This window comes from Vidua chalybeata, chromosome 4 (assembly GCF_026979565.1).
Source record: "Vidua chalybeata isolate OUT-0048 chromosome 4, bVidCha1 merged haplotype, whole genome shotgun sequence".
Taxonomy (NCBI): Eukaryota; Metazoa; Chordata; class Aves; order Passeriformes; family Viduidae; genus Vidua; species Vidua chalybeata.
Genome location: NC_071533.1, coordinates 24,018,078 through 24,306,435, shown reverse-complemented (window position 1 = coordinate 24,306,435; position 288,358 = coordinate 24,018,078). Strand labels below are relative to the sequence as shown.

At 38.9% G+C, this 288,358-nt stretch overlaps 8 protein-coding genes across 18 annotated transcripts; 6 read left to right on the top strand and 2 right to left on the bottom strand.

Moving 5' to 3' along the window:
* Window positions 1-36,370: 36,370 nt before the first annotated feature.
* Window positions 36,371-43,605, top strand: LOC128786920 (radial spoke head protein 4 homolog A-like). The gene is made up of 6 exons (XM_053940657.1): window positions 36,371-37,055; window positions 37,523-37,757; window positions 39,399-40,151; window positions 41,334-41,469; window positions 42,278-42,395; window positions 43,008-43,605. Exons 1-6 carry the CDS (start codon window positions 36,823-36,825, stop codon window positions 43,225-43,227), a joined length of 1,695 nt encoding a protein of 564 aa, XP_053796632.1. The 5' UTR covers window positions 36,371-36,822; the 3' UTR covers window positions 43,228-43,605.
* A 917-nt stretch (window positions 43,606-44,522) lies between these two features.
* On the top strand, window positions 44,523-80,292 carry CENPE (centromere protein E). Its single transcript, XM_053941501.1, has 42 exons — window positions 44,523-44,616; window positions 44,827-44,918; window positions 45,772-45,861; window positions 45,940-46,058; window positions 47,120-47,239; window positions 48,164-48,245; window positions 48,445-48,512; window positions 48,594-48,665; window positions 49,717-49,768; window positions 50,583-50,670; window positions 50,851-50,977; window positions 51,625-51,744; window positions 52,805-52,963; window positions 53,312-53,456; window positions 54,450-54,544; window positions 54,859-54,915; window positions 54,996-55,163; window positions 57,119-57,193; window positions 57,443-57,565; window positions 57,921-58,055; window positions 58,659-58,836; window positions 59,296-59,450; window positions 60,910-61,224; window positions 62,027-62,338; window positions 62,486-62,644; window positions 63,131-63,340; window positions 63,877-64,164; window positions 64,267-64,425; window positions 65,195-65,437; window positions 66,632-66,874; window positions 67,744-67,944; window positions 68,027-68,173; window positions 70,664-70,876; window positions 72,066-72,257; window positions 72,780-72,989; window positions 74,062-74,283; window positions 74,915-75,118; window positions 75,704-75,816; window positions 76,312-76,409; window positions 76,972-77,131; window positions 77,547-77,809; window positions 78,606-80,292. Exons 1-42 carry the CDS (start codon window positions 44,561-44,563, stop codon window positions 78,701-78,703), a joined length of 6,426 nt encoding a protein of 2,141 aa, XP_053797476.1. The 5' UTR covers window positions 44,523-44,560; the 3' UTR covers window positions 78,704-80,292.
* Window positions 80,293-81,512: 1,220 nt separating this feature from the next.
* Window positions 81,513-95,643, top strand: BDH2 (3-hydroxybutyrate dehydrogenase 2). 2 transcript variants are annotated; one of them, XM_053941823.1, is made up of 10 exons: window positions 81,513-81,620; window positions 83,021-83,101; window positions 84,623-84,701; window positions 88,147-88,243; window positions 88,760-88,868; window positions 90,023-90,083; window positions 90,749-90,862; window positions 91,382-91,440; window positions 92,142-92,234; window positions 93,526-95,643. In XM_053941823.1, the coding sequence occupies exons 2-10, from the start codon at window positions 83,030-83,032 to the stop codon at window positions 93,577-93,579; spliced, it is 738 nt and encodes a 245-aa protein (XP_053797798.1). In that variant the 5' UTR covers window positions 81,513-81,620; window positions 83,021-83,029; the 3' UTR covers window positions 93,580-95,643. The 2 variants fall into 2 exon arrangements, with proteins under 2 accessions (XP_053797798.1, XP_053797799.1); XM_053941824.1 differs by lacking the exons at window positions 81,513-81,620; window positions 83,021-83,101 and adding an exon at window positions 83,325-83,389.
* An 887-nt stretch (window positions 95,644-96,530) lies between these two features.
* Window positions 96,531-117,755, top strand: SLC9B2 (solute carrier family 9 member B2). 3 transcript variants are annotated; one of them, XM_053940653.1, is made up of 14 exons: window positions 96,531-96,685; window positions 97,360-97,416; window positions 99,119-99,178; window positions 99,275-99,374; window positions 100,513-100,687; window positions 101,998-102,168; window positions 104,826-104,968; window positions 106,731-106,858; window positions 107,760-107,935; window positions 108,457-108,563; window positions 109,709-109,858; window positions 112,193-112,301; window positions 112,469-112,605; window positions 113,589-117,755. In XM_053940653.1, the coding sequence occupies exons 4-14, from the start codon at window positions 99,282-99,284 to the stop codon at window positions 113,826-113,828; spliced, it is 1,629 nt and encodes a 542-aa protein (XP_053796628.1). In that variant the 5' UTR covers window positions 96,531-96,685; window positions 97,360-97,416; window positions 99,119-99,178; window positions 99,275-99,281; the 3' UTR covers window positions 113,829-117,755. The 3 variants fall into 3 exon arrangements, with proteins under 3 accessions (XP_053796628.1, XP_053796627.1, XP_053796629.1); XM_053940652.1 differs by lacking the exon at window positions 99,119-99,178; XM_053940654.1 differs by lacking the exons at window positions 97,360-97,416; window positions 99,119-99,178 and having other exon boundaries at window positions 96,651-96,685.
* A 2,232-nt stretch (window positions 117,756-119,987) lies between these two features.
* Window positions 119,988-127,539, bottom strand: CISD2 (CDGSH iron sulfur domain 2). Its single transcript, XM_053940655.1, has 3 exons — window positions 127,388-127,539; window positions 121,396-121,607; window positions 119,988-120,391 (listed from the first exon to the last, which is right to left on the bottom strand). Exons 1-3 carry the CDS (start codon window positions 127,488-127,490, stop codon window positions 120,302-120,304), a joined length of 405 nt encoding a protein of 134 aa, XP_053796630.1. The 5' UTR covers window positions 127,491-127,539; the 3' UTR covers window positions 119,988-120,301.
* A 13,256-nt stretch (window positions 127,540-140,795) lies between these two features.
* On the top strand, window positions 140,796-163,639 carry UBE2D3 (ubiquitin conjugating enzyme E2 D3). Its single transcript, XM_053940370.1, has 7 exons — window positions 140,796-141,452; window positions 155,501-155,564; window positions 155,647-155,678; window positions 158,117-158,194; window positions 159,034-159,139; window positions 160,485-160,578; window positions 162,144-163,639. Exons 1-7 carry the CDS (start codon window positions 141,429-141,431, stop codon window positions 162,187-162,189), a joined length of 444 nt encoding a protein of 147 aa, XP_053796345.1. The 5' UTR covers window positions 140,796-141,428; the 3' UTR covers window positions 162,190-163,639.
* A 12,269-nt stretch (window positions 163,640-175,908) lies between these two features.
* On the top strand, window positions 175,909-221,377 carry MANBA (mannosidase beta). 3 transcript variants are annotated; one of them, XM_053940940.1, is made up of 17 exons: window positions 175,909-176,226; window positions 184,771-184,865; window positions 185,341-185,446; window positions 187,412-187,582; window positions 190,226-190,349; window positions 192,747-192,922; window positions 195,547-195,657; window positions 200,614-200,765; window positions 201,869-201,986; window positions 204,114-204,200; window positions 204,701-204,868; window positions 206,834-207,052; window positions 208,352-208,516; window positions 210,228-210,372; window positions 216,651-216,793; window positions 218,515-218,772; window positions 220,940-221,377. In XM_053940940.1, the coding sequence occupies exons 1-17, from the start codon at window positions 176,044-176,046 to the stop codon at window positions 221,162-221,164; spliced, it is 2,646 nt and encodes an 881-aa protein (XP_053796915.1). In that variant the 5' UTR covers window positions 175,909-176,043; the 3' UTR covers window positions 221,165-221,377. The 3 variants fall into 3 exon arrangements, with proteins under 3 accessions (XP_053796915.1, XP_053796916.1, XP_053796917.1); XM_053940941.1 differs by lacking the exon at window positions 204,114-204,200; XM_053940942.1 differs by lacking the exon at window positions 218,515-218,772.
* Window positions 221,378-225,857: 4,480 nt separating this feature from the next.
* NFKB1 (nuclear factor kappa B subunit 1) lies at window positions 225,858-284,565 on the bottom strand. 6 transcript variants are annotated; one of them, XM_053940938.1, is made up of 24 exons: window positions 284,473-284,565; window positions 273,080-273,132; window positions 271,889-271,973; window positions 264,609-264,649; window positions 262,127-262,225; window positions 254,939-255,087; window positions 253,277-253,440; window positions 252,331-252,489; window positions 250,630-250,734; window positions 248,689-248,780; window positions 247,958-248,096; window positions 245,399-245,521; window positions 244,396-244,482; window positions 243,332-243,529; window positions 239,798-239,939; window positions 236,566-236,680; window positions 234,368-234,569; window positions 232,517-232,686; window positions 231,610-231,712; window positions 230,575-230,705; window positions 229,674-229,740; window positions 229,180-229,352; window positions 228,868-229,045; window positions 225,858-227,229 (listed from the first exon to the last, which is right to left on the bottom strand). In XM_053940938.1, the coding sequence occupies exons 2-24, from the start codon at window positions 273,122-273,124 to the stop codon at window positions 227,042-227,044; spliced, it is 2,955 nt and encodes a 984-aa protein (XP_053796913.1). In that variant the 5' UTR covers window positions 273,125-273,132; window positions 284,473-284,565; the 3' UTR covers window positions 225,858-227,041. The 6 variants fall into 6 exon arrangements, with proteins under 6 accessions (XP_053796913.1, XP_053796914.1, XP_053796910.1 ...); XM_053940939.1 differs by having other exon boundaries at window positions 243,332-243,526; XM_053940935.1 differs by having other exon boundaries at window positions 264,609-264,646; window positions 284,473-284,530.
* Between the last annotated feature and the right edge of the window lie 3,793 nt (window positions 284,566-288,358).

Here is a 288,358-nt window from a genome sequence, read left to right as displayed (position 1 = left end):
GTCTCTAAGCTATAGAAATCATTACATGCATATTTTTAAAGCTTAGTATCTTCCTCTACCAACACACCAGAAAAGCTTTTACTGGAAATGGGGAATGGAGCGGGGGGGGGGGGGGCAAAGGTAATTCCTTTCAACTTGCTTTCCCATAAATGTTAAGAGAGCTTTTTTTAATCTTTATTTCCCACCACCAGATAATCTATGGCCTTTTACTATCAAAGTACAAACATGTCTGTACCATTCTAATATGAAAAAAGCAATAGTTCTTTTTATATATCAAACTGTGTACCTGAGGAAGGCACTGGGTAAATATGGCACTGCAAACTGTGAAAGGGCATGGGTATGTCTCATGATATCTCTACGATTAAATAAGTTCTTATTTTATAATCCTAATATATAAGCACTATACTTCTCTTATATTAGTAATATAATACTAAGTTCTTATGGAGTAAGACCCACTGTGCTGTGTATCTCTCACACTGCTTCAGTGTGCTTAGAATTAAAATGTAACACAAAGAATGTGTAACAATGACTGGCAGATGAGAAAACATTTGCTAATAATAATAGTCAACTTGATTAGGAAAGGCTCTCAAAATGTCTCCTGGTTCTCTCAATGGAAAAGTAAAATGCCTCGCTTTCCTGGCAAGGTTAACATTGAATTCACAAGATGGTCTGAGAGAGTATTTGGGAACAAATACAGTCTTCTCTTCAACTGCATGCAACAAAGTTAATTAAATCACACAAGGTTCATTCTGATATAACTGAGAAAAATTGACTCATATTTTCATTGTAACATTTCATTTGTATTCATTCAGGTAGAAAGAAAAAAAACCAAACCATTACTTTTCTTAGCTTTGCACCTAACACATCCATTCACGCAAAAATTGAGAACTTGTGTAAAATTATAGAGCTATAAATTACAAGATTTGTTGAAACCATAGAATATGCTGAGTTGCAAGAGACCCACTAGGTTTATCAAAGTCCAACTCCTAGTCCTGCACAGGACAGCCCCAAGAATCACACTAGGTGCCTGAGAGCATTAGCCACACACTTCTTGAACTCTGTCAGGCTTAATGCTGGAACTACTTCCCTGGGAATCCCAATGCCTAAACACCGTCTGGTGAAAACCTTTCCCTAATATCTAAGCATTTGGCTTTCTGGGTTGCAAGTTCACACTGCTGGGTCAGGTCCATCCTGTCTCCCACCAGCACCCTAAGTCCTTCTCGGCAGGGCTGCTCTGATCTGTTCATCCCCAGCCTGTGCTGGTACCAGGGTTGTACAAACCCAGCTGCAGCCCCTCACACTTGGTGTTGCTAAATCATATCAGATTCCCATTGACTCGCTTCTTAAGCTTGCCCAGGTCCCTCTGGATGGCATCCAATCCTTCAGGTGTGGCAACAGCACCACTCAGCCTGGTGTCATCTGCAATTTTGCTAAAGCTGCACTGAACCCCTTCACCTATTTCACTAATGAAAATGTGAAATAACCCTGGTCATAATATAGACCCCTGAGGGACATCACTTGTCACTGATGTCCATTGGAACTCAGAGCCATTGATCACTATCCTCTGGATGTGACCATCCAACCACTTTTGGATTCATCTGACAGTCCACCTCTCCAATTTAGAGAGAAGGATGTTGTGGGGAACCACGTCATGTTTATGGAAATCTAGATAAATGAAATCTGTAGCCTCTCCTTGTCTGCTGACATAGCCACTCAGTCATAGAGGACCACTATGCTCATCAGCAGGACCCTCATGGAAGTGGAAGAAAAAAAAGGGCTTCCAGTATCCAAACATTAAAGAGACCTTAGGTATTTCCACTAACCTATTCAAGTTATTTAATTTACTGAATGCAAGATGAAAAGCCTTTCCTACTGTACAACAGTGGGTGTTTGTAAAGAAATCTTAGAATTATAAGAAATGTTACAGCCAGAGTGTTCCCAGAACCTCATGACTTTTGAAAGCAAGGTGCACCATGTTGGTGAAATAAAATCCTTACCTGTGGACATGGAGCATATCCAACAGAGGCAGCAGGCTGCAGAGCAGTCTTTGGCTTCTGCTAAAAGAATTTTGTCTTTCTCTCATCCTAAGTCCCTTTGAACTACTAGCTTTTAATGATCTTGTTTACCTCATTGACACAGGGTTTATGATCTGTCTCAAGGGACTTTTCCTCCAAACTACCTAATATTTACCTTTCTGTTCTTAACTAATCCATCATGCATGGAAATCTGGTCTGCACAGCAACACAGCCACAGTCCTAGTCCTTCAAAAGCACAAGTCCTTCTTCCTAACTGCATACAAGCAAGAACTTGTAATAGGCAAAATCACTTAAAAAGACAAAATAATTTTAAAATTTGAATGTATTAAAAAGCAAGATCTACTTTTCTACATATTCTAAAATCTATTAATAGGGGTTATTCTACAATTGGTCTACATTATTCTGAGTTCAGGATGTCACTGCTATTATTAAGAAAACACAGGGCTTCTCAAAGTACCAGTGGTACCACACCTGACAGGGGAGGGCATTTCAGTAAGTTGAGTGATGTGGACTTAATACAGCTGAACAGAATTTCCCACCACTAGATGGAACTCATTAGCTCCTCCTCAATTGAGAAACCAAAGGCTGAAACAAAGGGTCTAAAACAATACACAGTTTCTCTTCTGCATTTGAGTCATTTAGTTCACACCAAGGTCTTTTCATACTACAGAAGAACATCTTTCTCTGAAGTACTGAGAAATTCTGGTTCCTGACAAAGTCAAAGGAGATGCTTTTAAAGTAGTTCAGCATCATGCCAAAGACACTTGACACTGCACATACTCAGTCTTATAATGCTGTAAGTTGTGACATTATGAAGTGGAGATGAAAAAGAGCATGCTTAAGATCAATGTATTTTTTGCAAATATGAGGCAAATGCCCAGAAAACAACCTCTTAGCTCAATGACACCTATAGACTCAAAAGTCACAACTTAGTTGCTTTAGCATCTGTGAAACAGGTTTCAGGTGCATGTGTCAGAAAATGGAATTCAGAGAACTGGTTGTCCCTTATTCTTATCCACACAATTGTTACTCTGCAAATGTATCTAAACAGAAATGGGCCTGACTTAGAGGTTTTTCTAATATGTATTAAAGTTTAAGGAATAGTGTAGCAGCCACAGGGCCTGCAAGGCCTCCCTGGCAGTCACTTGCCTAAGATAAGAAATGCCTAGTCTTGATGACTGGACCAAGAGACCCCTCTTCTGCCTCGGACCCTCATCATCTCTCTGTAAGACCATAGGTCATATTCACTTCGACCCTTATTATTGGACTGTTTCCCAAAATCCACATACTCTATATAAACCCCTGCCTCTGCCAGTTCAGCAGAAGAGCTGTCACTGTCATCCTTCACAGAGGCTGCCAATAAAGACACATCTGTGGAACCTCACACAGCTCTTCTCCTCTCTCTCCCTGTGTCTGCCCAGGACACTTAGCAAGCAAAGAGCTGAAATCACAAAGGAGCTGAATTCACCAACGAGCTGATCTCACGTAAGAGCTGAGCTGCTTGCTAAGGTTGCCTGCAGCTGGGAGCCTGCCTGGACAGGTTGTGCTTAGCGGGACTTCGCTATCGGGACACCTACGGAACCCAGACTGTAATAGAATAGCTTGCCTGAATGACTCTCATAAGTGGAACATTCTGTTCCAGGGGAAGAAAAAAACTTCCACAATAAACCTCCACAACATGCGATAAAAGCTCCAACAGCACAGTAAGAAGCAAAGAGAAACTACTAATGTAATGCTACAAATTGATGTAAATATATGTGTGTGTTAAATTATGTGGAACATAAGCTTGATGCAAACCATAGGGAATAAAGGGTGGAGATTTTATTGGGCCTGAATATGATGGAGCTACTTTTCCCCACAGCTGCCCTCAGAGCGCTATGATTTGAATTCATGGCTAGGAAGGTGTTGATAACATACCAGTGTGTAGGTACAAATTATGGAAACCACTATATCACTCAAGACAAGGCAGAAAGCTCTCTTAATACAAACATGAAACTTGTAAGCTCAACAGTGTGATGCACATTCTCTGAGCAACTCAGGGACTGAAATGGATGAATCACAGGCACAGAGGAAAAAAGCTAACAAAAGTATCACTGAAAATTATTCTTGGGTAGGTATCTTACAAAATGCATACACCCTGTCATTACAAGAACAAAAAGTACAGCAATCACTCACTTCCCTTGTGTACCAAGAATTATTTGTTGACACCTTGTATGTCTGGGACATACTACTCTTTCTAACAAGGATCACAAAAGCACATATTCAGCCTCAGCTATTCCCTTGCTATTGCTTGTGTTCGCCATTGAGGCTGGGGCATCATTTCACAACTAAACAAAAGCCAAAGTTAGCGTTATAGAATATTATGTAGAAGAAAACCCTACAATTGTAATGCAACTGAAAGAACATGAAAAAACCACAGGGATCAAATCACAAAGCAGCTTAGAGAAGAAGAAAATATCTCCAAGGAATCAGAGACTTAGATTTTGTCATGTATTTAAGAGAGCTTCAACTCAACTACTAGCTAAATGTGTGTGGCTGCGTAGGTATTTGGGCACACAGCTGGGTTCCCTGAGACACAAACAAGTAGCTCAATACCTCACTAGAGTATTATTGTCCTTCTTCCCATTGCAACCAATATGTTTTCACCTTGGTAAATCTGGGACAGAATTTAAGAACAAATTCTAAAAGTCAATCCATTTTCCCCTTCGGAACTGATAAAACTTAAAAAATCTTTAATTAAGATGACCCACCTCAGGCATATGCAGAAGTTACATAGGCCTCCAACTAGAAACTTCAAAGGCACCCATTAAAAGTTTTGCTAAAAATTTTCTTTTAGCAAATAAAGTACTTTCTCATAATATTTCATTAAAGTAGTACAGGGAACATCAGGCCTCGTAGGTGTGCATTACTTCCACAGACATCTGTAAGTTTAAGCATGTAAGATGACAGACCAAGAAATCTGACACCACAACATTGGTAGGTGAGATGGAGTGTTACAAACCACTCTTGTCACCAACTTGTTCACCCTCTGCTCTTCATCAGTCCCTCTGCAAAATTATTACTCTGTGGGAAAGAACATATTGTCATGTTCCACAGGAACAAGAAGTACTGTAGTGTCATCTTCAATGCATTAAAGATGACCACTACTGGTTTTCTACCACAGAAATGTGTCTAAATTTTTCATCTGATAGCTTTTGTAGGGAAAAAAAAAGGTATTTTTACAACATGTTTTACAATACTTTTCCTACCATCCTTTAAAGAATTAGAATTAACAGAATAAACTTAATTTTTCTGTCATATGACACTTCTTAGGAAAGCACAGATCTTCCTTGGCTTTTGCAGTTGGTCTATTTCATAGTACCTCATTTATACAGACATTCACAGGGGTTTACAGCATTAGTCCTTTCTTAAAAAAATGAAATTCAGTTTTCAGTAATCTATTATTTTCTCCTTCATTCATGAACAACTTCTAGTTTTCTTCTTGTTTTTTAATTCCCCTTTTCTCCTCATATGTTTGTAAAGATCCTTGCTCTCTCTAGTTTCTTTGTCCAATACTAAATTACTGTGTTTATGTTGGCTTGTACCAAGTAAAAGGAAGGTTGAGAATAATGGAGCAGGAAGTATTTTGTGCACTGATCTTCTGGGGCTTGACCTTCTGCTAGGGCACAAGTCATAGCAGAGTCTCTAAAATGCACAGGAATGGGTGACAAACTCCATTGCAGTAACACAGCAGTGCTCCTTAAGCCGTGAGCCAAACACTGATGCCCTCCCCATCCTCATGCACTTATACTTTGTGGTGCATTCAGTTTTGCAGTGCTGTCAGTACAGAGTCTCATAGAAAAATCTGCTGTTACACAGAATCTTTTGGGGGAAATGAAGCTAACTCTTACCCTTAAATGTTTAAGAGCTTTTGTAGAATAGAACATAAGTCAGAATGTCCTGCAAACATATTATACCCATTATTTAATTTTATTTCTAACAAACCTCTAGGTTTAATTTCATTTTCTATATAAAATGCACACACATGTAATTGGTGGTTTTCTAAAGGTAAAGAATGAAGCTTCTGCAAATTCTGAAATAAATTGTATGCATACTGATGAGGGGGTTTTACAGTCAAACATGTAACACATTATTAGATTTGTCACCAAGCTATCCTCATTATTTTGCAACAGATGAAACAGACAGTAGTTAGATTTGACAGTGGTTTACTCACTGTGATGTCTTTAATTTTTAATGTGATAGATTTCAAACTCTCATTGATTGTTGCCAAAATATCATTCAGAAGTCAGTACTGAACTTGAAAGTGTGTTGTGCTGCTCAGTTACTACCACTGGAAAATATCCCATCTTTAGATATTTACCTTAACATCAGCTCAACACAAATTGTAGCAACAGAAAGCTTTGCTTGAATCCCTAATCTCATTAATTCATTGGCTAATAATGCTACAGCAAACACCACTATTGTAAAAAGCAGTAACAAAACCAGCAGTGTCCAGGACAGTCATCCTATTGTGATAAAGAAACAGACTAAAACTGAGCAATGCAGAGGCACAACTGTATCAAGCAGAGTGTGAAGCAGAAGAGTACACACCATCAAGATTCTAAAAGAAAATGGGAACACCCTTGAGAGCAAGAACTCTAGCTGAACTGTCCTTTCCCATCAGTAGTAAAAATTCCCATTTTTACTAGCACTATTTGCTTTTCACCTTGCCAGCAGAGTGCCTGTTTTCAGAGAGTCAGTAGAGTAAAAAGAGACTGAATTTATCTTCACTATAAACTAGACAGTAAAATAAGACATTTGGTGCCCAAAGGCTGATTCAGATGATCTCAGCAGGTCTCTCATATGGCTCTCATCAATGGTGTGAACTTGCTCACTTCTTTTAAAAACCCTCCACTATCTACAATACTGAAGTCTACCCCATACTCACACCTGAGTATCATAAAAACACATTGACAAAGCTTACACAGTACCTGAGCTATATATAAAATGGTATCTGTACAGCAATTTCAATTAAAACCATATAGGAAGAATGCCACTTCTTGCTGTGGGAACTGAAATATTCCAAATGGGGAAAACACAATTAAGGTTTGTTGCCTGTTTTTCATACCTAAGAGAGAAAGAGTAGATGTTTTTAGTTTGCTAATCTTTCAGGTTTTGAGAGGGATTGTGTATCACTTATCAAGTTGACCTAGACACATGAGAAAAAAGATGGTCAGGAAAAAGAATAGTTAAAGAAAATAGTTGAAGAAAACAACCTGTAAGAGACAAGAAGGAATGGTGTGTACAGAAGGCAATTTTTTCTAAGGCAGATTTCTAAGAGCCATCACTCTCTTGTTTTCCACTAGTGTTATAAGTTGTACCTATTTTAACTTACTTAGGTAACTGCACTATGACTGTCAAGAAATTACACTAATATAATGTGGGGTTTCTTTAATGTTTTTGTCATTATGCACCTTTGTTTCATGTGAACCAAAACAGACAAGAAAAGTGCTTTGAGTGTAACAAGAAAATTATTCCTTTCAAGTGAATTCAGGGTGTGTATATGTGAAGGAGAGCAGGAATTGAGTATGAGGAGAAGACCAATTAATTAAAGACATAATAAGTCTGTAAAGAAGATAGAAGGACAGGTCCTCAGTAGATACTGGGGCTAATTCTACTAATTCCACTGCTAAGCCAAATCATTGCTGCAAAACAAGTAGCTCACTTCATAGGCAGTAATAAAGACTTCAAGACAGCTTTGGTCAGACACGCTATAAAGGGAAAAAAATTGCACAGGTAAGGAATCTTACCCTCAACAAGGATCTGTCTCTATTTGCTCTTTTAGAAGCCAGGAAAACTATTCTTGTTGAAACACACACTTCTGCTGAGTCAGGTGTTAAAGCACACCTTAATGTTACTCAATAGGATAAGAAAAGTGAAGTGCTATATATCACAAACTGAAACTGTGCTTTATGCCCAGTCTTTCGTCTTTCCTGTGCCAATAAACAGCTTTGTGCTTAGTTATATATGCAACAAATGCACTTAGGATATCTTTCCACATGAAAATCATTGAAGAACTGCATTGAGAAACAGATAAATACACACAAATATAGTAAGTACTAGAGAAATCCTAGAAAAATCAGCTACCTGCAGATTTCCAGACTACATTCCAATACTGAGACAATATCAGAAGCCATTTTGGAGCAGAAATGAAAGAAGAAAGTCGGAATTTCTGATCGGGTGTCAATGTTTTCTATGAATTAACTGTCTGCCTCTCTGTAATAGAAATGCAATTAGTTTATAATAAAAAGAAAAAAAGAAAGCTATTCATGTCTCATTGTTACTGGGGGGGAAGTGAGGATATAAATGATCTTTCTAGCAACTGCAACAAATTCAACGTAGTCTACAGAGGATTTTTTAAATCTGTTTAAGGTTAATGAAGATATTACGACCTTCTCCTTGCCTGAATACACAGTCCAGTTTGCAAGAGGGGATTAATTTTTTTCCCAAACAGATTGTTAACAAGAATCTATTTACTCTTCCATACGCTCTTCTATAGCTTTCAGCTATTAGAAGAAATGAAGAGTATTTGTCAAATAATTAATTTAAAACCGTCAACTTATACTACCAAAAATCAGAAAAACAACCATTAGCTAGTCCACAAAAATCTGAACATTAGAAAGTCCTAAACAGAGGCAAAACACTAAACTGTTTTGCATTTTTTCTCCCCCTGAATTCACTTTTTTTGCTTAAATTTAAAGTGGATCTTGACCCAGCAAAAATGAAGATGATTCTTTCTCCACTGACTTTTTGTCAAAACCACTAACCAACCAAAAACATATTTGGAAGTTTAATTTCATAAAGTTTATTTTGCTATTCTAATTATATCAAGAAGACTTATATTGCATTACCTGAAAAAAAAAAAAAAACCAGGGCAGCTGACTGGCATAATTTATATGACACATTCAATACCAATAATGATTCTTTTACAAAACAAGTTTCTCATATTTCAAGTACTATCTCTCATGCTTTTGGAATTTTACTCCATTCCCCCCCATACGTTAGAGATTCCATACCACTGTTCTAAAAGATCAGATTTTCCATCAGTTTCAACTTCTTGTTGATTCAAACATTCTGTTAGTGGTAAACAGACTGGTAGAATAATAATAAGGAGTTCAAAGTATCACTGTGATAGTAGGAAAAGGTGTAAGGCTGATGTGAGAGCAGTATCTTGGCAGTTTTGACTCTGAATATAGAGCAGATGCATGAAACAAGACCCAGAATAAATAGTGACTGCAGTCACAACAGAGCAGAAATTCTGTAAAATCCTAACTAGATTGAAGAGGGAGAAAATACCATGACTTAGAAAAAAGGAGGAGCTGAGTCCTACTGAATGCATAGCATTCAAGATAAGAGAGGCTGTGAGGACAAAAAGGAATTTCTATTCAATTCTCAGCTTGAACAATTTCAGCAAACAATTCAACATTTTTGTGAAAAAGTATTTCCCTGTCTCCCCAGAGAATGTGTGTGCATGTGCCTAACCACATCTCCACATCTTCACACAGTGGACAGTAATGATTCCTGGCTCCCATTTCACACTTGTGATACAGAATACTCTTGTATGCTGATTAAAGGTGATCCAAATGAATAAGATGCAGTGCAAGATATCCTTAAAGATCTAGATAACATGTTTTCCAAAGAAATGGAAAGAAAAGTTTTCAAATACTGCCACAGGAGTGACTGACAAACTTTTCTAGAAAGTAATTTTACTACCAAATAAAAATACTTGAGAAGAGTTACAAGAAACCTACACAACAGTAACAAGAAACCTACACAACAGTAGTAGCTACAGGACAGGAAATAAAAATGGTAACTCCCAACCAAGAAATTACTTGTGTCATTCACACCATATGGCTTGCACTTAAGCATCCATATTGCCAGAAAAAAAAAAGGGGGGTTCTGTCTAGAGATACTATAGTTGCTGGCAGGAAGATTCGTGAAGGTATCTTCCAAAACAGCAATACTAGAGAACTGATCGGAATGGAATAGAATAAAAAAATGTAAAAACACCCCCATAATCAATTGAGCAGGATATATTTCCAAAGAGAAGACTGAATCATTGCCAAAAGATTAGTTCCATTAATGAGGAGGTGAGGGAACAGAGATAAGAATAAAAGCCACAGAGCAGCAAACACAGGGTTAAGACAGTTCAAATAGCTCTGGTGCCCAAGGTCAAATTAATAGTTACCAAGTCACTGTTCCTGTCAACCTGGGATAGCCACTGTCTGAATCTTCTCATAGTTACATTCTAAGTTCCATTAAATCCCAAGGATTTTCCTTCTCCAGATTTTTCTCCAGGTAAAAAAATCACATCTTTCAGACATGAGAGACAGAACAAGTAATCTTTCATACCAAAATCTGGTGTTTGCCATAGCCATTCAATTGAGTGCAGTTTTTTCCTGTATGCTTATTAAAAATGTCCCCTCTCTATACATGTTTTGTATCAATTTAAACATGGATTTCTACTTCAGAGGTTACTTGCCTCTTGTTCACTTCGGTAGGCTTTTATGCACTAACCACCAAAAAAGAAGACTACGAAAAGAATTCTGGTTTGTCAGTCCACTATGTGAGTAGTAACCACTGCTGTGAGTGTCATTCTGAAGAAAAGTATGTCATAGCTGAAGGAAAGTAGAAACTGAGTAAGAACAGAATACATTAAAGAAAAAATAAATCAGGAATTAATTTATATATGCAAAACCCAGAAAACAGATTTCAACTCTAAACCAAAATCTGAATTATTTCTATGTTGACAAACTTTCACTACTGAATCTTAGGTATTTAAATGGCAACTCAATACAACATAACTTCAACCACAGCTTGTTGCTGTTGAGATTGAATAGCAGCATAAGGAATATCACACAGCTTGAGTTTCCAAGGATTTTTCCAGGTGACTAGTGACAATTTGTCAATCTTTTTGATACGTAGCCTTTCATACGTTTCATGTAGTGCATTTGAGAAAAATTAGATGACTAAGGTTCACATGGTTTAAAAACCTAGAGTTATAGGAGCAACAGGTCTACACTGAAACAGTATTTTTGTTTCAGTTTTCATACATGCATTCATCTAATAAATTTTGCAAATGTTCATTACATAGCTCAAAGAAATTCCTCCTTACTCTCCAAGTGTTTCAAGGCTTCACTTGTGACAAACATTACTTGGCTAGCTTCGCATAGAACAGCAAGTTTTCCTGCATGATCATATTTTCCAGGATTTTAGTTGCCTTGTTGCACAGATGGACCTTTTTAACAGCACAATGTTACAGTTTGCCCAAACTTTTAATTATTCTGGTACTGTTAATTGAATTATTGAATCCCCAGGCATTCCACAAAGCCAGGCTCCATTTTCACCCACCCTATTCTATCAAACTTTTAAACAATCTCTTTTATCTGGATTACTTTCTTCCATTTTGCCATTTCCTCTCTCATCTTACTTTACCCTCATATCACTGTAATTTCTCACCCAATCATCAGTACTGGTAATACCACTGTCATTTATAAACATTACAGGAATAAAAATTACTCCTCAGTCTCCCACTGAGACTGCTGCTTGTTTTCCATTGTTAACTACCTTATATTAAAAAAAAAATCTTATGAGGATGACAGTCATGATTAGGCCTTACCATATGAAGGAGTTGTTTAGAACTTTATCACAACTTGATTTTACATTTTATACTCAATTGAAATGGATAATTAGCTCATCATGCAGGGAAACATGGTCAGCACTGTTCAAGGGAAGTAAATGCCAGGAAAGCAAACCTCAGCTGTCATCACAAACCATGAAACCTAACATTATACATTATGCTTCTCACTCTTCTAGTGCAGATTCCTTTTGTATACTATTATCCTATTTCTACATTAAATAACTTCTGCACTAATTGTCAGATAGAATATCATGCTGCTTGTGTCTTAAAACTAAAGTTCACACAGAGGCACACATCTCAAAGGAATATTAAGTAAGCTTGCTGATGATACTAAATTGGGAGGGACTGTTGACTGTCTCATGGGAGGAGAGGCCCTGCAGAGAGACCTTGATAAATCAGAGAGATGGACAATCAGCAAGTGTATGAAGCTTAAAAAGAGCAAATGTCAGATTCTGCACATGGGACAGGGCAACCGTGGTGGTGTGTATAGACTGAGGAACAAGAGGCTGGAGAGCAGTGCCACAGAAAGGGACCTGGCAGTCCTGGCTGATGGCAAGCTGAACATGAGTCATTGTGTCCTGGCAGCCAGGAGGGCCAAGCATGTCCTGGGGGGATCAGGCACAGCATCGACAGCAGGGCAAGGAAGGGGACTGTCCCTTCCTGCTCTGCACTGGAGCAGCCTAACCAAAACTGGGTTATGCGCTCCCATAAACAAGTTATGGGCTCCACAACATAAAAAAAGATACTAAATTATTAGAGAGCCTACAAAGAAGGGCCACAAGGAGGGTGAGAGGTCTGGAGGGGAAGCCATATGAGAAGCAGCTGAAGTCACTTGGCTTGTTCAGCCTAGAGAAAACTGATGTCTGCCCCTCTGTCTTCCCCCTCAATCTCTTCAGTCTTGTGACCAGTGACAGGATCTGAGGGAACAGCCTGAAGCTGTGCCCAGGGAGTTTTAGGTTACATATCAGGAAAAGGTCCTTCACCCAGCGGGTGGTTGGGGACTGGAACAGGCTCCCCAGGGAAGTAGGCACAGAACAGCCTGTCCAAGTTCAAGATGCATTTGGACAATGCTCTCAAGCACATAGTGTGACTCTTGAGGTGTCCCTGTGCAGGACCAGGGTTTGGACTCGATGATCCTCATGGGTCCCTTCCAATACTGCATAGTCTGTGTTTCTATGGTAAGTTGCACTGGAGTCATTGTCCACTTTCTTTTCCAAAGCAATGTTCATGCTAATTTTATATGCAAAAACTATGTTCTGACTTTTCTGTAAGAAAAAAAATCAATTGAAGAGAATGGTCTCTCCAGTAAGTAATATGCAATTAGCTCAAACACAGCCAATATCTCAGTTAAAAGATTGTAGTAATATACGTCAGATATTGCTTGATTGCATTTCATTAGAACATTGCATTTCATTAAAACATTACTTCCACTGTGGTATTTACTTATACTCAATATGTAGAAATAAACATAGGCCAAGCTGCTAGAATGTATCATTGACAGAATGATTGTTTCAATCTTTAGTTTAGTTCACAGACCCCAGAGCTTCAGGCTAGAAGTTCCTTCTCATTACACCTCTGTGCTCATAACAATTCAGAAAACATTTACCCCTACATTTCCACAGGAAATATTAGTTTACACTACATGAACAAAATTTGTAGCAAGGAAGTTTATTACCATAGATTCAGACAGGAATTAGAAAACTGTCTTGCAACATTTCCCACAAAATAATATTCTGCAATGCAGAAGAGAACTGCTCTTTGACTTTAGTTACTAGTCCACGGGGTTAAGTTGCTACCTGCTTTTTCTATTGGCCTGTCCACAAAGCACAGTCTACAGACAGTAAAGAAAATATTCCTCTTCCTTCAAATAAAGTCACACAAAGCTTTCAGCTATACAGTTCGTGTGCAGCAGCAGCCAAGCAGGCTTCAGAAGCTTTTCTGGTAACCATTTGGATAGTCTTTGAGGTAGTGTGATGGACATGTTGGCAATCCAGAAATTGATGCATTTGTGCTTTCTCTTTACACACAGCTTTACATGTATTGACATCAGTTACCCATTCTAGGAAATGCAGGGTAAGAGCACTGCAATGAATCTATCATCTGTCAGGTATTTTTTCACACTGGCAAGCAACTGACAACACTTCATATAAACCCAGGTTTATTGTATAAAGTCCACTGGCCACTGAAGAAAAACTTGAACTGCAATTTAATTTTTTCCTATACTTTCAAATTGGACTCTTGACTACTCATCTTCAGTTGCTGCTTCATATCATGGTTAGTTTTCAGCAGTTTTCCTCCTAGTATTTTGTGAGAAACAGAGGGAGTTTGCAACACTAAGTGCTGAAGAAGCAGCAAACCTAAGGCCAGACCCTGTGCTTTGTCTGTGGGATAATATGAAAGATCTTCAGCAAAAGGATTTGAAAAGTGACCATCAGCCTACTACACAAAGGCAGGGATGGACAGGGCTTCATTCCAAGAAATAGGACTTATGGAAAACAACCTATCCTTTTATCTCACCAACAAATAATCAGAGATTAAAGGGAAGTGGCAAAAAAAGGATTAATTCTTCTTTTTCTTACTTAATCTCCTTCAGTCTACTGACCGGCTTCTGTATATTCTTCATTAAGAACCTGGATCTACTCCAGGTTAAAAGAGACTAAAGGCATATGAAGTGAATACAAATCAGATAATTTCATTCAGAACTAACCAAGGCAAGAGACAAAAAGCCTTAGAAGTTCTGATTATTACAAACAGCTTCAGTTTTCAATGATTTAGTGGATTTGATATCAAGGCAGGCTATGACGGACCCAGAAGCTAATGGGACTTTGAGAAAGAAAGAAGTGAATCCATCGGCTAGGTGGGACACAAGTCCAAGTTTTAGACTTCTTACAACTTTTTTGCCTTTGAACAAGTAATTTTAGATTTTACCCAGGATTCACTGCAATATTTAAAAGCAAGAATTCAAACAAACTTGAAATGCTTAAAAGGACTAAAGAAAGCTGAGACTTCCCAGCCAGTGTAAAAAATGACAGCATTCTATCTGCTATCTGTGAACAGAGGAGGACTGAATTTGTCTACTGTGTAATTCAAATGTCAACTTAAGGTTTTTCCAGTACCACATGGCTTGGTGCAATCTGTTTAGAGTACTGTTACTCTTATCTTGTGGTTAGGTATCAGAAATTAATGACTGAGAAGTAAAAGACTCTGAATCTTATTCCATGTTCCCAACTGTACTAAGAAAGGCCCTCATCCGTAATTATTATAGGGAATATATATGTCTATATCCCTGTACATTTTTATAAAATAAATTATTTCTTTAAAAAAAAAGCAACAAAGTAAGCATTTCAGGGAAGAAGAGAAGTGACAGATGCTACATATAAAATCATTAACTTTTCCCGTCAAAGATCTAAAATTCTAAATTCATATACATGCAGTTTGGGAAATGACAGCATTCAACAGAATACATCTATTTAACCTCTTTAAATTAATGTTACATATGCAAGATTGCTGGAGCTCTTTGGAGAAATAGCCAACCAAAGACCAAAGTGTGCCTTTAAGACTCCGGAGATCTTGTTATAATTCTCTCTTTAGTCAGAGGCTCTCTGTAAACAGATTCGTAAAATTATTTAGATAATCCAAATTAATGGAATAAAGACATTTAAAAGCATCTCAGCTTCAGTGCCTCATTTCTTCAGCGCTCTGTCATCTAAGCATTCTCCTATTTCACCAGTGCTTGGAGGGAATAATTATATCAGAGAGTGAAAAGTGTTCATATCTTTGTGAATGCATTATTTTTATGTATAATAATAAGAACAGGCATTACATGTAGTTTGGACTCTTACACATGTTCCAATGCAGAGGAAATAGCAATAAGAGCCTTACTATGAAACCATGTGAGTATCACAAAATGGTTCTCTATTAAAGAATTCCCAGTGCCAGATGCTGCTCCTGCCATTATTTATGCACAGCCATAACTCCAAGAACATAGGCAGTCCATTGACTGATTTGTGACTCCAACAAGTGTTTCCACAATCAAACCCAAACTATTTGATGACAGGCAACAAGTGGATTACCACCCAGACAGGGAAAAATAATTTCTGAATAATTTCTGAGCTGAAGCACATTAATATAATCACCTTTAAAACATTTTCATTTTGATTTCCCAAGAGACTACAAAGTAACTAGGCACCCAGGTTTTGATTTAACAGGATTCTATTAACTAGCAGTCTCCAGAATTCTCTATCATAGAATCTAATTATCCAAAATACTGCTAATTGTGATTCTTATGCTATGCTAGTCAGAGAAAATTCTAATTAATTCGTATTGCCCTGGAACTTGTCTGCACACAAACAAAGGAAGAAAGATGTCATGTGGCACCAATGAGTATGAAAGGAGAACTACAGCACCCCCAGCTGTTCATCCACAGAGAAGCTCTGCTCCTCAGGACAATGCTGCATGGAGACTTGTCCTCTGACACTTTGACACCAATAACACCTTTATCCTCCATAACTGATGTTCAGATGTCAAAGCCTAACAAATCTCATAATGAGGAAAGAGGCTAGGAGTTCCACTAAAACACTCTTTACTGCTATTTATACTCAACAAGAATGATGCAATCCCTAATTTTCAGAGCAAGCTTTTTCAGTAAAGCATTTTAAAGCATTTAAAGCATTTTAAAACTAACATATTTTCGCACCATATAAACTGTGGTGTGTCAATTTTGGTAACTTTTTTAATGCATAGATGTTTTAGCACTTGTCACAGGGAATTGTAATATTGTATTGGTTCAGAGACAACTCAAGAAATTCTGTAACACGTAGTTATCTAGTAGCATCTATGCACAGATGCTTACTTCATGTTAGTTTATGTCATCAGGCACAAGGTTTTGAATTTAAGCCAATTCAACTGGTCTTCTCACAGCTTTTCATCACCGACCCCATACTCCTCACTTTATCTACCTTTTCAAAATGCAGTTTACACAAAGCTGTAACTCAGCTTATCACATTCAGGCATTTCCTTGCTTTCTTTCCTGTCTTTCAAGTCAGGATTTTATCCTAATCAATTAAAAATACATTATTTTCTCTTTTTTTCTTGTGAACACAACAGAACTACCCTAAAAAGACCTCCAGACTCCCATCTTCAAGTGTGATACTTTTAAAATACAAGCTCACTCAACTTCCAAGATGAAACCAGTTTGTATATATTATTACCCATTGAATATTTTTCATTTACATTATTCATACTGCTGCTCCTTTTCATGTAGACCATTAGTCTGTTTTTATAGTCTTTACTTCTCAAGTTACCTTTGTTCAGTTAAAAAAAGTTACTGAGCTATAAGGAACTAGGGATGGAGAATCATCATACATCTGAGTGTACTACTTCAAGGGTGCATTTTGGTAAAAAATAAGAGAAAAATTAAATGTAAATAGCTTACTTTAGAGCTGTTAAGTGCCTTGACAACACAAACACACCAGGCCTTCATTTTCCTGTTTTCCCTCTCCCTGTATGGCAATTTTAATCTACAGAACCACATAAATGTGCAGTGTGGTCACTGCAGTGGCTGCACGGGTCAGCACAGAGGACCCCAGACGTGACTTCAGGACCCTCAGATGATTCAGAACAAATGTCCCTGGAGTTCATTCTCATGGCTTCTGCTGCACCATTAGCTACAGCTCAGTGAATCCAGTCTCTCCTTTACTGGGACATCAATTAAGCACAATTCTGTGCTTACCCAAACCTTGCTGGGACTGACATTTGTTCTTTTACCCACCTCAAACACAGGACTGAGATCTTTGAGTGCCTGTGCTAACAGGCCCCCAGATTCCTTAGCAGCATGCTTAAGTCAAGGAAAACATTGCCATATGCAGACCACAGAAATCTAGGACACTCAGCAGAGGAAGTGTAGTTAGGAATGGAGCTCTAGATCTCAGAAAGAAATTTAGAGTGTGGAAAACTCTGCAGCTGACTTAGGATCTGTCAATAAAAGACTAGCAAGTCATGGAGAGACCATTCTCTTTTCAACCTCAAGTTTAAAAAAAAAAATCTGTGCATTTAAGTAGCAACAACTTAAACATTTCTATGTTTTAATATGTTAAAATAGTTATACCCAAAAGCATCAAATGTATAGTATCTTGATAAGACAGCAAGTTTACCACATGAAAAATATTCACAGTAATTTTTTCAAAGAATATACTTGAGAGCATTAAAAATTAAATATGCTTACAGATTAAAAGTATCAGAAATCAAAACAGAGTAGAAAGGTTATAAGACTAGCAAAAATTAAGTTCTACCAAGTACAGCCAGTAGAACCTCATTACTTATTTCACAGTTTTACCAGATTTTTGAGCTTTCTAGTAGGGAAACAGAAACCACTATCAGATCTGGACATCTCAGCTCCTTGTTTAGTTCAGAACTGATTTCTACTACTTGTAATTATTCCATCCATGTACATTTTCTGGAAACACTGAGTTCTCAATATGCTTCCCCCTCTTCCAGGCAGGTGTAAAACTGTGAGCTTCAGTAATCAGTTACATGTAATGACCTTGCTGCATTTTAAATTTACTCCTTGCAATTAACCCTAATAAACCTTGCCTTCTAGTAAGATCAAACCATGGTCAGCTCCAATTTCTGGCTGTTATCCAACCTCCCCTAAAGTGATCATCCAGAAACATTTAAAATTCCATCCTTGCTCACTAACCAAGTGAGAAATAGGTTATATAAGGCCACAAAAACTTAACTGAAAAGTAATTCAGTACTAACATTGCCAAATAATCACAAAGACCAACACAACACTTCCACCTTGTTTTGTCCATGGACAAATACAAATAAACACACCAAATATACACAATATTAGCTTCCTGCTGGTACACCACAGTCAATAACATACCACTATGCCCAACATTCAACACATACTCTGCAGCAACCAATGGCAAGCTCCACCCAAGTATTTGGCATAATCTGACTGCTGTTGATCAAGCTGAACCGAGACTTAAAAATGTGAGAGAAAAGCCCGTTAGTTTTTAAACACTTAATATTCTTTGCATATTTATTAAAGTCAAGATGTGTTAGGTAGCCATTCAAATATGGAAATGAAATATGCAAAAAAAACCTGAGCAGCAGAGTAAGTGCACTCTGCTTTGACATGCCCCCATCTTAGGAGGCATCTTACTGAGAAATACAGGTTGGGTTTTTTTTTATTTAGCTCAAAACTTGATAAATCTGTAAATAGGTAAATAGGTGATGCAATTCCCATTTCTTGCACAAAGTAAAATTAAATTGAAAAAAAAAATCTAGGCCAAATTCGTGTATTAGCTTTATGTTCATGCTTCAAAGCATAATACAAGCTGACAGTGTTTATCTGTCATACATTTAACGTGTCCAAGGGAGCACAGAAAAATACATTATACTGATTTTTCAAAATGTGTTAAATATCTGCCTAGTCCGAATAACTTAATTCAAATGGCATTTTAACTACTGGAAAACAGTGTTCTGCTCTCCTCTCCCTCTGTACTGCAAGGGACTTCACAAAGACAACATGAAGAAAAAGATTAGTAATTTTCCATTAGTCTGGATCAAAGCTTACTAAATTTTCACAATCTTTTGCTACAAACTCCACAGCGATATCTTTAGAAAGTCAAGAACCAGCAATAAAGTAATCTTCCCAAGTCACTGACAGTCAAACACAACAGCACTGGAGAAACAAAGAAAACAGTAAATCAGACTCTGTGGCTGAGAATAAACACTTGAGTTTAGCACCACTTTAGCACAACTACTGACATCTCTTATTCTTTGCTTTCCATGGCATGCAACATTTTAAAGAACCAGAAACTGAGCCAAGGATAATGACAAAAAGCTGTTGCACCAATCACATTTTGGCAGAAGTTTTTCACAACTTTTCTTATCAACTTAGACCAAATTCTTGGCACTCTTTCTCACAGGCTCTTTTATATTACACTTCTCTGCTTGCCCACTATTATTATAAAGAATCATCACAGCTACAAGCTCCAGTTGAAGGTCTCATTGAGATCTATTTCCTTTACACCACCATGGGACATTAATTCATCAATACCAGGGCTGAGAAAGCAACATGTGATCACCAGTACTAACTGTATCTTGCAACACTTCCACGTTCCAAGGCAAGAGAACACCACTAACATGACTTAGTAACACTTTACCTTGTGTGGAGTCCAAAATCACCCAGCTCTGAGAAAGCAGCAAAGCAACATTTTTTTTTTCTAAGCTACATATATAGAGAAGAAAGTACTAATAAGTTTAAAAGGCTTTAGTCTACAGACCAAAGAAAAAACCAGCACCAAAACTGTTGTGTCTGTATGTGTTCTTTTGATAAAATGCATCTCTGAATTTGAAGATTTGATCAAATATCCTGCCAGCTTTACACAAGATTTGGCAAGTACAGAGCCTGAAAGCTGAGAGCAGATAAAAAATATCAGATAATAAAAATATTATTTTGTATTTTACTCCTCTTCTGAGAAAACTCAGTTTTTATCTTCTTTGCCTGCGAACTACCAAAACCCATGAAGTCTCTTCAGGAGACTACTCTTGAGAAACAATACATTCTTTTTCAGAGTAGTAGAGTACTTTGGTGGTGGGGCAGGGAAGAAACTGGTTGATAGGTGTGTTATTTTGAAATTTTTTATTCCTAAGTTCTAGTCAAAACTAGGTTCCAATTTGCCAGTAATTAGGACATTTAGGATATCTTTTCCTTCCCTTTCCTCCTCCCCAAGACAATATGTGGCTAGTTTTCTTCAAGCTTCCAAGTCCTCAGCCGAGTGGCTATGCTATGCCAAGCAAAAACTGCAGATACACATTTTATGCAACTCAAAAGCAGTAAGGTAACCTATCCTCCCTATTCTGCAGGAAAAAATGAAATACAGTGTATAGTGTATAGTGGCTAACAACTAAAACTTCCCTACAGCATTTCTATCTCAACACAAGAAACAACAAAAAACAACAATCAAGGAGTGACCACGACTCTCGGTAACATAGGAAATATGTTACCATAGGCTTTATTTGGATAGGTAGACTAGCAACCAAGTTTGATTACATTTTTACCTCGTATGTCCTTTTGAAGAATATACAGTTTCACCAAAAAGGCTGGTTTATTTCCAAAAGGGAAGGAAGAAATAAAAGCTACACCAACAAAATGAGGCAGTCACTGGAGAATGACTTCATTGGGTCTAGCATTCTTTATGACCACACTAGTGAAACACCCAAAACCTACATTCATGGTGGCACATTATCCATTCATTGCAGCGCTCTGCTTCAGTGGAGTTATTTCCGTGCTTAAATTTGAGCAAGGGCATGTCTGGCTGTTCTCTCCCAAGCTGACATTCCATGTGCTCTCTGGACAGTTCTGCTCACATTAAGCCAATTGTGCTATGTGCAGCTGTGTGGGTGCAGCTTTCAACAGCCTGTGTACTCCTGAATGTGGGCTGTTAGCTCAGGCTCAGAGCCACACTCATGGAAGGATATTGTTTTGGACAGCTTGAAGGGCACATGGGGTGAGATTGTATCTCCAGGCAAATAACACCATGGACAGAGTATTATGTTAGATTAAGACCAGAGATCTGGCAGATCTAAACTCTAGTTTTCATACATCTAGTCCCAGAGGCAAAACTGTACACACATCTAAAGTTTATAGATGTAAAGCTTTCCATAAAAGTCTTGGAAAGCTACCTGTCACCCCTAGGAGAAAACTCAGGATGGTCTTAACTTCCTTCCTGGAAATACTAATCAATCCTTTGACTATAAATTATATATTTATTAGTTGCAACCTATCAGTTAAAGTTCAGTGCTGCTCTGTGCTATCAGAATTGCAGCCCTACCCTGCATTTACAACAGAGATACACAACCATATGTATCTCATATTCAAGGGGAGCAGCCAGAAGGACGAGCTTATGAGTCCCTGTTTGACTAAACAATCACCATGATCCACCACCACTAAAAAACTGCTTATGTAATTCAGGGCAAATTTGAACTTGGAAGGATCTATTACATCAATTTCTCTAAATTAAGGAGACAATAGAATGCACACAAGTAAAAATGTTGGCATTGGAAAAAAATCAAGAGGTTTAATTTAGCAAAAATTTTTAAATCATACAACAATCAATCAAGATAATTAAGGGCCTAAAAGACTGCATTAGTGAATATCAGGAAAATTTAAGAATTGCTTTCCTTCAGCTGGCATTCTAAGAAATCCACTGTGCTAAAAAACAAAGTCAGGATCCATACTATTAAAAATAACATATGTAAAAAAAAAAGGCTCAGAACTAGAGTGTGCACAGAAAACTTAAGCTATAGGTGTAAAAAAATCACAGCAATCACCTGATGCTGCTAGTGCCATTTCTCAGTGTGACTTTCAGGTCAGTGTCTCACATGTGCAGAGAACTGAGCAAAGCAGTTCAAAATTTTTGTACACAGCCCAACCAGTAACTGTGCTTTCTCCTGCCACTGAAGTCCTCCATGAAGTCTCACAGGGAAAAGTATGAAAGAAAAAAAGATATATTATATATATATATATATTTTTTTTTTAATTATAGGGTGCAGGTGCTTTCTTCTATACTGATCTTCTATCAGTGTTCTTTTATTCTACACCAATTTAGGATCAGAATCAGTTCTTAGCCATGCCAGAGCTGACTATAAGGGAGACATTAAACTCATTGCTGAGATTCGTAGGGACAGATGGGGCCTGACATTTTAAAAGCAAACCAGAAGTTTAGTGCATTCAAGTGCAAAGGCTTCAGGACAAGCTTAGACTTCAGCTTACACCCCAAACACCCATGGAAGACATAGCCAAAGCCTCTTCTCTCCTCCCCAGCAGAATTAGGTCTCTATTATGCTGAGAGACTATAACCAACACAGCTAAGGACAGAACATAATCACATTCATTCAAACTCAAACCAATTGAAAATGTTAGAAGGCAGATATTATCTAACCAGAAGACAGCTGTGGACCAAAGAAAGGAAGACTAGGACAGAATCAAATACATTCTCACATCATAATGGCACAAATAAATAACATCTGGCCACCCACATCTGATTTTTGTGGAAGAAAAACATTTTTCTTCCAAATACTTTCCCCAGAAAGAATAGTGTTCATATCTCTTTTAATGCTTCTTTTATATTCTGTGACAGAATTTGATATTTGTACAGACAAACCAAGGATCCTCAATATTGGATTAAGGGATTATGTGCAGTGGGTTTTGCAACCATTTTTATTTTCTCACTCCTGTCATACCAGAATTTGCCAAGCCGAAGTGGGCTGGAGGCAAGTTCAATTTCCATCTTTACTCAGAGGAGAGATTAAATTTAACTGATGCTGAGAAAGGAAATTCAGTGTGATGAACATAGCAAGACTTGACTTGCAAGCCTGTGAGACAGGATTAGTACCACAAGCAGAGCTACTAAAACACCAGCAGAAGATACAGGGACTTACACTTACAAATGTGATGGGGAAGTAGGAAGGAAATAGAAATTTAATCTTAAAAAAAAAAAAAAAAAAAGCAAGCAAAACCCAAACACTATCAGCCCAGGACTTAAGCACATTAAACTCAATTCTGTATTTCAATACCAAAAAGCATTCTAGTAAAATTTTAGTTTCATGAGAATCCCCTTTAATTTTGAGACAGTTTGGAATACAATTTGAGGTTTGGATTGTGTGGCTAATATGCATCTTTTAACAGAACTGAAATGGAAACCTAAGCGAGTTCCACTAGTGTTTGGAGCTGATTCAAATTTTACAGGATTTATTTATTCCTGGCAATAAGACATTAAATGGCTGCCTCTCTTAGGAAGAACTATTCAAACATTTGCTTATGGCAAACTGGAATAACCTTTCCTACAAACTGAAACTTTCCACCAATGGAAAGAGCAGGCATCTCTTCCCTCAAGGAGATCAATGACCACTTCAAAATTAACCACTGCACAAAAAGGACAATTTCTATTCACACAGTCAATTGAACACCTTATTTTGGAGTTATATATTAGTCCAATTCCATTTTTTTTTTGTAACTTAGTTAGATTCAACTGAGAGCACCACCTTGTCAAGACTGGCAAAAAAAAAAATGTATTGGCCCAGCACAACTATATTCCAAAATTTTCACTATTTCTGCTATTTAAAAAGAGCATGATGTCATCTTAAGAACATAATGTTATCCCTCTTGTCAGAATGAAGGATTAGAATGTATTTTCCAAGACTGAATCAAACATATGGAAAGAAGGGATTTTCTTTTAAAACCCTGCTTTTCCTCAAGAAGGAAAAACACAAAGGTGTTTTGGGATTCTCTTAGCTTTTTTCTTTTTTATGAAAGCAAGCAGATCCTCTAGAGTTAAGGCTTGTTAACTTGAGTAAAAGCTAAGGAATAAAACAGGTCCACAGTTATTTAATTCAATTTTCATTTTGAATCAGTTCAAAACTTTTTAGTTTCAAATTAGGAAAAAATATTATAATAACATAAAATTATACAATATATAACTGTATTTTAATTAAGCTGAACTACTCATAACAACTATGTCAGATATCAGCATATTAATATCAACAAAATAACCCTGTTCATCACAAACTGCACAGAACCATTTCTATTTAAAAGCAGCTCAATTTGATGAAATATCATCCACAATTATGTGTGTGGATTCATGTGTGCTTTAAAGAAGGATGATATCCACAACTAATTTACTAGTTTACTGGTTTAATAATTTCAATAGTATAACTGTACTACTGCATGGGCCACCAGCCCAAAGCAGTGCTTTGTTTTGTCTTTTCATTTATTCATTTTAGCAAATTCACTTCATATGGGAAAAAACAATTAGCAGAGAAGAGTTCAGTTCAGCTGCTCCTTCCAGATGGTTCATGCTAATATCAGCACATTGATACTATCTGCTCTTCACATAAGACTCAAGAATTTGACTTGAAGGTGCTTGAAACATTGACCATCAAATTTTATATTTTATATCAAATATAAAATATCTTCTACAACAGGAGCTGAATATATTAGAGTATCTGTACTCTTAAGTCATATTAAGAGTGTTTCTGGCATAATTACACAACCACACTGCAAGAAAATGCCCCACGCTAACACAGCTGGCCCAGCAGCTGTTGTAAAAATGAATTCCTACCTTCTACAGGTAAGATGTGGGCTGGTGTTCCCATCTGCATGCACATTACCACCAAAAAATACAGCAAATACACCTGTAATCACAAGACAAAACTCCTTAATGACAAAAGGATAAGAGCTCCTTGATTTTACACACAGAGTCATCTGACAAATAATGTTTGTCCTTGCAGCTCCCCAAAAGCTACAAGAGTTTTCCTAACTGCCCTCTATATGAAGTTGAGAAGTACATTCTAAAGAAATGTATCTAACTTCTGTAATTCATCTTGCTGGAAAAGAATAAAATATTTAAGTAGTGAATTCTTTAATTACAAACAGCACCATCAGTCAGATCTTTCCTTATTTTGTCTCACCAGTGTCTCATCAGATGGCATCTAGATTATATGCCATAAATATACAAGTCCCAAGTAATATAAGGAAATCTCTTTCCACTTTTCCCAGGAGGTTGAGTGAACTGTCCACTGGTGAGGTTTTTACAATATAAACATTTGTGACATCAAACCAGACAATGAGCAAATGCTGCCCTAGTGTGTGGTATTTACAAGAGGGTGAAGGACAGAAAACACTCATTTAGTTTCAGATTTGCTTTCAAGTTCTAAAACTCATTCAGTCGCAGCAGAATCAGCCCACACTTAAATCTAGAACTAGAGCTAGTCCTTTTCAAGGCTTCACTCTTTGGGGATTCAAATCTCCCATGTAAATAAAGCATACTATTTGCTAGCCCAGCTACTCCTTCATATTAAGCAAATGGGCAGTGCCAAATTTTAGAGAAACACAAAACAGTGATTACAATGAAGTCAAGGGGGGAACTGTAAGAGCAAACATTCTAATTGGCTAAAAATCTAGACTAAATAAAAACTAAAATAAAGGCTGACATAAAATCCATAACAAGTAAACATTCTCATACATAGCTATTCCCTGTTATATTTACTCCTGTGTATATTAAATGAAGATTGAATACTTCCAAGCAGCTGATTTGTGGGGTTTGAGTTTTAGGAATCAAATTATTTATTTACTATTCATTTGTTAAAATATTTCGCACTCTTTCCCTAAAGGGATTAGCAGAAAAATCTTTCAAGATTTTCCTTTCAAAGGCCCGTCTTCACAGATGAGATGTAAAAGCTCCATTAGGACAATTATTTGATACACAGAAACTAATGAGCTATTATTTAACTTCATCCTAAGTGTCAGAAGCCTAAAGCAAATAGGCTTAATTAAGATGATGTGTGCCCCAAGTCTTCCCGCAGGAAACAGGTGAATCACAGCAGATTCCGTTCACTGCCAGATACATGTACAGAACTATCTGAACACATCTGTCATCAATATATGAATGGCATGACATCTCCTGCTGTTAATTCAGATTGATTACTTGTTAAACACATTTAATTGAGGCAGAAGGGAGCTTAACTGATGTTTACATAAATATATTTAAAATAATGGAGAAAAAGTACTTGTGGCATTTAAAGAGAGATTGGACTGTTTGAACATTAGATCTTATATGTGTTCAGACGCAACACATGAAATAACCATAAGAAAACTAATGTTTCCTTTATCTTTTACTGTTGTGTACCTACTGATTTAACCAATTTCAAGGTTTGAATAATATAAATTAAGACATGGCAGACCCTTTATTGTTTCTGACAAGAAATAGATTATATTCCTTCATCAAGCAATGACTGCTTCTAAACCCCAATACTTCACTCTACGGGCTGTTTACAGAAATAGATGCACTACTAGACAAAATTTATGCTCCTGAAAATACATTACACCTAACTAGAGAAATATTTTCTATAACTTTTGTGTCCTGTGTTGATTGTCCTTCCACTGAATCTCAGAACCAGAAGGGAGCCAGCCAGCTGAAACTGAAAGATTGCAAACATTCAGTGAGAGTCAAACATTCAGCGAGATCTTTTTCAATTTTTGTAATCTCATCACTATTTTGCCTTGATCCCACTGGGCTAGATCATAGGAAACCTACCAGAAAAGTCTCTGCTTCCTCTCTGGTAATTGTTCGTGCAGAAAGCTCTGATTCAGAAAATCCATTTTAGGAAAACAGCTACTGTCACTGCAACCCCAACCTCTTTCAGCAGTGTCATCTCTACAAGTAAAATAACTATTGCCTTCATCTGCTGACTTTTAGGCATAGTGTTTCAATGTCTTCTGGAATATTACTAGTCAAATCTGTTTGCCTTTCCTGAGACTTAATCAACTTGTTGATTAGTAAAATCATCCATTGCTTTGCCACTTTAATCTTACCTGCTCACCTCAAAACACTCTTGATCCTTCACTTTGGAATTAAAATAGGTCAAGAAAGTTGGAAGGGAAAAAGATAGCAAGACAGTATTAAGAATACCACAGATATCACAAGAGAGGTTTTCATCAACCAAAGGGATGCAGTTTTATGGATTGCAATAGAGCTATTCTGATTCCAATCTGTTGAAAATAGCCTTCTAAGTACAATTGTATCTATTCAGAAATTATTATGACTATTTATCTTTCTCTCACTATCTTTGTCCAAAATAAAATGTAAAATTAATTTCAGTTACAAATGGGGCTTATTTAAGTACAGATCTTCAAATAGTGGCACATTTAGTGGGGTTTTTTCGCTAAAAAGTGCCCTTCTCTTTTCTCCATAATTCAGGCAGTAACAATTAAACCAGAATGAAAATAGACAAGCTCTCTGAATTATTTTTCTGTTAACACTGGACCAAAAATCTCAAATGAGGGCAAAAGGTAATTTGCGACCTTACTGCAGGAAGATAGAGGACAGAGAGAGGACAAACTCCATAATACAGTAACAGAGTTCCCCCAGCAGGAAATTATTAAACTTCCATTCCTCTCCCCACACACTCCAGGTGAATAGAGCTCATAGACCCTAAGTTATGAGGTCTCAGACTCACTCAAGGGCAAGTCCACAGTCAGGAAGAGGAGATGAAATGGAAGATGGCAAATGAATTTATAGCAGATGCTTAGAGGAAATGAACAGCCTGTCAGCTGCAGATACACCTAGGTCAAGAGAGGCAGCTTTCAAGAAATGCCTAGGACCACAACTGAAAAGGGGAGAAGGAAAGGCTTGGGAAAGAAATACAACTTCTGGAAAAGATCCAGAATTTCACAAACTACACTGTTTCCCAAAAATAAGATATATGGCAATTTTGCCATTACTTTGTTTGATTCTTATTATATTTGGGTTTCTGTGTTTCTCATAACACAGCCAGAAACCTGTAAAAATGTTAGGATTAAGAGACGTACAATTCAAAGTACTAATACTTCTATTTAGAAGCCTTTTTTCCCACCATTTTTGTTGTACTTCAGTATTAAGCAAATGAGGAGAAAGGCAACATGAACTATACAATTTAAAACTGGACCTGATTTTTTTTTTAAAGCACAATGTCAAGTAATCGGTTTTATTACTGCTTGGTTATCAAAGGTGAACTTTCTGCTCACACAATTATTTCATACATAGAGTGAAAGGCTGATTAAGAACACCTGGCAATAATTGCCCAATTAATAATCATCTAGAGATCAATACCAAATCTATACCTCATTCAAATAAGTTTCAAACTCTGGATTACATATTAAAAGAAGCTTTGAGTCTCCAAAATGTCAGGCTGAAGAAGTGCCTCTTAAAAACAGGTAGAGCATTCACAAACCTGGTAATGAAACCAACTGAATGCTATTTTCATCTCAACAGAAAGAATATTAATACAATGTGTCTTCAGGTGCTGGGTAAGCTAATTCAGCATCATATGGTGCATAATTAAATTTGTTAACTCAGAATTCCTCAGCCATGATATTCTTTTGAATACAAACAACAAAGTGTCTAAACCTATTCACAAAGGTTTTGATGCTTGTCTCAAAGCAGCAGGTAAAGCAGCACCTCACAACACTCAGCAGTATTTATTAATAATTATCTCAATCCAAAGCACCAATTACCATGAGTTGTCAAGAAGCGTGGAAATGCAACACAAGTAGCAGGCATGTTAAGACTGCTGAAAGTTTTCCTTTTACGATTCATTTTCATCTGTAAATATACCACCTTGTAAGTAAGAGGCTTGGTTTTCTTCTTTTAAATTCAAAGCATCATTCTTATTGCTTCATACTTATTTGTGCAAAAAGTTGGCTTTTTTTTTTAAATGCATGAGCTTAGTATGTCCTTCTGTGAAATATCATATATGAAAAAAACATAATGCAGATTCCATTCAGACAAGATTTTTGAGCCATAACTGTCTCTCTGAGATAACTAAGTAACTCTACAAGGCAGTTTGGCTCTCTGAATGAAATCATGGTTACTTCAGGAAGCAACCCATTGCAGGAGTAACAGACAGTGCTTGGACCTAAATTCCTTACAGAGAAGTATAAGCTCTATTGTGAATTATTTTAATGCCTGGACTTTCCATGGACTCTCCATGTTTTCTCCTTACAGTTATGACTGTGTCCTGGAAAACCACTGTTGGCTGTCAGGTATTAGCACTCATTGTTTTCATCTTTTCACTGATGGTACTGGAATCTCATAAGAAATCACTCACACCAGTAGTCCAAGGACATGGTTTTGCTTTATCAAAGATGAAAAGAAAAACTTTCAATATTAAGCTAGGAAAAGGTTAGCAGAAATTTGTAGTGTACCCAAGTCCTCTCAGACAGATCCAATTCCCTTATTTAGATGAGAGGAATGTGGTTGGAGTCCTAGCCTGAAGGGAGCTGAATTCAGGTCTCTCCCCTAGTGAGCTCTACCCAGGCAAACAAAGGATTTATGCATGAGCACCTGTTCATCAGAAAACAAGCCCTGCTCATTTCTTTGGACAGTAAAGGAAAAGGCAGAAAATTGCCTTCTCCTTCAGTAGAAGATCAATAAATTTGGAGTCTGAAACAGATAATTGTGACCCCTTTCTCTCATAAGAAAGGTGCTAAAGCATGAAGAGATGCATAAATTATGGCATACGATGACAGAATTTCCCAATCATTCACTTAAGCAACCTTTGCTCAATGCATGGATTGTAATGTCTTTTTAAATTCCAAACATTTTACCCCATGCATATTAGCTCCAGGCAGCAAAGAGTTCTCAATCTCACTCCAGACAGCTATAAGTGAAATGTCATAGCTCCAAAGTTTTACATACTTAAGGGCACATTTTCTGACACACATTTTCTTACCTGGAAACAATATTTTTTCATATTTTGACAAAGGAATGCAAAAAAAAAAATATGGTTTAATCTGAATGCTTTGAACATTTATTAACACTGACAGCTAAAACTGTTTTCATCAACAAAGCATAGATGGAAACAAGTTTCAAATGCAGGTGAGCAAGATACTGTCTAGAATGGTTCTATAAATATTTTGCAAGAAAAACACAGACTAATATAATCTGTTATACTATCTAAATTCACACTGTATTTTCTATGGAAAACTTATTTATATGTAAAACAGGATGGACAGTCAAGTCATTGCAAAGCTGTTAATGTAAAGTAAGGAGAAACTTCTCTGAGACACTTCATAGGTACTCCTGCTTATTTCCCCTAAATATAGTATTTTGAATGCTGATGCAAATTTTTGCTTTGTTTATCTTGTGCGTTTCATAGAGGAGAAAAAGGACATGATGTCTAAACAACTAACTGAAAATAAAAGCTCTATCCAACATAATAAAAAGGAAAACAAAGAATAAAACAAAAGCAATTTTCAAGTGAGCATGTATGTTACTAGGAGAAGACTGTTTACAGGAAGTTCTGCAAGTCTGGAAAAAAGAAAATGGGAGAAAATTGTCTACAACAATGGATACTGATCATAGACATCAAATTTACAATGAAAGAGTGTTTGAATTTGTAGGAATTATTTCCAGATAAAATGACTGATGCAATGGCATTTCATGAAAGCTCAAGGATAAAGATAGATTTCTCTTTAATGGAAATCAAAGTCAACTTTATAAGCTTACTTCCCCACTACACTTTGAGTATTATTTCCAATTAAGAATGCAATTGCATTATTAAATCAGTGGATACAATTTAAACACACTATTTTGAGTAGACTGCTATCCTCAAACATGTCCATTATTACATATCACAGTGTCAAAACACCGTAATATAGGACAACTTGATTGAGTGTTTGAAAAGCAACACGGCCTGAAAAGTTGATTTTTTTTTTTTTTAAGTCCTATTCAGTAGCATGAATTTCATGACAGGACTGCAATACAAAAATGGATTTTTGAGTAGAATTTCATATTCACGGAGTTTAACATGGCAAGCTTCTCCTGTAAAGAATCAGGTTGAACTTACTTAGCATGACTAATGCTAGGGAAATATTTAAACCTTTTCTATATATCCCTAAGTTCCACAAAACCTCGTAGCCATTTCCAGTTTCTAGGGGAAACAATTCCATCTACACTTCTGACAGTTTTTGGTTTTAGAATATTTGTTTTATAATTATTTGATAAATAGCAAAGAATATACTTCTATCTTCCTCCTAACTATTTGAAAGGGGAAAGTGTCAGGACTGGTTCTCTATTTCCACATGATTTAGAAAGCTTTGATAAAATACTGCTGAATCATTATACCCTGTTTTACACCACTGCTGCAGACTAGAGAGCTTACCATACTAGGGGGAAATGAAAGAATCCATTCTCTACAATGAAAGTGCTGTGACACACACAGCTAGGGAAAACCAAAATAAGGAATGAAACTTTTAATCATCTTTAAGTACTTGCACTTGCTCAGCTTCATGTAAGAATAAAACCTTTACACATAATCAATGTAAATTGAATGCAGTATCTAATAAATATAAAAGATGACTCTCAGAAATACAGCAAAAGTTCCAGATCTGCAAAGTAAAAAGTGACCCTCCCTTCCAGTAATAACAATAAACCATTGCTCCATTTTAACTGTTATTTAATTGACTCTTCACTGAAACAAAATCGCCAAGAATTCCCACAGTGAACAAAACCTCCCCTCCCCTAACCCATGCCCCCCAAAAGGAGAAATTCACATGCACAGCATGTGAAAACAAGCCTGGTAAGGTTTCACAAGCCTTCAACCAGAGGTGGTTATTTGAAGCTAATTCCACCTCACTACTGCTGCACTGGTTTTGCACTGTTGCAACACAATGATCATCAGGATCTATACTGTTCTGGGTGTCTTTCAACATGAGCCACAGGTTCAGCTGATGAGAACAGTGCTGCAACACACAATTATGCATAGTCAGAACCTTTTGAGGGAAGACCCCATCCCACCAAGACATTCAGATTTCTCTGCACACGAGTTAAAAATATGTAGCAGAAGCTGAGCATCCGAAACAGGCCCATTTGAACCCTGTATCACATCTGTAATATGCTAGCAAGAATCACTCTGCCTTTCTTCCCACCCTAGAAAGTGTCACACAACACCAAAATCTGCAGTTGTGATCTAAGAGACTTGTAGGAAATGGACAGCTCTGAGCACCAGCACAAAGCAGTTAAACTCAGCATTTACTTTAAAAACTGCCATACCCTCTTTGCCAGAAAATTCAGCTTTCTCTTCTTAAGGATCAAAAGTACCACCACATTCTGATAGTACTGGCAGATAAGAAATTACACATAAACATCAATGAAAATTATTATAAATTAGAGACAACACCAAGGAAGTACTGATCATGCTGTCCCGTGCAATTTTTAGCCAGTTACACAGTGACATACCAGAAAAATACCATCACCTTCAGTAACAGAAATCATATATACAAAGACATGACATTCCAGAGTCTAAAAAACTATCAGCTTCAATTTCTTGTGCTTCTCCTAACAAAAATCCTCACCATGTTGCTGTAATAACATAGTTTGAACTAAATCTTAGTTTACAAAAAAGCTGAAGAACTCAGATTACTAGTGATAAATTTTTTCCCCCTTTGAAACTTTGCTGGTCCATGCCAACGCTGCTGCCACTGCACCACCACCCATAACTCATGGTGATTTTCTGAACACAGGGAATGTAAAATACAGAATTCACACATCAGGATGCAAAGTCACACTCCACATTAGCCACAGGAACTCTCCACCGTAGGTCAGAATTAAAACCAGTTTGTCTCCCAGCATATATCCTCGCCTACGTCAAAACATGAAAATGAAATGACAAAGGACCTAATCTCACTTTCACAGAAGTCAACAGCAAAGCTCCTGCTGACTTCAATAAGAGCAAAAGCCAGCACTAGAGCTCCAAAAATCATTATTACTTCCTTCAGAGCACCAAATGTATTTCCTATCAGTCCCATGCAGAAGGATGATGGTCTCTCAGCTTTCCAATAATATTGAAAAGCATCTCAGACTGCCAGTGCTAATCTAATGTCTATGACCACCTGAGGAATACAGTTTGACTTCAGCATACAGCCCAAAAAAAATGAAAGAATCAAACTCCCTATGAGAGAAGATGCATGCCTGCAGTAATTACTCAGTGAAAGCTTTGGAACCAACAGAAAAAAGTCCGCCATATTTTAAGGAGAACTTGTGTATCTCTTCCTCTCTGCACCATAAACAGTTAGGATTCAGGGAATAATATTTACTTTTATATATACAAGAACTTTCTTTGATATTTAGCAGGAAATTACTATCAGAAGTGAAATACAAAGAACTTTGACTCGATGGAAAACTATGAAAAAGAGATTAAAAAGTAGTTATGTAGTTAATAGACTTTTAACAAGAATTAACAAAGGTAGCAAGACAAAATCTGTACTTTTCAAGTACCTTTCCTCTTGAAATCATTTGGAAGCAGTCAGAAAAAGCATAAGGATTCAATCCATAAATAAAGTGCAAAGGAAAAGCTATCTTCAGACCTGCAGGAACTAGAGTCTTGACCACAGCATGCAGTTTGAAACCTATGCCATAAGAAATCCAACAAGAACCTACTAATTATGCTCTCCTCTTAAGAGAGCTGCCAGAACACCTGCAACTACTTGATGGAACAAGCTCTGAGCAGAAAGCAACAACAGCTGCTTCCTATTGTATAGGCTGGAATTTAGTTAAATTTGCCTTGCCAGCTACACAGGAGAGACCAGCTTCACCTCATTAGTTACAGGTGCTACTTACTGATCCAGAGATGAAGGCATTCTTCTAGGAAGACACACGTAGGACCTGAATCTGGCTTTCCAATTCAATACTTGTTTGCAAAGAAATCAATAGAGCAGAGAAGGATTATCAGCTGAAAAGTGAAGCTTTCTTCACATTGTCTGTTATTCCTTTCCCAGTACAAAATTCATATGTTCAAAATTCACAAATGAACCTGTATAGAAATGCAACAGCTGTCCAGTTCTATGTGCAACATTTTTGGATCTCCATTTCAAAGCCAGTAACAGGTAGGAGTTTAGTTAAAAAAAAAAAAAAAAAAAAAAAAAAAAACAAACAAACAAACAAAAAAACACTCCTGAAAAGTGGAATTGATTCCACAGGACAAGAAACAATGGCTACCTGGCCACAGCAGAGACAATACAAACCTTCTTTGGAAAGGGAAAGCATGAATACTTTGGTTACTGTTCTGCTAATTAAGCGATGCTCCTGACAATGATCATAGTATGTTTATGCTGCAGCATTGCACATACCCATTTCCTACTTTTCTCTATCAACGAAAGACCATCATAGCATCTTGGTGAAACATCCTTCTGCACTGATGTGTTATTTGTCCTGAGCTCTTGCACATTCCACATGTGTCCTAACTTAACCAACTGCAATATAGGTACCCCCAGTTTTCTTTCTTTGCTGAATAAAATTGAAAAGACAAAGCACTTGCCCTTTCTTGAGCAGCTACTTCACTCAACACACAAGCAGAAAGGTAACTTAGTTCATACAGTTGTAACAGAAGTGAATTACTAAAAAAGTTTTCCCTCCAAACATGAGATACGAAAATCAAATAAAAGGGAACCTGCAAGTAATTTGCAAGTACTGTATCGCCCTCTGCAGTCAATGGATAAGTTCTGCAAAATGAACCTGGGCACATTCCTTGCAAAGATCAATTTAAAAACTTCTACAAGTAGAAACCCAGCAGAACTAACTTTTTTATCATGTCTTACTTGTTGGAATCATAGGAACACAATGCACACACTTTTTAGTTCTTGACATAAATGCTCCACCTGTTACGGATGTGGAAAAGTACGTTCTGCTGCTCCTTCACAATGGGTCAGATTCCTCAATGATACTTCTAGCATTTACTATCTTGGAATGTGACAGAAGTTTGACATAGCTATTACATAACTTTTTTCTGGTTGCTTATCATAAATATCCAAAATAAACCACACTTTTTAAAAGTTACATTAGCTGATCCATCAATGACAGAGAAGTAGATTTTACAGTTCAGGTACTGCACTACTTTATTTAACACAACTTATAACTTTCATAGAGCATTCTGCTGAGATTTTTACAGCACTGTATTGTTTCACCCTGGCTAGATGCCAGGTGCCCCCCAAAGACAATTTTCTATCATTCCCTCTTTTGAACTGGAGAGGGGAGAAAAAACACAACAACACATCAAGATAAGAGCAGGAAGATCATTCATCTATTACTGTCACAGGCAAAACAGACTTGCCTTGGAGAAACAGACCGAATCCTTTACTAATGAAATCAGAGTAGGATAATGGGAAATAGCACCAATTCTTTAAACAATGTAGTGTTTGAATACCGTTGTAAACAAAAGTTAACTCACATTATGGCCACCTGTCTCCTTAATTCTTCACTTTCTTGACCTGCGACAGGATTTGAAGAAACAGCATGAAGCTGAGTCAGGGGAGGTTCAGGTCAGATACCAAGAAAAGGTTTTCCACCCAGAGGGTGGTTGGCCACTGGAACAAGCTCCCCGGGGAAGTGGTCACAGCATTGAATCTGTCTGAGCTCACACAGCATTTGGACAATGCTCTGGGGTACGTGGTGTGACTCTCTGGGTGTCCTGTGCAGGGCCATAAGCTGGACTAAGTGAGCCTCATGGGCCACTTCCAACTCAGTGAACTCTATAATTCTCTTATTAACACTGATTGCACTGAATGACAAACTAAACTTACAACGGCTTTTTCCCCTTGGATCCAGGAATATATTTTTTTTTTCTCTTAAAAGAAAAACCTTTGTACTTTATGAGCAGCATATCACTGCTAAAATGCACATGAAAGCAATTAAGGCAAATTAACAACCTTTCAAAACAAGATTAAACTTTTGAAGACCCACTCTTTTGCTCTCAGCAGATGGCTGAAAGGCTCATACCACAAACATTCAATGGAAAACATTAACAGCATTTCATGGTTTCACAGAACAGGACTAGCTCGGGTTCGAAGGGACATTAGCCATCATCTACTTCTCACCTGATACCACAACCAGGGGCACCATTCACTAGACCATGCTACTCAGAACCCCGCACAGACCCTGCCCAGCCATCACCCTGTAGGTCCCCCTGAAACTAACGAAGAAGGGCTTAAAAGCCCCCTGGAAAGGGGCGTGGCAGCGGGGGCGGGTCACTGGGGCTGCCCTCCCTCTCTCCCCGCGTTCCCCCGGCGACGCCCCGCCCGCCGCCGCCGCCGCCGTTGCTGCTGCGGAGCCGCGCGGTGTCCCCGGGCCGGGCCGGGTCGCACCCCGGGCCCCCAGCGAGCCCCCGCCCCAGGCCGGCCCGCGGGAAGGGCCGGAGCGAGCCCGCCTGTGGTCCGGGCACAGCCCTCACGCTGCTCAGCCGCCCTCTGAGACCCTCCTCAGCCCCAGACGTCGGAACCGGGACCGGCTCCCTGGGAATACCGGGAGGTAAGGCGAGGATCTGAGCAGCCAGGAGGGCTGAGGAAAAGCATCTCTCATCCGTACCGAGCACAGCACCAAAGGGGAGGTGCCGGCCGCTCCGTGCAGCAGGACAAGCGCGGTGTCGGTCACAGAGCCCAGTTCAACACCTCGGCCACCCACGGCCAGCAGCGCAAGCCGCCGAGCAGCTGCAGGTGCCACCACCAAACATCGGCCGGAGACGCGCCGGGACAAGGCTCCCAGGGCACCGGGGGCACGGCACAGCATGGATCAGTCGCCAGGATCAGACCCTTCACAGGAACCACAAAGTGCCTACCCACAAAATGCCTATGAAGGTGGGCATGGCCCTTACCAGCCACACGAACCGGGTTATGGTCTTGACCAGCCCGGATACAGCCCGTATGATGATGAGATTCCCGATCCCCAAGCCCGGATGCTGGCAATCAAGAATGCAAAAGCCTATTTACTGAAGACCAGCACAAAATCTGGCCTGAATTTGTAAGTCTTAAAAAGGATCACAATCAAATAGGGTAGGAAGTATGAGTGGAGAAAAAGGTAAAAGGACAAAGGGAGGTGCATATAGAATGGGATAACGTTATACATGCAATATTTCATCACTGGTGATACTTGCATGTGTCCAACATCTTTCAGAACCGAAATTCCCAATGGAATTTTATAGACCGTTCAAAAATAAGTTGATATGATTGAGAATAAGTTTAAATTCAGATTCAGCTCATAGATAGATGGGGCATATACTAGAAATGGAGGATGGGAATGCTCTTAAGTATAATCAGACTAGTCTTAACTCTAATTTGCCTTAAGGCTCCATGATCCCCTTTCTTCTAAGTATTCCAATGATTTCTCCAAAGATCTGGATGATTAGCCTTTACTTTTTTTTTTACTAAAAGCATAATATTCTAAGACTTTTATATAGTAAGCCAGCAATATTTACATTTATATGACAGATATGATCATTTTGCTAATATACTAACAAAGATCCTGGACGAACAGCCCACAAATACAGTAGACATAATTGAGAATATCAGCAAGGATGTGAAGTGGGAGCAGTTTCGGAAAAAAATGGACACTCTTCGAGATGAACATCTGATCCCTCCAACATTTGAAGCTGCAGAAAAGTATAAAGCTTTGTTTGTCAAGGAAGGTGGAGAAGATGAACATGAAGAACTAGAAGAAGAGATGGTGAGTTATTATTGGAGTGAAACAGGTACCAAATATAACAGGGAAGGGGTGGACGAATGGTGAGAAGGGAAAGGAGAAAGGGAGGAAGATGTGGTCTCTTCTGTAGTGCTGCCTCTCCTGACCATACAAATAATTGCAGTCACAGCACCATGTACCCTCCTCGCAGATTGTCCCATGTCTAGTTCCGAAGGAAAAAACCCATCTGGTTACTTAGTTGAAATTTTTCCCTGTGGTAAATCTAATATCCTGAGCTGTTTTAATCAGGGATGTCCTAGAGGTGATAAACAGAAAGTAAGGTTTATAGCATTTCCCATATGCCAGTTCAGCATGGAATACTGCGTCCAAGTTTATTTTCTTTTTATAAAAGGGATGTTTCTTTACCTAAAGTGACCATAGTTTTTGTTACCAGTTTGACAATAATTGTGCACAACTGCTACTGTAAAAGAGCAGAATGCAGAATTTTGTGATTCTTCCAGTTCCTGGTGTGGTTCCAGTCTGTCCTTCTCCAACTGAAACAAAATATAGTTTTAATGAAGAACTAATACAATTGAAAAGCCACTTCTTAAAACAGGACTTTTTATTATTCCGTTGCTTATGTGCAGAAGCATTTTTACCCAAGAAAAAAATGAGAATTCTTATAATGAGAAATATAAGAATATAAATGAGAATTATAATAGCCAAGGGAAATCATTCAACAAGATATTGCTTTTCATATGAAGTTTACTAGTATATATTCAAATGTATTACCATTGCAGAGTACAAATACCAACCACAGAAGAGATAGTCCTACATGTTTCCCATAGACTGTTATGTATCTTACATTAACAGTATAGGATGCTGAAAATGAAAAAAGGTAGGGTATTTCCGAAAGGAAATCTGAATTTTTCATAATCCTGTCAATCTCGCTTTGATATAAGAAACCTGTCAGATCCAAAGAAATTCCATATGAAATTAGCACTTAATTCTTCCAAATTCCCAACTCTGTCATGTCCAACTTCTAATAACTCTGTCTGTGTTATATGATCACCTGACCCCCATTAAATGAGAGATGGGTGATAAAGCAACTGGAAATACTTAATTATTGACCTAATTCTGCTTCCACTGAAGCCAGATGAAGTCTTACAATGGACTTTGATAAGAACAGAGGGCAATACTTTAAAAACTGCAGGCAGCTGTATGCCAAACAACATTCACCCCAGAGAAATTATGTTGGTCTGGTGCCTAAATATATAAAATCTGTATTATCTACAACACAAGTGTCACTGTTTGCAGGCATCAAGGCCTCTTAGCTTACATGCCCTAGCACTGAATCCCTTGTAGGTCTTGTGTAAGAATGCTGACTTCCCTTATTTTGCAGTAATTACGAGTTTGAATTTTGAAAATCTGTGGTCTAAGAGCTGCTCTTTACCACTAAAGACTTCTTTACCACTAAAAGAAGTCTTCTCTTCTTTACCACTAAAAGACTTCTAATTTTTCTAAATTATAGTAAAAGAAGTAGTGAATGAACGTCTGCGAAGCACTTTGAGATAATAAGTGGCACTACAGGAAAGTGAAGTATAATGTTCAATAGATAACATGTTCAACTTTTAAAATAGATAATTATCCTATTGTTTAGTTCTAATTCTGAATCTTCTTTCCTAGGGAAAGCCCTCTCTACCAAATGTGATGGAAACAGCCTTTTATTTTGAACAGGCTGGAATTGGCCTGAGCAAAGATGAATCCTATTACATATTCCTTGCCCTTAAAAACCTAAATAATGTTCAGCCAATCCAGACCTGTCGCTTCTGGGGCAAAATTTTGGGCCTGGAAATGAACTATATTATAGCTGAAGTACAGTTACGGGAAGGGGAAGAGGAGGAGGAAATAGGTGAGGAAGAAGAGGAAATTATTGCAGAAGGACAGAAAGAGATAGGTCAGGCTGAAGAAGAAGATGAGCAGAAAGAAAAAGAACCTGAACCACCAAAGTCCACCTATAAACCGCCACCTGATATCCCAAAAGAAGCAAATGGGACTGGGACTAATAAATATGTCTACTTTGTCTGTAACGAGCCAGGCAAACCCTGGGTGAAGTTGCCTCCAGTGACACCAGCCCAGATTGTCTGTGCCAGGCAAATCAAGAAGTTCTTCACTGGTCGCTTGGATGCTCCTGTTGTGAGCTTCCCTCCTTTTCCTGGAAATGAGGCCAATTACCTGCGTGCACAGATAGCTCGAATCTCAGCAGGAACCCATGTCTCTCCCACTGGATTTTACCAGTTTCCAGAGGACGAAGAAGAAGAAGAAGAAGAAGGAGCAGATACATATGAAGAAAACCCTGAGTTTGAGCCTCCTCCTGTGGCTGAAATGGTGGAGTCCCTCGCCACGTGGGCACACCACGTCAAGGAAATTCTAAAGCAGGTGTGTGCCAGCATAGCTCACATGGGCCTTGGATGCCACTCACACTGCAGTGCTTGTAGGGTTACAGAATGTGAGTAACACTCCTCACCTACACATGCAAACTATTCACTGGAAATGGTATTGGATTGAAAGATTTTTATATAGGAAATAGGTTTTATATCATGTGTATTATCAAAATATGTTACACATAAAACATGTATTTTTATATGTTATATAATACATAAATATCTTGCATGTATTTACATATACCATCTATTTTATATATATTTATAAATTTAGGAACCCTCTAGGTTTAGTATTTTTTCCAGTGATGTGTTCTTGAGATTGAAACTTGTCTTTAAATAACAGTATGGAGTTAGGCCCTGAGAGATAACAATAATTTCTTGCAATCTTCTGTATTAGGTTTTCTGCTTTGAAATCCTTATTTGACAGAAGTGTTTAAAATTCTCTTTTCTTGAGTAGTATGCTAAAAAGCAGATAGCTTATGGTTGTATGCTGAATGGAACGTAGGTGGTGTTTTCTTGTGGTTAATGTTTTGTTTTATACTTTCTGCTGTGAAACATTCACATGAAAAAAAACTTTAAAACATGTTCTATTAGACTAGTGCTAGGAAGAGGTACTACTAATTTGGTTTTTATTGCTGGATGACTTGATGGCGAGTCAACCAATTCAAGAATGCTAGTGTAAAATAACAGCAAATGATAGGAAATAAGGTTTAAACTTACTACCAGCAAAACAATAGTTGTAAAAAATAAAATTAGTATGCATTAGAAACTTAAGAACATTCTGTTGTGTTCCTCTGACTGGTAGCCAAATAACAATGCAGATTTTAAAAAGAATGAGTAAGTTCATAGTTTGCAGTAACTAGTAATCTAGCAAGGATATAAACTAAACTGGCCAGGCACTGAAGAATACAAAATGACAAAAAGCTGATAACAGAGGTATAAGGTTATTCTCAAACAGTAAGCAGGAATGAGTGAGGGGAGGAATGAGGGGAACATTCTGCCAAGAGGATGTTGGCAATAGTATTTTGTTAACAATATTCCAGTTATGGAATACATATTTTTCTTCTTCCTATCCCTTAACTGTGTATGTCTCTGAGCCAATTGTTTTAACTAGTTTTAACTTGCATTCTTTCAATGATTGTTACATGTATTTATAACTTTTCCACATCAATTATAGGGTCGCTGTGTTTGGACTAATCTTGCTCAAAAATCAGAGGAAAATGAAGAAGATGAAGAGGAGGAAGAGGAGGAGGAAGAAGAGCAACAGGAAGAAAGAGGACAACCCCTTCTTACTCTAATCTCTGAAGATGAAGGTATTCTTAATGGAATATGAAGTTTTTGATAGAGAGTCACTAGGAATGTTGTCATTTAGCAGTAAATATTTGAAGTTATAAAACTCTGACACTTCTTGGAGCAATATACTTTGCCTCTCTAGGGTAAACACGTTCTTTTACAAAATCAATCAAAAGTAAAATGGTTGATAGTATTGACATTAAAACTGAAATCATCAGGTTTACTAGGTAACCATCTTGTTGAGATTAAAAGGAAAAAATAACTTAGACTTATCATGTTATTGCAAGTTCAAAACAGCTTGCTACATGACATACATTCAGCTATTTTTATCTCGTCTTTTTAGGAAAAAAGAAAAATGTGTGTTTATGTGTAAGTAAATAGAATAATTAATATGTACACACATGCACTGATATACATTACTTGTATAAGAATTTAGATCTTTTATCATATCACTGCAGCAAATCATGGGAATAAGGGAGCCTGAATATTAGATTACATCAATATTTGATTATTTTTCTACTCTCCATTGTTTAATCAAGGTGAAATATAGCGATACAATTTATCCGTAAGTGATAAAAAGTCCTTGACAAAAGACCCAGGGGTGAATGCTACTGAATTTTTTCTGTATGTGGGGGGTCTATCAGCATTCCTGTGCTACCACCTGTGGGAAAAAGAGTGCCTACACTTACTGTTTCTGACTTTCTGTCGTGCAACTTAACATAACCCTTGCTTGAATTCTGTGCAAGTCTTGTAGCTCAGTCTTAAGTATTTTGTAGAGGCTTGTCAAGTCCATTTATTCATAGACAGTGTGTGTTTTGTTGTCTCCAGGCATGAAAAACATCCCTGCATGGACGGCTCAGGCTTCTACAAACCTGATTCCGGAATATTCTGTTGCAATCCTGCAGTCTAACCGATGGCCTGGAGCTTATGCCTTTGCATCTGGCAGGTGAGAGTCCACCTGACGTGGTTACAACACTGACTGTATGTGCTACACACAGGTGCCTCTCAAATGCAGGCAGAGTTACTTTATTATTAATTCATTGTCTGAATTCCAGCTATTCCAGAGACTGATGGAGAAGGCCACTTAAATGTGCACAGCAACAGTAAATAGGTATTTAAGACTGAAAACAAATAATCATTGGAAAGGCTGGCATAAAGTTAATGGATGTAAACGCTGAGTTAGCATTTGAGCACAGTCCTTGATTTAAAACACATATTCTTGTGTTTGTGGGACTTTTTACAAAACCAGCCACATTCTGTGGTTCTAATGTTCGTTTGTTTCCACTACACGTGGTTATTACCTCCATGTATATTTCCAGTACGCTGTCATTCCCCTACACTGTACTGCAGTGCAGTGCAGTAACACTTCATCATTTTAAATAGAAGATGCATTAACAACCATTAGGGCAGTTAAAAAGAGGTGCCATGTTTCAAATTCTTCTGCTACAGGATTTCTGCACCACAGACTTCTTGTACAGCAGAGAAAGGATGCCTGACAGTCTGTCTGCTAATATTTTGTCAGGGGGTGAATGTGTGGTCTTTCACTTCTCTTTCTCAGGAAATTTGAGAACATCTATTTTGGCTGGGGTCACAAATACAATCCAGAAAGCCACACTCCTGCACTGCCCCCGCCAGCAGAAGCAGAATTCCCCAGTGAGCCAGGAATCACTGAGACAGTAGACCCCACTGTGGAAGAGGAAATGGCTTTCAAGGCTGCACAGGAAGAAGCCTTAGCTGCAGCTGAGGAAGAGGAAGATGAGGAAGGGGAAGATGATTAAAATACAGAATAAAACAGATGTTTTAAAAGTTTGAACATAAAAAGCATTTTCTTTTTTAGTCATTTTTAGTTGTTTTTTTAGTAAAAAAATTTAGTCTTTTTTTTGCTGACCTCAAATTATTTTTGAGTGTGCCTTCTTTTTTGATTTCTGTAGGCTTTTCTTTGCAGCTGTCTTCCTGTCCTTCCCCACCCCTCAAACCTGTTCACACTGGCACGAAGGCTTTTTGTGTTTGTTTGACTAAGCAAACATAGTCTGCTTCCTAAAATGATGCTGCTTTGAACTAAGAACTACCACCCACAAGATGTTCACACTGTTTTTCTAGCCCTCATTTCAATACATATATACATTTTACTTAAATAAACTTTTTTTAAAATCCCATTAGAGTGTCGCTCTTATGTGTAAAAGCGTACTATTCAGAGTCAATAGGCAGCTTATTGAGGTACTGGGGGCTGAGTGCACGGTAGTGATACCGCTCATCATTGGCACTGGGGGCTGCATCCCCAATCCTGTGTTCAGTTTTGGGTTGCACTTCCAATCCCGGGCTCAGTTTTGGGTTGCACTTCCAATCCCGGGCTCAGTTTTGGGTTGCACTTCCAATCCCGGGCTCAGTTTTGGGTTGCACTTCCAATCCCGTGCTCAGTTTTGGGCCCCTCGCTGCAAGAGACATGGGGATGCTCGAGCGTATCCAGGCAAGGGCAGTGGAGCTGGGGAAGGGTCTGGAGCACTGTGAGGAGCGGCTGAGGGAGCTGGGGGTGTTGAGCCTGGAGGAAAGAAGGCTCGGGGGAGACCTTAACCCTGTATAGAAGTGCCTGACAGCAGGGTGTAGCCGGGTGGGGGTTGGCCTCTTCCACCCCAAGTTACAAGCGACAAGAGGAAACAGCCTCAGGTTGCACCAGGGGAGGTTCACCTGGCATATTAGGAAAAACTCCTTAACGGATAAGGGTTCTCAGCCTTGGAACGCCTGCCCAGGGAAGCGGCGGAGTCCCCATGCCTGCGGGTGTCTCAAAGAGCGGCAGATGCGGCCGTGAGGACAGCGTTTCATTCCCTGGCCGCTGCCAGCTGGGCGCTGCCGGCAGGCGGGGGGGAAGGTGTGGCGGGAGAGCTCGGGGGCTGCTCAGCCGTCTGCTCCTGACCCTGCTTCCCTCGGCCGCCCCCCACACCTCCCCGCCAGCTCGTGCGAGTGGTGCGCTCCACGCACGGCGTGCGTCCCTCGCGAGCCAATAGGGAGCGGCTGCGGGCGCAGTTCAAACTTGGGCGGCGGTTGGGGCGGGTGCTCCCTGCGCTTCCAGTCCCGTGCCTTGTCCCGGTCCCTCTCCTCCTGTCCCGGCCGGGCATGGCGGACGAGGGTGCCGTCACGGTGTGCGTGCGTGTGCGGCCGCTCATCGCCAGGTGAGCCGCCGGGCTGGCGGCCGTGGAGGCTCCCTCCGCACCCCTGGGTGCCGCCGTGCCCCCGCGCCTGGGGCAGGGAGGCGGACGGAGGGAACCAGAGCGAGGGGCTGGCGAGAGCTGGGGAGAGGGAGAGGGGGTCGCGGTAAGGGGCCCGCGTTTTGGGAGCAGAATCCTCGCCCAATAAAGGTAACACAGTGTCTCTTCTTTTAGAGAAAATGCCTCAGGAGATAAAGTGTCCCTGCACTGGAGAAGTGAGAATAATACTGTTTCCGACGTGAGTGGTACCAAAGTATTTAGTTACGGTAAGAATGTGAAAACAATTTCTTAGATGCTTACGTGGAGGTTTGCTACTGTAGTCTTGAACGTGTCGACTGTGGTGAATGCCCTGAGCTTCTTGAAATGTCCCCCCAGCTTCCTAATTGCGAAGGAGTGTCATAGGGGCACACAGGATTTCTGGTGTAGGCAGTACTGGGATGTGCTTTTGAGGTCAGCTTCCTAATGGACGTTACTTTCTCTGTTCTGGTTCATGCCGTAGTGGCTTTGGAACGCATTTTTTTGATCTGAAATCCAGTTGTAAATGGACTAAACAAGGGCTAGTCCAGAGCATTTAGGGAGAAGGGTATGGGAGAACACAGTCCCAAAAGTAACTATTGTGAATGTTGGATCCTCATAACTAAGTAGCTCCCTTTGAGTCTTTTCTTACTGCTTCACTCTACTTGTTAATATGAGCCACTACAAATATTTTCCCAAAATACAGATTCAGTAAAAGCATGCACCAGTCTAGGAGTTTAGCAATGAACCTGTCTTGTCAGGCTTACCATCCTTGTAGTTAAATTAGCCAAAACCTTTTAGGATTAAATGGGATGACTATTTAACTGTGTTCATCATTCTTAGTTTGTTTTTTTTTTTTTTAACTTGTCTATCATCTGTGCATTGTGTCTGTCTTGATTTTGTGTTTAATATTTATTTTAAAACAAAAATTTTAAAGCTTGTATTAGTGGTGCTACAATGATGTTTATATTGGAGTTAACCTGCAGATGATTATCCAAATTTACTGGATTTGGAATCTGCAATACTAAATGACAGCTTGTTTTGACTTGCAATAGAGTGGATTCACATGCGCTTTTTTTTGTTGCTGTTGTTGTTTGTCCTAAGATCGTGTCTTTCACTCAAGTGACAACACTCAGCAGTTGTATGATGGTGTGGCTGTTCCAATTATACAGTCAGCTGTGCGAGGCTATAATGGTAAGCTTTAAAACTGTGTTTAAAAAACTTTTGGAATGTATTTCAGAGATAGTTGGTAAAACTTGACCATCTTTCTAGGCACAATTTTTGCTTATGGACAGACTGCTTCAGGGAAGACTTACACAATGATGGGGAATGAAGATTCCGTGGGCATTATCCCTAAGGCAATTCAACATGTGTTCAAAATTATTTGTGAGGTGAGCAATTCTATTAAATTGAAGTGACTGAAAGGACTAGTAATATTTTTGCTGGTTACATAAAAGTTAATTTTAGTAGCAAGAGGCTTATGAAGGAAATCAATTTATATTGGACTATATGTTGCAGTTATTTTGCCAGCCTGGCAAAGATGAGTATTTCAAACAAAAAGCTAATGGCACTCTAGTAGTTGAAATCAAATCAGAGCAAAACTGAGGAGGGTTCTTAACTTCCTAATATGTTAAACTGATTACAAATAAAAATAGATACTCATTTTTTAATGTGATATATAAGATAATGCAAAGTTGTGTTTATTCTGCCACTTTAAAAATCTAAAAAATTAACAAGTAAAGATTTTTTTTTTAGTGGGAAGAATATGACACTACATGTACTTATCTTAGGCTTACAAAAGAATTGCTAATTGCTCAATATTAATAAAAGTAAGGAGAAAGTGTACATTAAAACAGTGATTTCCAAAACATGATTTGCAGAGTGTTTGCTTCTGCCTTGAGGGTTTCAGGTAGTTGTTACCAGTGAAGTGAAATGGTCACTGCTCCTTTAAGGAGGTGCAGAGTGCCCTTAGAGGGTTTATAGAAGTAAACAAAAGCAAGAAAATTTTCCTTGAGTCCATTGTGCAGCCTTTCCTCACCCCAACATTCTCTGCCAAGGAGGCAGGGGAAGAAGCAGCAGCAGCAAAGTAAATCCAAGCAAGCAAAGAGAGAAGACAAGGTACACAGAGAGGAAAGAGCCTAAGCAGGAAGAAATTGGTTATGGAAATGGCATTTAAGTAGGAGAACTATTGTCATGCTTCTGTTGGACAGTTACCTTAATTTTATAACCTCTTAGAAGTGGTATACCATTAATGCAGCTGGAAGGAGGTGGGATAGAAGAAGAATTATTCTGTATTGTTGGATTGTTAGATATATTGTACAGCAAGGACGAAGGGAAAGAAATCTGTGGAACAATATCCAAACCTTTACTTCCAATTTAAGAATACTTGTATTAAAAGATGTTCATCAGTTAGTCTGGTTTTGTTTGATTTTTTTTTTCCTTTCAACATTAGATTCCAGATAGAGAATTCCTGCTAAGGGTTTCTTACATGGAAATCTACAATGAAACAATTACCGATTTGCTTTGTGATAATAGGAAAAAGAAGCCTCTGGGAATTCGTGAGGATGTTAATGTAAGTGGATGTTATGTATAAGTACTGTATCTGCTTGGATTAAAAGAAGTTGGGAAAAAAATGCCTTCAGAAGCAGCCAGTGGAAAACATTTCTGGAAAAAGTTACAAACTGTGTAGTTGTATCTTCAGCATTAGCAGAAGGACGCTTGATGTAGTTGAATAACAGCAGTGACTTTGGGCTTGCTATTGCTAGTTCATCTTTATAAAAGTAGACTTAATCCTCAAGGTTTCCAGGATGGTATATTTGAACAGCAAAGACTCGAGAATTGTTTAGCTAGTGACACTCTTACAAACATATTGTTAAGCTCCACGTGTTACAATTTCTGACAGATATACAGAGTTACTTTAATATCATCTTCATATCATCTACCAAGTAGATACACTTTGCTTCTACTGTGATCATAGAATAACCATGAGACTAGAACTATTGAGTAAGATGATCACTATAGAAAAAGAAATCTGTATTAACACCATCTTTAGTTTCTTTATATCAAGTTTTGTAGGAAATGATAAAAATTGTTAGTTTGGGTTTTGGTGTGTTTTTTTTCCTTTGGTTCCCTTAAGTGGTCATGGTTTTGGAACATAGGAAGAAGGGAAATTTACCAGCTGTATGACTATGTCCTTATAAGAGTTACTGAGAAATAGACTCCTAAAATCCCTCAGAAAATGCCAAGAAAGATATTTCACATAGTCCTTCTGTTTTTAGGAAACTTTCTAAATCTATTGTTTGATTCTTGTGCCCTTAGGCAATAATTGCCTTTGACAATTTTGGTCAAAGTCTAAACTTTACCCATACCTTGTGTTTAGAGTAAAAAGACATTCAGCTGTTGAATAAATACCATAATAATTGCTGATAATGTTTACTTTATGTACTGAAGTGTGTTTTGGAGTTCAGTAAAATTTATTACTGTGTTTATTTTATAGAGGAATACATATGTAGAAGATCTGATTGAAGAAGTGGTAGTTGCCCCAGAACAAGTTATGGAATGGATCAGAAAAGGAGAAAGTAAGTATTTAGACAATGTCAGCTGATAGCTTTAAAAAGTGTTGGTTAATCAGGTACATTTAGAACCATGGGGTATCCCTTTGGATTTATATTCATAAACCAAAGTTTTTCAGAAAGTCCTAAAATGGTACGTTTTTTTCTGTTTATCTCCAATTTATTAGATTATAAGCAGAAGTATTCTAATAATGTTTTTTGACAGGAAATCGCCATTATGGAGAAACAAAGATGAATGAACACAGCAGCCGTTCTCACACTATCTTCAGAATGGTAAAAGCTGTTTCGCTTTTGGAAGTGGTTTTATTGTTTTAAAAGTAATAAAAACTTCATTGCACTTCATTGCATTTCTAGATCATTGAAAGCAGAGAACGAAGTGACCCTGCAAATGCAAACTGTGATGGAGCAGTCATGGTTTCCCACTTGGTAAATGTCTATTTAATACCTTCTGGGAGTACAGGTTAACTAGAGAATTTGCTGCTACTGCTTGTTTGAGAGACTAATGGTACTGCATAATGACTTACAAGAGTTCTTTGTTGTTAACTCTGACAGATGTTTCTTAAGTATAGAGGGAGACTGCTGTGGCATTATCTAGAGCAGATGTTCCCACAGAGGGAATTGTACATGAGAGTTATTCATGCTGGACTGGGGAGTGTTACGACATTCTAGAAGCATAAGGGACTATGTCAGAGTGCTTCCCTACAATTGTTTCTGACCACTGACAAGTCCAGTGAAATAACTTGTAAAATGGGTAACCTTAAGACTTCCCTTATCCTCAAACTGAGTTGTTGTTTAAAGAACGTATGGCCTACATCTGCAATGGCCAAAATATTCATTTTCTTTCAGAAGTGACCCCTCTTAGCATCTCTTTGCTGCATTACTGTTATATGAAATACCATAAACTGGGGGGAATACCACTGGACATCTCTAGGGAAATGTTAAGGTTTCAGAAGCTTTTTCTACAGCCTACTTGAGGGCTACTTGCTCAGGCAAATCATTATGGGATGCCATAATGTTCAGAGTGAGGCTTTTCCTCTGGTAGTTCATTTCTTTTCCTTATCTCCACAATGATAGGCAAGGAGAGACATACAGCCAGCTTAGGACAGGACACTAGATCATCTTAGCTAGGCTCTTTCCCATGAAAGATTCCTACAGCTGGAATTAATAGTTAACACTTCTGTATTGAGAAACTTTTATCTTTTTGTGACCAAGGGTAAAGGTTGTTGCACTATAAGTTTAAAACGCTATTTGGGATGGAATAATAGAGTTCATACAAACTTACTCCACACCCTTATGTACCTTTGAAAGTATTGGTTGTGTGTAGTAGCTATGCATTAATTCCAGTAATGACAGACCCTTTACTTTTTTTTTAAGCTTAACTTTTAGTGTATTAAATTCTTAACAGAGATTTAGAATTACGAGGGCTTTAAGGAAATTGCCTCAGAACTAACCTGTGAAATATTTCATGCATTTGCAGAACTTGGTAGATCTGGCAGGCAGTGAAAGAGCTAGTCAAACAGGATCTGAAGGTGAGTGTTAAATGAGGCCCCACTGACAATTTCTGTTAATTAACCTCTATGAGAAGCTATGATAGAAAGGAAATTATTTTATTCATGTGCCATTGTGTTATTTATTGTTTATAAATAAGGCCTTTTCCCCTTGGTAGGACAGGATCTACTCAGGAAAATACTGTAAATGCTGTGAAGTGCAAACAATTAAGTAGTAATATGCCTTTTCTAGAATTGCAGGCCCAGCAAGGGTCCTGCACTGAACTAATACAATGGGGATGACTCAGTGAAGATGCACCTGTAATAACAAAATCACAAGAAGCTTTTTAGGGACTAGTGTGTAGAGGTGAAGAATGAATAGATGGCTCAGTCTTCAGTTCAGAGGAAGCTCACCTGTTAACAGTCACAGCATGAAGCTGCACAAAAGTGCATTGATCAGAAAAAAGTGATCTGAGAGGGACACAATAGCCTCTCTTACAAAGAGTGACTAACCTAAAACTTGTATCTAAGGCAGGTTTGTTATATGTGTAAATGTGGGCATTTGCAAAATTTAATCAGAAAGCAAAACTGTAGTTGTTATGGCCTCAGATTCTTACTGCGTAAAGGTGCTAAATGTTTATTTTTCATTACTGTTTTATTTCAACGCATTTTGACTATCATAAAGGATTGGCTACTGCCTGCTGATGGGTCAATAGTGTATTGTGGCACTTAAGGTTTAACTCTTGGACAATCAATCCCTCTGAGCATAACATAGCACAGAAGCTTGACAGGATGAAAATGTATCTTAATATTGTTATAAATTTAAAATAGATACCACACATTTTATTATTACTAGGTGTTCGACTGAAAGAAGGATGCAATATAAATCGGAGCTTGTTCATTCTTGGTCAAGTTATCAAAAAACTTTGTGATGACCCTTCTGGGTAAGCAACTGTTTGTGTACCTGTTATAAGATAAGGCACTGCTAACCTAAGGAATTAAAATCCTTTATTTATAATCTTATGTAGGTAACTGTTTTACACAACCTATTACCTCTAGAAAATGTATTTACCAGCTTTATGCAGAAATCTGACATTTTTTGTTGTTGTTGCCTCTTTTATTAGCTTCATAAATTACAGAGACAGCAAGCTGACTCGAATTCTGCAGAACTCCCTTGGAGGAAATGCTAAAACAGTTATTATTTGTACAATTACTCCTGTTTCTTTTGATGAGACACTCAGCACTCTTCAGGTAAAGCTTCTCACCTCTTCTTCAGCACTAGTCATTGTAGACAGCTTTGAGGGGTGGAAAATGTAATCTGCTGGATCTTTAGTGAGTTGGATCTTCTGAAGGGCTTCTGTAAACTCAGAACTTGAAATATTTTTTGTACACAGCATCTTTTCCCAGTCATCTTGTGCTAGGTTGTCTACCTTGAGCTTTTTGGAAGTTGGAACAAAACTCCTTCTCTCACTTAGCAGACAGGAGATAAGAGTAGTTATCTCATTTGCCTTTTCCAAACATAGAGAAGCCTTTGCTAGCACAAGATGGTAGGGACTGCAAGAATTGAACTGTTAATAAACAGTATGTATTCTTTAGGTAGGATTGTCTCCCTTTTTTGATGAACTTTTGAGCTTTTTATTAAACAAAAAATAACTTGAGATACTCTTACTTAAATGTTCTGCTTCACGTTTTAGGTATTAATATCATGCAAGGAAAACTTCACCTTTTCAAAGCTTAGAATACATTAAAAATAAGCTAATTCAAATATTTGTGTCCTATTATATGCTGCTCTTTATCTAATAAACTCTCCCTTTAATTCTGTTGGGAAATATGGGACAAAATAAGTCTTTTTAGATATTTATTCTTCAACTATTACTCATGAAAGACTGTACTTCCAGTTTGCCAATACAGCCAAAGGAATGAAGAATACACCAAAAGTCAATGAAGTTCTTGATGATGATGCTCTCCTGAAGAGATACCGCAAAGAAATTCTGGATTTGAAAAAGCAGCTGGAGGAAGTATGTAATAAACTCAAATAAATCAATCCTTAGTGCTGATAGCTATTTGGAGACTAGCTGTTTTAAACCAAAAGCAGTTACATTTGGAGGGGTAGGCGAACTCTTTAAAATGATTTCTGACACTTTTATTGAAAGAAGAAAAATTGAATAGGTGATGAATAGTCTAGAGCAACTAATGATAGTCAACGTCTCTGTGTGCAAGCTAAGGCTGAATGAGATAACTGACAGAATTGTGAATTTGTTACACCTAATCAGTATGTTAACATAATTAAGAAATACAAATTTGTGATGCCTATAGCACACTTCAACGGATCAAAAGAAACAACTCGTATAATTAATCTAAGAAGTGATTAAATGTCTATTAAAGATCCCAACTTCATATTATTTCCTCCCTTACTGATGTCTAACTTCAGTTTGAGTTGCAGGAAGTTGCAACTGCATGAATATCACTGGCAAAACTTAGGTCATGTATAGGTGGAAGTTGCATTTAGAAAATGTACAATAATAACTTCTCACCAAACAATGTAGTTTCTGATGTTTTTCCTTCTCTAAAAATCTATGGAACAATCTTGCAAGTCTTGTTAGACCACAGATGATAAAACATAAACACAGGAAAATAACAATGCCACATGTACTGTTCTAGTGCCTTGAATCAAATAATGCACTTTTTTATTGCAAATTATAAATATCCTTAGAGAATTTTCTTAGAAAAAGTTCCTTATTTTTAATGATAATGAATTTGCAACATGAACTTGGGAGTATGTTTCATATCTTCTGTGATTGCAGGTAGTGAATTATATTTGGAAGAATGCCCTTTTTATACCTAGGAAAATCTGAGGCTGTATTGTTTATGGGAGTTTTGACCACTTTTAAATACTAAGTCTGCCATGAAAATGTAGACTAAACTGTCAGTTTCATTCTTAAGGATTAAAGACTTCTATTCCAGACCTAAAGGAGTGTATGTGTGTAGTTGTTTTTAAGTATCAGTGATTGTGTATCTTTTGTAGGAGTGGTTTCTGCTCTTAAGATGTCAGTGTGATTAATATTCTCTTTTTGGAAGGTGTCTTCAAAAACTCAGATTCATGCAATGGAAAAGGACCAACTAGCCCAGCTGTTGGAAGAAAAAAATTCCCTTCAAAAAGTACAGGAAGACAGAATACGAAACTTAACTGAAATGCTGGTGACTTCTGCTTCCTTTGCCTCAAAACAGAGTGTTAAAGTAAGCGCCTTCCAGATCTTACCTGAAAACTCTGAAATACTTTGCAAAGGCAACATTACATGCATAGGTTTATATTGATAGTGAAGAGTAAGTATGATGGGCAATTTTCACTCTTCTTTCATATCTTTTAAGGGCTACCTTTTAAATTAACTTCTGTCAATTCAGTGTTGCCTTGTGGTGAACAGACTGCAGGGACTTTTTTGCTTTCCAACTAATTTTGAGGAAACTGCAAAATCCTGTCTAGTTAACTGGTGATACAGGTACTGATGCAGAACTAGCCTCAGGCAACATTTACTCCCTGCCTAGTAGTTTGATTTTATCGCTTTTTCTGTAAATACTTTTTTAAAGGGCAAGAGAAGAAGAAGAGTTACTTGGGCTCCTGGTAAAATAAACCAAGCAAACGTGAGCTTTTTTGAAGACTTTGAAAATGCAATGCTGACTGAAACAAAAAAAATGAAATTGTCTCTGCCAGCAGTACCAGATGTGGAGGATTGTAAGTAACTAGATGATCTTTGAGGTCCTTTCCAACCCAGACCGTTCTATTTCATTTTCTGTGAAGTTCCCTATAAATAATTTCGCAAGCATTGCATTACATTTCCCAAAGGGAATAAATAGATCCTTTGAGGGCAGAAAATAAAAAACAAATTAACAAGACTCCAAGTGTTGTTCTACACACTTTTCAGTAGAAAAGTGCTTCTACCACCCCAACTTCCCTGGATATTGAGTTTTTAATTCTTTAAACCAAAGGGGAGAGCTGTGAGGTAAATGGCAAGGTCTAAAAACACTTGCCATGCAGCCTGTCCACACCCCCTATTTTTTTGGGAAAGTGTTCTTTAACACAGACTGTCCATTTCAACCCATGTTCTCTCTCCAAAACATGGAGAGGTATGTGTGTGAAATCCCCAAATCCTTAACAAGAATAGGAAGTCGTTACTCAAAAATCAGATTGAGACAGAAATTCAAGGATTCATAAGAGGAGTAAACTGAAAGTTGGAAAATAAATTTTCTAACAAAATTCAACTGAGGACAAAAGGACAATTTAGCAGTATTGTTGCTGAATTACATCCTACATCCTTATTACCTCTCCTGTGAAAAATGTATTTGCTTGTAAGTGGATTGTTCTGGGTTCTTTTTTTTTTCTGTATGGGGGTGGGGTGCTTTTTTTCCCTTAAATCTTGCAGGCTGCTGTTGAGTGGTTCTTTCCTTGACACTCAAACTTTTCCTAGTCTGTAATTAAGTATATATTCTGGATTTGGTGTAGACTTCATTAACTTGTGATAAGATGGCCAACATAAGTATAGGGATTGGACTTCAGTGGTGTTCCCTTTCATAAGAGAAAATCATGAGAGTCAGAAGTCTTACTCAGTGTGGTGTGGTTTTGCCATTGAATGATTATTTCCAATGTGGTGAAATTACTTCGTGAAGAAATTCTTGATGCTCAGTTTAAAATCTACTGGTACTTTCGTTAATACACCTTTCTTTTCAGCTGCCTTAGAGAATTCTGGGTATGACAGCCATTGCCTGATGGTTCCTGATCAAATTTCAGAAGCAGAATGGATTGCTGGCCCTAACATGAATTGGGTAACATCATAATCTGTTTTGACTTTCTGATACTGCGCATATGCATAACATGCTTCTCAGTAAGATCAGCCTTACTCTTCTGTAGAACACCAGTATTCTGTGTCTGCAGAATTATTGAAACTGGTTACAAAGTCTCTTGCCATCTCTGTGAAGCTGTGGTATGGGTCTGTGCTGCTATGGGTTTGTGGCAAATGATAAAGTCAACTTTGGTCTTTAAACAGGATTAGCTGTGTGAAAAGACAAGCAACAAGGAATAGAATACTCCACTTGCTTGGTCTTGTAGATCTGCTAACTGAGAGTGTTCCTTTTTCTAGACTCAGAAAGACTTTGAAGAATCTGTGCAGCTCTGTGAAGCATTAGCACTAGAAAAGGTAGGTCTATTCTGAATTTTCTACAAATAAGGCTGACATTGCAGCAACAGCTTCTAAAGCTTCTTGTGCCACTTCTTCAGGATATTGCTGTAAATGAGGTCAACATCCTGCAAGCTAACTTTGATAATCTAGTGCTGGAAAATGAGCAGTTGAAATCAGAAATAAATGAACTGAAAGAGAGACTGAAGGAAAAAACAGAAATAGATGAATTTGAAGCACTGGAAAAGCAAACACAAAAAGATCATGAGGTAAGGTGCGCTGAAATGGAGAGATATGAATTCTCTATGCTCAAATGCTTTCTGGAGTTTATTCAGTGTACATAGCCTTGAATGTTGATTCATAAACAGATGGTGTTATAAGCTACATTCAGCAATAGAATGAATGAACTCAGGCTTTAAACTGGATGTACTTGGAGTGTAGAGTTCAGACAAATTTTTGGAGAGTTGCATACTGAAGCCTGGTTAAACATGTGTATATGTATCTATATGTTATTTTTATAAATGGGTGATCTGACTTTCACTCTAGACTTCTGTGTGGCAGTTGTTTTGCTGCTTAAATACATTTTAGAACCGTTTTGAAGTTCAAATACGGTTGCTAAACCATATTTCCCATATTTCTTGTGTGAAACATCTTGTCTTACATTCCATTTTGGTAATCCATAGACTACATGAGCATTAACCTTCAACATATTATTTAGCTTAGTCATTAAATTATTTTAAAATAATAGTAAGAATAGTAGTAGTAAAATCAAAGCATTGTATTTTGTGCCAGGAAGTCACAAAAAATGTGAAGTTATCTACTAGACAACTTAGAATATTGGAAATGCTGACGTTCAGTTCACTTCACTCTTTGCATAGTTACTGGAGATGTTTCTTGATAATCCAAATGTTTATGCTCTGATTCTGTAGTCTAAAATACTACTTGTATTAGGTTCTACCTTCCTAAAGGGTGGACTGTGAAACAAGTTATGGCAAAAAGAACCCCAAACAAAACCAGTAATTTGAGGTCTTGAGACATGGATGTATTGTTCCTTTTCTTTCCTGTTACCTTTGCGCTGGACGTTACTTGTGCACATTAATCTGTGTAATATCTTCTGGTCATGACACCAATGTTCAAGTCTGTTACATCCTTTTGCATATTTATTTCAGGTTACAATTTAACAATGTCACTGCTTATTTGCATTGTGTTCCCTACAATGATTTATGAATATTAAAGAAAATGGCTCCATAAAATATTACCATCTAGCTTGTATTTAAGATTCTTTTTAGAAGACCCTTTGTATGCTAGACTGAATGTGCTATCTTCCTTAGCTAATGTTTAACAAATCCTAAGTTACAGTTTTCCCTGCAAAGTTTTTGGGTATCTAATAACAGATGTAATGTCTAAAGTAGCTTCCATTGCAAGAACTGCTTTTTGAAAGATTTGTATTCAGATATCTGAAGACAGTCCATAAAATCTAAGCATTTATTGATACCTATGTAGTAGATTACTTATAGCAATACCGAAAGGTCACATAGTTCACCAAATACATTAGATTAAATATATCAGTTTATACAGGTAAACTACATAGGAATACTCACAGGAGGGTGTTTGTTTTAAAGCTTTTCACTAATATTAAATTTGCAGATTGCATCTTCTTACCTTTGCTTGTGACTATACATAAGTACTTGTAGATGAGTGGTTATTGTAAAACTTTTCTAACAAAGACCAAAAGAAAGAAATTGAAAAAGCTCCTATCTGGTCTTCTACTTGTGACTTCTTTCAGAGAATACCACTGAATGTGTTCATGGCTTGTTTTACTTCCATTTTGGCACCTTCTCATTCCTGTCAGTGAATAGATTAAATCATAAATATCTGCACTGTGTCATAAAAAGCTGCTTAACGTGACTAGAATTTCAAATGTCGTATCTGTTCAATTTCTGCATTAATTGCTTTGATCACATTGCTCTTGCTTGTCAAACTATTGCAGATTAAATTGTACTTGAATCCTTTCTAATTACTGGGGAGCTAAAACAGAGCTTTGCATCTCACGTATCCATTTTGAAAGAATATGTAGCATCTTGCTTTGTAGCTGTTTAAGTAGATGTGTGAGTATAAGAAAACACACAATAGACAGGGCTTGTTTTCATGGTTTGGCAACTAAAACTACTGGTGTGGGTGCTTTCTAACATCCTCTGCAATTTTGCTTTAATTTGCTCCACAGATTCAACTAATGCATGAAATTACCAACTTAAAGAATCTAGTTTCAAATGCTGAAGTGTACAATGAGGAACTTGAGGTGAGCCTCTCCATGAATTTACGGGTAGTAAAACTTGTATGAAATGTGCTTGGTTTGTTTAGCTTGAAATACCATATCTGCTGAGGACAAGCTAGATATCATTATGCTTGGGTTAATCTTAGCAAATATTAGGAGGACATGTCTAAGAACCATGAATGCTTTCTGTGTAGGTTTTGATAAATTCTGACCTTGAAAAACCAAACTGAGCACTCCAATCTTCTTTCCCCCTTTTTCTTCTCCAACATTTAGGCAGAAATAAATTCCAAACTGGAACAGCTGAAAGAGAAAGAGAACAAAATAAATATATTACAGAAGCGTGTGGAAGAACTACAAAAAGCAGGAGTGGCAAAAAAGGAGACATCTTTTGTACAGGTAAACTTGAGTTTTCTACTGGGTTGAGAGATTACTTTGTTTTTCTGAGCTGGATTAAATTTAGGTATAGCCTTGGTATGATGAACATCTGCTTCCCTACAGGTCTTGGGAAATTCTGTTTTACAAAGTTTAAAATTTTGATTACTACATATCATACAGCAGTACTCTGGGAAAGTCAAGCTATGAGAAATGCTGCTGTTTATCCAATCTCTCAAACAACCTGCTACTCTTCCTCTTAAAGTAAACTTACTGAGTTTTCTAAGCCTACACTTACATTTTAACCACATTAAAATGAACACATTTACTTTATTATGGCTCTATCGATTTTTGCTTCTTTGAGAATTGTCTTTTTCAGGGAGATTGTGATAAACTAACTGAAGAAATTCAGCAGCTGAATAAATCCCTCTTAGACAGTGAAGCCATAGCCTTGGATGCCAAAAAGGAATCTGCTTTTCTCAGAAGTGAAAATTTGGAATTGAAGGAGAAGATGGCAAGTACTTGTTGAACTGCATTTATAGCTGTACCAAATGCTGTTAAGGGCCTGTCTGCTTCCAGGCTTGTGAAGAAGGCCATCAGTGTGGAGGAGCACTCATCATTAGCTTTCTCTAACTACTTTAAGTAATACTTTTATACAATTTATGGAAAATATGTCTCCAGGAAAGAGAGAAAAAAGAAAGTAAAGGTTTTTTCCATAGGAGTGGGTGGTTAGTTTTAGGTTTACCAGGTGGGGGAGAGAGAGAGCAAAGAAGCAGTCTTTAGTGTATTATTAGGATGTAACACTTCAGACCTAATTTTACCAGAGAACAAAGGAGAGTAAGAGATGTGGACTCAGAAGTGGGATGGAGCTTACTTTGAGCTTTGGAAGAGTAAAGACAAAATAGTAGCAGCAGTTATGGCCCTGAACTCTAAGGCAGGTTTTGTTAGAGGACTCTGACAGGAATACAATTGTTAAGTTTGCCTTATTCTGCCATATTTACCAATGTCAAAGCTTGTCAGAGTGACAACAGAAACTGTACCAGATGCATTATTTAAATGTCAAGTACGTAGACTTTTATTCTGTGTGTGACTTGCATGTTGTATTGTTTTCCTGAAGAATGAACTTTTAAATAACCACAACCAAATGCAAAAGGATGTTCAGTTATATCAAAGCCAAATAGAAGCGGGAAAAACCAGTTACCGTAAAATGCAAGCTGACTTGCAGAGAGAACTGCAATCTTTATTTCAAGAAAACACAAGACTAACTTCACTGATGGAGGGTAAAGTTCCAAAAGGTACTGTTCCACGTGGTGCCTTTTCCCTGCTCCCTCTCTCCTTCCTTTTCCCTGTAATGGTGGGAGGATGGCAAGACTTTGGCTCTTGTCTTCCTCAATACATGGAAACTGTCAGTATAAAGCAACCAGAGCATCTGGTATTGCTGGCATGGAGTAACTACTTGAGCATTTCCTTGAACATTCTGGAAAATTGCAGCTTACAGAATATTTTCCATTTTGCACAGTCAAGTTAATGAAGATTGTTGGAGATAATCTAAAATAAACTGGATACCAGCCTAAGTGCTGACAGAATTCAGACCTGGATCTTAGTCTTTTAATTGTTGGCAGCAGTAAAATGTACTTTTCTGGAGTTACAACTATATGACATCCAGAATGCAATATAAATCTTCTGCTTAATTTAAAACATGTGGTTTTTTTTTTCTCTTGCACTCGCTTATTAGTCTAAACTTAAATTTCTAGATTTGCTTTCTCATGTGGAGCTGGAAAAAAAGGCAGCTGACTTAAAAGGAGAACTAGAAAATGCTTTGAAAGAGAATGCACTTCTACAGAAACAAGTAAATGAGCTATCAGAATTTCAATCTCTACCAAATACTGTTGAGATGCAAAAGAAAGAGGTAAAAAAAATATATAACCTTTTTTCTTGGTTTTGTATTGTACTCCACTGGTAATGTACTTATGGAGGCCTATTGGATATGAAGCTTTAAAGCCAAAAGTTGTTGTGAGTCAACCTGAGATTTTACCTGAGTTAAGTTTGTTAAATTGTTGCTTCTCAGATATTTAATATTTGTTCCTAGGAATAAGTTTGTTTCATTTAATATGTTTAGTCACTGACTACTATAATTATGCATTATTGTCTAGTCCAACCTTTGCATGTCTATTTGCTGTGGTCACCACTGACAACTGAATGTATAGATATAATGGTGTTTGATCCTGGGCACTATTCTAGAACTGATTATTTTGTGTAATTGAGCAAAGAGAAAATGTCAAGACCTCTTAGCAGAAATTCTGCTTGAGAAGTTAGAGATTTACCTTGCAAATTCTAGAAAACTTGTTAGGAAACTCTTTTATTTCCTAACAGGTAAGGGGTTAGTAAACTAAATACACAGTAAATGTTTTAAAGGGTTTGTTTGCAGACACTTTTTAGCTTTCTTTGTTCTACAAACCACTTGCTACTAAGTATGTGCAGTTAAAATTATTCAGGGCAAGTAATCTACAAACTCATTAACGCTTTGCAAAAAGTTCCAAACCCTCCAAGGGTCTACTTCCACTAATTGACAAAATGTAATTAAATGTTAACAACTTAATCTCTCTGTTGATGCCTTAAGTTTTTTTGCTTCTATATTGTTCAGATTCTGTAGTGCATTAGTGTATAACTCTGAACTCTATATGAAACACTAGTTAGCTTTCTTCACATTTTGGTCAGACTGAACAACCCTTCTGGGCCTGGGAACAAAGGTCACACCATTTGCCCCAGGCCCTGGAAAATATAAACAAAAGTGAATCAGGGCCAGGGGAGAAGCAAACCGGAGGAATGTGACTTTTACCTGAAGCTATAGTTGCACAATTAACCTCTGATATACCAACTGACCAAACTTCTATCTGTCTGAGAAAATTTGTGACTGTTGTCCATCTTGGATGTAGCCTCTGCCAGGCTTTTGCTTTGCCCAAGGTGTATCCTTTGAAGGCCTTTAATAAATACCCACTTTATTCTCTAACTCTGTCTAGCCTCTGTTCTAGGTAGCCAGTCCGAGGGATTGGTATTATGAAGAAAGCATTGATAAATGGAAAAATTCAGTTTAGGATTCCAGTCTTAGCTCAAACATAGGAAGTAGAACGTACTGAAGAACATCTAAAGAGTTAGAAGAGAGATTTTGTGTCTTGGGAATCCTTCTCTTTTAAAGACTCTTTTTTAGAGAGTTCACTCCCAACAGAGCAAAACACAATGTATTGTGTATGTTTGCCTGTACTTTATTTCCTACATCTTCACAGGTAGGAAGATGGTTTTTATTATGTAGTTATGACAAATACTGATTTAGAAACCACTATATATTAATATTGTTTTCCTGTTGGCAGATTCTTGAAAAATGTGACGAGTTACGCTTATTAAAATTGGAAAATGAAAAGCTACTTTCTGAAGTAGCTGACAATGAAATGAGACTTAAACATATGTCTGAAGAAATTGAAAAATCAAAAGACAATCTCACAGATGTACAAGTGAAATGTACAAAGTTTGATGAGGAATATGCAGCACTTAAACAGCTCCATGAAGAAATAGAACAAAAATACATAGCTGCATCAGAAACCAATGAACAAATGAAGCTCCAAATAGAATGCCTATCTAAAGAAGCACAAGAGTCTAAAACAATTTTGGATGAAGTGAAATTAGAGGTCAGTGTCAGCTTGCTCCTTTTTACATATGAGACTTGAGGAATTAATTGAATGTGCTAAAGAAACTGTTTTGGAGAAATCCTCTTAAAGGTGTAAATGACAATATCACTGGCTTCCTCTGGCATGAGTGGGTATTAATTATTCTGTGCCAGGAGTATATTGAAGGATTAGTCAGCTCAAATGGACTCTTTGTGGGCAAAGAAATAGAATTGCTCCAGATTCTTCTGTAATTGATCTTTTAATTCTTCTTTTTGCATTCTTAAGTTATATCTTCATTATATAAGTTTTTTTTCTATCAATGCTGCTCTCACCTACTCTATATATAAAGTCATAGAAACAAAGTTTCCTCATTGGGATTTGGAGACCTTTTAGAACATGAGTTCATTCAAACCAGAGAGAATCGCCACAGAAATTGGCCATTAGAATGGAAAAATAAATATTCAAATTTTTAAAAGAAGTGAAGCATACATATTTTTGACAAAGCTTTGGACACTGCACTGGCTGTCATATTCCAGCTATGGTTTTGGTAATTCCTAAGCCATGCTACAGTTTGATGTGTATGTTTTAGTAAGACTTCTACTGCTAAGGAGCCATCACAGGAAGGTTCCTGTGACATGACATAAACAAATGCTTATTTATTGTGAGGAAGAGTATAAGCAGTGACTTACAGAGAAATAATGACTTTGCTAGCTAGCATCTTTCTTCCTTTTTAAGCTGATAAAAGAATCTGTGAGAACATGTACATATAATGGAGTTCTGCATTACAATGAAAGTGTCTGTCCTTTTTCTTTGCAAACTAAAGCTCTCTAGCAAAATGAAAGAACTGGAAGAGAAAGAAGCAGAGCAAAAACAACTTCTTGAGCTAAGAGAAAATCTTGTTCGGACTCAGCAGAAGTTAAACGAACTGGAACAATTAAAAGAGGAAGAAAGGATTAGTGAAGTGAGAATTGAGGCAAAAGATTTGGAGATGGAGGCAGTCTTGCAGAAGCTTACAGAATGTCAGGAAGAAATAAAAACTCTAACCCAGGAAAGAGATGACCTGAAGCAAAAAGGGGAGTTTCTCCAAGCTGAGACAGAGCAACTCAGAGAGGATATAAAGGACACGGTTTCAATGGTAGGAGAAAGACTTATGAACTATATTAAAATATTTGGGAGAATATAGGAGTGGGAGTTTGTGTGGTCATTTTTAATCAAGGAATGCTTACTAATATTACAAAATACATGTATTTTCTTTATGGATTTTCTCTCTTGTATTCTAAAGAACATCTTGGCACATGAGGATCTGAGAAATACACAAAATTCTCTGAAGGAATCCCAGAAAACTGTCAAGAAGTTGGAAAAAAGTATTTCCGAAAAAGAATCTCAGATTCTGAGTGTTGAAGAAGCACTAGGGAAAACCATTCAAGAACTCCAAATACAGGTAAAACCTTGTGCAATAATTAAAACAAGCACATTAATCTGCTTGTAGTCTCTTCTGCATGTCCTTAAAAACTTTTTAGGCTCCTGATAGCAAGTGGGCAGGAAAAGAGTACTGCCTAATCCAAGTCTTGACCAGCTGTTGCTGTTTCTGTAGAGCTTCAAGATGTATGTACAGTCAAATAAACCTTTGTTTAACTGTGTGCCCTATGGTTGTGGATTTGAGTGGTGGCTTTGGATGGGAAATTAAAGAGGAGATGAGGGTTACTTAAGTGTAGAAATGAGGCTGCTTTATATTTAAAATAGAAATTTCATTATTTATAACAGTCCCAATGAGAAATATAACACATGATTGTCAATGGCAGCTCAGATCCCAACATACTGCAGAAGGCTGTTATAAATACTGTAGAAGAGAGACTCAAACAAAACTTTGGCATTTAATTTTATATTGAATTGATAAAAATGCTGTCTTTGTGTATTTTTTAAATAGATCTCAGAAATGACAGAAGAAATTAAAATCATCACATCAGAGAGAGATCAGCTGGCTGAGGAGAAATCAGGAAGTAACAGCTGTAGAGAAAGTGATCAGCTTCAGGTGCAAAAGGAACAAATTATTTTGCTTACACAAGAGAACCATTCATTGCAGGAGAAGCTGGACAGTTTACTTGTGAAAAAAGAGGAGTTCGGGGCAGGAACTTTGGTAATTATGCTAAAGCTGTAATGGGAAGCTTGCTTACTTAAACTTTTGTTCAGTGAAGTATTTGCAAAACAGGGTGCCGAAAAGGGTCGTGGTACTTGACTGCACCTCATAAAACTCCAAGTTTATTATGGTTTACTTGTGCTAGAGGCCACCCATAGTGTTTATATAAATATATATACACGTCTATTGGGAGAATGTCTATAAATAGAATATTAACTTGATACAGGATAGTTAGGATCTGTTCTGATTTGCACAATAATGTTCTATAATTAAGTAGATGAAGTTAAAAACTGCTCATCTGAAAAGGGTGGTTTGGCTCTTCTAAAAAGCATAGGTAGAACTGACTTTTTTCCTGACACTGAAAGAGACATTGTAAGCAACACTTCTTGTAATTGGATGAGCTGATTACACTTCTGTGTGTGTGTTTCATAGCCGAGCCTCTGATTGTTGTACATAAACAACCTGTCAAAGGTGTCAGATAAGTTTTTCCTAAAGCTGCATCCTGAATGTGTTTATTTGAATCTCTTACAAAATAGATACCACAGGTTCAAGGACAATCTATGGAGCAAGAGTTATTTCTTCTGAGAGAAGAGCTGAGCCAGGCACAACGGAAATTGCATGAAATGGAGGAAGCAAAGGCCAGTGAATACCAAAGGGAATCTGAAAAAATGGAGAGAGCAGATGTTATTCCAAAACCACATGACTCCCAGGAAGCCAGTACCCAAACAGAAAGAGATGATGATGAGGATTTTAAAATGCAACTGGAAAATCTCCATAATGAGACAGACCAGCTAAGAGAAACTCTACAGGAGACAATCAGCAAGGTAATAAAAGTAGTTCTCTTCCCACAGGAGAACAGCTTTAGTAGATTTCTTAGCTTTTGCAAGTGTTGTTCAGGTGTTAATGTACTTTAATTGTGTCCAAAGAACTCTGAGATGCAGGAGGAGTTGAGATGTACTCGTGAATCTCTTGGACAACATCAAGAGAAGATTGTGGAGCTGAAAGGAAGCATTTCAGAGAAAGAAAACCAGCTCTCAAAGGTGCAAGGGGCATTGAAGGAAAAAACTGAGGAACTGCAGCAGAAGGTCAGAAGCAGTTTTGTCAAGAAAATTAAAAGTTCTGCTGAGTTTGGCAGCCCATGTCTACTGCAAACTTCCTTTTCTAGGGCTCAAGTACATCTAATAAGGAAACCCATTATTTATAACTAAATATCTCTTGGTGCTGAATGACTGAATATTATTTATAATCAACAATGTACTTTAACCTCTCCCCAATTTTCCCATAATTTTCATAATTTAATGCTTTTCAACAATGTAATTCTGAAGATCATTGAGCAATATTATGAGAGCTTAGCTCATTCTTTAATTTGTTACACTATTAGGAATTTGTTCTCTACTTCTTGTTTTCAGGTCTGAACACAGAGTGGTTTGTAGGCTTCACTATTAACACTCAGTAATGTCTCCTATCAGCTGTGGATACAGCAACTGAGGCAGGTTTATGGATTTAGAATGTCTTCCATGTTTTTCCACATTTTACTTTTGCCTTCCACTAAGATAGCAGCACTGACATTTGATTGGCTTTTCAGCAAAATTTTGTCTTTTTTGGCTTACAATAGCAGGAAGCCTTTGGGGGTATCTTCCTTAAAACAATCCATTTATAACAACCCATATGTACAGACAGTGCTCCTGAATGATGATCCAACAACACTCTTCAATCCAAACCTCACTGGTGGCTCAAGAACATTTAGGAACTTCTAGTGTTACTGGTTGTGTTTTCTCCAAAGCATCAAATAATTTTTGGTCTTGCAAGAGGTGATTATAAATACCAATACTGGCTTGGATTTGTTCTTTCCAGCTCACTGAAGTCACTGAAAACCTCTCTCGTGTCTCAGCTGAGTATGGCAACCTCCTGGCAGAAAAGCAACAAACTGAAAAGGCAATGAGTGAGCAAGTGTGTCAGCAGCTTGAAAGAATCACTTTACTTAACAAGGAGAAGGATGAGCTTCAGCAAATGGTAGAGACTTGTAAAGAAAGGGAAGAGCACTTGTTACAGGTTCAGAGGCAGTCCGAGATTTTGAAGGACAGCCTAACAAGCAAGGTGAGGACTGTTGGTGTTTAGTCACTGTTATGTATTCTGACATTTTTGTCGCTGGTGTGCCAAACTCTTTCTCCATATAAATCCCAGTTAATTTTTAATTCTCAGAGCATCCTTTTTGTGGCTGTCAAACAAACACGAACATGGGGCAAAGGGTTTTGTCTAATTTTCTTTACTGGTATTTAGTAATAATGTACTCAGCTTGTCTCAGCCTTGTAACCCGTTGGATTGTTCCAGCTTTGGAATGAATGTGAATTTATCTGGTGAGTGCATATTTAATACAAAAATCAGTACTTGAACATGTCTTCCAACTTTTAAAAAGGCACTGTGTAGACAGCATGAACTTAATTGTGTTTTGAACCCTTGGTGCTTTGCACACTCTTGAAGGCGTAAAGGGCACTGAAAGACAAAACGGAGGAACTGCAGCAGAAGGTCAGAAGCAGTTTTGTCAAGAAAATTAAAGATTCTGCTGGGTTTGGCAGCCCATGTCTACTGCAAACTTCCTTTTCTAGGGCTCAAGTACATCTAATAAGGAAACCCATTATTTATAACTAAATATCTCTTGGTGCTGAATGACTGAATATTATTTATAATCAACAATGTACTTTAACCTCTCTCCATTTTCCTAGTCAATTTTTATGCATTCTAATAATGTAAATTGGCTATCTAATTCTGAAGATCCTTGAGCGGCATTAGGAGAGCTTAGCTCCTTCTTTAATTTATTACACTGTTAGAAATTTGTTCTTTGCTTTTAGTTTTCATGACTGAAGCTCGTGTGGCTTGTAGGCTTCATTTTAGCATATTGTGATGTCTCGTATGGATATAGCGACTGAGGCATGTTTATGAATTTAGGATGTCTTGCATGTTTTTCCACATTTTACTTTTGCCTTCCACTGAGACAGAAGCAGTGACATTTGATTGGCTTTTCAGCAAAATTGTCTTTTTTGGCTTACTACAGCAGGAAGCCTTTGGGGGTATCTTCCTTAAAACAATCCATTTATAACAACCCATATGTACAGACAGTGCTCCTGAATGATGATCCAACAACACTCTTCAATCCAAACCTCACTGGTGGCTCAAGAACATTTAGGAACTTCTAGTGTTACTGGTTGTGTTTTCTCCAAAGCATCAAATAATTTTTGGTCTTGCAAGAGGTGATTATAAATACCAATACTGGCTTGGATTTGTTCTTTCCAGCTCACTGAAGTCACTGAAAACCTGACTCGTGTCTCAGCTGAGTATGACAACCTCCTGGCAGAAAAGCAACAAACTGAAAAGGCAATGAGTGAGCAAGTGTGTCAGCAGCTTGAAAGAATCACTTTACTTAACAAGGAGAAGGATGAGCTTCAGCAAATGGTAGAGACTTGTAAAGAAAGGGAAGAACACTTGTTACAGGTTCAGAGGCAGTCCGAGATTTTGAAGGACAGCCTAACAAGCAAGGTGAGGACTGTTGGTGTTTAGTCACTGTTATGTATTCAGATGTTTTATTTCTAATATGCTAAACTTTTTTGCAAACTTTTTGATTATTAATTCTCAGAGCACCATTTCTATGGTTGGTAAACAAACATGAACAAAGGCAAAGAATTTCATCTCAGTTTATTTACTGGTATTTAGTAATGACATTGTCAACCCGCCTTGTAACCCGTTGGATTGGTCCAGCTTTAGAATGAATGTGAGTTTATCATATGTATGCATTTTTAATCAGTACTTTCACTTGTGTTCCAGCTTTTTAAAAAGGCACTGTGTAGATGGCATGAACTTAACTGTGTTTTGAATCCTTGGTTCTTTGCACACTTTCTGAATGCCTGACAATGTTTCAAAGTCTTGCTCTTATTTCTTGTCAACTCATGTTTTCATAGTGTTTGCTTTTGACCTTTTCACCTGTCGGTCTTTTCCTTTGTAGATCAAAGAGTGTAATTGAGGATTGTTTCAGTTTAGCAAATCTTACTCTTCAGTAGAGGGAATATAAATATATTGTCCATTTTTTATGCTCATCTTCTATTTTAATTTTCTGGTGATGTAGGCATAGGTTGTTTGCCTTTTCCTTTGATTCCTCTTGCTTTACAGCAGACCAAAGTTGACTGATATAGACTTTTTTGGGTGTCATGCTATTCCTCTTCCTTGTAACTTTTTTTCTATGTTTTTAGAACACTAAAATTATTTTTAAACTTTTCTTTATACTGGTGAGAATTTTAGTAATTAAAAATTGTGATTTTTGTATTTGACACAACTGATTTGACTACTTTATAGGGTGTATAAAGACCATGACCACCAAATTGTGATTTGTTTTTCTCTGCTGTTCTCTGTAGATTCATCAGTTAACTGAGACCCTAAATAGTGTATCATGTGAGAAGGACCAATTATTAGCTGAAAGAACTAGTCACTCTTTACAACTTAAAGAACAAATCTCATCAGTTAATCATGAAAAAGATGAGCTAGAAAAACTTCTTCAGGTTGTTAAGTCTGAGCGGGACCAGCTCAAGACAGAATTGCAAAGAAATTCTGAGATGGTGAGTGTTGCAATTTGCATACCTGAGTTACTCATAACTTCTGGTCTCGACTAGTACTTAAATATGTGTGTTTTAATTTTAGTGTGTTGAAACAAAGGCAAAACTGGAAGATGCTTTAGAACAACTGAAGCAGAGAAACCTGAACAATATGTCCATTCAGGTAAACCCAGTGGATATTGCAAAGCAGGTGGCTGATGGCAACTTGAAAGAAAAAACCTTGAAAATTAAGGTAAGTGTTTTTCTCTGTTTGTTTTAAGGATGCACATAGGAACTTAATGACACTTGCCATGGAGCATAAGCCTTTTGTGCATTATGTGTAAAGTGGTTTGCATATCTTGCTAAGGTGCTGCATATCATGGGATCAGTTGATTTGCTGTTGTTGTTCAGGGATTGCACATCAATTTAATGTTCCCAGAATATCTCACTTGCTTTCATTACTGTCCAGCCACCCCAATGAAAATAACTAGTCATGTTGGATCATAGAATCATTCAGGTTGGAAAAGACCTCTTAGATTATAGATTTCAACCCTTAAACCAGCACTGCCATGATCACTGCTAAACTGCGTCCCTAAGTGCCAGATGTACACATCTCTGAAGTAACTCCAAGGATGGTGATTCCACCACTTCCCTGGGCAGCCTGTTCCAGTACTGGACAGCCTTTTCAATTGAGAAATTTTTCCTAATAACCGGTCTAAACCTCCCTTAGTGCAACTTATCACATGTTACTGGAGAGAAAAGGCCAACCCCCACCTGGCTACACCCTCCTGTCAGGCAGTTGTAGAGTGGTAAGGTCTTCCTGCAGTCTCCTTTTCTCCAGGCTAAAACACCCGCAGCTCCCTCACCCACTCCTCACAGGACTTGTGCTCCAGATTCTTCCCTAGCTCCATTGCCCTTCTTTGGACATTGCCCAGCACCACAATGTTCTTCTTGTAGTGAGGAGCCCACAACTAAACAGAGGATTTAAGGTGTGGCCTTGCTAGTGCTGATCCCTTTCCTAGTCCAGCTGGCCACACTACTCATGGCACAATCCAGGGTGCCCTTGGCCTTCTTGGCCACTGGGGCATATACTGGCTCATGTTCTGCCAGCTGTTAACCAGTACCCCCAGGTCCTTTCCTGCTGGGAAGCTTTCCAGACACTATTCCCCCAGCCTGTAGGACTGCATGGGGGGTGTTGTGACCTGGCAGTTTCCTTTGTTGAACCTCAAACAGAAGCATTTTGCCACTCTGGTTTTGTAAAATCCCCCCCACATCCTCCCTTCCATTATTCCCCATCAAATACTAAATTGATGTCAAATAAACTATTTTCATTTAAGTGCTTCTGCCCTCAAACGAGGAATTCCTCAGACCATTTGAGTATATTTTCACACAGATATGAGAAGTGCAAGTAACCTGCTGAAAGCCAAAATAAACCAGGATTTATGAATGTGTATTTTTACATATAGGTAAAGCCTTATAAAATAAGGCCTTGTTACCCTTGTAAAATCATGGCTCAGGCCTGCTACTTTGGCTAAGTAGCAGGGAACTATGGGTGAGAGACCCAGCTGGAATAGGGGTACAGAGATGCGAGACATGTGCTGCGTGACTGCCACATGTCCCCATTGTGGTGTATGGTGGTTGGTTGACTTGGGCTTGTTGTGCCTTAAAGCTGTGTAAACTGATAACTGGCTAACTGCTTAAAAAGGCCTGGGTTTTGCAGCAAAGGGCTCTCCTTTGCACTGCCTGGGGACTCTGTTGCTCTGCATTGTCACATCTGGCACCCAAAGAAATAAAATTACAATGAAAAAGTAAACTACAACCAACAGCAAAGCCCTACAAACCCAAAATACCAAATTACAATGCAGAAATAACTACAACTCAACAAAACAACTCCTTACAACCCTCAAACTACAAAGAGCAGAGCTTAAACTCTACTACAACAACATAGAACTTTATTTATGAACCACAAATCAACAGAAAACAAAATACCAGCACAGCTTATAAAGTTAAATCATAATGAAGTTAACATCAGCTGATCCTTTTAAGAGCACTCTCCCCTTCTGACTTCTGTAGTAGATAGGATCTTGTCTGCCTCTTCCCAATGTTCCAGTGTTTTTACTGTGAGGTGAAGAGTTAAGAAAACTGGTGAATCTTTATTCTTTCGAGTAAGAACCAGTGATGATGGGGGTATCTCAGGGTATCATTTTAAAATGCATAACATAGACAATTAAACGTGATTCTGGAGTTGCAGTTTACTGGGTCTTCAAGCCTGTAGCACTACTGAGCTTGCTCACTGCTCGTTCACAGCTTCCTTTTCATGGCATAGTGCTAGGACCCACTTCATGAGCCCTTTCCTTCAAGAAAGGAGAAACAGAGAAACCTGGGAGTCCATTCTGACAGAAGACCAGCTGGAAAACTTGTAAACAGGGAATTTTTTTTTTCCTGCCTGATTTACAAGTCTTGATGTGGCCAGGCAATCTAAACCACAAAGACAATTTGAGCTTGTGAAATGACTTGCTGGAAAACTAAGAAATTATCTCGGTTTGTGCCTCGATTAGTTTTTTTTGTCATATCCCTGTGGCAAGTCAAAACTGAAGTCTTAATCATAACTTTTCCTGTTGTAAAACCAGTACCTACTGTAGGGGTTAGTCCTGGAGTCAGGTAATTTATGTTATGTTTCTGTTTATAGCTAATCACACTTTTCCTTATTGTGAAGGAATTAATTTGTTTCTCTTGCATGTAGGAGCTTCTTGAGAAATTCCCAAGTATGGGGAAGAGATATGAATGTCTCTCTACAGTGTCTCTTAAGCTGAAGAGTGAACTGAACAGTCAGAAAGCACTGATGGCTGTGATACTGCCTCAGCTTCCACTGGAGCAGAGTAAACAAGTCAAAACACTTCAGACTAAAAATGAGGAAATGAACACTCGTCTCCAGAAGTTATTGACCAAATTGAAGGTACCAACTTTTAATGCTGAATATGTGGATGCTTCGTATCACTTGGATTTCGGTTTTAGGTTTTTTTAAATAAGCTCTCAATGGTAACAGCTAGGATTTTACTCTAGCTTTGGGTTTTGAGAATCCATACACTGGAGAAAATAAGTTGATAGTAATTGCTTTACGATCTTAGAAAACTGCAACTACTTTGTTACGTAAATCAAACTTCGTTTTTAACTGTAGTTCAGCTGCTTTGCACAGGATTATTTCATTAATGTTATTCCATTTTAATTGGAAATTGAAATTTCCTTTCTGTACTCTATAAATAATAAATTACTTTCTCTGTGGGGGAAAGAGACATGCAAGATAGCTTGGAGATGCATGCTTACTCTGCAAAACTATCCAGGTAGTTCGATGATTTTACAGCCTTGAAGATCTTCCCCAGTTTGGAATCAGTTTCTCCATTGGACTAAAATTATTAGCAAAAAGGTTAAGAGTAGTTGGGAAGGAATTCCTGTTAACATATGCAGAAGTACAGAGTTTTTTCTGTTTCTTTACTTACCTTGAAAGATTAAGGGCTGAGTTTTTTGGGTTTTTTTTTTTGGTTGGAGCATGGAAACATGCACAGGTCTGGAGAGAGAGGGTGAGGTTCTTGAGAGTCATTGATGTCTACAGATATCCATTAACTTGGAAGCTGAACTAATATTCCAAAGAGCCTCATTTTATAACTTAACACAGCCATTTTAGGTTTAATTTTTTCCACAGATGACTTTTAACTTTCATGGTTAAAGATGTTTAAGATTCAATTAGTGAGCTCTGCTAGCATAAAGTTTTAAATCAGCACAGTGATATTATTCTCATACATCATCTGCACCTTTCACAACTCCAAGAGAAACTAAATATAACAAAGCAAACTTTGTTTTTCAAAGTTTAGATTTGTCGAAGGCTGTCTAGAGCCTTTCAGACTTCTTGGCTTTTTTTGGAGTCTACAAAAATAGCATACTGGAAAAGTGCTGTCTCAGCTAAAGGTTTTACATACCATAACTATAATGCACATGTGAACCTGATTTTCTTAGTCATGTGTTAGTTATCCTGGACATTTAGAGGCTCAGAGAGTAAACAGATTGAATTATAAAATACTGTATTTTGGCTGGATGCAGGATACCATTTTAAAACAGCCTCACTTATACATCCTGTGCTTCTGCAACAGCTTCTGTTCAGCTCTGTTTGCACAAAGAAAAGAGAGTACCACACTACTGTTCACAAGTATGAAATGGAATTGCTTGAGGAAAAGAGAAGACAAGATGACCTACAGTCCCAGATTCAATGTCTCAGGAAGATGAATTCGTCTCAAGAGTTAAACAGCAGTGAAGGGCTGCAGAGTTTGCACTTGGATGCAGAGGTAATATTTGGGAAAAAAATAGACATAAAAACCCAAAATTACAAGGCATGTGGTGGTGGGAATCTGATGGCAGTGGATTTATCTGTTAAAACTTTTCTTAAGGGGGGTGAAGGAATAGAGTTACTTTTTTATGCTGCTAGTCCTATAAGAGAATTTTGCTTTGTAAAGCAGCTGAAAATAAAATTAATAGGTTAGAAAATAGTGGGAATGTTATTTATTGATTTGCCCTTTCCAATACATACCATCCAATACCAAGATGACCTGTTCTAAAACAATGGAATAAACTTTTGCTAATAAGCACTTTTTTTTTTCCCCTTTCCACCTGCCTTAGGAACGTAGATTGTCTTCTTGCTTTCCCAATAGGATGTAATTTTAAGTCTAGCAAAACTCCTTTTATATGATAATTAGATACTAAAACAGATTTTCTGCTATACTGATAGCTGAGAGGACAGAAGGTATATTTAGACATGTGGTAATCAAACCAGTACTGAAATTTTAATTCCCTTTTTTTTTTTTTTTAAGAGCATTCTCAAAGATGTATCAGAAATGGAAAATGAACTTCTCTGCATAGAAGCAGAGTTACAGCAGGAAGAAAGTGCTAGAAAAGAAACAATACAGTTCTGGGAGGCTTGTTCAGGAACTCACTGGGATGCAGAGGAACTGAAAGAAGAACTAAAGAAAGATAATGAAAGACTCTTGCAAATCTTTAAATTCTGGACTCCTAAAGTAAAGGTAAAATTAAATGTTCTAGAATCAGAAATATATTTTGTGTAAGCACTCTGTGAGCAGCTATGATTGAAAACAAAACACAAAAAAGGCTCTTAAATGATCATTCATTCATTATCAGCACTTACTCATACTTTAACTGTAAGATGGAATACTTAAAAGATTTTTAAAGATTTTTTTAAACTTGAAGACTTGCTTTCTAAAATACTTTCTAGGTAATAAATGGGAGGGGGTGTGGGGTTGTTTATTTGGGGTTTTATTAATCTGAATTTTGGAAAATGTTGCTTTTCTTGCCAAAAATTATCAAAACTACTATAGCCATTTTTTAAACTCAGTTGCATTTATATTTACACTTACTGCTTGCCTCTTTTGGACATCTGGACAGCATTTTTCAGGGTTTAGTTCATCATGGTCAGGATTTCACAAGACTACATCTTTCTGATTAAATCTTAAGTTTAGCCTATTTTTAAAGTTTCTTCTGTAGAGTCAACAGTCAATCTTGACATTTGTGGGATTTTGCAGTGTTGGCAAGGTTTTTGGAAGAATTCCCTGACCCTAATATTATGTGGATCAAAACTTTTAACAAACAAAAATCTAGTAAACATTGTAATTTCCAGACAATTGTAAAGTTTTTAATTATCTGACATGTTAAACATCTGGGTTTCTAGAACAGTCCAATGTGTAGATTTAATTTCCTTTAGTCAGTGTATGCATTCTAGTTAGAAAAATCTGTGAATAATTATGGTTTTCTGTGGCTGACTTTCAAGAAGTCTTCCCAATATAGTTCCTTTTGTTTCTCTAATGTTAGAGTTTGAGTTAATGCAGAAATACTGGTAAAACCTGCAATACACTATCATCTTCTCTTGTGTCCCTTCCTGCCTCCCCCTCTTCTGGAAATGAAACTGTTCTTTTGAATGATAATGTTACCATTTCTGACAGCAAGCATTGTCAAATAGGGCACTGAAACAAGAATGTGAAAATAATACAGGCTAGGGTACTTCCTGTTTCTTCACTTGCCATATTTCTAGCAGATTAAAAATTATTTAAAGTTATGCTGTGTGATGCTTCTGATTTTCAGATACTCCTTGAACTTTCTTCAGAGCTAGATGCCAGAACTGCCAATTATAGTAAAAATGCTGATGCTGAATTAAAGCAGAGAAAAGAGAAAAATGAAGAGTTGCTTCAGGATCTAAACACTCTAAAAGAAAAACTGGCCCCTGTTGGCTTTGCCAGTCTGGCATTAGAAGAAGAAAATTATAAGCTTCATAATAAGTTAAAGGCTGCAGAACAAGATAAAAAGGTACCAGTACTTGCTTCTAGGAACTTCTTTGATGATTGGAGTTCTCTCCCTTAAAAAGCAAACTGAAAATAAGGATTGATGGCAACTGTAAATCTATGCCACCACAAAAAGAGTACTCTTTATTTTAGTAGCTCTTTTATTTCCAAAGTGGAATTTTGAGCTCTTGCTTGTAACATGATTATTTCAATGGCCTAATTTCTGTACACAAATAGGTGTTCAGTTTAGAAATCATATGAAAGCTTTTATTTGCTTTTGAAGTATTGACTTTAATAGGGTGATACTCTTGATGCTTCCTGTGAGTATATGATATTCACTATGTCAGATATGAAGATGGAGAAGAATTCTCCATTTAATCACAGGAATTGAGAGCTCATTTTCTTTTTTTTTTTATGCCACAGTTACCCTTCTCCAAAGCACTTTTTCTTTTCTTAGATGTGAGTGTTCTAGACTATTAAAAGATGACACAAAACAGTGACCTGGACATGAAGAGTTGCCATAGAGCCTTGTAGTGTTGGATTTTTTTGTGTGTGTGGTTTGGGTTTTTGCTAAGAATATGACCATGTGCTGTTACTGTTACTGTCTTTTGACATAACTGCTCATAACTAACTGATTGACTGAAATATCTCAATAGGCTATGGAAGTAAAAATTCAGAAGTTAGAAAATGTAATATATGAAGTAGGAGACAGTGTCAAAGAGAAAGATGATAAGATAAGCAAGCTACAAGCACAGATAAGAATAAGAACAGAGACAAGTGAGCTCACTCAACTGCAAGCCAAACTGAATGAGATGGATAATTGCCTCAGGACTGCCTTAACAGAGAAGCAGAGTCTTCAGGTATGAGCAAAATACTTCACTCTTTCTCCTCTGATTAAAGACACAAAGCATGCTTAACAATAGTTGTAGGTGAAACTTAGCTCTCCATAGTCAATGTATTTGTTCTGTATGGCATTCCTAGAGTAAATTCCACTTGCCTGTTTAGCAGGCAGTTTCACATTCTACCAGTGCAACCTTCAGTGGCAACATTTAGAATCCATATTAGGATACTAGAAATGAAATATATCACTTGTATGTGATGCCTTTCTGAAACACTTCAGACATTTTAACACTTTTAAACTGAAGCATGAACTATTTTACTTAGTGTGATATATTTGCACACTACTTTAAAATTCCCAGATTTATGTCTGCTCAGAAGTCAGCAAAACTTGCTAAAATATGGTTGCATGTAATACACCAGAGTAGGATACCAACTGCTTCTATAGTGCTGGTTGGTAATATAAGCCACCTTAGTGAAAAATAACTTCCTGCTCCTGGTCTTGTCCTGCAAAATATAGCAGATCATAGTAAAGATACAAGGCATACAACCCTTAAGTTCATTGCTAAGTAAAACGCCCTTATTTGTACTAAATATTTTATTTTCAGGCAAAATTAGATAAAGGTGCTGAGCTGTACAAAGAAGAAATTGACCATCTCAAAACACAATTGGTAAAATGTGATCTGGAAAGAATGAAACAATCCAACTCCTTTGAAGTGAAGTAAGTTCAAACTTTATCTTCTTACAATTCTCAACTACTTCATTCTTAGTTTCTACTTTGCTTTTTTCCCACATAATAAGAAGTAAGTATTCAGCTTGAGGTGTTGTAAGTTTTTATGGTGATTAGAGAAAGTAAAATCTATATGCACTTGGGCTGCTTACAGAACTTCTTCCCTATACACCCACCAAAATTTCTCAATCAACTGTGTTCAGCCATAAATGAAATAACTGTTCTGACAAAAGAAGGCAAGGGCAAAGCACTAACTGAAAGCACTCTCTACTTCACTAGAGAGAAGGGCTACACCAAAAATAATTAGTCCAACTTCTGGGTGCACTTTATCTAAAATCTAACTGATAACCAGGTTTATGTAGTCTTTCTTGTATAACATGAGTGTGTCTTGTATTTGATAATTCATTGGAATTCAGCTGAAACTGTAACAACGATTAAACTGAGGTTTTCTGATTTTTTTTTTCCCTCCTTTCCTGCCTCACATAGACTTGCTAATTATAAAGCCCTTGCAGAACACCGTGAACAACAGTTAACAAAGCTAAAAGAAGAGCTGAGAAGAGCACACCAAGAGCAAGATATTACTGGTAAATTCAAGATAAATAGAAGGGACTCTTTCATGTTAAACACTGAGTTTTTAGGTTAAATGTTTGAAGACCAGATTGATATGCAGGCCTTGCACTCAAAGGGTATGAGGAGAACTGGGGGCATTGGAAGATGAAATGGAAAGTAGATTACATCAGCTGCATATGAACTGTGTTAGAATCGGAGCAGTTGTGTTTTTCTCCAGCCACGTTTGCCCTTGTGGAGGGATAAGCTGCAGTGGTGGTTACTCATGTTGCCACTTTCTCCTTGACATATGAATATCTAGTTCTAATCAAAGCCATGACATACCTGGAACAATAACTAGTTTGCCTCTAAATGGCCCAGTGAAGAATCTGTCATGTTCCTTAGTATCTCCCTGGCAGTGTGAATACTGGGAGGTTTATTTTGTGTAGAAAAAAGAGTAACTGTTGTAATGGCACTTGTAACCAAGTGAGGTTTCACATATAAGACCACAAGAAGGGTTAGGCTAAAAAATTGGTTTGGTATTGGTTTGGTTTTAAGCACTCTCCAAATAATGCACACACATGTATAAATGTTTTCTAGTGCTGAAAGAAGCAGATCCTCAGCAATCCCAAATACCCCTTACTTGTGGTGGTGGCAGTGGTATTGTGCAGAGCACACAAATACTTGTTCTAAAATCTGAACAAGCCAAGCTACAGAAAGAGAACTTGCAGCTGAAGAAACAAAATGACCTTCTACTGAGGTAAGTGAACAGCTGACTAGCAGCATGCCAAATCATTTGTTGTATTCATGTACATCATTAGTGTTTGTTTCTGGGAGACCTATGGAAAGTGAGTAACCATGAATTTTACTTTTCACATCATAAATTTTTATTTCAAGCTAGTGTTTTATGGCTTATAAAGCCACAAAGGCCTTTTGAACTTTAAATTGCTTGCTTTCTTAAGAATCTTTTAAATGCTGGAAGACAGTCTTGAATTGTATGTTGGAAGGAATTTCAGGTTAAAAAAATCTTCTGAAACCAAGATACAGAGGTATTGTACTGCCTGTCTTTCATACATCATCTGAAAATAAGGAACTGTCTGTTGTTCAGGAATTTTTTCTTAAAGAAACTACTTTTAACTCTTCTTAATTGAATGCTGGGGTTCTTTTCTTTGCAGTGATGAACTTCAGCTGAAAGAGGAACTCAGGAAATGGAAAGAAAGAGCACTAAAATGGAGAGAACGATCCTCAAGAGAAACTACTCGAGACACAATACCAAAGTCTCCTAAGAAGGCAGTGTCATATTTCTTTAAAGAACAAATGCCTTCACCCTGCAAGGAAACTGTTTCTCAGGAAACAGTAACTCAGGACCTACCAAAGCCTCTGTCTCTGACTTGTCCTACAAATTTCTTTGATAATTCCAACTTGGGTGTGCTAACAGGTATGTAACAGTGGGAGTGTCCTATAAGATTTGAAGATGCAAAATGTAAGGAATGGCCTGAGATCTTAAACTTGCATGATAACAGTTTTCCGGAATGGCTTGTCATATAAAAGCTGACAATCTGAGCTGTGAAGCTTCTGTATACTCTACAGAATCGAAATACCAAAATGAATCCTTCACCTGCTGAAGAATATACAAACTTTTTTTTTTCCTTTTCTGCAGTGAAAGTGTTGATGAGTGACTTTTAAAAGTGAGTCAGCAAAATATTGTTATTAGATAGCTGGTGCTCTAAAATGTTTTGCTTTTTAATTTTACATTGGTTTAGCACCAATTTCTGGTAAAACTATATAAAGTTAACTGCTGGTTAACTTTTTTCTGAAGGTTTTCAAGATGGTAGACTTTAGTCTTTGATGTTGCATGTGCTACTCTGCCTGGCTTCAGCTGCAATAATAGCTGTTTTGATGGGAACTTCTGTTCCTCAGCCTCACTTCAGATTTCTTATATCTCGCCTGCTGACTTTTAGTGACCTTCTGTCCTCATTTTCAGAAGGCCCCAGCAGACATGTTGAAGAGTAGCCAGTTTTTGAGGTATTAATAGCAGACTTCCAGAAGGAACATGACTCACTGTTGGCTTTGTGATGGCCAACTTGGTAATAGTACAGCTTTCCTCACAACACAAAGCTCCTCAGAGGGAAGCTTTCATAGCTGATGTACAAATCACTAATCAAGATTAAATCACTGTATTCCTGCTGCTTGTCTAACTGAGAAAGGCTTTCATGTTCTTGTCTTGTGTACAGATACACAACCTGCGGGCACAGAGTCCACAGAAGAACATCTTAAGCACTTGTTTGGGACTTCAGACAGCGATAAAGCCCCTGATTGTAGCACCCAGTAAAGATGCTTTGTCGTAAGCTGCCTTTACAGTCCCTGCAGCCACAATCTGCATACACAAAAGAAAATTACTTCAGGTTAAAAACCGTCAGCTTCTTCCAGTTTTGCTGTCTTGGAGTTTCTACTTCCCGCAACTTGGAAAGCTGAAATATGAGGACAAAGATGGAAAAACAGATGTTGTCCCACAGCCTGCTAATCTGTTGATGTTCTGCTTAGGTGTTTTGATGTGGATTTTTTTGATGGCAAAGAGACGCTAATGTATTTGAAGAAAAAAAATGGAAAAAAGGACTGGATCACAAACTAATCTACTGTGAAACTTCTCAGTTTCAAGCTTTTCATTCTGTCATTCCTAAAACAGCCCTTTTCTAGGGTGTTGATATTTATATCTTCAGAGTGCTGTTGACTTGGCAAGAAATATTCTTTTTGTTTCTTAGCATGTGGTTTTTATACCGTATTTTCTTTAGGCCAACAGAAACTGCATTTTCACCACAATCTTGACTTCTTTGGACACTGCAACCGAAGTTACTGATCTTCTGTTTGTAGAGCACACAATCAAGGGTTCCTCTTAAACTCCTTAAAAGTTTCTGCAGCTCAGCCAATTATGGTACCGTGAGTAACTCTGAATTTTGCATCCTTTTTCAATATACCTGTCTGAAGTTGTGTATTGGATTTTTTTAAAATAGTAAGCAATGGACTTCACATTCTTCTGCTGCTCCCTTCTAGTGAAGGGAAAACAAACTAGATCACTGGGGCAAGATGGACTCTCTTAATAACCTACTTAGCTGTATTGTGAGACCTACATTTTGTATGTTTTATATAAGAAATTTTAACTTCACAATAAAATTTAATGTGTTAAATATGTAAAAATGGTTTTGCTGTTCACTTGTGCTATGACCCAAGGATGCTGACTGCAACATTCAGTGCCTAAATGCTACCAAATTACTATCTTTTATACTGATTTCATCACTTCCATCATTATTATGCTTCTTGTCTCAATCCTTTATAACCTTCTGCAGCAATTACTTGTGCAGAAGTTTACTGTTGTCAGAGTTTTATTTAATTCTTTGAGTTTATCAGAAAATGGTTGAAGTCTAAAACATAGATCCTCTCCTCTGTGCCCTCCACTGCCAACTAAACAGGAGTTGGGCACTCAGAATCTGCAATCAACTCCATTAAGGATGAAATCATCATGAGATGAGAAAGTAATACCTAAGGAAGATAGCTGCATCAAAAGCATCATCCTTATTTTATATTAATAAATCTCTGCGATGCGAGGTCCTGTTTGGGTCACCCAAACAGACAAGCAAATGGGTACAAGTACTGACATGTTCCTGAGCATTCAGCAGTTACTGGAACTGGGGGAGTCACACAAGGATTAGATACCTCATGGATGTACTTCTTAAGCAAAGAACCAACCTCCTATTTACTTTGAATGGTTGAAAACTGCCAACTACTGTACCTACTAAGAAGGTGCAAGGATTTATCTCAATCTCTGGCCTGGAATGTGTTTTGGGAAGCTTTTAAAGGTGTGATGAGCCAAAAATATACAAGTTATAAATACCATTACAGAGTTGATCACTGCAATGTCTTCTTTCTGACCACAGCCATGGATATTTATTTTCTGACAGGAATAAATGCAAAGTGCTGGTGTGTCTGTGGTGGTTTTTTGGTGGCTTTTGGTTTTGGGTTTTTTTTTTTTGTGTGTGTGTGTGTGTGTTTTTTTGTTTTTGTGGTTTTTTTTTTTTGTTTTGCTTTTGTTTGGTTTTTTGTTTGTTGTTTTTTTGTTGTTTTGTGGGTGTTTTTTGTTTGTTTGTTGGTTTTTGTTTTTTATTTTTGTTTTGAGGTTAGTTGGAAGTTTTCTGGGTTTGTTTTGGGTTGTTTTTTTGTTTGGTTTGGTTTGTTACTTTATTTCCCACTATGATGAATGAGATTTCCTTTGGTTACCAGCATTTTGGTGTTCTAATAAATGAATTAGACTGACTTATTTTCTTTCAGAATTGGGAAAGAAGGTGTGTATATACAGATCTACCTCTTCTATCTACAATTTCTATTGGGTTTTTTTGTTAATTATTACTTGCTTGGAACAACTAAGTTTGGTGATTTTTCTGGTGATTGAACTAAAAAAAGCAGAGACTTATTGCAACAGGACTGTGGCTGAATTCGGGTGGCAAAAGTTTATGGGCAGAAGGATAAATGCTTTCAGCAAATTAAGTCATTACAGGTTTTGTTTACTGGGGAGCTGATTTAGAAGGTCTTAAAAACTATCATAGTTTAGCAGAAAGACAGGATAAACTGAACTTTTGTGTATGTGTGTCCCAGTTTATCCACAGAAGTGGCTTTTCTGAGAACTAACTGATGTTTAGGCAGGACCCCAAATCCCTTAATAATACTATCAGGTAGCTTTAAGTCTGGTGTGAACTTCTAGCTAAATTAGTTTGTTCTAGAATTTTTCAGTCTAATGATATTAATTCTGCCTTAGTACATGCATGTTAAACCACAAGAAACAAAAGATATGTTGGTAAATCACCAGTTTTAACAACAACAAAAAATAATCACATAAGTTTTGTCCCAGTTTGGAATTTGATAGTTTATATTGCAAAAAGACATTGTTTGGAAAAACATGTTTGTGGCCTTTTGGTGGGAATCCTACTGATGTCTTGAATTCCCATTGTAAGAGTCAGCTTAATGCTGGTGATACTTTAGTGTCCTTTCTGTGCAGGAGAAAAATCACACTTTTTTTAAAATCCTGAGTTTCACTAGATGGCAGCATCTCAGTGTTTCAACAGGAAATTACGTTAGTCTAGAGAAATTTAGCAGTTGGACTACAAATCCCAAAAAGCATAGTAAAAAAAGAAAAAGCCCATAGAACTTCCTTTTGTACAAGGGTCAGTAAATATAACAAAGCTGTTTGAGATCTCTTGGTGAGTGACTATATTAATATGTATTTGTAAATGTTTCGTAGAAACAGTATGCCAAATGTTCATAAAAGCTGATTGTTGGATTGAAAAATGTATTTATAATGCATTTTGCTTCCTACATGTTAAGGTGATTTGGGGAAGTACTCAAACTGATCCAGGTGGCTTTTGGAAAGAAAAAAATTTTTGCATTATGTTGCTTCAGAATTCGTTGAATGTGTAACCTTCAGGAAAACAGTTTTGCTGCAACTTTTGTCAGGAAAAACATCTAATTTCTGATCAAAATAAAAGAATAATTTACTCAGAAAGTGGGACACTAAATTTGACTCAGTAATCTGAGTCACAGCGTGTATTTGAGCATCTCTAGAGGACAGCATTGGCTGCTAAGATAGGGAGGATTATGGCACCTTTATTTTAATTTCCCCGTGAAGTACTTGCTGTGTTGGATTTATGTGTATATTTAAAGACTTTGTTCTTATGACGCCTTTCTACACCCATATCTACATTGACAAAGTTGCTCGGAAGACTATGAAAATGCAGGAGTTTTGATTATAGGGAACACACTTAAGAAAATCCAGATACTATGCTGTGACTGGAACACAGGGACATCACTTTTTAGGAAGTTCTTTGAGACCTGGAATTTATTTTCACTAGTTTGTTTGCATTTTTGCATATTGTATTTTGTTTATTTTGTTAAATCTAACACAGCACTTGAACAGGGCTGTATTTTGCCTTTTGGCTGCTCCACCCAGACTAAGGTAGCAGCTCCTAGAGATTCCCTACTGCCCCAAGCACACTCAGTGTTCCCTGAGAACAGGGAACAAGAGGCAAGACAGGGAGCTTCATTCCCCCACACTTTCCTTGCTTCACTGGGGCTGGGAGCCTGCTGTGCTGGAAGATTCCTAAGACAACTGAGGGCAGATACCAAAGCCAAGGCATTGTGTGGAATGTACTGCAGTCTAAGACACTGAAAAGTTTGTAGAGAAACAGAAGACAGACCTGCTTTCTGAGAATACCATGGACAGTGGAAATGCTTGATTACAAATTATTTTACTGCTGTTTCATCCTGGCTTTTTTTTTTTTTTCCCCACATTTAAGAAAAAATAATGAATATAATGTGAATAATGAATATAAAAAATATAATGAATCTTAACTTCTGAGCTGAAATGCCTTTTGACTTCTTAAGATCCTTTATGTATAACTAAAAAAAAAAAAAAAAATGGGGCAGCCCTGTCTCTCAGAACCCTGGAAAACTGAGGGTCACATGGCACCCAAACAGGACAATTTTGATGGCAGAAGTACACCCTGGATCATGTCTACTTTTGGGGATATGTTTGCATTTGATTCCTAGGGGTTGATGTTGGCTTACCTTTGTTAAATTTCTGTGCCATCCCATGCCTGCGCAGGTCAGCACCATGGGGCGGCTGGATGGGAAGATCATCCTGTTGTCTGCAGCAGCACAGGGCATTGGCCGGGCAGCTGCTATTGTAAGTTGGAAAATGTTTGTTCTGCTGGGCCTCTGCAAGGTCTCTCATTCTAGCTTGTCCAATGATACCCAGTGATACCTGCACCAAACTAGTTTTTGAATTAATAAACCATAGATGAGGCCAGAACTACCTAGTGAAAAAGTCAGGGAATAATGTAGCCACTATGCTATATCATGCAGGCTTTGTGCTGTTCCAATTTATGAAAATTTTCAACTCTGAGTGAAGATGTTAGACGAGGATAAGAACAAGCTTTGAGGACAGCTGCATCTGCTTTTCTAACAATATATGGTTGGTACTGTCTGTACCTTTTATTCAATATCTCTGTTGCTTTGTTCTGGGAGAAAATAGAGATGATAGAGGGAATATTTCCTGGTCTAAGTCTGGATACTGTGAAGATCCCCTACAGTAAAGCCAAGGTATTTTATCTATATTCAGGATTAACATAACCAAGTTCACATGATACTAACATATTGTTCACAATGAGCAACTGTAGGAAACCCCTTACAAATTTTGTTAGATTACTGTTAAACAGAATTCAATATACATATTAACTTTCCAGTTAGCTTGTAACTTCTTTTGACCAGTTCTTCTGCTACTTCCCTTTTCCATGGCAAATAAAAAATGCAGTTGAGTTATCTCATTATCTCTGTAATGTAATTAACAGCTCAGGAAAAGCTCCTGTAGCATTTTTACCAGACTGGTTAGTTTCTCATGCATGTGGTTGAGAACACAGAAGACTGCTATCTTGGCTCTTACATGAATCACTCAGTCCAAGGAGCAGGTAATCTTCCAGATGGTTTCACTTTGTAAATATCCAACAAGCCATGGAAGGCTGGTATGTTTAATGTCACTACCCTCTTAAACTGCACTTGGGACACGTATTTTGAAGATTAGGGGCTACAGTCCAAGATGTCAGAATACTTTTGACAGACTTTACTTCACTAGCTGTTGATTTATCAGTAATCACAATAAAAAGAAAGAGACTTTTGAGGAGACCATCAAGAATGAAGCAATGTCTCTGGTTAAATATCAAAAGTTATGCTGCTTTTAATATTGTTCTATTCCAATTACTTGGATACAAAGGATTTTATTTTAAAAATCCTGGTTTATGACTTCTGCCTTTACCTGTCAAATTTCATAACTTAAATTTAAAATCGAACAATAGATTTAAATTAAAATTAAATTAGTTAGATTTAAATCTAACAATACAGACAGTTCATTGCTTACTAGTGCAGCTAATAATGGCAATAATAATATCCATTACCTTCATCTGGTTACTGTTCTAATACTTTATTTATGGATTCCTTCCTTTAGGGAAAACACCTTAAATCTGTCTTATCACACAAAGTTACATAATTGCGTGCAACTCGCTGATATGCCCAGAATGAAAACAAAGATCAGCTGCCTTCAGCTTGGCTTGGCTTCGATTTCAAGCCAAAAAGCACCTGAAAAGAAAACAGATTTTATTTCTGGTACAACCTGGAATATCTAAATATAAACTGCTTCTCCTGTGTTCTCCAGGCTTTTGCTAAAGAAGGAGCCAAAGTCATTGCTACAGACATCAATGAATCGAAACTGCAAGAACTGGGGAAATATCCAGGTAAATGGCCCTACAGCAGGCATTAGTTCAGCTCTTACAAGTTTTGTGTAGGCTGTCTGAGGTACATTTTGAGGTTAGGAAAGCTTGGAAAAGACAGAAAAAAAGAAAATATCCAGACTAGTTCTTTCAATGTTTGCATTGCTTTATGCTGCGGTGTGAAATAACAGAGATTTAGCTTGTAAAATATTGCAACATCAGCATATCAGAATATTATTTCAGACGTGCAGAATTGCGACAGTGTGCTATTTTTCCCGGTCCCGGGCAGCTCCGTAGAGCCCAGAATGGGCGCTGCTTCTCGGCAGGGACCGGGGCCACCACGAGAGTCCTGGGCGCTTCGGCCTTCTGCATGCTGGGGTAGGGCTCGTTGATTCTGCTGCCGCGTGAGACGAAGAGGGAAGGAATTGTCTGCTCCGTCCGCGTGGGAGGCTGGAGAGCTTTTACTTGCCGTGGGGAGCTGCGACGAAGAAGCCGCGGCTTGCTCCCCCACGCCCGCGTGAACAAAAATGGCCCGGAACAAAGGAGGGCATAGGGTGTTATAGGGGACGGGCCGATGGAGGCAGAAGCCCCACTCGCCCAATGGGGGCAGGCTATGGGGGAGTGACGTCGACCGGGGTGACTAACGGGACACGACAGGGGTGGACCAGGCTCCGGGACAAATGGGGTTGCGAGAGCGGGGTGACAGACACTGAACTCTCAGGAGTGGACAGGGGGATGGTTATAGGACTGGCATGGTGAGCTCCAATGGTAAGTAACCTGGAGCGGACTACTGCGGGGGGGGGAGGGAACACAGGGGGTGCACGGGGGTACACAGAACCGGTTAACTAACACATATCAGAACCCCTAATCTGAACCCAAACCCGGGATGCAACATCTCCCTGTTTTTCAAAATATAAAAAAGAATGGCTGTTTGGTCTTCTTCGCTGCTCATCTGGTTGCTTCTTCACTCAGCTTCTGATCCGGGTGTTTTCTTCTGCTGCTGCGATGGCTGCCCTTTGCAGATGGAGAGGGCTAGCTGCGATGATGCTTGGGGCTGGTTTTTCCCTGGGTGGTTGGGGATAGGAGAACTGGGACAGCAACTTTATTACAAACATGTGGACTGGGGACACAAACGGACTGGGGTGGCTGGAAGGGTTTTTTCTGTGGCTTTGGGGAAAAAATAATTTTTTAAGAGATGTAAGATTTTTTTTTCTCCTTGTAGCACCTGCGGTTTGATGCTACCCCCCTGATTGGTGGGGTCATCTGCTGCACCCACAGGCACTCTGATGTTTTGAATCACCACCTGCACTACTTGATAAATCACCGCTCCCCTTGAGGTGCTGTGGCCTGACTTATTTTTATCTTCACACGAGGCAGATTCGCATTCCTTTTTCAGTTTTTTGGGAAAGTGAGGTCCCCCTCCCCACTCCCACTGTCCCTGGGGGTGCCCTCCCCAAAAATGGACATTGGATTATAAAATGTCCCTTCTGATCACAGTGGAAGCATTGGCGTTTCAATGGAGGCTGCCTCGGAACAATGTTCTTTGGAGGCACGGCAGCCAAGGCAACCATGTGGCTTCTGGGCTTTTCAGGGATCTTGAGCTGTGTTTCAGCATTCATGGATGTTGTTTCTGGGACAAGCTTGTCTTGGACCTCTGATCCCTCTACATGCCTCTCAACTGCCATCTCGACCCAATCCGTGGAGTCTGCAAAAGGCTCAGAAACCTGCTCCTGTTCCCCCTTCCCCCTGCTTCCCTCCCTCCTGGGTTTCCGGGAGCCATGGGAATGCGGGGGCAGGGATCCCTGCTCCTGCCTCCCTCCTATTGTGTCACAGAAGAAATTGGTATTTGTTTGCTAGAATAGCACCCATTTCAGTTACCTTTTGGGTTCACTACGCTAATTATCAAGGGCATCACTCTGGAAGGCACAAAATACTTTTTTCTCTGATCAGGAGAACATCCCACTGTACAAAAAGGTAGACCTAGTGTCTTGCATTTCTATGGTCCATATTTGGCTTCTTCTTTTAATGCATTCCTACTGTCCTGTAGAATCTATATGTCTTCAGAAATTTAATTCTAGCAACAGTAGGTACACCTATTCTGTTTGTATAAATGTTCGGCCTGAAGGTTGTTTTTGTACTGACACCACAGGAAGATGCTTCAAGGAGCATTTTGCACAGATGTGTTTCTAATCACAGTGGGACATTACATTAAAAAGTATTTTTTCAATATTGAAATAAAAATAAGACTTGGCTAGAGTTTACAGCTGAAAATGCTTTGAACTTGATTTGAGAGAAGTGGATTTAAAGAATTCCTACTAAAGGCTGACAGTAAACTACACAAAACCACAGCTGGCACAGCTTTTAGCATGAATATCAGGCTCTGCCAACTGGAGTTCAAGAAATCCCTTTGTAATTGTTTGGGAACTTGAGGGCTTTTCAGGTTCCTCCTGAGAGTATTTGGGAAAATGTTACATTTTTTTCCTCTGCTAGTATGCTCACAAGGAAAGAAATAATTTTCCACATACTCAGAGCCATTTCCATCCTTTAGACATATGATTAATCAATCTATAATTCGTCAAGACTTGTCACTTCGAGGTCTTTGAATTTTATCCAGGAGTGGTAATTCTAACGTGATGTTAATCATCAGCCTGTAGTCTGATCGAATACACCAATCTCTTCAAAAGTGTCTCTATCATTTAACTAAGGCACATAAAGCCTTTTCATGGGCTTGTTGCTTTGGTTTCAAAAAATCCTAGGGTTTTATCCATTTCAAATCAAATTCTCCTTTGACAACACTTGGCTGCTTTATAGACAGCTTTACAGTGTTTCATGGAATCATATCTGCTGGGTTAGACTTTGGGAGGCCATGTAGTTCCATCTAGTGCTCAAAGTGGCACTGGTTAGAGCAGGTTGCTCAGGGCTGTGTTTAATTAGGTTCTGAACATCCCTAAGGATGGAATTTCCTCTGCAGGACCCTGTTCCAGTGCGATTGTCCTCATGATTTTAATAGTTTATGCAAAATCATTTTTCCTTATTAATTAAATTATATAAAGCTCATTCATAATATCATCAACTACACATGAGAATGTGGCATGTAGTGGCACTGTAAGACACATGTAACTAGTTCCAGGTGTTATTCTACGATAATGAGTATGAAAGTTGATTATGATTATAGGTTCTATAATTGTTCTGTGTAAGAGTATAGTGGAATTAAAATTTATTTGGAATATTTTTATGGTAAATTAAGCTAGCTCATGTGCTTGTGTCATGCTGTATAACAATTAAAAGAGTTGATAATTTTAACTCCCTCCTGAAATTTTAAATAGCATGATATGCTGTCCCAAATGAACCACTGCACTATCTTAATCATTGAGTGAATTGAACTGTAAGTGCTATCTTCAGCACATCAGAAAAATACTCAGCTAATCCTCAATCAAATACATTGAAACAAATGCTGTGTTTTTTCTAGGCATTCAAATACGGGTTCTGGATGTCACCAAAAAGGAGCAGATCGAAAATCTGGCCAGGGAGATTGAAAAGATTGATGTCCTCTGCAACATTGCAGGGTAAGCAGATTCTCTTTGCTACTACTATATTTCCAGTTTTCCCTGTCCTCCAGAACTACTTCTATTACTTCAATGCATTTTATTTGTTATGTTTTAATGAATTTTATACTCTTAATACAGACCTCCATGTGTTTTCATCAAAACTGAACTTTTTTTGCACAGCCACATAACCCAGCTCTGGAACTTATGCTTTGCTCACTCTGTGGGTACCCTGTACTGATGGTTCTGGCCCTTTGTACAATTTGCTAGTGTGATGGTTTGTTAGTGCTTTTTTTTTTTTTTTTTTTTTTTTTTTTTTGTGGTTCTTCTATTGCCATCATTTTGTTGCACATATTGAGTCTGTTTTGTGTCCTTGATGCTTATCAGAAGAAATACACTGCTGATTGCATTCTTCAAAGGAGCTCTTATCCTCCTCTTTTCAAGGTTGGAAAAGTTAATTACTACAAAGCAGTGGTGGAAAAAGGGCCATAGAAATGTAAACCACAGACAGTAATCGACTTCATGCACTCATTCTAGGTTTGTTCATCATGGAACCATTCTGGAGTGTGAGGAGCAAGACTGGGACTTCACAATGAACCTCAATGTTCGCAGCATGTACCTAATGATCAAGACATTCCTTCCAAAGGCAAGGCTTGGCTGCCCATCTCTGCTGCATTGTTTAAAGCACGACAGATCAGAACTGTTGCCACTGTGACAATATACAAAATACAAGCATGCCACTTTGGATAGGGGAGCCCTTAGATTACAGTGATCCTGCTGTAAAACATTCTCTGTATTGCATAATATTTCAAGTAGACAATTTATCTAACAGATATGGTAGAAAAGATTTATTTGGGGAGTTGACCTATGTAAACTAGCTAAAATACTTCACACTTAAAGCAGAGCAGTGAGGGAGCCATTGCAACACAGTGCTAATGTATTATACTACAGCACACAGCTGCACAGTATCACTGCTACAAAGTATTAATAAATCATCTATATTAATATGAATTTTATACAGCTCTGGAGATTATCTTGGGAAAAAATTCAGGGATGCTGATACTAACATGCTGATTAGAGCACAACAGATCAATTAATGTAGCAGCTTGAAGATACTTCTTGGCTTTATAATCACTTGGTTTGGGTCTACAAAAACTTGTGGACTGAATAAAGTGTTTGCATTCCCATAAATGCAAAGGCCAGATTTGAAAACTGTGACCATGACTGGATGACAGCTACTCTTGCCAGTATTGTTCCAGTTCTTTTTGCATGGTTGGTTTGGTTTTAGTTTGTTTGGAGGTGGGTTTTTTCTTAGTTTTCAAAGTTTGGGGTTTTAAGAACTTCAGGTATATCAGATTTTAGGATGCCTAAAAAGGTTGTAACTTAAAGAAAATTGGCTACAATTCATAGATGCTAGAATTCTGTGCTTTAGTCTTCTCCAATACAGGAAAGTTTGAGTGAGATTAGTGAGTTGCTGCATTGGTAGATGGTGTGGGCAGATGTCCATGTGGTGTAACTTACTGTCGTGACAAGAGGGCAATGACTGAGAGGTGGCAACCAAGGGAAAAATCCTATCCTGGCATAGTTTGCAATCCTGACATGGCTCAGGGGAACTGAGTGAGAATTTCAGACTCTGCTTTTACTGCTTTAGTCAATGGCACCTACCCATGCCAATTGAGCTTTGTTGCCCTGTGTATCAAGTGCATGTGGGGCTGTTCTGTGAGTTGCTGTGGGCTGTTTTGCTGAACCTGCAGATGACAAAATAGTCTGCATTTGAGTGATGTAAGTACTCTTTTGCAGATGCTTAAACAGAAATCTGGAAATATTATAAATATGTCTTCTGTGGCATCCAGCATCAAAGGTCAGTGGCTTGCTAGAGTTCATATAAATCTTTAAGGCGATGGATATACAATATAAATATTGTATAAACTTTGAACTTAGAGGACATTCTAAATTCAAAGCTATTTCTAAATCCTGTGGAAGGATCAGTTAGGAAAAAATAAGTGAACACTTTCAACTCAAACATAAATGCAAGGACACAGATGGAAAATTGTAGAAACTCCAAGATCCTTACCTCTGAGTTTTTTCAATGTTTTGTAGCATTCTTTTTACCAGTATTTATTAACTAAAAAGATATTACTTCTAGTGCTGTCTTGGTACATATGTTCTTCAGAGATATAATGAAGAAATGACAATTATGCAAGTGCTGTAACTAGGCTTTCAAAAGAAGCCTGATCATGACTAACAGATGGATTTCTGCTGTTCCTAAATCTTTGCTGCTTGTTACATTTTCTATACTAGTCCCCAGACTTACACTATTGAAAGATTGTGTGCTTTCCTCTGTTGTATACCTGAGTAGAATTCTGGCGTTTTGCATTCCAGCTAGCCTACCCTTATGGAGAGGCTACAGCTGCTACAGGAAATGCTGGAGTCCAGAAGCAGGTGCATATTGAACAATCTTGGCTCTTTCTTTTTTTTCCTTTTTAACTCTGTTTCTGTGCTGCCTTAACATGGACCTTCTGTTAGGAGTTGTGAACAGGTGTGTCTACAGTACTTCAAAGGCAGCAGTTATTGGGCTAACAAAGGCTGTGGCTGCTGATTTCATTGAACAAGGCATCAGATGTAACTGCATATGTCCTGGTAAGTGTTCTTACGTTATCCTGTGATCTAGGAGCAGATGCTAGAAGGCCAGATTGAGTCTGGCTTTTTTAACAAAGAATAGACTTGCAAGTGGTAGCTGAAGTTACCAGCAGTCTACAAGAACAGTGCATGCTTGAAAGGCTTAATATAGCAAAGTTGTTATTCTGTGGCTAACTGGATGTTTAGTCTGATTAACCTAGTATCTGCACATACATACATCATGGAGTATTTGAATGGTTTTTTTCAAAGATGCAGTCTCAGAAGTTAGAAGCAGGCAAGTGCTAGCTAACAGTCTGACCATTGTTTAACCATACAAAAAGTATTGAACCTAACTCTCAAAACTCTTGCCTTCTATGGAAATTTAAAATTCTGTGCTCTATTGGTGGCTTTGCAGTCTTTCTCCTGAGTTATATTACTAAGTTACACATAGGTGTTCAGACATATATATAGAACAAATAAACTTCTGTTGTGATTGCTGATGCAGTTAATTTTTAACACTGAATTTAAAATTTTTCTTAGGAACTGTTGACACACCATCTTTACAGGAAAGAATCCAAGCCCGGCCTAACCCAGAACAGGTGAGAAAGCAATTTATTACCTTGGTCACATGTATATGTGTTTAACTCTCTTTAAAAAAAGAATATATAACTGCACTTCTGCCCATATTCAAGAATAGTTTCAGAGTACTGTGGATAACTTAATGTTGATGTCTCCTTTGAAAGTGTGGTCAGCTTGAACTCGAGACAGAAGCTTTATGGCCAGACCAGAACTGAAGCCTCAGAAGGATAATATGCTCAGTGAATGTAGAGGGGCTCTCATCCATGGAAGCAACTCCAAGTGTTGGTTACAGTATGCAGTGCAAAAGCAGAGGACATTTTCTGTTGTGGCATGTGTCAGCCTCAAGGAAGTGCAAAAACAGTATAGACAGGGCATTCTGGCCTATGCATTTTTCAACGCTATTTGGGATGCTTAACCATCCTTATCATATAATGGCAAGTTCTCATTTGAAGGACATGGGAATATCTACCACCAAAGGAAGAAGGATTTTGTTGGCTTTATTCTGGAACCAGAGATTTAGCTGCTTTCTGAAAGTCATCTAATTTTTTTCAACCTGAAATTCACATCCCTGCTGATGTTGTTTTTCCAGCTTTAATTCCCTACTTAGTGCAGTAAAGGAAGTTATGACTAGAGGCCTGTTTCCAATATTGCTTTGTAGATGTCAATAGGTAAAAATAATTGTGTTTTCATTTTTGGTATACCAATGCTCTTGTATATCCAGGCATTGAAAGACTTTCTAGCCAGACAGAAGACTGGCAGGATGGCTACTGTGGAAGAAGTGGCCCATCTCTTTGTGTACTTGGCCTCTGATGAAGTAAGTATGAACAATAAAATATCCTGTCACAGAATCCCATGCTACTTTGCTGCATCACAGTAGAGAAGGTATTTGTTTCAGGACCATTTACATTCTCTTTGAGCTGGATTATTACAAAAATAAAAACCAAACTATGTTCTTTTACTGAGTTCATCCTGCAATACACACGGTATTCTGAATGTTGACAGTGATTGCAAGGCATTATGTATTTGGTGCCATAGCCTGGTGGTTTCATGTTACCTGAGCAAATTGACTGACCCCAGGTCATCCTGAATGGTGAACAAAATGAGCTTGTCAGCTTTACCAAGCTCACACCATGGCTAGATCGTGTTTTAAGGAGGTAGAATTAGTACAGCTGCTGAAGATTTTAGCTAATGCTCAGGGGGAATCTGCCATCCCAGCATAAGAAAAACAACAGACCTGCTGTGGTTGTTACACACCAGACTCTTGATGAGCACTGCAAACAGCACCAACACTAATGAGCACACACCAACGTTATTTCAGCTGCTATAAATTTACTGAGAGTGAAAACTGGACTGGATTTGTCTGGAAGTGTCCAGCATTCCTAATGTCCATGACAAAATAGTTCAATGGATTTAGTTCAGTATTAATGTTGCTATCTATCAGTAGTCTATCTAATGTTGCTATCTATCAGTATCTGTCAGTTACTATCAGATTATCAGTAATCTATCAGTAGTCTATTAGTATTATGGAAATACAAAAACCAAAATCTTGGTTTTAGTATTTCCATAATGCTAATATTTTTTTCCAGTCTGTTCACAGGGTTTTCAATGGTGTGTAAATAGAATTCCATTTTTCAATAAATTTGGCATGTTTCAGCAGTGACATAGGGAAGAATGTCAACAGCTCCAATGCTTACCCCACTATCCATATAATCTAAGTTTTTTAGTTATGTCCCATTATAATTATTGGCTGACTGGGTCAGATTCTGCTCAGCTGAACAGACCTAATAACATCACAGTGTGAGGTATTTACTCCTTCAGGTAAGATATCTAAAGTCTAGCTTTTGTAAATTTGTACTCTCGGGATGCAGTCTCATCTTAATGCCTCTAGTAATACTTCTGTCACACTTCCTTGAATTAAATAAAAGGCTTCAATTTCTATGTTTGTTTCTATTTAAATAGTATATTACTTACTCAGGTATTTTTATACACTTTTTTTTTGTTTTACAAAAAGAAAGCATATTTTTTAATTCAAAGAAAAAGTATTTCCCTGTAATTAATAGCTGTGAAAAATTACTTGAAATCATTGTTTATTTATGTAATTTCAGTCTGCCTATGTGACTGGTAATGAATTAATCATCGATGGAGGATGGAGCTTGTGATTTACTCTACCTGCAAATGGAAATTCATATTATGATGGGCAAAAAATGAGGATGGTGTTTCTTGAAAAGATTGAGATCATGTATGTGATGTCTTTCCCAACAAATCTGTTATCTCTAGATTGATCTTACTGATTAGCTTTTCCTTAAATAGAGAAACACTAGAGTAAAACATACTTCATGTGGCTTCAATTTATGGCAACTCCAAAAACATGAAAGAACAGCAGTTTAATGTTTAAGATTTAAGGAGGCCAAAAATATTATTCAAGTTGCAAAATCTGAGTTGTGTTTTAAGCAAGATCTGAGTGAAAGGAATTAACTATTATCTTTATTCTCATCTTATGAGGTATTTGAAAATTAAATACTCACAATTAGATTTTCATGTACAGGAACAACTATGCAAGGGCAATATGCTAGCAGGTATAGATGGGGGTATATGTGAGAGGAATATTCTTAAATACAGGGGTGGATCTTCATGAATATACTTGACTTGTAGCACAAAAGCAAAAGGAATTAATTTTACCACTCTAGATAGAGCAAATATATTTGTCTCCAAAATTATGTACTAATATTGGACAAATTCTGTAAAATCTGTTGCTAGGTGCTACACTTTAGTGCTCTGTGCCTTATTCTCAAGTACCAATACAGCTCACACTAAAGCACAAGGCAAAATTTCCCTGAAAAGGACTGTTTCTACAAGAGTAGTGCTGATGTTTTTATTGTGATAGCACATGGTAGCTTTGATTCATGAAATAGAAACCTATTATTGTCAAGTTTCATACTCTGGGAGAAAACATAGGCCCTGACCCAGAAATCTAAGGCAATGAATAACCTGAATTCACAAAGCATTTGTTTTGCTAACATATTGCTTAAAACCAACATGAATTACATGGTCTGACTGCCTATAAATATTGTTACCTTTAACATAGCTCCTTTTATCTAGTTCATAAATGAAGCTCTATGTAATTTAATACAGATCTTCTTATACAATATATACATATATATGTGAGGGAGGAATTAAGGACTAAATACTACTTACTATGATTCATCAATCAAAGCACAGGAAAAATGTACAATATTGTCTGTGTGTTTCTGTAGCAACATAAACTGCCATATTTATAAAATTACTGCTTAAGCTTTTCAGTATCAGCTGAAGCATTAATATAAATTACTTGATTTCAAAGATAATGAAACACATCTAGTTAAAATCTGGCCTCTTATTTTCAAATAATTGCATGTAAATCTAGATTTTACAAATGAGAAAAATATTGTGAACGTTGATTTCATTGGGCTTATTATGGGCTTAACATTTACCTTTAATCATGGTTGGAGCATTCTGACCTTGTGTAGTTTGTTTATGGGGTTTTAGAGAATCTAATGTTTCAATCATGTGACCCTGGCAGCCAAGCAGGATCAAGCTGGGGCACAAATCCAAAGTTATCCAAAATGGCTCCAAAAATGTTCACAGACATAAATTCAATTATTAAAAACTGAGGCTGGCAGGACATTACTTCAATGGTTTCAGAGTTTAATATGAAAGCCAAAGTCCTTCTTTTGTAGTAGATGCAGAAGGCTTACATTGAAAAGAGAAAATTTCACCACTGCAGTCACACAGGGAACATGTACTGTGTATTCTGAAAATATAATTAAGAATCTGAGAGAAAATTCATTATACTTATTGCACATTAACCATCATTACTTAATGTTTCTAAGCTTGCTTAGAAGTGGTTGTAGGTGATTCCAGTATAGGGTTGCTCAGGGTGAAAAGTCGCTGCTGTTGTTGTCAAAGCACTTGTGCAAGAAAATAAGTACCACTTGCCTTTAAATTGCACTAAAGGCACAAAGGGCTTTTTTAGTGGTAGGCCAAAAATCTGGTGGACCAGAAAAGTAAAAATCAGCAGAGCTTGCTGCCTCTTGCCTTATTAGCAGTGCTTTTCATGGAGGTGTTAACAGTTGCAACTCTGAAACTGTTCCAATGTCATGAGGTTTTTCAGCAGACTTGCAGGAATTATTAAAGGAAAATGCTTCTTAATGCTCTTGTGACCTAATTCCCTAGTCTGTTTTTAATGGAACTGGGTAATTCTCTTTGTTTTCCTTCCACACCAGTGATAATATAAAGAGGCTTTTTGACTTTTTAGATTCTAGGTCAAAATTTTCTCTTGTGGGAGAGGGAGGAATAGACTTCCCTGATTCTGAGTCCTTCTGGAAAATTTCATCTGATCAAAAAATGCTTTCATTTTCTTTTGGATTTGTAGTCAGCTTAGTTCTGTGTGATGATACCAGGAGCAAAGTAGCAACATGTGGTATTTGACTTGGCTTTCACATGGACTCAGTGCAGCTTGCAAACTGAGGGTTGAGAAAAAGAGAAGGTCTGAGAGAACATCTCGTTACCTCATGTGCACTTACAAATGAGGTGGATGAACTTGCTTTAAGTCAAAATGCCAGCATGGGAACAACATAAATATGCAAGTTGTGCTTGTTTGGGGTGGTTTTGGAGATTGGTTGGTTGTGGGTTGTTTTTTAATTCTCCTGCTTGCCCCAGTGCATTTTTGTCTGTGTGCACCCAGAGCAGAATGAGCATTAGCTCCTTACCTCTTCCCTTGCACCAAATCTCCACGTCCTCCGGTGCTGTAGTCTGGGTTGAAGGATTGCGTGTAGCTTCCCCATGCGTCTTCCCACAGCCATGGGAAAGGCAGCACAGAAAGCCTTTTTCGTGTGTACCGGATGCAGTGAATCTCATGGGGGACTGGCTACGAAAGAGACAAAAATCTTCTTCCTGGGTGCCCTGACGGGTATCCAGAGCCTTGGATGGGCTCAGGTCTGGTCCATGGCTCCCACCACCCTGACAGCTCGGACCATGGCCCGTCTCCTGCTGCCTTTCCTGCGGGGACCCATTCAGCAAGGCCTGCGGGAGCCCTCGGCGGCATCCCCAGCTGCAGCTGCTGGCCTGGCGAAGCTGTGGCTGTGGAGGAGGGCCTGTTGCGCCAACAGCAGCAGCAGCGGGGGAGGAGGAGCCGGAGCCCTCAGCGGGCTGGCCCCGCTCGGGGCCGCGCCGGCGAGAGGCTGCGCGGGGAGCGGGTCCCCGGCTGTGGGCCCCGCCGTGCCGCAGGTGAGTTTGGTGCCCCTCTGGTCTCGCTGCACCCCATCCCCTGCAGCAGGAGGGGTGACCGGGGGTGGGAACGGAGAGCGGGCTTGGCAGGCTGGAGGCTGCTCCCGGGTTTACTTGCCGCCTTTTTGTGGATAATGATGGTTTGGGTGTTTTAATCGTTGTTTATTCTGAGTGCCAGTTGCTGCGGTAGTGTTTGCGGTATTTCGTTTGCATGGCTTTCTGTACCTTCTGTGTGCAAGGCAGAACGCTGACAGTCACCGAGGCAGCAGAGCTCATGCCATAGGCATGCACGTGCTGTCCCTGTCAGTCAGCTCTCCCTTACTACCCATTCAAAAACAACTGAAACGAGAGGATCTAATGCAAACCTTTCTGCTTTCAAAACGAGAAAAGTGTATTTTACAGGGAGGTACTAAAATAGGTCTGTTACTGGCTGGTTTCCATGGGATAAGCCTTAACCCCGAGGTATAAATTCCTCTCAATGATTTCTCAATCACTGATTTTTGTTGGTATAGAAGGTGAAATTGAAAAACCAAAACCCCCCTCCCCCCCAAAAAAAAACCCAAAACCTGTGAATTTCCAAAAGACATAAGTATACTAACATAACATATACTAACATAACTAACATTTAATACATAAGTATACTAACTATTCGCTTTGGTCCCGTTGATCCAAAGGACAGTTCTTGGAAGTAGGTTCTTGATCCTGCCAACAGAGTGAAGACCACAAACCAGGTAAGGACAGCGCTGTTAGATTCCTTATTCACTCCCCAAAACCGTTCCTGTTAAACAGAACATTCAATATCTCTGCTTAGTCCATCTTGCCTGTCCCACACGCTGCTGTGAGCATCACTTTCAGGAGCTGAAGCTGTGGCAAGGTGGACTTGACATTCTCAGAAGTATTAATTAGTTAATTAACTCTTAGAAGTATTAATTCATTTTGTGTCAACAGCTACATGACTGATCTGGGATGTTGCCTGTGCAAAGCTGGATGGAGAACAATATCCTTCTGTCCTTCGCTTGCACACAAACCAAGTGCAAAATTAAGTACATAAATCCACCCTGGGAAACTGGTCAGTGAAGGGAAGGAGGGAGGCACTGGTAGGTTGCTGATACTTTCTGTTCCAGTTAGGAGGATTGGCATTTGTGGATTCCCAGTCCCTATGAAAGGATGAAAAAAAACCAAATCAAAAGTACCACTGATGTCATTAAAAAACCCCTAAAACCACAACTATTTTGGTTCTGCAAGTACTAATTAAAAATACAGAAAAGTACTGAAAATTGAGTAAGCAAACACTTGACCTTGAAATAGGAAAGGGGGAAAAGTTAAAACTATTAACTTATAACACACTGAAAGTGTTTGCCTATAGCTCTATATTCTTCTGTGCCTTGGTCATGCCTCAGGCCAGTTTCATATCAGAACAGCTCAAACAAAACTTCGTAGGTATTAGAATGGCTCTTGTCTTTATGGTATCAGCCCTTCCCAAATATCAAATATTTCATTTTAAACTCGAGGCTTGATAATGGTGAGAATCAGCTCTGACTTACTTCCAACCATCTAGTGAGGAAAGAATTTCTTGGCTCAGAAGTTCTGGCTTAACTTCACTGGTGTTTTATATGGCCAGAGCAGTGTAAAAGACTTGAAAGAAATTTAGCTGATGGAGAATATATGCCAACTTTTACTGTAAGAGAGAACACTATCAAGCCTTGTCTCCAGATATATGCCTGCCCCCCCTTGATGGCTCTCACTTGTGAAACTACAGTAAATATGTGCACCAAAAAATATCTGACATAAAAAACAGTACACTGCCATATCTCTTGTTAGAATCTATGGGACAAGTAGCGGACCAGTTAGAGTTGAGCAAACACAATGATAACTATCCACAAATTACTTGGATCTTACATCCCAGTCTGAGAAGTACATCCATGGGATATAATCAGTAAAAAAAGAGCCATGTTTAATCAGGCTGCAAGCAGTGAAAAGTCCTGATCTTTATTCAAACAGGCATTTTCACTTTCTTAGATACTCAGTCAATGCATTTGTAACTAGTAGCATCTAATAGAAACACATTGTTAAAATTCCTCTGAAAATCAACCTGGATCAGTCAGGTTTAAGTTAGGGGGAAAGTGTCCCCTCCTGAAGTTTTAGAAACTATAGTTGTTCTAACTTCATGAAATGGTCACTCGCACTGACATGTACACAGGATCTGTGACACTTTCAGAACTTATGGTCATGCTGAGTGGTGCTGACAGCAAATAACCTTTATTACGTACTGAAAGGAGGCATAAATAAAGATTACAGCCGTAGTTTTAAGAAGGAATGAAGAGGTTAGCACAGATAATTGTGATTCTAAAACTCAGATTTTTTTTTTTCTTTGGTGGTTGAATTTCTAGGGTTAATACTGTTCTTCGGTTAGTTTTTGTCTCTTATTCTTAGGTACAGAGGGACACAAAAACCATTAAACCTGAAATTGGGCTGAGAGGATTTTTCCACAAGGTCTGTGGGGAAAAGACATCACTGAGAAGTCATCCATTTGGAAAACATTGTTTATTTGCTTCTCCTTAACTTTTCCACCTTTATTTCTTTCTTTAGGCTTGCAATGATGGTAAGGGAAGATGTAAATGAGAGTGAAGATTCTGAACAATCAGTATGTGAGAGAAATGGCATGATTCCCATGCATGAGCAAAGTGAGGTAATTAACTAGGATCCCAAAGTATCATTCTAGTAAGACAGAACCCTCCTTTTCCTTCTTTCCTTTTTTAAGAATAAAATTCTTAATGTAAAAGGCACTTAAAAGTAAGCATATAATATTGAGTGTATCTCATATAGATGTTTATATGGCACATTCTTATGCACATGGTGATCACAGAATCATGGGGTAAACAAGTAACTCAATGCTGAAAGCTCATGAGATTTGTGTTCCATTTATGACTCTGAGTAAGGAATATATATATATAGAGAGAGGGAAGAGACAGAAAAATAATCAGAAATGTGGAACTATTACTGGAGAAGGGCCAAACCACATTATAAGCAGAATTCCATGTCTACAATATGACAATATGCTGACATGAATAATCATACAGGAAGGCAGATGATTAACTTGTCCAAAATAATGCTAAAATTAAGTGAGACATATCCAAAAATGGTCAAAAAGTGCTTTGGTTATGAATATGGATAAGTAGATGTACCAGTATAAGAGAACAGCTTCAAGGGAATGACTCCCAGTTAGAGTATTTCTCCATCTCTACTTTGACTTACCAGCTTGAGCCTTCCAGCAATGGATCATGTGAGTAAAGCCAGCTGTGCTGCTTCTTTCATCTTTGTTTTGTTATTTTGGTTCAAGGCTTTGCAACAGTAGTTATTTAGGAGTTATATTTAAAGTACCATCTCACTGGAATTATGGTAATTCTATTGTGAAATCCAGTCTGGATTATCAAATCAAATTGTAGAAAATATTAATAAATGTTTAGTTATGTACACAAAACAAGCTGAGCCTGGCCTGCTATTGTTTCTTCATCAAATATGCAAATATTGTTACTGCACAGGTGCTGTATCTATCGAGACAGGAGCCCTGTCAGGTGCAGATAAAAAGGCAAATGTCCTGCAATTTCTCACATGCAGTTCTTGGTACCATGCAAAAAAACAAACACAGGGCCAAAAGTGCCAAAAATTACATCAAAGCTGGGCATTCTTATAGTGGTTGTTCAGTTAATGTGGTCACCTGTAGCCAGGGGGGATCCAGTGCATCTCAGCTGACTTCAGGTGTTGCACACTACTTCAAATACATACAGTGCCACTTCTGAGGGAGTCTCCTTGTTTGCCTTCGGCAGGGACCAACAGCAGGTGCCAAAGGTACTGATGGGAATGCACAGACAGAAGAAACTGCTCTCTTGAACCACTGCACTCAGCAACCTCCAACAGCAGGGTCTTCAATTCCTGCAAGGACATGGAGGCAAATATTTGCTTGTCCTCCTCAGGGTTTACTGGCCCAAACAGTGACAAATGGTAGGTAAGAGAGACAGAGTTTAATTAAAATGAGAAGTACTTGTTTCTCTGAATGGGATGATATCTGTCCACTGTTCTTGAAAATAATGAATGGAAATAACTGTGTTTTACTTATCACACCATTACTTATCATGTTTGAACGTTTTAGCCAGAGGAGAAAAAAAAAATGAAACAAAGGTTTGAATGTACAGTTTTTGTTTCTCCAGTCTCATATGTTTACTATGGTAGGTATGTTTTTGTGCCACAAACTATTTTTATCAGAAGAAAGACCTCCTAATTTTTGTCTTGATATTTTGTCCTTAGTACCACAGGCTTGCAAAGCCAAGAGTCCTCACTACAAGGCAAACTGATCTATTTTGTTTAGAATTTGTCCTAAACTGAAAGCTCCCAAAAGAAATGCCTGACTAGCCAATTATTTAATAATTTTCCTAACAAAAGACATTTCATGTGTCTTTGATTGCTTCCACAGCCACTTGGAATTCTTAGGCTTTTATGTTTGGAAATCTAATGGTCTTCTTTTGCCACCTGTCACCCTCAAGTAAGATTAAGAAAACTCCAATCCGAAAATGCAGGACATTTATTCAACACATTTTTTTCTTCTTCTTCAGTCTTCTGTTTTATATGTATGCATGCCTGTTCTCATTGGGCAACTGTTGGAACAGATTTGTGAACTTTGAAAGAGCATAATGTTTTCACATATTTCATAAAATTTTCACACACTGTTCTCATAATATTTTTCAGGATTTTTTTCCCCTCTGTATTATCCTGCTTTGGCTGTATCAATGGAAGTATTTGTCCAGAGACATGACACTCTTCACAACTTTTTTCCCAGGGATAACAATGTACTGCACAAACACATTCAGCCAAAAAATTATGCTTCAATTCTTTTAAAAATTAGACTGGAGCTGCATTCATCAGTTCAAAGATATGCCAGGCTGTCCAACAGTGGGTTTTACTGTGGTTCTGAAGTAGCTGAAGATAAAATATAAGAAATACAAGATAAATTAGTGAAAGTCTTTGCTTTAAGCTAGGAACCTGTGAAGTGCTTTTCACAGCAGACCAAGGCTCACTAAATTTATTTTGATATTTAATGATGTTCCTGTTACCAATTTTAAAGTATTTTAGCATCTATAAAATGAGAACGATAGTTAGGGACCATCAAAGATTAACTGATTAATTTTTAAGGTAAGTAATTTCATTTCTAAAAGTCATAGCTAACTTTTTTCTTCAATAGCAAAACAAATGTGATCCAACAGCGAAGTTGTTGCTGAGAGATGATTAAATATTAATTATTTTTTGTTTTGTTCCAGTTGCATTTGTGGTCCTGGTTTGGGCTGTGGTTTGGTCCATAACTGGGGCTGAGTGTCTCCCAGGTGGAAATCTCTTTGGAATTCTGTTTCTTTATTTCTTTGCTGTCATTGGAGGTAAAATTTTTGGATTCATTAAAATACGAACACTACCCCCTCTCCCTGCTCTTCTGGGTAAGATATCCTTCCTTCTTTTCTTCCTGCATATTTTGTGTTGTTTAAACGATCAAGTAGTATCTGTATGGGTAGATGTGTTTGGATTGGGAACAAATAAACTGTGTCACATTCAAAATCTGTAGCTTTTCCAAATTACTTTTTCTGGTCCGCTCTGAAAAGGTGCAGCCAGACTGGCTCAGGTGAAATTAACTAAGGCTCTCTTCTTAATTCTTTGTGGGTCAGAGAACTGTTTGCCTACAGACTCAAAGTTTATTGTCCTTCTGTCACAGTTACTTAAAATTTGGGTTTGATAATACCAAACAGGAATCTTAATCCAGACATCATTTTACAGTAGAATAGTAATCTCTTTGAAAAATTACTGCTGAGCTGTTTCTTTAGTACCTCACACAACGAAAATGTTTTCCACAGAAAAAGTTACAGCAATTCCCTACTACTGGTAGGCCAAAGGATTTCTTTCTTCTCCTTCCTGTATCTCAAGATAATTAAAACCTGAGAAAATAAATTCACAACAAGGAATAATTCTTCTGCAGAGAGATATTCTGATTCAATCATGACTTTTTTTTCACATCAGCATTCTATTTTATCTTTGCATAGAAATGCAAAATAAAAATGGGAGATGAAAATAATGTTAATTCTGACATCTTTAAAATCTTTTCCGGTTTCTTTCCTAGAGGAGGTTTTATACTTGCTTAGATGAATACAGTATTTTGAAATGCTGTGATGTCAGTGAAGCTGGAAATGAAGCTCCAGGTTCTTCTCACCAGCTGAATGCTGTCCCCTTGCTATGTTGAGTGCAGGAATGAGTAAAGCTGCTGACAGACAGTAAAACTCCTCGGCGGGGTGGGCCTGCAGTGGCCAGGTGTGACTGTAGCCTGCACAGCTGATGTTGTGCCTCACACAGGAGCTCCATACATGGCTCTGTCCAGACAGCGTGTGTGCGCTCTTGTGCTGCTTAATTTCACCAGAGGAAAAAAATTCAAATGAGAGGGAGGGAGGTTTTGCATATGGCATGCATGCCTGCAGTATGAACATGGAATGTCACATGCAGGGAGTCTGCCCTTTCTAAGTAAACACCCCTCTTAAACAAATAAAAGTATTTCTAACCATTTGGGTTCTGCTTGTTTGGGAGTTTTTAATTACATCTGTATCTAAAAGTTATGAGTTGAACATGAAACTGCTTGTCAGACAGGTAGTACTGGACAACTGAAACTTCAGCATGACAGCACATGTCTCTTGAGTTGTTTAGGACAGAGTTCATTGTTCTGATCCCCGGTCTTTGAGAAAAGCTGGAGAAATCTATGACTCAGAAGACAAGACAGACAATGTCTGTGAATGTTCTGTTTTTACATTAAAAATACAAACCTTGTGCTCTTACATGCCTATGACCCACTTTTGGTAGGTCCAGTAGAGTGTAAGGTGGCTGGCTGAGCACTTAAGCACCTCATTGTGAGCCTCCCTCTCAGGAAAAAAGGAGTGAAATTGGTACTAAAACAACTGCATAACATATTTTAGGTTAGAGAGGTTTCTGCAGCAGGAAACATGGAGCAAATCAGTTAAGAGATCCTTTGAGGTGGAGATTTTTTGCTTTAAATAGATTCCCAGATCAGGGTACCTCCAAATGTTGCAAAGAGCATGTGATCACAGTGCCAGCCTCATATAATTGTCATGAGTTCCCACAAATTATGACATTGTTTTTCTGAGAGGTGGTGGAAAGGACAATGTCTGAAAGTTTAGAGTGTCCTGTGACAAATCAAGTTCACAGTCAAGGCTCAAACTGTGCTGGGACCAACCTGAGCACAGTAATTTGTTTACTTTTTGTCTTTTTTTAGTTTCCTGTTTCTAAACATGACTAATATAAAATTAGGCCACAAAAATGTATCTTTGAGTCATCGGGACTCACAATGAATCCTCTGTAGATCTGTATTTAAAGTCAACTTTTCCACTACTTTTCCATATCTTTCAAGAGCTATGGCTTCAATAGCTTTGCAGGAAGTCTCTGCTTGGACAGTTTTACTAATATTTGTAAAATGTTGTGTCTTGCAAGTAGCTCAAATAGAGGATAAAACAAATTCTGATTTCCCTTCCCTTTTTGTCCTCTCTTTGTGTAAGAGTCTCATTGCCAGAGCACTTGAAAATGTTTAAGTTAGTCCATGATGAGCTGGTTTAGATTATATTTGTTAATGATTGCAGCATTATGGTTCCTGTGACACCTGCATTTCTTACACCTAAGAGGATTTTTAACAATTCCCAACTTCTAAGATAAATACACAATATTATATGTATTTTTGTATTTAAACAAGCTAACAAGAAAAAAAACTCTAAGAATGCAAGAGGCGTCTTTGCTTATGGTATGACCTGCACCTGGTAAACAAAGCTGAGTTCTTTTGGCTCAGACTAAAGCTGTGTATCAGCATCCTGCTGATTTATTTATTGGTGTCCTGCTGTGTTCTGAGGCCACTTTCACTGCTTTAAATGTGTTTATCTCTTCTTATGCCTCAGGCCCATTGTTAAAACATGGCTAATAATTCGGAATACAAATTGTTTCTTTTTCTCTCATAAAAACATGATATGGTGTCTAGTTTTAAAAGTGCTCTGCAAGCTTTTCTTGTACAATAAAAATTCATTTGACAGGAGCTTATTTGTTTTGACTTAAGGGATGCTACTTGCTGGTTTCCTAATCAGAAATACCCCATTCATCAGTGACTTTGTCCAGATAAACCTACGCTGGTCTGCAGCACTGAGGAATATTGCTCTTTCCATTATCTTGACCCGAGCAGGACTCGGCCTGGATCCAAAGGTATGGCACCAGCCATTTGTGTGTGGTACACTATATGATAGGAATCCAAAAAAAAAAGAGTAATTGGTTCCATTAAGAATATTGAACTGCTCAGTCTTGCAGCATCTGCAAATTAGATCATTACAGAAAGCATAATTTCTGTTGTATAATTATATGTATGTTAATATTGGCAGCTGGATTTGTACAGCAGGCAAGCAATCAAAAAAAAAAGTGAAAAAAATTATTTTATGATTATGTTAATTTCCTGAATTTTGTGAGTGGAACATATTGAGGATGTGTGCACTGTCATGGTCTGTCAGGAAGAGTTTACACTCCCTGACAAACCCCCTATTCGTTTATACTGAAAATTTGAAGCAATGCAAGGGATCCTCAGTCCTTGAAAGAGAATGTTTTTGTGTGGCCGGAAATCCAAAAATCCCAACCAATCAAAAAAGTGTAAACCCTGTGTGACTTCTTTTAACTTTTTTTTTGAATCATTGCCATTTTAATGCAAATATGTTAATTGCAAAGATGAATCCTGCTGCACTACTGAAACAATTATTCTCATCACAATGAAGCCTGTAGCAGTCCTGTGAACATAAAATAGTCTCTGCACCCTAAGAAACATTATACTTCATAAATTGATAAAGGCAAGGTTTTACTTATTCAAAATGAGCTGGCTGAATTAAAGCTGTACCATACTGACCCCTCCCCGTTGAAGGAACCACTCAAAGTTTATATAAAACTTAGGTAAAGTATGGGTAGTTTAGAACATCTAAATTCATTTCTCTTAACCAAGGAAAACTACAGAGTTGCCAATGCTACAGTTATTTAGGAAAATAAGGTTTTGTCAATATTGAAAAATACCTGTTTTCCTATATTATCATCATCTTATTTTCCAAACTTTGAGGCTTGTAGGAGCATGAACTGTGTGTTGTTGACACAGTTGGATGCCCAGTTCTGTGAGACTGCACTTCTTTCTATTCACAACAACTTTTTTTTGCTGAGGGAACTTAATTTTTGACTCCTTTTTCTTCCATGTGGTAAGAAAACTGTCACTTGGACTCTGTGTGTGGTAATGCTTTGATGCTGTTACAGTTGTTCCTCATGTAATTGAAACTCTGAAGACAAAGAAGTCAGTTTCTCTTCTCAGTCCTGATTACACTGGGATAAACTGGACTGGTAAAAAGTGGAATTCACTGATTTTTATTTCTTTTTTTTTTTTTTCATGTCAAAATTAGGGACCTGTCCTAGCAGGCTCATACTTGTGACTAAATATTAAAGACAGCTCTTAGAAGCAAATTGTGCAATTATGCCAATTTAGAAAAATTTTTTAAATGTTGCTGAGCCAAAAGGAGCTTAATCTCTGAATATCAAGTGAGAGACAGATGAAAGGTGCTTGGCTCCTTGTGTCAAGTCGACATAGTTCTGCAACTTTTCATGATTTGTTCGTAGATTTTGGGGCAATTTTGGGAGGTGCTCATGCAACTTCTGGGATTACAGTAAAATCTTTTGTGTATGGAGCAAATGACAAGAAGCCAAACAGAATTTTGTCTTACTCCTTCCCGTGACATTCAGGAACCTTATCAAACCTAGATTCACTGCCACACTTGAAATTTTATATCCAAATCTGGCTGGGCTTGAGTTTATCTCTAGTTTAGGCCATGTCATGTCCTAACGTGCAGCTCAGACAGGATTCTTTAACAAGCCGTATCATATTGTAAATGTTTTTCCTCTCTGTGAAGCCAAGGGTACTGACACTATTGTGCCTGTATGATTGCAGGCTCTTAAGAAGCTCAAAGCTGTCTGTTTACGGCTTGCTTTCGGACCGTGCCTCTCAGAAACAGGCACAGCTGCTGTCCTTGCCTACTTGTTCCTGCATTTGCCATGGCAATGGGGATTTATATTAGGGTAATGTACTGCCTTTTCTCCTGTAAGATAAAAGTGCTAGTTTCCAGGCTGCAGCTCAATGATCCAACTGTGGTTGGTTCTCTGTGCCAAGCAGAGATCTCAGTTCAGTGCCATTTGGGAAGCTGTGCTCAGCCCCTCTGGTCTTCTGCCTACCTTTTATGTCTGGCTCTGTGACCTATATAAAGGTCATATTTTCAGGCTGCGGAGGAGTACTTGCATCATTACTCCGCTGTGTTTGTGACCTGAGCACTTGAAGAAAGAAGGATGGTGCAATACTTTTGAGTCTTGAACCACAACAAAGGAGGCTTTTAGGGACAGAAAATTATACCACAGTTTGGAGAATCTTCATACTGGAATTCAGAACTTCCACACAGAGAGATGCACATAGGACAGCCTTCCTGTCACAAATCAAGGATAAGGATATGGCATAGTACATTCTAGAGTAACATCCTTGAAGAGAAGACCTTTTCCCTCTAGTCCTTTTATCTAAATTGGTGGAGTTGGGCCGGACCCATACACTAGAACAAGATGGGTGAGCTCCTTCTCTGACATATAGTGAATTTTATGAGAAGGAACTGGGCTACTGCGTCATAAGCATGTCTAGACCAGGTTTCCAGATGGGACAATCAAGGCGTCTATCAGGGAGCGTCACTGGCCTGCAGCGTAGACTCCAGATTTAGTCTGTGGAGCCCTTTACTTTCAATGTTACTGAGTTGGGCAGAAAGTGAGAGCTGAGTGCAGATGTGCATAGAAATATCTCTGCTTGTAATTAGAGGGGAAAGGTCAGGAAAATGCTTTACATAAAGGTATACTTACTTCAAAAGAATTAAGGTCAGAACGTTTTGAAGTTTTTTTTAGTTCAGTGCTTTCTTTTTGAGATGCTGAACGTATGTGTTGTCAGTTTTGTTCTAGGTGCAGTCTCCCCTGCTGTGGTGGTTCCCTCCATGCTGATTTTACAAGCTGGGGGATATGGGGTGGAGAAAGGTGTCCCAACTTTGCTAATGGCAGCTGGCAGCATCGATGACATTCTGGCTATCACAGGCTTCAACACTTGCCTTGGGATGGCTTTCTCTTCTGGTATGCTGGTTAATCTGTACATGATGAAATGCAGAACAGTGATATTTTGGAGAATGTGTGGTCTGTTATGGCTGACTGCTTTGTAACTTAATGGCATCTTGTTATAAAAATCATGTATAGCCTTAAATACTGAGATGGAAATTACCCATGTTCAAAAGTTAGTGTAACATTGTCAGCTCTGAGTTGTGGGTCACAATAACTTTCAGAGAACATGTTTCCCTGACTGCTCCCTTAGCTGCCAAGTCTGGGCCCTGCGTGGCCAACATAATGCTTGGAAATTTCACTGGGTTTGGCAATGTTCTTACAGTGGCTCTTTCTCTGACTTCTCTTGCATACTTTCTTGGCATGAGCTTTCAGAGAAAGGAAGTTGCACCATCCAGTTCCTTCAGGCCCATAGGTTCCCTCCTGAACTCCATTGCTCCAAGTAATTTAAGGCAGACACTGTCCTGGAATCACCCTCATAGGTCTAGAGCATGGTTTGAGTGAAGGCTTACTGAATGTGTTTTCCTTTTGCGAAATAGGTTCCACTCTCTACAATGTGCTCCGCGGAGTGCTGGAGGTCGCTGTTGGCATAGCAGCTGGGGGAATTCTGGGAATGTTTATTCGATATTTCCCAAGCCATGATCAGGTAAAAACCTAGTTAAAAAAAAAGTTACAATCAAGTGATTCTTTTCTAAGGGATTATTTACTTTAGTTATTAATTTCCAAGCTTCCTGTGAAGCTGGCTTTGTGGAAAGCTCTTTACGGTGGTAGCAGCTTCCAGATTGCTAACCTATCAAGTGAGGATGTGTTTTAAAGGTGATTACTTATTTACTGCACCAATAATAATGTATGATCTCATAGTCCTTCCTGATGGAAGTTTGGAATCCAGCTCACCATCCTGCTCTCATTGAAGGTCATAGAAATGGAGGAAGGGTCTGATACCCATTTCAGACAGCTAAATAATAATTTATTAAATTGATACAGGACACATTTACTTCTTTAAGATGTATCCAGTAGGCTAAGATTAAAAATTAATAAAGCAGATGTATTAGAGGTTTTAAGTGATTGATCATATCATTAGTATTAATTATAAGGTGTTACTTTCCATAAAAATTAAATTTATAGAAAGTGGTAGATGAATTTTCTATCAAGGGGTAATTAAATGAATAGAAAATTGTGAAAGAATGTAAATACGCTCTGGACTACCAAAGTCAGTATTCAGAGCATCTATTGCCCTCAGTGGCATCAAATTTTCTTATTAAATAATGTAAGAAGTGTGATACAAGAGCTAAACAATTCGATAGAAATGAGGAGCAATGGTGGGTAATTGTCTGCTGCGAGACTGAATGAAATAAAACTAGATTATTCCTGGCAAATGTTTGACTTGTCATTAAAAACATCTGGTGGCAAAGATTTCACCTTTCCTTGGATAAACTGTTGTAATACTTGACTACACAGGTAGAAAATCGTCCTACCTCAGAGTTGAGGCAGAGCTGCTAGAACAGAGCATCATGTTCCTTGTGATAAAAATAGCCTAGTGGCAATAAGAATTTGAATGGGTAGAGGAAAAAAAACATACATTTTTAAAATTTGTATTCTTAGGAATTAATGTGTGAAAAAAATCCTCAATCCAGCTGAGCAGTTCATGTCTCAATTGGAAGCTTTGATTCCTTCAAAATTATTAATTTTTAGTTTTCAAGTTCTTGTTTTCAAAATTAACAAGAGTGTAACTTTTTTCCCCCATTTCTGAAAGAAATTCACTTTTTTGTTTGTCTATTTCCTTCCCTGCAGGCATCTTTGGCATGGAAGAGATCATATTTTATACTTGGACTGTCCATGTTCGCTGTTTTTGGCAGCATCTACTTTGGCTTCCCTGGATCAGGAGGGCTTTGCACATTAGTCTTAGCTTTTATTGCAGGTGTGGGATGGTCTGATGAAAAGGTGAATGTTTACATAAGAAGCATATCTTATCCAGAGTCTGGTGAATGTACAGCCTGACAGGAGCTCAAATTTCTGTCGGAAGTGGTATTGGTATATTTGTGAAGCATTATAGGGTGAACAGATTTAAAACAAACAAGCAAAATAAAACCTCACCAAACCAAGCAGCACGTTCCAAATTTGTTTTGGAAGTCTTTCGTTTTTCCCAGGCCAGAAAGTATGTATGTCAGTAGAGCAATATGTATGCCAGTACAGATTGAAAATTGAGAAATGCTCAGCTTTTCTTAGACATCTTAAAGCATATGAAGGAGATTTAGTTGTGAAGGCATTTGACAGTAGCAATCCAAAGCTTCAATTCCCAGCTCTGTGAGTGTCTGTACACGGTCACTTTATGGTGAAGTTTACAAATGGGTGTCCAAGATGCAGTTGTGGACATGGCCTGAATACCCTGAGGGTTTGTTCCTGTGGTTTGGAGGGGGTGAAATGAAAAGCAGTGATTAACTATCCTCTCTCATCTTTCCCAAATCCTAGCCAGTGTAATTAGGATAACTTAGAGAGCGAGGTGCACACAATAAATGATGATGTAAGGCCATACAAAAACCATACAAAAGACTGCTTTTTAGTCACTTTCTCCTAGGTACTAGCAAACTTCATCTTATTGCTGCTGCCCCACTGCCTTTCTGTACCTTGCTATGTCTGACTGCCTCTTTTGCTTGATACTATCTACATTTAATGTTTTGAGGGCATCTTTCTCTCCACAGCTACAGCTTTGTGACATTCAGTAGAAAAGGGGAAGAAAAAGGAAAGGGGGTTAGATATATTACAGTCCATGTTATTATCCCCATCTTGACCCTGACTTGACAAAGATACCAAGGTTTGTTATAACAATGAAAAGAAACTAAGATTGTCCAATTTTAAAGGATGAAAAACTCTTCTTGGGACTTAACTAGTTAAGGACATTAAGCTGTCTACTGAAAAGCTTTTAAACCATTTCAGGAGGAAGGACCTTAAAAGAGTATATGCAATCTATAAAGGCTTGGTTTAAATTCTTTTGATCTGTGAATGAAGCTTCATGGCCTTAAGTATATTGATGTCAAATGCCTTAGCTCTTCTTTTTCTCAGCTAGAGATAGAGGTGTCTGTGTACTCAATATGTTACCAAGGTTTTTCTGCTGAGCTTCTTAAAGTCCACTGCCTCCCACTGTGCCATCCATGGTGGAAGGCACTTGACAAACACTGTCCACAGAGAACAATGAACATGGAACCTGTTCCTGGAACAGGTCAGGGTGGGCAGTAAATAGGCTGAAATCCATAAAGAGGGGATTTTGGGGGGCTTTTTTTTTTTTTAATTTTTATTTTATTTTGCCAGAACTGAAAAGGGTGGAAATAACAAGGAGAAATGAAGCAAAAAAGGTTTATATATATATATGTATATTTCCACCTCATTTTCTTCAAGGTTACAGAAGTTTTTGTGTTACTGTAACCTACCATTCCAGAAGAGCAAGACATGTTGCAGGATCAGTCCCAAAGAGAATACCAAGGATGGGACATGTCTAGGCCCTGGATTGATTATTAAGTGATAGAGCGCTGCACTTACATTTTCCACATACTCCTGCCTGAAAGTTCATTTGCTATCGTAGAACCCACTTAATTAAAAGTGCTATTTGATATGCTGTGTGTACCTTGTCATGTAAGTGGAAGATTCCTGTTTACCCTGGCAGCAGTTGTTTTAGGAAAATTGTGTAAAGCTCAAACATGAGGAGAAAAGATGGTTTTGCCTTTATACACTATATTGCAGTGGAAAGTTCAGCACTTGTTCTTGCTATGATTTCAGACTTGCTGAGATTGACTTTGCTTCTGCTGACATGGAGAGAGTCCTCTGAGTGAGTGCAGCACAGAGTTAGGTCATGACTGAAACTTGGGAGAGTCTGATTCTGCTCAGCTACAAATGGAAGAACGTGTTTAGTCATGCAGTTCCCAAAGGCTCAGAAACTTCATGGCAAAGCTGTTGAAATGACATCTTTTTAAATACTGAAAATCAACAATGCTTTATTTTCCTTCTCTTGTCTGCAAGCTGCTCTGTTACTGTTCAAACACCAGTGCTTTTTATTTCTCCTCTCAAGACATCAAGCATTTATTTATTAGGACAGCTAGACTCAGTCTGACCTTCAAAAGGTGTGCAACTGATTTTGAATGTTTTAGTATTTGGTCAAAGAAAGAGGAGCAATTCTGGACAATCTTTATGAAACATTTTCACTTTGTCCTATGATTATTTAACTGTTGTGTCTGCTTGGCCATCTTTTTGTGAATTTACAGATTAGTTTTGCTTTTATTGCAGAGGGAAATTGAAAAAATTGTGGCAGTTGCATGGAATATCTTTCAACCTTTTCTTTTTGGTTTAATTGGAGCAGAAGTATCCATTACATCTCTTAGGCCTGAAACTGTTGGTAAGATCATTGACAGATTTTCCAGCTTTCATTACTGGCTTTGAAAGAATCTCTATAAAGAAATCTAAAACAAAGCAGACTATGGCTGACCCCCCCCCCAAAAAAAAAAAAAAAAAAACCAGAAGCACCTATGTACAAAAGTACTGAGAAGTGTTTGTCTGTTGCAGGGCTCTGTGTTGCTATATTAGGCATTGCCCTAGTTGTGCGAATCATAGCAACATTCCTGATGGTGTCTTTTGCTGGGTTTAATTTCAAGGAAAAGTTATTTGTCTCACTGGCATGGATTCCCAAAGCCACTGTCCAGGTAAACAATCCAACACCACTTTCATTCCAGGCTAAATCTATTTTCTTTAGCAAAGCTCTCTGTAACTAGCATAGCAGTAAGCAGGGAAAGGTTCAGGCTCAGTGACAGCTGAATGTAGAATATTGACTGTTCATACTCTAAAACACTCTTAACTGCTTGAAAAGTGTCTGGAGAACTTTATATGTGCATGTGTTTTGCTTGCATTCTAGGTTTACTCTTTATAATGACACTGAATTGTACATATACCATAGGAAATTTAACTATTTCTCAGCCATTGCTGATTATTGTGCCTTCATATACAGATTCTGAGACCTCTCAAAGGTAAAAGCATTTCCCTCTTACACATGAAGTGTCTGCAAGGACAGTCACATCAGAACTCAGAATGGGTTTCAGTTTGTGATTATTTTGGTAAGGAGTAGTCTGAGAACCATATTAATAGAGATGGCTCAGGTTGGCTACATTCCTCCTGCTCCTTTATTTCAGTGATTGTCAAGTCATTTAGACTTTGCCTCAATAGCATGATTACTTGCAAACAAAAGTTAATAATCAAAACAGGCAAGGCTTATTATATGATCCGTGAATTAAATTTTCAGAAGCTGCCACTAGTTGACTATTGTCAGGATACATTCTCCAAGTGTGGCATTTTCACAACTGCAATACACAATACACTGGCCAGTTTCATTAATCACATGTTCTCCATAAATGTGGATAAAATGGCAGCTAAACAATGTTCTTCACAGGAGGAAACCACACAGATAAACTCATTAGGTAAGGAAATTCCAAGCATAGTCAAGTGAAAATTATTCTCATAGGTGTAATATAATGTTTACTTTGCTATGTACAGCCTAGAAACAAATGGGTTGAATGTACTAAAAATGTCAAATTTATGTGAAATGTTGACAAATGATAGGTTCCCTTTTTTTCCTCATTCAATGCTAAAGATTACTTCTTGCTCCATCTCAGCAATGTTTTCTTCCCTGCAGGCTGCAATAGGTTCTCTTGCCCTGGATACAGCAAGACAACATCAAGATGAACAACTGGAAAAGTATGGAATGGATGTACTGACAGTAGCTTTCTTGGCTATCTTGATCACTGCTCCAGTTGGAGCCCTGGTTATCGGCTTGGCAGGACCCAGACTTCTGCAAAAGGCTCAGACAAATAACAAGGAGGATGAGGAAGGTGCAGAGGTTGGAGAAGAGGCAGAGGCCTGTGAACCTTCATAAGACAGACAACTACAGTAGTCTGGTCCTTCAACTGTGACACTTCTATTGAGTAAACACAGCATGTCTAATCTTGCTGGAGGAACCTAAAACTATCAGTCACCCCTGCTGTTTTTAAAGTAGCCCTGGTGGAGTTCTATAAAATATTTCTATGTTAAGCTGGTACCTTGAGATGAAATAGCTGAACATAAAGTGAATAAGATGACCTGGCAGTGAGTCACTGAGAAGTTAGCAGTCAAGAGTTACTTGAAATGTGTGGGTGGTGAGGCCAGGGAGAGGGTCAGAATTGTTGAGGCATGGAGTGGAGTCATGAGGTAGAATATAAGCAAAAAAAATGGAGACTAATGTGAATAACTTCTTGATGGTTGAAACTGGGCTGTGAGATGACACAGTTCTACAACTCAAAGAAAGCAACTTCAAGTAAGAGATTGCTGACACATAGTGAACAAGTCCTGCCAACAATTGGTTGATGATTGGTGATTGGTTGGTGATTCCCTCTCCTTCCTCATTTGTGTTCCTAAACTTGCCTTTCCCTATTGCTGTTCTTCCTCACAGCTGAGCCACTCCTTTGTGCCTTCAAGGACTTTCAGTTCTGGTTGTACAGCAAGTGGTACTTACATGCTCAAAGAGACAGTTGGGGCCATCATAGACTGGTAATAAAGATGTTGGTGCCAGCAGAAAAAAGGACGGAGCCTGAAAATGGGATGAGGGTTGTGGGATGGCTGTAAGGACTGGGGAAGAGTTGTATGGGATTGGGATGGCTGCTTCTTCACCTGTGTACCTCAGCCTTCACACAATATGATGTCAAGGCAGAGATGCTGTCCTACAGCCAGGAGTAACCTCTGTTGATCCAAATCCTGCTCTTGCCTTTTAGGTTTGGTAACAGTTGACAGATAACAGCAAATCTCTCTGCCTCCAAGTAAGTTGTTGGTAACTCCATTCTGAGGCACAGGGTCAGTACAGCATCCATCAGAAACTGGAAGTTACTTTGTTATTTTTCGGAGGGGCTACGAGATTGTGCCTGTAACTGAGGTGGACAACACTCTCCTGCAGATTTCTACACTACAGTTCACTGAACTCATTTTACAGGATACTGTGTAGAATACATTTGATGGTGTCTAGATTTTGGCATTAGTAAGAATAATTTCTATTTTAAGTTTTAAATTTTTAATATGCAAAACAAAAAATGTACAAAAATACTTTTAACTACTTAAATACTCTTGATGTTGACACTATACTGTTAGCAGAGTCATATGTCATACAGATGAGCTGTATATGCATGCATTTGTATAAGCCTTACTTGCTAAGCAAAAAGAAAGTTTCCTGAGAAATACTTACATTTCATAGCCTGCAGTTCCAGCACAGTGATAAAAATACCAGGAAGTTCTTCGGTAAGTTCCCTTAGCAGTTGTCAAGTACATTATATTTCTCTAGCTATGCAGACTGCTGTTCTCTCTGCTTCCTTGGGAATGTACTATCTTCAGTTCAAGTTTGTCTCCTGACCTGAAAGGAAGATGCTTTCAAAGTGCATCTGATGGGTTTGAAGCTGGAGCAAGGGTTAAGGGTGCTGTGCTTGGTCATTATTGTGACATACCTGGCCTTCTGTGCCTGTTCTGCCTACTTCACGTGCACTCCTGGTGTCCCCCTGGCTCGGTCCTGTTCAGTATCTTTACTGATGATCTGGATAAGGGGATTGAGTGCACCCCCAGTAAATACATGGACAACACCAACTTGGGTGGCATTGTTGATCTGCTGGAGGGCAGGAAGTCTCTGCAGGGGATCTGGACTGGCTGGATCAATGGGCTGAGACCAACGGAATGAGGTTCAACAAGGCCGAGTGCTGAGTCCTGCCCTTGGGTCACGGCAGCCCCAGGCAATGCCACAAGCAGGGGGCAGTGGCTGGGAAGCTGTCCAATGGAAAAGGACCTGGGGGTTCTGGTGACAGCAGCTGAACATGAGCCAGCTACCTGTGCCCAGGTAGCCAAGAAGGCCAAGGGCATTCTGGCCTGTATCAGCAACGGTGTGGCCATCGGGACCGGGGCGGTGATTGTCCCCCTGTACTTGGCACTGTGAGGCCGCAGCTCAAGAGCTGTGTCCAGTTCTGGGTCCCTCACTGCAAGAAGGGCATTGAGGGGCTGGAGCGTGTCCAGAGAAGGGCAACGGAGCTGGGGAGGGGACTGGAGCACAAGTCCTGTGAGGAGTGGCTGAGGGAGCTGGGGGTGTTCAGCCTGGAGAAGAGGCAGCTCAGAGGGCACCTTACTGCTTACAGCTCTCTGAGAGGAGGGTGTAGCCAGGGGGGGTTGGCCTCTTCTTATACGCGACCAGTGACAGGATGAGAGGACAGTCTTAAGCTTTACCAGGGGAGTTTTAAGTTTGACATAAGGAGGAATTTCTTCAGAGAAAGGGTTGTTAAACAGTAGAGTGGACTGCCCAGGAAGGTGGTGGCATCGTCTTCCCTGGAAGTGTTTAAGCAAAGACTGGACATGGCACTGAGAGCCATGGTCTGGTTGACATGGTGGTCGTAGGTTGGATTCAATGATCTCAGAGGTCTTTTCCAACCTCATTTGATTCTATGATTTTGTGAAATGCATGTAGTTTTAATAGGTTAAGTATTTGGAAATTGTCATGTTGGTAAAGCTAACTGACAAAATGAGGAAATATAGTGTTCAGTTCATCAGTGACTGTCTATAAAAATATAGTTCTACTTGAGTAAAACTTACAGGAGTTCACTTTTTTGTAAAGCTTTGTAAAAAGTAGAATCCTCCCACAGGGATCACTATGCCAAATTTGGAATGTGTTCAATAACAGAAGTGTGTGTGTGTTATAAGGATTACAACCCTTTAAATTTGGACACAACCTTAAGTATAAAAGCAAACCTCTGATGAAGAGCTCTCGTTTGTGATAGCCTCTAATACTTCCTCCCCAGCAAAACAGCATCTCATAAATGGGATTTACCTGTTTCTTTAACCTCAGTGTGCTCTCTGTTATACATTAGATCACTTCCACAATTCTAAGTGCCTGAATAAGCTATACCAACTAAAACTTGTCATCTTTTTTAAGTGAGATTGAATAGATTTTTCTTTCCCTGACATTTTATGTCAGTATTTCTCAGGAGAGCCCTTTCCCCCAGCTTTTATTAAATCTTCAGAAAGTATCAGGTTGGAGCTATTCATAGACCTGCAGATCTAAAATCAAAAGCTTTAATGCTTTATAATGTTCCTTCTCCTTATCTTCCAGAAAGAAAGAAAACACTTGCATCTTTTCATTAAATGATGTATCAGGACTAAGAACTTAAGAGCCTAGGTTTTTTTAGTAAGTATTGTGACAGTTTCAGCTGCTTTTGAATAGCAACTAACTTTGAGAGATTTCAGTTTTTATCAGAGTATGGGTGAAGCATGACATTAAAGACCACCTCCCTTTTAACAAAATGCCTTGAAAATCATTACTGAATAAGGCATAAATTCAAGCTAATTAAATCATTATGCCATGGTATTCTCTTATTTGCAGGAAATAAGAGCACAATGTGCAGTAACTGATAACCAAAATCCCGTTGCCATGCAGACATAATCACAGGCATAGTGTGGGGGAACTTGGAGCGTGCTGTTTCAGAAGGTTCACAAGAACCTCTGCAGCAGAAAGGTCTGAAAGCAGAAAGTGTTCCCAGCAGCCAGCATCCAGCAGTTACAGCAGGCAGCATATGGGAAAAGACAGAAATGGTCTTATTTGCAAGCAGGGAGTCAAACAGGCCTGGGGATGTGATGATGATGTGATTATAATCACTGCTTACTCTCTCTTTTCAGCCAAACTGAGTGTTTTATGGAATTCAAACTCAAGTCTAAAATTAACTGTGAAAGAATCATGTAATACAGCCGCAAAATGGATGATAGTTTCTGCATCTTGCTTTTTAAATAAAGAGTGCAAGAGATGAAATTTTTGGTCAATTGCACTTCAATTACATTTACTTTGTCTAGTAGTTGTCTCAAGTCAGACACCTTTCTCTAAACCTTTTTTACAAGTTTATTTGTAGTCTATTACAACCATGTTCAAATTAATTATGAAAAGAAAGGAAAACATTGCTGTTCTTGTAAATAGGTGTCACAATAGGCTGATTTCAGTTTCCCCATATTTTCCACCAAGACTGAAGACCTGATTCTATGCTCTCTGTTCTGGTCTTTATTGGTATTTAGGGCAAATTTGTTCTTGTGTATGCAGCTTCCCAATTAGATTAGAAAAGTCAGGTAATTGGTTCAACTTCTCAGTTGCTGGTGAGATACAGAGCTGTACAAGCACTTCAGCTTTTATCATCTATCTATCTATCTATCTATCTATCTATCTATCTATCTCTGTAGACTTCAGATAGAACAGATTAGGAAATTCTTTGAGATTTTCTATAGAAAGTTCTGTGGACATGAGACAGTATTACCATGACAGATTTTGAAATGCAAGGAAATGATGATTTATCTTGCTTGTGATTCTCATTATATTATTAACTTGTGGAAATTACTGAAATGTCCTTTCAACAAAAGAACTGTGATTTCCTCTTGCAACACTACAAATTTGTTCCATGCCCTTACAGATATAAGCACAAACAAAAAAGTGTCCCTGTTTATCTTATAGCCATGTCTGTAGATTGCTGTTAAACTATCTGATCTAAAAGCAAGTAGGGAGAAAAAAAAATAATTACTTAATCAAGCTGTGTTAAAGATGGAGTGAAGAGGTTAAACCTTATACTGTTCTTCTCTTCAAAGAGCTTTTTGGGAGAAACAAAACCGTGTTGCTGCATTACTCACTTTAACAAGGTTTGTCTTAATTTAACAGGTTTGGTTATGATTTCAGAGGAAACCAAACTCTTTGAATACAGACGTATTCTGATAAAAGCTGGAAGCACATACAGGCCTGTGTCTAATAAGTCTGCTACAGTAGACTGTGGTTTTTAAACCCTGAAAAAAAAATGTCAAAGACAGGGCTTTACATTTCACAGGAATTTCTTCACCAAACCCAAGAACTGGGGATTGGTATTCTATATACATCTGTAAGTGAAAACAGTATAAGACACTTCCCTTTATATATTTTTCTCTGTTATAAATGCTTCTTTCCTAATACATTTATGGTTTGCTCATCCATTAAGGTAAGACCACCATGAAGCATTTAAACAATAAACATTATACCAGGGCTCTGTTACACACTTTGTAAAAGCAGGCATTTTACACACAGTCACATCCTAATCTGCCATCTTTTGCTGCAAGGCAAGAGCTTTTGGAACTTAGAACTACAACTGTCACAAATGGACGAGGAATGATCAACCTTAACTGCTGCTGCTGCAAGAACCCTTATGTGAGAACATCTTTGTGGCTCACTTTCTGTTTCAGCACTGTGGTGATCAGCTTTGGCAACAGCTCTGGGGCTTCCCACCTAACAATGGGTCAAATTAAATGCTGTTAAGGAATGGGTGAGATCTCTCATGGTACCATTGTATAAAACTGTAGCATGGACCAAATTTTTATTTTTAAACGGATGGATACACTATTTCATGGGAGAATTAAGCACTTTAGAATAATTAATTAGAAATCTAGCAGTTAGGTAAGTAGTAATTATCTGCATCTGAATTTAAGCCTCAGCACAGCAACGTTCTGACTTGCCTAAATAATATTCTGAATGGGTAACAAGCCAAGAGAACAGCTCAGCTCTGCATCCTCAGTTCTGTCTCTTAACCCATTCATCCCTTGAAAATTCCCACTGCAAAAAGTAGTGACTGTAGTGCAAGGGAACTTGCAGGAGGCAAATTTGTGCTTCCTTACCATCAACACAGGGCCCAAAATATAGGGGTAATGATGGTGGGTGACCTGCTCAGTAGTTTGGTTTATATATATGGCCTGGAACTGTGCCAGCAGTCTACCTGGGATGCTGTGTGGAAGTTTCCAGCAGTGTGGGGTTTGTCTGAGCTGAGCTGTTTTGTGTAGGACCAACAAACTGCCCATTTAGGACCACGCAGGCCAGACCTTCAGCTTGCATGACTTAACACTGATCTGCTGCCTGAAGATACATTCACAACGGAGGAAGCTGGTATCTTTTTCTCCCCCACTTAAGTACGCTTAAATTTGTTGCTGAAAAGCAAAGTAAAACATGATTTCTCACCAGAACAAACTCAAGAGAAAAATGCACTTGAAGTAGTGACAGTTTTATAATTGTATGTTCATACAAAAAAGGCTTAGTTGTAGAAAGTCAATTTATTCTTGAAATAAACGACTTATTTACAGAGCTAGGTACTTTACAGTTTTACAAAGCAGACAAAATTCTTCTCAGCATAAGGTACCGAAACAGTGACAAATTCATCACTGCCTAAATGCAGTTTATTCCAAAAGGAAATCTACGGCAATCATGAAACTAAATCATACCAATCACATAACAAAACGCTGTCCCTTGCAACTACAACAGTATAAAACTTTTTATCAGTCAGGACCTAGATTACGCATCTGCTATACTTCTTTCTTCTTGAGTATTAGTGGACCTACATTATCTCCTGTTAATTCATTGTGCTTGTTGTGGGAGCCATCACAGACAGGGAACTGAAAAAAAAAAAAAAAAAACCCAAACACAAGGAATTAGCATAATTCTGTACAGCAGTTGCATGGTGATTTCTGTATTTCTTCCTACGTCCTGAGAGCTGTGGTAATGTTGCTAGTTCCTGCTGTGATGTTACACGTCAAACTCCCTGTCTCCTATCAGACACAGGATACTAAGGAAACCAAACACAGTTAATGGATAACTAAGTTTGTGAGATCCTAAAATAGCTGTTCTTAGACACAAAGTCAGTGACAAAGCCTTTTCCATGAAAGAACAGCAAACAGCCATCACAGCTACAAATGGATTTACTGTGCAACTAGTAAGAGTGCTCTTAATAGATTTAGTCATTTGCAACCAAAAAGTACTTTTTTAAGAAAAGCTGAAGTACTTTGCTGAAGTGATTAGTCCAAAATGAGGATAGCTGAGTTAAGCTTCTTCAGTTCAGGGCTTTTCTGTTTTTATTAAAAAAGGAAAGCATTTGGTCCAGGGAGAACAAAACCAGAGTCTGGTCACGACATTCAAAACTGAATCAGGAAACGAAAACTGAGGCAAGATGAAATACACTCATTTACATCTAGTTGATTTGGGGGATATGGAATATCCCAACCAGTCATCTCACTGCTCTGGACCAGATGGGAATCACCAACACAGCCTTATTTTCATTCTAATATGAACAACTTTCTAAGCATTGTTTTTTGCAAAATAAGAGTGGTTATCTCTTAATTAGTTGCAATGTATTTCCAAATAGTAAAACAGGTTTGCTTGGTTTTATTCTACGCACATGTGGTCACTCCCTAAACATTTCTAGAAAAACCCTACTGTGTTTCTTTCAAGTTTCTACAGTTGCATTCTTCATGTAGACAGGTTTGTGTCATTCTACAAAGTTCAAGAGCATGTTCCAATTCCAGACAAAGGCAACAGCTAAACACAGAGCAATCCACTACCAAAGCACTGCTAAAAAGATACAAGTTTCAATCACTAATCCTACAGTAGCACGATGTCTTACCGTCTTTGAACGCCAACACCTGCAGTAAGCTTTAGTGAGGCACAGATCTTCAATGTTTATCTCATTCACTACTTTGGGATTTTCCTTCTGGATCTTGAGGTTAATCAAGCTATCCTTCTGCTGTTTCTTCTTGGGGAGGAAGGGACGAACTGCAAGGTAACCGAGCAAGGCCAGCACGCCCAGGAAAGGCAGTAACCGCAGCCATTCTGAAACTAAAGATAAAGTGGGATTTAGGGTGGCTTCTGACACCACTCCAGGATGGTGCAGCATCGGCTACTTTCACATGGCTTAGGCTGAGGGTATGAAATGGGGCTGCTCAGTCAGCAGGGCCCTCAGGGCAAACAAGATTCCATTGGTGAGTCTCAAGGAAAAAAAGGAAGACGTAGATTAAGTCCCAGGATTTACTCCAGCCAAAGTAAAAAACTGACTCCTAGAATTTAATCTGAAATTGAATTTTCTCACTCTAGAAGATGATTCAATGGCAGATAATAAATACAAAACAAATGGAAGATTTACTGAAATGGGCAACCCTAAAGCACTGGCAAAACCTTCAGAATCTTTTTGGTTTTATTTTTCAGACCTGTGTTTGCTCAGGGATCTACAACCAGTTTCTACAACAAGAAGAAAGAATGACACCTAAGATCAGTAGGGCAAGTCACAGAAAATTACTTTTTACAAAGGTAAGGAACTTCTTTCAAGTACAGGTAAAAAACAGAAGTATCCACTGCACATCTGGCTGCCCTACTACATCATTATAAATATTCTAGGCATACTGGTGACAGAAGACATACTAGACTTTTTAAGAAATACATCAATAATTGGTATTTATATATAATAAAATTTAAATATATATATAAAATATATATGTATTTATACATAAAATGTATAAGGTGGATCCACTTTTCCAGCAAACATGCTGTGACAATACTCTAGTGCAATTTAAATACTGTGGTACACTAAAGGTTGAGAGCATTTTTCTAAATTTCTGAAGAATATATTAAATCTAAACACTCATACAAAAGAGAGTTTAAAAATATTTTAGAAGAGAAAGAAAAAAGTATAACGAGCTGGAGCACAAATAACTGCACAAGCACCTTTTAGACAAGACACTAAACAACTTACTCTTCTAAATTATTTAGGATCAGAATATAGTAAGATTTTGTTCTACAATTTGTTTGTTGAAATTAAGATGTACAAGAAAGAAAACACAACAGAGCAGGCTATGTCTGCCAGGTGGGTTGTAGCCCTGAAAAAATACATTATTCTGTATAGCTTTTATTTGTACTAGTAAAACACATGGTTATGCTAATACTTCTCCAGTTAGAAGCCAGTGGGTTTTTCTTAAGGATTTAAGTTCTCTGGAACCAGACCATGTAATGAAAATAATTTGTGGGATTAATTTTTTGTTCTTTGTTGCCCTTGATGTGACAGCCACATTTAGTGCATTTATCTGGAAATGCATCACAGCTGCATAAATGCTCAAGGCACTGCAAGAAGTCTCAGCAGTAATTTCCCAACTGCACCTGCAGCAGTTCCTACAAATCACAATTCACCACATTCACGAAGACTCACTGCTATACATTAATCGCTGGTGCTCTTTCTTTAGTTCTTCCAACAAGCTCTAAGCCCTAAATAATAATTAACACTGAGATACTTAAATGTTTTCAGCTACAAAGAATTCTGAGTTCCTGGACAGCAGTGCCTGTTCGCCTTTTCTAGCATTACTTTTTCAGAACACTCCATCAATTCCATCAGGAATCCAAATACACTTTCTGACCTTACCTGAAGGACTGACTTGGAATGTATTTCAAAAGAGAGGAAAAATATTTGGTCACTGAAAAAAATTTCCAAACTTTGTATTTAACCTGACTGTTGACAAAAATGTGGATCTCTACAAAGCTACTGCTCTGAACTCCAAGACAGAACAGACATTCCAAGAGGCACACCAGGACCAGGGCATCTATCAGGTGTGTGGTGAATATAACTGGGCTAAAATTGACACACAAAAAGGACACATCTCACACTCATACAGCATAAAAATCAGAACAGTAGTCACGTCTATGAATGGCTCACAGCCAGTTGGGTTCATACAACTGAAAGAGGAATGTGATAGCTGTAACCTCTGAGAAAGGAAATTAGAAATAAACATTAATAGGATGTACAAGGCTGTTATTTAGGATGGTTATTATTTAATATTTGTACCAAGATAACTGCTGATAAATAGTTTTGTCCTCACTAGCCAGTAAATTCTGTGCTTAATTCTAATCTGGGAGTCTCTGGAAAGGCCCCAGTTACATTCATGTGTACACTAATCATAACCTGGCTTGTTATTGCCAAAAGACTGCCTGAAGCTCCTGTGTTTAAACTGAAAAATCAATGTGATCGTGTTCTAAGGCATGAGATACAAGACACTGTCAGAGATCTTTAGGGTGGGTGAGCAGGGTTGGGAAAAACCCTTCATCCACACTAATGCAGTGATGCCTTCCTACAATTGTAGACTGCTCTGGTTTTGAAGCCACGCATACCTTTCTGAAGCAGATGTAGGGCAATTCACAAGACTTTATTTTCACAGCTGACAACTCAGAATTCAGCCATTACACTGATTCTGGAGATTCTTTATCAGTTCTGTTGCATGGGGAGAGGCAGATTTTGCTGACAGAAATGAAGAGTAGTGTATGGAACAGGTCAGTCTTCAGACTTGTGTTAGATAGAAACTAATCCCAGAGATAAGTCCTGGAAAATATCAGAAACCAGAGAATTCCAAGAAGCTGAGGCAATGGATATTTTCAAGGAGAGGTGATCTTAATTTTTAGTCCAACAGTAACATGTCCAAAAACAAAAGAAATACATATACTATGAACAAAGGTACAGACCAGCCACTGAGAAGAAAAGCAAAGCAGGTATTCCCTGCTTGTCTTCCATCAACTACTCCTGTGGTATCTTTGACTTATGTTTCAGCTACCTTTTGTGGAAATAACCCTATGCAGACCCAAAAGCAGCTTCTTACAGTAACAGCCCAACTGCAAAATTTTAACAATTATTAACTACCAGTCAAAAGGAATATTGGAACTGTGCTTGTATATTCTCTAAACTGATGACATTCTTAAGGCAAATTTGAAGTACTTACTAATTACATTCTCTTCAGAACTAATAAGCAGATCCATCCTGGTTTTGGTTGTTTGCCATTTTGAGGTGAATGTCTATGCCATTTTAATGACACCTTCCAGGAAAAAAAGCAATGCTGGCATGAGACAATACTGCTCATTTCACTGAACTTGAGAATGGAAGACTAAAGAAGCAATGACAAGAGACTGAAAGAGGCTTCTGAGCAGTACGGTGTGATAATTTAGTTATCCGCTTTCAAACCCAAGGTCAAACATTCTTTCCTTCCTCCCTCACTGCTTTTACCTTCAGGAGGTATGCACTGGATGTTAACAGTCTTTCTCTTCAAACAAGCAGTTTTTCATCGTGGTTTTGTAAGGTCACACCAGAAAACAAATGTCCAGATCTTTAACCAGCACACTATACAACATCCTATAAAAAAGTCAAGGTGCTCCATATACTTTTGTTCTGTTGTTTCTACGACTGGTGCACTACAGGAATTGCAGTTGCATCTGCCTGCAAGCTAATGAGAGTTTACAGAAGCAATGAAAGAGTTAAGAAAAGACTGCACTGTTCCAAATCTGGATTCTGGCCTGCATTTGCAAACAAGGTCTATGTTGCCCAGTGTTTCATAGTGCTGGTCCCTGATTAAGTTCAATAGATGCCACCAAAGGGCAAATATTAATGCAGTTTAAAAATGTTTTTAGACCAGTGTTACTTCTCACTTTCAAAAAGGAGCGAAGTCTGCCATTTGCCAAAGAATATACTTTGTAATTTGTAATAGCAGCAAACACAAAAGGTCACATTAATTTTCTCTATTGTCTAATAGTCTTTCCCTAATGACAACTCAATGCAAAATAATCTCAGGACTGGCAATCCCCTGCTCTTAGAGGATTGTAACTTTAGGACAGGACAAAGACCACAACAACACAGATGAGGCAGCACTTGCTCAAGCAATCATTTTCTCAAATGAAACTTAAGACTGACAGCAGTTCTGCGTGCAAGTAAGCACACAACTCTTCAACGACCCATGACGTTTCAATGACTTTCAATAACCTTTACACCCTAAGAGATGATAATTTTTTAATTTAGGTGCCTAGGATGCAGTGTCCTACAATAGCCTTCTCAAAAGTCTCACTGTGTTGCATTTACTCTATGCCTAACTTGAAGCACTTATACAGTTTTGCTTTTTTCCCCTCCATTTTAATTCATATTCACCCTGGGTAGATGATGTATAAACATGGTGGCAGATACCAGTCTAGCTTACTATTGAAAAAAAAAAAAGTAAAAATGTAAAACTGTTCTCTCTATAGCCATGTATTTTTAAATATACCTTTGCCTCCCATTTTCAGACTCCATCCAAAAAATCCCTAAGAACTAGAGGTGGTGGATTTTTCAGTTATGCTCATTAAATCCTATCAGTTCTCAAAAGCAGTTTCTGACTCAGCTGCTTCTTTTGTTTGAACTTTTGTTTAATATTTTGGGGACTGACATTTCACATGTTTGGTCTACACTTAAGAAATCAGTTATTTGCTTCTTGACCTCTCTCCAAATTCAAGGAAGTACCTGGAAGTCAATGGGGTAAACAATGTGACAACAAAGCAGTTCTCCCACGCTTATGACACTATTTAAAAAACCCTGATTTTGGTCTACAGGCCAAACCTTTCAGAGGTTTTCAGAATAAATCATATTACTACTATGCATTATGAGTACAGAAACTGCACAAATAAAATCCTGTTACAGAAAGACATGGTTAGACAAGTGAAGCAGTAAGACACTAAAATATTACTAAGCTTTACAAATTTTAAGTCAAGTTGTGGTAACAAAGGCAATTGACTTCATCAGTAAACTGCCAAATACTAGAAACAGGAGAAGCTGCATTGTTCTGTAGTTTTTATCCTCCCCTCCCAACTTTGTAGCAGCTGAATTTCTCTATTTGGTAAACATAATTAACAGCTTTTTCACATGAGAGAGTACTTGTGGAAGAAGAATAGTTAATTTAAAAGAGATTTGCTTGTTCCTGAGGAAGATAATGAGACCTGCAGTTCACAAGCAGCATAAACATGCTGGAAAAAAAGGACTGCTCAAAGCCAGCTTTAAATAAACTGTGCCTGTTCTAAATTTAACCATTTTCCGACACTATTATAGTCGTGGTGTTAGTGCTGCAAGATATAAGTTTGATTCTGCACTTTGATAACTCTGATACTTCTACTTTCTGTGGAGTGTTCTTTCCTTCTTGTCACCGAACTAATCCTGTCACTTGACACTGCCTGAGGGCCCGCCTGTGGGCTCCCAGGGCCTCGGTGTGCAAAGCACTCAGCACCCATACAAGTCGCCACTACTCACTTTTCTTTCTCGTCCACTCTGTCACAGGGCTACAATCAATGAACTGGTGTTTCTACTCCCTCACGCAGAAAATATTTACAAAAATTACTAAATTAAAAAACTACCCTAACTTTATCTTCGTGGCAGGTTCCCAGAAAAAGATTTTTTTTTTTAAATTTAAAAAAAAACTTTTAACTCGGTACAGATGCTGTCTTTGACCTGTGAAGAAGACGAAGAGGCCGTGCTTTAGGCCTCCGGCTAAATCCCAGTCCATCTCGGCGCACGGCCTCTGGCTCACCGGCGTTGGCTCCCAGAGGAATTTCAGACGCGCACATTTTACTCTGTCCCTGCACTTCATCCTGACAGCTCCCCCTGCCCCGCATGGCCCCTACACCTCCTGTCGGGTCATCCTCCTGCTGCAACACTTCCAAGGTTTGGGGTGCCCCGGTCTGCGACGAGGCCGGCAGACAGCGAGCGATGCCTGGAGCGAGGGATGAGAGCCGGATCCCGGGCAGGACCGACCGCGCCGCCGGGGCGGGAAGGGGGTCCCGCTCCCCCCGCCTACCTGTGAGGCGGATGAAGCCGCCGACGCTCTCGGGCAGCGGCAAGCGCTTGAGGTACGCGGGCAGCTGGACCTTGACGATGCGGGCCAGAGTCTCCAGCACCATCGCCAGCCTCTCCCGCCGTCCCCCCGCGCGCCGACCCGGGATGCGCCCGCCGCGCACGCGCCGAGGGGTGGGGCCGCGCACGCGCCCGGGCAGGCGGGCCCGTGCCTCCCGCGCGCCTCCCGGGCCGCGCTTCCCGCCGCTGCCGCGAGGGGGCGCTGCCCCCGGCGCGGGGGGCCGGGAGCGCTCCGGCCGCCAGGGGGCGCGCGGGCGGGGAAGGGAAGGGAAGGGAAGGGAAGGGAAGGGAAGGGAAGGGAAGGGAAGGGAAGGGAAGGGAAGGGAAGGGAAGGGAAGGGAAGGGAAGGGAAGGGAAGGGAAGGGAAGGGAAGGGACAGCTGAGTACATAAGGGACTATTTAATAAAATGTGGTTTATGCTTTACAGGTTTTATGTAATTACCTGTCATCATCCTGCTGCATTCAAGTTGCATTCCATGTTGATGGTCTTATAAATATTGAAGTAAAAAGATTGAAAGTTTTTCTTCATATGAATGAGGCTGGATAATGTGAGTGCTGAGAGGTTTAAAGTTATAGGGAGAGGCCCATCTGCCTTGTGTTTGGCAATAATTTGCACAGAACAAGACCTATCACGTTTGTTTGTGTGCTTGTTTGTTTGTTTGTTTTCACTTTATTTTATTGTTATGTCTAGGAGACTGGTAATCTTTTGGCATAGAAAATCCTCCCTGTATAGGCAGATGAAAAAGCGGGAAACATGTAGCCGTTCTGGGTCAGTTTAGACAATGTATCCAGACCTGGAGATTCTAATGTCAATCCCTTGGTCATGACACCACCATTTGGTTCAAGGTGCTTTGCTATCTTAAGTGAATCTATCAAGTGCTAGTAGTATATAGCACAGAGCATGAGCAGGAAAGCTGAAGTAGCACAATCCTACAAGACCTCTCTCCTTCCTTATATGATCCTGATTGAAGCACAGTTCTCTCTCCTCCCTCAGCATACTGAAATCCCACCATATCTACCCAAATCAACTGTGTACTTTTCCTGCTGGAAAATACTGGAAGCTAAGTTTAGGATAAATCCAATTTATTTGTGCTTCTGGCCTATTACTTTTCTACCTGTGGCCCTACATTAACATTTCCTGACGGATCATCATCTTTAGCTAGTGGGAATATTCCTCTGATCTCAGAGTATCCAAGTTCCCTACCTCACCTAAATTTATTCATGTAATGACTGTGTCTGATGTCCTAAGATGATTCCTTCTTGTCTAGGCAGATGCCAGCTATTAGACAAGATAATGAAAGAGTAAAACACTTGGTTATTCCTGTAGAAATTGTACATCAGATGTCGTGATGTGACCTCCTTTGTGAGACTTTCCAAGGGAAGAATACATAAGGTAAATACTCCAGCACTAAATCAAACAACTTCACACTGAAGTTGAAAACCTCTGTCCTACCCTCCTCCTCCCCAGATTCTTCTGCTCTTCCAGCCTTCTCTGGATGCTGGGAGCACAGGTGACATCTGGGGGAAGCTTCCAAGCCCTGCTGTGCTGCCTTTGATCAGTGCTGCATTCAGCACACTGCAAGTCCATCTGCACATGTTGCAGAGAGAAGTTGCTCTCCCTGTGCCCTTCCTGTTGTGTAGGGATCAGCTGACATGAGTCACGGATGGGTTTGGTATATCAAAGTCTGAAAGTCACAGATTATGGCAAACCTATAAAGAAAATGAAACCTGAATGAGATCTTTAACCAAAGCAGAAGCAAAATGTGGTCTTTAGAAACCCAGTTTGAACCAGAGCACAGGAGATGCATGTTCACCCTGCACTTTGGCTGTAGACTTCCTGTTTGCTTTAAGGTGGGAAATGTAAGCTTTAGGCTTGCTCAGTCCTGCAGGAGAGAACGGGGTTTTACACAGTAATCCATCTTTAGGCACCACATTATGGGTTTAGAACTTAGTCAACATCAGGAGGTTTAGCAGGCAGGTGTGACATCTTCCCTCTGTTACACATTTAACACCCTATGTGGACATTCTTATTCCAGAGGAAGATTGCTTCTTCAGGATTTTATCAGCATATTTTTCAACTCAAATATCAATATTTGCAAACAAGTTTGGTATCTGGAAAATTTTCTCACTTTTTTTTTGTGGGGAGAGTAACATGCAACAATTCGTTCTTGTATAATTAGTTTAGTCTGTGAGCTGTTAAAAAGTAGAGACTGCCTCTGCTTGTGTGTTTCATGCTAAATTTGACCACTGAAACTCTGGTATTGGGAGGATATGTAGAAGTTGCTGTAATAAAAGAGCAGCACAAAAAGCCCAAGCACAGATATTTGAACAGAACCTAGGTCACCTGTGTGGAAAGATGAATATTGCTTTCAGCACTAGGTATCCTATATCACTGGGATTTTTCATCTAGCAAGAACATTACAGATAAAATGGAGCATGGAGGCCACATGAAGAGATTTCCATCCTTAGGGCTAGCTCAGGTCTTTGACATGGAATTCCCCAAACATTGCCCAAATGAGAACCAGCCCATGCTTTGATAAGAATGGTAGAAAAGTTAATGGTGCAGATGATGTTTGGCAGAATTTGTTCTTGTCACTACAACATATCTGCACTGGTCCCACTCACAGCAGAAATAAGAGCTGCCTTCAGCATCCACAAGCTGGTTGGTCCTGGTCCAGCAGACTGAGAATAGATGAAAAGAATCTGTTTGTGTACCTCCTTATATTACCCTTTGAAAATTGCTCCGTTTCCCTCTGCCCTTAATTCAGCTGTCAAATGAGATAATATTTACTCTCATCACGTGAGATTTGTAAAGGAGAAGAACATTTATAAATTACATTTATTTTATTTTACCAAGTACACAACAGTAAGGATAAAGGATAAAAGATTAAAGATTCTGAGGCAGCAGATACACAATTCTTACATCAGTAAAACAAGCCTAAGTAGCACAGTAATTTGCTCAGTACTCTTTCATGGTAATGAGCTTTTCTATCAAGAGGATGTCTGGTGTTGTTTCTACCATTTTCCTGGAATTGGTATTGCCATTTTCCAAACTGACCACCCGGAATAATGTCTGCAGCAGGCTAAAAGTACTACTGCCAACTAAAAGGGCTGCCTTCTGTGATCAGCAAACACAAGTCTCCTGTCTAGGAGGAAGCTAGATCTCTCCCTTTGTATTTGAATAATTTCACAATGGGGTGTGATTAGCTGCTGTTCCTGCTGTATGCAAAGATCTCTCTCTCTTCCACTTCTCCAAAAGCAAGCAAAATCATTACTCCCCAAAAGAGCTGTAGGAACTGTGATTCACTTCATGCAATATCCTCCATCAGCTAGTTATGCAGCACTGTCAACATCCAACTATTAAATAACTGAATCTCAAACACTAAGCAGACTAGCTTAAAACTGGATATAAGGCCACATAGATAGTTCCTTTCCTGTATTTTATGCATAACAACATTGTAAGCAAGTTGCAAATTGCACTGCACACAGGCTAGGTTTTTATTTCATATTTTTACATCCAGAGGTTTAGCTGCCCAGAGAAGAAAGCTGAAAGTGTTGTGCTTTCACTTGACTCTGAGACCTGGCACTTTAAGTGTCTTCTGATGGTGTTTATTGAAAATGGTTAGCTGTCCATGGTGGGCAAAGTGTTTGAGAGAAAAATAAGTTAAGGAAACAAATCACATTTATAACAAAATCAGTGGGGTAATCATGTGATAGCATAATGTTTATATTATAAAATTACTACTAAATGACCAGTCATTACTTTTTAATCTAGCTAATGTCCAGGAATTTTACAATGTGACCATTATGTTTTGAAAGGAGGTGCTATCATAATTGCCAAAGTAACTGCAGTGTCCCACTAACAGCATGCATTATTGTTGAAGTTTAAAAATCCCTGCAGCTTAGAATGGCACTTATTGTTGGAGATTGTAGGGAATTAATTTTGAAGAGAATGAAAACAAGAATGTAAAGAAAAATTGCAAGATTTCTAAGAATTGCATCAGGTTCCAACATGGCAACTTCGTACATGAGAGAATAGAAGACACTGCTTTTATTTATTCGAGAAAAATGCCATTCTTTGATCTCTGAGCCATGGGTTTAACACTTTAATTCCTTTCTCTGATTGCTACTGCTGGGGAATGGGAAATGTTACCCATGAGTTGGGTATAAAACAAAGTTGAATAAATCTCCAGCTCAAGAAAAAATAAGTGTATTCAGTGTTAATTTCCCAGATATCCCCAGCCAAAGTTCAGTTACTTTCTACTTACATTGTATGGGTTCTTCTGAGCTGGAGCTGTCTTTTTATGAAAGAAAAAGACCAGGTTGTCACTGGTAGTGGTTTCTACAGCTACTCTAACAGCTGCAGAAATAGCACAAGATGAAACTAAGAATATCCACTCTGTTACCCTGTGTTGAAATTGCATTTATTTAAAGCACAGAAAGCAACAAGTTGTATGACATGAAACTGTTGTATAAAACATCAGTCAGGTAACACTAACAATGCACAAGAAAGTGGATAGTAAATTTAATATTGCAATGAGTTTTAAATTTTGACCCATTACACAAATCACCCAGTTTTTCCATCCACACTAGGTAGCTGATCCAGTACGTACTGCTCATGAGGATCCAGAATGATCTGATTGCTGGTCACATACAGACTTGCATACATTTGGAACTTCATTGGCTTCCAGGGAGCTGCTATTTCACAAGTTTTACTCAAATCAGAACAAGTATCTTTAGGATTCGCTAATACGTTCATAAGAGACCAGATATGTTATTGATTTGTAGCAAGTTCTGCCTGGTTTGTTGCAATAAACCAGACTGCAAAATCCCTGATTGTCCCCTGGGAGGAAGCTGCAGTGATGAAAAACAGATACATCCTCCCCTTCACTAAAGGACCTACAGAGGACACAGCTGACATAATCTGGGAAGTACACACTGTTAAATGAACAGATGTGAAGTAAAACCACTATCAAAACACTACAAGCTGTGCTCATGATGGGAATTCTGGGGACAAGAAGCTACATATATATATATATATATATATATATATATATATGTCAGTATATTCTCAGCAGCAGACCACTCACCTTTCCTTTTTAAACTGCATTGATGAGTGAAGACTGTCTATTCTTCACCAGATACTTGAGGATATATTTTTTCCCTTAGTACTTTACTCCCTTGGCATAAGAGCTGTCACTGAAAGATATTTTCTTCATTTTGGAAGGCAAAGGTGAGAATGCCACAAGACTAATTCCTGTGACGCAATGTGCATTCTTTGGTAGCGGCTAATTATAGCACAGAAAAACTACCAGCTTCCCTGCCGAGGACAGAGTAGATGATCTCTGCTGTGGGACTGCACTCTGCTCTTGGGTTCTTCCTGTGTCACAATGCCCAGTGACACTGCAGTGAAATGGCAGTTTGCCATCCCTTCTCAGACAGCTGTGCAACAACAGCACTGAGGAGATTTCTGAGCCTGGCTACCCTTTTCAAGGTTAGTCAGGTCTGGCACTGACAGTAACCCATACTCATTCCCTGTCATCTCACAGGAATAAAGAGGAGCAAAAGAAAAACTTCAACCCCAAAACACCATGCCTCTTTAGTTTAGACAGGCGTATGTCCAACAGATGGAGATGAAAGCCAGAAAAAAGTAGCTATCTTGATGCCAAGGCAATGACATGGAATAGTATTACAGCTGGTAAATAAGATTAATACAGCCTCATTTGTGCCTATCTTACTAATGCTTTTTCTTTTCTATTTTTTTTCCAGACGTTCCCCATCCTCTGGACCATAATTCAGTTATAGCACAGTGCACTTCTAGACCTACACAGCTGGCTATTCCCTAGATCTTTAAGTTACTTCATTTACTTTTAAAGATATTGCCAGAAATTTATATAAATTCTGTATTCCAGCCCAGTGCACAGTGTTGTAATGTCTGCAAATATTTTTTAATAAAATGGTTTCTCTGTTGATTCAAAGGGGAAAAAAGTAACTAACACAAAATGTAGGATATAAACATATCACCCCCAAATTTACAGAACTTACTTTACAGGAAATGTAATCCTAATGACTGTGAATGGTACATGATAATTGAGAAGCATTCATGTTGAACAACATGCTAGGAGAGTGCTTTTGGAAACTGGGAAAAGATCCTAGAAACCCTTTTTATTAGAACAGCAAGTCTTTTACTGAATGCTAATTTTGTGGTAGTGTCTATAGTTAATAAATTAAAACACTTGAGAATGTTTTAAACTGATTTCCCAAGAGGAATTAAATTATTTTTGTTTAGGTTTTATTTACTTTTGTGTGAGTTATTTTGACAGTTTCAGGGACAGAAATGTTTTGATTATTCAGGAAACAAGTATAGTAGAAACCACTGATGCACATAGTCCCTCAAATTGCCTGTCCAACACGATTTGATACTGTCAAATATCCTGAATGATGAATGGGTAAGGGTATTATTTAGTCTCCAAGTACCTGAGTCCTCCATTTCTATTGTAGCAGTGCTTTTCTTATATGGGAGCTAAATGGAGATCATAAAAACATTTAAGATAAGCCAACAAGTAATCAGGAAGGAAATTATATTTTTTGCTGTTATTTTGAATTTAAACTGCTATGACTGAGAAAATTAGTATCTTGGATTCCACTACCAACTCCTTAAGTGAGTATTTTTCAGGGTTTTTGTTTTTTTTTTTTTTTACAAGATGATATCCCATTTTCCAAAGCAAAACAAACCAAAACATTTGCAGTCCTCATTGTCTTTATAAAAACAGATTCACATTTATTGCTTGGAAAAGTGACAAATCCATGCAGTGTTTCTTGAAAAACTGAAAAGCGTGCTTGACCTTGAAGAATAGAAGTCAGCAGAAGTACAGAAGCCAGGTTGCCTTTGCTTTATGATTTGTAACATTTTCAGCAACTTGCCAACACCTGGCCATATTTCATTACTACCATGTCTGTCACAACCTACCTTCTCGGATATACTGCCCTGGTCCATCCTCCTAATGGTAATGATGAAATAACTGGCTAATTTCAGTATTGGTTACTTAGAGTCATCAACAATATTTGCCAAATTACAATAAGACAGCAAACAAGAATAGTATGCCATCCTTCTAAGAGATATATTTGGATGTAATTACCTGGATATTTGAGGTCTAAGTAAGCTCTTGGATACCTTGTGGTTAACTGGAACATACCAAAGAAAAGATCAGGCAAATCTTTAAAGATGAGATTGCTCAAAAGGACAGAAAGAAAGTAAAGTGACTCCTCATTGCAATGATAGTTGCCTAGTTAAATCCCTTGTCTAAAATAAACAGCATATACTCCTGACAGTTCAAAGACAAACAAACCAAACAACCAAATAAAAAAACTGAAGTATTTATGTGGACTTTCTTATTTTCTTAAATCATTAAATTAAGTCAATACACCATCAAACAATTAAAACACAGCACTCTACAAGACACTGTAATAATTTCCCCAGAGAAACAGCATTTTTCTGTATAAAACACAATGGGAGGGAAAAAAAGAGAGAGAAAGAATGTTCAAGGAAAAAAAACCTCTAAATGAAGAGTGACAGCAAGTCAACCTGCTGCCTCTGCTGAAGTGTAAGGTCTATTCAGCTACAAATATGTGAACAATTCACTAGCAGAACTGCCTCAGAAGAAGGAGGCATGGCCAGGAGAAATAGTTTGCTGCAGGCCATTTGTGACATCAGTGGTACTAGGGCTCCTAGCTCAGCAAGGGTCTCTGCCCCAGGTCTTCTGGAAACACTGGCTGGTCTCTGCAGGGAAACCTACTGAGATAAAAGGTTGTTTATACTTCAGTGTATGAAGTACACCATCAGTGTCCTGATTAGCTTAGGCTAGCTAATTCCCTGTACCTCTAGTCAAACAGTGAAAATTGTACTTTACAGGTAGCTGGGCAGGTGAATGGAAGCCTGCACTTCAATCAACACAGCCTGCTGTGACCCCTGAACAGTCGTGCCCATGTTGGGGAGCCTGTGAAACACCTGAACTGGCCTGTTTGAGTAATTACCTTTAAGCATTAACATTTTTTCTGAACCAGCAACTTTTAAAGCCTGTTAGGTACACTGCTCAAATCCTTTCTTAAACCCAAACACTCCTCAAAGGTTGTGGTTTGCTTAGTACATTTGCATCCTGGAACAAGCACTGGAGTGGCAACCGAATTAGGATGGTCCAAATCTGGCTAGTAATCAATTACATCAAAGTAATAAAAATAGACATATCTTGAAAGCGCTCCAGAGAATCCTTTGATGTCTCCTTTAGTAAACACAATAGGTCAAATTACCTACTGCTGAAAACTGCTGTTAAGAGCTTGGTCATTTTCAGTAACAGAATAGCCCGTACAGACTTAGCTTGCAGTCTGAAGGCAGCCTGAGGGGACAAAAAACAGGTATAACAAGGAAAAGCAACTACCTCCAAAGGGATAGAGTAAAGTAGGTCACCATTAAACACCTTTTTGACAAGGTCTCCAACTGATGTATCCTGGCCTCCTGAAATTGATAAAATTCCTGAGTTGCTCCACAGAGGGGTTTTGCCCACTGAATTCAGCCTGTGTTACCTTGTTTTAGCAACAGTGGATAACTGCTTAGCCCTTCACACCCCTCCTATTTTGCCATGTATGTTTATATTATCAATGTTTATTCAGGCATGTAAAGAATTCATACAAAAGAAGGAAACAGAGGTAGTTAGAAACTGCATGACAACAAAAAATTTCAGTTTTCAAATTTTGCATCATAATTACACCACGCATATGCTCATCTGACTTTCATGCTTCAATATCCATAGAGCTGAATCAGCACAGAAAAATGAACATTCTTGTTGACAAAAACTGCTGGTGACTTGACAGGGATATATTTTTCATCTAGATCAAATGGTAGTTTTACTGGGAAAAAAAAAAAAAAAAAAAGAGGGATACTCTGTATGCATACTAATAAATAACCTGTAGTGGTTTTCAGAGATTCTGTTGCTTAGGTCTGTGAAAAAAGCATAAAGAATTTTATGTTGTCATATGTTTATTCTTGTAAAATAGCTCTTATTTTCTGGAAGGATTTCAAGAGAAGAGAAAAATCTTTAACTGAAAGAAAACGATGTTGTTGCTATGAAGATAAAAAAGTGCCAAACAACGAAGTGCTATACAAAATCCTGAACACCAGAAGATTTTGTGGGGGACTTCTGTCTATTTATCTTGGTGTAAGTTACTGAAGTGTTCTCTGCTCTTGTGAATCCCACGTGACTGTGCAAACCAGGTTTTCACTGGGAGTCATATGTAGACTAAACTCTAGGCTTTCCAACTCCCTACACAAAGCTGCAACAACTTAAAATGGATTGATGCAGGGACTCAGCATTTTGCTCCATGACCTAGAACTGAGATGAAAAGCACTTCTATTCAAAGGAAATGTGGATTAGCTTGGGAATTGTTTAAGTGAAAATGTCAGAGAAGCTGTTGAAGAAACAATGGGAGATGAAGAACTGGCCAAGTTGGAATATCAAGAAAGTTACCTTTTATCTGGTATTTCTTAAAAACTAACTGCGGCCTAACACACTGACCTTGGGCTTTACTCCAGATGTGAAAGGGGGTTGCCTACCTCTTTTTCCTAGCAGAAGGAGACATAATGGTCACAGATGCATCAGCCAGGAAACTAAGCATGCACTGCTAAGTCTGTAACTGTGACCTAGTCATCCTCATGGAAGGGGAGAAGCCCCCAGCTACACAGAAAGGTCTGCTGATATTTGGAATTTGAAACAGATCAAGTGGAACCCAACGGCATCCCCAAACCTATTTTTTCCACTGTCTTGTAACGGCACTTGGCAAATTCAGCCTTTTTTTTTTTTTTTTTGTTGGTCTGTTAAAAAAAAAAGGCCAATGGAACAATCTTATTTTATGAGCTTTCTCCTGTGATCTTATTCTTTGTGGTACCCACTGAATCAAAAGGGTCCTGAATAGGGTGAGTTTTGCTCAGATTAAAGAAGGATTTGGCTGCAAGCTTGATTTACAATAATTAAAGGAAAAACAAGTTGGACAGGATGCTGAAGAGAAAATTGAGGCCTGGTAATACATGCAAACAGGGAGAAGCTGTTGTTGTTGTTGTTCATCTTAGTGCTTTGTTTTCCAGCAGCAAGAGCTGAAGTGTTCCAAACGGGAACTAATAGTAATCTACTGGATGGATTAGATGGATATCTTGCTTTTGTTGAAGTATTTTTTTTTCTCTCTTAAAATGGAAAATCTTTTTGGAAAACATTTCCATCTTGTTTCCCCCTTTCCTCTCAGATATATGAAGCATCCTGTATGGAATGCTGCTTGGTGTCCAGGATGCTTGGTTGCTCCACCTGTTTTGAAGGCAGGTAGAATAGCATGCTCCAAATATAAAACTGGCTGGTCTTGGGCAAGCAGAAGTGAAAAACCAGCACTGATGTACAAGTAAGCTATGTTAACTTTTAAACTAAAAGGCTGGGCTGCTTTTCCCTCAAGTCCCGAGGGGCAGTGCTGTAACAGCCAAACCAGGCAACCTCCATTCATGGCTGGACCATCCATTCCTCTGTTGGACCATCAGAAAGCAGCTGAAATGGACTGGTGAATTCAGTCTTTGGAGGCTGTTGATCACTTGGCCACACAGGGCTCTGGAACACCATACTTGAAAAAACAAAATTTAAAGACAGGTTCAAGAGAGCTGGTCTGCTCTCAATATTTTTGTGCAAACTGTTTATTACCAGGCCACATCTACTGAGGTATTTTGCATAATAAACCTCTAAAAGTCTAACCCGACTCCACTACTGTGGAGGATTAGACATGGTAATACTTCTCTACAGCCACTTCTGAGGATTAGCTTCAAAAATCAAATTAAAATGAAGCAAACACAAATAGTTCCACAATAAGTTGCAACACCCTTATTCAGTAACCATCATCTGCACCTCTTGCATTTTATATTACCATATGAGGAATCTATGCAAAAGAATATACATGCTGTGTGTGGTAAAGGTGAAAAACTCTGCATGGGCACATCAACATATTAAGGTTTTGAGGCCTTGCTTGCCCACATGAAGTAGAAAAACCATTTGGTTTTATTTATTTCCAAATACTGAGGAGAAAATACATGATTTTTATCTCACAATTTGAGGAAAAGGAGGTGAGTGGAAAGTATAATGTTCTCCAAGCAGAACTGTGTGCTGTGACTTGCAGAACTGGTCACAGAACTGTCTTGTTTTTCATTCCTACACAAGCCATAATTTTTTATTTTTCTTAAAGGGGCAGATTTGTTTTTTAAAAATGACCAGCAAGTGCGATGAAGTGTTTGCCTAAACAAGTATACTAAACTAAAACTTGCAAATCTGTTTCTGAGCAATGGCTATAAACAAGAGCTATGCAATAAATTTGAAATTCTCTTTGGGGGTCAAAGACTAATAGACATATTGAATTTAACACGTAACAAAACTTGATTTACCAGATTAACAATTCCAGTTGTCTTAAATTAGCAGGGGAAATTACACGCTGTCAACAGTATGTTTGTGCTGTTCTTAATTTCTTTCATTATACAGAAAATATGAATCACAAGTCTGATCAAAAAAGTTAATATAAAGTCATATTAGAGGTCATTAATCTCAAATAATAATTACAAAATGTAAAACTGGAATGCTGCCAAGTATCTAAATCCCCTGAGATGACAAACCATAATGAAGCTCAGAAAGTTTGTGAGCAATTTACAAGGCAGAGCATCATGTCTTGGGTACAAAGATAGACACGCTGGTGATTTGGAGCAGTTTTAATAGCATCCGAAATCCAAACCTGGAACAGCAAGGTGTTCTTCAGCAATATTCTTGACTAAGATGACAAGAATGAAAATCAAATAGTTTGTAATTACACTTCCTGAACATGATGTTCGGGACAACTAAAAGAATATGCAGAAAATGAAGACTACATAAGGAAGTTGCTAGGATTGGTTTAGGAGATCATAGCAAGATAACTGGACTTTACAAGTACAAGGCATTGTTTACTCTTTCACTTGTAAATATCAGTGTTAAAAAACTATGTCAGTCCTACGACTGTGCTATTTTTAAAAAGTAATAAAAAAACCCCACTGCTCTCCTAATTCACTGCTTCCTATTGTCAAGCTTCATACTGAAAATGTTGTTACACAGTAAGCTTTTCTGAATATTCTGCCTTCTCCAGACCAGTAATAATTAATATCCTAGACAGCAAGCCAGCTAACACTATGGCACTATAACGAACATAAATGGAGTCCAGTGCAATTATGTGGACATCCCCCCTGGATAGCAAATGCCATGTTTGTCACTCTTATACATCCCATCATTACAGCATAAGGGTAGTCAGGCAATCTTTCTCTTCTTGTTTCATGGAAATGGAGTAGGAGTCCTTCTCCTTCCTCATGTAGAGAACGATGTAAAAACCTGCACCATTTATTACTGTGAAAAAAAAAACCACCTGGCTGAGAGTGATCTGTTGGCACATGCTGCACAGAATAAAAAGCCTCCAAGGAGCTGGAAGTGCCACAGATGGTATCACTGTAAATAAAATAATTATTTCTCATTCTCTAGAACTACCTAAAAGGTGGTCATGAGGTGGGGCTCAGTCTCTTCCAGATTGCCTGCTGTGAGGGGACTAGAGGAAATGCATTAAGGTGAGACAGGGTAGTTTCAAATTAGATATTAAAATAATTTTTTCAATGTTTAGGTAGTAAAGCATTGGAATAGGTTGCCCGGGAAGGTGGTAGAGTCACCATTCTTGGAGATGCTTAAGAGGTGTCTGTAACTGCTGCTGGGTGCTATGGTTTAGGGGTAATGCCACGTGATAATTGGACTTTATGATTTTAAAGGTCACTTCCAATTTTGATGATTATATGATTCTCTTTGACGTCTGGCCCTTGGACTGACAATCCATGTCACCGTATCTTCCCTTTGGTGATATTTTTTCCCCTGTACTGAGACACTTGGTTTGGTACCCTCGTGTGTGCTGATACGCCACTAAAAGGAAGCGTCCAGGCCCGTTACCCCCAGACCAGGCCTGCGCTCTTACTGGGCAAGAGCAGAGCTTTAGCTTCGTCACTCGCACCGCGACGAACGCTGCAAACCCCATCGCTTTGAGTCTCCCTCCTTGCTCAGGCGCTCCCGGGACGGCCGTGCCCGTGGGACCGCCGGTTCTTCCCAGGCTCCAGGCCGCCCGAATCCCGCTCCAGCGACTCGGGCGCGGGGCGGGCGGTGACCCCTCCGCGGCGCTGACAGACAGCTGACGCGCGGAGGAACACAGCGCCGCCGCGTCAGCGGGCGGACCTAGATCCGGCCGCTGCCGCCATTTCGCGGGGAGGCGGGCGGGGCGGGACTCGCCGTCAGCGGTGCTCGGCCGCCACCGAGCCCCGGGGTCCGCCGAGCTCCGGAGCCGCCGCAACCCCCAGGAGCCGCGGGCAGGAAGAGCCGCACAGCGGTCCCGAGGCAGCGGCGCCCGCGGGCAGCCCCAGAACCTTCCTTCCCCTGCCCCGCCCGTTCGCCCTTGGCCCCGCCCCTCGGCCCCGCCCCCGGGAGCCGTTGGCGGCGGCGTGCCGGGCCCGGCCCCGCCTCCCTCCCTCCCGCGGCGTCCGGGCCTGGCCAGCGGCGGCAGCGCGGGGCTCTCTCGCCCTTCCTCTCTCGCTCTTCCCTGGGCGGGCGACGCCTCTCGGCTCTCCCCGCACTTCGCACCCTCTCCCGGCCGTGACGGGCGGCGGCGGGCGGAGCGCTCCCCCGGCAGCCTCACGGCCCCGCTGCCCGCAGGCAGGCAGGACTTCGGGCGGCCGGCCGGGCGGGCGCCCCCCCGGCTGTTTCCGGAGGAAGGAGAAGAGCAGCTGCCCCCTCCCCCCTCTCCGCCTTCCTCCCCGTTCTCCTCCTCCTCCTCCTTCTCCTCCTCCTCCCTCCCGGCCCCCCGAGCGGAGCGCGGAGTCACCGCGGCGCGTAGACGGGCCCGGCACTCGCACGCACACAATGGCGCTGAAACGCATCAACAAGGTGAGTGAGCACCGCGGCTCCTCCTCCGCCGCCGTCCCCCCCCCCCCCCCCCCCTTCACCGCTTCGCCCTTCTTTTTATTGTTATTTTTTGGGTGTTTTTTTCTTTCCATTCCCCCATCGCTTTCCTCCCCCCCTCGCCCCTGGAGGAGACGGGGTGGGGGGGAGAGGCGGAGGCTGAAGAGGCCGGGAAGCGGCGGCTCCTTCCGGCGGGGCCGCGGCCCGGCTGGGGCTGCGAGGCTGCTCTCTCCGGGCCTGAGCTCGGCCCCGGCCCCTTCCTGAGGGCGGGGGCCGGGGAGGTCGGAGAGAGGCAGCTCCCGGGGCCGCTCGGATGTCAGCGCAGCCCGGGGTCGCTGCCGCTGCCCTTCCGCCGAAGCCGGCCCGGATGGTGCTGGCCCGTGTGTGCCGAGGGGTTTCGGCGCGATGGAGGCGCTGCCCGGGGCAGCAGCTGGGCCTCTCGGCCGGGTTCTCCCCTCTGCTGTGCAACTTCTCTCCCGCATTGTAAGATGGCGGCGGGTCCGCCTGGCCCGGGCGCTTTCCGGGATCCCTCGCGTTCCGCAATAACGCGGCACGGACACACGGAGCAGCCACCGCCGCGCTGCCCTCGCCCCGCAGTCGCCCCTCTCCGCCGCCCCGGGGCCCTCCGGACACCCGGGAGTCCATCGCCAGTCCGGGAATCGCTTCCCCCCGCGCCGGCCGGGAGCGCGCTGCGCGCCGCCGCCTCCCCCCCGTTGCACAATCGGAGCCGGGTGGAGCAACTTCGCGGCGGCTAACTCGGAAAAAATGCCGAGGTGATGAAAGTTTGTTGGTTTGGTTTTCTTTTTTTTTTTTTTTTTTCTTTTTGTGATGGCGGTTGTTTTTTTATTAAATCTCTCCCAGGGTAAGAAGGCTCCCGGCATGAAGTTGCTCCTAAGTAGGTTTAGGTTTAGTCGGCAGGTTTGAGAATTGCTGGGATGTAATGGCAAAACGCGCTGGGAGCGCAGCTGCGGAACCGGGAAGTCGCTGTTGGTCTGTGCTCCTTCTTACGCGAGCTACGTGGAGCATTTACGTGTTTCAGGAGCTCAGAGGAGTTTCTTGGTCATCTCATAGCCTGCCAAGATGGCAGAACGTCAGTGTGTCCTGAAATCGGTGAATTTCAGTGCACAAAACACCTTTTGTAGACAGTGTGTAAACTTCATGACGCCTGTTAGTCTCGCTTTAACTTCACTCAGTGCTTGTGGTTATATTTTAGACAAAACAAGCGTTTTTTGTAATGTTTTTAGTGAATGGATAGTACTGTTATCCTCGAAAATTTTACATCCATTCTGGGTAGCTAGCTGAATGGATTGTCTTTGAATTATGGCTGTGCTCTGGCAAGAATTTTTAAAAAATTCCTTTTGAATCTGCCATCAAAACTTGTTCCCTGTATTATGGATGATATCACTTGAGTTGAAACACAGCTAGGATACTCCCTGGTATGCTTTGTCATCAGCTCATGCTTATGAAACACGTTCAGGCGCTGCAGGTAAGAATTTATTGTCAAATGTAAACAAAGACAAACCCCCACTTATGTAGTAATCTGGTGGTCAAAACCTGGAAACGATTCAGCGTGACTCTTGAGCCAATAAGTCATCTCTGACTTCAGCGTTTTGGCCTGTTGTGTACACTCTTGTCTTGTATTGGTCCTTACTCTCTATTGCGCTGTGTAGTAGCAAGGTTCTTACTTTGTCCAGTGCAGGAATTTAGGATTGGGAAGATAGCTGAGTTAGGGTTTTTTCTTTTTGCCTTCCTTTTTTGGGTCTGTGTGTGTCTGCTTGGGTTTTTGTATCAGTTTAATCACACCACACTACAAGATAGACTTCTAAATTCACATGGAGTTTGTAGTTTTGATTTTTGTATTTGCAAACCTGGAAGATGAACTTCATTTGTGGAATGAAGCCATTCTTTGTGTGTTGCTTTCTTTCCTCTACTGGTTTCCAGTAGAAATGTTTGCAGGGGCTGATGCTGACATAAAAAAAAAACCAGCAGGGTCAGTTCTGTAACAAAATGGTTGTGAAGTAATTTTAATCCTGTCAACCAGTAAAGCCCAGAGAGAATGGCATTGTCAGTGATAAGCTGGGATTCCCTGTCTTCCAATTGTAAAATCACAGATCAGACCTTGCTTCCTTGTAGTATGTCTTTAGCAGTAGATGAGAACGGGCTAAAGAGAAACCAGGACCTCAGAACATTGTAATCACCATAGCTGATTTAGTTTGTGCTATTACTTGTCAGGACTAGAATTTGTTGTCTCCTGCAGCAGATGACATCCTGAATGTACTAGTGAAGATATTTTCAGTCAGTTTGGTTGACTCCCCCTTTGTGGACTTGATGTATCAAGCAAAATAACATTTTTCATTATATTTAGTAAACTAGACTTGAGACTCTGTTAGAGAGTGTGTGTGTATCTTTAATTTGAAGTCTGTTATTCAGAATGCAACCAAGTTATGTCTTTCATGACATAACTGGCAAATTCTACTTCTGATTTGAAAATGAAAGTAAATGAGTATTTATGTGTTGGGTTGTCTACTTCTGGAACACCCTGTGTAAAGCACTCCCCAGACTGAAGTAGTTGTCAGGTACACAGCCAATCCCAGAAAGATTATTGTTATGCTGGAGTTTGTCGAGGCATCAGTGCCATCTGCTCTGGGGGCAGCTTGTGTTCAGTTGGCAAAACTCTGTCCTTGATATGGCTTGCTTTGCAGTTGTTTTATGATAACAAGCAAGTTCTTTTCCCATAAAATTGAGTGTTTTCTTTCCTGAGGATGAAATTTCCGTCGTCGTCGTCCTCCCCCCCCACCCCCAAACTAGAATTATCGAGAAATTCGTGTTGATTTATGAGCATGTATCTAAATGCTTGGTGGATGCTGTGGCACATTGTCTTGGTCTGAAGTGTCAATGGTGCCAGCTAAAAACACATCCTGTTGTAATTGCTACAGCATGCTGGAGCTTCCGCTTCAAATGGTGATGATGATCCGGTAGCAGGGAAGCATTTATGTAGGAGTAGGGAATCAGTAATGCATAAAATTTGGGAAACTTGGAAATGTTGCATCGTTGGTACACATCCATTTTATCACTGTGTGTAAGTGGCCTAAGTGATCTTGATAGGCTAAAAATAGAATTAATACAGGAGATGTATGCATGAAATGTCTCATCTGTGTAATCCTTAAGAAAGCTTGTGCCTGCTGTGTTTTATGGCCATTTGATTAAGCATAGCACAAGCCAGCATCATTATATTGGAATAATTTATTAGAAAATCTTAAGTGGAGTTGGCATCCTGGAAGCTAAAGGCTGAAGGTGGCAAAACCATTTATTGCAACTTAAGTACAGATAGAAGGCTTCCATTGACACTGGTGGAGTGGAGACTGAATTAACTATTTTCCTCAGGCTATAGCCTCCAGCACAGTTCCTATATGTATAATTAATTGTAACTTTAACCCCTCTTCTACAGATGCCCATAGTAAGAAATGCTGCTAACCCTGGAAATACAGTATTTTTCAGAGATGAGGTGTAATGTGCATCAGTGAGGCCTGCATGGAAATCTGCATTAGTTTAACCAAAGTCAAAGAGTTGGAAAGCCTGCTTATTACGTTATTTTTAAACTGCTACTTTTTTCTTTTGAACTTCGTTTGAATTAAAAAAAAATCTATAATAAAGCTGGTTGGAATTAAGTTTTCTTCTCTGGATGAAACCCACAACACTTTTGTGGGCAGTCTTGGATTTTGTTTACTGGGCTTTCTCAAAGTTGGAAGTTACATGATTGAACTCATGCTTTGAATGAATGTCTAGAAATAAGTCTGGATTTGTGTGTTTAGGGGCTCAGAAAGTTAAGATTAGCTAGCTAATGAAATTCAGTTGATGTAAGCTTAGTTGAAATGCTTTAAACCTTTGAAAATGCTCTCTCTAGGTATTGAATTACCTTTTTTCACTTAATTTCACTAAACTGTTGTGAATATCCAGGGCTAGAACTAAGGCCCTGCCTTGGGTGGGTAATTCAGCACAACTATCGCACTCGGTGGTAAGAAGGTCACATTGAGCCAGAAGGCAGTGGTTGGTTTTTAAATCATGATGCTGCACTAATGGAGTTTGGGAGGCCCTAGTATTGAAGAACTTAAATGTCTTTTTAAAGTCAGAATAAAATATTTAGCATTAGATGAAAGCTGTCATCACTTAAATTCTGTTTAAAATTTTGCTGATCCAAAAAGAAGTGACAATTCTACTATGAAATTAATATCATTAAAATGGAAATAATGTTTCTTAATTGGGTAGGTTTGGTACTCTGTATTGAAGACCAGCATTTATTAATAAAGTATTGGATGTGTTTTAAGAACTGGTCATTTTTTTATGAGAGAGGAAAACCTTCCTTAGCTAGAAAGTTTGGACTGCGATAACTTAAAGATTTCTCTTCTTAATTGAACACGGTACTTGTGAAACAAGTTCCTGTTCAGCATAGAACTTTAAATGTGTGCATTGGAGTGGGAAGAGAATGGGGGATTGTTATCTGACTTAAGTGATCTACAGAACTTCAGAGATCAATATTCCATTAGATGGGTATTTCTTGCATACTTCAGAAAGAGTCCTCCAGTATATCAAGGATTTAGGTGGGATAATGTATACAGAGTAGAAAGAGTGGCCAGCTCTTACAGTCATTCCAGCTTTTAGAGTTCTGGTTTTGAAAGTAAGTCTGTGCCTTTGCTGTTATTGCTAGTGTGGGTTTCTTCTACAGAAGGCCTGATGTGGAACTCCCAGTCTGTAACCAGTTCTGAGGCTTTTCTCTGAGCTCAAAATTAATGGTAAGGGAGTGGAGAAGGATGGAAACAGCTGTAAGCAGCAGCTGTTGGGCACTGAGCAGTGAACTGCCTCTTGCCAAAGGCATCTTTCTGTTCCTTGTGGAGCCCAGTTCCAGCCTAGTGTGATCTCCTACCTGTGGATGTGTTCTCTGCATCCACTTGGTTGAACTGTTGGAGGAGAGAGAGGATGGAGGTTCTTAACCTTCTCTGAGATGTCAAGTGACAGGTGGTAAGGTGGAGTGGGAAAGGGTTGAACTTTTGTGTCATTCAGATTAGGGCATTGATACGTCATCCCTGATAAATTTTTATGTTGCAAATGTGAAGGTTTTGCCACTTTAACTGTCTGCCCTGTGCTCTTGTGTAGGTCTCTCCTCTATGCATCAGAGCTGGCAGATGGGAACTTGTGGTCTGCACTTCAGCATTAGGTCTGATCTCTCAGAATAAGCTGACTTCTGTTGATGGTTTTAGGCTAAGATGCTATAGCTTACATTAGAAGGGCTGAGTTACAGGCATTCTTTCCTGTGATTGATTCAATGTAATAACCTGACAGTAGAATGTGCAGAAAAAAGATGAAGAAATGAAAGCAGCGCTGTGAATGTGTGTTTTTATATATATATAACTGCAGTCAGTAGTGCATTTTTAAATGTGGTTGCTTTTTGCCAAGTTGGTCTTAAAGTTTTAAATTGTGTAGAGTTGCACATGCTTGACAAAGTTTTGTAAACTTTGGAATATAAATTTAATATGTTAAACTCTAAATGAAAAATGCAGGAGATTAAAAAAATCAACAAAACCAGTTTCTCTTCACTGGTCTTCTAATAGGGCACAGATCTGATTAAATTTGGTAGTCTTGTCGGGGAAGCTTTGCAAAAAAAATTAGTTAAAATTACATTCACAAGTTTAAATTGATGTTTATGCCTTTAGCAACTCTTTGTAAAACACTTGGATGTAGACAAGGTTTAATACTGGAAAATAGAGCATTGCAGGATTCAGGACTGAAAGCTAAATAGATGGGGGGATTTTTACCATCAGTAAACTTCAGTATTAAATTTTTGTGTAAAGGAAGCCTTTGTTCTGAACATCATCCCTTTGAGACGTGTGATACAATAGATATCTTCCAGATCCCTTGCAGTTTTTTCCACTGTAATTGTGATGGGTTTTTATTATGGTCTTAAAACAAGATGAGAGGATTGTGGACTGCTTTGCAAATGTTACGGCCCAGTAGAAAAAGGTGACCAACATTTAAACCTCTCCACAAGCATCTGGACACCAGAGTCTGAAGCTGAAGTGCTTTAGGGCTTTCTGATGGGGAAGGCAAGAAGATTGTATTAAATATTCAGTTAACTTTATAGTGAGCTTTCTCTGTAACCTAGAGTTAGGTTGGCCAGGTGTTCATCACCTCTATGAGCTCTTCTAAATGTCTAATCAATATAAATAAGTGCAATGCTCAAAGGCAGTACTTCTCAACCTTTGTTGGCCTACTTGAGTAGTAATGCCAAAAAATCAGATAAATGCAAAGTTTGTTTTTCCTTTTAGCCTTAGCTGTAACTTCATCTTCCCTTGAATAATATAAGAGGATCTCCTGAATTACTGTTTGTCCCATGAGCAAAACCCCCTTCTATTCCCCTACTACAGGATGCAGTCTGCATAAAGGTGCTTTGAAACTTTTTTTAAAAAAAAACTTCCCTCATTTATTTTTTAAGATCCTTCTGTACATGACTGTTCTCTAGATAGCTGAGGTGGATCTCAGCTGTAAGAGCAGTTGTACTCCAGATAGTTTTGAATTTTGTTCTGATGGTAGTTGGTTTAGTTGTCTTGGTGTGAGTTGATTTTGTGTGTAACTGTACCTAATGCTATAGAGAGGCCCTTAGAACGATTATGAAGGGTAGTTTCAGAAATAGCATAATACAAGAGGGTAATTGTATGCTGTAGGTAAGGCAGTATAGTCAATCCCACATAGTTGTGTCCGTAGAATACATGCCTATGGTATATTGTAATAACTTTCACGTACATCTTTGTATTCATACAAAATATGGACTGGTGGAAGTCAAGACAGTTTTTTAAAAGGAGAGTTGATTTGGAGAGCTGATTTCCAGAGTTTGTTTGGTTAATTAATAAATTAATATATCAAGCTACTGCTAAACAGTGAATTCACCATGCTGATTACAGACATGGTATTGCTTGTTAGAATACTAATTTGATAACTTTTTGTTACACTGTCCTTGTTTTTTTGAGAACATGGAGAATTCTTGCAGCTTTTTAGAAAATGCAGACTGACTGATGTTATGCCCTATTGAGGCCACTTGTCATTTCTACAAAAACTTGTCCTGCACACTGCCAGTCTCCAAAGTTGTTGTTTGTCTAGTCTTGGCAAACTCTGGGACTCTTCTGTCTCATGGAGCGCAGGGTGTACAGGTGCCGCTTCTGGTTATGTGTCAAATGCTGCTCTAAGTTACTGTGCCCTCAACAAACTGAAGGGCAGCATGTTAGGAGGCTCTTGCATAATACCGCCAAATTCCAGCATCTAAGGAATATTAAGCCAGCATTTGTGTGAAAATGTCTAGCACAATGCCTAAATTGCATTTCTGAGAGGTAGGCATCAGGACAGAGTGCCTTACTTAGAGTATAAACTTCTTTCCACCTGCATCAGTTTACATTTGTCTGTACTGAATTTCACCTGTCCCTTTGTTTCCCAGTCATTCTGTTTCATTTAGCAAGGTGCATCTTGGTGTTTCTTGTGTGGCCTTTGTTTATACCAGTTACCCTCTTCTTTGAGGGCTGCATTGTAGTTCTGGGTTACAGAACCAAAGATTACTGTGGTTCTTGCAGGAAAAAACTCTCAAGGGAAAAGGCATGCAAAGTTTCAGTGTCCGATATTCAAAAGCTTGGAAATGGCCAAATTAAAATACCCAACTGTCACTGTATTAGTCAGTAGTTAACCAGTGCTTCACTTCACACTTGCCCCTTCAATGTACTTCAGCCAATGTATACAGTGCTCATCCTACACTGAGCATAGGAGTGTTTTAATAAGCTCTGCTGTTTTCAGGGAATGGTAATTGTTAAAATACCTCAGAATTTGTGTGTGTTAAGCAGTCAGATTTTCTTCATCTTGAGTAAGACAGCTTTTGGGGTTTTGGTTACTTTAGGGGAAACAAACTATACTTTTGAGTTCAAAGCACAACTACAGGTGTGTAGTTGCCACCTTTTTTTAAATTTTTTTTCTGAAAGCCTTTAGGGAGTGACCAGGAAAGCAAAGTCTGTAACTGCTTTCCTTTTCCATTTGGATCTGTCCAACTACTTTGCAAAACATTGGAATAAACGGAGAACCATTTTAGTTGCAGTAACTCTGAAATTTCCCAAAAACTATTGCCTGTATTGTACACCTTCCAGATCTCAGAGCAGATGAGAACAGCTGTAGACAATACTCTCATTCACGAAGGGCTGGTGTACTGAAAGGTAGTTTCTTTGAAGAGATAGTAGGTAGTCACCTGAGTAGTTTATATCACAGTCCAGGTACACTGAGTGATTTAATTACAGTGGCACAGCAGTCTGGCATTTTTTCCTTCCTTGACTGTGAGGCTTAAAACATGAATATTTCAATGTTTATCTTTTATTATACCACGATGGTATTACAGCTAGACACTATACAATCTGTGGAGTGTAGGCTGAAAAATCCAGTACTAAGGACTGAAGGAAAAACCATGAAAAATAGAAGCAGAATAACCAAAAGAGGGAGAATCACAACTGTTACATTGCTAGTTGTGTTTTGGGTTTCTTAAAAACCTTTCTGTGTTCATTGTCCTTGCTGTTTTTTCTGACTGCTTTTCATGTGTTTTCTCTGCATAGTTGCTCTAATGCCCTTTTTTAATCAGAGGAACCTATGTCTTTCTGTATCTTTTCTGCACTGCCATTACACATTGCTTTTATCAATTTATTTTTTACCAAAAGGCCAGCTTGTTTGAAACAGATAATTTTCTGCTGGTTACGTTTTTTGTGTGATGTCTATTATGCCATTGCTTTCTTACTCAGTTTAGAAATCCACATTCAGTGTCCTTACAAACTGCTATTTTCTGCTTTCAGGTGTAATTAATTTCCATGTTGAAACGAATGTTTCAAATGCAGGTGTGTGGGATGAGGCAGTAGTTCTTCACTGCTTGACACTTAATCTTCCAACAGGCTTAAATGTTCTTCCCCTCCCTTTATAGCTGCTTCCAATCCTTCCTTCTTTAAAGCTGTTTTCAGTTGTGAGCTAATGAGTAAGACTAATGCAGTGATAATTTTTGGTTGCCTAGAGTTTGAAATATCCTGTTTAACACATCATTAGACAAGCAGTCAAGTTAATAAATGTTGATTTTTTGATTGGCCTAAGCGTTCTTTTTTCTCTTTGTTCTTTTTTAGTTGGATTGGGGAATTTTTTTTGGGTTGGGGGTAGGTTTTTTTGTATGTGTGCATCGAGGTTTGTTTGGGTTTTTTGTGTTGTGGTTTGTTGATTTTTTTTTTTTTTTTTTTTTTAACTTCTGATTTAACTGCATATCACCTTTCATGTCCTCCAAGTTATCTTCTGGAAATTTAAGGCAAACCCCTCTAAATTAACCCCTCTAGGCTTTCTTGAGTACAAACCAGAAAGCTGCAATATGTAATTTTAACAAATACCTGTGCTATGAACTAATATTAAATATAACTGTGAATTAAGGCCTGTGGAGGACAATCTTCAGTCATTCTGGTTGGAGTCATCTACTGTCACTGTGTTTATGTCAGCTGTTACAATCATTAAAAGTATGGCCTGGCTATTTCCAGCTTAAACTAAAAAAACGTAGTAGTGCCACAGGGACTATGGAATCTGATAAATGGGGAGAGAAAGTTACAGATGCTGCTTTATTTGGTACCTTGCAAGAAGGCAGCTTGGTAGGCACCAGGCTGTCATCTCTTACAGAATTTTCTGGGTCCTGAAAACTTCTGTTTTCTTGTTCATGCATATTTGGATGAGATATCCTTTGTCAGTCTTTAAATTAGTTTCTTCATTCTTTAAATGGCTTCTATAATCTTTTAAGAGGGGAGTTGTTTAAGGGATTTTTTTAGCAACTTTTCTGTCAAGAAAAGAAAGATACTCTGATTTTATTATAGGATCATAGTCCTGCATTCGCATTCACATGTCAAAGTTTTGAATCCTCACTTGAAGTTTAAGCCATATTTTCTGTGTTAGTTACAATTATATTGCTGCAAAACAAGCAGGTTAGTTAGCTTTTTTAGCAGCATTTTTTGCTTGAAAGTACTGGTTTGTGGCTTTTTGTTAGGTTTCTGATAAATATATAGTGAAAGAGAAGGGAGGAGATAAAAAATGGGGCTGTTTCACCAGTAAAACTGAATCTTGCTAAAAATGTAATGTGAAACTGGCAGAGAACAAAGTGCTGAATTTGTGTTAGTGCAGATCTGTCTGTTGCAGTGATGGGTACTGCTGTTTTATTTCTATTGATCTCTGTTTTCCAAAACTCTGTTGCAGAATTGTGCATGTATTGCTCCTTGTCTGTGTTACATTGCTATTGTCCTGTAACAGTAGCATTGGTGCTTAGTCTTTTAACAGTGTTCTAGTCTGTAAAATGCTAAGTGACTAGTCATCCTTGTGGAGAGGTAGGAACTATCACACTTTATATTTGGAAACTGGGACACAGAAACGGTGACATGCTGGAGCTGCACCGGAAACCTCTGGCAGTGAGAGAGACTGCTGGCCACGGTTGTAATTCGAGACTAATCTTTTCCAATAGGTGCATAGCATGATGCTCCTCACCAAATTTGGGTTATTGTTTCTATGTAGTCTTTCACATTTGCTGCTTGGGAGTTTTGTTTTGGGTTTTTCTTTAAAGCTGCCTCTAAAGTGAAAACTGTAACAAGTGATTCCAGGAAAATGTGGGTTCTATTTTGGGGATTTTTAAGAAAATTTGGAAGTTTAATACCTCTCGAGAAAGGGAAAGCACTACTGAAACCATGTTGACAAAAAGAAGCAAAGTTGGAGAAGTAGGTATGGTAGAAGGAATATGAGAAGCAGAAAGCTCTTATATGTAAAAATACTAGATGCAGTACTTATTTATTACAGAATTGTTACTCTTGATTGCTAAGCTGAGAAAGAAAGTACATTTGTATTTATATTGCTGAGTGGGAAGCTTTAAAAAAAAAAGTTCCTTCCATTCCTTAAACGAAGTGCTTCAACTGCACTCCAGATCTCACAGCCCACGTGCCTCTGCTTGTTCAATTTCCAGTTATTCCAGTTTGCCTGTTGTGTTCAGTAGAATTGTAGCTTTCAGAAGGACGTGCTTTTTAAAGTTACTCAGAATTTTCCACTCCCTTATTGTAAAAAGCCCTCCTTTTTGTGTAGATGTGAAATGTCACTCAGAGAGATGAAGTAGGTCTGGTGTTACCGTGAACCAGGGTTTGCTTCATGTTTGCCCAAGTTCTTCCACAGCCCTTCACATGCTGCTGAAGTAAACAGCTTTACTGCAAACTCTTCTGACCATAGTACCCCAGAGAAGCAAACACAAGAGCATATGCCACCTCAGCTTTTTTTCCCCAAATTTAGTGGGTGAATTACTTGCTCTGTGGGTGAAATGCCAACTGGTGTATCATTTGTTCCCAGAATTATCTGTATATTGAACTGCTTTGTTAGCACAGGGTGGTTTTTTTTTTACCGAGGTGTTTTAGACCAGACAAAACTTTAGTCCTTTAGTCATGTTTTGTTCACTGCTACTTTGTTATCTTGAGCAGCTCACGTAGTTAAAAGGAGTATAGACATAAATTTTTAAATTATTGGAGCCTGGAATATTGAATCTCATTTATTTCAGCTTTAAAATCTTCTTTGTATTACCAAAGGGTTTTTTGCACAGATGTATCGCTGGAACTTACTAAATTTAATTTATGTCTTGCATCTGCAATTACTTTTCCTGGTTGAATTATTGATGTTGAATTACCAGTTTTCCTGCTGTGGTAAGGTATCTATTTTTATCTTGAGTACTGAATTCTTGTTTCTCTGAAGATAGTAATACCTTTTGAAGACCTCACTAGTCTAAAGTTCATATCTCTGACAGTCCACTTTATGCTGATCTTTTCTCATCTTTGTCTTCATGCTACTACTCAATTTTATAATTTTCATAAATGGCATGAAGAGCCTTCTCATAGTTCTTAGTCCCTGTGAGAGTTTTAAAAAAACCTTGAGGATCTAAATGTACTTCCACTATTAAATAAATCCACTAATAACTGTACAACTGTATTAAAATAATAACATTTGCGTCTTTCTGCTTATTCTATTTGCTATAGCTTACTTCAAGGGACATGATATCTTTTTTCCTCTCAGATTTTGGAAACGATTGATCATTCTTAGAACTGGAAAATATTTTTGATGAGAAATAAGCCTGATTAACAAAATGTGCTATATTTGTTAAATGGAAAAAAATGCCCTGAAAATTAAAAAAAAACCCTTTCTATCAGAAGTTTCTACTACATTTATTGTTTGCCATTACATGGATAGCATAAATCTAAGTTAACAAATTTTTCTGGATGATAATGAACAACATATGGACCTAAGAAGTGCTATTTAATGGTAGAAATAAGTCTGTCATCAGGCCCCCCAGTAATATCTGGAGAGTGTAGCAAAATGCATTCTAAATGCATGTACTGTGATGATCTGGAAAGAGCTGTTTCCCACACTTCTACAAACAGCAGCAGTGAAATGAGCTGTGCTATTATTAACTTCGTTGTGCCATTGCTTATCAAAGCCGATACGGTTTCATTTTGTAAAACAGTTTGATGCCAGTGCAAAATGGAAATATTATTAACCTGAAAATTCATCAGAATTAACACATGTAAGGAGGGGAAGCCTGGGACTAAATTTTCTTGGTTTTTGGAGGGAAGGGGATTGTTGTGGGCTTTGGGTGATGTGGTTTTGTTGTTTGGTGGGGATGGCTGGTTGTGATTGGGTTTTTTTTAGTGTATAGACTTGCACATGTTCAAGTGGTGTTATTCTTTCTGTGTTTGCAGGAGCTATCATCTCACCAAAGAACAAGGTGTTTTATGTTACAAGAAACATAAGCTGGGGTTTTTTCCTCGTTTTGTGTTGGCTTATAATTAGTAAATTTTTATGGAGTGCAGAATTTTTGAAACTTAAAGGATGTCCATTAGGATCTTCCCAGGCAAGAGTTAGCTGTCTGGTCCAAATATGCATATGTTTCCAGCATAATAGGTATGCCTGGCTTTCTTAAATGTCTGACAAAGTTCCTGGTTGAATGGCTTGTATAGACTTCCAGGAGAAAAAAAAAAAACAACAACTTCTGTGAAACTGTTAATTTGTGAAAGAGGGGCTGAATATTTTGCCTTTTCTCAAGACTTCTAGATACCTTGACAAGTACAGATTTATCTGTAGAAGCTCTTGAAGCCCTTTTTAGAGCCAAGGGAGAGCAGGGGAGAAAGAATGTGATTGTTACATGCTTTAACTGAAAGTGTAAATTTAATTTTAAGACACTGTCCAAACAAGTGACTTGTGGAACATTAAAACAATTTAATGGAGAGCTTCTTTGTTTCCTCACAGCAGTACTGTTACTGCACAAGGAATCCTCCATCTGAAATGTCTGTTTCTGTAATGGGGGAGGGAGAGAACTGTTTCTGCAGTTCAGTAATTTTTAATTTTAAAGGCACAGTCTTGTCTTAAATGCAAAGTTTAAAATAAAAAATGCAGGTATTTTGCCTGATTACAGCACTTTTAAGCCTCTTGAATTTTCTTGTCTGTTTTGATCTTTGTGAGGTACATCCTTGATGCAGGTAGTGGGTAAAGTGAAACCAAGTTTCTGTGGGTTTTTTTCTTGCTGTTCTTAATTCTAATGTCAGATGTTACATACAGAGTGCTTCCTGTTTCATGAAGACTCATCAACAGGTTTCTCTCCTTCCACTTCAGGCTTCTCTAGACTGAATCCTTGTAAATCTCAATCAAGAAGTGATTAGACTTTGCCAGCTTAAGGCTTTGTGTTCTGCTTTTTCCTTCAGCAGGAGTGTTTTCACAGTAGTGACATGTATTTGGAAAGGCATAGTCATTGTAGTCATAGGTGGTTTTGGTGCTCCTTAGTCTGTTACAAACATTTTTGATACTGATATAGTGGTTCATAAGAGTTGTTAATTGCACATTCTTCTGTGTTTGTATATGGAAAAACTGTAAAGAGTTTTGCTAGACATGAAGTGAAAATTATTATTTTTGTTTTTGTTTTCTTAAAGGAACTTAGTGACTTAGCCCGTGATCCTCCAGCACAGTGTTCAGCAGGTCCCGTTGGAGATGACAGTAAGTAACTTTAAGTTTTGTGTTTTGTTCTGACTCAAAGCATTTCATGCCTAGATAATAATGCGGAGTTTTTCTTTTGTAGTGTTTCATTGGCAAGCCACAATTATGGGACCTGTAAGTATTCTAATTCTTGTGATGTAATATTAAATGAGTAGTTCCTACTGAGGAGAATACTCTGGGGTTTTTGGTTTACTTTTGTTAGCTCCCCTTATCTGACTTAAGCTCTAGAGGTCTTCATTACAATAAAGGAAAATGAGGGAGGGGAAAAAGCCCACCAGTTATTTTCTTGTTGCGGTGTTTTTACAAGGATGCATATTTCAGTTGAAATAATCTCTGGAGCAATGTTAGGTATTATTACTAAATATCTTGAAACTTTGTTTGCATTTAATTTTTTCTAAAGTTTTAATCTAGCATGAACTTTTTACTAGGACCTGGTACTACTGTCAGGAATTAGTGGGGATGTTTTTGTGTGGATCTTAGGGAGTCCTTATTTAGTCTGGTGTAATGCTGAGATCTTGAATACTTGAAAGAATAGAAGAGGGAATAATCACTGAAATGGGAGGTTTCAGTTATGACTGGAGAAAAAAAGGTCAGTGTTGAATGTTCACTAAGCAGCTGAAACCTGAATGGGACTTTTTCCTCATTAAGGAAGCCAAATGTTTGCTTTTGTTGAAAACAGCCTGGAAGCAGTTCACATCTGGAGTTTTCTGGTTATCTGTATTTAAAAGACAAAATCTGTAACTTGTGAAGACAAGCCTTCAGAAAGGCTACAAAGTAGGCATTAAATATCAGTGATGCTGAATTACCCTTGCTTTATATATAGCTACAAGTGTGTTATTAGGAGGTAGCTATTATAAGTTCACTGGACTGAAAAATGTCTCTTCATCCCAAAGTACCTGCTCGTCATTGATTGTAACTAGGTACCTCAAAAAGATAGAATTGTTCAATAGCTATATTCATACTTAAATGGCAAGGAGTGTTGTGCACTACACTGGGTATGCTGATTTTATGTGTCTGGTGTCTGCATGGTCACGAGGTATTAAGCATTGGTTGAATTTAAATTTGGATTATTATTTTTAGTTTTCCCTTGTGGTTCAATAATGTACAGCTCCTTTTTTCCCCATGTGGTTTTCGTGGTGTCAGAAGGTCTCCGTTCCTGTTTCCAGACTGGGCAGTATCCTGACAGAAGTGTGTCAGTGTGGTGTTAGTAGTTGTAGTGCTGCTGTGGTGCTGCCTTTAATAACAGACAGGGATTGTAGACCCAGTCATCTGGTCTTCACCTGGTGATTTTCCTGGATAGGTGTATGAGAGTGTGCTTTGTTTTAACACATTTTAGAGAGGAGTTCCTGTAATTGATAAAATGTATCCCCAGAACATGTCCAGTGAAAGGGTTGGTATTTTTTGGCTCCTTAAGGCCTCATATGGTACTTATTGACCAAATACAAGAGGTTATATCTTGATCGCTAGATTTCATCAGAGACAGGATAGGGTATAACCTATATGTTGAGGGTTTGATTACCCTGTCTTGTGTTGCAGATTTTCATTTTCTGGTATTTAAGTAATACATAGTTATTTCCTAACATTGGTAAAATGTTTTTTGCAATTAAGATGAGAATTCAGTTTACAAATAATGCAGAATTGTACTGTGTATGCCTCAAATTCATTTTCCCTAGCCCTGAGTCCAGAATTAACAGCAAAGTATTCTTCAGGTTAAACAATGTTAGCTTTATTTCAGAAATTTAGTTGAGTTTAAAACCTTTTGCTTCTTTCTTCTTGTAACTACTAACTTACACAATCCCTGTTTAGTCACTCCAGTTTTTTCTTCTCCTTACTATCATCTTTTTTACTTCCACATTTTGCTTTACTGCTTATAGTTGACACCTGAATTAATTATCCCAGTAATTCTTTCCTTGGAGCAGGGAAATGTGAAATACTCTCTCACAGTAGATTTCTATTACAGAAAGAGATAAAAAATTCACTTGAATTATGATTATTCTTCTGTCTGTTTGGTTGTGCTGGTAGGATGGGTAGTTGAGATTTTTTTGTTGGGGTCTTTTTGGGTTTTTTTTCAAGGAACAGGGGTCTAGCTGTGTATTCACAGGTTTTCTGCAGGGCTGAAGCTATGGACAGAATTTAGGAGGGCATGGGAGTCTGCGGCCACTCTAAACTTGGGTGGTCACAACAAACAAGCTCGAAACACAAAACTGGAAGGTTTTGAATCTGATGGGACACCCCACTCTGTTAACTTTACTTCTTGGAGCTGTCTTAGAATCATTCAAATGCTTTTGCCCTGTAGTCCTGAGTGGATTGTCAGAGCCACTGGGTTTTGTGATGCATTAGCTTGGAGAGATCCACACAGAAAGTGACGTGTATGTGTTCTGTATTACTTACAGTAGGAAGTAAGAATTGAATTTTAATTATGTCTCACTTGTATTAGTGGATTAAACATTTTGGTTTAAACAAGTTTCCTCTCCATTTATTTAAAAACAAGATCTTCAGTGATATTTAGTCCTAAAGATCATAATAGGAGAATTACTTGTTTGCTTTGACAGAACGACAGTCCATATCAGGGTGGTGTATTCTTCTTGACAATTCACTTTCCCACAGACTACCCATTCAAACCACCTAAGGTAAGTATTGCCATGTCATTTGTGAAATTTGTGCTTTTTAAAGAGCAGTACAGGACAGAAGTTGCCAGCCTCTGTAATGTAGTATTGTCAAGTTGTCATTTCTTTTCAGGCTTTATTACCGTCTGTCAGATGTCTGGGTCCCATTCTGGCTACCACAGGAATTGGGTGTGTTAGCATATTCTTTACGAGCAAATCCATGTGTGTGAATTCCGAATGTCTTAAAATATTTGGGTTCATTTCTGGTTTTCTGAATTGATAGGAAAACTTCATTAGCTTTGTGTTACTATAATAGAATTCTTGCTGAGGGGACTGTCAAGTATTAGTGTAGCTGTTGGATTGGTGTGTAGGAATGTGACACTATGGGTAAGGATTTACTTGCTGAGTGCCTAAAATCAAGTGAAGGGGTTATTTGTTAAGAGTTTGGCAGTAATTGCAAAACATACTCTTTTTTTGGTAGCTTTATCAGCCACTAGCTTTGTCTTCCAATTTTCAGTCAATAGGAAGGCATACCCTTGGAGTTACTGTAGTAACTGTTGGAAGTTCCTTAGCTCTGTGACCACAGTGTGACTGGGGTTTAGGCACTGCTGTTGGGTGTCTTCATCAAAGGCAGTTGGGATTAAAACATTCATATTTGCCCTCTCTCTGTTTGAAATGGTGCCTGGTAGTGGGAGACTCGAAGTTTGTGGCTTGGGTGCATTTCACTGAATTTGATGCAGTTTAATTGCTTAATCCTTTTCTTTTAGAGTAAATGGAATTGACCGATAGCTTGACTGAGCAGAACGGGTGCAGTTATTGTCAAAGACCCAAATGCACTCCTCTTTTCTTTGTTTTTGTTGCAGGTTGCATTTACAACAAGAATTTATCATCCAAATATTAACAGTAATGGCAGCATTTGTCTTGATATTCTAAGATCACAGTGGTCTCCTGCTTTAACTATTTCTAAAGGTAACTTTTGTGAAAGAGAATTTTTTCCATCTTGTGCTAAATACTGTGCTTTTAGCTTTGACTGTGCTAAGTTCTTACCCATCTTTTTGATTTTCCCTTAACTTAACCTTCCTCATTCAAGCCTGTGTTTTGCCAGTTTGATGATACTGCATTTTTAATGGATTTTTTTTCTAACACTTTCTCATATATGGCTGTTTAAGGCCTTGTCTGGCCATTTACTTGCTTCAGTATTCCTAGCAGAGTTTACCAGCTTGGGCCCAGAGGAATTTGCTGGTATTTGAATTGAAATAGGTCTGTGTTGGGGTGTTTGAGCTAATGCTAAGAAATTGCTAGTTTGGAGCTGCCCATGTAGATACACTTGCACATTAAATGAAAGCTTAATTTCAAGTCAGTTTTTAATACTGAAATTTGCATAATTTTTTTCATCCTGCCTAGAGTTAAGCGCATAGTTCTACTGGCATATCTGTGGTAGATGAATAAATCTGTTATTGATACATACTGCTTTCTACCACATTGCACTGGCATTGCACTGCATTACCTAATGAACTAAGTTTACTGATCCTACTTCATGATAAATTGATGTTGTGTTGCAAGAGAAGATTTGTGGCTTTCCTTATTTTACTACAGTAAATAACAGATAATTCTCAAATATTTTCATGATGATCTAATTGTTTTGCCTCAAAGCCACTGGTCACTGTGGCTTCAAAAGATCCCTCAAAGTGCCCTTTTGTCTATAAAACTTGTAATTCCTGTCTGTCAAACAGTCAGTTGTTATTTAAATGTGGATTCCCTACATTTCAATGCTTCACTGTTTTCTTCTAAAGCTTCTGTAAGAGTAGAAGATGAAGTCCTCATAGTTGCCTACAACAGTGTTACTGAGTTATTTACAACATCTGTGTAGTTTTATCAGTGCAGACCAGGATATTCTTGCCTTATGTACAACAAATAAAGAATTCAGTCTGATTTAAAAACTAAAAACTTAAATTTGAGAATTTTCTACTTTTATTGATAAGAACCATGGACATGCTGTTCATCAGAGTACATAATGTGCTTTTGTTGGCTGCTATGTTACATCATAATGCAGGGGACAACAGTGCTGTTCTCGTGTGTGTACTGACAGCTGTCAGTATTGGGAAGTAGGAAGCAAACAGTTCTTACAAACCTTTAAGTTAGTCTGGGCTTTTTACTTAAGATGAGTTATGAATTTGTATTGATAGTTTATCAGGAAAATACTTTCTAGGTTCTGTCCTGTGATGACATTGTGCTAATGTAAAGATCTATGCTCCATTGTTTCTGAGCTTGCCATTCCTCTTTTGCTGTTGAGAATCCTTTTTTTTTTTCGCAGTTCTCTTATCCATTTGTTCACTGTTATGTGATCCAAATCCAGACGACCCACTAGTGCCAGAGATTGCACGTATCTATAAAACAGACAGAGACAAGTAAGTACAGAAGTGTGCAAGACTGGTATTTTAACAGACTGTAAGAGTTCATTGCCAGACAGCAGTTGTGTTCTGTGAGCCTTTTGTGAAGATCTGAGATAGAGAAAACTTGTGTGTCAAAGAAGTGAATAGTGAATAATTTAAAAACAGAGGAGCTTAGCATCTTTGACGTTGTGGGTAAAAGAGACTTTTTCTCACGTGCATGGAAGTATTTTACGGTATATATATTGCCTTTTTTTTTTTGCTTACCATGCATAAATCTAGTTCGATCTTCATAATGAGGAAAAGACAGCTTTTTGTTGTTTTGATGCCTTTGTTCGGCAGCAGTTTGACCTTAAATTTTGGTTCTTTCCTTGGAAATGGTCAGCAGCACTTTCTTCCCCATCTGTGTTGTAACAACTTTATTTTCCTTAGGTATCTTTAACGTTTTGCACAGATAGAATTCTATGAAGCAGATTTTGGGGGGTTTATATATATTAATGCTAAATATATTTGTCCAATTAGGTACAATAGGTTAGCAAGAGAGTGGACAGAGAAATACGCTATGCTGTAGGGTAAGAATATTTGCAAATTATGGTGCATTTAACGAAATGGAAATTTGTCAGCACTTGGGTGCTGCATGCTCTAAGGCACTGGATTAACTAACAGATAATGGATGCACCAGTTACTGAACGTGGAAATTTAACAGCTTGATCTGTGGTTAGTATGTAATGTATTGGCTAGTCACTATTTCTCACAGATACTACTCTTGCATGGTCAAAAAAAAAAGTTAGTATGAAGTAATTACTGAGTTCTGAGCCACGTTGTCAATTTGTTCTGGTAAGTATTTTACTTGATTTTGTCAGAATTTGGTTCAAAGTGACGCCCTGTAGCAAGACCTCATATATAGACATGAGTGAATTCAGACAATGCAAATTTCAATTATCTTTAATCAGCAGTGTCTGTCTTCCACATATAAGCTCAGAAATGTATAGGATATGTTCTGCTTGTATAGTTAATTATTAACTTCTTACTGACAAGCATGGAGTTAAGTGTTAACTAATTGTCAGCTCAGTTCCTGTGGAAGTAGTGTACTTTAAATAGTCTTAAAATTTTGAGCAGTATATTTGTGTGAAAAGAATATTCAGTGCAATGAAATGCTTTGTGTTGTTTTTCTTTAAAATTGGAAATTTGACATTTTGTATCCAGTGACATTATTAACCAAATAATCTTTACTTATGGCATGGGATATATACTGTAATCTTAACCTAAGAACAATATGCAAATGATATACTTGCCTTGTTTATTCCATCCCAGATAGTCTCTTTCTTCTCATTCAGACTTCTAGCAAATTTTCTTGTCTTGACTTTAAGGCTTTTCCTAAAAACTAGAGAATATCTATCCTAATTGGTGTAGGGAGGGAATTGTTCTATTTTTTGAGTTCAAGTATGTCTTGGTACAGAGAGAGACTTCTCACAGTGTAAAGAGAATGGAGAGATGGGAATAAAATCATATTTCATCATAAACCGTTTAGGAAATTGTCATTTTCATGCTGATGTTAATTCAGTTCCTGGTTTTGTCTGCAGGTACAACAGAATATCTCGGGAATGGACTCAGAAGTATGCCATGTGATGCTACCTTAAAGTCAGAATAACCTGCATTATAGCTGGAATAAACTTTAAATTACTGTTCCTTTTTTGATTTTCTTATCCGGCTGCTCCCCTATCAGACCTCATCTTTTTTATTTTTTTGTTTACCTCCTTCCATTCATGCACATGCTCATCTGAGAAGACTTTAGTTCTTCCAGCTTTGGACAATAACTGCTTTTAGAATCTGTAAAGTAGTTACACAAGAACAATTGCCCAAGATTCAGAATTTTTTTTTTAATGGAGCATGTGTATTATGTGGCCAATGTCTTCATTCTAACTTGGTTATGAGATTAAAAACAAACATTCCTCACTGCTCTAACAGATACTGAAGATAACACCTGAAGGGGGGAGGGGAGATGGATGTTCAGTTTTCTCCCATCAAAGAAGTAACATTGCTGTAGCAACATCCATCTTGTTCCAAACCTTCCAGTGTTAGAGAACTGAGGTTTTATTATATACTTTTGCTCATAACTGATGTGTCTGGAGAATTGGTACTGAATCTATAGCATCAGCAGAACAGAAAATGTGATGTATCTTATGCATGTCAATAAAGGAATGACCAGTTCTTGTTTTACAGAGAATGGAAATTGGAAGTCAAACATCCCTTGTATTCCAGAATAGGGTTTAAGAACATTTTTGTAATTCATTTAAATTTTGTTAGGAGGCTTGGAGCTATTAGTTAATCTGTCTTCCAAAACACTGTTTAATATAGCACTGAATAAATGATGCAAGTTGTCAATGGATGAGTGATCAACTAATAGCTCTACTAGTAATTGATTTATTTTCTTCAATAAAGTTGCATAAACCAATGAGTTAGCTGCCTGGATTAATCAATATGGGAAACAAAATCTTTTGTAAAAGCAAAGCTGGTTTTTGTATATACTGTTGGCATTTGCCTCGTTGTTTAACATCAAATAATGATGTAAAGTTCAATTGAGTGACTCTTCTGCCATTTTCAGTTCTAATGCTCAGTCTGTTGCAGGTTGGCACATTGCTCGGCCTGGTGGATGCAGAATTAATAAGCTAACATAGTCGTGTAGCCATAGTAGGGGGCTGCACTTGGTGCTGGGAGCCCAGTGTTCAAGGATGGACTTGGGACTCAGCAGATCTGAAGTGGTGTATTGTGGAGATACTTCCTGATGCACCTGTGTTTGCTGACTGAGAATCTTTTTCTTCACCTTGTACACTTGACAACTGAACGATCTTAATGTGGGGGTAATGATGAGGCAAAAAAATTATAAAATAAAGTACTGTTTTGATGTGGGAATTGTCATGAGGGTGTGTTGAAGTGACTTTACTATGTGGGATGTTTGTTACCATTGAAAAGGACTTGTTCAGCCATGCTGCCATTTACATTGATGACTATATTAATGCAACAGACACTTTCTTCATGTCAGGTGACTAAACGTGAATAAAGACTCATTGCTATTGGATTTCTGTTCTACAAGAAACATTGTCTTGTGCCATTAGTTTATCTTTCAGCAACAAGGGCATTATTAAACACCTGACTCTTTCCTTCCCTCTTCCTTCATATTTTTCCTTGTTTAATCTTTTTGGTCTCCATTCTTAACATCCATAGCTTCATTTTCTCTAGTCTTGTACTATCACTTTATTGTGCATCTGTGACTTCTCACTGGCACCACTTTTGCACTGCTTATAGTTATGTACATTCTGATTCCCTGTCCCCACATGGATGTGGAAAGCTAGATGTAAAATAAATGTTAAACCTTAATTTTTATAAAAATTTGAACATGTAGTTTGGACATGGTTTGTTCTGGTTCTAAACTATGAGAGTAAACTTGAAATGCTCAAGTTCAGTTGTCTTGGAATTTAGAAACCTGGGCTCTCTTTAACAGTACATGCTTCTATGACAACTTTCTGAAATCTGTTGAAGTTACAGTTCGTTTCTGCTTTGCTAACCAGCTTACACCATTTTGCTGGAAAATTGGAATACAGCTGCCAGTAGCATTACAACTGAGGTAAAAGTTCATATTTTTAAGCTTAAAAATGTGCTGGTCTCAATTCTTTTTTATGCTTGTTTTAATTTGATGCTTATTACTTTGTCCTTGGAGTCACAGCCACTGAAATCACATGATCAACTAGGAAGACGTTTTGTGAGGTGTAAGGCAGTGGGTGTTAGAGAACACAAGGAGATGTGCATTATGAAGGGTCAGGGAAGAAGAAAATTGTAAAACAATACATGGAAGATGGAGTCTTGTTTGGACCAGTACCTGTTTCTTTTTTGCATCTGTCATGTTCCCAAGGGAATAATTTTTTGCAATTAGCAAGTGTATACTTTGATGAAAGAGTAAGGATGGATTGTACAAGTTTTTAGATGGACTCTGAAGGTGGAAATGGGAGGTGTGTTGTCCTTGAAGCAGACACCAGTCCTGTCTGGTGCAGGCTTCTTGTACAAGTTACATTTGGGCTTCCACTTCAAGCAGGGGGGCAAGGGGAGGAGCTGGTAGACAGAAACTACCAGAAACAACTTCTTGGTGAAGAAGAATTCTAAGACTTACAAAAAAAAAAAAAAAAAAGCTTAATTGGTGATTACCTCAGTGAGTACCTACCAAAACCACAGGTAGTCTAAAAACTACATAATGGATCTTGGTTCCTTTGAAACATAGGGAGGGTGGAAAATTTTCCATTGGAACTTAATGTAAGAAGTGAAGGGTTTGGAAATGTGAGTTTTCCTGTTCTGCTGTGTTTTTTTTTTTTTTTTTTTTTTTTGTCACGATAAATGCTGTAATAGCTTCAGCAGGGTCAGCTTCATGCTAGAAAATTTGGATTAAACAAAATCTACCTCTATTTCAAAGACTTTTGAGAGTGAGTATAGAGAACAAAATGTCAAGCCAAGCCATGTAACAGGGAAAGAAACTACAGTGTTCTCTCTGCAATGTTTTAAAGATTGCTTGCTGTGTTTTATTGGGGTTTGAATTTAACAACATTATTTGCAATCAGTTTGTTAAGTTTCACTTGAAAAACCTTGAGTGGTTTTAAGCACAAAAAAGTTTTTTCCAAGGATGCAGGAAAACTTGATTTGTAGCATTGGTAGGGATTTTCCTGGTTTTTCTGTCTTCTGATGCACAAAGCATCTGTATTCGTTATAAAATGAATATACACACGTTTTTGCATGCTTGAGTAAAAACATTGTACTCAGTTGCAGTGTGGCATAGTTTTATAGGAAGATAACAGATGCTAACTTTTTCTGAAAAACTTGGCTTTAAGCAGACCACAGGAACAAGCTTTGGTTGCTGTGGAGGTATGGAACTAAAGTCTGGCAAATAATTAAAAGACAGCCAGTTAGTAGATGGATATGGAGACGTAGAGTACCGGTCCTATTAGGTTGGGTAGTTGTTTATGCAGAAGTTTGCATTAATCAGATAACATGAGGGTTTAAATACAGCCAGAAATATTCTGAATAACTCCATTGTATTATTTTTTGCAGCCTCCCTTCAATTGTTCTCTCTAGTAATTTTATTTCAAACTCTTCATTGTTTTTAAAAAATAATGTTTTAACAGGCATTATCATCTGAAGCAGATACCTTGGGTCCATCAAACGTGGCTGGTGAATCAGAAGTCTTCAGTCTGCATATCCCTAGTAAAACTTAGAGCATAATTGAAATTCAGCTGAAGATTTCTTGCTGTGTTTATAGCTGTCAAAAAAACCATTAAGTTAGTTGTTTTTCCCTCATTCTTTTGTAGTTTCATACATGAAAATGAGACTAAGACAAAACTATCTTTACTTAAACAAATTAGTACTGGAAGAATGGAATGAGATAATGCACAATCAATAAAAGATCTTAAAGTATGAAGGTTATTTTACTAGACTACAAACTATACTAATTCCTTAAAATGTGAAAAAAGAAAGCTTCTGATTGGATTTATCTGCTTTCTGGTCTTTGGTTCTTGTTGTCATTGAATGGATAATATTTTACCCCAGGACCTTCAATATAAATATAAAGTAGGTATAAATTGAAGAACAGTTGGATTCAGGTCATGATAGGCAGTTGCATATTTTAAAAGGCAGATGGAATTGTGGCTAAAATACTTTGTGTATAAAGCTGAGGGCTTGTATTTTGGCAACAGTGCAGGACAAATGCAAAGAAAGCATGGGAACACAGGAAAAAAACCTCTAAATACATGATATCAAGGGAAGGTACAGAAGGTAAAGATAAAAGCTGACTGTATTATTGTGAAGTGAAAATGGGCTGCTGTCAGTTCATGCATTCTAGTATAATCAAAGATGGTTCCAAAATAATCTGGAATAAGAAAGTTCATAAATTATAATTTTAAGTGTCCATCTTAGTCTGACAGGATAGCAATTCAGAATAACCCTTAACTGGAAAACCAGTTTGGAGTGCAGACAGACAAGCTCTTGCAGGTGCGTGTAGTGTAGAACAGTTTCTAAATTGCTGCTTGTGATGGTTTAGCTGATGCCCATAAACTGACTTAGCATTCTTGGTTAATGCAGCAGTTAATTCTGAAGTAACTTTGGTCTGCAGTGCATTTACAAACAAGCACTCAGTCTTCTGCAGGGATAATTCAAAGTTGTCAGTGTCTTTTTTCTGTACTGCAGTGGTTGGTTTAATGTCAACCAGTTGTGGGGGAAGAGTTCAGTAGCTTCCACATAAGCAGGAGTAAGGGCTGTAACTATTTCTAGAGCAGCTGTGTGCCTTGGGTAGGTTAGAAGAGGTGACAAGCATAATCTTCATAGTGATAGGTGCCAGAAGTGAAACAGTGAATTTGAGAGGACAGCTGTGTGTAAAGTAATACTTGCAAATTTCTCTGGTAAACATCCCTGTTTGCCCAAAATAGCTTTTGTTTGTTTGGGGTATTTTTGCCTATGCATTAGAAGTATTGGTGAGACTTGACTGTCTTTGAACAGTGAAGAATTTTAATTCATGTTAGGACAAAGCTTTATCAGGACACACAGTTGAACAGAATATATTGGTTTTCAGCAGCTTTTAATACTGATCTTTGATCTCTGGGGTTGTTCCTGTGCTCTGGAAGAGTAGGCTCCTCTCTTTAAATGGCTTCTGCTGAGATTGCTTCCCCTTCATGAGCTTCAAGCAGAAATACTCAAGCTCTGTAGTTAGGGAATCCTAGGTTTGGCAGATTAGGTAATTCTGGCTTTTGCCTAAACGTCATTAATATTAATATTCTTATTAACTGTACATTGTGCCATCACAGACTTAATGTGCAGAGTATGAACAGTTGCTTGGAAGATGGTGATACAAGGTTATCCTCATGGGAGGAATGTTAGGTGTAGAATTGGGCTGCTGGCTTTGCTCCAGCTGCTTTGTCAGACCAGGGTTCTGGAGACAGAATTTCAAAATGCCTTTAGTTTTATCTGGGTTGGGAATTCTGACTCAAATTTAGTCTCAGATGTGATCTCATGTTTCATTAGAGGGAATGCAAAAATTAAGCTGTTACCTGTGTTTTGAAGAGCTGCCTAAGAGGTGATGTTCTCTTAGAAAACATTTGTAGACACTGAGTATAGTAGTTCATGTGTGCTGAGGAGAAGTGAAGCCTGTGCTTGTTTGTAAGTCAGGCCTGTTTTGTTTTTTTCCCTCTGGCCAAGTAAGCCTGAGCACTTCTTATCTTACAGTCTTTGATGCAAGTCAAAAAAGAAACTGTTCAGTCATGAGTCCTGGGGGGATTTTTCCAGTTCCGCTTGTTTTGGTTTGTTTTGGTTTTGTTTTGTGGGGTTATTGGGGTTTTCTTGAGAATGTTCTAGAACAGAACTTTCTACTAAACATGCAACTCTAATCCTCTTGATATCTAAAGGAGGAACTGCAATTTGCAATCTTACATAGAGAACGTAATGTGAGTCTATAATCCGTTCTTCCTGGCAAATTTATGAAGGTAAATAGTGAATATCTGTCACAGCTCTGGCAAAGATCACTGTTCAGTGTGAAGCTGTTAATTCATTGGGGAAGGATACTTTTGCTAAAACAAGCTTTGCAGATTACTTGCCATAGTGTTAATCCTGCTCTGACTGTGAATGCTGAAAATTAATTCACAGATACATCAGTAATTGAAGGGTCTATTCAATATAACCATTATTTTATTCTCTTTCCTACTGAAAGGTTTGGAATGCTCTTGTTGGAGTAAGAGGTCCAGATCTCTTCATAAGGTTCTAGATTTTGTGTCTGTACTCAGAAGAACATGGAGGAGAGGATCACTGTTAGTGATTGTAAGAGTTCTTAGGTAACAAACTTAGTGGAACATGGCAGTGATATTTTTCTAGAATGGATTAGTGCTGGCTGAAGAACTGAATTTAGTATTTGGAACTGGTGGTCTTCAATATCTAAGTATTGCACCTCTCAAGCATGTCTGTCTGGTCTAAGCTCAGTAACAAGCTACCAGTGCACAAGTGCAGATGATGAGTCTAACCAGCATTAAGAGGTAGAACTTGTGTAAACTAATTGTGATCCCCTGGTTTTATTGGTTGGTTGTACTAACTGCTCTGTTTTTACAGTTTGAGTTGTATTTCATGAGGATATCTCTTAAGTTATTGTTTACAGCATGATTTATGTTTCCTGAGAATCCATTCCAAATTCATTGAAAGCAGCACTTCAAGGTATCATCCCACAATCAATAGCAATTGAATTAGACAGGAGGTAGGTAGATGGCTGCTACTTAACTTAGCTTTTTTTGTCTTCTCTTACTTCGTAAGTGCTGCACTTTACACTCAGAATTACCATTTGGTGCAAAGGATGTGAATTTTCATAACCATAACTATTTATTTATGAACTGAGAAAGAAGTAAAAAAGCATTCTTTTTGGTTTAACTATAAATGATATGAGAAAAGCTTTGAAAAGATGCAGGTAACCCTGAATCATAGTTTTGCACATAATATTCTTTCCAATACTGATAAGACTGATGTAGGAAAACGTTCCAAATTTTCAGTGTGGAAGCATGAAAAGACAGATTTGTGGAGAAGCATTAAGCAGTTACCTTAATCTTTGGATGCAAAATTTAACTTGAAACAGCCTTCCCCCCCCCCCTTTTTTTTTTTTTTAATGTGACTGGCATGGCATCTTAATATCTTACACATGCATTATGTTGTGCTTTATGAGGGGTGGGAGGGGAGAAAAAAAGGAAGGTGAGAAGTTGCCCTTTGCTGTTCAACTGAAGCTACATCTCTGGTTCCCAGGGCAGGAGACCAGATGCAGAAATAGGTTATAGTTGACCAATCAGCCCTCCTAGACTAAGAAACTTCCTTAGGTTTTTAAGTTACGTGAGTACAGGTAAAACAAAATTCATGTATGTATTAAGATTAGGAATCTAGAGTGCAGATATACAGAGACAGAGTGAAGGGTGAAAGCTCAATGTTGTAAGCCTCAGAGAGGTTTAAAAAAGAAGTTCCCATGAAGCATATGCTGACACATACATCATGAATAATTTAGGGTGTGGACAGAGAAGAGGGCAGCCAACTGTACTTTTTGAGCCAGCTGCAGCAAACTGATAAGCCCTTCTCGGAGTTCTGCTAGGAGGAAGTAGCAGTAATAGTTGGTGGTTACTAGATTATGGGTCATTGCTGGGAAGCTGGAAGGATAAACAGTGCATCAGCATGCTTGGTAATGAGAGAATGCAACAAAAGAGGTCTTGAAAAGCCTCCAAGTTTAAGCTACCACCAAGATGTTCACTAAACAATGAGTGACTTTCTAGTCATGCAGTGTCTTTCTTATGTCAGCATTAAGTTGTCCACTGCTAACTGTGAGAGCAGGAGGTTGCAGGAGAAGCTTAGCTGTACCCTTCTGTCCTCCAAGTAAACCTTCGTGTCTCTGACCAGATGTGGAGTACTCCAAAGTGATTATTGTAGAAAAATCGTTACTTGTCAACTTGCTACGCATATTGAGGTACTTCATTAGACTAAGTTTCCTAAAATATCTTTTTTTAATAGTTTAAAGTATATTTTTGGTGCGATTGAAATTCCTCAGGGCATTTCCAGGCCTTTAAAACTCTATTTCTCAATATGACCACTGCTGATAAACTGTACTGAAAATATGCTGAGAGAATCAACATAATAGAACCTTTATTGACAGATAAGTACTCAAGATAATTTTGCATCTTGAACCTTCTAAGTGCTTAATAACATTCTGGAGTCATGATAGCTTCCTGTGATGAAGAAAGCCATACCTTCGGAAATGGTTGTTTGCTGAATGTTGTTTATTTTGCTAATATGTAGAAAGTGCCAAAAGCTTAGGTGGCTGTTCACTCTTCAATGCACTAATTAAAACTTTAAATACCTTCAGAATATTGTGGCACTTCTGTGAAGTGTTCTGTAGACATCAAAATGTATGCTGAGTGTTTAATACAAGGTTTAATTGAAGTTATATTGTATCTTTTGTCCTTTCATTAGATCTAGACTAGTTCAGACTAGCTGAAGATCTTTGCTCTTGCTGAAACAATCTGGGAGGAGATTTATTCCAGGCAGTGATCTCTTGTGGCTTTTAGAACCTCTCTATGGGCTGCTATTTCCTTTGTGCTTATCTATAGTCCTCATGTTGAGAAGAGTTCTTCCATGGAACAGTGACATTTGTAGCAGCAATCAAAGGCATAGGGACTAATTTGAGCACCTGATTATTTGGATCCACTGGGCTGAGAATTTAGCTGTAAACAGAATGTGTGAGTAATATTTTAGCATGGCCGCTTCTTGAAGGGACCTTTCTTTCACCAAGGACTTAGCTGAAGGGACAAGGTTCTTTTCACATCCCAAAGGCTCTTTTTTAAATGTTTCAGGCCATAAAACTACTGCCTGCCTTCCCTTCTTCCAGTGGAAATATCAGAATTTTAAAATTCTGACTAGTACCAAAACAAGAGATCTAGTCAGACAGTATGAGAGGACACAAGGAAATGGAATGAAGGTGTGTCAGGGAAGTTCAGGTTGGATATTAGGGAAAGGTTCTTTACTGAGAGGGTGGTTGGTCACTGGAACAGGCTCCCCTGGGAAATGGTCACAGCATCAAGCCTGAGAGAGTTCAAAAAACATGTGGATGTTACTCTTAGTCATATGGTTTAGCTTTATTCAGTCTTGCAAGGAGACGGGAGTTGGGCTTTGATGATCCTTATGAGTACTTTCCAATTTGAGATATTCTCTATCCTTCCAGTACTGTTTGTATACTGCAGTAGTCTTTTCCTTTTTGTTGCCATGAGAATCAAGCACATAATGCATCTTTTTAACAGATGGGTGTATATATAAAGTAGTATTTTTAGTGCTGTTTATGTATGAAGTAATTTGTGAAAAAAAAAAATAGAGCCCATATTAAAGTATGCCTGTTTCATAAATGTGCAAGAGTCAGTTTCTGTAAATGTTACTCCTGAGACATTTGTACCAGTGCAGCAAGTGATAGGGCACATAGCTTCCTGGACTGCATGAGGATGAAGCTCTATTATGTACAAGGGTTTTCACTGGAATCATTCAGACAAGTGGATATTTTTGCTTGTGTAGCCATGCTCTTGGCTTATGCTGTTGCCTAAGTGGGGCTTGAGTTGATTCAGTGAGAACTTCGTTGATTAAGAATTCTGGAAATTCTTACAGGTGATGAAATAATCATTAATCTTTCAAGAGGGAAAAAAAAGTGTCACTTGAGTACTCACAGTTTTCAGTAAAGTTATTTTGAATATTCTATGGTACTTGCATTAGAGTCATTTTGGTAGAAATGTGTGGCTTCAGTGTGGCTGAAGCCAGGAGCATTAGCCACACTGAAGGCCTCAGAAACAGAGGTCCTGACCTGCCTCAGTGGTTTGTTTGGAGTCACTTAAGTTAGAAATGCAGCTCCCAGCTGTTTCAGCAACTCCAAATCCATTTACATTTACTCATCCAATTTATCAGCTACAAACCTTTGTTGACATTCTCTTAATACCTGCATAGAAAACATTCATTAAAACAGTAGGCTGGATGTGTGCTTCATATGTAGTGTGATCTATCTGGTATGTCCTGCTCTCAGCTGGTCCAGTGCCACACGCATGGGCTCAGTGAAGCCTCTCAAACTTCCATCACGAGGAAAAGTTTGCTACCTACAGATACCCACGTTGAGGGATTTCATTTTAGGCACTCAGGGACAAGTTGTACATTGTACTGTGGTCACAGATGACTGTCTAATTTTAAACCTCTAAGAAAGGCTAAGCAACCTGTTTCATAATGTCTGCATTTGTGCTACTTATTTTCTGTAAGTGCCAGATAATCCATATGTTTTAAGTATGCTTTAATGAGAATTGAAGGGGAGCTTGGACAGCACCGTACAAGACGCTAATTTTGCTGCTTATGAAAGAAAGGGTAAATGGCAATGATCAGTGTAACATAATTTTGAATTGACCCTAATCTATTTATAAAATTGTTTACAAAATGAAGAGAATAAAAACTGTGGGAAATCTACCTTCTAAATAACATGACTTTAGAAATCCGGTCATGCTGGCTTTGAAGATCCTTAGGCTTTTTTGTGCCTGTTCTATGGAAGGTGGTGACCTGACACCTAAGTCTTTGGTTTAAGTGCATCTCAAAGCAAGATGTTATGTAGAGATACAAATACAGGCTTTTGCCCCAACATGCCTGATGAAGTTGAAGGTTATACTGAAGGCATCACCTGTCTTTCTGCTTCTGAAATTTTAAAGTTATTATTACGTAGTTTTTGCTTTTCCCCTTCCATTACGGCATTTGCCTGCAGCAGTAGCTTCTCTTCTACATACTTATTTTTAATTACTCATGATTGTTAGTGTTGGGTAATTTTGTTTGCTAAGGAAATCCCCTTGCAGTGGCCTACAGACTTTGCCATAATTATGAAAGAAACTTCAGGCTTACCATTTAGATTGTCACTTTGTATTTTGCTCATGATAACCAACTACAACATTCTCTTCTAGTGATGTATTAATAGTATCCTCTAAAAGCAATCTTAATTTATTTTTTCATTTTATTTTTAACATCCTTTTGGATGGAGTTCAAGATAAGTACAGAATAATGTCCTTTAGAAATTCATAGCTGGAGAGCTCCCTGCATCATATTACCTTTACTCCAGTGCAGAGAGTAACTGTTCTGCACAGTGGTTCTGTTCCGCAGGTGCAGTCAGAAAACAGAGGTCTGGTGTTATGTTGAGGAACTGTGGAGCTTTTTTATGGATATTCTGTGCTGCCTGAAGGTATTTACACTCATACAAACATGTATACACTGATATTGCATCTTTGACAAATGGTCTGTGGTGGTGGTATCCACAACAACACATAGTTACCAAAAGAGAGAGCATGCCCTGATACAGGCTGCTGTGAACACAAGTCCTGTTTGGCTTCAGAGGTGTTTACCTTCAGCAGAAGAATGGTACAGGGTGGACAGGTGGGGGCAGTAATATCTTGAAGTACTGCATCCAAATCTGTGAGAATCTTTTTGTTTGAAACCTTTACATGAGCTTATTGAACATGAACTTGAAAAGAGAAAATAGCAGCAGCCTGTTTTAATGATAGAGATTGTATAGCATTTGGAAACAAAGGACATCTGGATTAACATGGCAGAATTTGGGCAGCTACAGTGGAACTGCTCTGAATTTATTCTAATAGAACCAAAGACATGTTTTTGCCTTCAGCTTTTTGTCTTAGTTGATAAAGAATATCTGCTTGCAGTATCGTAAAATAAGAATTGTAATAACCGCCTAAATTTGTGGTATTTCAGAAAGGGGGTTAATATAGTACACAGTAAAAGAAAGTACTCAGTTTATCTTATTTTATGCCTTAAGATTTAAAAATATTAAACCACAGCCTTTAAAATTCGTATCTTGAAACTGCAAAAATGTCATTTGTTTAAAAATATCCTCAAACAAACAACAAACCCTAAAACTGGGACATGAAAATGAGACATGATTTAACTTAATTATAAACCTTTAACAAGGAAACAGCATGTTCTCAGAATACTTAATTACAGCATTGTTTTTAGGTTGAGGTTTTTTGGTGTGTCTGTTGCTCCAGTCAGTCTTAAGCAGAAAGAATAAAAGTACGGAAGTACAGTAAACATCTTGAAATGCAGTTTCCTTCTTACTGGGAACCTATCATGTGACTTGCTGGAAAAGATTTACTAAAAAAAAAAAAAAAAAGCAGTTTCTTTTTTGACAGCTGTAAATCTGCTTCTTGAGAAATAATATCCTGTAAGATCTCTCAGGCAGCACTACAATGTTTAAATGGTTTTAGTGTTGTATCACTGAATTTAAGGACAGAACACTGAAATGTTTGATTGCCCTGAAAACATTACTCATTGACAGATGAGGACAGAAACAGAGTAAGGCTTTATACTATTAATGTATAATTATTTTATAGTCTGGACTATTAAAGGTGAGAAGATGCTAATTTTGACTGAATTTACAGCATGCAAGGCCAGTTGAGGTAACTCAGTCTAGGATGATAGCCTTTTTTGGCAATGTCACTAAAAGACAGCTGAACTGAAAGGGACTTGAACTGAAATGGGACCAGCATTTCAGTTAGTCAGTATATTGAATGTGGTTTGCTCTGTCTTAAAATTACACACACGGCAACTGTTCTAACAGCTAAGTTTCTGCATGGACTTCTGCTGCCCAAAAGTGTGGGTCTCAACTCTCCCTTTTTGAAGTTGGCGCAGAAATTTTTTAAGAGAAAAAAATATCAGCTACTGTCTTTCTCTGAGTCAGTATTTCTCAGAACTGCACCCCCTCTTGTGTTCTCATGGGTGAAAATATTACCTGTGGCTGGATTGTGTACTTTTTATTGTAGGTAAATGGAAGGACTGACATTTTTATATTGCATTGAAACAAAGGGTTGTCAGCTCAAAAGGATTTGCATCAAAAATATATAGGCATATTGACCATGTTCAGTCATGCCTTAAAGACAAATTTTAGGGTGGATTCCTACAGTATGCTGAAATAGGTGTGTGAAAGCCAGGAGCTAAAACAAAACTCTGGTGTTCCTGTTCTTGTCAGTCTGGGGGGGCCTGGTGTGAAACATTCCCAGTTCATGGAGGTGAGCTAGAACCCCCTGCACCCCCTGGTGCAGTGGGAACAGAGCATGAAGTACCATGGGTGTTACAACTGGAGAGTAGCTAAAGCCTTCCACAGAGCTATTTAAAAACTTGTTGCTTTAATTCCTGCTTTTGGGCTGTGAATGAAGGGAATTAACCTAGCAAGGGCACACAGAAAAGCTACAGTGTGATTTGAAAACCATACTTCTTACATGTTCTTTCTTAGGAGCTGACGCTTCTTTCCTTTTGCAGAGGAATTTACTGAATTTTTATACACAAAATCCACAGCCGCGCTAAAGCGGAAACAACAGTACTTTGAGACGTCCATGACATTTGTTACAGTTTTATACGCCTCTGTAATTTTATGGAAAAAAGGATGTGGAAGTCTGAGGCCATATAAAAGCCTCGCTACTCGAGGGGAGCCAATATTGAGAGAACCCACTGTGGTGTTGTCACAGCTCTCCTCATCCCTTCCCGCTCCCCTGCCGTTTTCTAGATCTCCGAGGGCATTTGCAGCATCTGAGAGATGGTAACCGTATTAGAGCTCCCCTTATCACTGTTCCGCCGTGCCTCTTGGAGGAAAAAAGAAAACCATCCCGCCCCTTCGCCGACGTGCCGGGGCAGGGCTGTGCGCTCGGAGCCGCTGCAGCCGGGGCGGGAGCGCGGCCCGGCCGTTGCCCCTCGCGCTCCGCGGCCGCGCTCAGCGCCAGCCCCGAGCAGCGCCCGCCCGGGCCGCCCGCAGGCCCCGCGCGCAGCCGCGCTGCACCGCCCTCAGCAGCGCCGGCGTCCTCCCTCCTCTTCCCTCCCTTCCTTCCTTGGAAGCACCGCCCCAGCTCGCTGCTGGCGGCGGCAGTCGTCATGGGCCCTGCTGCGCTGCTGCTGCCGGTGCTGCTTTTGCCGCTGGCGGTGGCCGCGGGCGGCCCGGAGGTGCGCAGCCTGCGGGGGAGCTGGCGGCTCCGCAGCGGGAACGGCTCGGTGTCGCTCCGAGCGGAGGTGCCGGGCTGTGTTCACACCGCGCTGCTCTGCCGGGGCCTCATCCAGGTACGGTACGCCGGGAGCCGGGCTCTGGAGCAGTCCTTCCCGCCATGGGCAGCCCGCCTCGGAGGGGAGAACTCAACCCTCCAAAACACAGCCCCGTCCCGGCAGCTGCCCGGCCACTGCAGGCTTGGTTGGCATCGCCGGGGCAGCAGGCAGGCTTCGTTTGGTGGCTGCAGTGTCCTCAGTCCCGCATAAGGCCGAGGATACAAATGGAAGCTTTGCAGTATGTGAGGTTGTGGTTTTGACACGCAGCCAAGGTGCTGACACCAGATACCTGCAGTACCCTCACAGCGTGTAAGTCATACGTACCTATAGTGGTGCCTCAAAAGAATGAGAGTTAAACCCACACTCCTAAAGTTTGACTCGTTGATGCAATAAGTTTAGTGAATCCAGGCTACTAAAAGCCCTTTTAAAACTTGTGGGGAGGTCATATACACCCATTCTACCTAAGGAAAGTATAGTCTGAAACAGACGAAGTTAAATTTAAAGGACTAACTCCTGTCTTAACACTTTGAAGAACCTTTTCTACTTCTGTTTATGCTTGTCTCTATTCGATTTTTAAATTTATAGAAACACAACAACCACTTTCTTGGAAGAATTTTCAAAACTGCATTGCAGATGGATAGCAAAGTAATCTGATACTAGCATAAGGTGCCTGTGACTCAGACCTGACAAGAAACGTGGCACTAACTGGATCGTTGTTGAAATAAGATACCTTTTTAAAAGGAAACAAGGAAAAGGTTCTTGTGTACCTGGAACAAAGAAAGAAATAAAAACACAGTGTAGTTAACAAAGTAATCTATAAAGGTGATAAATACAGTTCTGTACTGGAAAATGTACTGTTGTATGGAGTGAGGATATCATATTACCCCTCTATTGTGGGTCCAATGGTGCAGTTCTTGTGCATAATTTATTTAAAAAACACATTCTGGATGTGTTTTTTTAATAAAAACACATTCTGTGTTTTTATTTCTTGGGCTTTATCCTTCAGCTTATTATACTCTGATTAAAGTTAGAGAGTAAAAGGAGAAAGTGGCACCCTTTGGGCAGGATAATTTTAGCATTTTCTGTGTTGGCACAGGTTGGGAATCCCAGCACTAATAATAGATTCCAATGAGTGTCACTGCCAGATAGAGAGCATCAACACTGGAAAAAGAACTATGCTATGAAGGGATAGGCAGAGCTATGATGATCTGTTGTTTTAACATCTGTGTGCTAAGTGATGTGACATCTTGGACATTGAAAATTAAGGTTTCAGAAAGGCTGTTCTATAGTTGTCAAATATGCAGGGGGTAGGAGACTTTATGTGGAGGATTGGTGAAGGGAACTGTGCTGGTTTCTCTGATGAAGAAGTGCACGAGGTGAACGTCTGGGATATTTGGTTGTGCTAGGAGGTGTTGCTGCAAGAAGTGTGAATAATCATCAGGAGAAACTGTGACCAATGCACTGACTCAGGCACACAAGAGAGTGATGTAATAAAAGACTCACATTTAGCTACTCACACTAGGTACACTTATGAGGTGAGAAGATGTGATTGCTAATTTAAATGCATTGCAGCAAACTGACTTGTAATTTAGCAGTGTATTTGGAAATGAGGAGCATGAACTCTCATGTGCCTGGGCAGAATCCCAAGCCTGCACAGAGGCATGAGAACTTAGTCAGTCAGCTGGGCAAGCAGTGGGTTCTTGGCTAATTAAATCGATGATGGTTGGTTGTGGTCACTTAGAACATGTTTACTTGAATACAAGTAAGAACTTGCTCCAAACACGTGCTGGTACAGCTGGTGGACTGGAAGCTGTTGCCAAGTTGGTGATGTTGCTGTTGAAGTGCTGAGTTAACCAAAATGGTTCACTAGTGTGGTTGCTTAACCTCTGGACTGGACCCAGCTGGTGTCTGACTAGTTCCAAGCTCAGAATGAGATAACCTGTTTCTATGTATAGGTGTGTACAGGTAACTCAAGTCAGCTTAAACATATTCTTACTCAGTTTAGCAAAGCTCAGTTTACAGATAGAAGCATTCACACAAATTTGCACCAGGATAACTAAATTGTTTTAAAATCGCATTTTTTTTTAAAGATAGACTACAGACCATACCAAAACAGGGGAGCAACCTTAGCAGATTTGAAATCTATTGCAGATGGTGTTAAATGCTTTGCATTGTGCAAAGCAGCAAGCCTGGGTTGTTTGGAGGGAGTCAGTGACATCATTCATTATTGCAGTTTGAGGCTTTGTGCTCCAGAGGGGCGGCTCAGCTGTTTGTCCTGAGGTTTCTTCACTGTTGTGAATGTGACCAAAGGTTTTCAAGTACAGCTGCCTAAAATCATGTTGCTATATTCCTATTTATACAAAAGCATGCACATTGCCCTAATTGTAGAGGCATAGAGCACTGGTTACTCCATTTTTTCAGAGTTCATTATCTCTGGAAATCAGCCTTTTTTGCTGTTGTGTCAAATATAGAAGTAGGAGATTTATTATAGATGCCTAAATACAAGTTTTGGTCTTAAGTATTTTTTTCACTTGCTTCTTTTACTCTTTGCAATGGAATATAGGATCTTTATTCATCTTACAGAAGATGTCACTAGATCAGTAACCCACCTTGTAATCAAAAGTGGAGATTGATCTGAAAAGCTGTACCAGGAAATAGGAGAACAAAGCTAGTGGGAACAAAATTATTCTGGATAGCAGGACCCCTGTGTTCAGCGACCTGGTGAAATCTTCGTGCTGTTTTTCTGTGTGATTTGGAAGTGACAAATCTCACTGCATCATTTGCTTTTGTATCCGTGAGATTTTCAATGGGTTAACACCCAGAAAAGAAATTTAAAGCAGAGTTTGGAAGGGCCTACTCCAGCAATGTAGCTTAGTGGGCATCTCACAATGAGGGGAAGGAGGGCAGCAGGGGGACGCTGATGAATATTAAGCCTTCAGAACATGGCTTAGTTTGCAAGACTAGGCTGCAAGCAATTTATTTATCATTGTGTGGTTCATTTCAAATTTAGGTCGACACACAAACTGTTTTTGCACAGGGATGCTCTAGCTGATTGCGTGTCTGTAGCCTTACGTTAATCTGCTGTGCAAGCCATACACTGGAATTGAAAAAAATCTCTCTGATGCTGGGGGTTCATTACTCATCTCTCTGGATCCTCTTAGCGTTTGTTCTAGAGATATCTTTATTCTGGCTCATAAAATATACATTGGAGGAACACGTCTTTCTGAATGCACCAAATGCACATGTCTCAAAAAATGCTCTTGGGGAAGACTCTTGAGTTTCCTATCAAAGTATTGTTTTTCTTTCATATTCAGTCAATGTAGTTAAAATGCTGGATTAACTATGATAAAAGCTCTAGGGCCAGGAGATTGCATCAGAGTATGTGTTTGGCTTGATTGTTTTAATAAAATTTCATTAAGACACTGTAGCTCTTACTACTATTTACATGTAAAATTAAAAAAAAACATGAGAAATGCACATAGGGAAGAGTAACAGTCACTTATGTAAAGTTAGAGCAAAGCTTCGTTTTGAATGAAAACATTTTACAAATTGCAGTGAATCTGTTGCTAACCCTACAGCTCTGGAAAAAGATTTGCCAAAACCATTTTGTCTGAAAGTTTTGCTTTTGACCACTGTTGTCAGTGTAGTATTTTCTTTCAGGCGCTGTTCTGGTAAGCCATATGTACCCACAGGTAACTTGCTTATTAAGTCTGTGTGCTGGAAATAGGCATCCTCTACCACATAGGTTCTTCACAGTGCCATCTCTTGCTGGCAGGTGACTCCTGTAAATTTCCAGTTCTGAGCAATATGGCTGTTGTAGCTGGATTTTCTCATATGATAGCCATTTGCATTTATATATAAGGCTGTTTTGTCTTATTAGTTGTCACTTAGACTTGTATGGAGTATTATGAGAGGTCTGCAAGTGTGATGCTGATATAGAGGCTGTGTAGCACTGCATGTTCTGGCCTGTTAGACAAGGGCATGCACTTGACAGAGTGGTCATACTTGGATATCAAAATTTATTAGAAGAGACAGAAGTTTATGTACCCCAACTGATAGCTCTACGTTTCTGGAAAGTAGTGTGGTTTTCCATATCTTGTTCTGCATTTGTATAAAATACGCTGTTGTTTGTTTTCTGACACTTCATCACAACTGATTTTTTTGGAACAAGCCAGGTAACAATTCCATTTGGTATCCTATGGTTCTGTTCAGGTTAGATGGCATTCATTGTTGGATTAGTTGGTTATTATATTATTTTCCACTGAAATACAGGTGCTCTGCTGAACTGTGAGAACACGTGCAAACATTCAAAACCCTTAGTAAAACTTAGCATAAATATTAAAGGACACTTAATTTTTTCTTTCAAAAGCTTGTGATGTTAAAAGAGGTAAGATTTCTAGTGGTCTGTTAAATACATCCAAGTATTCAAGTACTATTAAGCAATGGGTATTACTGTGTTACCTCTTTAGTCATATTTGGCCTAGTGTTCTGTGTAACACATCCTGAACATTGACAGTGACATTCAGTTTACTGCTTCCTGAGAGCAGCTACTGAAATTCAGTTACTTTAGGAGGAACTTCCAAAACTCACACTCTGAGGATATGATCCATTCATCACTACTAGTAGTTCAGCCTGACTTCAAGCTGTGAAAATTATATAAATGTCCTGATTGCTGTTGCTTGTGATGTCAAGGAGCACGTGAGTATAGATAAGTATATATTAACTATTTACATTTCAATTTGAAGTTGCCCAGAGCAGAATCATTAAACTATAAATCATGAAACATCACTTGCAAATTTTATTTTGGTGATCAGTTACACCATCAGAATTTTCTTACAGTGTACATGATAAAATATCAGCAGAGTTAATTTATGAGAGAAGAGCATGCAAGTTGACTTCAAACCATAACAAAAGCAGGGTAAGGCAAAAGAATCTGCTTTTTGTTCTCTTTATTAAATTTCATTTTATTACATGCAGATCTTCCACCTGGGTACAGCTGACTCTGTCTGATGTCATTCAGGTGTTTGTACCATGCCCCTCAGAACTCCTGGAGCCTGGGTGACCAGGAGGTGTCCTTTCATTGGGCCAGGGTATGCCTGGCACCACTGGCTCCCTCACTTGGGCTTGGAGCCTCACTTCTCATGTGTTCGTGTCTCATCCATTTCCTGCTTAACAGGAGAAACTCTTAGCTTATATCACCGTATCTTTTCAATATCCTCTTAAAATCATTGCAAGGAGAAGCTTCCATCTGGGCGCTGGCAGTTCCTTCATTGTAGTGCTGCCAGTGCTTTTGAAGTCCTCCTGATGTCCTGTTAGCCGAACTGGCAATTGCTTCCTTTTGATGATCTGTAGCAGGGCTTTTAACCTCCTCTTAGGAGGTGATTTGCTCCTTGCTTACAGCCTTGAGGCTGGGAGCAGGGAGCAAACAGGCAGGCAGCTTGAATACTTCAGATTTTTCCCCCAAATTGCAGGGAGCAGGAAAATGCAAGGCTGTTATGTTTGGTGGGGTCTAAAAATAGCTATAGTTGACTCCACCCCTCTGTGAATTGCTTCCAGGAACACACTGAGTTGTTGAGCTATTGAATGTGAAGTGTATTTAATAGATGTGCAGCCTATTTCCTACCATCTTTCAGTTTCTCCCTGTGCCTTTAAGTGGCTTAAATGTGTCTTTTTTTTTTTTTTTTTGCATGCACTTTTCTGAACTAAGCCTTTCATTTTGATGTGAAATGATTAACGTGGGATGAAATTCTGTTTCAGAGAAATCCAAACAATTTGACTTACATGGTTACATCTTCCAGCGCTCAGAACAGTTGTATTTAATAATGGAAAAGCCAATAACCTCACAAGTGTATTGGCAAAGTAATTCTGCTTTCTTAGAGGACTTTGTTGTGATCATGCGATTCTCCTGAACCTTGAGAATTGTCTTAAAAGCATTGCTTGAATGTTGCCACGACTGATTTTACAACACTCAACATTTGTCATGGTTAAAGTGGCCGACCAGCTTATTAGCATTTAACAGCTTTTATGGTGTATGAGCTGTCTTGCTGGTTAGGTAGCAATGATATCAGTAAACTGTTAAGTTTTACATGAAGGTACACGGAACTGTGCACTTTCCATCTAAAAAGGTGGATGCCTGTGAGTCAGAAGGGCTAATTTGCACTTTCTATGACACCTATTTTAGCAGTCAGTGCATTTCTTGAAGTTTGAAGGCTTTAGACTAGTAAAAAAGAAAGCTCCTTCAGGAAAAAGGGTCTTCAGTATATTCTGAGATTTAAATATGTCACTCTGTAAGCTCCTGTAAGAGCCCATTTGGCAATGATTTCTGCCTCTGATAAAAGATCCTACATTTCTGCTGCTAGACAACCAGTTTTGTGTTTTCCAGAAGCCAGGACTTTGTTCATTAACATCTCTGTATCTGTGCTTTCGTGGGAGAAATGGTGCAGGTTTCTTTTGTGCATCTTTGCCGAGGCACTGATGTTGATTGTTTGACCATTAACCAAATGGCTTTACAGTCTGCTGTTGGTGGCGCATTTGCAACTTTCCTCTCACGCCTTTTGTTAAATATTTCACACATACAAGTGGCAAAGATTGAAATTTAACATGCACATTTTTCAAAGCATAATGTGAAATAAAATGGTATGTAATGTTAAATACGAATATGTATATATATGTAAATATATATAAGATGGTATATAATGTTAAAGCAAGACTTGTTAAAATTGTTAAAAATGTGCTTTTTAAAGTACATATTGTGGGGTTTCATGGTCTCTGACATTCTATGCTTGCCTTTCATTACCTCAGTACAATGATCTCAGTGAAGTCTCTTTTATAAGCCTAAATTTTGCATATTAATATGCATTTATTGGCTTTAACTTTTGCATCTCAAAGTCTGAGATATATTCCCCAAAAGTAATGGAATGTCTTAAAATTCAGCAATAGTCCTGTAAGCTCAGGATGACTTAATTTCAATTGATGACTTATTATCAATACAGAAGTCATAGTTTTACTCAGGTGGCAAGGCTTTTCCTTTTTGACTCTTCCCTTGTAGTAGGAAATTTGATTGATAGAGTGTAGCATGTAGAGGCAGGGTGACACCTTTCCCTCTGTATGAGCCCAAGGAATGATGTTTGTATTGCTGTAGGACTCCAGAAGGATCTGTGCTGCTGAGGAGAGTCACTTAGATGTTATGATTTTGTTCTGCTATGTACATAGGTTTATGTGTTTATTGCAGAGCTTGACCCTGTTAATTGTAAAACAAATATGAGGGATAAGACAATTTTTTTTCAGAAGATTTCATATCCCAAATGTCGTTACTATGCATGCTGACTCCTGAAATAGGGAGAAAAATTAAGTTCCAGCAAGTAGGAAAGAAGGAAGAAAGCTGGGCAGATTTTCTTCAGTGTGACTGAGGATATTCAGGGTGGGTATTTAAGTGTGTTGGTACTGTTAGAACACTCGTATCAAAGCAATCCTTAATGCAGGTCCCCTCTCTATGAGCCGGGTTGAGTCATGCAGGCCGGAAGAGATTGGCCTTTGTTTGGGGCAGCAGCTCAGCCGTGCAGCTGCTGGGGGGCTGGAACGGGGCTGCCAGGCACGGAGCCGGGTACCGGCAATCTGACACGGGATGGGGCACTGCCTTTCTGCACTCTGACAGGGGATGTGACACTGCCTTTCTGCACTCTGACAGGGGATGGGACACTGTGCGTTTCTGCTCTCTGACAGGGGATGGGACACACTGCATTTCTGTTCTCTGACACGGGAGGAGACCTTTCTGCTGCCTTTGTGTGAAGTGCGAGGCTGTGGGATGTCAGGTCCTTTAAGCTGGGTGAGGGACATGGTGACCTGCTGTAAGGTAATAAATACAGCATGAAGCCAGAAAGGCTGAGGACATAGCTTAGACCAGTCGTGCCTTCTGTTCTTCCTAGGTAGTGTGGTTAAAGGGAGAAGGACACATTTGACACAGCCTCAAAAGTAGTCATCTAGTGTTTTACCAAAACCAAAATGGTGTTGCTTCTCCTTCTTCTCTTTCTCCATCCCTCCACATACAACAATTTCATTGATCCTTGCCACAACAAGTCTAGCTGACAAGGAACCACTGGATTACTTGCAATAACTTTAAACTAGAGATTTGTTCACTGCTGTCCCTAGAGGCCTAAAATTCTGTTTCTCTGCCACTTAAAATCCTATTAGTCTTACTTTCTCCATAATTATGAGGGTGATCATGTTTCTGTTCCTCTCATTAAGTCACAAGGTCTCTGGATTTATTGGTTAATTTCCAGACCAGTAATTTCTTATGTAAAAACAAATCCTGCTACTTCTAATTTGAGTGATTATAGCGGACAGGGTTTTGAGCTATATAAATAAGTCAAATATTACTAAAGCTTTCCTTTCATGTAAAATTTCAAGGGTGAAAAGAGTATCAGGACTAACTAACTAAGGTGAATTTTGCATTTGCAGACTGACTGAAAAAAGAAGTGTTCATCTAATGGATATTGTGACGCTTTATGCAGCAACACTATTACTAAATAAATAATGTAATTTTTTTTGTTGATCTGTCACTAGGATCCATACTATAGATTTAATGATGTGATGTACAGATGGATCTCACTAGATAACTGGACTTACAGCAGGACGTTCAAAACTCCTTTTGACATCAGGTATGCAGTAAAGATACGTCTAAAATAATTCTCTACCATCTTTCATGCAGAATTGCAAATTAATCCATCAGCTCAAAATCTGCTTAATACTTTTGTATCTGATAAAACAAATTATGCAATCATGTGCAGCTGCAAAGCTGTTGCTACAGAACACTTCAATTGTTGATTTTTTTTCTTTTTTTAAAAAATTGATTGTTAAAAATTCCTTGTGAATTGTCAGCTGTAAAAAGATTATACTTAGGCTAATTGAAAGCTATCCCATGTAATATCTGGTGGGTATGTGAATCTGATGTATTCTTGAGCATGCTACTTCAGCTGTCATCTTAATTTGACTATTTAAAGATACAATGTAGCTACACTGAGTCAAAAGTAGCTGAGGTATAATAGTGATACACATTTTTACATTGTCTGTCTCCTGTCTGTTTTTAACTCTAGGTATTCTGACAGTTTTTCACACATATGTTTTCTTTTGTAGAAAGTGGCAGAAAGTGAATTTGGTTTTTGAGGGAGTAGATACAGTAGCACAGATCCTGCTCAACAATGTCACTCTCGGGAGAACAGACAACATGTTCAACAGATATGTAAGTAAAGTGTTTATTTCTGAAGGTGCTTCTGTGTTTTCTTCAAGGCCCTTTTGTTCTGAGCACTTCCAGTGCATTCAAGTACCCATAAAAGTAGGTGCTTGGATGCAGAAAGGGTTGATTTGAGGACTGCATGTGCAATCACATAAATGTTAGAAAGGGAAGTGTACTTACCTTTTCACTATCAGCAGGGTCATATATAGAGGTGAATCTGCCTTTGTGCCTTGTCCTAAAGGAGAGGACCAATGCAAGAGGATCAATTCAGCTAATAATATGTCTTGCTTCTTGGGATCTGTCCCACCTGCAAGAAAACATAAGCTTAAATGTGTTTTATTAGCTGTAAATCTGCTTACTAATTGGTATTAGAATGGTTTACATGTCAATACTGCAATGAAAATCCATGTGCTGTAAAGCTTATGTGTGCTTTCATGCTTTTGGTTTTTAAAGAGGGTGGTTTATTTTTAATATGGTACTTTGGATAACATTGTCTTGCATTTTTGAGCTTCACTTATGGCAGCATGAGAGTATTCATTATGGAATGATCTTGAGAGTGTCAAAAACATTTGAACTAATTTTATAGCTTTAAAATACAAAATTATTCTGGTATTAACATAAGGAACAATTCTTGCTTTTATCTTAAAAGAATAAAAAAATCTAAAGAGTTAAAGGAAGATTGATAGTGGAATAACTGAATTACAAATGAAATCTGGTGTCTCCATATCTCAACATTTACCATACTGGCAGGTTTTATTGCAGAAGCACTGGACTGAGACATAAGACATTCTGCCACCTGGGTCTGTGTGACCTAGGACAAACCACTTTGTTTCTCTTTGACTGAGTTTTACCATCAGTGAAACCAAAAATTTTGTAGAGCTTTTATGAAATTTTAATTATTTCCTGTTTGGAGAGTATCTAAAGATTTGTCAGTAGCAGGCTCTGAAAGTTAGGAAGTGGTATTATTTTGTACATATTTCTGCAACTTCATTTTGTATCAGATTGTAACAATTCATGAAATGGCCTTCACTGTAAAACCAGAGTGTACTGCATTAAATTGAGTCTGGGGTTACTTGTGACCCAGGCTTGTGCCTTGTTCATCTGTTCCACATAGCAATAACATCTGCAGGAAGGACTCTCTGAAGGCTCTGGATTGGGGAATGCTATTTGCTTTCTAATAACTTGCTGTATGCTACAGAAATAAGTGATTCTAGCTGGGCTGTTCCCAAATTAAAGAAAAATGGTCAAGACTTGGCTTTTCACAAATGTGCACTCTGAGGAATAAATGGATATTAGCCATTGGAACCATATTGTCTTGATAGCACAGGATAATTCTGAAACGGAACATTTCTCCTGTTTTCCAGCCACACTGAAGGGGATTTTGTAACCTGGTGAGGAAGCCCCCAAATGCTTCATTTGGTGCTGGTGTAGAATGTGTGTCTTACATTTGGGGGATTAGAATGCAACTTGCTTCATTTTGGGGAATGAACCACAACTTTGCAGCCTTCATGGACAAGGCAGCTCAGTGCCTTGTGGTACATGAGCTGGCAGCACATCGTGAGCTGGAAGCACTCCTGTATGGAGCAGTTCTCTGAGATGGAATACGGTGTCTTTCCAAAGATGCAAATGGGTTCTGGATGAGGACGGAGGGTAAAGATTTTCTTGCTGTCCCTGTCCTTCCAGTACTTCTCTGTGCAAGCAAAGTACTGCAAACTGCAATGAGAGCTTGGTGTGAGGAAAGTGGTTTGCCCAGAAATATTTCCTTCTATCTAGAACAGTACTGTGTATTTTCTTTTTTTTCAGTTTACAAAGTAGCTTTTCTTTTCTTTCAAAACCAGAGCATGCTGAGACTGTATTTCAAAAGCTTTTGAATAATATATGTATGGTATTAAAATCCCCTTGTAATACTGATTATAAATCTCATAGATAAATGTCATCATTGTAATGGTTTTGTTCTGTGTTTTGTCCTAGAGCTTTGATATTACCAGTGTGATCCAGGAGGTCAATTTGGTGGAAGTCCGTTTCTTGTCAGCCGTTTCATATGCAGCGGAGCAGAGCAGATGTCACAAAGCACACAGCATCCCCCCGGCCTGCCCTCCGCCTGTGCAGAAAGGAGAGTGCCACGTTAATTTCATCAGAAAGGTAGGGGCAGAATTGTCTGTCTCTGGCTTCAGGCTGGAAAAGAGGAATGCACCACAAGCAGTCCTTACAGTTGTATTCTGAAACCTGCAATGTTGTTTTATAAGTAGGGCATATTTTTCATGCAGTTTCCTTCTCCCATCCCCCCTAGAAACCTGTAGTCTTGTATGTTGACAATACAGGAGGCGTGAGAAGGCCAGGCTTCATATCTAAGTGATAAGAATGTTTAAAAGGCTGTTGTCATCAAACAGTCAGCAAGGAGACTTGCTGCTAAGAGGGCAGGATAGCACTGGGAAATGTGTAATCATTCCATTTTGATCCACTGGGTCGGTTTAGCAATGTGTGCTGACAATAGAGTTCACTGTTGCAAGTACCAGTGTGTTATAGCCAAGGCTGTAAAAATCTTATCCAAGCAGCTTTGTGAGTGTTTGCTGTTGCTCATGTGCTGTGCTATTTATATTGGGCAGCTCTGGCATGTCCCAAGAAGTGTTATCCTGTGGGGACCTGTTCTCATCTTATTAGTGTTGTGAAGTGTGATTTATATGTAAATATTCAATGAAAACAAGAGTGTAATATAAATTAATGAAACTCAGAAACCTTGATTTAAGATATGGCTTCTTTGCTGTTAAAACTTAACTTCGGGCAAACTATCATTTGAGTAGCATCTCACATATTTCTGATAGCTTTGCAGCAGATAGAGGCAATGTCTAGATGATCTTATTTTCTAATTTGTCTTTTTGGGAGTTTTTGCATATTTTTCTCCTCTTAAATGCCTTTCTTGATAATTATTTTCAAACTTTCTAATAAAGTCCTTCTAGAATCTTCTCAAAAAATGACTAGGATTCTGTAAATCTGGTATTTAAATCTGGATATAATTTCTTTTAAAATTTAATAATGTAAATATGGACTCCATGTTGTCCTGGAAAGATCCTTTAGGATTAAGAGGCTGTCTTTATTTCTCTTGCTGCTACTTTTATTTTTGCTACATTTTAGAAAGTTTATTAGTTCTTCTGAGTCCACTGTGTTTCTCAGAAATCAGTGCAAGGAGAGGCTTGGAAGGAATAGGGCACTTACTCAAGTTGTAGTCTTATTTATAGAGCAAAAGAGACCTGGAATGATTTTATGCTTCACTGAACTATACCTTGAATTTTTAGAAAGTACCCTAGTGCTTTTTCCACAAATGATTTTTTTGACTGTACTTAGAAACTGCTCCAGAGATTTTCAGAAACATTTTGAATTCCAGGTATTGGCAACAACAGCAGCTATGTCACATCTTAAACTAAACAACTATACTAGGACATTGCTATAAGCTGGTTGCTTCTCATCTGAAAGTAATGGAGAGTTATTTACACATATCAGGTGCAGTATTAAGTGCAGTAAACTTACCTAAATCTGAGTAGGAGTTTGTGGCAGAACACAAACCTGTCACTGCTAATGTACTCCAGTGATACAGGCATATTGTTCTTGTGACATACTGTTTCTGATAGCAGACTCTGCAGTATTTTTGTGAAACCTGCTCGTCTGTCAGTGATTCATTTGTTTATTTTTTATAAAGGGAAAATGACTTTCAATTGGACATGTTTTCTAAGAATATGTTATCCCTAGTTTTCTGTTTGAAGTAGGTGCAGTGTTTGCTTCCTGGAAGGCTCTTTTGCAGTTTGATAGACAGGGAGTCTGACTGGTAACACAAGGGATAGGCCAGGCTTGTGCAATGTGGTTTGCCCAAATTAGTATGCCTTGGCTGTAAGTTATTAGTGTCTAAATTTAGAACTGTGTGTCACTGTACAAGACTTTAGGAGATCTATTGTATTTGCTTTGGGGGCTGGGGCTGTGTGAAACTTGGAGGGCAGCTGAATAGATGTTGTCAAGAGATTTGTTAAGTAGAGGTCTGACCAGGTTTGAAAACAGCTAAATGGAAATTAGCGTACGTACTTCTCTGCCTGACCAGCATTTTATAATTCTGACAGTTATTCTGATGTTAGTACCAGAACTAAGCTACTTCACAACCATGTTTTTGTTCCCTTTGTTTTTGTATAAGAGAACCATAAAAAGGGGAGAAACAGTGAACATGACTGAACTACACAAATACTCCAGACATATCAATTTCTTTCCTTGTATTACTCTGTGGTGTTAAAACTAAAAATAGGAGATAAACTATTTAATATATGTTTTTTAATTTGATACTATTCTCCTACAATACTGTAACATTTCTAATTGTCAGTTTTCTGTTTACTTTGTCTTTTAGGTATACAATTAAATACTGACATTACAAACAAAGATAATTCACAGCTGAAATGAGAGTAATCTGGATTGTTTTTTTGATCTTTACTGTTTGGTATTTTGTTGGTGTTTTTTTAGTGGTATACTAAGTGTTGTTTTGCTCTTTTGGTAATACAAAATTTCTCCGCACATGGACATTTAATACAAAATTTAATTTTTTGTATAATACAGGTTGTAGCAGCAAAGTTCTGCTTGTGGAGTAAGAAAAAAATACTGTAGGGTCTCCTGGATTTATGGAAACTGGAAACATTCTTTCAGTGTGTGTCAGTATTTTATTCCCAGATAGCAAATGTCTTTTATTTCTGGCACAGCATCAATGTCTATGTGAAAAACAGGCATTTGTAACATAATAATTCTGTTTTCCAGGAGCAGTGCTCATTTAGTTGGGATTGGGGCCCTTCTTTTCCCACTCAAGGAATCTGGAAAGATGTTAGGATTGAGGCCTATAACCATTGTCACCTGATTTACTTTTCTATAACTTCTGTCTTTGGTAAGTCTCTTATTTCTTCTTGTTATTGGTTTCACCTTTAGAATACAAACCATTTTATTGGTAAGCCAAATTAACTGTCAGGTAGGAAATGTTCTATGGGTTTTTTATTACTTTGCTTGTAGTTCTTCCCAGAACACACCTTTATTAGGTATTGAAACAGTACTTCAGTACAAACAATAACTGTTAAAAATGTTAGAATTCAGAATCTTTTTTTTGCTTAAAATCCCCGAATAACTGCAGAAATAAATGTAGTATAATTGAGATTAGCACCAGTTTTTCAATTTTGAAAAATTTCCTTTCTGTTGGCATGCGTTTTCACCAAGACTCCCTGTAAATATGTCTCACTTTCATCTCACTTCCATTTCAAACAAAGGCAAAGCTGCTATGGGAATTCGGTTTTGTATTGGAAGGACAAATGCACAGTGAGCAGAGTTCGAAGAGTGCTGAGTTTTCAGGACACAACATGAAGTCTGAGAGAGAAAAGCAGTCATGCTATGCAAGGATAATTGTTAAAGCTGCAACTGGAGAGGATAACCTCATGCATTCTTGCTACCTAACTTACCAAACCGGTTTCCTCTCTTGCAATGGTCTCCGATTTTTCTCTCCTTTGTCCTGAAGATTATTGTAGCTGTGCAAAAGTAGTTAATTTTCCCTTGAAACTTTCTGCAAATGGTGATATGCCCGCTTGTAGACCACCCACATGCTTTTTTTCACTGCCTGTTGAGCCCAGTGGAGTATAGCCTAGCACGTGGGTCCCCTGCACTGGGGTGAATTTTGGCCCTTGGGAATAGATTTGTTGTGTATGAATAAAAGAGGAAGGCATCACTCCATGGCTGCTTTTAAAGCGTCCTGAAATAGCTGCAGGTCTTAAATAGAATTGACGTGACTGGAATTTCCATGGAAAGCCCCAGCACAGACTCTGCTTTCTGAAATTCAGTTACAGTAAAAATATTTTCTGGTCCCTCCCACATTCCCACAACTCCACCTTCTGGTAGGTAAAGTCTTGCTGTCTGGGTAAGTGGAGAGGGCAAACCTGTTTCCTTCAGCAGAGAGTGGCTTGGAACCAGAGCAAGAGCTTATTAGTATTTAAACATTTGAAAAAGAAAGTAAATGGACAACCTGAATTTAAGCTGCATATGTACTTTTATTGTTCATCAGATTTAGTGTCATAGCCTTTTGACCACTGAGTCTGTAAAAGATCCATTGTTCTTGGTTTTTCTTCCTAGACCCCACAGTTCAGGCAGTTACGAATGAGTTGGAATTTCTGTTATGCTTTTGTACGGGAGGAAGAATGCACTGTAATGTCTGACTCTTGTAGGGTGGGTACTTGTTAACCTTTTCCACATTTCAGAAGATTGGTCTTCACTGGGTAATGCTGGATGTAATATAAACTTGGGAACTCAATCATTGCTCTTCATTCTATGAAAGACAGTGAAAATCACACCAGGGCTGAATGCAATTCTTTGTTTTTTGGAGTGAGCTCTCTTTCTCTCGTGGAGGAAGGAGAGCTAGACTATATAAATGAAAAGAGAAAGTAAGTTATTAGTAGTTTGGGTATACAAAACGTGTCTTTGTTCTAGTTATCTTTGTTTTCTGTTTTGTTTGCTTTTGCTTATATGTTAATCTGCAATATTTGAAGTATAGGATTATCCAGGCTGTGTTAGTAGCTAGGCAATTCAACTGCTGAAGTTAGTGGGAAATTTACACATAGATCTTGAGTACCCTTGACCCTGGCTCTCCATCTTCAGTAAGCTCTATAAAAGAGAGGATGCTCTGTGGTAACTTCAGAGAGATCTCAGGGAAGTCATTAACTTGTTTCTTTCATGACACATGGGTGGGAGAAGGGACATAAAGATATAGCCTGTCAAGTCTAGACAGAGTGGGACCAATTCATCGCCAGTGTAGCTCCATTCATTTTGTCCAGTGAGTCTGGGATGAATTCAGCTCGTTTTCTCTTAATACGGTTTTTGTTTCATTGACAAAAGTGATTGTACTGGCTTGTGATTACAATCTTTCCCAAAGAGTACCATGTTCATATGAGTGCTGACTAAAAGCAAATACAATGTCTATGGGAGTTGGTGGGAAAAAATTCCTTCCTAATGAAGTGACTGGTGTCAAGGTCTCTGACTTTTGGACAGAACTCTGAAAAAAAAAAAAGCCTGGATGGCTTTTGAATTAAAAAAAGAGTTAAAAAACATAAATCATAGTGCATTTTTCTCTTCCATTGGACTCAGATGTCAAACACACTGAATAAGCAGATTAACTATGTAGGATGGTTCAGACACAGCCTGAATATTGTTAAATTTAATCTTAGGTGTTTGAATTTTTTTTTTAATGAAGGATAATGTTAACTAATAGGTATTTTTAAATCCCATTTTTTTCCCCCTCTTCACTTAGCAAAGAGTGCTCAGCAGTGGTATCTTGAAGTTGAGTCTATTTTTGATGTAGTCAGCTCCAAGCCAATTGCAGGTCTTGTGACTGTGAACATCCCCAAATTACAAACGCAGCAAACATTCAGCGTGAAGCTTCAACCTGGAGAAGGCAGCATTGTGTTGCTTGTAAACATCAACAAGGTAAAGAGGTGTGTGTGGAGAGCTAATTTAGCGCAAAATGTTTCCCCTAGTTTCCAGTGTGACTTTCTGCCTCCGTGCCAGTTTTAGGCTTCCTTCCCCTTCCTTCCTTCCTGTGTTCCTGACTTTTAACAGCAGTTCTGTATCCCTTACAGGGTAGGAGAACAGTTCTTTTCCTTTCCTTTCTAAAATCTGATGTCTGTAGAGCTATGTAGCTTACTGCCAAAAGGTGGCGAAGCCTTAGAAAAAGGTCACATAATCACTGGCCACTCTTAAATGACCTTTTTTGAATTATTTAGGTAAATAACCTTTGGATACCCTGTGTCACTTCACTTCACTGGCAGCAGGTATCTCATATGCTACTGTTTACTGGACTGATTGGGACCAGAATATACTACAATACATAGGATTCTCCCAGGAGATAGAGGAAACATTCCTCAAGCCTCTCAGTAGATATTTATTTACTTTCAGGTAAATAAACACAAAAGAAAATTTTGTGGAGTAATTCTCTTTATATTCACTTGTTGTCCTTTGGGTAGGCAAATCTCAGGAGGAATTTTTGACCGGTAGAAGGTGCTCTAATGAGGAGCAAACTCAAAAAATCAGGCTCCAGCCAGTGGGCAGAGTGGGAGCCCTGGCAGGTGCAGCAGGAGCCGCACCTGATGGAGTTCTCCACGGGAGCTTCACTGCTGCTGGACACACATTTGTGGATGGGTGAAGTGCTGTGAGCAGGAATTCGGTGCTTCTGACAATACTGGCAATTAATAGCATTAGAGGGTCTGCCTTCAAGCTCTTTTATATCTTACTGGCTCTGCTGTTTTTCTGCGTTGCTGTGTAACGCTGCATCTGTTTTCCCAGTCTGATTGCATTGTCCGTGTGTTCTTGAGTTCACTTGTCAGTTGTTTGCATGGAGAGAAAGCAAGCAGGGCGTTTATGTTACAGCGTGCACACTCTGTGACTTGTGTACTTATGTGCTTTGTTTTATTTTGACACAGAAGCATAGAAACATACAGTTTTTGTTACTGTTGTCATCTGATGTGCAAGTTACGTGAGCAATTTCCAGTACCCAGTTTCATTTAAAGCAACCATGAGTCTCTGCTTAGCCTTTTAATGGATTACGTTATACAGGCACTGTGAAGTGATACTTCAAAATTTATTTTTGCTTATTTAGTTGTTCCAGCCTCAGAAGAGATCTGTTAGTATAGTGCAACTGCAAGTCTGGAAGGAAGCACTTCTTTCAGAGCGGAGCAGCAGTGTTTCATTATTCTTTGTGCACAAAAGGCTTTGCTGCATGAATTCACATCAGCTGATTTTATGAGAAGCCCCGAAATGTCTTCTCATGTATTGATGAGGCTAACAGAGCCCTTAGTCTGTACAAAGAGTTGTGTGGTGCATGTTAGATACTGAGACCTCACCAGAAATGTATTTCTAGTTAAGAGCTTATTGCAGATTAGGTTGTGGAGTCAGTAGGTGTTCGAGTGGTGCATGTTGCTGAGATGTGTATCAGCCTTCCTGCAGTTGCCACGCAAAGTGCTGTGCTGCCAACATGACAGCATTTTGCTTATCAGCTAGTGGTGAGCAGAGGGGTGACATCATTAGTGGCCAATGAGACACCCAGTCGTTCCAGGCAGCTGCGAACACTCCCTTGTTGTCGAGGCACACACTTAATCTGTGCTTCCGTTTGTATCCATGCAGCGCAGAGATCAGTACTTCCTCACAAGCAGTTGTGATAATTCTGTATTGGAGAAACTGAAGGATATATCCATGATATATTCATGGTTGTGTCCAAGTATAACTACAGCAAAATGTATTGGTGGGCTGCTTTCTGGCTTCAATTTGTTTGAAAAGATTGAGGCACTCCTCGCATGACTATATTCAGTGCTGATCCCCCCATTGTTTGGTTGCATGCATTATTGCTTTCTTTCCACAATTTTTGTGTTATGCACTCAACTGGCAAATGCTGACAACAGGAGTGAGTGGCAGAAGTAGGCTGCTAGAGTGAAGATAAATATTCTGTCATCTTGGAGATTGTATTTCATGTTTGTAAAAATTATGGAGTACTAATGATGTGATTAAGAAACATATAGAGATAAAGCAAAAAACTACCGAATGAATGAAAGAATTTGACTTAAAAGTTTGACATAAGTGAAGCAGTCGGTATGGTTACGTAATACGAGAGTCACAGTTGAAAAGTGTTACTGCTGTATATTGAATATTGCATGGGAAAGGTAAAACGATCAATGAAAGGAGGTGTATGATACTGAGCTTAGTGAACAATGGCTGCTCCTGACTCAGATATTTAGGCTTTGGAGGAGTAGTGTGTCAGTGTACCTCACCTGAGGACTAGCAGCTAGATGTGTGCATGCATGTCCAGGCATGCTCATGGCCTGTTGTGGACACAAAATGAAGTGATAGCCTGGACTTGAGCAGAAGAAATCACACTTCTCTCTTTAAATGTTTTTCACCTCAGAGCTGCAGCTGGAGAGAACGTTAGCATATCTCAGCTGAAGCACAAAACCTCATTAGGCTTGTGGTAATTCACTTAAAGATCTCTGAGCCCCAGGTGCATTTGATACCTCTTGTTATGTTATAAACATTGCTCAGACTTTCTCCATTGTATGTTCTAGAGTGCTGCAGTGGAGGCTTGGTGGCCAAATGGACATGGAAAGCAAACTGGATACAACATGACAACAACTTTCATGATGGAGGCAGGATGCCAGATTGAGAAGTTTTCAAAGGTGAGCCCTAAAGTTTAATTACATCTGGCATTGCACTGTTAGTGTTAGGACATCTGCTCTGCATAGCAGGGTGTCTAGAGCTCTGAAATGTTTTGCTGAATTGTAATATGCATGTGAAAATGCTAATGAGAAATGAGTTTTTTTAATGTCACAATATATGGCTACCTGTTTTCTGATATTCTTACCTTGTATGGATGCCTTTAATTATTTTGTGGCTGCAAGACGGTTTACAGTTAACCAGGAACCTCATAAGAGAAAAGATGTTTACTTCTTAAGTTTCCTAGCTTATGAAAAGAAAACAGCACTTCTAAACTTCATAAACCATGCTCTTGGTTTTGTATCATGCATTGAAAAACCCTTTTAAATTTCTATAAGATTATGCAAAGTTTATTACTGCAATTTTTCTTGCTAATTCAGTTTGTAAAAATTTATGGAATAAACACATTCCTAAAAAGCTAACATACATTTATTTATTAGAATGTGGTAGATGTGCTTCAGGCTTAAGATCTTAAATACGACCATAAAAGTAACATTTGGGGGTTTTTGCATAAAGGCTCTCCTAACACACTGGCTGTTTAATTATCTCTTTGGTTTTATTAAGAAGCCTAGAGGAGGTAATTTCCAATTGTCCATTAGAAATAAAAATCTTAGAGATTAGACTGGCCTCCTTATGCCATGAACATGTGGAAACAACCACATAAATGTATGCATTTATTAGATGTTTCTGGTGTGTATTGTTTTACTAAAAACTAATCTGGTCAGCAGGCATCTAAACTGCTATTTGCTGAAACATTTGTTACTGTGAAAAAAACTTAGGAAAACTAGTAGCTTCTGGTGTTGTATCTTTATAGGACTACCCCTAGTTTGATTATGAAGTCATAATAATAATTATTATTTGCTATGATTAGTGTTCTAATTTTGAAAGAATTAAAAAAAACACACCAAGTAAACACATGCATGTGTTGCATGGAAAAACTGCTTGTAGGAAATACAACCGTAAAGCCTCTAAAAGGGAAAATTCTGTTATTACTGTGCGAAAACTGCACAATGATAGGAAAGCTAATAATTTCCATTTGGGTGCTTGTGTCAGAATATTTCATAGAGCTCTGTGGCATATGATCAGGGGGACTTCATGGTCTACAACAGAAGCCTCTTATTTTTTTCTCCTTAAGAGGAAAGAGGGGGAAAAAACCAAATGCACCACATAGTGGGCATTGTGAATTAACCAGCATATGAGGCCTTTACAGCTCACAGTGTGAGGTCTGGTCATCCTTCCTGTGTTTGGTGAATCTCTTAGATTCCAACAAACACTCATGCATGCACACACCATCACCCCCCAGACGGAGCTGTATAAGTGGATAAAGGCTCTGTATGCAGTTTTTTCATGTTGTAGCATAATTTTCTCTCATGTCGGCAGGACTGAACAGCAACATTTATATAGCTTAATAAGAACTTTGAGTAGTTCAGGAGATACAATCAGGGATTAATGTTCCTGAAAGTTGTTTTGTTGTCAGTTCTGTTGTCCATGTTGTGCTGACTTTATTCAGGAAGAATAAATTTCCTACTTCCATGCTTTTTCCCCCCCCTGAAAAAAATAGAGGTGAGGCATTTCACAAGTGGTTTGTGTCCATATGAGTATCTACTTAACCTTGGACAGGAGAAAACTGAAGCATGAGAATGTACATGTGAGAAAGCACAGCTTGATCTTATGTCAGATTTAGCTACTCCTAACTTGAACTACTTTCTGGATTCTGACATGCTAGAGTAGTCTTCAAAACTTTAACTAATCCTTTGGGAATATTTCCGGGTGGCCTTCCAGTATGTACTTGCAGGAGCTGTACGGAGCTCTAGTCAGCAGTGCTGGGAATCTCTTTGGCTCAGAGAAGTACTTACTCATTCCTGTTCAGAGTAGCAGAAAACCAAAGCTGAATAAAAGCCAACATCTAGGATGGGATGTGGTTTGGTTTTGGTTTGTTTCACATTATCCTAAGAAACAAACTCTAGAACAAAATATTCAAATGGAAAACCAAAGCTGTATCTCACAGTGACATTGGTTTTCTTGATGGAGGGTCCTGTTTGCTATTGATAAGTTGCTTATTTCTTGCCAGTCCCACATCAAGAAATTTATTACCTCTTTCATTGCCCCATGAAGCATTTGTTGCTTCTCAGTTCCATTTCTCCATCTTTTTGCATGCTCATTTCTCCAGCATTGTACTCAGAGTTTTTAATTTTTAAGGCTATTTTTGTACTTTCAAGATCTTGGCCTCTAGCAGGCTTTGTAGCTTTCACACCACTTTCATGCTGTGTGCTAATTTGTTAGGTCACTGGGTTGTTCTGTGATCTTAGTTCAGCTCTAGAGATCTTCATCTTTATTCCTACTGCTAAATATGGGAATGCCAAACGTGATCCACAGGTCACTTAACTTTGTATGTGATTAAAAAGACAGGTATCTGTTTAATAATTATGCCCAGAACCAGCTAATTGGTCTGTGGTGGCTAGAGAGCCTCTTGTGCATGCCCTGAGACTGAGAGAAATGCTCAGTCCTCAGGCAGCAAGCTCTACCAGACAGATTTTGAGGTGGCCAAGGTCTTGGTAGCCAGAAGGACACATAGCCAAGCATGCCAGATGGTGGTTGTCTCCCACTGCCCTTCTTTTAACCCCCAAGGCAGAAGGAAGCTGTAGTAGGAACAGGAAGATGTGCTGTTACCAGCTGGCCTTGGGGAACAAATGGAGTTGCGCTGAATCTTGAAGGCCTGGGAACGTGAGCTGAGGCTAAGGAGCTTTTTCTCTTGCTCCTGCTGTCTGGGTGGTCCTGGCTAAGTGTTTCAGCCTCTCAGATTGCCTTGGATTTGGCCAGTTGCATGAGTTCCACTTGAGCATGCATAAAGCAATATCACATTACTTCTGTTAGTAATATAAGTACTCCATTACAAATGCACTCTGAGACAGTTTCAACCTGTCTGATGACATCCATAAAGTTGACATCCCAAATACTTTGGCAGCTCCAGCTGCAAGTCCCATTCCACTTTGTGCCATAAAAAAAGAGCCACAATGGAGACTGAGCAGTTTTTCTCTGAGTAATTGAATTCACTGCAGGAAGGTCAGAACTTTTTCGCTAGTGCAGTACTCATACTGTAGTTTTTCTTTTGTAGCCTTCAGGAGTTAGAGTAACTGCAAAAGTTGTATGAAACATTGGTTATTATTTAAATTCAACTGCTCCTGTTAAACTAAGTCTGCAAAATTCTAGGAATGGTCGCTGCCATGATGTAGAGCTGTTTAGGTTGAGCTCAGTGATCTGCAACCTCTGCTAATGCATCTGGTTTGTCACATGCATTGTCTCTATCCAGGTATTTGGTTAATAATTGTCCAGTTAACTTAGAAGCAAAAAGTGGTGATTTTCTTTTTCTTCCCTACCTCTAGAAATAGTTTTCTGTCTATATGTGTAATTTTTGATAAGCTGAACGTTCAGAAAATGCAGTCTCGTAGTGGGATTAATAATTTCCCTTTTGAACTACAGCCATATCTGGTATGTGAAATAAAGAATTGCATTTTGTCTTAAAGACAGGTGTATCATTTGCACTTAACTAGGTTAATTTTAGCCTGATTTACTGACAGATACTTGCCTCAGCTGAATCTTGTGGCAGAGAGAGAACAGGCTGTACTCTACAAGCTGACCTTTTGAAAAGGTAAAGCAAATAGTCATCTGAGAGAGGAGTGCTTGCTGTCTTAGGAGTTGTTTAGAAAAAATTAGGTTCCTGCCCTTCTGACTCAAACCCTTTTTGGCTAAAATTTACTATTAGCTTTCCTTCCCTTTATTTAATTTTCCAGTTTTCTCCCTATCATAATGAGCAACAGGTACAAGAAAGAAAATGTGTTTTCTTCCTGACTTAAAGAAGTTGAACTGGAACAAGGATGCAGGAGAAAATATTTGAAGTGTCCTTGTTTTCTGAGCTGTTTTCCAGAAGAGTTTGGAGGTGTGCAGGAGCTGATATGGCAGGTGGGGAAGGCACCTATACAAAAAAAGGGTCAATGCTGTTGCAGTGCATTAACTGCTCCCTCATGGCTGTTTGTGTCAGTGCAGCCAGAGCAGCATGGTTGCTTGTGGTGAAGTCCTAGAAAACGTCTCGAGCAATTTCCTGGGAGCTTCAATTCCACCTGCAGCAGGAAAAAGGAATGTTTTCTTGTTTCAGTATCACAATGCCATATATTAGGCTAAAAGAGCAGCTGTAAAAATTTGGCCTCTCCTTCTGCTTGAGATGTGCTTTATCTTTAGTACTTTATTCAGAGTAACTGTTTATTTAGCTGAACTGATCACTCTGAGTCATTATTGCTGATCATGCTGTTCCAGCACAGCTGTGATGGCCAGAGGGCCCTTCACTTGCAAACTAGCATTTGTGTTTGCATGGGTGTTTTTTTCTCTGTAAGTGTTACATCTATTAAAAAAGTATCATTTCAGAGCAGTAAAAGGAGAAGATCTTGCTTGTACTACATGAATCTCATGCTAGGCATTCAGGGACAAGACTTAAAACTGAGCTGCTGCAGTCTCCTGGTAGAGAAAATTGCGGATTACATGGTATTTCTGATCTGGTGCAACCACTGTATTCCTCTTTCTGGCCTTCAGCTGGACTTTTGACTGGATTCTGCAAAAAAACATACTTCATCTGTCTCTTCCTTAGATACTTGTGTGCACATGTACAGTTTGTTCATGCTTTCTCTTGCTCTCTCTTAATATGATATCAACTTTAAAAAGTGAACAGGCTTACTGAAAGAATTCTTTCTAGTACTGTTATAGTGTGCTTTTTGCAAGCAGGAATTTAGAGATGAGACCATGTCTTTTGATTCCTTGACAAATTCTAAGCTGTTATTGTTTGGTTCAATGCCTTTTGTAATGGTTTTCTTTATGTCATTTTAATTCCTTTTTTGTCAGCTTTAAATCTAAGTTTCATGTCTTCACAGGTTTATTTTCGGACAGTAGAGCTTGTTCAGGAGCCTATTCCTGGCTCACCAGGTCTGAGTTTCTACTTCAGAATCAATGGCCGACCCATTTTTATTAAGGGCTCAAACTGGATTCCAGCAGATTCTTTCCAGGACAGAGTGACCTATGACACGTAAGCCATGTTTGATGTTCTGTAAGGATAAAGGATAATGTTTTCCTCCTCCTGATTGTCTCTGCACCCTTTCTCAAAGGTTGGCTTTAGTAGGTAAAACTTTCAAGGTAGAACACTAATTGTTGTGGATGGGAGGCTTCAGAATTAGGGCTTAATTAACATGAACATATTTGAGTGATGTTCAAGGCATGAAGGTGCAATTGCTGGTGGGAAGGTGATTGCTTGCAGTTCACAGTTATACCTTTTGGGTATTTTTAGGGATGATCCTCAGGCTCTTTGACCTTGTCTGGACACATCCATTGGTAGTCAGAGGATGTGCACTTCATCCATATCCTAACCCATGTCATGCAGGGTTATGTAGGTGCATAGTAGCCTCTCCCCTTTTCCTGATCTCATCTAGGCTACTTGGATTTCGTGCACAGCCCTGCAGAGATGCAGGTGGGATGGGGGATGTACTGTACTTGATCTAAGCTTTGCTCTGGGGTACTGGGGAACCAGGACAACAGGGCATGCTGCAGTGTGCATTCACATGCAATTGAGAGGCTACCAGTATGATTTAAGGAAAAATGAAGCCTAAAATTCTTAAAATGATATTCCCAGTCTCAGTATTTCTCCTCACCCTCTCACTCTCCCATTCTCGCTATGCATTATGGAACTCAGGAAGAGGATATACATTCCTGATTGATTGTGTTTAAAGAGAATTTGAATTCAATTAATTGACATACAAAGCAAGTAATATCAGAGGAGAAAAGCCCAACATGATTAATAAAACATAGTATTTCTAAATTTGGTCCTGCCAATACTTCTGTAAAAGCACTTACACATGTGTCACGCCATCTATTTCATTAAGTGTTAACAGGACCAAGCAACTTTTTCTGCACAAAAGATTGCTTTTTGAGAGCTCTGTCCAGACATTCAGGTTTAGAAACCAGAGTATTTTGATACTTTTTGTTAGAGTTATAGTCATAGATTGCCTATTAATGATTTAGATTTGGGTGGGTTTTTTGGTAGGGCATTAGTTTCTTTGTTTTTTGTATAACCTAAGAAATTCTTAAGTAACACAACTTCACAAAACTTGTATATCTTCTTTTTGTATTTGACAGACTAAGGCTACTCTTGAAGTCTGCAGCAGATGCTAACATGAATGCCCTTCGGGTTTGGGGAGGAGGAATATATGAACAAGATGAATTTTACAATATTTGTGATGAAATAGGAATAATGGTAAAAACAATAAACACAGAATACTTATTTAAAAACTGAGTAGAACTTGTAAATGAAAATCCACTTCAAATTAAAAAAAAGATAATTAATACATAATTAATACTAACCATCTTTCCAAAGGACATTGTAGAGTATCAACACAAGAGATCAGATTAACCTAATTTTTTGGTTGGCTGGTTGAGGTTCTTTAATTTCTTTGTAATTTGAATGGTTTGTGATTACAGAGGCTATCTGTTAAATCTGGAAGTGATATTTTGGAGACTTTATAGTAGAAGGTCGCCATTGGGTAGAAGGTAGCTATGCTCTTCTCAGTTGTAGAAATGGATTTTATTTATTTTAAAAGTATTTTCTTCCTTTTAGCAACAGCTGAAAAGGTGTGGGTTTTGGTTCAAACTTTTGGTTCAAAGGTGTGGGTTTTTGGTTCAAACTTTTCATTTGACCCAAAGACAAACATGGAAGGCATTATTCAAGGGGCCATTTTGAACAAGCTGTAATTGAATATAAATGTAGCTGTAAGGTGAACACCTGCTGCAATCACTAATCCTAGTTGAGTACCTTTCTTTTATTATATAAGCTTGGAGGCACGTATTAGTAAGTTATGATGAAGCAGTGACTATATGAATGAAGGCCAAGCTGCATCTGGTATTAAAAATCCTGAGAAGTGTGTTTGGTCTTAGTCTATACCAGAAGAAGCAAGGAAACATAATTCATACCTTGCTGCTTTCAGATGTGTGTGCTTGCAAAAAAAAAAAAAAAAAGTTACATCTATTTTAGTGAGCTGAATAAGTGTCCTGATTTTCAAGGCTTCTGAGCACTTACAGTTCTTTAATTTTTGACACTAGGCACCTTAAGTAGGCCACTTAGATCTGTGTCTGTACAGTGCTCAGTGCAAGATTTAGATCTTATTTAACAGCCAAAATAGCAAGTAAATGCAGAAAATCAAACCCTTATTCTGGAGGAGGCAATGGGGAAAGCTTTTTGTTTTGTTTCTTCTGATGGTCTTGCAAGGGCTTAAAAGTGCATTGGAGTCAAACCAGTGATCACTTACTGAGGGAAATAGTAAGAAAAGGTTTCTTTCAATAAAGAGTTTTGACATCAACAGCCACTAAAGGATTATGAGTGATTCTGCAGCAATAGCTTTGCTTTTTCTGTACAGTGTTAAGATTGTAACAATTATTAATGGCTCCATTATCCCCCACTGTCCTATTCTTTATCTTCAGTTTCCTTAGGGAATGTGTGCTGAAAAAAGCCATGGAAAAGCATATTCTCACTGCAATGAAAATGAAATTCTATGAGGAGCTGGTCTCTGTCTCTCTCCATGTAGCATGGTATTTAGAAGAGTGGAGTCTCGTACAGACTCCTTTGGGTTAAGGTGATTGTTCTAGAGGTCTTTTCATTAACATTTGAGATAGACTAGAAGGAGCCTCAAGGTTACGGCAATTTAAAAAACAAAACAGGTAAACAAGAAATCTTATCCATCTCATTGGGCTTCCGTTCCCCTTTTTGTAATTCTCCTGCAAGGTACAAATGGAGTTTATTGTTCTTGAATTGAAAGGCTTGCTGTTCTCTAGTAGTATCTACTTGATCTTTCTTTGAAGAGAAAGATCACTGTGTTTTTAGAGTATCTAGTTTGTTTCTGCCCCTCTTACTGTGTAAGATTTGCTGGTTTTTAGATCATTTTGTATGGAGGTGTTTTCTTAACAAGTACACATTAATGTCTGTTAAGTGTGCTCAGTGCCGCATCAGAAGAATTAATGTCTCTTCTCATTAAGTAATGGGGATTTGGTGTTACACCTGCAAAATAGTAAATATGAAATTGTTCTGTTCAGCTGCAAATTGCTACATGTTCATATTTCTGATTATTCCGTTGAAACTTACAGAACTTCATCTACTGAGCAGTATTCCGCTCCTCAGTGTAGGCTGTCAGGAGCTGATTCCTAAGGGTAAATATTTCGTAATCCTGATATCGAGGATAACCACAGTAGACTGTGCACATACTTGAGCCCCATGGTGAATGTGATTTGTTTTCTGTCTGAACAAAGGACAGTGCATCCCAATAGCCATACTTTTTTCAAGTACGCAAAGTAAATTACTGACAGGTTTTTTTAACTTTCCTTTCCCTTGTAGATTTGGCAGGATTTTATGTTTGCGTGTGCGCTATATCCAACTGACCAGAATTATTTAGAATCCGTAAGAGCAGAAGTTTCTCATCAGGTATTTTATCCATGTGTCGAAGCTCTATTTCACATTATCTATTTTTCATTGACTGACTGTGTAAGTTAGCTTTCCAAAAATGGTTGTTTTGAAGTTTTTGTTAGTGTACCTTTATGTAGCAGACACAAAATGTAATCTTGCTAAATCTTCTTGAACTCCTCTGACTGCTTGCAGGAGTAGTCAGTCAAGCAGACTGCACAGAATTTATCCTTCACACATAGCTGAGTAGAGGTGGATGGTACATATGTGCATAAGGCAGATGTATGTCAGCATATTACAAGTTTTCCCTTCTGAAAGTGCATATTACAAAACTTTGAGCCCGGTGGTAAGCTGAGGGAATAGTGAACCATGTGGCAAAAAATGGGAATTGTAGGCTTAGCATATGTAGTATACATGTGGACTTGTAATTCAACTAGTAATAAAGTGATTATTTTTTTAAAAAGCTAATTGTTAAGATAAGTAATTTTGCTTGACTTCTGAAACTGTAAGTTGTATTTCAGGTGCGACGTTTAAAATCTCATCCATCAATTATCCTTTGGAGTGGTAACAATGAAAATGAAGCAGCAATTGCAAGCAACTGGTTCTCCATACCTTATCCTGACATAGGAGTCTATATCAAAGACTACGTGACCCTTTATGTGAAGAACATACGGGAAATAGTCCTTAGCGTAAGTTATTTCAAGAAACTGTAGGAGGAAATGGCTTGGCAAAAGATTTTAATGTTGGAGCAAGCTGGAATTTCCTTTTTTTTCTTTTAATCCTTTTAAGACATGAGGAAGAGCATTTTGAGAAATTGCCCTTTCCAAGCTCTTTTAAACAACTCTCTAAACTCAAGAGTTATTCTCCAAATAAAAAAAAAATAAAATTACTTGTCTTTAACATTTTATGATGTGTAAAGGAAGACCTGAAAGTGTAGTAGATCTTGCTTCTTTTTTCCTTCCTGCTTTTAGTATGTCCACAAGTACCTTCACTTCCAGTGCACAAAAATCAGCTTGCCCATTAACTAATTAATCTAGATGATGAGGTTTCCTTTATCCTTATTTTATTGAAGAACACTGTGAAAAGCATTTAACAGCCCTCAGGTCTTTTAACAGCAGTTAAAGAAATCTATAATGATGTTATTTCTTCAGTATGTGACTGTATATTTTTTGTTCTAATCAGGTAAAGCAAAAGTGATGCTAAACATTGAACTCATGCTGTGTAGTCATTGTATTGATTTTGTAAATAAAATCTATAGTATTCTATGATATGTGAAGGCAAAGTAAAATATTTTGATACAAAATTTAAACTGCGAGTACGCAGTCCACAAACATCTGGAATCCTTGATGAAGTCTAGTGTGATTTGGCACTACCCATTTTGCACAGGCTTTTTAGGTTTATTTCTCCTCTTAGAAGAGGAGATTCTAGATTTCTGTACTGAGCTCTGTGTAAAGGTGTGCTGTGGTGTTTTTGTGATTAGCTACACGAGTTGGGTGGCCAGTGTGTGTGCTACAAAGCAAGGTATTCTGGCTTGGTACTTGTGCAGCATTGCCATCCAAGATGGACCCATTTTTATTTTAAATCCATAGAATAAATTATTTTGATTGCAAAAATGAACCATAGAGGGAGATAACTTCAGGTCCTGTGTAATACAAGCCAGCTGAGGAAACCTGTTACTACTAGTAGTGCTGGACTTGGTAACTTGAAAAGGCTTCTACCTTTGAGCTAAAGACTTCAGGGAATCCAGGATTTCCTGTAATAAATTGTTTCAGTTAATTATTAATTACTCACACCAAGAAAAAAAAAAAGAAAGAAGAAGATGGGGAAACAGGATTGTTTCTTAAAATGAAACAAATGTCTGAGTGTGTTGCTGTGTTCGAGCCAATTGCATTAAGTTGTTACTGGTAACTAATTTGGGCCTCTATCTTTCTAGAAGTAGGGTGTTAAATGAATTATACCTGCAAAAGAACTCCTTTAGTACTTTGTAGACTATTGTTAAAAGATTTAGTATTCCAAGTCTACTGAGACTATAAATAAAGGTAGCTCTGAACAATTTAAAATGTAACCCTTCTTGTAGTCTCATCCATCTTAGCACGCAGAGCCAGCTAAAATGACAATAATCTGTAATGATACCATGCAAGTATTAAAAGCAGAACACCTTGGATTTGTTAGAACTAAATTTAGGTGACTGTTTAATAAGAAAGGAGAAAATCATGGCCTTGTTCCTGCAAAAATGCTGCAAAAGTAATAATTTTCCATAAAGAAGTCATAGTACTCAAATATTAATGTTCCTTGAGTATATATTTCACAAGAAACACTTTAAATGGCCTTCATTAAGAATTCAGAGGCATATAAAGATAGAAAATCTCTTGATGTGAGGAGAGAATCCCTCAGAACAGCAGAGCAAGCAGAATCATGCCCAGCTGTCCTCCAGAACATAATTAAGAACCTAATTAAGTAAGTAAAGATGATGAATGTTAGGACATAAAAAGGGAATGTTTCCTAGGTGGTGACTCAGAAATTTGGAAGAAGTATGGTCTCCCTGCCCCCAAGCCTGTCTTTTCAAAAAATGGTCTGTGTATTCAGATGGTAAAAGCCACCGACTTTTGTAAGGGGGTTGTATTTTTGTGTTGTTTTGTTTTTTTTAATCACAGGAAGATAAGAGTCGTCCTTTTGTTGCATCCAGTCCCACCAATGGCTTGGAGTCAGTTAAAGAAGGCTGGCTCTCCCGGAATCCTTATGACACCCATTATGGTGACACACACTTCTATGACTACAACAGTGACTGCTGGAACTGGACAGTGTATCCTAAAACTCGTTTTGCTTCAGAGTATGGATTTCAGTCCTGGCCTTCCTTCAGTACAATTGAAAAGGTAAGACTGGGCTTCCACACCTTGCTGTCCCCTTTGCTCTCATTTAGTGGGGGTAATGAGTCTCTTCCCAAAAAATTTCTGCATCCAAACTGTAGTAATGTGTTGTTAGGCGTGGTGTAGCATACATGGGATAGAGGTGTGTGCTGGTGGGGAGGGAGGGAATGGAACCATACTGCTTCCCTTCTCTGTGTTCAATATACTTACCTTGATATGGAAGAGGGACCTGGTTTGGATGAGAGACTATTATGAAACTGATATTTCTGGTAGTAATTCTATTTAATGTATAGCTTAGTAATGACTGACTAACATCTGTTTACTTTTGTGGTGTATAGGGGAGTTATGTATTTGAGAAAGAAGAGAAACATGACAAAAGCTGAATTGTGCTGAATTTTAAAATATTTTGATTTCTATGCATTTACCAATTTCTTTCATTTAAATAATCTGTTTCTTAATGTACTGTGTGTAAGAGGATTTGGATTTGTCTCCATTAAATTTAGATATTATGTGTTCTGTCTTATTTTTCAAAGTGGAGCAGAGACATAGCATGCTGTTTGTCCATTTGTCCAGGAAGAGATGTTGATATTCATGCATGCAACCAAAAGGAGTTCAGAATGTTTCTTTCAATTTGCTGGGCAAAGCATATTATATGAAGCATAATCAAAACATTAATCTATAATAATAACAATAAAAATGATTCAATCCAGCCTAAAAAGAAACAAATTTAGATAAGATTGTTTCGAGAGAGTAATTACAATGAAAACTTGGCAATAATAACTTAATAAGTTAGGCTGTGCTGTTGCCTTTAGTTGAAAAAAGCTGTTTTATGGTAATTTGTTATCAGAGGCAGGTTTTGAAAATGTATATACATATTATTAGAATTTATAGCTCTACTGACTTATATAACTTTTATACCTCAATGTGTTTGACTAGATTGCATTCTTCCATATTAATCTAGGGTGTTTCTGATTTTCTGTGAATGCAAGCAAAACTCTGAGGTCCCTTGGCCAACCCAAAGCTTAGGACAATTAGGTTAAATGCCACTGAGCCAAAAGTTGCTCTTCTGGGTTCAACAGCAATGTGTGTTTTCATTTATTTGTACAAGGAGTGTAAACAAAGGATGTTAGTGATTAAAAATCTTTGCATGACTACATGAGACACTATAGAAATATACTACCAGTTTTAAGGTTTTGGATGATATCAGTAACCTGTAATGGATATCCTTTCCTCAGTATCCTGGCTGTTATTAAATGTACTTTCTACCTTTTCATTCAGATACCTTATTTTTGTGGTTTTTAAAAGGTTTCCTCGCCTGAGGACTGGTCCTACACAAGCAATTTTTCTCTCCATCGACAGCACCATGAAGGTGGCAATATTCAGATGCTTCAAGAGGTTGGACGTCATTTCAAGCTTCCCCAGAGCCCAGATCCTGTAAAGCAGTTCAAAGATATGATTTACCTCACTCAGGTAACAGTGATGTCTTCCATAGGAGTAGCTGTCAGTACTTGTTCCATTAAATTCTGTCAGCTGTTAGAGCTGGACCTGGTCCCTTAGGGAGTGTTCCATCATACAGAAAGTTTCCATTCTGAAGAACTGGAGAGTCCAGTTTAATTTGGAGCTGTCTTGTCTCTCTTTTATTTTAGAGAGACTCCAATTTCCATGATAGAAGGGCTGGAATAATTAGGGAATTACCCAGAAACTGGGAGAAAGTCTGTCTGAAAGTATGTGCTGCCTTCATCGTTCTCCCGAGCTGGCCTCTCGTGGCTGGGAGAGGATGCAGGGAAGTGCTGGGCTTCCATGGTACAAGATTATTCCCAGTGCTGCATGTTACTCCTTGTTCCATGTTTTGCTCTTTATGTGGCCCCTGTAGGCTCACTGCTTTCTTGCCATGTGGAACACATGAGCTTTGGAAGCAAGATTTTTTCCGAAGAATGTATTTCTCTATTAATTAGATTAGTAGTAGCTTTTATTTTATTATGGACTCAAATATTGATATTTTAGAGAATGCATGTTGGGGTTTTTTCAAGTCAGAAGCATGTATTTTGCTTTTAATTCATAGTAGTCCTACATCATGCTTGCTTCTTTATTTGTGATTTCTGTGCATTTTTTAAGAGATGCTTTCAGAAGTAACTTTCTAATGCTATTATGCAAATTGAAAGTGCTGTTAATTTTTGTGTGTTTCAAGAATTTGAGAAACACTCTGGATGGAAATAACTGCACACTAACTAAGTTTCTAATGTTTGAGAGCTGCTGTCAGCAAGTTTTATATAAACGCAAAATTGCTTGAGAATTTTTGGCACTCTTGACAAGAGAGCACGGATAGACGATGCTGTGAAATTGAAACCGGGGTAAAGCTTGCACCATGAGGTCCTGACTCAAAAAAGCTCTGAGAGTTTCTGTAAGGCTAAGTCTTTCAAGGCCTTATTAACAGGTTAAACAATTTAATACCAAAATAAGGATAGCAAAAAGGATAAAGAAAGCAAACTTGCTTTAGTGGTTAACTAGAAGTAATTTCTTTACCTTTTGGGCTGTCCTAAAGACTTTTAACTTTATTTTAAGAATTTATTTATATTTCCCCAGCCTAATAATAAACTAGGTGAAGAACATATCAGTCAGTTTAGCACCTGTTGAGAACTTGGTCAATGAAGAATCTGAAAAGTGGTTTTTAGATGATTTGAAGAAGGAGAAAAGGAGTGGGAGTGCAGCTGAAAAAAGCTTGCTTTTCTGATGCACAGTTTTGACTGTGTAGGGAGAATGTAAGTTCAGAGTGTAGGGGTTTAGACACCAAGGTAATGTATACAGAAGGCAATGCAGCTTAACATCGTTTTGCAACTCTGGAGGGGGTTATTTAAATTAATGTAAAAAAATACTTATTTTAAATTTCATTTTATTTTCCTTGTCTTCAATTTGTCTTTCAAAGACCATCTTCACTGTATGGAAGTAGCCCCATATGAGATTCTTGAAGAGTACTGCTTGCAAAGCTGTTGGGAGCTGCTAGGAATAATCTCCTTCCAGCAGAGTTCCAGTGCACTGCAGGTGGATTCTCCTCAGGGCTCAAGTTTAAAGTTATAGGCTGTTGCTGTGAAGTCTGTTTTGTGTATCCATATATTCACACATGTTTTGAAAAAAAGTAAAATCCAATATGCCAAAAATAATTTTTGTCTCTTTGTTGACCAAGGTGATGCAGGCTCAGTGTATAAAGACAGAAACTGAATTCTATCGTTTTAGTCAAAGTGAAATAATTAATGGAGAAGGACACACAATGGGAGCTCTGTACTGGCAACTCAATGACATTTGGCAGGCTCCTTCATGGGCTTCCTTGGGTAAGTTTGTGACAGTCTGGTAAAAAGCACCAGCCACCAGTTGTGTTTTCCTCATCTGGAAGTATCAGAATAAGAAATACAGCTCTGCTCTGTCTCTTGGGTACCTTTACAAACTTTGAACATATTTCTGTCCATCCTTTAGAAATGCATTACACAATGGGATTTATGATGTAAAAACTGAGCATCTGGATTTCTTCTGTAGTCAGTTGGGGGAGAGATGGTTATCTCCAAATGTGATTCATTGTATCCATATCTGTCTCAGAGCTGGAATGAATTTTCTTCTCCATTGTGAATTTGATTTTCATAGAACTTCATAGGATATCTCTCACCCGGTGTAGCTTCTGAGAAGCTTTTTATAGGAGATGACTGCCTGAGATTTGATGTCTAACTTGGTGTCAGATGAGGTGAATCACTCCTCATGACTAAATTATTCTGCTAATATGCTATTTACACATTTTTTTTTCCTCGTAGAACACAAAAATAATCAGACATATAATGAGATAAGTCATTTAGGCAGTAAGAAGTAGGGGAAGAATGAGGAATGTGTGGCATGATGGAAGTGCCTGTGTTTCCCAAACATTTTGTCTAGAAATCGTTTTGAAATGGAAAAGCTGTCCTATGGCAGCTGTACAGGACTTGAGTAGATTCTATTTCAATTTTAGTTATTTCTCACATATTTTGGTTTTGAAAATCTTTATTTAAGTATTTCACATGTGAAAAAATATGAACAAACTAGAAAAAGCTAAGAGAAAAAGTAAGACTGTCTACAGACAGTCTTGGTGTGCCCTTGGAATAAAATGCCATTTGGCCTGGGTTTGGGAAAAAATTAACCCACACCATCCTCCCCGCTTTCTCTGGGATATGTTTGTCCCTCTCCCTTTTGTTCTTTTTCTTTTTCTTTTTTTTTTTTTTTTTTTTTGAATAATCCAAGCAAAATAACTGCAACAATAAAGCAAAATCCAGTAGAAGAAAGAGGCTAATATATTTAACTGTTAAGGCAGTGGTCCAGCTATAATGTTAATCTTTCTGGACTTTCTAGACTTGTATTAGGAAATGGAATATCACAATGTTCTCTTTTATGATTCTAGCAATGAGTGATGCTGGTAAGTTTTTAAGTGCCTCAAGAGAAAAAGATGCTTGGAAAAATGTCTCTTTGTAAAGGTATACTGATAGATGTAATGGTCATGGAGACCATAAATTTCTTTTTGAGTACAGAGATGACATCACTGTAGAATATTTATCAAATACTTGAATTATTCATATGTTGTTGAAGTTTAGAAGAAAGAAGCTCAGCAGAGATACAGCTGTCCCTTTGTTTTGTTGTATTCCCTCAGTGAGATGAGGAAAGGTTTAATATTCATTTAATTAAGCAGTGTGGTAGAGGGATTTTGAAATGCTAATGGCTGAAATTATGCAAGACTTCGGAGGAATTAGTTTTATTTGCACTTCAAAAACACGTTTCTGCATCTTGTTAGGTGGCACAGTAGTATCACCAATGAGTGCTTTTATTTAAATCTGTTACTTTGCAGAAAGTCATGGAGGGGTTTACATAATTTCCAGTACAAAGCAGAAATGTTTGCACATGGTGGGGAAGGAAGAAGGTAGCAAATGTTTCTCCTTTTAACTTTTACCTTTAAGATATTTGCTTGCTGTTGAAACACAGCACAGCACTTGTGTCATAGTACTTCTGGCTTCAGCTCAGAAGTAAACAGCTTTTTTCACAACTGGGTTCTGACTGTTAGCACCTAGCTGTGAAGCTGGCTGTGCCATGTTGGATGCTTTAGCATCTCTGCAGTATGTTTTGGTGGAGTGCTGTGACACTCCCAGACAAGTGCCACCTTGAGGTACCCAACTCGGTAGTCTTGAGATTCCCTTGAGCAGATAACTGGCTTTTATTGCAGGTTCAATATTTGAGCCCCTGGTGAGCCCCGGTACAGGCTGTTATGGAGAATAATTGATCTGACTCATGGGGCTGAGGTGAGGAAAGAACTAGCAGCATGTTTCTCAGGTTGCATTTAATAGTGTGAAATGATTAATTTAAAATCATTTCAGGGAGATCTGTTTATTTGCACTCCTGCCATCAGTGTCTCATTACAAACCTAATTCTAGTTTCCTGTTCTGAAGTTTAATACCACAGAGAGTGCAAATCCCTTGTTTTTTGTCAAGAAAAATCGAGGAACTTGGATTTCTGTAAGAATTTTTTAAATGTGGGAGGAGAAGAAAACCACCCCAGGGCTATTTTAAATAACTTTTGTCTGTTGCCTTTCGGCATGAATGTCTGTAACAGGAAAGTTTAAACCCAGAGGTTTCTCATGATAACTTCCTGACCTCCAGATTTTTTACATCCATTTTTGGGTGTGTGTTCATGGTGTATTTGATATGCAACTTTCCTGTTTTTAAAGAAAGGAATGTAGTTCTGGTCCTATGGAAATCAAGACAACAGAAGAGCTGAAAAATATGGGCTTTTTAATTAGCTTCAGTTTTCCTTGCTATCTGAAGATACTTTGACAAATATATTATTAAGATCCTGTTGCTGGAAAAGTTGTCTTTGGAAAACACTTCCTGTGCTGCTACAGCAGTTGAGTTTTGGCTCTTTAAAATGGCTCTAGTTTTTTGGGAAGGGAAATACCAGTCTTAAAAGCTGATCTGAGTCAAGCAGACTAATGATGTTTCAAACATTCCAAAACAATGGGTGTCATAGTAGTAGAGTGGGTTTTGAAATGGTGCAAAATTTTAAGTGTGTGGTTTGTTTGATTTTGTTTGTTGGCTGGGGTTTTTGTTTGCTTGGGTTTTCCTGTGGAAGTTTAATGCCATGTTCACTCTGAGTGTGATGTCTTCGCTGTAAAGGTTTTTTGAGGATCTCTGCTGCCTAGGTAGCAAACCTCCTGTCTTTCCATCTGCAGTGTGGCTATGTAATCCAGTTGGAAATCAAGACACAGCAGAGATTGAGAGAAGGACCCATTCAAAAAGAAACAGGGTTTTATATTACACTAAGTAGCAGAAAATGCTCTACATCAATTGCATTATTCATTTCCATATATAAGATAGCTGAAGCCTAGATTTTCATTATGTGAATTAAGCTCAGGAAAAAAATTCAAGTCAACAGGCACTGGAACTTGAGACTGTGCTGGGTAACTTGTCTGAGCTTGTGGTGGGCTCTGCCTGGATTCTGCAGTTAGCAACATCTATTGCATTGTCAATTTAATTAATTGACAATTGAAATTCCAGGAAGTCCTGTAGCAGTCCTGAGGGCTTTAGAGATTTCAACCCCTCCCAGACTCTCCCTGCTCAATTCTCATACAAGGCCCATAGCTTTTGTTTGTTGGATCAGATACTGTCCCCCTGTTTACTCTGTTTCAGATAATCCATCCCCAGTCCGAATCTCCCATCTTCTCCAGTTTAATGACTGAAGAGTAATTTGTTAGCACCCCCTATTTTTGGTAGATTTGTTCTTTAAGCCACTAATGTTTTCTGTCAGGAAGTATCCTTGGAATGCCAGAGCATGCCTTTGTTCATATCACCAGGAGATCAGACCCAGCCAGCACAGGTTTTTGAAAGGCAGGTCCTGCTTGACCAACCTGATCTCTTTTCTATGACAAGGTGATGCAGTTGGTAGATGAGGAAAGGCTGTGGTTGTTGTCTGCCTGGACTTCAGTGAAGCCTTAATGCCACTTCCCACAACATTCTCCTGGAGAAACTGGCTGCTCATGATACGGATGGGTGCACTGTTCACCATCAAAACGAACTGTCTGGAGGACCAGGCTGAATGTGGTGATGAATGAATTCATATCGAGCTGACTGCAGGTTGCTACTGGGATTTCCCAGGGCTCAGTACAGGGGCCAGCTCTGCTTAATGTCTTTATCAAGGATCTGAACAAGGGGTTCAAATGCACCCTCAGTCAGTTTGCAATCAACACTGAGTTGGGTGGGAGCGGCAGAAAGGATCTGCAGAAAGATCTGGACAGGCTGGATCGATGGGCTGAGGCCAGTTAAATGAGGTTCAACAAGTGCTTCAACAAGTGCTGAGTCCTGCACTTGGGTCATAACTCCAGGCAAGGACTATGGGCTGGGGCAGAGTGGCTGGGAAGCTGCCCATTGGAAAAGGACCTGGGGGTTCTGGTTACAGTAGCTGAACATGAGCCAGCGTGTGCTCAGATGGCCAGGAAGGCCAAGAGCATCCTGGCTTGTGTCTGTGGCCAGAAAGAGTAGGGAAGGGATTTGTCTCCCTGTACTCGGCACTGTTGAGGCACTGTTGTGTTTTGTTGAACACAAATTCTGTTTTCAGTTCTGAGCCCCTCACTACAAGGACATTGAGGTGCTGGAGCGTGTCCAGAGAAGGGCAGTGGAGCAGGGGAAGGGTCTGGAGCACAAGGCTTGTGGAAAGCAGCTGAGGGAGCTGGGGGTGTTCAGCCTGGAGGACAGGAGGCTGGGACACACAAACACACACACACTCCCACACACCCCTTTTCGATCTCTTCAACTACTGAAATGGAGGTCATAGCAAGGTTTTTCTCCATTAACGAGTGACAGGATAAGAGGAAATGGCATCAAGTTATGCCAGTACAGGTTTAAATTGGATCTTAGGAAAAAATTCTTCACTGAAGGTGTTGTCAAACATGGGAGCAGGCTACCCAGGGAAGTGGTGGAATCACCATCCCTAGAGGTTTTTACAAGATGTATAGGTATGGCATGGGAACTTAGGAACATGGTTTAATGGTGCACTTGGCAGGTGAACAGCTGAATTTGATCCTAGATATCTTTTCCTTAATAAATGGCTCTACATTTCTGTACTGAGAAGCACCAATATACTGAGTATGTTCATTAGTTTATCGACTGTCTGTTTTGAAGAAGTGCAGCTGCCTCTCCTGAAGTTTTCCTCCAGCCTTATCTCTTTGGTTTGCTTCAGTGCAATTAACTTGAATGCCAGTGGTGTTTTTGCTGGCAACAGACTGATCTCATAGCACAGTTCAATCTTGTGTGGGTTTTCCAGGAAGATATGAGCTTCTCTTGTTTTCCAAGCTAGCTGGTTGTTAACTTGCTGAGAACAAGGTGATGTGTAAGGTGCTAATGCACTTATTCTTCACAAAGTTCATTCATGTCTATGTGGAGTGCAGACAAAGCATGTTCAAGTCCCCCTGGGAAAGCCACAACAACCCTTTAAAGATGACTCTGGGTAAGTCTTTAATTATGAGATGTTTGAAAGTGCTAAGAGCTTTGTACAAGAACCAAAACTAAGAGTAATTACTAAGAAAGTAACAACAAAAACATCTCACTGAAAATATTCTTCGTACATCATAAAGCATACATCAGTTTTAAACTTGTTGTATAAAGAGCCAGAAACAAGAATAAAACTAGTATCTAACTTTTCTTTCCTTGTGCGATGGTGCAGCTGACTTTCTACTTCTTTTTAGTGCCATTTCAGTGACTGGATAATGGTTGAACAAGAACAAACTTAAAATGCAGATAGTGGGTGCTAGATGGAATGTTAATAGAGGAAGAAATGGATGCAGCTTATCTTTCAAAATGATTACATGGCAGTGTTGCAAAGCAAGAAAGCAAAATTGCTTTTTTTGGAGAGGATGCAGAGCTTGATGGTTTTTCCAGTTTAATGGCAGACTTTCAAAGTATTTACAGTAATGAGGTACAGCTTTCCATTAAAGAAGCAGCGTGAACTGTCATGTGTCTGTCATGAATACTAACTCCCATGGAGAAGGTGTTGTCTCTAGATCTTGGCAAATTTGTTTTTGCCAAGCTCACAATTGTCTTTGATTTGGGAACTTATTTTTGTCTTTATTGTTACTGATGTCCTCTATGGAGGAACTGAATGGAGGACTGAAAAAGGGGAAGAGAGCACTTTGTGTCTCTTTTTTATAGTAGTGATAGTCTGTGGCAATGCCAGTGTGCTTGTCTGGATTCTCAACAGCACAGATGCTCCACTGCTTGGTTTATGTGTGGTATGCTGTGTCAGCCTTTACACTTGGGTTCAAGGCTTCCTTTAACTGAATAACAGTGTAGCAGTGACAGGACAGAGAAACAGAAAAATGCAAACTTTAGAGAAAGCTCAAAGCTTGAAAGGGCATCAGATCTTTTCCAGGGCAGAGCCTTGCCTGGAAGGAAGCAAAAGTACCTTCAGTCTTTCTTTGCACTTGATAGAGGTGAAAAAGGGTGGAGGGGGATGTTGCATTGCCAATAGCAGGACCAGGAAGCACATACAGGGAATGTGTGACAGGGCAATCTTGGATTCAGTTTCAGTCTTTCTTCTTTTTAACCATTTTTAGAGTATGGTGGTAAGTGGAAACTACTCCATTATTTTGCCCAGAACTTCTTTGCACCACTGTTGCCTGTGGCCTATGAAGATAAAGGGATGTTGCACATTTATGGTGTCTCAGATCTTCATGAGGACCACAAGCTGGCTTTGAGGGTAAGTGACACCTACCTCACCACTCTAGTGTGCCTCCTACAAAGGTGTGAGAAGCTGAAATGAGCACATCTTTGTACAGAGAAGCTTCAGTAAGGCACTGAAGCTTCTCAAACACTGTGAGATGCAACTCTAGTGTTCAATCTTAGGGGCAACACTATCCTTTATTAAGTAGTGTGTAGTGCTTCACAGAAAAAGGAATTGCTTTGTTTATAGCCTGTAGGTATAAGGCTGAAATGAACTATTCTGTTGAACTCTTAAAGGGATTGATGGTTAAATAGAACAAAGTGTGAAAAATGGTACCTCGCTACTTAACAAATCTCTTCCCTGGGTCTTAGAGCTAGACAACCTGATTAAGCAGGGGGGAAGAAAGGATTGTACCATTGCTTACCAGTACTCAAACTATATGCTTTGGGGAAAAGGACTGGATTATTTTCTGAAATATGAACAGCACATCTTTAATTGGAAGGTCACCTATGCACGTCACCATTTTGCAATTGATGCCTTTAATGTTTCCTGATAATGCTATAGAAACTGATAGGATTTTTAAGTCAGTATTTGGACTGCTGTGTTTTCTTGTAGACAGCAGTCTTCCTTTTGAGCTTGTTACATTTTGTTGCTATTAATCATATGGCAACCAGACCCCAGATGAATTTAAGGACCATTTTCCACTATGAGATATAGCTCCTGACATAAAGTGTGTCCCATGTGAAAACAGTGTGAAGGATGGAAAAACAGACCTCAAGACCTGGAATAACTCACTAGTAGTATGAGTATGTCAGCTCCTAAATCATTGCTCTGTCTCGTGGGCTTCCATGAATTTTCAGATTTATAAGGTTACTTGTATGGAGTAATATATGACACAGAAAATGGTTGCGATTTCTGGATGGTCAGTTCTTGGAGTAGGACTGCACTTAATGAAATTGTTCATTTCTGGTCTGAATTATTCTAACAGACATAAATTCAGATTTTTCTGATATCATCAGAGAAATGTTGGCAGTAGGATAGTTCTGATGAAAACTGTATATTGTACTTCAAGAAGATTTGGAACTTAACTGTTGAAAGGAGTTAAGATCTATTTCTGACTGCAACACTCCCGTTAAGGCAAAAAATAACAGAAAATTTATGAAATAGAATGTTGTAATTCTCATTGAGTGCTTAATTTCCAAATTATGCCCTTTAAAAAGGGTGTATTCATAATGCATGGATGAAGTCTGGGAATGTATTTTGCTGTATTAATATAACCTTTATAATCCCTTTTAAGATGATGGAGGTTGCTTCTGTTTAAGAGTGATTAAGCAGAAACTCTAGCATACCCAGTTGGGTTACATCAGATAATGCTGAGCAATCTTAAGAAAATCCTCTGAGTTTTTTTTTAATCCAGGAAGGGAGGAAAAAGAGTCAACAAATTAGTCACTCAATAATTTCATTTCCCAGCACTCCCTTGGTAGGAATTGGCAATCTCTTCCTCTCAAGGAGCCTGGAGAAGACAAAGAAGTCTTGCAAGTCAAGAGCAGCTTCAGACTGTTTGAAATGGACCTCTTGTTAGCTTTTTAGGATGATCTAATTTTTATGCTATATCTAGTTTCTTGCTAGGTGGAAATCAGCTGGTGCTGTCAGAAACACATCTGTTGTAATGAGCAATCTGAAATCTAGGGTGCTGCATTGTTTTCACAGATGTAGCCTTTCTTCTAAGCTTTGTGGTCTCTCAATGTGCTTGATAGGTCGTTGTGCATGCCTGGAGCTCTTTGGAGCCCGTATGCACCCTTGCCAAAGAAGGTGTGACTGTTAAAGCACAGAGTGCTGTCCCCATCTACAAGGAGTCCGTCAGTGACCTTCTGGAAAGATGTAGAAATTGTACCAGGACAAGCTGTGTTATTACTTTCTGTCTCGTGGGAGAAGATGGGCTCCGGAGTCCTACAAACCATTACTTCCTTTCATCACTCAAGGATGCTGTGGGATTAGAGAAGACCCAGCTTAGTGTAAGCATCAATCATGCTAAATTACTGTATTTGGTTTTACTAATCCTACTGTTTTGGGTTGTTTGCCGGCTATGCAGTGTCTGATTCCAGTGAATGTTCTTTCTCCTTAGTTATTGCTATTCTGGTTTCCAAGTTGAGTTCAAAATCAGATTTTTTTCTGGTGTCACTAGATGTCTATCCAAATAAGACTGCGGGGGTTTGTTTGTTCGTTCATGGTTTTTTGTCTGGGTTTTATTTTGTTTTAAAGAATGAAGTCTCCCTTTCATTTGTTTAGATTGTCGTTCACCTTGCAGTATTGCTCCTTTCTTTCTTTTTGTCCCTAGACAGCAAATAGCATCATGACAAGTGTTGTGGCTTGCAGACAGCACTGTATATCAGGATGAGGTGATCCTAGTTCAGTTGAGTGTGGAGTGCATTATCATCAGCACTATTTCCTCTGGAAGTGCTCACGCTCTCAGATCAGTGTAAGGTTGCGAACACACAGCATTGCACGCTCTTTTCCTCCTCCTTCAAATCCCTGCCCTCCAGTAAGGGTTCTGATTATTTCTTAATAGCTGGCATGTCAGTCTTCTAAACAGGAAAGAAAAAAAAAAAAAAAAAAAAAATCCATCAGTGTTATATAACACTGTCATTTAGTCAATTTGCTGCTTTTTCCTAGATTTCTTCTGCTCCTAGCAAGCTTGCTGTTTATATAGAGAGCTTGCATGCCCTGTGTGTGTGTGCACACATTTTGTTAAACCTCACTTCTTTGCATGTACATCTTATTGGAAAATTCCTAATCATCAAATGGGCAGGATGGGGAGACCTTTGTGTTCTCACATTTGGCTTTCAAACTGCAGCTTTGCTCTTTAGCGCTAAACTGAACAAGGGGGAAATAGAGGTCTAATCTCTTTGAATCTGGACCAGCATAATTGCTTTACAAAAAGAAAATGGGCCAGATTTTCTCTTCTTATCTCTTTCACAGCAGCACAGCCTGCCTCCTGAGTATACAAAGAAAATAAATCAGGCTGTTTTAATTTTTTTTTCATCTGGTGGTATAATCTGGAGTCTGAGTCATGCTGTGGGGAGGTTTTTTGTTTGTTTTGGTTTGTGAATGATATCATCAATAAGAAAAGCTCTGCAACTGGAGCATTTTTGGAAAATTTCATTCCTTTATCTTATAATGGTGTTGTCTTTGCAATATTAACTAATAAGAATAGCTAGCAAGGACAAATGCAAAGTGGTTGATCAAAAAAAAAAATGACTGTGTTGGAGAGAGAGGCTGGTATGTCTAGACTTAGTTACTAATAAATTAACTAGACTTTCAGATATATTGCTAATCCAAGAGCTACTGTTCATAGCATTGCTTTTAAAAAGCATCAAAAGCATTAGCATTTCTTCAGGAAACAAAATGTGTAGAGGATGTGTGCTTTTTCTCAAAAATGAATAGTGTTGCTTTTTTTGTAACCGGAACATGATGCCTGCACTGACTGTAATTTGTCCTCTTTTTATAGATGGTTAACTAGTATTTGAAAGTTATGTAGCATAATCTTTCATTATGGTGAATGGAGAGTGCTGCATGAAAATGCATTCTGGCTGGGATTTAAAGTCTCTCTTAGATTTAAGTACTGATAGAACTTAATACAAAACATACCTTGACCTTATATTTTACAACTATTTTTTAAATATATAACTAAATTAAGTATAAGGGCTTCACTGCCATGATGCATTAAGATGAGATGTCTTTCTGTCTTACTAGGATTTTTACCATCTTTTGCTTCTGTGTATTTCTATTATGTATGTAACTGAAAGGGCAACCTCTTTTAGTAGATGTGAATTGATAAATTGAGTGAGGTGTTGGTGAAAGGACAAATCGCTTTCACTACAGTAAGTATGGGATATCACTGCTATGTAGAACTCAGATTACCATTTATTCAGTTATTCTCATAAGAAGATGGCAAAGTGATAATACTTCTTGGCTTCCACAATCTGTATGATTCTGTAGGAAGGCTCTAGTAATATTTGCAGTTTTTGCATGATTCTTACATATGAAGAATACAACTTCTGATCAAATGTGGTTGTTCAGCCTGTTTTACTGACATGCAGGTCTTTCCCAGTTTAAGTGTAACTGGGGTCTTCTTTAACATGTATTTTTTTTAATAATACATATTTTTTATTTCTCTTTCAGGCCTCTGTATCCCAACAAGATGACATTTATATATTTGTTCTTCAGACCACTACAATTGCTCCTTTTGTTACTCTGGATGTAGGGAGTATAAAAGGCAGATTTAGTGATAATGGTTTCCTCATGACTGAAAAGAAGAAAATGGTTGTGTTTTACCCTTGGGAACCTACCAGTGTTGAAGAGCTAGAAAGTTCACTAATCTTAACCTCTCTACTGGACATTGTCTGAGAATACTTCATTTCCTTTTAGATAAAGAGGGAAACAGGAGGAGAAAAAAAAATAAGAAGAATTTGACTGAGGCTGAAGTGACATACACTTTGAGCTGGCTGAAGAGCACACTGTCTCTTCCTGTCATGTGAATTTTAACTGCTGATTCAATGTAAAGATAACAACAGCAAAGCTTACATATAATATATGTGGTGCATTGAAAGCACATCCATATTTTTTCTAGTTTCACTATGCTGTAAGTGGAAATTCATTTTAGGATAACACCAAGGTATGCTGGGAGCAAGGGAGAAGGACAGGGAGAGAAGCTGGGACTACCTCCAGTAGGCCACCGAGCCACTCCATGGGCAGGTTGCTAAACATTTGGCTTGTCTGTCAGCTGTGGTTTGAAATGCAGCTGGGATCTTGCTGGAGTTCCACAAGGTTCTTCTGTCCACCCAGGCAAATATTAATTTTCTTGCAAAGCAGAATCAGCATTACAATAGGTGGAGTTTGAACGAGCTCTGTCCCTGATATCTGTTGCTGTCGTAAAAGCAGCACGTGGGCATTACTTGCTGGTGGGGTGGGGGGTCTGGAGCATGTGTGGGGGGAGCAGCTGTGTGTTCCACTGGAGAACTCAGACTCAATTTGAGTTGTGATCACAGTTGTAATGAGCATGTTGATGCCTTGGTGTTAACCAAAACTGACATACTTCTGATCAAGAGGAAGAACTTATAGATGAAAAGAAATGATTAATTAGAGTTTCTTACAAATGCTTTATTGGGTCACCAAAACAACTAACTGCAGTTGCATCTGGTTCAAAACAAGTCGTAATTAAAAGAAGACATGAAAGCAATCAAAATATGTGCCAATGTTTATAGATTTTGTAAAATAGGGAAAATGACAGTCATGAGTAAAACCTAACAAATGCAGACATTGACAAAGGAAATTAAAAAGCTATTCTGAGAGGCATCATGGGCTAACAATACCAGAAAAATCCTTCTGGTTTTTTTTTGTGTCCTGCAATCAAGGTGGAACCAAAGCAGCAGTAAAGTCAATATAAGGTAAGAAAAAAAATGCGGAGAACTGCTGCAGTGTATTAGGAAAAGGGCAAGTCTGTTATGTCTTTTTTACATTGATGGAGAAATGTCTCTTCCAGCAGCATCTAGATAGAATTCAAAATGGCACTTAATAGTGTTAAATAAATAAAACATTGGAGGAATCACTTGTTTAGAGACAATCAAGAGACCTATCTGGAGGTCAGTGATATTTGTTCATCTCAGCAATGCGTGAAGTCTGAGATATGTAGAAAAACTTTTGGAATGCTAGAAGCAAAACCCATTCATTAATTTGGATAACTGTAACCTCATCTAGTTTGTCACAATTTTTAGGCAAAATCTTGAAAGAAATTATGTGGTACATGATTAATAAGCAATGAAGTGGCTATACAAATTAAGTCTGCCAGCACAGTTATACATAACAGCATTCTATTATTTTTTTCCCCTGATGCTTTCTGCAATTACCAGACTGAGACAGCAAAGTTTGAGCAAATTTTAAAATTATTGCTGTTTTTGAAGGTCAGGAGCTCCCTAAGGAGTAGGTCTCTTCTTTCTCACTGAAAATCTTTAATTCAGCACTAGGTGCCATTATGAATGATTAGCAATTGCTTAAGCCAAATACTTGAACTCAAAACAGAATTTAAAGGGGAAGGTTGACTGCCATTATTGTTTTAATATCCTTAATATGTTCTTTTGGTTTCCTGGTGTTGTAGTAGGTGTATATTTATAGAAGCTGTTCTCTCACCGTGCAGCAGTGGCTGTAAAGTGTGCTTTGGTTAACCATTGGTACTTTGGCAGTGGCGTCCTGTGCTGTATTGGTTACATTGTTCTGCCTTTGTCTCAGATCGGGGCAGAGATAGGAAGGCAGCACTGGTACCCCGCACTCCTATCCACACATCCATCTTGCCAGCTGAGTGTTGTTACAGCTGCAGCAGCACCTGTGTTGTCAGATCTGTCTGATGGGGGTTTGGCAGCAGGAGCCTTAGGGGAGAGCATTTGGCAGGTGTGGTGCTTGTCCTCAGTGTCAATACATTATTGGTGGCAGCAGTAGAGGGGACTGGCTGTGTCAGTGTTATTTCATTGCTGCCTTGCAATGTCTTGTTAAGACCAGTGAATTCTCTTGTGCTGATGGCCTTTGTTTGCTCCTGGGCCCCTCTGGGCTGTTCTCCACTGATGGCAAAAGCAGCAGCCAGAGTGCCCCACCAGCCATGACAAATGCCCTTCCAGAACAGAACTCGAGAACAGTTTTGGGAAGAACACTGTATGGTGTTGGCTATTCTGTTGTCCTAAAACCATTCTCTGGCTGGGATTTAGCTGTGAACACGTTCTGGGCTTGCAGAGGCCATTTTGAGCTTTGGAGGGCACCTGTTTGTACTTTCTGACACACAAGGAAGACTTATTTTGCTCCAGTTTACCAAATGATGTCCTTGGAAGCTTTTTCAAGTTCTGCATCTTCTCCAGGAAAGAAGCATGCAAATGTATCTAAAAATTACTCTCTAAGTAAGTGTTCATAGTTCTCTGTTAGTCTTTCTTGTTACCTGGTGTTTGCATACCTTGTGGTCTGGACAAATTTTCTACCTTGGAGGCACATCTTTCTTCAGTACTTTTACTTTTGTTGGTTCTCTTTTGGTTTTGGAGATGTGTAACAGAGACTGTTTCAGTGACTTGAACCAGTGTCAGGAGCAGAGAAATAGGCCAATGAGTTTATTTTCAGTACAGGAGAGCTGGGGTTTGAAGCTTACAAGCCAGCCTTTTTATTGTCACTGTTTTCTATCTTACCCACTTAGGGTACCAGGAACTCACAGTTTGAAATTTTTAGGACAGTTTTCAATCCAAGAGTTGTGTTTACATAACCTTGCTTTCCAGTCAGATGTTACAAGGTAGCAAAACAAAAGCCCCAAATATCTTCAATCAGTGTAGAAAACCAAAACTTAAATTAAAAAAGGCCATCTCTATAAGAAGTAGAGTCAGTCAGTAGAGACCTGTAAGTACTTGAGCTAGTGCTCTTCTGCATTGTGTATATGGTGAGGGTGACTGGATGGCTGAAAAATCCTATAGCACTTAGGTTAAAATGAGCCCATGGGAATCCTCTGCAGCCTTGGAAAAACATACTCCAGCCTGGCTCTAAGTGGGACATCAGGCTGCTTCATAATGCTGAAAGGAGAAAATCAACTCCTTGGCAATTAACTTGTGTTGTCTTTTGCTATAGGAGTCTCTTGAAGCCAGCAAAAGTTTGGACTGTGCCATTGGCCATTACTCTAGAACTGCTTTATTTCACCCAGACATGATCATCCAGAAATGCCAGAAGCTGTGGATAGTGGGTGAGTATTGACCACTGCACACTGAGCTAGCAAATGGGCACAACCATTCCTGTCACTTCACTTGGGGGAAGCAAGGAGAGTGGCTCTTTTTTCTTAATGTGTGAAAAAAGCATTTTACTTTCCAGGCAAGGGAGAAAAGACAGCTCATACACCACTACATGTAGGTAAGATCCTTATCCTTCCTGCAGTCCACAGAATCTCAGAATGCTGCCTAGAGCTTCCCACTACCAGTGACTTCCAAGTTTGTACATACATGCCAAGATGATGCCAGGAAATGTACAGCTGTAGCAGCCAATCTGAAATCAAGGGCAGTTTAACTTTCTGAATCATTCATTTTATATCAAATGTAGAGGACATCTGAAGAGATCCGTTGTCACAACTTTTGCTGCCTTCCACAAGTTTCTAATGTTTATTACTGCAGCAGAGTAGCAGAATAACGGAGCGAGCTCTATTCCACTGCACATACAGATTAAGTTTGGAGGTTTCTCTGTATAAGCCAGGTGTAGACAGACACGCTCAGCAGTATTTTTCTATCTCTAAACAAAGGGAAAAAACCTAAAAAAGATTAAAGCCTTTTTATTAAATACACTGAAACTGAGAAGCTGCCAGACTGTCATTTAATACACTTCCCTACACAGGGCCTAGGGGACCTCCTGATCACTAACCTGATAAACAGCTATTATGCAACAACATCTGGCCTCGAAGGGCTTTAAGGAAATTTAGATCCAGGTGTCTTCTGGTGGTTTAAAAGCAGAGCTGGTCAGAACTAAAGCTAAAAGGTGTGCATAACAGCCAGGGTGCCCTGGTGACCTGCAGGATTATAGGAACCTCAGTAAAAATCTCTGCCAGCCCCCTGAGCTGTGCTGGAAATTCTTTGGAAGCAGAAGGTGTGTTTTACTTGAACAGCTCTCTTGGGGCTCAAAAAGCCCCTCCACTCCTGGAATATGAGAACCTTTGCCTGTTTCTATTAGAGCTGGAATACAAAGAGAACACTGGAGAAGTACATCAATTAAACAAAAGTCTATATGCCTTAGACACTGCCTAGATGAGGGTTATACATACAAGAACTGAAAGATAGAATGGCACTTTTGCTATTAGTCATCTTCTCTATAAGTAATTAACATTCTCAGTAATTCAGCTGGATTATAAAATTAATTCACAAGTTTTTTTCATTAGTCATAGTTTAATTCATTACAGCAGCCACCACTCTAAACATAACCATTTTCAAGGTTTATTTTGATTCATTTTCTCAGGAGTGACACCCAGGTTGTTGAAGACTGAGCTGAGCCAAGAATCACCCTGTCAACGCTCCATCTTTGTGTCACAAAAATTGGCTAGAAGTAAGTGACAGTGGTACAGTGCTCCTCTTGGCTTTTTCATCATGAACTCTGATGCCTGTTCTGTTTAGTTGGGCCAACATCAATTACAGGACACTCACCATCTCATAATTGATGTCAGACAAGAAGAAACACTGCTCATGAGCACAATTACTACAGGAGATTCTAGATAGCCCAAAGGAGAGCTGTCTCATCATAAATTTGTTGAGACACTAAATAGTTGGTTTCAGTGTAAATGATTCTATACTGCCATAATGATGAGAATTAAAAGAAGGAAGAGGCTTTAATCTCAAAGCACAGCTTCTCAGCAGTAAGTGATGGTCCTGCTCTCCCTCCATAAAAGATACTTTAGCTTTGTGGCTTGCAACCTTTTATTTATTTTAGTGCTTGGAAATCAACATGATCTTGTACCAATGCCTAAAACTGCATCTAAATCTTCAATACCTCTGCTTGAAAAGTAATGTAAAAATCACAGTAAGCACAGACAGGAGAATTAATTTTGGGGTTTTATTATAAAAGTAAAATAAAAATAAGCATTTAAAAAGCACGCTTTTTCAAAAAGGAACAGATATAAAAAAAAAACTATTTACAAGTAGGAAAATGCCAAACTTGAAAAAATTTTTGAATAAGAGGCACCAAAGTTAAGTTTAAATACATTATTTGAAATATACAAGATTCTTTTAGGATTCTCTTTTTACGCCAAGTTGTCACTGTTGTGATTAATGGTTTTTCTTTGCCAGCTATTTTATAAGCTGTTTGCATGCAACTGTGCTGCAAAAATTATGAAGAGAGCAGCTAGGTACTGTATCCTCTGATTGCTCGTGCGCTTAACCTCTCTAGTAAGTTTGTATTATGCACTAACAACTTCTTTTTTATCTGTAAAAGAAAATCCTCACAGACCAGGGAAGCTCAGTCAGTCTTTCACAGCGTCCAGACCTGTGTATTAATGCAGCAGTGGAGCCCTGGTTGTTGTAAACGGCTTGTAAATGAACACAATTAAATGTACTTGAGGAAGGAAGCAGTGGCTAGGAGTCACATGCTGCAGTTGCCATTTGTTCGTGTTCAGGTGGGATTCTTCCAGTGTATTTTTGGTTGTGAGTTCTTTTCCCTCTGGCCAGGATGACACTGATGTAATTTGAAATGTCCCATTTGTTCCTGTAACTGCACATTGCTAATTGAAGATCACTAGTCAGCTATGTAATTGCTTTGCCCTGAACTTTCATGTCCATAGCCCAGGGCCATTTTGCCAAGTGTTAGTGAGGACTTGCTGGTCAGGGAGTCTGAGTAAGTGAAGCTCAGCTTACGGAAGGAGGTCTCCACACCACTGTCACACGTACTTTCGAGGTCTTGGAATCTGCTATTATAAAGCTCACCTGAGGAACAGAGAAAAGGGAAACATCATCATTTGTGTGGCTTGAGCAAGGTTGCTTTGAGAAAAGCCTAAGGAATACAAACCAACAAGGCTTAAGCTCTTCTATAGGAAAATAAGTCTAATGTGAGGTATTGTAATAGGAAAAGCTGTACTAAATGTTTCCAGGCCACCAAAGGATGTGATCTTATGTACTGCTGGCAGAGGATCAGCTTGCAGTTGGAGCTTGGATGGGATGAGAAACCTGGTGCTCTGCTGACACTAATGCTGTCACTGCACTTGGGTCAGAACTCTGCCCAGCTGTGGTGATCGAAGGGCAGAAGGTTCTCTGATTCTCAGAGTCATACTCTGTGCAAGTGTACAACTTCAGGATGAGGCTCATAAAACTTCCAATTCATGTTATTTCAACTTACAGATTTTTTTTTGAGACAAACACTTGAAGAGCTTTTATCTAGTAAGTGACCCCAAAATAGGAACAAGTCAGTAGCCTCTATCACCTGTGCAGGATCCACAGCAGGAGTGCCTGACTGCAAGAGCTGAAACTGAAGGTACAATGTGGGATCAGTGTGACTAAAACAGTGGTGGTACCTTAAGAGTTCAGTCTTGTTTTTCTAAACAAACATCTTAAAATAAATGATCTGATGCCCTCCATGTTGTAGGGGAGCAGAACCCCTCTTACCCTTGAAAATGAATCTAAATGGGCAATATGTGTACAAGCACATTTTTGGGTGGGTGTGAGGGTTTATCCATGACTGACCAAACAGTTTTCTATAGAGAATAAACTGGCACTGTTAGATTGGAATGGAGTGACTGTGGTGTTTCTTTTTTCTTACCAGAAATACCTACAGTGTTTTTACACAGGGTGTAAGTTTCCACATTTGGCTACAGGCAGCACTACCAGTGTTTGAACAGGAAATAAAAAAGGTTTTTGTTACTAAACCTGGCCAGGAAATAACTGAACAGCCCTGATGACAAACTTCTCACAACTTCTCTTTCTCTCTTAGTAGAGTTCCCTGTCCAAAATCACTGTAGGACCTCCATCATTGAAGGTGCTCAGAACTCAACTGGACATAACGTGGGCAACCTCATGTTCCACTGCCCCTGCTCTGAGCAGGTAGTTGGCCAGCAGGACTGCCTGAGGTAATGTGTAACCTAAGACATCCCCAGTTTCTCTGCCTACAGAACACTGGGCCATTTTGGAGTGCTACATATTGTGGAAGGAGAAATTTAATACTGAAGTCTTACTGAGAAGTTTAGGAGCCCAAAACACTTTTTTAAATCCAGCTATGGGGGGAAGTCAAAAGCTAATGGCACTTGTACACACCTAGGAGATAATTGCCTATATTCCCAGAACATCCAAGGCATTACATTAGCAAATGGCAGGTGTCTGGTTTTAGCAAAGGGCAGCAGTACAATGAATACTGTGATGCGGGCATGCTGATTCAAGTGGTTTATTTTTCCTCTCTTTCCTATGCCTAGCAGATATCTATGATGAGAGCAGCAAAATATTTCTGAAACCAGTAAGCAGGTGAAGCAGTGTGTGCTAGAAGGTGTGCAATCCTAGCAGTCCTAGATAGAGTGGGGAGGGAAAACTCAAAAAAAGTTTTAAATAAAGCTCTTCATATTTTGCCGTCCATTTTACCTGTCTCTCCATTTGCAAAGGTGAGCGGTGATGATGACGGAAGAGCTTTTGCTGTGCTGTCTTCCAGGGGAGACGGTCTGCGTGAGACGGACAGTGCTTCCTGAATTATTTCTATGGCTTCTGTGTGATCCATCTGTCTCAAAGCAGTGATCAGCTCTTGAATTGTACCACCAGACACCTGAAAGAGCAGACATCAGACACTCAGCATCATCCAGGCTGGCTAAAACTGCAGGGCTGCGCTGTCTCACTGTGCGGGAGAACGAGTTTCTCTACGTGTGTCAATGTTCTTTATAACCTGTTACAACACATTACCTCATAGTTATCCAGCAAAGTCTTCGAAGGGGAAGGGCTCAACCTGAAGGCATTATTAAGTATGCCAAGACCCAGCTTTTGTGCAAGGGTGGACCAGTTTTTGGTTGGATCAGGCAATTCCAATAGTTTGTAAAGCTGCATCTTGGAATTCTCATTCAGCTCTCTCAAATGTCCTGGGGAACAGAGAAATATGTTAATTTATTATTTATACAAAACACGCACCAGTTCATTTTTAAGAAGAAACAAAAAAACAAACTGAAGACTATTTGAGAGTTCAATCCCAGCATTTACAAATGCATTTCTGCAATACTGCAAATGTACTCCTTGTCCTTGAGACATCTTACAGAAATCATGTTCATTCTATGAGTGAGGAGGTGGGAGGGCACCTCTTCTCTCTCACCAGTTCAGTTACAAGCAGGGCACTGTCTTCTGCCACTACGCTTTCAGTATTCAATTACTAGAGGGATATCAAGTCAAGTCTTTATAGGTGTTACCTTGTGTGAGTAAGTCCTCCAAAACCTCTGCTGACTCGTAGGGTTTGCCATTTAATATGTCATACACCTAAGAGAGTACATTAAAGTCAGTATTTAGCAGAAATCTGGTTAGTGTCTATTAAGTCTCAGCAGTGTTGTATAAAATTCCATCTGTAAATCAGCAGTTTTTTTCTCTCCCAGACTCAGTGTGATGAAGGATACTGTACAAAGCCTGTGCTAAACTTTAGGAAGAAATCTTGAGAAGTTAAATCTCCCTTTATTTTAAGCTGTGTCATCTGGCAACTATTTTCAAGACACAGAGGAAGTCTTGGCAGTAAATAAATGGCAGTAGCAGAGAGTAAGCAAGGAGCTGCTGCCTGTCTGCAACTAGTCATTTAAAACAAAGCCTGGGTTAGATTTTCACCTAAGCTTGGTACCACTCCCCAGCTCCAGATGATTAAAGATGCTGACTGCTTATCATTTACATTCACACCAAGCCACATGCACAATAATCAGCTTAATCACTGTTCAAGTAGAACACAGGAATGCATTTTCCCACCACACACATAGGCTGCAATTCTGAAGAACACTCAGCAAAGAAGCCCATTGGAGAATGAACACCAGCTGTCCACCCAGATAAATGCTTTCCCACACTGAAGACTCTAGTGCAACTACTCCAGGAACTGCCTGGTCATTTCTGTTCAGCAGCAATAGTCAGTTCAGTGGAGCTTACTTCCAGTGTTGTTTCATCAGGGGAATTTTATGACTGAATTAGCTTAACTTTTGGTGGCAAATTCATTGAATTAATTGCAGTAATTTTGGATGCAATGAAAGGAGCTGGCTGAGAGAGCTGAACTATCTTTATAATTAGAAAAAAAAAAAAAACCCAACAAAAAACTAAAAGAGAAAACAGACCACATACCTCAGAGTTGGCTGCCATATCCAGTGGTGTTGTTCCAGGCACAATCCCTTCATCATCATCATCATCATCATCATCTTTCACATAATCTAGGTCAAACAATGGCTCAAAGTTCTCAATGTGAGGATCTGCACCTGAAAAACAAGTGTGTGTGGGGGGAAAAGGGGCTTCAAGTTGCTTCTCAATAATATTTAAAATATGCGTAATATTTAAATGTGTTCTATGTACTGAATGGCAATTTAGCTACTCCAGGTAAATTATATTTTATATTAAGCTAGCAAGTAGCTCTTTATATCAATTACATTTAAATGCTGTCACATCTCTATACAATGCTACTCTCCATTATAAAGAGGGAAAAAAAAATGACAACTGATCCTTAGGGCCCAAAGAGTGAGCACTGGTATCTACTGACTCCCAATCCCATGTTGCCTCACACAGCACAGCATGCATGTGATGAAGGGGTGGTGTGGTGCTGCTTTTTGGAGTGTCAAAGAAAGTTGGGAGTGTTTTTAAAAGACCAAACAGGCCTCCTCAGCAATGGGAGGCTTGGGTTTCTGTTTCAAAGGAGAAAAATCAGGTTTAAGTACAATTGACAAAATGTTCCAATAAATACTCCAACCCAATTCTTCCAAAGTGACAGTAATAGGAGACACTAACAAGCTCGTGCTTCAGTGATTTTTTTTTTTGGCTTTTTATTTCTAAAGTAGTCCAACACTTATCTCAGATACATAAAAAGATCTCTTCTCCACTTCTTCAGCTATAAAAGATACTCAAGAAACTTCCCAAAGCCCTCACAAGAGTTTTTTTGACCAACATAATTAGCCTTTCCAGCCATTAGATGGTGCTGAAGAGTGATTAGTATAGCACCTCAGAGTAGGATTTTCTGAGGAAATTCAGACCTTCTTGCTTTTAACATCTGACATCCTCCACCGATTTAAATTTAAACAAGTTCACTGGCACATTCTTTTCTGCTTGCAGCCTTCTAACTTGAATTGTCACTGTGAAAGAAAAGTCTCCAGCAAAGATCTATTTTCATACCTGCTGCTTTGAGAACTGCTGCCAATTTTGTTGAGCCCCTTCCAGCTGCTATATGAAGTGGAGTTGTCCCATCATATGTAGTGCTGTCCACATCTGCATCACCCTAAATTTTTGTTGAATGGCAAAAAAGAAAATAAATCTGTACAATGCAGCTGCAGAGGCTCATGTCAGCATAAACACTGCTACTGTGCAAGCAGCACCATTCCCTGCCTGGTTGCATAAAAACTCTAACTGTTGCCTGAAAAGAAGGAATTAGAAAGTAACTACAACGGTCTACATGCATAGGGTGGTAGTGTGCTCCAGTGTTAGAGCAGGAGGCACAGGGTATATCTCCAAACAGGTCAGGTAGATAAAAGCCACTTTCCATCCCCTGTAAGAGTTCTGCCACCTGATTGCCTGTGGCCTTTGGAGTGGGAGTGGTGTACACAGAATCCTGCTCATCAGAACAGCTAGGCTGGTAGCACATCCATGCATGAGCACAGAGGAAAGCTAGCTGGGATGTGCAGAATGAAGGATACCAGGATCAAGGTGTTACGATGAGACAAATATTTACAGATTACACAACTACATCTCCCTGCACATTTCTATACCTGTTCTACTTCACACAGAAGAAGGGATGAACTTGTTCACGGTAACTTCAGTGCCTGCCAGCATTACTCAGTGCAAATTATACATGGCATATGCAGTCAGGTTAGGGTCACAAACTCTAAATTCCTCAATTTGGCCAAAAGCTTCACCAGCAGTCCTGAACAAAACATTACCAGTAACTTTGCCACTATACCCGTTCAAGTAATCATGAAACATGAAGCTTCCCCCTTACTTCTGTCATTCTGAAGCACTCAAGGATTGTCAACAGCCTTTAAATATATAATTGAAAAGACCTCGAAGAAAGAAATTCTGTCCTTACCTCAAGCAAAAGGCAGCCTGCCAAGGGGATGTTCCCTTGTTCAACAGCCAAGTGCAATGCAGTTCGTCCAGATTTTTGTTCCTGAGCATTGACATTAACTCCAGCAGCAATCAGCTGTTTGAGGCAGGACATGCTATTTGCCATCACCACCATGTGAATTGCACTGAGACCTACACAAATCAAAACCCATCCATCATCTGCATTAATATTTATAAAATTCAGAAATGTCAGAGTAATGAGTTTCAAAGTGAGAAAATTGTAAAATTAGTTACAGTTACTGTAGTTACTTGAGCAGAAGTAATGTATTTTGCCTGCTTACACACTAAATGATGATAGAATCACAGAATTGTTTGGGTTGGAAAGGACCTCAAAGATCATCTAAGTTCCACCCAGTCCTGCTGTGGGCAGGGACACCTTCCACCAGACCAAGCTGCTCAAAGACCTGTCCAACCTGGCCTTGAACCTACTTTCATGAATGATGCATCCACAGCTTCCCTGGGCAACCTGTTCTAGTGTCTCATCATCCTCACAGTGAGGCATTTCTGTCTTAGATCTAATCTAAACCCACCCTCTGTCAGCTTAAAGCTAGTCTCCCTTGTCCTATCCCTACATGTCCTCATAAAACACCTCTCTCCAACTTTCCTGTAGGCCCCCTTTAGGTACTGGAAGGTGCTGTAAGGTCTCCTTGGAACCTTTTCTTCTCCAGGCTGAACAGCCCCAGCTCTCCCAGCCTGTCTGCAGAGGAGAGGTGTTACAGCCCTGTGAGCATCTTCGCACCCTTCTCTGTCCCTGCTCCAACAAGCCCATGTCCTTATTTATGCTGGGGGCCCCAGACCCTAAGGGAGTACTCCAGGTGGAGACTCAGGATGAAGTTAATAGTGTTAATAAATATGTTCTTTGTGCATAAATTGGAACTTGGAGAGTCAAAACTATGCAAGGAAAAAAAAAATCAGATTACAAGGTGGAACAGAATGCAGGAACTACAGAGCTCACCTAGAGCATCATTTTGCCTTAAGAGAATATCCTTAAAAAGAAAATCTGCATCTTGGTACTAAACAAGTAGATACCCCACACTGGCCCCATCTGCCACTGAACATCTCTTCTAGAAAATGGTTTGGAGAGTAACTGGTATATTTTAGTATCATCCTCCTGTAAGGTCACAGTAACCTGACACCTCAAGAATACCTGCACCAGAAAGATAATAATAAAGCCTTTTTTAAAAATCCAACCAACACCCAACCAAAAAAATCCTCTCTGAAGAACTGAACACAGTTTTTCGAATCCATGAAGACAATTTTAGGTCAGACACTTCACAATCTATTAGAGCAGGAATACTAAATTGAAGTCTCCTATGCACTGAAAAATGGGAGAACTGTCTCTTCATGGTTATTTTACAGGCTCTAATTCTATACGGTCACAAAGTACTAGCTATGAAACTCAATACTAGTCCAGAAACTATTTCTAAGGGGATTTCATTCACTAGACAGGAGGACACATTTTCTTCCGGGGGGGATTTTTTTAAAAAACCAAGGGTGGCATAAGGAACAAGATGAACACAAGTATTTGAGGTTCTGTGAGATTGAAGAGAATGTACAGTGACAAAAATTCAAATCCATGCTGTGTCATGTGACCATTACTAGTATCTTCCTCTTCTGTATAACCAGAAAACTGACATGCCTGTGCTCTCTCACCTGTGCCTGTGCATATAAAAACCAAGGACAGCATATGCAAAATGGGGAAAATGTTATTTTCAGCGTCTGTATCTACCTGTGTAGCAATACAGCATTGGCAGGAATTATGGTGTGTTTGTCTAGTAGGAAAGTGTAAAATACAGCCATTATCTTTCCATACCTTCAGCACTGGGGAGGTTGACCATGGGAGATACCTTCTCATGCCTGAGGAGTACACTCAAAATCTTGTCATCTCCTTCAGTAGCAGCTAAATGTAAGACAGAATTGCCATGGCGATCCAGAAGGCTGACATCTGCTCCAGCCTTCAGCAAGTCTTCCACCACCTTTGCCTGCTTTGTGATTACTGCCAAGTGCAGGGGGGTCTGCAAGTGACAGAAGCCATGAGAAGATAAGCACCAGCTACATCACTTGTACAGAAATCTCTGAAACCCATAAAAGCTCCTCATGTGAGAAGACTGTACACGTATGCAAGCTTTCAGTTTGTTGGCTTTGGAGTGGTGTAGCTTCTTTTCTATTGAATACTACAAATAGGGTTTCTACTTACTGGAAATAAAAGCTGCTTTGCCAATGTCAGCAGTTGGACTTTGGGAGGAACAAAGATGTTGCCCACTCTATAAGCCAGGACACTGACCTGGCTATTTGAGCATTGCAGTGCAAGGGACTTGGGAAATGAGATAATCCCTGTGCCCCCCAAACACTGCAAGCCTGCTTCCACAGCTGCCCCATCACCACCTTCATGCCGGAGTGGGAGCACATGTGTTTTCCAGGCCCTACTCAGATCCTTTAGCAATGAACCGTGCTTTAATTTTCCTCCTGAATCAGAAATTTGCAGCCATGGGCATAGGAGTTCCTTATCCCTCAAAATGGCTGCACAGAAAAGAAGAAAATCCTGCAGTGCTGTGCACTTGTCAAACTGCAGAACAATTGTGCATTTATGCCATGTGTGTTGAACTAGCTGATCCCATTTGCACATTCCCCATTTCTGTGCACTTGCAGCACTGAGCAGCGCTCAGGCTGAGAGGTTTTGGGACCTTCCAAAGGTTGGTTGCATAGTGCATTCTTGTCAGTTCTGAGCAGCATCACACTGAACATACACATGCATGTATTTAAACAGTAAGCATTCTAGTGCAGTGTAGAAAATGCTAAAATATTTGATTTTAGCAAAAAATGCTAATATATCCAATGCTAAAATAATTTAAAAATTGAGTAAAATTCCATATCTAGATTGTATTGACAGAGGACTTTAAATCCAGTTCTGCACAATAAGCTTGTGTTTGTCAATAGATCTGTCAATACATTTGCAATTAATTACTGCATCTATAAGGTACATGACAGCTTTCAGAATATCTGTAGAGAAGGAAAATTCTAGTCCAAGCCTACATTCTCTTCTATCAACAGCTTAAGTTGAAGGTAAGAAGAGATGTAGAGGTTCTGGTAGTCATGGATTTATTTCCTGTGTAGAGCCCAGCTTTGCTTCCTGTTCAACACAGGGCACAGAATTCAATTCAGAATCTTCTGCTTACTTCCAGCAGCCTCCATATTTCAAACTTTCTTTATAAGAAAATAAAAATGTGAAGGAAAACAAAGAAGTCAAAATAAACCTTCTGGGACTACCTATATGGAATTAAAACCTGCCTTTACTGTTCACAGCAAAACAAATGACACAAGTGTCAGAGTGCTGCTCGATGGCATGCACAATCTCTTTAAAAGAGATTCTTTTCCAGGCAGGTTCCCACAGCATTTTTAGAACTTGAATTACAATGCAAACAGGCCAGACTATAGTTGAGGAGACAGAACTGTTCCTGCCAGTTCTTTTCCTCCTAGGTAAAAGACAAGGGGATGGGCTTTTCTCAGTTATTGCAGAAATGAAGGGGAAATCTTGGTGCTCATGTGATGGGCACAAATACAATCTGGGCTGTAGGAAGAAGTTAGGTTATTATGGCTTCCACATGTGCCTACAGATAACTGATGACGCAGGAACTGACTCATGATCCCAAGTTAAGCAGTGTCAGAAAGGTCAGAGGAGCTAGGAGCAGGCACACTGTAATGCATACCTCTGGTTTAGTAACAGAGAAGCCAAATACTGAAGCCATGAACTGAAGAATTTACTCTTTTTAGCCTGTTCCACAGTTACCCCATGGAGACACTTCTGTTACTATCAAGGAGAATTATGGACTAAACCAGTGAAAACATGCTCTCTTTCCTCCACAACCTTCCAATATATTCTTGTTTCTAAACTTGTTTGCATCAGTCTGATCTCTTCCCACAAGTTGTGGGATTGCGCAAGACAGCAAGTTGTGCAATTTCTTTTTTACTGGCTAAACAATCAGCAACACTTATACCCCCACAACTGCGAACCTGATAGAGGTCATTTCTCATGTTAATGATGTCATTGTAACTCAAATCGGGCATCACTTCCAGGAGGTTTTTCACCAGCTCAGTATGAAGGTGGATAATTGCTAAATGAAGGACACTGAAACAAACAAAAAACAGATTAACAAATTCACACTGTTTTCAAACTTATTACAAAAGTTTCAAGACTTTGCTGTAGATCTGACTGCATTCTGATATAAACACTTTAACTATTAGAGATAAGTACACTAAGTACAAAGACCTAAAATGAATCCCAACACTGGAAAAAAACAGGTCAGAAGGTAACTGTTTAACCCTTCAATCACAAAAGTGAACTCAGGATGGCTTTTGCTGGCTCTCAGCATTACTTTAGTACTAGACTAATATACAAAATGTGCGGCACAAAACAATTGTTTCAGAAATCGTCTGACTCTCTGCTGGCTTGCTGTTTTTTCGTATTTTGAATTATGCAGCAGATAAGCACTTCTTACTGTGAAAACCTTCCTGCATAATTTCCACAAGCCTCTCTGGTACTAAAGCAGATTTTCCCTTATGGGTTTCCCCAGATCTGTGGGTTTTTCTTTATTTCGTTTTCAAACAGAAAAATGACTAAGGACTCAGGCCCAGTGACTAACAACCACAGGATATGCAACAGTGGCCAGAGACATCATGCCAAAAAAGCACCTGTTTTGAGACATGAGTGACTGCATAGCAAGTCACTTTACTTCTACTGGGTTAATGCAATGGCCCTTCCTGTGCTCTTCTCCAAAGGCAGGTCCCCCACCACCAGCAAGTGGCTGGACACAACATGACACCAGGAAAAAGCAGGTTGTGAATCCATCACCCCTGTCCCACAGAGCTCCATCTGCCTTGCTACCTTAGGACTTCATTTGAAAATCATGCCCTTTGAAACATACCCTGCCAAGCCCTTTGTTGGCAGATGCTGGCCAACTTCTAGACTCATATTTTAGCAAGTTGCTGCTGACACAAAATATCAGCACAGGACATGTGGTGTGTCTGTTAGGGCACTCCAGAAACACCTGAACAGTCTCAGATTTACACTTTTGTCAGAAAAATAAAAAGGAAGTTCCATGCCATTCAGGGCAAGGAGTCATCCTGAAATTGAGACAGAGAGCAGTCAAAAGCAGAACATATTTTAAAAAACAGGAAAAGATAATTCACAAACCAAACTCATCCTTAAAGGGCATTTTTTACTGATTCTATATACTGCTACTGGAAGTATCATGGCACCTTCCCTCCTTCAAGTCCTCTATGCTGTACAGTCACACCATTATGGGAAAAGTGCTCTTCTCTGCTCAGGTGCTTTTTATTATGCTCTGTATCATGCTGACATTTTATTTCCAAATCTCACTACAGAAACACATTTGTTCTTCTACTGCTTTTAGTTCTCATTTCAGCAGCAAGTATTTTAATCTTACCGTACCATTATATGTGATGCTGCTGACTAGACCACAAAAGGTCAGTTCAATTTCTTAAACATTCTTACATGAAAAAATGCATTTAAGCACCAGTGTAGAGCCATCCGATATCTGCAGAGCAGTGATACTGATATAAATACAGTCACAGCCAGTGTTACAGAATGTCCACTGTAAATGTACACTAATCACAGGTTTCTGGGTTCTCTCTCAAAGCCATATATTGCTGACAGCAAAGTTTTTTGAAAGGCTTAAGCAAAAACTTTCTAGTTGCTATATAATTTTAATGATTAAAGTGAAAACCAGAGCAATTTATTAATTAATTTTGACCTTTTTCTTCTCCCCGAAGAGAGCTGGAAGACAATCACCAAAGCTTCGCTTTGTTAAAAAGTTATGAAGTAATACAGATGTGTATTATGCTCACAGAATAAATTCATCTCAGGAGAAAGGGAATGTGAACTTGAGCCTCACATACTTGCAGGTACTTCTTGATCCAGCAAGAAAACAACTATTTATTATAATTCTAAAAAGTATTTTAACTTAGTTAAAATGTCCTGCAAGTCCAAATCTGAGAAGCACCTTTTTGGTATTTAAATGCAGGGCCTAGTTGCTCAATACTCCTCTAACTCCCCCCTTTCTTTTTTTAAACACAGAAGCTGTACTGTCCATAGAGCTTACAGATTTTGTTTTTAGCTCCCACCTCCATCATATTCCTGCTTATCTCAAAGCAGACAGTAGGTTTCCAGTTGGAAAGCAAAGCTTGTAAAGTAGCTCTCTCTCAGATTACAGTCCTCTGTCTGTAATCTGAGGTCCATTTTCAGTGAAAATGGAGTGAAAGTGGTAACCTTTCTCAGAGTAATTGAACAGTGGGATACAGGTCTTGGTCACTTGAAATTTTCCTTCTAGCTAGACACCTTGAGGCTTATCTGGCTTCTACTGTTCAAAACACTACAATTTAAGGAAATGTAGGTGATTGCACAGGGCCTGCCAGCTAAAAAGTGAGGATGTGATAGTTTCACTTGCTTATGCAAGAGATTATCTCTGTTCAGAGCCCTTCTGCTGAATTTAGTTTTAAATAACTACCAATCATTAGTTCTTCACAGTACTTCACTCTGAGTTCCACAGATTCTGCATGGCTGTAACAAAATGGATTTCCACTCCAGCTCATATTATGGAAAGACTGACATGCAAATATTAGCAGCCAAGTCTGCCACAAACATCTGTGCAATCCCTTGGAGGACAACCAACAGTACAGTACAGATGTAAGCAAGAGCAAAATAATGTCCTCTGGAAAGAACTTGGTGTCAGTGGAAGAAATGCAGTATGGACACTCCAGCTATTGTTTCTACATTTCCTGAAGCACCTGTGTTTCTACATTTACCTGAAGCATCCTATGAAGACTTAAGGATTTGCATGGAATAAAAAGCAGGGCACTCTCCTTAGGCACCAAGCTGAGGATCCCCATACACCGTGTATCATGATGCAAGCACAGCAATTCACGCTCGGTCAAGATTTTAAGTAAAAAAGGGCAAAGAAACTCAAACTCACAACATGCTCAACATACCCTCAATGACCAGATTATTTTCTGACAGGTACTGGATCAGTGAAGTTTATAGTGTACATGACTTCTTTGCAAATGAAACAAAAGTGTCTAAATCACAGCTGTACCTCTCCCAAGCAGCAGAAAGGAGAAGTGGCACCATCAGTGATTGGCACCCATGAGGGACAGAACAAACTGACTACATCATTCTGCCCTCAAACCAATCGGTTTCAACCCAGCAAGTGCAATGTGGTCAACTCACTTGTCCCCATTATCATCCTGGACAGCAGTGAGATGGCGCTGAGCTGCCAACAGCATCTTCACGTCTCCAGTTACGGCATAATCGAAGAGAGCGTTGCAGTGGCGCCTGGCAAGCTGCATGGCCTTCTCCAGGAACAGAGCATCTGCAACAAAAAGTTCTCTCTTCATCAGCTCAATTGTTTTCCTTGGAACACCATCTACTTTTGACAAGCACTTATGCTGTCACAGAAATACGAAGTGCAGACCACCAAGCATTATTCACTGCTTCACTGAGATGGTTGCTAATTACTTCTGAGAGGTAAGGACTGAGGGAAAAAATGCCTGGGAAGGAAAACTAGATGTATGCTGAGCATTCAGGCAGCAGGAACCCTGAGAACAGTCAAATCTAGAAGCTCCCTCTGGTTTGACTGGTGCTGAATTAACAGCACTGATGTGCAGTTGTGTGTAGTGAGACAAAAGGAGCAGAACTTGGATCTGGAACTTGCAGGTCCAAGTAGTTTTGCCTTGAGGAAGCTGAGGCACGGGAAGCCTAAGCGACCCATCAAATATTGCAGAGAAGCTGAGAGAAAAGCTATGGAATAAATGCAGGGCTTTGCACTCCTTCTCCAACTCAAATCATGCAGTCTAGCTTGCTTTAAAGCAGCAGCACAGAGAGTCTGTTCTTCTGTTTAAAACATTTCACTTTTTACAATGCTTAGTATTTGTATCCTGATTTTAGAATTATAAAATGGACAGCCACTGAGATTTCAAAAAGCAGAAGTTGTCATGGTGGGGCGGCAAAAGGGAGAAATGGCAGAAAAGAAAGTCATTTGCGGAAAAAAGTAACTCTAGCTGCTCTGTCAATACTTTTGTGGTTCTGTATCAGCAAGAAACTAGTGAAAATGAAACAGATGAGCTCTGAAACTACAGCGTCATTCTGTGAAGCAGTATCATCTGAAACCAGCCTGTATTTTAAACAGTTTCATGTTTCTGTAAAACCTTGTAAGGTTGGGAATTACGAAGTTCAAACAAGTACAACAGACTGTGTCATTTAAAGCACACATGGGGAGACAATAGCCAGGATTTCCAGCTACACAAAACCAGGCATTTAGACCGGGTCAGAAGCGTGTCCCTGATGAACACATCACTGCTGTAAGGCAAAGACTTACTCAGCTATCCAGTTATTGTTCTGGCCAGTACAACCCTGTGGCTGCTATACTATATGCCTGGGCTGATGGATTTATATTTGCTATTTACCTCTTAACACCAAATGTGTTATATTCAGGATACATATTCAGGTTAAAGGGTGTTAAGCAATTCAGTCTTTTCTTGTTATACACATTTCCAAAGATCAAAGAAATGGATGTTGAAACTTTGGGTATTCTCAGCTCAGTCAGAGAGAAAGAGAAAGGTTTTCTAACCAGGCGACAGCCTAGGAAACAGCTGGGAAAGAATGTAAATAATTCTCTAATCTATCTCGTTATTCACATTGTTTATAGATATGTTCTGCTGCTGTGCGTCATTCACTGCACACCAATGGTGTGAGATGTTTTCACTCTAAGACCAATGAAATTAGTCTTCTTGATGTTCTCTATATATAGAGCGGTACATTTGAAATGAAGAGAGAGTTCATTTTCTTAACCTTCTGATCTAGAGTTCTCTGTTCCCGTCCTGCTCAACAGCATCAGAAACTCCCTGGTTTTCCATATCAAACACACAGGAAAGATATCCTTCAAAATATTATATGTATCTTTTAGTCTAATAACCAAATGATGTAGCCTGAAGTACCTATTTTATGGAGCCTGTTCTTCTGCAACAATTCTTTGTATAATCTGGAGCTAGAAATTGCCTCCTTTCATGCCATGACAATAGATTTAAAAAGAAAAAGGTCAGCTTCCTGCCTACGATATTAATTGCTTAGCAAACAGGTAAACAATTCAGACCCCCTCCTTCATGACAGCTAAATGGACATTGTTATTTCTTCATATTAGCACAAGATTTTGTTCTCTGAACCAGTCATGTGATTTATCACAACTGAAACTACAAACAGCAGGTTGCTTCAGCACCATCCGTTCTCAGATCACAAGAAGCTACACCTTGGAGGTGTTTACAACTACAAACCATCTCCTGTGCCACTTTGGATTCTCAAGCCACAAGTTTCTAGTGCTGTCAATAGCAAGTGTCAGATGACTGACACACACAAGGGAATGTGCTCTCTCCCTGATCCAGGGAATAACAAAAGTGGTCTAGATCATGTTCCACTTGGTAAAAATCAGAACCAAGACATTCCTTTGTGCTCAATTCCTACCCACTACCATGTCTCTCTAGTCCAGCTACTGTTTTTCTATTTTATGCTAAGCATGATTACTCAAATCCTTTAAAAAAGTGTCCATCAACTGTTTCAAAAAAATAAAAAAAATCCAGGAAATGCACATCTTGCTGTCTGGGAAAGGGTGATTTGTAGTCTTTATATATTCTAGAACTCTGCTGCTAAACCAGTTCTGTTGACTACCCTTGCCTTCCTCCTCCTTTCATTTTGTTCCTTGAAATAAAAAGACAAAACCCCTTACAACAGTATTAAAATGATAAGATAAAAAAGCAGTTCTTTATTAGAAGCTTCCACGTGTGTCCATAGTTAATGGACTATGGGCATACGCAGTAACAGATTTCTACAGTTTTTGTAAGTTTAACAAATTATCCTATCTAACAAACACTGTCCAATTAGGAGAGCAGTTGGTTAGGTAATTTTTCCCCCAGGTACTGCCCCACTGAAGTTGGTCCAGGGCTTCTTTGCTCCACTAGCTGTTATGTCTTCTAAGATTCTAATTGGAAAACAAAATGTTCTTCCTGTAGGTCCTCTACTTGAAAATAAGACTAAACAGTACCTCAGGAGTGTGTTAGAATGTTAGCTTATTACTCTAAAATCTAAGAGAAAGGGTAGGAAAAATACCAGGAATTGTATAACCACATATTAATGGTCTACAAAGCTACAAATATATGAAAAATACATAAAAACCAAAAATTTTTAGGCATTAGTTTGATGTGTAACACTTTGCTACTGCAGTTATTTTACTGTGTATTTGCCAAATATAAACAGGTACCTTTACATTTTAAATTCAAACCAATAATGCTACTTTGCACACAGTTCAACAGTGTTGCAGGGAAGACCTACTGCAAGTCACTGACATCCATTAACTCATCCACTAAAGTCTCTCAAATATCAAAAGCCAAGTCAACTGCTGAGTTATGTTCCCTCTGCCTTCACTGCTTGCAGCTTCCTTCCTCACACAAGTTTATTCAAAGGCAGTGTTAAACATGCCCAGCAGGCAAAGCTGTTGCATCTCCTTGCATGACAAGCAGAAGCTCAAGCGTCCAGTGGCAGTAGAGAGGTGGAAAGTTATCTAGAGAACTAGGTATAGGGACAGACCTTAGATCTTGGGGAATTTTCATGTTGTGAAAACAGCAAGCAGACATTTTTGGAGTTTCCAAACCTTTAATGCTTGCTTTGCAGTACTGCAGTTTGATTTACCCTAAATACATTTACTTGCTCACTTACCCTGCCACCTGCAATCTGCTTCGCTTACTTCCGTTTTACAGGAAAAAACAGAATCCTCCTTTTTGTCATTAACAGCAGACATTCTGCACTCAGTCTTCTCCACGGCTTCCACCTTCACGTCACATTTCATGTCCCATTGGTCATTTTGTTTATCACAGCTCTTTCTGTCTTGTTCAGCTGTGCAATTTGATAGACCTTCTAACAAAAAGTAAAATCATTAAAGTCTAGTACTGTTGTTTTTTTAAATACAAATGATAAAATCAACTAGACAAAACCAAACCCTGAAAAATGAATACAAAAATTTATTTCAATGTAAAAATTAGCACTAAACTCACGAATCATAATATTCCAGATGCCAACACACATGGACAAACACAGTGATATGACTTGCTCTAAAGTGATGTTAGGTCTTTGACAGCCTCTACTTTAGAAATAAACTTTTATATATTACAACAGATTTACTTCTCTTTTCATGGTACAAGAATGTAAGTCTGAAGTACTCACACAAAATCTAGCAGAATTACTCAGACAGATTTTTTTTTTTTTTCCTAACAGCAAATTCATCCCCAAGACTCTGGAAGTATCTATGGAGTAATCAACATGTACATCTGAAATTACCTTCATATTTTAGGAAGCCAAGAGTGTCCTTATTATTAACTTAATCTTTTCCATTGATTTCTCTGGGCTACAGGGTAGTAGTACCAGACTGTGGCAACAAATGAAGATACATTTTCTGTGGTCTAGTCCTTGGGTCATCTGTAATCAGCACATTCAAGCAAGCAAGAGGGCTGTTGCTTGAAACAATACACTGAATACAGAAGCATATGGAGGGGTTTTAGTCATTGCTGCTAAGGACTGCACAGTAAAAAGGAACTACACTTGGAGAGGAAAAAAGAGAAGCAAGGCAGTATAGGCTACACAAACCCCTCTGCTGCCAGAGGTTTGAGAAGAGGCCCTCTCCAGCACGCTTAGCTAGACCTGCCTGATGCTTTGGCTCATACTGTAGAAGAAAATACAGGCCAAACTCAATTCAACTGTTGGAAGAAAGACGTTTATGCTGTTACCATGTTTCATGCCAGCATTGGACTTTGTTGTGCCAGGGAAATGCATCCCTCCAAAAGCAGAGTATCCGTATGAAGGAAAACTGAACCCTAAGGAAAGGAGAAAGATTAAGAATCAATAGAATTACATCCTAAAACAATGAGAACACCATCAAGAACATGAACCTAAAGAACTGAGTTTCTGTTTTCTGCATACCTTCTCCTTTATTTCATCCAATTAATTTTCCAGGCAAAAGGTGAGCTCTCCCCTACCCCTTCAAAAATCCAAAGAAATTCTAAGTGGTTGGATAGTGACACTCTATCCCAACATCCATAACACCACACAAATGTAGCATCGCTATGTCTTTCCTCTAAAACTCAACTGAGACATCACAAGCTGCCTCTGTGCTTTTGAATCTTTGTGATTACAACACATTTGTATTCTGGTGTTATGCTATACACGTGCTGCAAGCAACATATATAGCAATTTGAAAGCTGCTGCTTTATTCCCTGCTCTAAAAAAAGGGTTTTGGTTCAGGTGACATTTGCTGACCTATAGGTTTTTCAGCTGCAAGAACCAAAGCAATGCTCTCACGATCCTGCATATCAGATATACTCTGATTTCAGAGAGAGCACAGTAGAAAATTTACTAAAGAGTATCTCCAATTTTTTAACAGTTCTTTGCACTAACGGTTAATTTGCCAAATTCCACTCGTGGTCCAAGAAACAATTCAGAACCTGTTTAATTTTAGACACCCAAAACGATAGTTAACTGAGCTGTCTCATGAATGTCAGTGCCTCCAAGGCACAATGAAGCTTCCAAAGTGGGAAGGCAAATGGGATGATGAAGTGTTTAGAATAAGGAGATGCTTGACTGAATTGATTAACAGTAGAATAAAGGCAACAGAGTCAGGTCCTAAATGCCTAGTAGACAAAATCCTCTTTACATTTTAAAAATCAGCATAATCATCTGTCCTGCTCTCAAAGTAGAACCCTTTTCCCTCTTTGCCCAAAACTGCTGCCTTACCAGAGCCAGCACCACCACCTGCCCCTCCATACATGCCACCACCTCCGGTGCCACTGCCTCCACCATAGCCATCGGAGAAGTTCGGCATGAGCTTCTGTCGTTTCCTTTGCACTTCTTCTTTATCTGGGATAGTAGGAACAGAGAGAATAGGGAGTCAGTCCTGCTGGTTGCAGGCACAGCACACACAGGATGTGCATACAGAAGGCATCACTACAGTTACTAGTTTATAAAGGACAATGCGGAATGTGATAGAAGAGTCAACTCTCCTCAAGCTCCAAATAGCAGAAAATCTTTGTACGTACTGGAGCAGAGAGAATTCCTCTGAGAACAGGCCAGTGCCAAGTCCTCAGTCAGACCAGCAGCATTGCTTGGGCCTGCTTGGTCTCTTCAGCCATGTCACTGCCTTGTGCTCAGACCCAGGGGGACACATGCAGAGATGTCTCAGGGGGATGAGGGCTTCCTTCAGAAGTGTCTCGTGTACTTAAAGCCCTGGAGAGTAGTGGTCCCAAAATTCTTCTATGTCTAAGCCAAGTAATGAATCAGCACAAGTGCTCCAAACCCCAGACAGGTTGAAGAAAATTTGCCTTTGGGAAATATAAGCACAGTCTCTTCCTCCAAGCAAATCTACTTCAGAAATTGAGCCTTATCAGAGGCTTATCAGACTTTTGAGTTTCAACAGTGCAGAGTACCTGCAGTGCCCTTTCAACTTTTGTTTTAAGGGATGGCAAGAAATGGTGAAAATTATTTACTTAAAATACCAGCCAGTAACAGCCACTAGAACAAAGACAACTTATTTTCAGGCAGGGACATATTACTGTCAAACCATGCTGAGTAGCAGGAGAGAAAAAAAATAGCCTAAACTTATTTTATAATATAAGTACAAAATAAGACTTAGTACCCCTGGAAAACAAAATGCAAACATTTAAAAAGGAATATCCCAATAACTGGGGAAAGTGAAAATGTCATGACAAGAGCTATAAAAATAAGGATACAAACATTACATGGGTTAAAATCCATTAGAACTGTTGAGAAAAGAATGAAATATCATTTGCTTATTAAACCATCTAGTAGTTTTCAACAGCTATATGACAAAAAGAAATATCATGCACAGGCACATCAGTCAGTGCATCAGATGAGACAGCTGAATACATGAGACAGTACACTGACAAAGCCACGTGCATTGTTTCCAGGTACACAGGATGTTTAAGTGTGTATGCATGCACACATCAGGCATACTCACACTGACGAGGAGAGAAAACCCTAGTGAGCAATCTAGTCAGAGAAACACAAAAAATCCACATACATGGGTCTAAGTTTGTGGGAACATTTGCAACAAGGCAAAAATATAGTTCCTAAATGGTAATTTCATGATAAAGTTGTGTAGGGAATCTCAAAATGCACATAATGTTGAATTAATTTTACTCAATTAAGAGGCACATAAAAGAGGTTTGCTTCAAATCTGGTAACTTTGCTCTGCAGATGAACACTTCACTTCCCTTAACACTTGTGCAAGAGGCTCCTGAAATCATTACCAAGAAGAAACCCTCTGGCAACTCTGGAAGCTTTTGTGCATTCATGCTTTGTGCTGTTTTATTCTAACAGTTGTGAAGTAGACTCACTTGGACCACCACCACTCCTTCCTCAGCTGTCCTGAGTCTCTCACCACTAATGCACATTTATTTTAGAGACTTTGACAGGGAATTGATTTCAACACAGCTCTATCTTAGGCACAGAAAACATTCAAGGTTAGAATTCAGTAGTATAACCTGCAGGCAGGTAAACTGCTAAGCAGAAAGATAATACAATGAAACACCAGTTATGACTTGGGCCTCAAGGCATTTCCATATCATCAACATTATTGGTATTTAAAACCATGACTGCCAATGTCATTCCCATCAAACATTTCAAATACAGACCTCAAAGGGCACAGAAATGCTGATTAAACTTCTTTTCACCTATAATTTAGAAAGCAGGTCCAATACTGACTCTTCTACCTCTGCTAAGCAACTAAAATTTTAAACAAGAGATTGAAACAGCACTTTACCTGCTCGCACAAGAAATGTCTTGGGCTTACTAAACTAGTACAGGCAATTGGAATATACAGAAACATCAGTGACATTGGTATGATAGTAAAAGGTGAGAATTGCAAAATATGTGCCTTTTCCACCAGGCACCAAACAGGTTGTGGTTTAGGGTTTCATCTGAAAGTACTGACAGTAAAATCTCTTCAGGTATTATTTGGCAGAAACTCAGAGGAAGAGTGCCATCTACTGTATGGATAGGCATGTGTGCATATAGGGAATCTGCAAGGAACAAGCCTCTCTTGGAAAATACGCATGGATTTACTGCCTACCAGTCCTACAACACCACCGACAAAACCCATTATAAACCTACCACACTGCATATTGACTCTGCCCAAAACAAGGAGGCAAATATATTTTCTAAAAATAATAGCTAAAACAAAAAATTCCTCATTCAACCAGTTCTATCTTATTAAAAACTTTCTGAGAGACCCTACAGTTTCCATTCCCAATCTGTAGAATGGGTTTAATGAGTTACCTTTGATTTCTGGATAGTAGAGAAAAGGCTTTGGTTCGCTCGTTTCTAGGTCAGATTTCCTACGCAGTTGTACAAACACAGATGCCGGCTTTGTGATATTGACATCTCGGTATTTGGGTGTTTTGAACACAATAGCAAACTGTGAAGGAAACAAAGACAAGCATATCTGTCACAGAGCATGGCTTTTGACAACTTGGCTTTTACATTTGCACTATTTTGAAGGCATTGGTTTAGGGCTTGGGAGGCAAAAGTTCAGAGCTAAGGGCTGTTACAACAATAAACTTCCATTTTAGCTTTCAGTTTCACTTCTGAGGTTGACTCCTCAGAAAAAAAAAGCCTTTTGGGAAAGGCAGAACTGCCGTGCTAAGTGCTACCACATCCCATATGTCACTACTGCACTGTTTGTCCCCTTATCCTTTAGCATCTCCTCTGTGGCTTTCTCAGTGTGTTCACAGGAGCTCTCAGAGCTGTTTATATATCCTATACCATTTTACAGGGGGTGCATGTTAAACCAATGGGGCTTTCTCCTAATTTCCTTGCACTGTATTCTTAGTCACCTAACAGATGTCTTTAAAGAACTGTTAAGTTTTTATTATTATTAGGAAGCAACAAACCAAAGAGGAGGTCAACAGAGGATACAGATGCTTTTACATAATTTACAAACTATAATATAAGCCTAGCTTACAGAGATGGGAGAATCATTAACAAAGGACAAATGCTCTGTTACTTACTTGTCTATGTACATCCGTAGGAGAAAAATCTCCAAAGCCTTCCCACATACCACCATTCTCATCCTCTTCATAGAAACGTATTTGAATATCATCTGCAAAGAATGAAAATAACACTCTGGGATGTTTGTGCATTTGTTTAACCTTTGGCTGTTGTTATTTCAAGTAAGTATCAACATGGTTACTTTTTGGCTGGATGAAAATACTACACAATACATCAATTACCTTTATCTGTTTTATGAAAACAGCAGAAGTAATCCATTTTCAACATCAACTTTACATCAGCCTAATCCTAATGACTTCACTGAAGTTGCTATTTACTGAGCTGTAAAAAGAGAACTAGGTTCACATCATCTTCCTATTCTAGGGTTATAAAACATTCCAGAAGAGCCTTATTTGGAACAAACATGTAAGGAGGGGAGAACTTGAAGTGTGAAATGTAGAAACCACCCTCTCTCCTCCAACAGTTTCAGTTCAAAAAACTGTAGCAAAACCTGAAGTGCCACAGTTCAAGTTCCGCTTGCTGCTGGCAGAGCGCCATGGTGGAGCTGCAGCTCAGAGATGTGGGGGGGATCCTTCACCCTCCAAACAGCACAGGCCAGAAACACGGCATTTGGCTTCTGCTCCTCTGAACAAATTTTCTTTCATTATTTTTCTATTTATTTATTTATATTTTCAGGAAAAGCACCTCACTAGTAAATTCCTTCCACAGCACTCCCGTGAGAAAAAGCTAGGAAAAGCCCATTGTCTCTTAGGGTGACTGATGCAGGACAGGCTTCTGTAGCAGACAGACTGCTTCCCCTGGTGCTCCACCTGCTAGTCTCAAGACTGTGAGCCACCACTTCTAGTCCTGCTGTCCTGCATGCTCAAGTTCCTTCAGGCAGGAGGTTTCTGAAGGCAGTGAGGTCAGGGGAAACCCCAGTCTGGCTGAGGGGAAACCCCACCTCAGGGCTTCCACTGAGTCAGACATTTATTTATTTATTTAGTGTGTAAGAGTTATGTTTTATCTCAGTCCTCCCGATGGCAGAGGGTAGATGCACTATTAAAGGAAAATAGATCTTTCAAAGCCCCTAAAAGTCCCCAAAGCTTTCTCTCTTCCCTAAGTGGTAGAAGGGCATTTAAAAGAAAGAGAGATGGAAAAGGACAGCCTGCACCAACAGAAAATGTCACAGTGGTTTTAACAACATGAGCAGGGACTGTTTCCAAATAGATGAGAACAGGGCACCCACTCTACCATGTAATCTACACCAGGCTGTCCCAAGTACTGCCTGTAGCTGAAAAATACAAAGGATCTCCCGCACTCCCATCTTTTTTCTTTTTTACTTAGCCCAAATATAACACACCACATTTAACCATTATCTTCCAATAAAAAAAAACAAAGTATCCTAATCCACACTGCTGAATTCTTACACATTCAAAGCCATGAGCAGAGACTGAAAATGAACCTGTGAGAAGTATCTGTTTACACTGAGTAACCTCTACCATAAGCATATACATAAAAATGAAGTTATTAGCAGCAATGCTGAAGACATTAAGCTCCCATGCCTGGTTAATAGAGAATACTCATACTTACTCTTCACAATCAGGAACTTAATAATAAATCAAAAACTTTAGAATAATTCAGAGCAGGTGTTAGTTAAGAGTCAAACATCACCCAGTACCCACCACCCCCCAAAATTCCAGAACATGCACAAGGGTAGAAACTTGAGAAGAACAAAGACGATCACATGGTCCCTGTGGAGGCAAGAGAAGCTGAATTTGCTTTGCAATAGACTATTTTGATTTATTAAATCTCTGGACTGCTGCCTTGACTTCCAGAAAGGCTGAGTACTTACAAATCCTGCTGCACTATCAGAGTGAGACAACACTGAAGACAGCATGGAAGGCTTTATGCGTACTCCAGATCAACACCCTGGTATACCTTACAATACTCATTACTCTTACCTTTCTGAACTTTGTCACAGAGCAGGTAAATCTCTTCCCCTCCTGTCACACACCCTGCTGTTCTGTCCATTCTTACAATTTTTAGGTTGGATGCATTGGGAGCTTCTATTGAAAGGGAAGATGAAAAAAAATTGCTTAGACTGTAACAGATTTAGACTTCAAAAAACACAACCAAGCACAACACACAGAAATGCAATAGAAAGACAAGCTTCCAATACAACCTACCTGAATTTGTCTGTGATTTTTTAAAACATGAATAAATCAAGGGCTTTTCATACGAAAGACAATTTCATATCTTCAAAGTTATGACTGAACTGTGAACTACAAAATAAGGCCCCAGCCACTGCAGCACAATTGCTGCATTAGCAAGGTAACCCAGCAGTGAACTGCATCCAGCACCCTGCACTAGTACGCATTTTATGACAACAGGGCCGTACAAGAGAATGTCAATTTTTCCTCCCTGCTTTCTGACAAGGTGCCACTCTTGAGAGCTGTTTCCTGTTTTTTGCTATCGACAGTGCTTTGCTTTACACTGTGCCTTACTTGAAAGCATGCCAGTTTTTGGCCAGTGTGTGTACCGGACAGTGATAAAAAAGCCCACCTCCACAGATCTCCATCAACAGACAACTATTGGTCCTCAAGACAGAACTATCATCTGATAAGTGAAAGCAACTGTGACAGGCAAGTTATGCTACCACAAGTTATGTCTGTTCTGCGAAGGCTTGAATGGTGCCAATGAAGTATTCAAAAAAACCCCCAAACAAAACTCAAGAAAAATCTTCTGAAATTAGCAATTAAGAATTCACCTTGGGACATTAGAAACTAGTAACTGACATCTGTGTAGCAACTTACAACAGCAGAAACAAGCATACAAAATGTCACCTTTGTTTGTATCCTTAGTTTAGGACAATATTTTTGACCTAACTACATTTCCCAATTAACAGCAAGGCACAGACTATAGTAGAACAGTTGCATTAGTACCTTTTGATTTAGACTTTGTCCTTAAAAAGCAATAATATAGACATGACTGATGTACAAACAAAAAAAAAGGTACTTTTCCTGAGTCATTACAGAATGACTATCAAGAACATGGGAATCCACAGCCTCAGGAAGGAAAATTCAGGCAGCAGAAAGGGTTCAAGTAAGATGAGTCAGTATAATTTAACAGCATAGGGGAAAACATGAAGTGAAAAAATTCTCTTAGAAAAAGACAAATAGAGGAATGCTCTAAAAAATACTGACAGATCTAAAGGAAATGGTTGCATTATCTTTTAAAATATGGACAAGCAGATGGTCTTCAAAACTGAAAGGTGTCAAATTCTCAACAAAGACAGAAGCAAATTTTTTTTCCTCATATCTTGTCTAACAACCCTTTGTCACAGAAAGCAACTGAAAACTCTTGCAAAATTCAAGCCCTTCTTATGGACATAACAAGAACTTACAAAATCCTCATAATAAAAGTGGCAGGATTAAACATGCTAACAGCAAAATAAAATCTTCCTCTATGGCTTATATCGTCATCTATTAAAACCAGAATCATACTGTATGTACACGGACAGACATGGGGCTAATTATCCATGGGCTACTTGTTTTTCATCAAATACCAGGCAGGCAGGGCTAGATGAGTCTATCTACCTGTCATTTCTGTGTGTACAAAAGCCTGCTCCTAATTTAAAAAGTAATTAAACCAAATATACTTACTGCTGTCATATATTGCATCTGATATAACGGGATCAAGTCTCCGTGTGAAGCTGCCGTTGCTGTCAGGAAGGAAGGCTGTGAACATGAGCCGCACCACGCTGAGATCCATTTCCTTGGTCTGCTGTATGGCTGCCTGGCGGATGATTTCTCTTTCCCGTTCTGGAATTGACAGACAGAGGAATTAACACAAAGGGTAGGACATCCTTAACAAAACAGAGAGAACAAACAAACATCCAAAGGCATGGATAGGGAGGAAATGTCTTCTTTTACATTTAACATCCATTGGGTTTTCCCTTTCTAAGCAGAGTGGAACAGCTATTCAAATTATACTGTGTTCATCTTGCAGTTTGTGCATCAGATCTTACTTAAGTTATATAATTAAAAGACAGAAAATTACTATTTTTTGCTCTCAATTCATAAACGTTGTGAAAAGGATGAAGGCCATCCCTAAGGACACCAGAATACCTGGTGTTAAGAGCAGTGAAAAGACAGCTGGCCCCTTTGTACAGTACCTGAAAGCAATGCAGACCACAGGTTTTACAGCAATATGAGTGAAATGCAGCTGAATGAAAGTGCTCTCAAAAGGAGGTCTCTAAGTTAATTAAGGATATCATGTCTTGCTGCAATAATGCAAAATTACTCTATTTAATAGCTTAATATGCTCTTAAACAGCATAAGAGCAATGGAATACACGTGCAGAGGTTGGTACATGCAGCTGTGGAAGGAAGTTTCTCCATTCTCATGTATGCGTTGACAGCAGACTCCTTTCAGATTCCCTAAAACATGGCAACAATGCACCACCTCTAAAAAGCACATAGACATTGGCTGTTGTCCTACACAAGGTCTTTTTCTAGCTAGGAATCTATGTTTTCAGAAGCTCAGCCTGTTTCTGAAGGACCAAAGACCTTAGAAGACCAATTAAAACCAGGTCATCATGTTCACATACCAGTTAGCTGCCTGTCTTCACATCCTTCTGCCTGCAGATAGCTGAGTTCTGGATGCACCAGGAGTCCTGGGTTGTATCCCTTCTTGCAAGCATCTATCATGCGTGCTTCCAGAGTTTCAAACACTTTCTTCTTCGTGACATGAAGTATTCCAAGATTTGCAAACCTGCCAAATTTTGATTGGGGGAATGCTTTAGGCCAGACCTGCAGCAGGCAGCCTTTCTCTTACCAGACGGAGCTACACAACCCAAGTCTACAGAAGGAGTCCATAGGCTTACTTAGGCACTATTAGTGTTTGAGGGAGAATTTTCCATCAAGAAAAATTCAGTCAAGATCACAAAACGTGTAAAATGTGCACCGTCATATGACAGCAATCATATGGGTGCACTTTCCTATGGCATAAGCAGTAATTTGTCAGGTTTCAGATTTCCACTGGGAAAGCAACTTAGGAAGTGTTGGAAAATCTGGTAGTCACACTTTGTTTGCTGTGTCTTGGCAATGACACTGATATGTCATTCTGTGTGTCTGTTAAGCAGAGCAACTGCTCAGAGTATGCTCCATCTGTTGAAAATGGTTTGGAAAGAAGCTGAAAACAGTGCAGTATTTTACAAATAAAATGTTTTAAGGAAGGCTCTGGTCATTCTGCAAGACACTTTGGGTATCTATTTGAATGAAAATTTCCATACTACAAGGTGCATTTTTGTAAAAATCTGCTGGCACATGGAAAAATCAATTAGATTTGGAAGTATGAAAACAAGACAAGAACTCAATTTTCATGTGGGTCAAGTGAGGACAGGAAAGCTGGTTCTAAACATCTGATGAAAAACAAGACAGGTTAGAAAATGAGCCAAACTTTTCAAGATGAAAAGGAGCATTTGAAATAAAGCTATTTAAATTGTTGTGCGCGGTAAAGTCAGTGCACTGGGCTTGGACATCAAAAGTTACAGTATAAAAGAATCTCTCTCTCCCAACCTTCTCAGCTTTTTAAACTTCATCATCTTCACCAACAAAGACATTCTTGAGATCACAGAATTAAAACTCACAGCCAGCATGAAACCTGATCTAAGCCTCAAAACACGGTTGGGAGCTTCAGCTCCATTTACCAATATAAACAATTATTCCTTCAAATGAAACAAGAACAGGCCAGCTACAATTTCACTACAGTCTTTCTGCTTTAAACTTTAAAAGTTTGACTTATGCAGTATTTTCATGTTTATACTTGTCCTGCATTAATTTCAAATTTACTAATCCTATTTTCTTAATGCTTTCCATTACATTTCTATTGACAGGTTTCAATAAAAGTAAAATATTGATCAAAGAGGTAACAAAATGGTAACACTAATTTTAGTCCCTTCTCTGATCAAAACTCCTTGCATTTTAAAGAATGGACTTTAAACACAAATTTAGACTGCACACCAAGAGATTAAAACTATACAAATTCTAAGTAAAAATTAGTTACTTAAATTTATTTAGCTTGCTTAGGGAAAATTCTAGAAAGGTGAACAAAAACCCCATTAAATTTTCTATTTATGATAAAAAAAAAACAGAGATCAGGGCGCGGAGACGGTCCACAGAGCTGCCTCTTAGGAGTATTTCTGTATTGCTTTTTACAGTCTTGATGCTTCCCCCACAGCTCAGTTTTCCAGAGGAGTTCCCAGACTTACCCTACAACCATGTCCTTGGGTCCTGCGATAACCGTGCACACACCGTCTTCACAGAATTTACCCACCAAGCTGTGAGCGTGTAAGTGGACATATTTCCCATTAGTTACTAACTGGACAATTACTTTTGCAGGTCCAACATAATTGCAGATCTGTAAATAAATATAAAAGGTGTGGGATAGTTTGCTTGCTGTTTTCTAAAAATGGAACAAGTAATGATTCCAGGTGAGTATTTTCTGTCAGTTAAGTACAATCGAATTTACATAGGAGAAATGTATATGCATTTCTTCATGAAATACAAATGGCAAACTAACTGTACCAGATAATCACTTTCTTTTGCAATTAAACTTGACATGCAAATGACAGAAGTACTGAACAAAAAATCTAAAGGAAAGCCTCATCTGTTTCTTAAAACATGAATCCCAATTTTACATTCTGGCCATTTAGTCCACATTGCTGTCCTTAAGTTTCAATCAGTAAACTGAATTCACAATAAACACTGTTACCCATTAAGAAGCATATAGAAAATTGAACTCAAAACCCTGCATTGTTTAGCCCAATTCAGAAAGACTTTAAAAATTACTTTTAAATGTTATGATTGTTATAAAACATTTTAGTCGCATTACAATGACTCCTCAGGTAGAGATTTAGTGAATAAATTAATTAATATTAATAGGCATTTTGTTAGTTCAATGTACTTCATCAACACATATTACTCAGTCCACTAAATATCTCCCTTAAGTGTACACAAGGATATGTAATGAAGTCCCACCAAGGATTTTGCTGGACGAGACCTATGATAAACTGCTTTCTTTGCATGTGCTTTCTTTCATATACTTAACTCTCAAAGCCTACAAAGCTTTTTTTCCCCTTGCCACAGTTTCTAATCACCATACATTTTTAACAGCCTTTAATAAAAACAATGCCTCAAAAACACATCTAAAATTACTAAGAACATACCATACTGGTAAGTTATTTGCTTTACATATATTATTTAGAACTTTATTTTCTTTCCTCACTCCAAGGCAGTAATACTCCAAGGCTGTTATGGCTTATGCACCACTTTCAAATTATGCTGAACATAAAATTACCTCACTTTTTAAAAAGCAAACATTACTTTCCCTTCCAATTCACTTAACTAACCCTTTTATCAATGTTGGGCTTTTCCCCCTCCTCCTCTAATTTTTCTTCTAATTTGCCTTGGGCCAAGTTCTTTGTATTACAGCAGCTTATAGATCTAATCAACCAAGGTATTAAAGGATCACGATAAACATTAAAGTGATGAATCAGTGATGAACTGAATATTTAAGGTTATATTGTCGATAAAATGCTGATAGTGAGGGATTGCCTTGATTTCACCACATTACTGAGTCCTGCTAGCTTCCTTCACTCCAGTTAACCCCTCTCTTGAACCCATTCCATCACAACTGAAACACTTTGCATATGCACAATGCGTGCCCTCCCTGCCTTCCTATTCACTGCTGAAAGCAAAAAAAAAAAAAAAAATCTCAACTATGAAAAAGTTGTTCCAGGAGGAGCAGGTGTGCAAAAGCCCTCTCATTACCCACTCCTGCTAGGTAACTGCATAATACTGCAGTAATGTGCATTTTACAAGTGGCAATTTCTAAAATTCAAGACAGAGGGCTGATGCTTCCCTCCTGTTTCCACATTAAAATCTGGACTGAAACAGTACAGAGATGCAGGATAATCACTGCTGGACTATTTCTGTCATTTACCAGCAGGGAGAAAATTCTTATGTACCTTTCTCAAAGTCATCTGAAAATAAAAACAACTGCATTTGGTGCTACCGTATGTCACCACCACTGCTACAATTAATTTTTCAAAAAGGTAGCTTTAAAAAAATTATTTTCATTTTACCCTTCATTCAATAAGCCTTTCCCTACTACAAAGCTCCCAGCACATCTGTAGTGCTATATTCACTATGAGTAACATTGATGTTCTGGTGTCACATCAGAAAAGTTCAAGACAATCCTTCATCAGCTGTAGAAACCACAGTGACACTGGAGGCAGGGCTGCTGCACGTCAAGGACTTTCCAGCCTCTGAAAGCACAGATTACAATCCGCCCTGTTACTCAGCTCAGCATGATCTTTGTAGTCTCTCCCTCTCAGGGGAAAAACAAAAGGGCTCCTAAAACGTAATACCTTATGTAGGTCATAAGGCAAGAAAGGACTATTTTTGTCATCCAGTCTGATGTCCTATACTGCAAAGGGGACAGAATGTCTCTGAACGTCTTCTACCCTTATTTCTTGTAGACAGACTTTCCTAATTGATTTTGAGTCATTTGGGGTAACTTGGTGCCCAGGAAAATAGTCTGAGTGGTTAAATATCCTTATGTGCCATAAATTAAGTCTGAAATAAGTTTTCAATGTCCTTGAATCATGCCACAATTTCAGAATAATTTTAAATTAATTCTGGCACTAAGGTATACAAGCAACTATCAGCTTTTGCGCAGGAACTTAAGAAACACTGTCAAAGGCCTGAAAAGGTAGAAGGTGTGTTACAGTGCTGAATAGGGATTATGGTTTTGACACAAAAACACACTCAGCATTAAGAGGAGATAGCATGTGGATGCTGTATGGCTCAAAATCTGAGCTGTGATCCAAAAAACAGATACTGAACTTCAAATTAAAGGTGAGGGGAAAAAAGAAAAGAAGTTCCTGGGCAGAGTATAGCTGTAATACTTGATTACATCCTGTACCTGAAGCAGCACTCAATTGATCTGATAAAGTTAAAAGGCTGCAGGCTTACATTTATCTGCTCTTTCTGTTTGAGAGATTTTTCTGAAAGATTAAAAGGACCTTGTGAACTCAAAATTGAGTCAATTTCAAAACAAGAGAAGAAAGTTTTTTCAGTTATTTCATGTCCTCCTGCAATCCAGATCCCAGCCAATTTTTATTGGTTCCAAAACTTTACAAAAACTTTATAAGAACATTTTCATACTTCTAAGATGTTTTTTCCAGTTACTCTTACGAGCAAGAAATGAAACCAAGTGGTCAACAACAGGATAAAATGATGGAAAAGACCATGTCAAACCTACAATGCCAGCATTACAAAATCACCTATTTCTCTTTCCAGTGCCTTTGTTAGAGCAACTGCAGCCCCAGCCCTGCCTGTCCTTCAGAGTATGACTACTGCTGTCCTCAATAGGCATGTACAAGAAGTGTTCCAAAGATGAGGCATCACTCACTCCTTATAAACAGTCTGTTTTCACAGAGCAGTATCTCTCTTTTTTTCGGTTGCTAATTAAAGACAAAATATTTCAGATGTGGTATCAATCGTGTAGGTAACTTAGTACTTGATAGATTTTAGAAAAACAATGTCAGGTAATTTAAACCAATGGGAGCTGAAGATCTGATCCTCTGACTGTGAGGTCACTCTGATGGCAAAAATACGGAGCTAAGTGCTCTGCTTTACAAGCCCATCTGAAGAGATTCTGTGCCTCCTATTCAGCTAAATCAGCCTTATCAGTAAAAAGCTCAAATCACTGAATTCTATTCAGTAGATTTTTAAGAGGGGTAAATATTTATACCAAAAAGTCTGCTTATTCTTGTCTCATGTTTTTTCCTTAATTTAGCTGTTAGGTGATTTTTTTGACTCGTCATCAGCAATCTGTACCACTTTACATTTAATTCCTATTGGAGGCGGGGGGAAAAGCAAATAAATATGCTCCTTTTGTCACCAAGGCTCATCAGCAAAGTAATTTTCCATAAATTCTTCTCCTGAACTCGAAGTAAATGTGCTGAAATCCCTGATTTTGAGAAAAACTTTTATCTCCAAACTGAGGTATTATTTGGGATAGCCCCAGGACACGACTGGCTGGGCAGTTCTGTTGGTGTGCCTGGGTTCAGGGCTGCCTAACTGGTGTGCAGCTTCAATTCACAAGCCAAAGTGCTCCATGCCCAAACTCTTGTGCAGAGAAATGGTGCTCTTTAGCTCAGGCACACCTCTGAACTTCGGGCTGAAGCTCATTTACATCCAGCTCATAAAGAACACTGAACTAGAGACTGCAGCCACCCACGTAGATTTGCCCCCAAGGAGGTGAAAATTCAGGACATTTCTTTCACTCTGCTGTTTTCAGCAAGTTCTTGTCACACCTAAAACTGGATCAAGCACTTCAGTGTAAAACATGGATCTGCCCACACTAAGAGCAGTATGCAAGATCAGGACACACATGATAAACGTGTAAGGCGAGTGGAAATTTTCTGCATGAGTTTTATCACATTTTTTCAAATATATAAAACCCAAGCAAATTATAAATAAAAAAAAATTAGAGAGTTAAGCATGCTGGTGATAATATTAGACTTTGCTGGTTTATCCTTTCTTTTTATACTACTGATTGCTTTTTCCCCTGGACAAAAAAGTAATGATGAATAAGCAGTTCAGCACCTTTGATTTCAACTGTTCTAGACAGTAAAATTTTCAAGCATTGTGTTACTTACACTAAGTGCATGAAAATGAAATTTAAATGAAGAATTTTAGGTTGTAATCATTAAACATAACTTCATTGTAATATATTTGTTATCTACAACTTTTCTGCTCTCCATAATGACATGCAAAGTTATAAAGAATCCTCTGAATATGCAAGATGTTTCCGACATATTCTGATTACTCTTAGCAAAGACAGGGCTAAACAAAGGAACACAATTCCACAAATCATTAAGATAAATTAATCCCATTTTTAACTTTATAGAAAAATACACACTGTAATCTAGATTACATTAGTCAGGGCTGTTCCATTAAACAAGGCATTTTACACCAATTCCACCTTGCTGGCCAGTGCAGGTTTGTTCCAAGTGTAAAGACTGGCACTGCAGAACTGCCACATTAATTCCTGACCTACACTATCTACTAATATACTATACAGAGAGAGGTTAAACATGTAATTAAATACCAAAATACCTTGCTTAGAGACATAGCAAAGTCTTTAAAACTCCAGCCTTTATGTGAGAGATATTACTTGATGTGTTCCAGCTTAGTTAAGAAAAAAGGGTGAAATTGAACAGCCCACATTATGCAAGAGGTTACATCCCATAAATGTGTTTTCTTTTGGCCTCCAATCCATCATCCTATGAAAACAGAATAGGGAGACTGCAATCATTTTTTGTACACTGAGGATGTCTATTTTCAGGACATCCCATGGTAGCTACTAGTAAATTTTGAGAGAGTTGGCCAAATTCTCACAAAGTAGATCCCAATGTGAGCTGCACTGACCACGCTATGGCCAAGAGTTTAAAGATCTGTCACAAAACCTCCTTTATTATAGTACAGCCAAAGCTCATACTACTGTCCTTTCACTGTATTGTGATCAACTAATGTAGGTTTTATAGTGAAAACACCGGCATAAGAATAAAAAAAAAAAAAAAAACCAACACAAAAAAATAAAAAACTAACCAAAACAAAAAACTCCAACACAACAAAAAATTGCAATTTTCAATTGTGCTCCACTCAGTCACAACGAAGTGAGCACATTCTGACAAAACACAGAAAAGACTTACAGGAAAAGGTGTGAAACACTTCTGTCTTTACTGGCACCACTTGAATCAAGAACAGGCACTAACAAGCAATGGCCTTGAGGAATTTACTTGTGTTCCCTTGCCAGCCTCTCCCAGCAGGTGTTGCCATGTGGGGATTTGTACTAGGAAAAAAACCCAGATGCACACAGTGGGATGGGAGGGAAGGGAAGGGATATGTGTGTGTGTGTGTAAGCTCTAGATGAAATTAAAAAGTGATGATCAATGAAATTAGAAGGTTTGATGGAAAGCCAAAGAACATTCTGCTTTCTAATTTACTCAAGGAAAAATTCCATTTCCTGTATAACTCCTTGTCATGCTATTGTGGGATCTACCACACCTTTATAAATTATCACTTGTATTATTATCATTACAGATTGGATCGGAATCCAAAGATCTGCCTCAACTGAAGTAAATGATTTTATATCTGAACATTCCAGTGAAATTTCATTCATTGGTTCATCAATACTGTCAAAATAGGAAAGAAAAAAGCAAGTAGATCATTTGCCTGGGCTAGTAATTTTTCCTCAGAGTTTTGCAAGGCTATATGAAATGAGCTTTCCCAGCTTCTTCTCAATTCACAAGACTATCAGCCTTGGCTACCTCAGCCAGTGCTGATTATTTTCCATTATGTTATGCTTATACTGGTTCATTAGGAGATGCAGCTGTTCCAAACTCCAGCCTTTCCCAAGAACTGTGGATGAACTACGTACACTGAGGAGAACAACCAGGAGTGGCACACACCAAGGCAGAGGTTTACTGCTTGCCACTCTTCCCTCCCCTTCTTTCCCCGTAAAGGAGTAAGAGAGCACCAGAGTGAGAATACATTAGGAAATAACACCAGAATTAGAACACATAAACCCTGCTCCTCATGAGAATTTGTAGTGCAGCTGTTCAAAGATGTAATGCAATAAGACCAAGGCTTGCATTTAAGTTAAAAAGAATACTGAAAAGACACAGTGTAACTTTTCCACACTTCCACAGGAAAAAAAAAAAAATTGCTGAAAGAAACATAGGCAAAGACAGTTCTCCAGTCCCAGAATGATTAATCACTTTTCTAATCTTCATACAGTGCCTCTACAGAACATTTCTTTGATTAACATATTTGAATTATTTTTCCTGGGGGGGAAAAAAACCCACAAAAAAGTTCAGTGAACACCTGAACACTGTTCCTATAAAAATGAAAAGTTCAACGTTTACTTTAAAGGAATTAAGTTCCTAAGAATGGAATACACTAGAGATATTGAATAAGGAGTAACATGAACAGAAAAAAAGAGAAAACTTAGTATATAGAATCCTAGAGTGAAGTGGAGTAACTAAGCAAACTGAAGCTTTGCAATGGAAATGAAGCAACTGAGCAGCTCAACCCTTGCTAAAACTGCACCTTAAGGAAGAGCTCCATTAGTCTGCATAATAGTAGTGAGGTAGTAGGTGCAGTAAGTTACTGCTCAACTGCTGGCAGATAAAAATGGTGCCAAAACAAACCCACACATCTTAGGACAACTTTATTTTCAACATCAAATGTGAACATTGCGGTTGAAATGTAGTCTGTCTTGAGCAACTTCATACAAATTTATGTTGCTATGCAATAAGGCCCTATACACATACAGAGGATGACACTTGCATTGACTTCACAGAATTAATGCTTTCTGTCCTTACTTTGACCTGAGGGTATGATTTTTTGTTCTTTTCACTAGAGGCACCAGGAAGTCCACCGTGTGAAGGCCCTTCACATATGTATCGGAAACGAAATCCCCTCTGTGGAATAAAGGAAAAGAAACTTGAAAGCTGTACAGAAACAGAACCAAAAGAGAAACAGCACACACAAAGATGAACACAAACACCCACAAACAAGACTGACCCAAATGGAAAAGTTACAATTGTTCATCCATGGAAACACTGAGTGCTGGTTAACAAAGCATCACTGAACTGCAGCCCTAGAGAACCTGTGATATTTTCACTTTAACACACAGCAGCATCCTCAACTTTTTCTTTCAGTTAAGTGAAGATATTTTGAAACAGAGAACTATTTATACTCTTAAAATAGGATAAAAATTCACATGTAGAGAATGCAAGAGCAGATACTCTCTCCCAAGATTGCTATTAGGTAGACAAAATTGAAACAAATAAAAAGGAAGTCCAAAGCACCATAAAGGAAAGTACAGGGATGAAACAGAAACACTTCTTCCTTCCGGGAAAAACATATGAAAGCTGTATCTCTGTGTGAAATCCAGAAACAGGACAAAAGCTTCAGGGGACTCTGGCTGGTTTTCATCTCAGCTACATAAATAGACATCTGAATATACTTTAGAGAACTGCAGGATATTGAAAACCAGTCCAGAGCACAGCTCTCCATCGACTCCACTGATGAACACCCCCTTTATTTTACATGACAATTAATAAAGCATGGAAGGTCCAACTCTTAAGCAAAGGTGTCTGTCTGTCTAACTCTAATTAATACTCTAACAATATATTTCATGTGGTCCTCAGTTCTGCTTTCAGATCTACTCTCCAGTCCTGCAATTTCTGGCAAAATCCCCATCTTATATAGGCTCCCAGTGTCCAAATAGCACCAGTTAGTGTTGTGGCCTTTTCCAAAAATCATTTAGCTTCTTTCTAGTAGTAGACAACTCTGAATTTGAAGTCTGTATTAGCTGAAAGTGAAAAACATGTCTTAAAATTACTCCATAAGCAGAAGCTTCAATACCTATCTCACTAAAACCTTTTCAGGCTAAGAACTTGTTTACCAAGCAAATGTAAACTTTTATGACTTTTATTCAGACCTCACCAATTGCCTTCCAAAGGTGAGCTGAGTGACCCAGAGTACTGTGCATAATGTGCCCAGCTATGATGAGCTTGAACTCAAGTTGATCAAAAGGCAAAGCAACCCCTGCAAAAGGCAAATCACCCTCTGCAGTCAGGACACATCACTCTGCTGATGCATCACCCTCATCACCCTGCCATAAGCCCCTGCCTAGCTTGCCACATGGGTACTCCCCGAGAGGAGCCACCTGCAGAGAAGTCACACATGGAAACAATGGTTTTTCCTTATGGACTGTGCACTGCAGGCTCCACTATGCAAAGACATGGCCTGATTAGGGATTAACTTAAAATAATGAGGAAGATGCAGCATATTCTTCCAAGAGTTCACAGTACACTGCTGTTTCACTTGGTGCTGTGATGAAGAGCCCTATTCCTGTAGGGATGCTCCAGCACAAAAATGTCTTCGGTGTGTGATTGAAACCAATGCTCTCCACTGCCTCCTGCCAGGAAGACTGGATTGCAGTATGCTTCTGCAGCAGATCAAGAGGAGGATGGGACAGCTTTTAGCTGCTGTTTTCCTCTGTTTACTGAACAGCTCCATAAGGTAGTATTTTATGCAATTCACTGGGACAGACAGGAAAGGCACCTCCATACGTTATTAGCTTCAGGAGGAATCCTTGCAATTGCTAGTGCCATCAGCCAAAGGGGAACAATACCCAGGCACACTTCAGGGCAGTCTTTACCCAGCAATTACTTTGTACATCTAACTAACCAGTGCATTGAAATGACTTCTTTGCTGTCAGAGGAGCATAGGTCAGCATTTGCTACATAACAGAAAAAAAGCTTCATTTGAGTATTTATCTTCATTTTTCTTTGATTATTCAAAACAGACAACTATAACAAAAAGAATCTCAAAGGACAACTGCATTTCTTTACAACAACAAAACACAAGTCAGAAGTTCATGAAACTTGGGAATTAAGTGTTTTTATTTTTAACTTCTTGTATTTCAAAAACTATGAAACAAATCCTAAAAATCTTCCATGTTTCATCTAGTAGTTTATGTTTCCAAATACTGGGGTACTGTAACAGTCACTTCTAAGATGAAGAGTCTATACTTAGCAAGGTTTATTTTTAAAACTCTTAGAGTTGGTTTTTTGTATTATGACACTTCCAGAGAACAATAAACATGAAAAAAGAACAAAACAGGAAATACTTTAATTACAAAAGTAAGAGTTAAAACTCCTCATGTTCAAGTGCCACATTTGTTCTGACAGCTCAGACTTTTCTGTGCTCTTTTTTTAAGTCATAAGTTTATTCAAAGCTGAATGTAGTAATATAGCTACCTTAGACATTTTCAAAATGTAGTCTTGTTCTTACCTGTTTCGGCTGTTCTATGATTTGAAGATATGGTCCATCTGCTAACATAAAAGAAAGAAAGAAAAGTATTAATAGAAATTTTATTTCCATTACTATAATTAATATATATGTTGCAGGGGTAAGATTCTGTCCTTGAATGACTTGAGATAAAATTTTTGAAAGCATCTAAGTCTCTTCAGAACTTAAATTTCAATAAATTATTTAATTACTTGGCAGTCTGACACTCCCAACTAAAGACCAGTGGAATAAGAAGAGAAAGATTAAGTCAAAAAAGTTAATTTTAGCTTTGAGAGCCTAAATGGACAACTGATCATTCAGTTAAAAATTGCAATGGTAAATAAGAACAGGATCCTTCCCTTGCCATTGATAGCAGTCTGGCTTCTTGAGCTAAGGTTAACTTTTGTATTTAAGCCCCTTGGGCTCTAGAGACCATACTCACCAGCTTTTGGCCCTAGGGCTTCCTACAGAATAGGTGCTTTTGAAAGTCAAGAGACAGCCAATGGGAAGCTCTGAGGCATGGGAATACAGGAGGAATTCAAGCTGTCTCAACATGCCCCAAACAGTCAGAACTGCTTTAGAAAAATCCTGGAATTGAGAAGACTAAACTATTTACATTCTTTCAATAATTTCAGATACACTTTTAAATATAGTGTATTTAAACACTGCTGGGCCTCTAAAAACACTGAATACACTCAATTTGACTACAAATACAGACTCTATATTGAGATCCATCTTGAGCATGGTGCTGATAAATAAGATTATGTTCTACTAAAATTCTATTTGTGTCTTTTAAAGAGGCTTCATTAAACAACTTTCAGTCTCATACAGTGGCTAACTTCATACTATCAATCTAATGCAAAATTCACCAGTTTATATAGCTTTTGAGTAGGCCCTAAATCCAATGAGAATTCAGAGTTAAGCATTCATCACCTGATCAAAGCTTAGCTCCAACTCTGATCATTTAGATTATTTACATCAAGAAGGAAAGCTCTCTGAGTGGATGGCTATGAAATATCTCTTAAAATGCAAGCCACTGATGACTCTCAAAACAACAGTTCCAAGAGCTATGATTGCCTCCCTCTCTCTTGCTAAGTAGCCAAGATGATTTGTATTTCAATGCTAAAAGATCTGTTGTTTTCAAAGTAGACACCAAATGACAGCTTCACTGGGACTACCTACATAATATTTTTCCAGCCATATTCCTGTTGGAATTCTGTATTATCATTCTACTCTGTTAAAGGTATTAATGCTGAGGAATCAAGCACAGATCTTTACTGAAAAAGCTTCTCTACATGAAAGTTTTAATGAATACACAATAGATGAAATTAGTATTCTGCTACAGCAGTTAGCTGACTCAGCAACTGAACTAACTTAATGTTGAAGTTATATTGAAAATATTATAAGTCACAGCAATTTCACATTTAAAGATAAATTATTTCCCAAGTCCATCAACTGTACTTTTCTTTGAAAAAGTAAACAGTGCTTCCTGAAGTCATGAAAAACAATTGCCTCAAGACCACATACAAATAATCTTGCATTACAAAGCAGGAAAAACAGTTTGGACTTCAGGAACTTTAAAAGATGTACAGTAATATTTAGCTTTGGCCTTGTGCTTCAATTTTTGTCTGTAACAGATAGAGTCAAGATGAGCTGAGTTAGGCTTAAGCAATGTATCAGCACTTAAATTTAAGAATTCCTTTCACAGACCTCTAACCCTCCTCATGCTTTAGGTACCTGAGAAGTTATATTTTAACAATCCAATGTATTTTCTGGGCATTGGCAGAAGTAATGCACAGTAATACAACAGTACGTAGTTCAACTTTCAACCAAGCCTCCAGGGCATGATCTGCCAAGTAATTGTTCTTTGGCTCTTCTCCTCTTAGGAATTAATTTTCAAGACATACATGTTGGGTTAGCACAAAATACTATTGCTTTCTCTCAAACATTAGCCAGAAAAGAAAGTGTCCTCATCCGATAGCGAAGTGGCTGCAGAAGTTCCCCAGGACACATCACACCCAAGTTACAGCATAAGGAAATTCAAACTCCTAAGAGAGGCATATACACTATCATGGCACATTGGAAAACTAAAGAAAAATGCTTCATACCACTGAAATGGTTTGACCTTGCATGGCACTTGTGAAAACTCAAGAAAATTGAAAACTTAGGACTGTGGTTATTCTGACCTCTTGGGAAAAAAGGTTATAAAAAGCATACAAATATGCTTTTTTTGATGAAAAAATCATAATGTTTCATATACCAGCACTAGAAAAGTGCAAAAAAGATGCTGTGTAAATGTACAAAGCCAAATTAGATGCCTGTTATTAAGCCAGATTATACAAATAACATAGCAATGTACTTAAAACAGTTTTTTGAGGTCTTATTTTAATCTTTGGGTTCCATGACTAAAGATTTTCCCTTTTTTTTTTTTTTTTTTAACAGTGACTAAGTAATTCTCTGGTATAGCATCTGAACCAGACACAAATAACAGTAAAGAGAAGGCATTCTAATGCAAAGCACTTAAAAATATCTGAAATGATACCTAAAATTAAACCAGAAATGTTCAAGAAAACATCCAGGCATAAGTGGCATAATGTTTTGATTATAAAAAGGGTTTTTACTTAGTGAAAGGTCTCACATAGCTGTTTTCAGTGAACTCTGCATACTTCCCAGAGGCACATTACACAGCCTAACATTGGCTATGTGTGGTTCCTTCTTTCTCTTATCCTTTCCCACAGGGAAAAGAAAACACATTTAGTGCTTTGCATGCAGCAGTTCTTAATATTTTGTTTCTATTAGCAGGCGTGTCTTTGTCTCAGCAGACAGAGAGCAGGAACCTGAAGATGAACGCCTCCTAAGCGGAACTAAAAATGACGAGATTTGTGATGATCCTTTATTCCAGCCTGGAAGGTGCTTGCTTTAGGTTCTCGTTTAAGGAGCAACCCCCTTTTAAATGCTAAACAGCCACAAGAAGGAACACTACTTAATGCACAGCTTATGTTCTACTTTTGCCCTACAGAGAGGCTGAAGGACACGGTCATGGAGCTGCCTCTACACAGGCATGGCTCTCACAGTTGCCAGATTTTGACAGGAGTGCTCCTGGTGCTTTGCCTAGCACTGTTAGAGCTGGGAGGCCAAGAACTGCAGCTGCAACATGTGATTCTCCAGCCTGGAGAGGCTTTGCCACATCCTGGCCATGCTTCAGGGCTTCTTTTTCTGTGTTCTTGCCTCGGTTGCCACAGACCGACTCGCATCCCACTCCAGTCTGAGTCACAGTCCCACTTCCCCACGTCTTCTTCAACTGCCAAGTTTCTTCATTTTCCTTCCTGCCTGAGTCAGAGGCCCTCCTGCCCCTTGACACTCCCACCCCTTGCATTCTTTCTTCCTCCTGACAGGCCTCACCCTACACACACACACAAAGGACAACCCATCCTAGGCTCCCCCTTGATTCCTTCCCCCCAAAGCAAAGTCAAGGAAAAAGAGGTCTCTCAGGTTGGTGGGCTGTCCCTGCAAGCCTGGCATCTCTGTTGGACTAGTGGGGTCCTGTGTCTAACAGCTTTCTGACTACCTAAAACCATTCCATTTAACCTGCAACAACCAGTGGACATGTATCCTCCCTCACATTCTCTCTGCTGGTGGGCCTCCGGAACAGGCATCTCACCCTTGTAATTGCTGTTTTTCTCTGTGGACATGGATGGAAATGCTTGTAGCCTGTAGGTTTTTATTGTTAAATCCCACATCAAGTCTCTCGTGTCCGTGCTGGCAGTGGTACCTTGCTGCTGAAAGCTCAGACTGGAGACCTAGTGCCTTATCCTTCCTGAAGGCCTGTTGTAGCATTTGCATGTCCTAGTCCTCAGGGATTCCCCTGCACAGGAACACTCTCTTCAATCCCAGCTCTTCAGTGTTCAAAGCATGATGTTTAAAGCAAATGGCACATGAGACTTTAACTTCTTCCCTTGGTTCACTCTTCTAAACACCAGCACAGGAGATCTAGAAAGAACATCAGAAACTGTATGCAAGTCTGCTCGAGCTCCTGAGGATTAGGGCCACTACTGTGGAACAAGAAAATGAACACTCATCTCATTTTTGGTGGTGGTCTGATCTCCTTGAACCTCTAGTATTATCTCTCTCTAAAAAAATATGAAAAAGGAATTTTAAGTTCCTTCTTTTTCCCTCTATAACTTTTTCATTTTTCACAGCAAGTGTCACACAAGATTGGACAGAGGAGGTTAAAGAAACAGCAGAAAATTAATTTTAGCAGCCTCCAGGCAATACTGTTCAGCTCCTGATGGCTCTGCTTCAACTTCAAAGTTTTAAAAACACACCACCTTAATGCCAAGAGCTAGTCAGACCAGAGCCTCTTGAAGCAGAAACAACTAGGCAGTTCCCAAACCCACCTCTAACTGGGGCACATTACGTGGCTGTAGATGATCTTGGATCATCATGAGGGAGTACAAAACATCCAAAATGACAAATCCCTTAGCTCAGAGCTCGGCCCATTTCCCCTCCAATGTAAGGCATCACATTGTTACTCCACTACACAGTGGACGTCTCACTGATGTGCAACACTTTTACTCTGCCTAAATACATGCTGTGGATAATGCTCCCTCCATCCCCAATGCCACTAAGGATCAGTACCTCACCTACCTAATCAAAGGCAGGATACTTCTCAGCAAGCCAAAGAAGAGGCTGACTTCATGAGGTTCTGCCTTTTCTGCTGGTAAAACTTGAACCACTTAACTACTACATCTTTAGAGCCAAAGTAACAAAAAATGTTTATTTAAAGCAGACATACGAGAGAGAAAAAGAAGTAAAGACACTTGAGCACTGACAATGATGTTGAGAAAATCAGTGCTCCACCATCTCAAAGGTTTCCTACTATTACTGTAAATGTTAATGTAGCAGCAGAACATCTATCACCAGAAAGTCCCCAAATTCCCCAGCTACTTGTTGATTCAGCCCAGCTGGCACGACACAGCAATCCATGGTTATACATTAAACCTGTCTGCCAATGTAATAGGTCTGACATTGTGCCTTTATGGGTGCACAGACTGAAAGATATAGGCACCACAGCCAGATCATGAGGAACAATTAATGTCTTTGGTTCTTTCTGCCTTTATCATCCATTTGTCCTTGAGAAAAATGGTTTTATTTCACTCTCTCCATATCTCAGCTGGTAGTACTTCTGGAAAACCCCACATGACTTTTTAAACTGACTTTACTGAGTAGAAAGACATCATTAGTCCCTGCTTGAAAACCACTAAAGTAGAATATAAAAATTATTGTATTATCTTTTAACTGAAGAGCCAGTCCATAGTAACAATGCAGCATATTTTCAAGAAGGGGAGGAAATAAGCATTACTGGGATACTGTTCAAGAAACAAACCAACCGTGGCATCATCGGATGCAGCTGAAATGATCAACCTTTTCTGAAATTTTTTAATTAACTTTTTGTTTGTGATAACCTGAAATCCATGATCCTTTATTGAATCCCATTTTGTGCACAAGGAACTTGCCACCTACACTGCAGCAGTAGATAAGAGCAGTGGCACTTATAAAAAAAAGGCGTTTTTTGAAGCAATTTTTCAAATTAAGGACAGAGCTAGACTTAGTCCAGTAAGAGTTTTCTGCAACAGCAGAACTCAGTGAATGCTTGACTCCCTGACATGTTTTTGAAAACAGCTGTTTTCTACTTTAGATGAGACATAGTTATCTGAAAATTAGTTTTATATATCTGAATAATTTGTATTGAATGAGTCTAGCATGAAAAATACAGAGTAAGCTTAAAAAGTACAAGTAAAAGAGCTCATTACAGGGAAATTTCAATAACCTTATTTGGTCAACAGAAACTGGGAGAAAAAAAATCCCTTGGTCTATAATGCACAAGCCCTTTAATACTACACAGATGAATCTTACTGAATAATTTTATCTGCCTTAATAAAAATACACTGTAAACAAATGATTGCAACATTCATTTGCTGGATGTTTTTCCATATTTGTCAAGTGCTTTGCTCGTGAGAACATTTTATCTTGAAACAAAATGATCTGTACCATGTGTTTCTCGATCCTTTCTTGCTACTACTCTTTTAAGAAAACAAGGAAACACTAAAACAGTAAGCCTGCTTTAATTTTTATTCTATAAGCAGCATTTATTGTTACTTTAGGATGGAATTTTACCTATGAAGGAAAAAGTTAAATGCTGATTTCATTTTACCCTTAACACCTTCACTGCTGTGAAGTGTACCAAATACTGCCATCAGAAGTGGTTTGCACTTTCAACTGAAGAAAATAATTTGCAATACATAAGATACCAGCTACATCCTAATACAACAGAGTCAAACAGATAACAAGAGAAAGTTGTCATGGTAAAATACTTGAACATCTATATTGGAGCTATATTTTAAGAAAAAAATTCCTAAGTTTAAATTAAAATGTGTTTCCTTCTTCCTGTTGTATCAATTGTTCTAATAGACTAAGCAGCAGAAAAGAGTTTTCCAAATTCATGCAAGAAGTAGTATTTATAAAGATCTTTAATAAGCAAAACCAGACCAAGGCTGATCAAGCAGCTGATACTGACTGAGCTATAAAAGACTTGTAATTGTTCTTACTGTTCTGGAAGCATACAGTAAGAGCTGCTTATCAGACCTTTGAAGAACACTATTTGCTTATTTTCAGTGGTTTGTTGCAAAATTTGTCTGAGCTTTCAAACTAGTGCTATTGTTCAGGAAACTGTCAGGTGCTTCTAATACCACACTGCCACTTCACAGGAAACAGAGAAGTCACCGAGAAGGAAAAACACATTTGAATGGTACAGGAAGTTAATATTCTCTGCATTTTATTACTGAAAAACAAGCAACAAATGCAACTACAACAAATGCAACAGCATTCAAAAGGAAAAGAAGCACATGTTGCAGTCTGCAAACTGGCAATAGCAACATGTAACTCGCTGAAGGTTCAAATTCAGAAAAAAGCCTCAACAAAGTAATTTATAAAATCGGGTCACTCAAAGCTCTTTGGTCACTATCCTGGTTTCACCTGGGAAACTGCTGAAACTTTCAGTTTCTGTACAAGCCACAAGAAAATCTGATTTGTCTCACTGCTGAAAGTTTCATGAGAGGAAGAAAGATGCAAGATGTAATAAAAAAACTAGTTGACAACCTGCAATCTACTATTATGACACACAAGTTGGTAAACAAAAAAGGCTCTGAAAAGAACTTCTCAAAAGAAAACAAATGGGAAGAATCAGCAGGACAATGGCACCATCAAATAGTGAGGCTTCCTACCTGTTCGTAGTGGTAAGTCTGCAGTGATGTAATTTGTACTGTTAAATAAAGCATTCATTCCCATGAACTGATCCACCGTAAACATCTATATTGAAAGAAAATACTCTGCATTATTACATATATACACAGCTGCATAAAACATCTATCAGCAAAGCACTTCAAAGTTCTCTGCAAATATTGAGACTGCAAACACCTTGTTGAACTACATAAACATTTTATAGCTGTTTTAATTTTGCTGGCAAAAGCAAGCAGAGCTGGCAGCACCGACCCAAGCTTCACCAGAATCATGAGACCGCACCAACCTCAGCACAGTTTCTAAACACCCATTTTGCTCACCTGCTCTAACAACTATAAATCTGAAAGAGCTTAGACAGTAAATTCTGAAAATCTAACCCTACATGTCTTGCCCAAGGCCTTGCTAAGAACCTATGAGTTTTCATTTCCACCTCTCTGATTAAACCCCACTGGACTATATTTCTTATGTAAATATATTTACAAGCTCTAATGAGAGAAAACAGTACATCCAGGTTAAAGTTGGTTTGGTTTTTTTCCTTAACACTGATATGTGTGAACTTACTGTAATTGTTGTCAGGTATAAATCTATCTTTTTCCAAAGTGGAGCAAGCATAAAAGAGAAAATAGCTCCTTTTTGAAAATTAAGGTGAGTAGAAATGACCTGTTCTTCACTTAAAACTTTTCACCCACGCACCATTCTCACAGTTCAAGTAATTTATGGAAAGATCTAAGAAGATCAGGAAGAGCTAGGCCTATGGATCTGTGTGAGTGACGGAATGTTTTAGTCATCACTGTTAATGCACACATCACAAAAATTTACACAAAAGGGCCTTTTAGGACATAAGGGGTTTTATTCAGAAATACTCCAATGTCCACTACAGAAGAAATTCCAGAACAGGTGTCACAGGCATGCAGGGCATAAAAATAAGGGTTTTTTTCAACTGCTTAATTCAGCAGGCCTAGCTTTCCTTCTCATTTCAGCCATTTAACCAGTGGCAAGGCACTTTACAGGTCACATAAAACCAGCTCAGGGAAAAAAGTCCTGATTTCTGCCAATGCAGAATGATTTTCTATATCCATATTAAGTCTAGGAAATGACAAGACAATATGAGAGAAGGCCTAAACAGACAGCTAGGAGAGGATACAGGCATACTGAAAACACAGAAATTCACTTACTTGGGGATCAGATACTCCCATAATATAGGAATCTTCTGCTGCCATTTTAAGTCCTGAAACACAAAAACATGATTAGAACTCCCATTTTTTTTTTTCCAATGTAGAGCAAAAGAGAAGCCTGGAAAGCATTCAGAGTTAAAAGCCCAATCTCTGACACTTTTTATTTTACTTATAACATTAATGATTTCTAAAATACTTCCAAAATTCCTCAGAATTTGGAAGGGACAATGTAAGGATAAGATAGGCTACAGCTAGGATTTTCCATTGCCTATTGCCAAGAAATTAAAAATTACAGTCAAAGTCCAGAAGTAAAAATTTCTTAAAATCAGAAATTGTTTCTGTCTTTGCTCTGACTATTCTGCCATTAGACTTTAGGCAACATCATTACCATAGAGACAGAAGAACTCTTTCTTTTTTATACAATAAAAAGAACATTATGAGCATTCCTGAATGAACCCTATGAAGTTTCCATTTTCTTTTGAAGTATTACTAAATGCAAATAAAGATGACAAAGAAAGAACAGACAGTTATATAAAAAAAAAATAAAACCAGGAATCTATTATTGACTAATTTTGGACCTTTATTTCCAGGGGCCCACAAGTGCTTAGCACACACAATAACTCTGTGCTGACAATGACAATTATGGATGCACAGCATCCATCACAACTCTTTCTCACAGGTCTACATGTGAATTCTGGACACTGGAAAAGTTTGCTTGGTTGATTTTACTGGGACCAGTAGTGGGCCAGTAGCAGAACCTGTGATTTTTCTGAGGAATTTATTAGGTCTATTAGAAGATATTAATGTTAGTGTTATTTCCTTTCATGTAGATATTACTAAAATAACTACAATTTCACCTATGCTGAGCTCACTAAATAAGGCTCTCCAAGGGAGTATCTGAAAATAACAGTAGGACTACTTCAAGAGACTCATGTCTACATTCAACAGACACTAAATAAAGTTAATAACTAACAGAAGACAGAAACACGTCATTGGCCCTCATATTCTACCACAGTGAACGTGAGCCATGTTTGCCAGCAAAGAGAACTGTGAAAACCTACTGCACTATCAAAGAGAGGTGCAAGAGATCAGTAAGTCATCAAAGAAAAACTGAGTCACCATGTACCTTCTACAGGAACTAGAAAGGCAATTAACAAAAGGAAAATTGGAATACTTAAGTAATTCATCTTGATGGAGGCTCAACTCTGCTTGTTAACAATCTCCAAAGACAACACAGTCACCCATTCCCCACAAAGTAGAAAATGTAAATAAAAATAAAATGGAAAAATAGAAGACACTTCATTCAGAGATGACTTCAATGAAAAAGGTGTTTATGTGGGTACAACTGTTTTTTAACCTAGAAAATAAAAGTACCCAACTGACTGTAAATCAATTTCAGAAATATTTACAGGGCAATATTTATTTGTAGTATTTGTGCAAATAACAAATAACTGGTCATAAGATTTCAGCCAAAAACTAATAATAGATATAACAAGCAGGCAATGTCACCAATGCTGTACTTCATCACCTAATACAACAGGATTTCAGCAAGATAAAAAACCACCAGTCAATCACATTAGCTCATAGGTACATTCCACAAAGCATTATTTTCATCAACCAATTGCCATTGTTATTATTCATCTTTATGGAAAAAGTCAATATACAAAGCATGATAAAACCTTCAGGATACAACAAAATTTACTAAGATGTTTATATTTGACTTCTGTTCTGTAGAAAAAATATAAATAACATTATCACCAACTGACAAGTTACTTAAATCACTGAAATAACTTGTAACATTTTTTGTCAAACACTTCTTACTGGAAGGTGTAGATATGACAGAAAAGAATCTGAGGACCACAACAGCCAGCTTTATTTTACAAAGTGTCAGAAAATACCCACCCTCTTGTTACACCCTGATTAGGTAACTGTGCAAATGTCAGGTTTCTTCTGCATAAATAGAATAAAAAACTAGCTCTAAAAATCTTGTTTTGTGATGTCTTCTATTTAAACACTTAAAATTTCATCCATCACATATGCAAAATAGTGTTCCAAAATCCTGAAGTTTCCAGATGACATGATAAACATGCTTGTTCAGAAAAATAAAATATTCTGAGGAGCTAAAATGAATGGCATCTGCCCATTTGCCCGTTTGCTCAATGTATACTTTGCCAAACTTTCAAACAAAGCATCTCACAGCTTCTTCTGTAAGCCACAGGATAAATGTAATAGTAGGTTCTATTTACTTTGTCCTATTCTACTTCCTCAGGCTGCACTCCTCTCCCTCCAGCAGAACTCTGAGGCAAAGGTCAGTGTCCTCACACCTGCCACACTTCTGGTCACATCTACACTTCCACAATACATGACTTTCCAACAAAGTGGAAAAATAATGCAGTGGTATTACTTCTGAAAACTTTTCATTTAAAGTGTTTTGATGTAAAAATTAGAACCCATTTAGGAAAAAAAAAATTAGGGTTCTATGTCCATTTGAATCAGTCCTTCAGTTTCACCTTTTGAAAACAGTAATTTCTGGCTGATGCAGTGGACAGTGTCATGACACCAAAACAGCAGCCTTTAAAGACGTTCCCCCTGCAGTGCTACGTTCAGCTCTGGGCTCTTCAGCACCAGGAACACATGGGCCTGCTGGAGCAAGCCCAGAGGAGGCCATGAAGATGCTCAGAGTGCTGGAGCACCTCTCCTGCAGACAGGCTGGGAGAGCTGGGGCTGTTCAGCCTGGAGAAGAGAAGGCTTCAGGGAAACTTTAAAGCACCTTCCAGTACTTGAAGAGGGCCTCCAGGAGAGCTGGAGAGGGACTTTTCACAAGGACCTGCAGGGACAGGATGAGGCGGAACGACTTTAGACTGACAAAAGGTGGGATTAGATGGGATCTAAGGAAGAAATCCTTCACTGTGAGGGTGGCGAGGCGCTGGAATGGGTTGCCCAGAGAAGCTGTGGCTGCCCTGTGCCTGGAAGTGTCAGGTTGGATGGGGCTTGGAACAATTTGGAAAACTTATGGTAGTGGAAGGTGTCTCCACCCAGGCAATGTGGGGGGGTTGGGACTAGAAGATCTTTGAGGTCCCTTCCAACCCAAACTACTACATTATTCTATGAACATGACACTTGGAAGCAGCAAGGTAACTACTGACATACCACCCAGTCAGCTGTAGGTAGCTATTAATGAATGCCTAACCAGGTATTAAACACAACCTCTCTCGCATTGTAAGTGCAGATGCCTCTTACTTGAGATCTTTCGTGTTCAGGACAGCTGCACTGCCTGGGGAAGAGGTTAAAGACATTCTCTCTGGCCTGAATGTTAACCCAGTGTATTATGAACAGATTATAATTTAGATGTGCAAGCATACATCTTTGTGTATGTAAACTCACACCGAATTGCCTAATCAGGGCCTGGACAAAGATTAACCCAACTGTTTAAAATAACCCTTCTAAATGACTGAAAACACTCAGTTTCACTATGTTTTGTCCTCTCCAAATCAAACAGGTAACAAGTGTTCTGGGAGCCCTACCCTCAAATAACCATTTGTTTTGCTAGGATTTATTAAGTTCACAAATCTGTACACTTCCTCTTACATGAAAATTGATGCAAATCCACAGAGTCAATAACATGATCAAAACCCCAAAAAGACACAGAAAAATAGACCCTAGCTCTACCTGTGTGACCTTTAATTGGCCTCTTCCCTTACTGCTCTAGTTTCTAAGCACCTTTCTCATTTGCATCAGGTGGTAAGATTAGCATCTACCTCGAGTAGCTTTCTTCATTCTCTCATTACATGAGCTGTATTATGGGTCAGAGATTGCCACCTCACTCATTTGAAGATGACCAGATTAAAATTGCTTTGTGGAAGTTCATGTTATTATAGATGCGTTTTTCCTGCATAAGCTCCAATTCCCACAAATTGTACTGCAAACTAGAATCTACAATACAAAAATACCGCAACACCTGCAGACCACAATCAACCACAGCAGTCTCCACCCTGGAGACTGAAGTTTTTCAGATAATGGGGCACAGGAAGCTAGACATTTCAATTCACAGTATTTATAAGTGTGAAAATTCAAAGGTCAGTGAAGAAACTTCATTTAGCTCCTAGTGCAACAGGAAAACATAAAATCCAGCTAAACTTGCCCAAACCCACACAATTATACCTTCTGAGAGTAAGTGTGGGATGTGTGCATGCATATGCATACATATTCCTTTCTCCTCACAGCAGGTCAATTGCCATTGTGAAAAAGGTTTAAATAGAGAGAAAAAGAGAAAAAACCTAGGAAGCCATGTACACACATACAGGAGATGAGTGTTGCACCAAACAACCAAGCAAACCTAATGGCAGGCACTTTGCACCACTGCTCCTCCTTAATAACCAAATGATACAAGGTACAAGTGGCACAGCTGGAAGAACATGATTTTTTGTATTCTGAATATTTGTTCTAAAGCTTCAAAAGGAGCAGCCATTTAAAATGAAAACAACATAATTAATGTAGGAATGCTGTAATCCACGAACAAGAATTCTCATTTCTCTTATCTCAATAATTTGATTTCAGAGCTCTTCCCTGTTATTCTCTCACATTCACTGTGTCTGTTTACCTTTTAAAAAGCAAGATAAATTTCCCTACCCAACTGTTTTCAGCCCCACTGATTTTTCAAGGGTACAGATCCTTCCCTTTACTTCTCTTCAACTTTCCAGCCTGAATTTTAAGCATGAGGTGAACCCTTGTTCTCTTTGAAACCAGTATCCAAGGCAATCCCTAAAAACTTGGGACTTCTCCCTACTACCCTTCTGCAGACAAACATGATCTTTATCACCCAGTTCATTGCACCTGAGAACTGAAATTAGTGTGATGGATGTTCTTCCACGAGGAAGTTTATTTAAACCATCTCTTACTTTATGATATGTTTTACATCATCCTGTTCTCACATTTCAAGGCTGGGATTCAGAAAGCAAGCCTCACAATGGGAAACTCAAATACTACACTTCAATTGACTAGATAAGATAAACTGAAAGAACAATTCTTCCTGAAAGTTTTCTAGCAGAGTGCTTTTTCTCTTTAGCTTGGCTTTCACTGGAATTTACCTGTTAAAAATAAACTTCTTTAACACTACACTAAATGAAAGTAATTAAATTCAGTGTGGTTTGCCCTTAGCCTGTTTATTTTGCTTACTAAAAATAGAGAGGAATAAGGATGAAAACGAAGCAAAGATGTGTCTCTTTCATATATTTTAAGTATATTTTTACTACATCAGGGCTATGAAGTGTGGCAGATTATCTCATCACAGAGAACTACATTTTTAGGAACAGCACCAAATTTTCACAATTCCTGTAGCAACTATGAAGTACTGAGGTAGAAACAGCCACTGCTGTATTGTGCAGACAAGACAATGTGTTTTACCTGCTGTTTCTTCCTTAACTTTAGGTGGCAACCATAAATCCTTGAGTCTCAGTCTTCCACCTTTTGCAAAACAGAATCTGTATCTGTATAGGGACAATTGTCTCAGAGATTTGCATTTCCCAAACAGAGATGCTGGGAAAAGGTATTGTGCAACAGACTCTTTGGGTTGCTGGGTCAGGGCTGGCAGCAGGACAAGAGCTGCTGAGATGATTTTGGCTGGAAGCCAGAGCAGGATCTGCTCTGACAAAGCAGAGATAGGATCCAAGCTGTTCAGTCTCAACCTTTCACCACTGCAGTCCCTTCAAAGTCAGGATGCTGCCCATCCCTTTCACTGCACAGCCTTTTCACCTTGCTTCTGGCCACCTCTCCACTTCAACCAGCACTTCATTTCTCTTGGAACCCAGTCATTCTGCCCAGAGTGCCAGAAGTACAGCTCCAGAGCACAACACCTTTAATTCAAAGTAAGAGACGATAAACAGCTAATGTATTCTATAATATACAAAGTAAACAGAACTCAAATATGAAGGGAACATCAGCACACTTTCACCCACAATATTGGCATAGATGTCTTTAGGACAAATACGAAAGAAAAATATGTTCAAAAACACAAGAAGCGATTGTTAATTCGCTCATGTTGACACAAAGCCACATCTATTATGTTATTTTGAAGGGATTTTAAGACCGTAATTAAATAGATTTAAAATTTGCCCTTAGATGCCAAAATGTTTACCACTATTTCTTCTCCCAGCTATGACTTCAATACCTGGGGAGGTAGGGAGCTGTTTTAAGGAACCAACACAATTTTTGCAAAAGCGGCATAAGGAAGTTGTGTTTTTCACATTCCTTCTGGCACTTCAAAGATGTGTAATCTCTCAATAGAGATTTGAGTGCAATTTGTCAGTATGCAAGTGCAAAAAAGTTTGTGAGAGAGACATTTTGATCAAAGATTCTAATTTCCTCTGCAGAGTCTTTGTCATCCACACACTGTTGCAGCTGCAGTAACACTACATAACCCTAAATGACACTGTTTGTTTTTCTAATGTAACAACCCAAATTGCCTCCTCTTGTGACTAATTAAGCCTGCTTATTATTTCCTGTTGGGTGGGACCCGACAGTTGTGTTTATGTATTTTTGAAATTTTTAAATTGCTGAAGTTAAAATTTTCAAGTATTTTCAGTCATGAGCAGATGCATTACTTGACAACAGTATAAAAACTACAGAATATTTTGGAAATTAAATCAATCACAAGTACTTGAGATTTCATAAGTGTGGTGCTCTAAATCAGAATTGTTGGGTGCATAATTATTTTATGAATCTAGAACCAAATTTATTACAGCATGTAACAACTAAATCTGAAGAAAAAAAAAAATCACAGCATAAGAAAATTTCCTTGGCAAAGAGTAACTGGACTACCTAAAAGATATTCTAAAAACTATGTTTGCAAATAGGATTTTTGTTTTATTCCTTTCCCAAGTATCAAAGTAGTGAACTAATATGTCAAGAGGAAATACTAAAATGTCATAAACATACAAACTGTTTTTTCATTATATTGTTGGAATAAAGTTAGAATGTTTTTGTTAAAACACATTCAAAGCAACTTAAACCAAAGAAATAAACAGTATTCAAATATATGGCAAACATATTCTGGTACATGTATAATGCTAAGTAGAAGTAAAAATACTGAGGTTCAACACAGAAAAACAGCTGTAGTAACTACATTGCATTTTAGCCATGTGGGGTGCTAATGTTACTTGAACTTCTGAATATGATGTTAATATGCTGTTACTTTTTCCTCCTGATTAAGATCAATCACTGAATGTTCTTTGCAAATAGCTCTAGCTCATATAAAGGCTGTTCATCAAAGTCAAATTTTAACTCAAGAAGCCACACACGCCCATTTCATAAGCCTGAAGTGTAATGAATCATTAATATTAGGCTGCAAACCTTTCCCTTGTTTTATTTCTTTTGGCAGGGGTAGGGGGGGCACGGAAAGAACAGTGTTTCTGAGAAGCCAAGCAGCATGTAACCACCAGCTGCAGAAGTTCAGCTCACACAAGGTTTGCTGTATCACCAGGTACACAGGCTCGGGGCTCCTACTGAAGACACAGTCCCACACTTAATGAACAGAAAACAGCCAGGGCTGTTACCACTGCAATCACAAAGGTGAACTGAGGGATTCTCAGTGTCTTTTTGGTTCTGAATAGTTACTGAAGTCATAACGTGACAGAATCAATTGCTTAAATAGCACCACTAAGAGGACCCAAACAGGTAGAGCTGAGTCCAGGACCATCACAGCCATAGCCAGTTTTCAAATCTACAGATGCAAAGTAGCTAACTAAGGTTTAATTTTTTGCTTTTTCCAAAGAAATTGTAAAACTCCTGCATTCTCAGTGTTGTACAGTAACCTATGACACAACAAAACTCACTTGGATTAAACTAATAAGACCAAAAAACCCACCTGCTTCCTTTGTTTATACTTTGTGTGCTAAAATCTGTCCGTGTTTAGGCAGATGGAAACAGGACCTCTAGAAGAAACAAAAAAAATAAAGCCAAACCCAAGCAGAAAACCCCCAAACAAACCCAAACCACACAACTTAGACCTACTTTGCTCTTGACCTGTCGACAGTTTGCTTGGAGGACACAATGAAACATGGGGGCATTTCAGCTGAGTATTTTAAATGAAGGGAAAAATAAATGTGCATCTATCTCTCACTGCTTTTCAAAAGAACACAGAAGATGAAAGGGGGAAATAATGCTTGGAGTAGCAGTAGAAGCTTCCTCCCCACACATGATCTGTCAGCTCCACCTAAATGCTAAACAAAGGATTTTACCTTGAGACCACAATAACTTGAAATATCTTTTAAGGCCTTACTTTTGAAACTGTCAACAGTGCCTCATCAAAATACATGTTTAAATGAAAGCACTGAAGAAGATTCACCGAATTATTTCTGTGCTCAAAGTTAGATGCAAACTTAGTGCCTGACTGACCTAAGGGCACAGTTAATGACAACCATAATTATGATCTTATCAACACAGAACTTCATAAAAGGTTCACAGCTTATTTAAAGGACATCAAATTACAACTTCCACTTCTAAAATACCTCTGTAAGAGCTAAAAGTGACCAAAACCAGGAATTGCTTTTTTCATTACCTACCTGAAACATTCATTATCTTCTCTTTGTTTTATAATAGCTGTGTTATTTTGTCAAAGAACCAAAAGAAAGCTATCAGTATGTTGAAAGAAAGGATTTTCAACTAACTGTAGAGCTTTCATTAGTTGCTTACATAAACAAGCAACAATTTTCTTTATGACTGATACTTTTGTACTTAGAGTTGGCAAACACAGCACTGAAAGGTGAAAATATTTCAGCAAGTACCGTTTGGAGCAATCTGTGAAAACATGGGAGAATTAACCAGCATCTCTGAGGACCACAGGTGAATTTTCTCAACACTAGCTATATCAAAAAGCCAACTGTAAGTTAGTAAAACATATATTTTCTTTCACTGTATCTTTGCAACTTCAAAAATGAACGTCTACGTTGCATTACAAGCACCTCTGATAGTTAAGACTCACAGGCCTTCAAACTTAGTTCCTGTCCTTCCAGAGTCTGAAATATGCACAATAATATGAATTCCTAACTGAACGTATTTCTGGAGTTCACATGTATTCATGAGAAAGTGGCATGGTAAGGTTTTGGAAAAGGCAACAATGAAAAGGAACCTCAAAAATCTATTAATTAGCAAATTTATGTCAATGATATTTATTTGTAGGTATCTATTATTGAAGTCACATAATGCCACCTCAAGGAAAAAAGTAAATTTATTATTTAATTTTTAGAAGTAAAATTTTAATGTAAACTTACATTTATTATTTAAATTAATTTTCAAAAGTAAAATACGTAGTAACAGAGAAGTAACCAGCACTGCTATTTTTCAACAAATGAAGTAGGAAATCTTCAAACGTGCACCTAAATGAAACACCAGTGTCTGCTTTCCACCCTCTCTCCCTCTTACTCCTTTTCTCTGTCCCAGCACTTTTATCCAGCAAACTTTTCTGATTTCAAAATAAATACTACGAAAACATTACCAAGGTGTTGCCGGAAGAAAGTGAATAGGAAGTTTATCTGTTACAAAACTGTTTTTTAAAAGCACACAACACAATGCAAAGTAATATAAAGCTGCTCTGTTTTAACTCAATCTTAACTCAAAATGTATTCATTTCTTGCATGAGAAAATAACTACATTTTTTGATGACTCTACCACTGACTAACATTTCTTTCTTTATAAAAGGGACAAAGGGTGGAAAGAAAGCTTTTTCCTTTCTGTTTCGTATTTCAAATTAAGTTCTTTAACATATCTTGCACAGATTTCAGTGCTGAGATTCCCTGAAATCTCCACGCACTGTGATACATCCTGACAATAGTATTTCAGCGTAACCGTAAGTTAAATTCTCGGGCCAGGGAAAATTACGGAACAGAGCATCTGTTTCTGGATGGTTACAGGCTACTTTTTTCTCTTTCATTTTCTCATAAACTGTAGTCATTTCTGTAGATTACAAAACATTGCAGACAGGATGCTATCTTAGAATGACGTCTTGGTTAACGCTTTCCTAGAACTGGCAGCTACTTTCTTTCATGATAGAACACAAGTTCTTTGACTGAAATACTATTTCGAAAGTTGATACTACACAGTCCACAGCAGAGAGACTCCAGATGTCAATAAAATCGAAGTGCTCTATTTTCAACCCTGTTCTGTGAGCTTGACAGTGCTGGTGGTAGCACCCTGCAGCATGTAAGGCACAAGGCAATACAGCAAAGAATTCATCCACTTTTCTCTGTGAACAGAGTAACTGAAAAAAGGACTCTGAAGCCCAGAACATGCCAAATATAATCAGCATTTTAAAACCATTTTTAAAAAATCATTATAACAATAATCTGTATTTCCTTTAAAATGTTATTCTTAAGCAAAGATTTTGAGCATTTTAAGACAGGAAGTTGAAATGCAGCAGATGATCCCTTGCCTCCAAAGTCTTATTCTCCAAATGCTCACAGGTACTGAGATTTACTTATTTTGAAAATACGCAGCAGTACACATGATAATGGCCCAAGAGCACATACCTCATGTCACAGAAACAATACTCCGATTCACATTCATGTAAAATAAGTCAGTAGCGCTTCTTCACCAAAGATACCATCAAAGCAGAAAGCACCAAGAGATGAAAAAATAATTGTGATGATGAGAAGTTTGATAGTCTTGGCTTTCAAGGTCAAATGTAAGCGAGCAATCAGTGCAGTAATACTCCCCGTCGCGACGAGAACTTTTCGGTTTCACCACTTGCAACTTTAAAAACCTCACAATTTCGTACCTCCTAATACAGTCTGCGGCACTCTCGGGCAGCACCCAAGACGAGGTCACCCAGAGCTGCCAGGATCAGCCCACGTTTTCGTGGTGACCACCTGCACTCCCGAGCCCGGCCGGCGACTGTGCCCCGGCCGCGTCTCCGGTTCAGCACGTACGTGTGTCACCTTCGAAACCAAAAGCGACAAAAGCAGCACCTCCTTTGCCTACGAGCACCCGCTACGCGAGCGGCAGAAGCTGGGCTTGCAAATTTTTTTCACTTTGCTGTCACGGACACCGATTCGCTCGCCAGGAAGAGCCCGGTAACACAGCAGCAGCAAAGCCGGCATCGCGGGCTGGCTGCAGGCGAGAGACGCGGCAATCCTCCCGGCACTCTAGCGGGAGCTCCGCGCCCGTCACAGGCGCGGGGCTGGACCAGGCGCAGCCTCCCGCGGCAAACCTGCGCTCCGGGGGCTGCGGAGCTCCGGGGGCTGCCGCGCTGTCCCAGCCCAGCCCAGCCCAGCCCAGCGAAATGCCCGCTCCCGCCGCTGCGGGACAGAGGGAGCGCAGCCAGGCGGGCGCCGCGGTGAGGACGCGGAGACAGGGGAGAAAGAAGGCAGCGAGCGGCGGGCCAGGGGCCGCCTGGGGCTCACCGGAGCAGAGCTGGCGGCGCCTCCTCCTCGTCGTGCCGTGCCGCCCGCGGTCCCTCAGCGCCGCGCCATGTAACCCGGCGTGCCGCCTCCCGGCTCCGCGCGGACTTTCCCCCTCCTTCCCGCCCGCCCCACCGGCGAGGGCACCCGCCCGGCACCGGCCTGCGCAGCCTCCGCCCCTGCCCCCGGCCCGCTGCACTTCCTGGCTGGAAATTCCCGCTGACGCTCCGGCAGCGCGGAGGGCCGCGCGGGCGGGGCGGGGCGGTAGCGGCGGCCGGCGGGGCAGGAGGAGGCGCGGCCGCGGCGCCCCGGGCGCGCTCCCGCGGAGAAGGAGCCGGAGAGTGCTCGCCCCCAAGCCATCCGCTGGCCGCGAAATCCTTGAGCCGGGGACAGGCCCTCACGCCCGGGTGAAGCCGCGTAAACACGCGGGTCCTTTCATCCCAGGGCAGTTACCGCCGCCGCAAGAATAATCCCGTCCTTGCCCACGTTCCTTGGCCCACGGCGGCGTTCGCGACATCTCTGCAGATACGGGCCCGACCCGTGGCTGCCTAAGTTTTTTTGACCTCTAAATATAAAGTTTGGAAGGGGAGAGAGAGACTCTGCATCGAGTGAATTTAAACCCCCTGCCGCAGTGCCTGGCTGCTGGCTGGCTTTCCCAGGCACTTGATTAAAGGAAATTTACCGATTGCTTACCGCCAGATGCCTGACAACATCACTAGGCAGGGAGTACAGGCTGCACAGCACCATTTTTGTGTAGGTTTACACAGTTTATGACAGAGCAGGCTCCCAGGTAACTTGATGTCTGTTGAACAGTGCCAACCATCAATAATACGATTTTAATACCAGAATCCAGGTTTGCAGCATAGTAATCAAGTGTCCCAGACACATTTAACCAAGGCTGAAGCAAAGCAGCTAGTGCCACGTTTAATTGGCACAAATGATACGTAAAACAAGTTCAAATATCTTTGTGCTAAATTTTAAAACGTCTGGTTTGCTAAGGGTGACGAGTGTTTAAAATGAGCATCCAGCATAACTCACCGAATGTGTGTTTGCATAGAAAGTCAGCAGCACGCCTCTGGGGAATTTTGTTATGCTAAGGTCACATAACATGGGCTTCACGAATGAGATAAACAAAACTAATAGTTTAAAATAAGAATTTAAAAAGCCCAAACATATAAAGGAACCAAGGACTGTTGCTTTTTTTTTTTTTTTTGTTGAAGCAAGGAATTGTAACCTAGAGCAAAAATATGTTTAAAAGGAATAGAGTCAAATCATAAGCCACCTGTTGACTGGAACAAAATGAAAAGGGTCTTTTTACCAGAAAGGGAGTAGATTCAGATGTTACATTTGGTGCCATATCTCTGGGTTGGAGCAGAGAGACACTATTTAAAATGAGTGATGAGAGTGCAAAAGAGAGCTCGGAAATGCGAAGGATTTTCTTGGCTTTCTTGAAAAATGACATTTTCTACATGTGACACATAAATATGTATGAAGAGAGAGTAATTTCCTTTTTTTGGATTGCCACTCATGCTCTGTGATGCAATTCTAAAAATGCACTCCCCCATTCTCTTCTCAGTACAAACTGGGAGTTGAGAATGACTCAGCATTTCCAAGTAAAACATGTTTTCCTCATTATATGGGGATATTCAAGACCCAATATTAATTTTTTTAGTGGAAGAAAATGCACTGAATTAATAGGACATGTGAGGAAAGAATTGTGTCCCAAAGCCCTCGAAGGAGGAAGTCTAGATGGATTTTAAATACAAAGAAGTTTCAAGATTCATTTGAAAGGAAAGGTGCCATGTCATAGCTAAGCAAAGGTGTGTTCACAGGGCAAAACATGTATGAACAAATACCAGGAAATCAGACAAGGTGGATAAGTTCCAAAACTTAAGGAGACTTACCTGGTGGATTTATTTTAAAAAGACATGTATTCAAGTACTCAAGCTCAGCTGTCCCTGTGAAATCTTAAGCAGCTTCCGCAAAGATGTAGGTTTTACAATAAAATCTTCTTCTCAATTATATTTAAAGCATAAATTTGCCCTTTTTTAGAGCTTAATACCATAGCTGAAATGTTATTTCTACTGACACCCACAGTAGTGCCAGGCTGTAAGCCCACACTTTGGTAAAATTATCTTCACAGGCCACTCTAGATAAATGTACTGCTTTATAGCACAGGATTCCCACTTGAAGAGCCAAATAATTGTGTTCCAGCCACTGAGGAAATCAGGCAGATAATACAGGCTCAGTGGTTTGCAGTGATGAAGTGCTGCCTATTTTCTGAATAACACAGGTTTCCACTATTGCCATCAAGTTACTTCAGTACCTGGACAATCTCAGCTCAGAGATGAAGAGCAGGTGATCAGACCTGGACCCAAAGGAGCAAATGCCTGCTGCTGAGCTGAGGGGAGCGTTGTGAAATGGTTGCAGCCATGTCTCTGATGGCTGGGCAGGTGCACTGAAGGAAAGGCTTTCTAGCTGTACACTTAACCAGGCTGTTTCACCTCAGTCAGGTGGGGTACATTTAAGTTTCCTGATGTGCAGATGCAATTTAGAAGCTGAGTCTCTTCTCTGCTAGGTTTGCTCTGGGAATACAGATATACAGATCTCTTTCCAAAGTCAGAAATCTTTGGCCTCAGTATTTTTTAATCCTGTAACTAATGATAGATAAACATCTAAGACAAGCAGAGATTTATAAAATAATCAGTCTTTACTTTAATTGGTATGCCTGGATTGGAAAAACTCATGAAAGTTTCTTACATTATGTGTCTTCTGTTTCTGACATATTTACTGGAATGAGGATAGGCTCTTTTCATTCCCTTTGACGTAGTAAGTTTGAGGCTAAAGCAGGAAAAGATAAGGGAAAGTCTAAAATAGCTACTGAGAGGCACTTCCTTTTAAAGCTTTCAACTGTCCATCTTCATTGAACTACTATGCCATACTATCCAAATCTATTTCTGGTCAATCCATTATTTCTTTCTCATCCAGATAATCCAGAAGTTCTAACTTAAAAACTGATTTGCCTTACGAAGTAGCCAGTGATCATCTTAACACACTCCAGTCTCATAGAGGTTGTCAGTGTTTAGTCAATATTTGCTGTTGGTATTTCCATTGTCTCCTATAGCTTGTATCCATCACCATCACAGGAAGACAATATGTTAAAAAAAAAAAAAAGAGTTGTATTTTTAAGATGGTGTCATCATTCTGAGAATATATATGAAGCCCTAATGAAGTTGACAATAGAAACTATATTTTAAAAACATTCTAAATAGCCAATGTACATGTGCAAAGCCAACCATTTGAACTGCAGCTAGCAGGGTGTAGAGTTCAACAGTGCTGCTGAATCCCCAGGTTGCAGCATTCATGAGAAGTACTTTCTATCATCTCTGTCATTTTTGGTGGATGATGAACTGGCCTCAATTCATCACATATTTCAGAAGATTTAGATGGACACAGCAACGTCCTGCAAGGCTCTGAACAGTGTGGTGACTCCTGTAATTACACAGGCCACATCCCAAATGCACCTCTTGCTTGCTTCCTCCAGAGCCAGAAATCAGACATGGGATCTCATGTTAACCCCAGTGTGGTTCAGGCATGTCACTCTGCTGAAAGACTAAATTTCTGGTGTTTTGGGTAAGACTGCCAGAGCTGAAGCAGGAGTTTTCAGTAGCGAATAACTGTTGGGGGGCAGGTGCTGGGGAGTTAGTAGACTTAAATAAGAGAACCATGAAGCTGTAGACATGGCTGATGGGTATAATTAACAGAGAAAAGGGAACCTTTGGAGAGAGCTAGAAGTAAACAAGAAAGGGAACACTGCTCAACATTTACTTAGAGCTGTCATACAGTATAGGGTATCACTTCCTAAAGGACATTGAAAGAACCAAGCAGA

Excerpts from the sequence above, each read along its gene's own strand:
- MANBA (XM_053940940.1), top strand. The coding sequence starts at position 176,044 with ATGGGCCCTGCTGCGCTGCTGCTGCCGGTGCTGCTTTTGCCGCTGGCG. Across the intron at positions 187,583-190,225 it reads ACGTTAATTTCATCAGAAAG|GAGCAGTGCTCATTTAGTTG; the intron begins GTAGGGGCAGAA and ends TCTGTTTTCCAG. Across the intron at positions 210,373-216,650 it reads TCCTTCATGGGCTTCCTTGG|AGTATGGTGGTAAGTGGAAA; the intron begins GTAAGTTTGTGA and ends AACCATTTTTAG.
- BDH2 (XM_053941823.1), top strand. The coding sequence starts at position 83,030 with ATGGGGCGGCTGGATGGGAAGATCATCCTGTTGTCTGCAGCAGCACAG. Across the intron at positions 90,084-90,748 it reads TGTGGCATCCAGCATCAAAG|GAGTTGTGAACAGGTGTGTC; the intron begins GTCAGTGGCTTG and ends ACCTTCTGTTAG. Across the intron at positions 91,441-92,141 it reads CCCGGCCTAACCCAGAACAG|GCATTGAAAGACTTTCTAGC; the intron begins GTGAGAAAGCAA and ends TTGTATATCCAG.
- NFKB1 (XM_053940938.1), bottom strand. The coding sequence starts at position 273,124 with ATGGCAGCAGAAGATTCCTATATTATGGGAGTATCTGATCCCCAA. Across the intron at positions 271,974-273,079 it reads TGGGAGTATCTGATCCCCAA|ATGTTTACGGTGGATCAGTT; the intron begins GTAAGTGAATTT and ends CTTTCAATATAG. Across the intron at positions 248,781-250,629 it reads CTGTGACAAAGTTCAGAAAG|ATGATATTCAAATACGTTTC; the intron begins GTAAGAGTAATG and ends CATTCTTTGCAG.
- CENPE (XM_053941501.1), top strand. The coding sequence starts at position 44,561 with ATGGCGGACGAGGGTGCCGTCACGGTGTGCGTGCGTGTGCGGCCGCTC. Across the intron at positions 54,545-54,858 it reads CTGGCCCTAACATGAATTGG|ACTCAGAAAGACTTTGAAGA; the intron begins GTAACATCATAA and ends TCCTTTTTCTAG. Across the intron at positions 57,566-57,920 it reads AGGAGACATCTTTTGTACAG|GGAGATTGTGATAAACTAAC; the intron begins GTAAACTTGAGT and ends TGTCTTTTTCAG.
- SLC9B2 (XM_053940652.1), top strand. The coding sequence starts at position 99,282 with ATGATGGTAAGGGAAGATGTAAATGAGAGTGAAGATTCTGAACAATCA. Across the intron at positions 107,936-108,456 it reads TGGGATGGCTTTCTCTTCTG|GTTCCACTCTCTACAATGTG; the intron begins GTATGCTGGTTA and ends TTTGCGAAATAG. Across the intron at positions 112,606-113,588 it reads TTCCCAAAGCCACTGTCCAG|GCTGCAATAGGTTCTCTTGC; the intron begins GTAAACAATCCA and ends TCTTCCCTGCAG.
- CISD2 (XM_053940655.1), bottom strand. The coding sequence starts at position 127,490 with ATGGTGCTGGAGACTCTGGCCCGCATCGTCAAGGTCCAGCTGCCCGCG. Across the intron at positions 121,608-127,387 it reads CGGCTTCATCCGCCTCACAG|TTTCAGAATGGCTGCGGTTA; the intron begins GTAGGCGGGGGG and ends CTTTATCTTTAG. Across the intron at positions 120,392-121,395 it reads GGTGTTGGCGTTCAAAGACG|TTCCCTGTCTGTGATGGCTC; the intron begins GTAAGACATCGT and ends TTTTTTTTTCAG.
- LOC128786920 (XM_053940657.1), top strand. The coding sequence starts at position 36,823 with ATGGATCAGTCGCCAGGATCAGACCCTTCACAGGAACCACAAAGTGCC. Across the intron at positions 37,056-37,522 it reads ACAAAATCTGGCCTGAATTT|ATATGATCATTTTGCTAATA; the intron begins GTAAGTCTTAAA and ends TTTATATGACAG. Across the intron at positions 40,152-41,333 it reads TCAAGGAAATTCTAAAGCAG|GGTCGCTGTGTTTGGACTAA; the intron begins GTGTGTGCCAGC and ends CATCAATTATAG.
- UBE2D3 (XM_053940370.1), top strand. The coding sequence starts at position 141,429 with ATGGCGCTGAAACGCATCAACAAG. Across the intron at positions 158,195-159,033 it reads ACCCATTCAAACCACCTAAG|GTTGCATTTACAACAAGAAT; the intron begins GTAAGTATTGCC and ends TTTTTGTTGCAG. Across the intron at positions 160,579-162,143 it reads TATAAAACAGACAGAGACAA|GTACAACAGAATATCTCGGG; the intron begins GTAAGTACAGAA and ends TTTTGTCTGCAG.